This window comes from Apium graveolens, chromosome 3 (genome assembly GCF_009905375.1).
Source record: "Apium graveolens cultivar Ventura chromosome 3, ASM990537v1, whole genome shotgun sequence".
In the NCBI taxonomy this organism is placed as follows: domain Eukaryota; kingdom Viridiplantae; phylum Streptophyta; class Magnoliopsida; order Apiales; family Apiaceae; genus Apium; species Apium graveolens.
Window position 1 is genome coordinate 195,097,141 of NC_133649.1, and position 288,358 is coordinate 195,385,498.

Here is a 288,358-nt window from a genome sequence, read left to right on the forward strand (position 1 = left end):
ATCGAGATGTCTGGGTATTTATAGTAAAAGCAAATGACTTATCGAGAATTCAAAAATAGACGTTTGGGTTATACTTATCGAGAAGTTAATTTGAAAAGGAATTATATATCGAAAAGTCATTTTGAATTACTCTTTTAGGGAACTAAAAATTAACTTATCGAGATGTCAAATAAAGACCCAGTTTGTCCTGAAATGGACTGAAATTGATTCCAATTTTTTATTTGAATAAATTCAAAATAAAATCAGAATAATTTTGCCAAAAGCATTTGACTAAAATAATTTATGAAATTAAATTATTTCAGTTCTGAGTTATTTATAAGTCTAAAAAGATACTTGTAGAGAACTCTGTAAGTTTAAACTTATAGAGAACTCTATAATGACTTACCGATAAGTCATAATAATGCTTATCGAGAAGTCACTCAAGAAGTCAGTAAATGACTTATCGAGAATTCACTCGAGAAGTCTTAAAATGACTTGTCGATAAGTTAGTTAGACTTATCAAGAAATCAGTTCTCTATATACTTTTGATCACTTTAATTTTTCCTTGTGTTAATTTTACATATTAAAGATGTAAATTAACAACTGAGCAGTTTACTTAGAATTTGAAAAATTCCAAGCTGAAATGTTTTTGAAAAATAAATATGCAGAGATTTCTGAAATATTTATAATTCATATTTCAGTGAATTTCCAAATTAAATCAAATTAATTTTGATTTACTAGAAATTAATCTGCTGCAAAACATTAGCAGAGTTCTTTCCTTAGGATGAAGAATTAAGCATTCTAATTTCACCTACAAGTCTATTGAAAGTTGCTTCATCCAAAGGTTTAGTAAAAATATCAGCTAATTGTTTCTCTGTTGGAACAAAAATGAGCTCAATGGTACCATTTGAGGCATGTTCTCTAATAAAATGGTACCTTACATCAATATACTTTGTTCTAGAATGATTAACTGGATTAGCCACTATAGATATAGCACTAGTATTATCACACATAATTGGAATTTTGTGTAACACTAGACCATAGTCCATTAGCTGATTTCTAATCCAAAGCACTTGAGCACAACAACTTCCTGCAACTATGTATTCAGCCTCTGCTATAGAAGTTAATTCAGATTGTTGTTTCTTGCTATACCAACAAGTCTTTGTCCAAGAAACTGACAGCTTCCACTAGTGCTCTTTCTGTCAACCCTGCATCCAGCAAAATCTGCATCTGTGCAGCCAACAGCTTCAAAACCAGTTCCCTTAGGATACCACAATCCCAAGTTTGGAGTCCCTTTCAAGTATCTGAAAATCCTCTTTACAGCCATTGTTGAGTGGCATTTATGAGACTTTATAATGCTCTATTAAGCTTTGAATTGATGCATTTGTACTCAACTTGTTAAGTGTTTTAACGTGTTTTTTAGTATTTTTGCATTTCAGGTATTATCTAGGTAATCAGGTGAATTAGCATTGTTTTGGTGCTAATTTGGTGTCAAGGTGGTGTTGGAATAAAAGCTCGTGGAAAGTCGACTCAAAGCAGCAAAGAAAATCAGAAATCTGAAGTTTTTTCTAGAGGTACGGCGCGGCCGCGCTGGTCAAGCGCGCGGCCGCGCCAGGATGTCAGAAAGGTAGCGCGCCCGCGCTGTGATAGCGCGCGCCCGCGCCGGTGTGAATTTAAAGAATTCTGATTCTATTATAATTACCATTGGAGGACTTCTGGATTGCATGGGGCTACTATATATATTTAAATAAAGGATGTTTTCAAGAGAGAGACATACCAGAGCGCAAGGAGAGCCGTAAGAAGACCGTTTTAGCACGGATTCAACGAAGACGAATAAGATCTTGTTTTTACTTGTGAATCTTTCTTCTAAGTTGTAACTTGGATGCTAGTTTTCTTACTTGTGAACCTTACTTTTGTTTCGTACTTGGTTTTGTTATATAAGTATAAAGACTACGTTTAATATACGATGCTTTCATCGGAACCCACATTAATGATGAGTCCGACTATGGGCTAATCGTTATCGTGGGGTTCTAACGGATTTATTTATGGATTTCTTTAGTTAATTTGTTTCGATGACTTAGTGCGTGGTGATTGTATGATAACCTAGTATTGGTTATGCGTATTTGTCTTATGAGCGTCGCGAACTTATAAGATAGCATGTTAATCTTTAATGAAGCGACAGTAAATTTAAGGATTTAGAACTTGCCATGCTAGCATAGATTCGTGTATTTGTTATGCAACCATCTTAATTGCCCTATGTAATCAAGATAGATAACTTGTGCTTAAACCGTTATGTTGTCAAATTCTATAGACATTTAGGGTCTCAATTTAATTGGTGTCTATTAAGCTTCTATCTCTTTTGTGGATGTCTGGTAGTATGGTATTCGTACAACGAAAGTTGGCGTTTATCAGTTTCGTGTGGTCTAATTAGTGTCATCACCATTATATGTTAAGGTTAAGAACGAAAAGGCTATTAAATGAAGTATTTAATGAAGTTAGAATCCCTGGAGCCTATATATAGCAATAAAAAGACGTTTTTAACAACAAGGAGGCCTGAGAGAGCAATAATAAGACCTATAGTGCACGAGAAGGCTACGGAGAAGAAGACTTTTGTTTTCTTTGATTTAGGAGATACTTGGATGCTTGTTTTCAATTTGTCTTTGAAACCTAGTACTCTTATATTGTTTATTACCATGCTTTCATTGGAACCCATGGTGATGATGAGTTCGATTCTGAACTAATCGTTACCGTGGGGTTCTAGCGAATTTATTTATGGATTTCTTTAGTTAAATTGTTTCGATACCTTAGTGTGTGGTGATTATATGATAACCTAGTATTGGTTGTGCTAATTCGTCTTATATGTGTAGCTAACATATAAGATAGCGTGTTAATCTCTATTGAAGCGACAGTGAATATAGAGGTTTAGAACTTGCTATGCTAGCATAAGTTCATGTGTTATTGTTATGCATGATTCGTAGGTAATTTTAACCATCTTACTTGACCTATGTAATCACGATAGATAACTTGCGTATTAAACCGTTACGTTTTCAATTCTTATAGACATATAAGGACTAAGCATAATTGATGTCTATTCAACTTCTATCTCTTTTGTGGATGGTTGGTAGTAGGGTATTCGTACAACGAAACCACGTTGTTTAACCATCTTACTTACTTATGAACCTTACTCTTGTTTCCTACTTGGTTTTCTTATTTAAGTATAAAGACTATGTTTGTTATACCATGCTTTCATCAGAACCCACATTGATGATGAGTCCGATTATGGGCTAATCGTTATTGTGGGGTTCTAACGGATTTATTTATGGATTTATTTAGTTAATTTTTTTCGATGTCTTAGTGTGTGGTGATTGTATGATAACCTAGTGATGGTTGTGCGTATTCGTCTTATGAGTGTCGCAAACTTATAAGATAGCATGTTAATCTTTAATGAAGCGACAGTGAATTTTAGGATTTAGAACTTGCCATGCTAGCATAGGTTCATGTATATTTGTTATGCATGATGTGTAGGTAATTTTAAGCATCTTACTTGCCCTATGCAATCAAGATAGATAACTTGTGCTTAAACCGTTATGTTGTCAAATTCTATAGACATATAGAGTCTCAATATAATTGGTGTCTATTCAGCTTCTATCTCTTTTTGGATGTCTGGTAGTATGGTATTCGTACAACGAAAGTTGGCGTTTATCAGTTTCGTGTTATCTGATTAGTGTCATCACCATTACATGCTAAGGTTAAGAACGAAAAGGCTATTGCATGAACTATTTAATGAAGTTAGAATCCCATGTTTTTCATATATATTAATTCACTCATTCTTATTCTCTTAGTTATAATTATTAGTTTAATTCTTAGTTATAAACAACCTCAATTTGTTATCGTCTTAGCATTGAATAATAACCATACATTGTTGCTTAAGTTCATAAATTAATTAGTTAACCAAGCCAGTCTCTGTGGGAACGAATCTGATTTATATCTTATACTACTTGTGAACGCATATACTTGCGTGAATTATTAGCGTATGTTTAGCGACTAACAAGTTTTTGGCGCTGCTGCCGGGGACTGTAGTATTAATTTTTAGTTTATGTGTTTTCCATCAGTGGTCATTAAAGTTTATTCACTAGGACATTGTTACTTATTTGTTTCCTTGTCTTATTTCAGTTACTCTAGCGAGGGTGTATGCATACGCGTTCGCATACTCGTAAGAGAACACTGGATAAAGCTGAGAAAGAAGTTGTGGTGGTTCGAAAGGAAGTTTTTGAAGAAGAAAAGAAGGTAGAAGAAGAAAAAGAAGTCGAGGAACCAATTTTAGTAGTGATGGGAGATCAAGCAGAAAATCCTAAGGCTTTGATGGACTATTCTCAGCCTAAGATCAATGACATTGTGGCGCCCCAAAACCCGGGGTCAGGAGTCTTGGAAGCCACACCATCTAAACTCACACAACAATATATAAACACTCACGCTTCACGACCCCACACTTATCACACACACACTTACAGGTTATTGTCTTGGAAACGAACCATCATAACTAGAGTAATTATATTACAACCCAAATATCATTAGTCTTACCGGGGAGTGACCTTTAGGTAAGGTTAGTCCGCCGACCAAATATTCGTTTTTTGTTTCTTACCTTATATAAATTATACTTATAAATAAGTTGAACTATAAACAACTGAAAACTAATCCAGCTTATTCTGACTACCTGTGGTACAACACCAAATAATCTACGGAACAACAGGACATTTCCTACCCGTTTCTTGGCTGTGGTTCTCATGGCAGGCATCTTGATTCACTGTTGTGTTGTGTCAATTTAAGAAAACAAGTATGAGTTATAATTCTCAGCATAATAATGTACAGTATGAAAATGACTGTATGATAACATCATATATGATATTTATATTTTATTCGAAAATAGTTTTTCCTTGGTGATACACACCTTTTATGAAAAAAAATTCATTTAAGGGGGTTTTAATAACCTGCGAATACCTTAATAGTAATCCCAGCACCTAGGCTTGGGTTACGGTATTGCATCACAATTCCAATTGGAAGAGTTTGGACATTCACTGGAGCCACCGCATACGATGATCAGTCATACTGCGATAAAGTAACCTTTTCTACTAGTAGAAGGACGAAACTGTCATCCCTCGGGTATCACCCTTGCTGCATTTGGGCTACGTGTCCCATTTTTGGGTATACACATACTTCACAAGTTCCTGAGTACACTGAGTACCTTCGCCTGCGGTACCTTTGGTAGTCCATCTATCACACATAGTACCAGAGTCTACCCCTCCCTTATCCTTTAAAAGAATCCTATCAATCTCGAGAACTTGAACCACATCGAAGTTCCCAAGCATTTTGCTTGTTGATGGAAATAGCTTATCTCTCTAAGATATAAGTGTATATATATGTATATACGTACTTCCGAGAATTTTGGAGGAAGTACTAAGGATGTGAGTTGACCGTTGTCAACAGATAATTAATAAGGGGAAAAGTTTCTTCTCGAAACTATATTCAACATATTAAATATGTCGGGATAATATTCACCGACGATCTGAAATTATTCGAATGAAATTCTGAAATCAGAAAGTATATTTTAAATCAGTATCTATGATTTTTAAATCAATAATAAACCCTTTTAAGAATAATAATTAATTAAATAATAATTGATAGTAATCAAACCTCGAATGAGTTTACTCTCTAAAAGATTTATTCAAAATAATATTCCTCAACTAGTTTGTGTCTATGTAATTAATAATCTATAATGATTAATCGGGTTTGAAATAAATAAATGTTGGAGTATACTACTCCCATAATAAAGGAATAAGTATATAGTATTTGTTTCGTAAGTGGACGATGAGGTGCACTACAACGTTTATTTATTTCAAACCCGATTAATCAAAGTAAATAAAAGTTTTTTACCACATACTATTCGTTTATTAATCAAAGTAAATAAGTAAATAGTATTTGTTTTAATAAAAGTTTGAGGTGTTTTAATGTTTCGTAAGTGGACGATGAGTCCCTTTGAAATGTACTACTATGGACTTATAACCATCCTATAATATCTCCGGAATGATTCCCGGGTTTTATCTTAAATCCCGACCGATTCTCGGTCTTATATATACGTCACGCTTAAAGCGAAATAACATTTCACGATATATACTTATCGTAAAACATCGCTACATTATGCGAAAATTCAACAACTACGTGTCATGGCAAATATGGTATTTATGCGATGATAGTAAAACAATCCTTTCACAACACAACAGTAAAAAATGGAGTTGGGTTTGTAAACTTTCATGGGTATCTCAAGATGGAGGATGCTCTAGGTTCCGCTCGGAAATCTATAACCATAAACACATTTCATTTCGTTAGGTTCCGTTCTAAGTTACGGCAACTCGCACTCATGCGCTACTTATTATGCCCCCTCTCAACTCATACTACCATTAACATTCCTTTAATTCATATTCACATTGTGGTCACTTCATTTTCCTAAGTATCTTGGGTTCATTCTCATTATCGTCGTCGGCTCCGCTTATGGATTCTCTTGGTTTCTACTCGCGCGGTCACGGCTCCGACATTTTTATAAAATTGAGAAATCATTATTTTTACTTGACATTTATATGGAAGTTAGGAAACTCAATATCTTACTCTCTGTAAAAATTTCATGATTTATGAACTTATTTAAGTCTATGCTTTATATTTTCAAAGTTCATAATTCGTAGCAGTTTTTGTCACGTAAATCACTTTTACTAAAACGACCATAACTTTTGATCCGTAATTCGGACTCAAGCGATTCAAGCGCCTAAACGATCCTTATAACATTTTCTATCCTAAAAAAAGGTTATTTTTCAAGAATCTACAGTTTAAAACTTCGGTACTTTCTTCAGAAACTTAAAGTTACGATTTGTTGGTTTTAACGAAGTTACGTTTACGATCGGGATTTCGTTTACGCCCTAACTATCAACACAACCACCAATAATCATCATACCATCATCAACACTTAAACGCCTCTCAAGAACATCATGTTCTTGAGGCAATAAAAATCAACTTTAATCTACTTAACTTAACACCAAGATTTCATCAATACTACTTAGTAAGCTAGGTTTATTACCACATACTAAATGGATCTTAAAAATGAACCTTAAGTAAAGTTGGGACAAAGATTTTTACCTTTATTGAAATCTTGAGATGTGTTCTTGAGGATGGTGGAGGCTTGGAAGTGCTTGTTATGATTCTTAGAACCTAAAACCACCATTGAAATCAAGAAACCAAAGAGAGGTTACTATTCACACTATTCACTAGTGAGTTTCTTGAATTTATTCCACCCATCAAACCTTGATAAAAAGAGATGAAAGAATTTTATTTCCTTATTTTAGTTGCTAGGAGGCTTTAGAATTAATTGGGTAATTTTACAAGAGCTTGAACTTGGAGTTTGGAATTTGAATTCCACCCTTTTTGCATTAGGGCCGAATGGATGCTTGTGAGGGGGTATTTATACTACCTTGGTTGCTTCTCTTGGATGCTATGGATAGGTTGCTTCTTGGAAGGTGAGTTGATATCTTGCAACTTGATTTTATTCTTCCTAGTATATCATTCTAGGTTTATTCCTTGTTGCCAAATCCATGGACATATCTTTGTAGCTTGCTAGCTTACAAGCTAACTACAAGGTTAGCTTCCTTAACACACTATTTTACTAGCTAGCTTGGTCATCCTATGGTTAGCTCACTATTTGATGAAGTAACCATGGTTGCTTCCTTACCATGGTTTAGTTAATGCGTTACATTTATTTAATCGTTTACGCGTTCGCTCGGTTACTTAAACGTTCTCCGTAATACTTACTCGTAAATGGTTCGCGATGTAATTCCTTTCATATTTATTCCTTATATTTTTATTTATCCTACTTGAATATAAATCCGTAGGATTTTAATCTCGTAATTATATTGTGATTCTCGTAATCCTCGATAAGTCGTAAATACGGCCGTTTTTCAAAGTTCGTTTTCTTCGAAAACTAATAGCGTTTACATACACTCATTTGGTACATATAGTCGTAATATCAATTCCGAAACTCATTTTCTCATGCACTCCATAGTGTGGGGTCAAAAGTTTTTCCCGTCTGTCAGGGTTACTATTCATTAAATGTTTTACAAGGTCTCAAAAATTTGAGTTATTACAGTCTTCCCCTCTAACAAGGATTCCGTCCCGGAATCAATTAGAAAATAAGTGGGGATATATATACCTCATTGCATCTTCAAGTTCCCAAGTTGATTCCTCAACATTTTAATTTCTCCATAAGATCCTAACTAGCTTCACAGTTTTGTTCCTCAGCACTTGTTCTTTCTGGTCCATTATCCTTACTGGTTGCTCGATGTAGGTCAGGTCTAGTTATAAATCTACATGCTCGTACTCTATTACATGTTGTGCATCTGCATGGTACTTCCTTAACATGGATACGTGGAACACGTTGTGTACTTGTTGCAAATTAGGAGGCAAGGCGAGCTCGTAAGCTAGAGGTCCTACTCTCCTCAAAATTTCAAAGGGTCCTATGAATCTGGGACTCAGCTTCCCTTTCTTTCCAAATCTCATCACTCCTTTCCACAGAGATACCTTCAATAGCACAAAATCTCCTACTTCATATTCCCTATCTTGCCTGGTCTGGTCGGCGTACTTCTTTTGTCTGTCCTGGGCTGCTACCAGTCTTTTCCTGATGAGTCCTACCATTTCTCTGGTCTGCTGGACTAACTCTGGTCTTAATATCTTGTGTTCTCCGACTTCGTCCCAACACAGGGGAGAGCGATATCTTCTTCCGTAAAGAGCTTCATACGGGGGCATTCCTATGCTAGCGTGATAGCTATTGTTATAAGCAAATTCGATCAGGGGTAAGTGGTCATCCCAATTTCCTTTGAAATCAATGGCACACACTCGTAGCATATCTTCTAGGGTCTGAATAGTTCTTTCACTTTGTCCATCATTCTGGGGGTGTTAAGCGGTACTCATGTTTAGCCTGATGCCTACACATTCCTGGAAGCTTCTCCAAAATCGGGAATTAAACCTCGGGTCTCTATCTGACACTATGGCTACCGGAACGCTGTGTCTAACTACTATTTCCTTCAAGTAAATATCCACCAACTTGTCTACGGTGTATCTTTCGTTGATTGGTAGGAAGTGTGCGGACTTGGTCAGTCTATCAATGATAACCCATATGGCATCGTGATTGGTCTTTGTCCTTGGTAAGCCTGTCACAAAATCCATGGCTATGTGCTCCCATTTCCATTCCTGAATTTCTAGGGGTCGTAATAGTCCACTAGGTCGTTGATGTTCCGCCTTCACTCTCTGGCATGTCAAGCACTTGTTGACCCACTCTGCTACTTCTCTCTTCATGTTAGGCCACCAATAATATTCCTTAAGGTCACGGTACATTTTCGTACTTCCTGGGTCGATTGAATATCTAGAGTTGTGCCCTTCGTGCAGCAACTCATCCTTTAATTCTTGCACATTCGGAATCCAAATTTGGGACGCATACCTCATGATCCCTTTCTCATCCTTCTCGCATCTTACTTCTTCACCGGTCAATGTTCCTTTTTCCTCACTCATCTTCTTTTCCTGACATACTCATATCTTTTCAGTCAGTTCTGGTACTAGCTTAATCTCAAATAATCCTTCCGTTCCCTTACCGGTCATCCTCACGTCAATCTCCATCTTCTCAAATTCCTTAATCAACTCCTCCGATGTCATTATCATCTTGAGTCTTTCCTTCCTACTAAGGGCGTCAGCCACCACATTGGCTTTACCCGGGTGATACAAAATTTCACAGTCGTAGTCTTTTATCAACTCTAACCATCTCCTTTGTCTCATGTCAGTTCCTTCTGAGTAAAAATATATTTGAGGCTTTTATGGTCAGTGTAGATCTTGCATTTCTCACCGTATAGGTAGTGCCTCCAAATTTTCAGGGCAAACACTATGGCTGTTAATTCTAGATCATGAGTAGGGTATCTGCTTTCATATTCCTTCAATTGCCGAGAGGCATACACTATAACTTTGCCGTGCTGCATTAGTACACATCTTAATCCTTTAAGCGATGCGTCGATGTATATCACAAACTCTCCCTTTCCATCGGGAAGAGCGAGCACTGGTGCTGACACCAGCCTCCTTTTTAGTTCTTGAAAACTTTCCTCACATTTCTCTGTCCATACAAACTTTTCTTCCTTCCGGGTAAGTCTAGTCAGTGGACTGGCTATCTTAGCAAAGTCTTGCACGAATCTTCGGTAATATCATGCTAAACCCACAAAACTCCTAACCTCTGTTGGGGTAGTTGGTCTTTCCCAATTGGATACCGCCTCTATCTTGGCAGGGTCAACTAAAACTCCTTTGCTACTCACCACATGTCCTAAAAACTGAACTTCTCTCAACCAAAACTCGCACTTCGAGAACTTGGCATACAATTTCTCATTCCTCAAGATTTCCAAGACTATCCTCAAATGTTCTGCGTGTTCTTGCTCTGTCTTTGAGTAGATCAGAATATCATCGATAAAAACTATCACACATATATCCAGGTACTTTTTGAACACTCTGTTCATCAAATCCATAAAGGTCGCGGGTGCATTGGTTAACCCAAGCGACATAACTAAGAACTCATAGTGTCCATACCTAGTGCGAAAAGCAGTCTTCGGTATATCTTTCGGTTTGATTTTCAACTGTTGATATCCTGTTCTTAAATCTATTTTGGAAAAATGTACAGCTCCTTTGAGTTGATCGAACAGGTCATCAATTCTGGGGAGAGGGTACATATTCTTAATAGTCAGCTTATTCAGCTCTCGATAGTCTATACATAATCTCATACTGTCGTCCTTTTTCTTTACGAATAGTACTGGCGCTCCCCATGGCGACACACGGGGCCTTATCATTCCATTATCTAATAACTCTTGCAGTTGAGAAGTTAGTTCTTTCATCTTAACTAGGGCTAGCCTATATGGGGCCTTGGATACTGGCGCCGTTCCTGGTGCTAACTCTATAGCGAACTCTATTTCTCGGTCAGGTGGTAATCCTGGTAAGTTCTCTGGGAATACATCCTCGAATTCGTTTACTACAGGTATGTCCTGTATATTAGGGACTTCCTTCTTGGTATCTATCACATAAGCCAAATAGGCCTCGTTACCTTTCCTTAACAATCTTTTTTCCTGAAGCATGGTTAAAAATTTCTAGTTCTGTCATTGACCTTTAAACACTACTTCTTTTTCATTATGCACTCTTATCTTTACTTTCTTCCGTTCACAATCTATTTGCGCTCCGTTACTGGATAACCAATCCATTCCTAAGATTACATCAAATTCTCCTAACGCGAATGGGATTAGGTCGACCTCGAAGATCTTCCCTTCTAATTTCAACTTGCACTTAGGGTGTACTTGATTTACAAGAATTATTTCTCTGTTTGCTATTTCCACTCGTAATATCTCACGTAAGGGTATGACATTAAGTTTTAACTTTTTAGCAAACTCTTGTGATATAAAAGACTAGGTTGCTCCAGAATCAAATAGGACATTTGCATGATCGGAATTTAACAAAAGGGTACCTGCTATCACGTCAGTGTTTCGGACAGCATCCTGAACAGTCATGTTGAAGGTCCTAGCAGCTGGGGGTCGGTTGGATGCAGCTTTGCTCATCCCTGAGGCTGGGGGCTTCAACGTGGGGCAATCCTTCTTCATGTGTCCTACCTTTCCACATTGGAAACACGTTATATTGGGCCGGGTGCAGCTGTTGGCAAGGTGTCCAATTTGGTCACATCGGTAACATCTCAGAGGGGCTTTTGTCTGGGTACACACTCCAAGGTGTCTCTTCTTACATGTTTGACACTCTGGTATTGGGGCACGTGGTTGGCTATGAAATGTTGCCCTAGATTGTCCGCCGCCCTGGCCAACGCTCTCACTCGGGGCCTTTCTGAATCTGGGGCCTTGTGCAGGTTGGGACACCGCTCCCCTGACGAACCTGCTCGGAAGGCTTCTATTCCCATTTCCTATTTCTTGACTTCATATCTTCCTCTTCCTATTTTCCTTCTCTTTCACAATCTGCTTACTGCCAGCTTCAATAATCGAGGCTTTCTGTACTAAGGTGGCATAGTTTGTCAGCTCTAACACTGCTACTCGGTTCTGTATCCATTGTTTCAGACCAAGCTGAAACCTTCGTGCTTTCTTTTCTTCGGTATTCACAAACTCAGGCACAAATATTTACAACTCATTAAATTTGGCCTCATATTCTGCCACAGTCATCTTATCCTATTTCAACTCCAGAAACCAAATCTCCATCTGGATTTCCATAAACCTAGGGAAGTACTTGTCTAAGAACAGTCGGGTAAATCTATCACATGGAATCACATCATCAGTTTCTAGGTTTCGTTTGGACTCCCACCAGTAGTTAGCTTCTCCTTTAAGCATGTACGAAGCGAAAATGGTCTTATATCGTTCCTCAACACCTAGTATCTTGAAGGACTGTTCTATCTCTTTGAGCCAGGCCCGTGCTTCAACGGGGTCGGCAGATCATAGAAACTCTGGGGGTTTGAGAGATTTGAAGGCTCTAAAGGCAGTAGCTGCAGTCTGTTGGGCAGCATGGGGCTGTGGTGGAATAGGCTGTTGGTTCAGATTTGCTCTTAGCAGTTCCATAAATTCATTCATGGGGTTCCCCCCTGATGGGTATCCTCAGCCTCTTCTTCTACATATTCTTCCTCATCATATTCATTATAGTCTAGGTCTTCTTCACTTTCCTCATTTACTACTGGGTCACCTCGTTGTTGGTTAACAGATTCTGTGGGCTGTGCCCTGGTTCCTCTTCTACGGGGTGGCATTGTTCTGATAATGAAAAATGGTCAACATAATTATAATTATAACAGTTGGGTTATTTTATTCATATGTAAGCATGTCATTTATTACCTAGCAGGTTTTATAAAGTGCAATAATATAGACATCATTTCTTAATAACTGCTTAGATATATATTAATAAGATCTCCCATTTATATCTTGGGGATGAAACAACTAGCCGAGTTCATACATGCCTGATTACAATCTATCACTACTAGTTCTGAATACTGAAATGAAAATACATAAGCCGTGTATCCTGAAGGGCTAGGAACGCTATCTACTACTAGCTATCCTATCAAAATTGGTGACAAGTCACCCAGCCTTCTTCAAGGTTAGTCACTAGTCTCTCAGTCACTATCACTGCGAGTGAGGTCACACACCCTCCTCATCGCTCCTGCAATCATCATCTCTGCATCAACTACCGGGATGTATCCTCCCACTAATGTCATCCTCATCTGAACCCTGGTACGGAGCTCGATCCCATCGATATCTCTACGGGCTATGGTGGGGGAAGCGGTTCTGAAATCTCCTGGGTATCCTAGTCGGGTGGCTCTCTCAGCTGTCAGTGCCTGGCATAACTCCGCAATGCGAGCAGATGCCACAGTGATCTCAGCGTTAAGCTGACCCACTATCCATTCGTGTACGGCTATATGCATGGTTGCCGGTGGTGGTAGAGGTGAATCTAGGTCACTAGAGGATATGTTATGGACCTCGTGGAACTGTGCGCGTATCGCCTCCTCATCATCATCATTAGTATATGACATAGGGCTCTGGATCCCTGGGGGTGGTGTAGGAGAGCGAATATCCTGGTGAGGGTACATCTCTACAGCTCTCCATACTACGCCATTAGCTACGGGGACAGGAAGCTCAATCTCCTCCTCTAGGACATCATCAGTAGGGTCATCGTCTGAATCATCAATGGGTGGACTCTCTAGCTCGAGAATAGGGTCACGCTCAGGAATCATGACATCATCAACAGGATCAACCTCCCTCCTAGGCTCCACTGGTACCTGACACAATAGGCAAGGTGTTACTAACTTAGAGTTGGAATTCCTTTGAGGGTAAAACAGTCAAGACTACCCGTTTAGCCCGATGACGAACTCGACTTGAGCTCTAATTGATTATTTTATTATTCTTGTGTCTACGTATTTTATATCCTATCATTTCCAAGATTTAATAACCTAAGGCTCTGATACCATTTCTATGGCGCCCCAAAACCCGGGGTTAGGAGTCTCGGAAACCACGCCATCTAAACTCACACAACTCACACTACAATATATAAATACTCACAATTCACGACCCCACACTTATCACACACACTTACAGGTTATTGTCTTGGAAACGAACCATTATAACTAGAGTAATTTTATTACAACCCAAATATCATTAGTCTAACCGGGGAATGACCTTTAGGTAAGGTTAGTCCGCCGGCCAAATATTCATTTCTTGTTTCTTACCTTACATAATTATACTTATAAATAAGCTGAACTATAAACAACTGAAAACTAATCCAGCTTATTCTGACTACCTGTGGTACAACACCAAACAATCTACGGAACAGCTGGCCATTTCCTACCCGTTTCCTGGCTGTGGTTCTCATGGCAGGCATCTTGATTCACTGTTGTGTTGTGTCAATTTAAGAAAACAAGTGTGAGCTATAATGCTCAACATAATAATGTACAGTATGAAAATGACTGTATGATAACATCATATATGATATTTATGTATTATTCGAAAATAGTTTTTCCTTGGTGATACACATCTTTTTATGAAAACAATTCATTTAAGGGGGTTTTAATAACCTGCGAATACCTTAATAGTAATCCCAGCACCAAGGCTTGGGTTACGGTATTGCATCACAATTCCAATTGGAAGAGTTTGGACATTCACTGGAGCCACCGCATACGATGATCAGTCGTACTGCAATAAAGTAACATTTTCTACTAGTAGAAGGACGAAACCGTCATCCCTCGGGTATCACCCTTGCCGCATTCGGGCTACGTGTCCCATTTTCGGGTATACACATACTTCACAAGTTCCTGAGTACACTGAATACCTTCGCCTGCGGTACCTTTGGTAGTCCATCTAGCACACATAGTACCAGAGTCTACCCCTCCCTTGTCCTTTAAAAGAATCCTATCAATCTCGCGAATCGAACCACATCGAAGTTCCCCAAGCGTTTTGCTTGTTGATGGAAATAGTTTATCTCTCTAAGATATAAGTGTATATATATGTATATACGTACTTCCGAGAATTTTGGAGGAAGTACTAAGGATGTGAGTTGACCGTTGTCAACATATAATTAATAAGGGGAAAAAGTTTCTTCTCGAAACTATATTCAACATATTAAATATGTCGGGATAATATTCACCGATGATCTAAAATTATTCGAATGATATTCTGAAATTAGAAAGTATATTTTAAATCAGGATCTATGATTTTTAAATCAATAATAAACCCTTTTAAGAATAATATTTAATTAAATAATAATTAATAGTAATCAAACCTCGAATGAGTTTACTCTCTAAAAGATTTATTTAAAATAATATTCCTCAACTAGTTTGTGTCTATGTAATTAATAATCTATAATGATTAATCGGGTTTGAAATAAATAAACGTTGGAGTATACTACTCCCATAATAAAGAAATAAGTATATAGTATTTGTTATTCGAACAATAAAATATAGTTTAGGGAATATGATCATTGGGAAATCGTTTTAATTAAAGTTCGAGGTGTTTTAATGTTTTGTAAGTGGACGGTTATAAGTGGACTTATAACCATCCCATAATATCTCCGGAATGATTCCCGGGTTTTATCTTAAATCCCGACCGATTGTCGGTCTTATATAATACGTCACGCTTAAAGCGAAATAACATTTCACGATATATACTTATCGTACAACATCGCTACATTATGCGAAAATTCAACAACTACGTATCATGGCAAACATGGTATTTATGCGATGATTGTAAAAGAATCCTTTCACAACACAACACTAAAAAATGGAGTTGGGTTTTTAAACTTGCCTGGGTATTTCGAGGTGGAGGATGCTTTAGGTTCCGCTCGGAAATCTATAACCATAAACACATTTCATTTCGTTAGGTTCCGTTCTAAGTTACAGCAACTCGCACTCATGCGCTACTTATTATACACCCTCTCAACTCATACTACCCTTAACATTCCTTTAATTCATATTCACATTGTGGTCACTTCATTTTCCTAAGTATCTTGGGTTCATTCTCATTATCGTCGTCGGCTCTGCTTATGGATTCTCTTGGTTTCTACTCGCGTGGTCTCGGCTCCGACATTTTTATAAAATTGAGAACTCATTATTTTTACTTAAAATTTTTATGGAAGTTAGAAAACTCAATATCTTACTCTCTGTAAAAATTTCATGATTTATGAACACATTTAAGTCTATCCTTTATATTTTCAAAGTTCGTAATTCATAGCAGTTTTTGTCACGTAAATCACTTTTACTAAAACGACCATAACTTTTGATCCGTAATTCGGAATCAAGCGATTCAAGTGCCTAAACGATCCTTATTACATTTTATATCCTAAAAAAGGTTAGTTTTCAAGAATCTACAGTTTACAACTTCGGAACTTTCTGCAGAAACTTAAAGTTACGATTTGTTGGTTTTAACGAAGTTACGTTTACGATCGGGGTTTCGTTTACGCCCTAACTATCAACAAAACCACCAAAAATAATCATATCATCATCAACACACAAAATCCTCTTAATAACTTCATATTCTTGAGGCAACAACAACCAACTTTAATCTACTTAACTTAACACCAAGATTTCATCAATACTACTTAGTAAGCTAGGTTTATTACCACATACTAAATGGATCTTAAAAATGAACCTTAAATAAAGTTGGGCCAAAGATTTTTACCTTTCTTGAAAGCTTGAGATGTGTTCTTGAGGATGGTGGAGGCTTGGAAGTGCTTGGTATGATTTTTAGAACCTAAAACCACCATTGAAATCAACAAAACCAAAGAGAGGTTACTATTTACACTATTCACTAGTAGTTTCTTGAATTTATTCCACCCATCAAACCTTGATAAAAAGGGATGAAATAATTTTCTTACCTTATTTTAGTTTCTAGGAATTAATTGGGTGAATTTACAAGAGCTTGAACTTGGAGTTTGGAATTTGAATTCCACCCTTTTTGCATTAGGGCCGAATGGATGCTTGTGAGGGGGTATTTATACTACCTTGGTTGCTTCTCTTGGATGCTTTGGATAGGTTGCTTCTTGGAAGGTGAGTTGATATCTTGAAACTTGATTTTATTCTTCCTAGTATAGCATTCTATGTTTATTCCTTGTTACCAAATCCATGGACATATCTTTGTAGCTTGCTAGCTTACAAGCTAACTACAAGGTTAGCTTCCTTAGCACACTATTTTGCTAGCTAGCTTGGTCATCCTATGGTTAGCTCACTATTTGATGAATTAACCATGGTTGCTTCCTTACCATGGTTTAGTTAGTGTGTTACATTTATTTAATCGTTTACGCGTTCGCTCGGTTACTTAAACGTTCTCCGTAATACTTACTCGTAAATGGTTCGCGATGTAATTCCTTTCGTATTTATTCCTTATATTTTTATTTATCCTACTTGAATATAAATCCGTAGGATTTTAATCTCATAATTATATTATGATTCTCGTAATCCTCGATAAGTCATAAATACGGTCGTTTTTCAAAGTTCGTTTACTTCGAAAACTAATAGCGTTTACATACACTCATTTGGTACGTATAGTCGTAATATCAATTCCGAAACTCATTTTCTCATGCACTACATAGTGTGGGCTCAAAAGTTTTTCCCGTTTGTCAGGGTTACTATTTATTAAACGTTTTACAAGGTCTCAAAAATTCGAGTTATTACAGACATTCAGTCAAGCATCATCAGGCCAGCCATCAGGGCTAACACTTTTGAGATCAAGTCAAGCACGATTCAGATGATACAGAACTTAGTTCAGTTTGGGGGTTCTCCTACTGAAGACCCCAACATGCACATCAGGGATTTCATCGAGATCTGCGACACGTTCAAGTTCAATGATGTGATTGAAAATGCTATCAAGCTGCGACTCTTTCCGTTCTCTCTGAGGGATAAAGCTAAGTGCTGGTTACATTCTCTACCAGCAGGGTCTATCACCACTTGGGAAGATCGTGCTCAAAAGTTTCTCACTAAATTCTTCCCTATGGGGAAGACTGCTGCAATCAAGAATGCTCTTACTCAGTTTGCTCAGCAAACTGGAGAATCTCATGTATGAGGCTTGGGATCGATATAAGGAGATGCTAAGGAAGTGCCCACACCATGGCATGCCTGATTGGATGATTATTAATTATTTCCATAATGGATTGGGTGCTACTTCTAGACCCATGCTCGATGCAGCATCAGAAGGAGCCTTGTGGGCTATGAACTATGATGAAGCTTATGAATTGATTGAACTGATGGCTACTAATGAGTACCATAATCCTTCCCAGAGACTGACTCAGGGAAAAATAGCAGGAATTCTGGATTTGGATGCAGCAACTGCTATAGCTGCCTAACTTAAGGCTTTGACGATGAAGGTGGACACTTTGGCTAATCATGGGGTTAATCAAATTGCTAGTGTCTGTGAGCTTTGTGCTGGTGCCCATGAGACTGATCAGTGCACAATTTCAGCGTTCGCAACAACCTGTGCCAGCCACTTATCATCCCAACAACCGCAATCATCCTAATTTCAGTTGGAGCAACGCTCAGAATGCAGTTCAACAGCCTTATCAGCAGTATCCAGCTAAGCAGTACAACCCTCCTGGTTTTCAGCAACCGCAATATGCACGAAGACAGCAACTTCAGCTGTAACAAGCTAATGAAAAATCTGAATTAGAGGAGTTGAAGCTTATGGGAAAGAGTCAAGTTGTTTCTATCAAGACCTTGGAAAATCAAATTGGGGAAATTGCCAATGCCTTGTTAAATCGTCAGCCTGGTACACTACCTAGTGACACTAAAGTGCCAGGAAGGAAGGAAGCTAAGGAGCAGGTAAAGAAAATCACTTTGAGGTCAAGAAAGGTTGCAAATGCCGAACAAACTCAAGCGTTGACTGAAGAAGCTGGGGCTGAAAGAGAAGTAGAACAGCATGTGTTAGTTGCTAAACATGCGCTAATAATATACGCAAGTATACGAGTTCGCAAGTAGTATAGAAATATTTTCTAGTTCATTCCCACAGAGACTGGCTTGGTTAACTAATTAATTAATGCACTTAAGCAACAATGTATGGTTATTATTCAATGCTAAGATGATAACAAATTGAGGTTGTTTAAAACTAAGAATTAAATTGAAAATTATAACTATGAGAATAAAATTGACTGAATTAATAAATATGATAAACATGGGATTCTAACTTCATTAAATACTTTATTCAATAGCCTTATTGTTCTCAACCTTAGCATGCAATGGTGATGACACTAATCAGGTAACACAAAACTGATAAACGCCAACTTTCGTTGCATGAATACCATACTACTAGACATCCACAAAAGAGATAGAAGATGAATAGACACCAATTATATTGAGACCCTATATGTCTATAGAATTTGACAACATGACGGTTAAAGCACAAGTTATCTATCTTGATTACATAGGGCAAGTAAGATGGTTATAATTACCCACGAATCATGCATAACAAATACATGAACCTATGCTAGCATGACAAATTTTAAATCCTTAAATTTACTTTCACTTCATTAAGAATTAACACACTATCTTATAAGTTTGTGACGCTCATAAGAAGAATACGCACAACCAATACTAGGTTATCATACAATCACCACACACTAAAGCATCGAAACAAATTAACTAAAGAAATCCATAAATAAATCCATTACTCATCATCAACGTGGGTTCTGATAAAAGCATGGTATAATAAATGTAGTCTTGATAACGAATAAATTAAACCAAGTTCAAAACAAGATTAAGGTTCATAAATAAGAAAACTAGCATCCAAGTTACAACTTAGAACAAAGATTCACAAGTAAAAACAAGATCTTCTTCGTCTTCGTTGAATCATGCTAACACGGTCTTCTTATGGCTCTCCTTGATATGTCTCTAGCTTGATATCTTAATAAAAATGACCTAAAGTTGCTTATATAGCAGCCCTAATTAGCAGAGTAGTCTTCCAATTCGAATTAGAATAGAATCAAAATTCTGCACCCCGACCTGGCACGGCCACGGGCTTAATCAACGCGGGTGCGCTGCCTTTTTGAACTTCAGGCGCGGCCGCATGCTTGATCAGCGCGGGCGCGCTGGGCTTCTGCCAGAAATTAACTTCTTCATTTTTCTTGCATTTCTGAGCCGGTCTTCCACGAGCTTTTATTCCAACGCCACCTTGACACCAAATTAGCATCAAAATAATGCTAATCCACCTGATTACCGAGATAACGCATGAAATACAAAAAGACTAGAAAACACGTTAAAATACTTAACAACTTGAGTACAAACGCATCAGTTCAAAGCTTGACGGAGCGTAATAAAGTGTCATAAATGCCACTCAATATACCCCCAAACTTGAATCGATGCTTGTCCTCAAGCATAAACAGACTCAAAAAACAAGAAATAAAAATGCATGAATGCGATTAAATGAATGCAACGATCCCCATAGAATAACTAAACCAATCAACAAACAACACCTCATCAAATGCAGTTATTCGCATAAAGATCAATTAAAGCTCACAAATTAACCTATAACCCAAAGACGTGCATGTGTGCAATTGCTTACAGATATACTATCACAACTAGATCAACAATCATGACTCACTACATATCAAAACAATCGCAAGTTTATAAATAGAATAAAAGCTAGACTCAAAATAACTTATAACACTTCAATTCTTATATCGGGGTTTAACATGGATTCATGCTTTTATTCACAATAAAACAACACAAGTATGCTTATTTGGTCGTGCAATAAGTGAGGTCCACAAAAGACTTATAAAATAGTACCCACGTAGCGAGCGTTAGGTTAGTGGATCCCAGACTATAAAAGCCTTAGGTCACTAGGCACAAAGTCCCCAAAGAACTTAATAACTCGAGTACTAAAGAGCCCACTCGTGATCAATTATACATAATACTTATTTTTTTCTTCTCTTTTTCTTTCTTTTTTTTTCTTTCTTTTTTTTCAACAAATTTTTGAATGAGTGTGTTTCGCTCCATCTCATTAAACCCTAGACTACTCATATAAATATGAGACGGTTACTAGCCATTTGACACCTAGCCACACAACTAGCAATGAAATCCAATTTTCTCCAATTTTTAAATATCCATGTCTTTTATTATTAAGAGAATATCCTAAATTCTAAATATAAACAAGCGATTTAACCTCGACAAACAAACAAACCATGACCATGATCTAGCACTCTAGCAACCTATAAGACTTAGTGAAATACAAGTGTCTCTAGCATGCAAATTAATTCGACAAGACTCAACATCACTAAATACGACATCACTACACTAGCATCAATATCACAAGTCAATTAGAAAAATAATATAAGGGATCATGTTATAATGCAAATGCATGAAATTAAATGAACAAAATATCATAAAAACCACCAAAAATAAAAAAAACTAAATGGAAAAATATGAAAACTATATGAACTAAACTATCATGAATATGCAACTATATGTGACTCACACAAAAATATATTCCTTCAACTACTACCCCCAAAATTAAAATATTCACTGTCCTCAGTAAAGGTAATAGTAAGGAATTCAGGCATACCTACTGCGAATCAGAATCCTCACGCTCAACGGGTGGAGTGTCAGGTGTGTCCGGAGGCGGATACACGGAGTCCTCACCAAATACTGGCCACTGGATGTCAACACCGGTGGCTCTAAAAGCTATCATAAGTGCCTGGGTGAGATCATGTGCAAACCGACTATGGATATCGTGCATCGCATCCATCCTCCACGCTAGACCCCTATACTGCGTCGAACTCAAACCAGCTCCAACATCAGCTTCTGCTGCTTCCTGGTGCTGCTACTGCGATGAACCAGCCTCCTCTCCTTACTAAGCCCTCAAAGCTACCTTACTTGCTTGCTGCATTCCACCCGTATACATCTGATTTCAAGGCCTCCGACTTGGTAGATGGTCAAAAGATTAAGCAAGCCCCTTCAAATCAGGCTTACCTCCTCCCCACTCCTGCATACTCAACTGTGTAAAACTGTCGGTAGGAGCACTGGGAAGCTGAAGCTGCTTATGTGCAGGCCAATAAACACCAACTGCCATGCACAGCTTCGTCACAACAGACACATACGGAATAACACATGTAGTTCCTCCTCTCAAAAATCTCAAAATCCCCTGATATATATGTTGGGTTCCGAAGGCATAAAACGCAGTGGATAAACGTAAATAAAACAAAAATTTCGAAACCCAAAAACAGGATCCATGTATAATTATGGGCAGATTATGGAGATAACGAATCATACCTTTCAAGAGCTTAACTTTCACGAACTCAACGGAGATCCTAGCTATCACGCTTTGTGTCTACCTTTCGGAGAAACACCTCGATGGTATCCACACGAGCACCTTCAAGAACGTCTCACGAACTTGACTACGGAATGGATGTACTAGCCTCCTTCTTGACGATCTGAATTGCCTCTGTCTCTCTTTGCTGCTAGGGTTTTCTCAAAAACGTACAAGCCTCTTTAATCTATCATTATGTATTTATAATGGCTGATTAAAAAGGCCCATAACAGCAAAGCCCAACCCTAGTAGGTATTGGATTAAATAATAAAAACGAATTTGTATTATTTAATTAATAACTAAGTCATACTTAATTATTATGGGCAAAAACATTCCTTTTAATTTGAATTTATATTATCTCAATAAAGTCTTAATTATAATAAAATTCAAATAATCATCAACTAATTTAAATCCATAACTTAAATTAACTATTCCATTAAGTGCTCTATTTGTACGACCCTATAAGCTATTATTTAATTGGCAATAATTTTATTCTCTAATAAAATTATAAACAATGAGCGGTATCTAGTAATACATCATTGTTACCCAATTAAACAATAATTAAATCGTGATTAGATAAAACCTTTCATGATTAATGTTTTTCGTGTAATATAATCCCTTTAACCATACATATTATAGATTAAACTCGAGGCATGTATTTAGTCATCCTCTTCAACATTTAATCCGGGTTTACTTGATCCATGAGTAGATTATCAAGACAAATCATTATTTGAGCATGGCCATGCTTTTATAATCTCACTCAATCAAGAGGCCAATAATATATCTCCTAATTATAGGAGGGTTAAATCCTTTATCTATCATTCATATTTCTCATACGGCTCATGATATACCCGATGTCCACTTTTATCATCACCCGATCAAAAGTAACTTTTAATGTAGTCAAAGTATATTAATCCTCGTATAAAAATATAATGATTTCAAGTTAAAGGATCGTTACACCATTATCACTGTGAGTCTTTCTTATGACTTTATTAAACATGAAGAATCTCACTTTGGGTCTGTCCAGTACCATGTACTCTCACATGTACCTATGTATTGACTTTAGTATCCCCATACTTATAACCAATGAGATGTGGTTATCTTGTCAAACAACATACTAGTCTATCTATGTATTATTATTGTCCTATATAATAATACTCGACTAGGGACCTTTAAGAATATGATATATTATATAATCTCAAGTTCAAGTCATGTACTTAAACTATACAATTTGTATCATGATTCTAAGGACATTTATTATGCTAACAAAATATCACAGTAATTAAGGTCATACTAAATATATTTATTGAATGATCAACTGACATAAAAATTTAAAAGAATAATGTATTGCCTCTAGGGCACCTACACTAACAATATCACCATCCCCAAATCAATGTAATCACCATGAAGAATACCCCAAAGCAGACGAGCATGCTCCACAATATCTTATGCACATGCGAAGATGGCATGATGTTAGCACAAATAAACGAGTTCCAAGCTGTGCAAACCTGTTCATGCACGATACAGGGAACATGGAGTAATCAGTAATACCCCTCTTGAACTTCCAATGAGTTTCAGGCACACACAGAGTCGCAATTATCATATCCAAGTTGAAGTACTCTGGAGTCTTATCGTTTCAAGTGTCCTGACCCACCTTCCTCGCGGACTGCTCAATCACCGTCCTAATAGCCTCTGCAGTATACTCCACAATCCTTCTTCGAACCACCGTGAAGCCATTCTTCTCCACCTTAGCGTTAGCATAGAACTCCCGCATAACACTCATAGGCACAGCAGCGGAAGCCTCACAGAAAGAAACCCAGCCCATCTCAAGAATCATCACCAATAGCTTACCATCCTTCCCTGATGGCAGAAAACCTCGCTCCTTAGCAATAGGCTTCGAGAGAAGCCTCGTGTACTCCTCTTCAGCCTCAGGAGTAGAAAACCTTGGCCTCACACCACCCGCAGATGAAGAATTGATGGTGTTGCGGCTAATTTGCGTTCTTTACCTCTTAGATGCCATTGGGATTGAATGAGAGAGAATAAAAGTTAATTGTTTATGAAAGATTTGTGTTTGAGAATTTGTGATGTGGTGGAGAAGTTTGTATATAAGTGTTTGTATTTATAGGTGGAGAGGTGATAATTCAATAAGGAATAGAAGTGGGAATTGATTGTGGGAATCGTGGGAATAATGGGTTTGATTGGGAGAGGAAAATTTGGGATGTGGAAGAGTAAATTTCGGTTTGAAATTGATTTTATAACAAAAATCCCGAAATTCCCTTAAAAACTGTTGTTTTAATTTTTTTTCCCGAACAGGACCCAGCGCGGGCGCGCTCACTCTCTGGAAAACCGGAGCGGCCGCGCGCTAGATCAGCGCGGGCGCGCTTACCTTCTGGAAAAATGGCATGGGCGCGCGCTAGATCAGCGCGGGCGCGCTTGGTCACTGGAGTTAGCCCTAATTTTTTTTCTTTTTCTGATCTTTTTGTGTTTTATCCTTTCTTCTTGCTTCCTCTACCTACTAATGTACAAAAAACTTGGGTTTCCTCCCAAGAAGCGCTTCTTTTACGTCGCTAGCTCGACGTTGAACCTTGAGCTCAAATGGATAATAGAACGGCACTAACCACCTCGCGGTTTGCCGTGTCACCTTAGTAATGCTTCAACCTCTGACCATTTACCTTGAATTCTTGGCCCGGATCGTTCTCAAAAATTTCCACCGCTTCATGTGGAAACACAGTTTTGATTATGAAGGGCCCTGACAATCTTGACTTCAACTTCCCAGGAAAAAGACGGAGATGAGAGTTGAACAAAAGAACTTGTTGCCCCGGCATAAATGATTTGAGCACTAGACCCCGATCGTTCCACCTCTTGACTTTCTCTTTGTACATTTTGTTGTTCTCATAAGCTTGAAGTCGAAACTCGTCGAGTTCATTCAATTGAAGCATCCTCTTCTTTCCAGCCGCATCCAAGTCAAGATTCAATTTCTTTAAAGCCCAATATACCTTATGCTTGAGCTCCATAGGCAAATGACATCCATTACCATAGACCAACTGAAACGGCAATATTCCCAATGAAGTCTTATATGCAGTTCTATACGCCCAAACAGCTTCATCAAGCTTCAAAGACCAATCTTTCCTTGATGGACACACAACTTACTCTAAAATATGCTTGATCTCTCTGTTAGACACCTCAGCTTGACCATTTGTCTGAGGATGATAAGCAGTGGCAATGCAATGATTCATATTATACCTTTTCATCATAGCGGTGAACTTGCGATTGCAAAAATATGACCCTTCATCACTGATTATGAGTTCCAAACCTTGTGAATATCTACTTGTGAAGAAAATTAAGCACCACTTTCACATCGTTCATTGGAAACGCCTTAACTTCAACCCTTTTCGACACGTAATCAACCGCCAACAAGATATACTGATTGTTACAAGATGAGACAAATGGCCCCATGAAGTCAATTCCCCAAACATCGAAGACCTCAACCTCTAGAAGGATATTAAGAGGTATCTCATCCCTCTTAGACATATTACGCACGCGTTGACATCGATCACATTTCAAAATAAACTGGTGAGCATCTTTAAACAAGGTCGGCCAAAAGAAGCCTGCTTGAAGAATACGAGCTGCTGTCTTTTCTCCACAATAATGTCCTCCATAAGCCGTTGAGTGGCAATCTCACAAGATCCCCTCCGTTTCGCTGTAAGGAATATATCTCCTGATGATTTAGTCAGCTCCTTGTCAAAAAAGAAATGGCTCATCCAACATATACCACTTCACTTCATGTAGAAACTTCTTTATTTAAGCATAAGATAAGTTGGGAGGCATGATATTACTCACAAGGTAGTTCACAATGTCTACAAACCATGGATCTTCTTCTTGCACTCCAAACAGCTGCTCGTCGGGAAAAGAATCATTTATCAATGTCTTATCCAATGAAGTAGCATTAGGATTCTCTAAACGCGAGAGATGATCAGCGACTTGATTTTCAGTTCCCTTTCTGTCCTAGATCTCTAGTTCAAATTCTTGAAGCAAAAGAACCCATCTTATCAATCTAGGCTTCGAGTCCTTCTTTGAGATGAGATATCAAATTGCAGCGTGATCAGTGAAACCTGTCACCTTAGTCCCAAGTAGATAAGATCGAAATTTCCAAAAACCATAGACAATAGCCAAAAGTTCTTTCTATGTAGTAGTATAATTCAGTTGAGCACCATTTAGAGTCTTTCTAGCATAGTAGACCACATAAAATATGTTGTTCTTCCTCTGCCCAAGAATTGCTCCAACTGCATAGTCACTTGCATCGCACATCATCTCAAAAGGTTCATTCCAATCAGGTGCAGTTATGACCGGTGCCGTGATTAAACTCTTCTTCAAAGTCTCAAAAGCTACAAGGCACTCACCATCAAACTTGAAAGGGACATCTTTCTCTAGCAAACTGCACAATGGCTTTGAAATCTTTGAGAAGTCCTTGATGAAACACCTATAGAAACCTGCATGACCAAGAAAACTGCGAATTCCCTTAACAGAAATAGGTGGAGGAAGATTCTCAATGACCCCCACCTTGGCATTTTGCACCTCAAGACCCTTACTAGAAACCTTGTTCCCGAGAATAATGCCCTGTCGCACCATAAAGTGACATTTCTCCCAATTGAGAACCAGGTTGGTCTCAACACACCTCTTGAGAACGTGTCCAAGATTTTGCAAGCATTCATCAAAAGAATCGCCAAATACAGAGAAGTCGTCTATGAACACCTCCACATTCTGGCCAATCATATCAGAAAAGATGGTCATCATACATCTCTGAAATGTGGATGGCGTACCACACAGCCCAAAAGAAACTCGTCTGAAGGCGAAAGTACAAAATGGACAAGTGAAGGTAGTCTTTTCCTGATCTTTTGGAATGATACAAATCTGATTGTAACCCAAATAACCATCCAGAAGACAGTAGTACTCATGACCGGCCAATCTGTCAAGCATATGATCAATGAAGGGAAAAGGGAAGTGATCCTTCCTAGTGGCTTTGTTTGGCTTCCTGTAGTCCATACAAACTCTCCATCCTGTGACTATTCTTGTAGGAATAAGCTCATTCTTCTCATTTGCTACCACAGTAATTCCACCTTTCTTTGGCACACATTGAACCGGGCTTACCCATGAACTATCAGAAATAGGATAGATGATCCCTGCATCTAGCCACTTGAGAATTTCCTTCTTCACTACTTCCTTTGTGATTGTATTAAGTCATCTTTGCTGCTCGACCGTAGGCTTGCTACCGTCCTCTAGCAGAATTTTATGCATGCAGTAAGAAGGGCTGATTCCCTTGATATCTGCTATAGCCCAGCCAATTGCTGATTTGAACTCTCGTAGAATCCTCAGGAGCTTTTTCTCGTCACTACCTGAAAGGTTAGATGCAATAATAACAGGCAAAGTAGATGCATCACCTAAAAACGCATACCTCAAATGCTCGGGTAAAGGCTTAAGCTCAAGAGTGGGAGCTTCCTCAATAGATGGTTTGAGGCGTTTAGGAGCTTTGTTCAATTCCTCCATTCCAAGAGATTCAAAAGGCATATCAATCTTCCTCTTCCAGGGAGAAGCATTCAAATATTGCAATTATTCTTCACCTTCATCATTTTCACTATCAGAATTTCCTAATAAGGCTTTTTTAAGGCATCAGACCTTAGCAATTGATCAAGTTATGAAGTAACTAAAAAATTGACCAACTCCACCTTTTAAGCACTCCTCATTTTCCGTTGGAAATTTCATAGCATTGAACACATTAAAAGTTACATCCTGATCTAGTACACGCATTGTGAGCTCACCCTTCTGCACATCTATCAAGATTTGGAACTCCAAGAGTCATAATCAGGGATGAGGGGTCGCATTTCTGTAACCGCAAATTCACTACTATGATGCAAAGGTATAATGTGAATCATCGCATTGCTACGGCTTATCATCCTCAAACGAATGGTCAAACCGAGGTATGTAATAGGGAGATCAAGCGCATTTTAGAGAAAGTTGTGTGTCCATCGAGGAAGGATTGGTCTTTGAATCTTGATGAAGCTGTTTGGGCGTTTTGAACAGCATACAAGACTCCGATAGGGATGTCACCATATCAGTTGGTTTATGGTAAGGGGTGTCATTTACCGGTGGAGCTGGAGCATAAAGCGTATTGGGCTTTGAAGAAATTAAATCTGGATTTGGATGCAGCTGGAAAGAAGAGGATGCTTCAATTGAATGAGCTCGATGAATTTCGACTTCAAGCTTATGAGAATAACAAAATATATGAGGAGGAAGTCAAGAGGTGGCACGACCGGGGTTTAGTGCTCAAATCATTTGTGCCAGGGCAACAAGTTCTTTTATTCAACTCTCGTCTCCGTCTTCTTCCTGAAAAGTGGAAGTCAACATGGTCAGGGCCGTTTATTATCAAAACTGTGTTTCCACATGGAGCGGTGGAAATTTTTTAGAATGATCTGGGCCAAGAATTCAAGGTAAATGGTCAGAGGTTGAAGCATTATTATGGTGACACGGCAAACCGTGAGGTAGTTAGTGCCGTTTTATTGTCCGTTTGATCTCGAGTTCTTACGTCAAGCTAACGACGTAAAGCAAGCGCTTCTTGGGAGGCAACCCAAGTTTGTTGTACATTAGTAAGTAAAGGAAGCAAGAATAAAAGAGAAAATCACAAAAAAATGATAAAATTCAGGACTGGCTATAGAAGCCTGGCGCGCCCGCGCTGAAAACATAAAAACACAGCGCGCCCACGCTGTTCCAGCACGCGGTCATGCCGGTTTGGCAGAAGTAGCGCACACCCGCACTGTCCTAGCGCGCTGCCGCGCCGAGGTCCCGACTCAGAAAAACTAAAAGGCAGTTTTAAGGGGGGAAATCGGGATTTTTGCTACGAAATCAATTCCCAACCAAATTTTACTCCCCCACATCCCAAATTTCCCTCTCCAAATCAAACCCATTACTCCCATTATTCCCATAATCAAATCCCACTTCTATTCCATATATAATTCTCTTTTCACCACCTATATATACATATACCTCATACACAAACTTCTTCCCCACTTCATAAATTCTCAACACAAATTCTCTCTCAAATACAACTCTTATTCTCTCTACTCAATTCCAATGGCACCCAAGAGACAAAAAACGTAAGTAAGCAGCAGCAGCACCACCGATTCTTCATTTGTAGGTGGTGTGAGGCCAAGGTTTTTTACTTCCGAGGCTAAAGCGGAGTATACGAGGCTTCTCTCGAAGGCGATCATCAAGGAGCGAGGTTTTCTGCCATTTGGGAAGGATGGTAAGCTATTAGAGATGATTCTGGAGATGGGCTGGGTTTCTTTTTATGAGGAGCCCGTTGTTGTGCCCATGAGTGTTATTCGCGAGTTTTATGTGAAAGCGAAGGCTGAGAAGAATGGTTTCACAGTGGTTAGGGGATGAAGGTGGAGTATAGTGCAGGAGCGATAAGGAGGATAATTAATCAACCTGCGAAAAAGCCCGGTCAGGACATTTGGAATGATAAGGCTCTGGAGGGTTTTGACCTGGATAAGATTGTTGCTACTCTATGTGTACCTAAGACTCATTGGACATTCAAGAGGGGCACAACTGATTATGCCACATTCCCTATTTCTTGTATGAACAGATTTTGCCGTGCTTGGAATGCCTTTATTTGTGCTAATATCATGCCATCATCTCATATGGATGAGGTTACTATGGAGCAAACACGCTTATTTTGGGGTATTCTAAAGGGTGATTATGTGGAAATTAGTAGGATTATTCACCATGGAATTCTGAGATTTTTGAGAGGGAGCACTACGGGTTCTATACCCTATGTGTCCATAGTTACGAGGTTGTGTACGTTAGTTCATGTTCGTTGGGCCGCACATGAGCAGCTTCAGCTCCCTAGTTCTGCCATTGATAATTCAATTATATTGCACATAGTAGAGTGGTATGGTGGTAAGTCCGATCCTAAGGGGCTTGGTTATTCGTTTGATATGCTTCCGGGCAAGCATCCAGCTGATCAGTATAATGCTGGTGGTTCAAAGAAAGCCCGTGAATCGGGTTGGAGAGCTCAGTTGGGTGAGGAGATAGAGCCGTCTCAGTTATAGGAACAATCGAAGAAGGGTAATACGTAGTACATGCGTCTGGCTAGGACGATGGATGTGATGCATGACATCCACAACAGGTTTGCACGTTATCTCACTCAGGCATTGGGGATAGCTTTTCGAGCCACCAGTGTTGACATCCAGTGGCCAATTTTTGGTAAAGATTCCGTGTATCCACCTCCGGACACATCTGACACTCCACCCATTGAGGGTGGGGAGCCTGATTCTGATTAGGTATGCCTGAATTCCTTACTATTACCTTCACTGAGGACAGAGAATATTTTAAGTTTGGGGGTAGTAGTTGAAGGAATATGTTTTTTGTGAGTCGCATATAGTTTGCATATTTCTGTTAGTTTGTTTATATAGTTCATGCATTGGCATTATAACATGATCCCGTAGATGATTTTTTTCGATTAATTTGTGATATTGATGTTAGTGTAGTGATGTCGTATTTAGTGATGTTAAGTCTTATCGAATTGATTTGCATGCTAGAGATAACTGTATTTCACTAAGTCTTATTGGTTGCTAGAGTGCTAAATCATGGTCATGGTTTGTTTGTTTGTCGAGGTTTAATCGCTTATTTATATTTAAAATTTAGGATATTCTCTTAATAATAAAATAACATGGATTTTTAGAAATTGGAGAAAAATTGGATTTCATTGCTAGTTGTTATGGCTAGGTGTCAAATGGCTAGTAGCCAACTCATATTTATATGAGCAGTCTAGGGTTGAGCGAGATGGAGCGAATCGCACCCGTTCAGAAATTTGGAAAAAAAGAAAAAGAAAAAAATAGATAAGAAAAAAAAGAATAAGTGTTATGTATAATTGATCACGAGTGGGCTCTTTAGTACTTGAGTTATTAAGTTCTTAGGGGACTTTGTGCCTAGTGACCTAAGGCTTTTATAGTCTGGGATCCACTAACCTAACGCTCGCTACATGGGTACTATTGTATAAATCTTTTGTGGACCTCACTCATTGCACGATCAAATAAACATATGTGTGTTATTTTTTCTTTGAATAAAAGCATGAATCCATATAAAACTCTAATATAAGAATTGAAGTGTTATAAGTTATTTTGAGTCTAGCTTTTTATTTTATTTATAACCTTGCGATTGTTTTGGTAAGTAGTGAGTTATGATTATTGATCTAGTTGCGATAGTATATCTGTAAGCAGTTGCACACATGCACGTCTTTGGTTTGTAGATTGATTTGAGAGGTTATTGATCTGTGCGAGTAACTGCATTTGTTGAGATGTTGCTCGTTGATTGGTTTAGTTATTTTATGGGGATCGTTGCATTCATTTAGTTGCATTCATGCATTTTTGTTTCTTTTTTTTTGAGTCTGTTTATGCTTGAGGACAAGCATCGATTCAAGTTTGGGGGTATGTTGAGTGGCATTATGACACTTTATAATGCTCAATTAAGCTTTGAATTGATGTGTTTGTACTCAAGTTGTTAAGTGTTTTAACGTGTTTTCTAGTGTTTTTACATTTCAGGCATTATCTAGGTAATCAGGTGAATTAGCATTGTTTTGGTGCTAATTTGGTGTCAAGGTGGTGTTGGAATAAAAGCTTGTGGAAATTCAACTCGAAGCAATAAAGAAAATCAAAAATCTGAAGTTTTTTTCGAGGTACGTCTCGCCCGCGCTGGTCAAGCGCGCGACCGCGCCAGGATGTTAGAAAGGCAGTGCGCCCGCGCTATGATAGCGTGCCGCCGCACCGGTACGAATTCAAAGAATCTTGATTCTATTATAATTACAATTGGAGGACTTCTGGATTGCATGAGGCTACTATATATATTCAAATAAAGGACATTTTTAAGAGAGAGACGTACCAGAGCGCAAGGAGAGCCGTAAGAAGACCGTTTTAGCACGGATTCAACGAAGATGAAGAAGATCTTATTTTTACTTGTGAATCTTTGTTCTAAGTTGTAACTTGGATGCTAGTTTTCTTACTTGTGAACCTTACTCTTGTTTCGTACTTGGTTTTGTTATTTAAGTATAAAGACTACGTTTGTTATACCATGCTTTCATCAGAACCCACGTTGATGATGAGTTTGATTATGAGCTAATCGTTATCGTGGGGTTCTAACAGATTTATTTATGGATTTCTTTAGTTAATTTGTTTCGATGTCTTAGTGTGTGGTGATTATGATAACCCAGTATTGGTTGTGTGTAATAACCCCAAAAATTTGGACTTTTTCAAACCTTATGAATAGTGATTTTGCTGATTATGCTGAAGAAGAAAACTTTTCATGTCACACAATGTAGCAGTTCTTTTATTGATATTCTGAGGACTTATTAGTACTCTATATGGTATATAAGTGTATATAAAGATCGTCAGAATCCAAATCCGAACACTTTGATTTTTCCCGAAAATCCACTAGATACCGAAAGAATTGAGTATAAGGTAACATGATAAAAAGGATTTAAATTCAAGAATTTTTAGAGAGGATCATAAAAGGAATATAAAATATTGAGAAAGGTTTAGGGGAACCTAAGTAATAAGATCCCAGGTATGATCCCTCAAACGATAAACGAGAACGAAAGTTAAGCGAACCGTATAACAGATCAACGATCATTAGCCAAGTAATTAGGAGTTAATCAAAGAGGTTAATGATGATGATGTCATCACACCAACAAGAAGAAGACAAGTGTGGGAAGATGACATAAGTGGATGACATAAGCATGACAAAATTGGAAGGATTTGTTGGTTGATTATAAGCCACACAATTTTTACCATGGTAACAATTTAATTAACAAACCAAAAAGGAAGCAACCAAGCAAACACATTCATTTCCCCCCCCCATCTCCTTGCTCACGGTTTTTTTTGAAGAAAAACAAGAAGAAAATTTCCAAATCCAAGCTCCACTCAATCATACTTCAAGAGGTTCGTTTCCTTGGATTCTATATTTCATAACTAAGAAGAGCAAGTAGTTTGAGTGCTTGAATCCAAGGTTTGCTAGCTCAAATAAATCATTTTAGTTTAGGTTGAATAGTAACTTTCAAGAACAAATTTTTGATTCTTGATTTTATTTGTAAGGTCAAGGTAGCTTAAGCATAGATTAAGTCTTCCATGGGCATTCCAAGGATCTTTCATGGATTAAAAGCTTCAAGGAAGGTATAAAACTTCAAACCCTAGTTTTACTTTGAATATTTAGGAGTTGTTTTGATTAATATATTTTATGAGAAGCATGATGCTTGTGTGTTTAAAGTTTGGTTGGGTTTGTAGTGATTGGATTTTAATTGAGGTGTTGATGATTGTTAATGGAGGAGTAGTGGTTTAAATGTTTAAGCATGAATTGAACCTTGTTTAATTTAGTAGTTTGGTTGAATTTGAAGATATTATGATATTGGATTAAATTGAGATTCTTGGGCTTATTATGACTGAAATCAGTAGCATTGATGTGTATCTTGATTTGTTGTTGATTGGTAGTTGGATTGATATGATTTGGAATGGTAAAATTTGGGAAATCGCGTAAACATAGTCGTCGTAATGCCCAATTTACCTTAGACTGTTTTGTTCTTAACTTCAGGACCCGTGAACTCACTATTAGATTCTTACCATTGCCATGTTTAGATATTTCATGTTACGAGCTTCGTTTTGATATGTGGTTCGCTTGAATCCGATGTACGGTTTAGGAGAAACGACCGTTTTAAGTAACGGCGTTTCGCGAACGAACCATTACCCCTCGTCTTACTTTGAAACCTTGGTTAAGGCCCTTAAATGACTAATTGGAGTATGAAACAATTATGTAAAGTGGACTAGGCAGTTGGTAGGGTATTTGCGAAAGCGTCGCCTTAAAATTCGTAACGGTTAATTTATTAAAAATGGTGGAGCCGAGGGTACTCGAATGACTTATGTGATTTGTTAAGCGTAGAAATGACCATAAGCAAACGTTAGGGTTCAATTGGTTAAAGTCTAGTTTCTTAAGCGACCATGGTTTAATTCCGTCTTATGTTGTTGTTCATAGGTTACCGGACCCACTCTAAGCTTAAGTCTATCCCGGAGCACTCAGACAAGTTTTCTACCCGTTATACTGTTGTTGTGATGTATATATATGCATTATCTTGTGATAAATGCATGCTTGTTATTAGCAAATCTTGCGATATATTGGAGCATGCCGATATAGTATATATGCATGCCTGTTTCGTAATCTTGATATCTAATTGTTGATTCGAATGCTTATAAGTTGCATAATCCCTATGCTAGAGATAAGTAATAGTTGCGTATATCCTTAGTATAGGGGACTCAAAGGTGAACATTTTCTAAACCGGGAGTCGATGTTCCCGAGTATATTATATATATATATATATATATATATATATATAGATATAGTTTTCAAAACTATTAATCGAATAAGGTTTATTCGATAGCTTTATTTTAATTAATGAATTTTAGTTTGAATATTTATTCGAGGACTTATGACTCCGTTTATTTTATTTAATGAATATTATTTTGAATATTCATTCGAGGACTTATGACTCCGTTTATTTTATTTAATGACTATTATTTTGAATATTCATTCGAGGACTTACGACTCCGCTTATTTTGTTAAATTATATTCTTTATTTTATTAAAGAATAATGTTTCGATAATCAAACTTATTTTCGATTATTCAAATAAAGATCGTACTTTCGTATAAGTATATCTTTGGTTATTTATTATTCATTTCAAGTATGAGTTTTAAAATTTCTACTTTAAATTATTTTTATAAAGATTATCCTTATGGGAATATTATTTAAATAATAATATTCGGATATTTTCTAATATATCGGGACTAATTATTTCATTAAATCAGCATTACTCCAAACATTCTTAAAAATGTTTTCGAGTCTTCAAAATGATTTTTAAAAGTTAGAGCGGATCCCAAAACTCATTTTTATATTTAAGATCTTCCTTTTGAAGGGAATTTAAATACTCGCTCAAAACCTGAGGGATCTGGCTCTCTGGTGTATTTTATATTCGCAACGAGGTTGCTGTTTTGAGAAAACATTTTGATTACTTGCCCAACGTTCGGGAAGGAAGTCCATCTATTTGAGTCGGCATAAGCAACATGGGCTCAGTGGGTGTCCATAAAAGTATAAGTGGCTCAGTGGGAGTCCATCAATGCGTAAGTGGCTGAGTGGCAGTCCAGCATAGGTCCTAATGCGGCCAGGGTGATGACCAGTGGGGAATTCGTCCATCTACTAGTAGAAAAGGTTTCTTATTGGTATTTTTGCCTGATCAGCAAGATATCAGGTTTATGCCAAGATTTTCTCCTTTCCAAATCTATTGGATATTACAACTCAGTTTATAATTTTCATAACAGAGGTATTCAAGGAGTGTATGAAATGTATATATATAGGTGTATATATATATTGGGACTTAATGAAGTATCTCGTAACTTCATTATTTATAATGATATTTCAAGGATTGAATCTATTCAAATCTTATCTTGTAGTCTCATCTATGTGATGAACATTTGAAACGGATTATACCTTGAATGGTGGTAGTTCAAGTAGTATTCGGAAAAGATATAAGTATATTGGAGTATCTCGTAACTTCACCTTTTTAACTTATATCTGGTTAATGATTATCTTATGCATGACAAAGGTTTTCAGAAAAACGTTGAGACAAGGTTAGATATATGAGATCACCTTGCAATGATATTTTTATACAGTTATAAACTGGAACTTTGTGTATATTATACATGGCAGAGGATTTCAAAGATTTTGAAAAGTATATATACATATATACTAAATATTTTGTGACTTGGTCGCATTAAGAGGTCAAACTTGGTTCATTTCTTTTTGACCAAGACTTTCATGAGTTCTATGAGAATGCTCATATATTGTTAATCATTATACATATTATTTTGGTGGGCTTGTTGCTCACCCTTGCTTTATTCTTTCATCACACAACAACAGATAGACAAGATGAACATGACCAAGCTCCCAATTCGTGAGCGGATAGGAAATGTTCCGCAGTTTCCTGTAGGCGTTGATACCGCCGTTGCTGAGGTAGGAACTACCAATAGGCTAGGTGTTCAACTATTGATGTACCAGACTTATGTATATTATGAATTGTAATAATGGCAAAGAATATGTAAATTTATTCAGAAACCCTTTTGAGGTGTAATGACTTATAATTGTGGAATAAAATGACTTGTGTTATTTTTGGTATTCATCTCTGAGACTATAACTTGTGGTGTGTGTGTGTATATTGTGGGGTCACAGTACGCAGTAGTTGGTTGACTGTTAAGATTAAGTATTGATAAGGGAAATGGAACTCGTGACAACCCGAATCCCCGACCCCGAATTTGTGGGTGTTACAGAAATGGTATCAGAGCCAAGCGTTATAAATTTCAGAGATGATATGACGTTAAAATAATAAGTTCACTAAGATAATAAGAACTCTTGCCAAGTTCATAGTCGGAATAGCTAACGTAGTACTGACAGTTAAAGCCCATATGAGAACCCTTATAAATATCGTGATAGAAGCGTAGTTCGTTATCGTATATGGTAGCGGGACTCCGAACCCTGAGGTTGAGGAGCAACAACGCGATGATGTTTTATTACTTATTGGAGATCAGATTATGGATCTGATAGAGCTTCCTAACGTGGGACCGGATGATGTTCATATTGAGGATGTAGCGGTTGAGGATGTTGTCCTAGAAGGGATTGTTGCTGAGAAGAATCCCGAGGAGGATCCTAACAAGAATGAATAAAGGACCACTGAGGAACTGATGACTATGGTTAGGGCGACTACCAAAGGTAGGATTGGCCGGTTACTACCGGAGGTTCGTTCAAGTTCGTAAAGATAGTAGCCCCTTTAATGCACTTACTCGTAAGACTGAGAAGTTCGAATGGACAGAGAAATATGAGAACAACTTTCAAGAACTGAAGCAAAGATTGGTGACGGCCCCTATGATGGCGTTGCCGGATGGAAAAGGAGATTTTATGATGTGTAGTGACGCTTCACATAAGGAATTAGGGTGCTTCTTATACAGCACAACAAGGTAATCACGTACGCGTCAAGACAATTAAGGGAATATAAAATTCGATATCCCCACCCATGAGCTTGGGCTCGTGGCAATAGTTTTTCCCTAAAGATTGGAGGCACTACTTGTATGGAGAGAAGTGCAAGATTTACACAAACCATAGGTGCTCTAGTACATTTTTACGTAGAAAGAGCTAAACATACGCCAGAGGAGGCGGTTAGAGCTAATCAAGAATTATGATTGGGAGATTCTTTATCATTCGGGGAAAGCCAATGTGGTGGCTGATGCCCTTAGTAAAAAGGAGAGACTCAAGATGATAATGTCTTTGGGAGAGTTTATAAGAGATTTTGAGAAAATGGAAATAGAAGTGAAGATAATCGGAGCCGGTACCGAAAAGCTGTTTGAGATTGCAATACAACCCGAATTATTGGAAAAGAACATATTATGCCAGAAAAAGTGATGAATGAAGGCAGATAGCCAACAAATAGATAAGAGATTAATACCGAGAAAGATGATAAGGGAATAATGAGATATTCCTACAGAATTTGGGTTCCAAATGTTCAAGAGCTTAAAGATGAGATCTTAGATGAAAGCTAGTTTGAGGAATAAGATTTAGAGCAAACCCTGAACAAGATAGTCAGGGAGGTCGCCATCAAGATAGAAGGAACCCATAATATAATGAAGTGGAAAATGAGGATTTAAAATATGTAGGATGACCCCAATTATGGGGAGGAGGAGGGAACGTTCAGACTAAGGAAACAGAAGTCGAGTAAGGAAAGGAGACCCGAGACGGTACTCCTATATGACAATTTATGGACCTTTCTAGACAGAACTTAGACTATTATCCCCAACCACCACCCTGAGGAAACAGTGCAGTGAGAAATTCTTTTAGGACCTTTAAGTCGCTAAGCTCCCAGAGTTCCAAGGAACAAGCTGACCCAGTCGAGGCAAGAGCCTGGCTAAAGGAAGTATAGGAATCATTTGAGATTCTAAATGATTGACGAATCACAAAAGACTGTTTTTGTCACTTACCCTCCTAAGAGAGAGGCCACCCGCTGGTGAAAGGCCAAGGAAGGCACGGAGCAAGAGATTATAATAAACTGATTTAAGTTCAGTCAATTGTTTTCAGGAAAGTACTTCCCAAGGTTATGGAGATAGTGTAAAAGCTTTAGAGCCTGAACAAAGGCAGACGAGTATGATGAATTATGAATCTAAGTTATAAAAGTTGTCTAGATTCATTCTGAGGACACGAATCCAGAATGATGGGATGTTTGAAATCAATGCTTATGTTGTGTTGGTTCATGTAATGGTTGTAATGGAAACGAAAATAAAAGACTGAAAAGGGCGGGAGTATAAAGGGATATAAAGGAAATAGAGTTGAGAAGTGATAAGGGAGTTAGGTATGGGAAACCCTAAGAAACCCTTTCAATAAATATAGAGAAGTGTGTCATCATCAGCGCGATGGTGACTGATCATGAGATAAATTCAAGGTTTGAAGGCGTAAGCGATATGTATAGTTAATTCCCTTGAAGTTGACAGTATTCGATGAAAATTTGAGATAGATCGATTGATTAATAAGGAAAAATGGATGGACTGAAGAGACAAGAAAGTAAGAAATTAGGAAAATTGGATGAAGGAAGTGACCTTCAAGAATGTGAAGTGTAAGACCGGGGGCATGATACCCAGAAAGGGAGATGCCAGGTATGAAAGATATCCCAACATTGAGATGACTGTTGAGATAAATAAAAGAGGTAAATGAATAGTTAGAACTAAAAGGTTCACGTTGAACACGACCAATATCTTCTAGAACATCCCTGTTATCATTACTGAATCAGGCAAGAAAAGTAGATAACCGTTGTTATCTTTTGGAGGCCATATTGATTAACCTCATTTTGAATACAAATGTTATTGTGAAATTGGTATATACTATCAAGGTGGGAATGATTGAATAAGATAATCTATCAAGGATATATGACTTGATTTATCCATGAAAGAGTGTAAGTATCTTTTAAAGGTGGAATTAAGGATAAAACCCTGATAACTTGAAATGAATCCTAGGGGAATGCATAAAGGTTGGAATTTCACCCTTAATAGGGAAAGCATGAGTTTTGACAGTATGAATTGGAAATGATTAAGGTAACAACAACCTTTAAGGATCAGTGGAGAAATTTTTCAGAAGTATATAGACAATGATTCTGGTATTAGTAAATGGTATCTTGATATGCCATGTGCCTAGGGTGTACCTAATGAAGGATTTAAGGATAACCTTAGAGGTTTTATAAGGAGAAAGGTAATATTCAAAGTTCTCAAGAATAGAAATTTTGATGAAGGAAATATGACGTAATTATAATAATTCCAGGTGGGGCACGTGTTGAACCATAAGAAAGTATAGATCGATCCAATGAGGGTCGAGATTGGTGAAAACAAGAAGGACCCAAGATAAGAGACGTCCTAAGTATGATCGAGAGTTAGTCGTGGCAATGTTCACATCTAAAGACTAAGGCAATGACTTATGAAAAATGGTGATTTTTTTTCTCACCAGGACTTAAGAGAAGCATTTTCACATAAGCAGTGATTAAAATGAGGTAGAAAATTTAGTTGGAGGTGGTTAAAATGACATTGATTGTAAGGAAATTTTACTATCAGGAAAGGCCAAAGAGGTGGACAACACTTTAAGTGTAAGAGGACAATTATCGGTGCTCGTGCCAGAGGAATACAGTGATAATGGTTAATTCTGTGAAGGTTGTATTATGGTGTGAAGGATTGACATTCCTTCTGATGACTGTGCGGTACTCAACCGTAACAGTAGTTTGGTAAAGATTTAATTTATGTAATCGCCATGAGCGGTCTTTCTATCTTAGAAGGTCCTATCTTGAGATAAGCTAGGAGCATGTTATGAAAGGACTAAATGAACCTTTGAGCTTCATGTCTCCCAATAAAGAAATATGGTTAATAATGGTATTAGCCTGCTATCGTTGCTTTGATTGAAACTCTTCTGTAATTTTATCTGCTTCATGTCATGTATGTACGTCAGGATCAGGAATGTTCTTCACGAATCATGAATGGTGATTATGTTACCTCCTTAGAAGGATTCGATATGATATGAATGGACTCCGTATGGTTAGCTATTAAAACTTCATGGAAAATGAATGACTACAGTAGGTCAACGGTGGGCCATAGTAATGCAGGAATGATTTTGCGAGTAACGAGCCGATTACTTACAACCGTGAGAGTTGTATTGGAATGGATGTTGAGAGTGAGTACCACTAATCGGGCCATGGTGGTGTATAAGTTATCATTGATAGGCTAATTAAGTCGATTATCTACCTATTGAATACTTATTCCTTCTTATCAATAGAGAGTCGTATTACTATACGAGGAAGGTTGCGATGAAAGCATAGAATTCTAATAACGATGACGTCTAGAATGAAATCCCAGATTCGATTTTCGATGTCGAGGGAGTTTCAAAGGTGATTGTTTATAAGCTCGAGCAAGAGCATGGGTCCATAGAATGATGGACGGAATAGTAAATATTCAGACACGTGAAATACGATGCTATAATACTTGATGTTGATATATATACGTATATGTTTTGTTCTCCTATGACAAACCTCTATAGTTCAGAGGTAGATTCCAAGCCAGATATTTTGTGGCAGTATATTTTATATATATACAATTCTCTTCAATTCATTCTTCTCTCTCCTTTTCATTTTGTATAAGCTGAGAAGAACAACCCTTCCAGAAGGGGAGGTATTTCCGAATGACTATCTATTTGTGTGATAGAAGCCTAGTAGGATACCACATGTTATTTAATTGCTTGTCAAGTACTAAAGGCTGGCCACCTTCTGTACTAACTATGCGATATAACAAGTGTTCATGATCTTAGTGATCTCTCAATAAATTCTTTTACTTCTATATGAAGGACCAAGCTTTCGAAGATGGAGGCAGCTAGAGATGAAGTGGTACCAAGTATGGTGGTATTCTGATTCTAACGCGTTCGTGATACTAAGGTTGACACGATTATTAAAAGGTTATAGAACGCTAACGAGCAAAAGTGTAATCAGTATAAAATTTGGTACGGAAGATAGTAACAATTACGAACTGGAAAAGAGTGGGTATTGAGAAGCAAAAGATGTAGATCTAGATGAGATAATGAGAGTCTGTACAATAGACTTGAAAGAAATTTGGAATGATCACTTAACGCGGATTGAGTTTTCTTACGATAATCGATCGTATGTCAGTATCGAGGTATCGCCTTATGAGATCCTTGAGGGAAGACAATGTTGATCTCCCTTATGTTAGGATGAAGTTGTAGAGCGCAAGATGCTCGAACCCGCAATAGTCCAAAGGACCAAGGATATAATAGATCTAATCAGAGGATGGCTGTTAGTAGCCCAAGATGGACATAAGAAGTATGTTGATTTGACATGAAAGGACAAAGAATAGGAAGTAGGGGACCTAGTGCTGTTATAGGTATTCCCTTGGAAAGGATGGATAAGGTTCGGAAAGAAAGGAAAGCTAAGCCCACGAATTGTTGGACCATTGGATATATAAAGACGTATTGGGAAATTAGCATATGAGCTAGCCCTACCCCCGAACATGTAGCAAGTTCATAACGTGTTCCACATATCAATGTTAAGGAAGTGTAATTCGGATGCCAGACAAATAGGGGCATATGAGCGCATAGACATGCAACCAGACGTAACCTATATGGAGCAACCAGGAAGGGTTTTAGATTGAAAAGGAACAAGTGCTTAGGAGAAGGGTTATCAAACTAGTCAGAGTTTGATGGTAGAACCACAATGTAGGAAAATTTACTTGAGAGTTAGAAAGTGCAATGCTAAGAAAGTATCCATATTCATTTTTTATCTGATTCCGGGACGGAATCCTTTTAAGGAGGGGAGACTGTAATAACCCCAAAAATTTTGAACTTTTTGTAAACCTTATGAATAGTGATTTTGCTGATTATGCTGAATAAGAAAACTTTTCATGCCACCCAATGTAGCAGTTCTTTTATTGATATTCTGAGGACTTATTAGTACTCTATATGGTATATAAGTGTATGTAAAGATCGTCAGAATCCAAATCCGAACACTTTGATTTTTCCCGGAAATCCACCATATACCGAAAGAATTGAGTGTAAGGTAACATGATAAAAAGGATTTAAATTCAAGGATTTTTAGAGAGGATCATAAAAGGAATATAAAATATTGAGAAAGGTTTAGGGGAACCTAAGTAATAAGATCCCAGGTATAATCCCTCAAACGATAAACGAGAACGAAAGTTAAGCGAACCGTATAACAGATTAGCGATCATTAGCCAAGTAATTAGGAGTTAATCAAAGAGGTTAATGATGATGATGTCATCACACCAACAAGAAGAAGACAAGTGTGGGAAGATTACATAAGTGGATGACATAAGCATGACAAAATTGGAAGGATTTGTTGGTTGATTATAAGCCACACAATTTTTACCATGGTAACAATTTAATTAACAAACCAAAAAGGAAGCAACCAAGCAAACACATTCATTTCTCCCCCCCATCTCCTTGCTCACGGTTTTTTTGAAGAAAAACAAGAAGATAATTTCCAAACCCAAGCTCCACTCAATCATACTTCAAGAGGTTTGTTTCCTTGGATTCTATATTTCATAACTAAGAAGAGCAAGTAGTTTGAGTGCTTGAATCCAAGGTTTGCTAGCTCAAATAAATCATTTTAGTTTAGGTTGAATAGTAACTTTCAAGAACAAATTTTTGATTCTTGATTTTATTTGTAAGGTCAAGGTAGCTTAAGCATAGATTAAGTCTTCCATGGGCATTCCAAGGATCTTTCATGGATTAAAAGCTTCAAGGAAGGTATAAAACTTCAAACCCTAGTTTTACTTTGAATATTTAGGAGTGGTTTTGATTAATATAGTTCATGAGAAGCATGATGCTTGTGTGTTTAAAGTTTGGTTGGGTTTTTAGTGATTGGATTTTAATTGAGGTGTTGATGATTGTTAATGGAGGAGTAGTGGTTTAAATGTTTAAGCATGAATTGAACCTTTTTTGATTTAGTAGTTTGGTTGAATTTGAAGATAGTATGATATTGGATTAAATTGAGATTCTTGGGCTTATTATGACTGAAATCAGTAGCATTGATGTGTATCTTGATTTGTTGTTGATTGGTAGTTGGATTGATATGATTTGGAATGGTAAAATTTGGGAAATCGCGTAAACATAGCCGTTGTAATGCCCGATTTACCTTAGACTGTTTTGTTCTTAACTTCAGGACCCGTGAACTCACTGTTAGATTCTGACCATTGCCATGTTTAGATAGTTCATGTTATGAGCTTCGTTTTGATATGTGGTTCGCTTGAATCCGATGTACGGTTTAGGAGAAACGACCATTTTAAGTAACGGCATTTCGCGAACGAACCATTACCCCTCACCTTAGTTTGAAACCTTGGTTAAGGTCCTTATATGACTAATTGGAGTATGAAACAATTATTTAAAGTGGACTAGGCAGTTGGTAGGGTATTCGCGAAAGCATCGCCTTAAAATTCATAACGGTTAATTTATTAAAAATGGTGCAGCCGAGGGTACTCGAACGACTTATGTGATTTGTTAAGCGTAGAAATGACCATAAGCAAACGTTAGGGTTCAATTGGTTAAAGTCTAGTTTCTTAAGCGACCGTGATTTAATTCCGGCTTATGTTGTTCTTCATAGGTTACCAGACCCAATTTAAGCTTAAGTCTACCCCGGAGCACTCAGGCAAGTTTTCTACCCGTTATACTGTTGTTGTGAGGTATATATGTATATGCATTATCTTGTGATAAATGCATGCTTGTTATTAGCAAATCTTGCGATATATTGGAGCATGCCGATATAGTATATATACATGCCTGTTTCGTAATCTTGATATCTAATTGTTGATTCAAATGCTTATAAGTTGCATAATACCTATGCTAGAGATAAGCAGTAGTTGCGTATACCCTTAGTATAGGGGACCCAAAGGTGAACATTTTCTAAACCGGGAGTCGATGTTCCCGAGTATATTATATATATATATATAGATATAGTTTTCAAAACTATTAATCGAATAAGGTTTATTCGATAACTTTATTTTAATTAATGAATATTAGTTTGAATATTTATTCGAGGACTTATGACTCCGTTTATTTTATTTAATGAATATTATTTTGAATATTCATTCGAGGATTTATGACTCCGTTTATTTTATTTAATAACTATTATTTTGAATATTCATTCGAGGACTTACGACTCCGCTTATTTTATTAAATAATATTCTTTATTTTATTAAAGAATAATGTTTCGATAATCAAACTTATTTTCGATTATTCAAATAAAGATCGTACTTTCGTATAAGTATATCTTTGGTTATTTATTATTCATTTCAAGTATGAGTTTTAAAACTTCTACTTTAAATTATTTTTATAAAGATTATCCTTATGGGAATATTATTTAAATAATAATATTCGGATATTTTCTAATATATCGGGACTGATTTATTTCATTTAATCAACATTACTCCAAACATTCTTAAAAATGTTTTCGAGTCTTTAAAATGATTTTTAAAAGTTAGAGCGGATCCCAAAACTCATTTTTATATTTAAGATCTTCCTTTCGAAGGGGATTTAAATACTCGCTCAAAACCTGAGGGATCCGGCTCTGTGGTGTATTTTATATTCGCAATGAGGTTGCTGTTTTGAGAAAACATTTTGATTACTTGCCCAACGTTCGGGAAGTAAGTCCATCTATTTGAGTCGGCATAAGCAACATGGACTCAGTGGGCGTCCATAAAAGTATAAGTGGCTCAGTGGGAGTCCATCAATGCGTAAGTGGCTGAGTGGCAGTCCAGCATAGGTCCTAATACGGCCAGAGTGATGACTTGTGGGGAATTCGTCCATCTACTAGTAGAAAAGGTTACTTATTGGTATTTTTGCCTGATCAACAAGATATTAGGTTTATGCCAAGATTTTCTCCTTTCCAAATCCATTGGATATTACAACTCTGTTTATAATTTTCATAACAGAGGTATTCAAGGAGTGTATGAAATGTATATATATAGGTGTATATATATATATCGAGACTTAATGAAGTATGTCGTAATATCCAATAAGTATTCAAAGATTGAATCTATTCAAATCTTATCTTGTAGTTTCATCTATGTGATGAACTTTTGAAACGGATTATACCTTGAACGGTGGTAGTTCAAGTAGTATTCGGAAAATATATAAGTATATTGGAGTATCTCGTAACTTCACCTTTTCAACTTATATCTGGTTAATGATTATCTTATGCATGACAAAGGTTTTTAGAAAAACGTTGAGACAAGGTTAGATATATGAGATCACCTTACAACGATATTTTTATACAGTTATAAACTGGAACTCAGTGTATATTATACATGGAAGAGGATTTCAAAGATTTTGAAAAGTATATATACATATATACTAAATATTTTGCGACTTGGTCGCATTAAGAGGTCAAACTTGGTTCATTTCTTTTTGACCAAGACTTTCATGAGTGCTATGAGAATGCTCATATATTGTTAATCATTATACATATTATTTTGGTGGGCTTGTTGCTCACCCTTGCTTTCTTCTTTCATCACACAACAATAGATAGACAAGATGAACATGACCAAGCTCCCAATTCGTGAGCGGATAGGAAATGTTCCGCAGTTTCCTGTAGGCGTTGATGCCGCCGTTGCTGAGGTAGGAACTACCAATAGGCTAGGTTTTCAACTATTGATGTACTAGACTTATGTATATTATGAATTGTAATAATGGCAAAGAATATGTAAATTTATTCAGAAACCCTTTTGAGGTGTAATGACTTATAATTGTGGAATAAAATGACTTGTGTTATTTTTGGTATTCATCTCTGAGACTATAACTTGTCGTGTGTGTGTGTATTGTGGGGTCACAGTACGCATTAGTTGGTTGACTGTTAAGATTAAGTATTGATAAGGGAAATGGAACTCGTGACAACCCGAATCCTCGACCCCGGATTTGGGGGTGTTATATTGTGCGTATTCATCTCATGAGTGTCGCGAACTTATAAGATAGCGTGTTAATCTTTAATGAAGCGACAGTGAATTTTAGGATTTAGAACTTGCCATGCTAGTATAGGTTTATGTGTATTTGTTATGCATGATGCGTAGGTAATTTTAACCATCTTACTTTCCCTATGTAATTAAGATAGATAACTTGTGCTTAAACCGTTATGTTGTCAAATTCTATAAACATATAGGGTCTCAATATAATTGGTGTCTATTCAGCTTCTATCTCTTTTGTGGATGTCTAGTAGTATGGTATTCGTGCAATGAAAGTTGGCGTTTATCAGTTTCGTGTTATCTGATTAGTGTCATCACCATTACATGCTAAGGTTAAGAACAAAAAGGCTATTGAATGAAGTATTTAATGAAGTTAAAATCTCATATTTGTCTTATATATTAATTCACTCATTCTTATTCTCTTAGTTATAATTGTTAGTTTAATTCTTAGTTATAAACAACCTCAATTTGTTATCGTCTTAGCATTGAATAATAACCATACATTATTGCTTAAGTGCATAAATTAATTAGTTAACCAAGTCGGTCCTTGTGGGAACGAATCTGATTCATCCCTCTATATGCTTGAAATATCTACACTTTTGCCCTTTTTAGCTTCATCCAACTTTGTTGCTGTAGACATAGATGTAGATGCAGGTGAACAATCAATCATGCCAAACTTTTTCAATAGATCTTTGACATACTTAGTTTGGCTAATGAAGATTCCATCATTTCTTTGAATTACTTGAAGTCCAAGGAAATAACTTAATTCTCTCATCATACTCAATATTCACTCTGTATAAGCTTGGAAAATTTTGGCAAAGCTTTTCATTTGTAGAGCCAAAGATGATATCATCCACATAAATCTGAACTAGGATCATATCATTACCATGCTTTTTGTAGAAGAGAGTCTTGCCTATAGTACCTCTAGTAAAACCATGTTTAAGCAGGAATTCTGATAATGTATCATACCAAGCTCTAGGTTCCTGTTTTAGTCCATATAGAGCCTTGAGTAGCTTGTACAAAAAATCTGGAAATTCAGGATCTTCAAAGCCAGGTGGTTGTTGCACATAAACCTCTTGTTAGGAAATAAATTACATACAGGGGGGTGAATGTGTTTTAGTGTTTTTATGCTTTTCTTGAACTATTTTGGTTTTGAACAAAGAAAATCAAATCTTGTAGTAAGATGTCTTATAATAGAAATTTAAAATGTTGCTATGAATAACACAGATCTTTCAAAACTCACTTAATTTTATATTAAAATTAAGAAGGTTTTGCTACAAAATTTCTAGGCTCTTTGGTTTTAAAGAGCTTAGCTTCAATCTTGAGAGAATGCAAGAAATCCTGATCTAAATTGTTACCACCTAATAAAGGACCAGTGTTAACTTTATATTTTAGTTAACTGCTGGATTACACAGTGTACAATAAGAGATGCTAGTCACGTTAGTAAACTGTCACTAATCATTTCCATTTTATGAAAAGTATAGCTTCCATTTCTGGCTTATCATATCTTTGCATACTGTGTTAACTTTGATCTTCCTTTGTCAGTTAATCTTCACCATTGATCTTGCACACTCTTCAAACTGCTTTTAGTAGACTTATCAATCCAACTGGTTGGATTGTTTGTTGATTGTTAATCTTGGATATTGAACTGGTCTGCAATCTGTACTTTGAGATTTTACCTCGAGATCTCCAGTTAGGAATATAAAGATCTTGACATCTCGATAAGTATAATGACTTATCGAGATCTCTAATACTTCTTAGTTGATTTGACTTGTAGAGGTCTCTAAGTTCTCTATAAGAGAATTTGGCTTATCGAGATGTCTAATCTTCATATCTTCACTTTGACTTATCGATATCTCTGAGTTCTCTAGTGACTTATTGACTTGTCGATAACTTAGAGTTCTCTAGTCAAATTTGACTTATCGATAACTCAGTATTCTCTAGTGAATTTTGGCTTGTTGATATCTCTGAGTTCTCTAGTGAAATTTGACTTATTGATAACTCAGAGTTCTCTAATGAATGTTGACTTGTCGATAACTCTGAGTTCTCTAGTGAATAAATGACTTCTCGATATCTCCAATCTTCATGTCTTCAATTTGGCTTGTCGATATCTCTGAGTTCTCTAGTAGCTTTCCTGAGTTCTCTATAAGTCATTCTGGAGTTCTCGAATGACTTCTCTATAACACTAAATATGTGACTTGTAGAGATCTTGACTTAGAACATTTTTCCCAAAACAGATTTGTTCAACTCCAAGCTTCTTCATAATTCTTCCGAGGCATGATCTTCTTGATCTTCTTTCAGATAGAATTCTTAGGCTTGATACTGTTTAAAGAAAAAGACTCCAGTATGCTCTTTTGACATTTTTATAGACTTTAAACATTACAAGTACAAAATGCAAACTAAGATTACAATACAACTTACTTAGGGTTGTTAATTTGACTTAGTCTTGTTAAAGTACATGCATATCTTGCACCACACCTCTTCTTCTAGCTCACCATTTAGGAAGGCACTTTTGACATCCATTTGATACACTTTAAAATTTGATTGTGCAGCAAATGCTAGAAAAATCATAATCAATTTCTTATTTCTGTGAGTAGCCTTTAGCAACCAACTTTGCCTTATTTCTGGTAACTATACCATTTTCATCCATTTTGTTCCAGAACACCCATTTTGTTCCAATTATACTTCTGTTCTTTGGTGCATGAACTAACTCTCAAACTTTGCTCCTTTCAAACTGATTCAACTCTTCCTGCATGGCAGATATCCAATCAGGATCCATTAGAGCTTCTTCAGTTTTCTTAGGCTCTACTTGAGACAGAAAGCATGCATGTAGGCATTCATTAGCAGTTGCACTTCTAGTTCTCACACTAGTTCTCACACTAGCAGTAAGATCACCAATACTTGCTTCTCTAGTGTGACTTCTATCCCACTTCCTTGTGTGAGTTTGTTGACTTGTGCCTTCATCATTTTCTCCATCATTGGTATGACTTGTAGATCCTTCTTCTCTTTCTCCCCCTGAGTTTGTGCTATCAAATTTAGGTGTTTGAGATGAGCTTCCATTCCCATGATTTTCATGTTCTGTAGTCTCCTTATTCATCATCTGTTATGTAGTAACATCCTCTTCTTCATCAGAATCACTGTTAATGTTGAGGTTTTTAAATTCAAGGGCTTCAGCTTCATTTTCATCAAGGCATTCCAAGCCTGGACACTTGTCATCATCAAAAATCACATATGTGCTTTCCATAATCTTCTTTTGATCAATCACATAGACCTTGTAGGCAGTTCTCTCCAATGAATATCCCAGAAAAATTGCTTCATAAACCTTTGACTCAAATTTTCCCACATATTCAGAGTTGTCTTTTAATATATAACACTTGCTCCCAAACACATGAAGATGCTTTACAGTAGGCTTTCTCTTAGACATGATTGAGGAAGGTGATTTTCCATAGGTCTTGTTAATAAGATATCTGTTTTGAGTATATCATGCAGTGTTAACAACTTCCTCCCAGAAACTTGTGGGCAACTTGGTATCTTGCAGCATTGTTCTAGCAGCCTCTACCAATGTTATATTTTTTCTTTCAACTACCTCATTTTGTTGAGGTGTTCTAGCAGTAGAAATCTCTTAAAAAATGCCTTTGTTTTTGCAGAATTCACTTAATGTTGCATTTCTGAATTCTGTTCCATTATCACTTCTCAATCTCTTTACACAGTTTTGATCTTCAGCCTCTTTTTCTATCTTCTTTATGTGCTCCATTATGATGTGTGGAGTCTCATATTTAGAGTGCATGAACTCTACCCAAGTATATCTTGAGAAATCATTCACCATCACAAGTACATATTTGTTCCTTGAAATTGATAAGACATTTACCAGCCCAAACAAGTCCATGTGAATAAGTTGCAATGGTGCACTTATAGAATTCACAGTTTTGACTTATGACTTGATCTTTTCATTTTTCCTTTCTGACAAGCTTCATTAACTTCAACTTGAGCAAACTCCAGATTAGGCATGTCTCTTACTAACTCCTTTTTGACCAAGGTGTTAATTGCCTTGAAATTCAAGTGAGACAACTTTTTATGCCATAGCTTGCTTTGTTCTTCTGATGCCTTGGTGTAGAAGCAACAAATACCATCCTTATTTGTTGAGTCCAAGTCTGCAACAAACAAGCTTCCTTTTCTTGCACCTTTAAGAGCAACTTCACCAGTTTTCTTGCTGATAAAAGTGCATTCTTCTTTGTTGAATAAAACTTCAAAACCTTTGTCTGCAAATTGGATAACAGTAAGAAGATTCACTTCAAGACCAGCTACCAGTGCTACATCATCAATGATAATATTTCCAGAAACAATCTTGCCATATCCCATTGTGAATCATTTGTTGTTGTCTCCAAAGGTCACCAAAGGGCCAGCCTTCTTCTCAAACTATGATAGCAGGGCCTTATCACCTGTCATATATTTGGAACATCCACTGTCTATGATCCAAATGACCTTCTTCATTCTTCCCTGCACACAAGGGTTTTACGTGTATTTAGCAACCCAAGCAGTGTTTGGAACTTTCTTCTTGTTAACTGATTTAGCAGAAGTAGAATGGGTTGTTTCAGATAAAATAGAGTTCATTGACTGTTATACTTTTTCCCTATCTGCTGTAGACCCAATTTTTATTTCTTTAAGGTCTACTCTCATCTTGTAGCAACTTTTCATTACTTTCAAGTTGCAAGGGATGCAATCAAACTTGTCACAGAATGAGTAGGGATTTTTTTGCATCTATTTCATTATATTTGCAGGCTCCTTCAACTGGCTTGCTAAAAACTATTTTACAAAGGTGAGTTAGATGATTCACAGAGCCACATTTCTCACATTTCTTTCTTGGAGCATCTGCAACATAAACAAAATTTTTGCTTTTGGTTTTCCCAATTTTCCCATTTCTCTTTTTCTTCTTCTTTCTTGCATCTTCAGTTTTGGTTTCTTTGACAGGTGTCTTGGAGCCTTGGTTGTTCATGAGCTTCTCTTCATCTTTGGAAGATTGAGTTGCTTTTGCATTTTTCTTCTCATAATCTTTATCAGCAATTTATTGCTTGATAATCAACTCTTCTTCACTGAAGTTAACTTCACATGCCTTGAATATAGGTGAAATAACCTTTTTCAGCATTGCGGGAAGATTTTCATTTTCTGTTGCTTTTCCTTTGTCACCTATATCTTTCTTTTTGTTGTTCAAGGAATCATAATCAAGACCAATAGCAATATTTGCACATGGCTTATTTTTCTCATGGTATTGTCCAACCAACTTTGATGCATTCTTGAAGAAAATTCAACTTCACCTCATTCTTTTCCAGCTTCTCCCTTAGTACTGCTTCAATTTCACTTGCACACTTGAGCTTGTTCTTCAGATATGCATTTTCTTTTCTTACAGCTTCAAGCTCTACCAACAATAATTCAGCTTCTTGTTTCTCATTTTCAAGCTTCTCATTTATCTTTGTCAGTCTGCTAACTTCTTTATTAGCAGCAACCATACTTGTATGAATGTGAAACATTTCTGTGCTCATCTTTTCTATAGTTTCCTTATATTGACTAACATTTAAATCAATGGTAGTGAGAGTTGGTACTTGTGATTTTGATGAGGATGACTCTCCTTGCTCCAAGGCCATTAATGCATAATTTCCAACTTCCTCATCTTCATCATTATCAGAGTCATCCCAACTTTTTCCTTCTGCAATATAAGCTTTGCTTTGCTGTTTCTTCAGAATAGCTTCATACTTTGCCTCCAGTTCAAGATAAGCTTTATCTTTTTTTGCTTTCTTGGGTTTCCTGCATTCTGTAGCAAAATGGCCTAGTTCATCATAGTTGTAGCACCTTATCTTTGATCTGTCAACAGATCCATTTTTGTAACTATTTTTTCTATCAGATGTGTACTTCCCTTTTCCTTTCCAGTTGTTATCTTTGTTGAATGATTGTCCTTTACCCTTAAAGAATCTTGGCTTCTTTACTCTAATGTTCGAGAACTTTCTTTCCAGATAGGCCATTGACTGATCAAACTCATCAAGTTCATCTAGGGTGTAGAACTCATCTTCTTCCAATTCCAAAATGACTTATTCTAATGTTTTCATTGATTCTTTGCTCACTTGTTGAGGCAACTCAAGTCTGGGATCTTGACTCATCATTTGAGGTCTGGCTTTCATTGATAGTTAGAGCACTTGAACCATCTACAACATGCCTTTGACCAGCTCTCAATGATTTTCTTTGAATCATTTCTAATTTATATGTTTTTAAGATTCCATACAGAACTTCTAGAGTTATTCTGCTCAAGTCTCTCCCTTCTCTGATTGCTGAAATTAGGAAGTGTAAGAAAAATTTCATATTCACTTCTTCAGCTTTATAGTATTTGTCATGGAGTTGCAAGTCATTTATCAGCTTATTAAACCTTTCAAACACATCAATGATACTTTGTAACACCCCCAAATCTGGGGTCAAAAATCTGGGTCGTTACGCAATCCTTCAATCATGTGTAACCTGTATTAACTCAATAATCCAATAATTCCATATCACAGACCCCCAATCTCACACACTCACAAGTTATAGCTTAGAAACGACGTATAACAAGTATCATCTGTTATTAAAACTCAAATTTACTTTACAGGATCTCAAACAATTATTCATAACCTCTAAATGAAGTTCCAATAATTACGACTGATATCTTATACCTATCTGATACTCTGGCCCACCTGAGACAAAGCTGTCAGGGATTCTCTCCATGAATGCAAGAGACTAAGTCCCACACCGGCATACTGGTTATCTGTTATGTTGTGACATTTAAAAGAAAGCAAAAGTGAGCAATAATGCCCAACCATAATAATGTACAGTATGAAAAGACTATATGAGAAATTCAAGTATAATGCTATATACGATAAATGCGTTTTATTAAAAATATTTTTCCTTGGTGTTACACACCTTCTTTTGAAAACAATTATTTAGTGGATTTATTATCCTGCGAATACCTTAATGGTAAACCTATCACCTAAGCTTGGGTTACGGTATTGCATCAAAATTTCAACTGAAAGAATTTAGGACATTCACTAGAGCCCCCGAGATACAATGATCAGTCGTATAACGGTAACAGTAACCTTTTCTACATGTAGAGGGACGACTTCCTAACATCCTGGTTATCACCCAAGCCACATTCGGGCTTTATATGCTTCCCCATTCCATCAGGGTATATTTTGCATATTTCGTATGTCCTTCAGTACATATGGTACCTTCTCATATGGAAAATAAATATGGCAGTCTCCCCAGTCCACGAAGTACTAGATATCTACCCCTCCCTATCCTTTTAAGAATCCTATCATATACTTGGAATCATCGAACTATATCGAAGTTCCCCAAGCATGTTGCTTGTTGATAGACACAACTTTACCTCATATATATATATATATATATATATATATATATATATACTTCTGAAAGTTTTCGGAGGAAGTACTAAGGATGTGAGTTGACCGTTGTCAACAGATAGGTAAATAAAGGGGAGTTTCTTTTGAAACTATATTCAAAATATTTAAAATAAGTCGAGATAATATTCTCCGACGATCTGAAATTATTCGATTAATTTTCGAAAATCAGAAAGTATTTTAAATCAGGTTTTATGATTTTTAAATGATATTAAATCATTTAATAAATATTGAATAATTAAATAATAATTATTAAATAATTAAACCTCGAATAGTTCTTCTTTAAAAGAATACTTGAAATAATATTCCTCAACTAATTTAAGTTTAAGTAATTATATTAATCTTTAATATATATAAAATAATTGGTTTTAAAATAAAATAAACGTTGGAGAATACTTCTCCCTTTTTAAATGAATATCTGAAATAATATTCATTGTTCGGGTAATTAAATAGAGTTGATGGAATACGATCTTTAGAAATCATTTTTAAATAAAATTCGAGGTAGTTTAATATTTCGCAAGAGGACATCGAGTCCATTGAAATAAAATAAATACGGACTTTTGATCGTCCAAAACATCACCAGGATGATTCCCAAGTTTTTACTATAATATATATACCGACTGACTCTCGGTCTACAATATACATGTCACGCTACTTTTAGCGTTAACATTTCTCGAATATAACAACTCCAGAATACTTCCGGGTTTTTATAAACTTACACTGACCAATCCTTGGTCTAAATATATCGTTTCAAATCCGGTACTTTTATTATACCAAAATCATCATATCTTATGATTCAATATATAATAATTTATAAATCACCGTAAAATATTTATCATGCATATATCGCAGTGTTTAAAAGCAATCACAACACAACAGTTCTAAAAGGTAGGGTTTGACAACTTGCCTGGAGTCCAAAATACGTTTCCCGACTTCCTCTCGTTCCGGGTTTTCTAATCAACAAACATCATAATCTTAATCAGTATTCCTACTCTCATCACCAACTTATATTTCTAATAAGTTCAATACTTCATAATTTTCATTATTCGACCGACTCGAAATAAGTATCACTCCTTGGTCGAAACGGACGGTCAAAGTGGTCATCTAGATTTGACTTTACCGAATATAACTATTACGCGACTCACATCTATCATTTTTAATAAATCGTAAAATTAAGATTTTAATACGAAACCACCTCGAGGAGCTTCTTGAGTTCTTTTAATATTTACCCTAAAAGTTTCGTTTTGATAAAATGAATTTAATTAGGTGAAAAGCATTTCAGAAGTTCGGCCAACTACGGAGTTTTACTATTCAAACCGCTTTCACTAAAACATTGATATCTCTCTAACAGTTAACTCAATTCACGCACCGTTTTTGCGTGGGTGATCTAGAAAAAATTTAAAACAGATATTTTAAAAATGGTTTTCTGATAACAGGGGTGAAAATCCCAAAGTGGTAGTTTCCTAACAGGAGTTGTTTTTGACGTTCGTACTCCGCGCGACCTCGGCTCCGATATTTTTATAAAATTGAAAAATCAACATTTTTACTTGAAATTGTTATTTTAGTTAATAAACTCTATTTATTACTCTCTGTAAAATTTCATAATTTTTAAATATTTCTAAGTCGATCATTTATATTTACAAAGTTCGTAATTTGTAACAGTTTTATCGCGTAAATCCCTTTTACTAGAACGATCTTAACTTTTGATCCGTAAATCGGAATCAAGCGATTCAAGTGCCTAAACGATCCTTATAATATTATATATCATAATCAAGTGTTACTTTTTAAGAAACTATAGTTTATAAATTCGGGAACTTCTGCAGAAACTTAAGTTGTGATTTGTTTGTTTAACAAGGTTACGATTACGATCCGAGTTTCGTTTACACCTTAAATCATTATACCCCATCAACAATCATCAAATCATCATCTCAACAGTAACTAATCTCAAGAACATCATGTTCTTGAGGCAAAAATCATCAACCTTAAAACTAATTAACTAAATATCAAGATAATATCAAATCAATCATCAAAACCATACTTATATCCAAGATCCTTACTTTTCTTGAAACTTAAAACTTAAAAAAAGTTTGGATAAATATTTATACCTTTCTTAAAGATTTTTAATACTTAATAAAGTCCTAAGATCCTTGATGAAGCCTTGGTCTAGCTTTAGAAACCTTAAACTTTCATGAAAACTCAAGAAAACAAGTTAGTGATTTTCGGAGTTACTATTCACCCTCAACTTCAAATATTTTTATAAAACTGAAAACTTCATGGATGGGCATGAAATTTGGTGCGTGACTTATCCATGATATGAAAGAGGTTTGGTAAAAATTTGGTAATTTTTGAATGAGTAGATCATGAGATATAAATTTTTATTTTCATGGTGTTCTTGAAAATCAGCATTGAGTTTTTGGAGAGAGAGAGAGAGAGAAAAAGTTGATTGGTTTGGATTCCTTTGGAAGTATTAGATGATATTTATGATATGTATTGTGTATTTATAAGGTGTGTTCAACAAGATGCTTCTTATTCAAGCCTAGGTATTAGCTTACACACCACACTTGACTAGGCATGTTCATTATAAAACATGAATTCTTATTTTAAGAAATATTATCTTTTACTTAATTTTTAATTTAATTAGCTAGCTTGGATAATTTATTGCTAATTAATTTGGATGGAATTTTCATGGCCTTGGTTCATTTATTTATTCGCTTACATATTCGCTTGGTCGTTTATCCGTTTTCGTAATAAATCTTCGTAAGCGATTCTCGGGGTAAATCCTTTCTTATAAATCCTTTATGCTTTGAAACCTTGTACTTGGATTTTAATTCGTAAAATTCTAAATTCTTAATCGTAATGTGATTCTCGTATTCCTCGATAGTCCGTAAGATAAGGTCGTTTTACAAAGTTCATTTTCTCCTAAAACAAATGGCTTTTACATACACTCATTTGGTACGTATAGTCACAATATCAACTCAAAATCTTAAATTAGAAACTCATGTACGGTATGGTCGCAAAAGTTTTTATTAAACAGCAAGGTTACTATTCCTAAAGGTCTTTTACAGACGTCAAAAATTTGTGTTCTTACATACTTTCTTTTGGCTTGGCCATGAAACCCTCATACTGTGAAATCAGTATCCTTCTTTGGTTAGATCTAATTTCCTCAGTTCCTTCACAGAGTATTTCAATCTTTTCTCAGATCTGCTTAGCACTGTCACAGTTGACAATGTTGTTGTACATTACATGTCAAGTGACTCTATCAATATCAGCTGTAAGCCATTATCCATGGAAACTTTCTCTTTCTCAGGCTCAGTGTACTTAGAAGGGTCTTTAGGAGCATAATGAGCTGGAATGACCATATCACCATCTGTAGATTCCTCAACTCTAACCATAAGAGTGAAGGGCCCATTTTTGAGAATCTGAATGTAGAGTGGATTGGCCATCCTGATAAATAGCAACATTTTCTTCTTCCACAAGGTGTATTTATTTAATCAAAGGTAGGAATTTTGATGCTACTAATTTTCTGTGTATTTATTCTTCCAAGATCTTGAATATGTTTACTTTCATATTTTGCCACACAGAGGGGGTATGTGTTTTAGTGTTTTTATGCTTTTCTTGAAGTATTTATGACTGTGAACAAAGTAAATAAATCTTGCAGTGAAATTTGTTAATACTGAAATTAAACAAGCAATAACAGTGTACACAGATCTTTCAAAACTCACTTAATTTTATATAAAAAATTAAGAATATTTTGCTACAAAATTTCTAGGCTCTTTGTTGATAAAGTGCTTATCTTCTTCCTTGAGAGAATACAAGATTTTCTTATCTAAATTGTTACAACTAACAAAGGACCAGTGTTAACTTTATATCATAGTTAACTACTAGTTTACACAGTGTATAATAATAGATGCTATTCACTTTAGTAAACTGTCACTTATCATTTCTATTTTAGGAAAAGTATATTTTCCATTTCTGGTTTAGCATATCTTTGCATACTGTATTAACTTTGATCTTCCTTTGTCAGTTAATCTTCACCCTTGATCTTACAAACTTTTCAAGCTATTTTTTGTAGACTTGTTAATCCAACTGTGTGGATTATTTGTTGATTGTCAATCTTGGATATTGAACTGGTCTGCAATTTATACTTTGAGATTTTACCTCGAGATCTCCAGTTAGGCATATAGAGAACTTGAAATCTCGATAAGTATATTGGCTTATCGAGATCTCTAATCACTCTATTGTTGATTTGACTTATAGAGGTCTCTGAGTTCTCTATAAAAGAATTTAGTTTGTCGAGATCTCTTATCTTCATATCTTCACTTTGACTTATCGATATCTCTGAGTCTTCTAGTGACTTGTTGATTTGTCGATAACTCAGAGTTCTCTAGTGAATTTAGACTTGTCGATAACTCTAAGTTCTCTAGTGAATTTAGACTTGTCGATAACTCTGAGTTTTCTAGTGAAGAAATGACTTGTCAATATCTCCAATCTTCATGTCTTAAATTTGGCTTGTCGATATCTCCGAGTTCTCTGGTGGCTTTCCTGAATTCTCTATAAATCATTCTGGAGTTCTCGAATGACTTCTCTATAACACTAAATCTGTGACTTGTAGAGATCTTGACTTAGAACATTTTTCTCAAAACAGATTTATTCAACTCCAAATTTCTTCATAATTCTTCTGAGGCATGATCTTCTTGATCTTTTTTCAGATAGAATTCTTAGGCTTGATACTGTTTTCGTAAAAAGACTCCAGTCAGCTCTTGATCATTTTTACAGACTTTAAATGTTACAATACAAAATACAAATTAAGATTACAATACAACTTACTTAGGGTTGTCAATTTGACTTAGTCTTATTAAAGTGAAGGCATGTCTTGCGCAACAAGTAATTTTCAAAGAACGATTGCAAGACATTGGTCAAAATTTACGGATTTAATTTTGAGCATTTTTGAAAAATATCCACGGTCAAAAATATTTTTATAAGAATATTGTCATTTTAATTATTTTTAGCAAAAATACCTTTCCATTTGAAAAAAAATACTGTTTTTCTAATTTTTTTGTAGATATACTATTTTCTTCGACCCGATTCAACTATATGCATATTTCGACGAGTTTTTGTGACTCCATGGAATCTCGTATAATCTCAAATACAATAAAAAAAACTCGATTCAATTAGTTGTAACATGTCTCTTGATTTTAGTTGATTTCGTATTTTTATAAAAAAAATAATCATAAAAAAGTAACCTGACAATTATATTTAGAAAACTTAATAATTTTGGTAATTTCTCTTTAAATTTTTATTATTTCAATTTAAAACAACACCGACACAAAAACAAACTTGATATTTAAATGTCTTGACTTTAATTTTTAAAATATTTGCAATTACTTAATAAAATATTTAAATGTAAATTTTGGAGAGAATAATAAAAAAAATATGTATTCTCGAATTTACAGCTTTGGTTTTTTTTTTTCCATCATAAAAAAATATTCTCATTTCTTTTTATTTGTCTCAAGTTAACCCACTTGTTTTAATCTTTTTTGATAAAACTCTCAACCTTGAAAAACCAAACACTGAAGAGCACCCAAGTGAAATCAGGGATGTCTGCAATTTGTATATTATCGCCATTGATTAGAAGTACAAAACAGTGTTCATCTTCTTGTTGTATCTCTAGAGTTTCTAATCCCAGTTGTCCTTTAATATTAAGCCACACGTTATTATCTTCAAGAAGAAGAAGAAGAAGAACGACAAGAAGTCTGGTAGTGAGCAAGTGTTCAGACGGGGGTAAGGAGGCGCCGACAGATGAATGGATGACTTTGCTTCCGGAAAAGAACAAACCCATTTACGCTCATAGCTTACCTTGCCTTGAGGCATGGCTTCAAAGCTTGGGTTTTTATCAGAGCAAAGATGATAGAGCTGTTTGGTTTGTTGATAAATCTGATTGGCATGCTCATCTTTCCCTTGATGTCACTGACCTCCACATTAGGTCCCTTCCTTTTGCTTTATCCTTTACCTGCCCCTTATATATCACTTTTACCTACTTAAATTCTTATTACATCATGTTCAATTTTACTGCCTTTGTGGATGAAATGTATGGTATGGGTTTAGCAATGAAACCAAAATTTCTGAATCATATAATGGATATGAGAAATTAAGTGACTTCAATTTCTTTATTTTTTTTTACCAGAATTTGTCAAGTAAATTATTACAAGTAGGAATTAGGTATTAGGTATTCGTCACAAAATGTTGTGGGACTGGGCTAGCTGAAAAGTTTAGAAAGTTTTGATTTTTACCCACAAGGTAGTACAAATTTCATGTTCCCAGTCAACTGGAGCATTAGATAATAAGGGATGGTTCATGATTAGAGGAAGCAAAAACAAGTTTTTTAATACCATGTTCTACTTTTAGAAAGGAAATCAGGTCACTCAACCTCTTTTTCTTGCAGTTCGGTGACTCAATTCTTCGAAACCTTCCAACAGCGAGAGGATTTTATTTTGTTTGAAGTGGGGTAATCAATGAAAGAGACTGTATTTTACTTTGAGGGGTGGGGATTGTAGGCTGCTATATCCAATTCTTCCTATTCTTTGTAATTACCTCTGTAAAGAAGGATATCGGGTGCTCCTCTTGTTTACAGTAATTATGGCAAGTTCTATCAAGTTCTCTCCCCCCTTTCAAAACAAATCATTAGAATAATTGAGACAGTGATAGCCATTTTCCCAATGAAGGCACCAGGGAAAGATGCTTCATTATCATTTTGCCTAATTAGTTGCTAAAGAATGTTGTTATTGCCCTTGGCCAAAGGATGTTTAGAAAGTTGATGTTTTCTGTCTCCTTTAGCTGTTAGTAGAAGCTATGAAAAATAGAACTCGTGTAAGCTTCCTTTCGTGTAAAGGGTGCTTTTTCCTTTTATTCAAAATGTATCTGGTATATATTTCTCTCAATTAGAGTGTCTGTGTTTGTTTCCCCATGTTCATCAGGGTGATGTATCTAATATTTAGAAATGAAGATTATGCATTCGCTGACTAGATAAAAAAATTGGTGTAGCTCTTAATGCTGATGTTGGAACTTATCTGAACTCAGACCTAGCCAGCAGTCTTTTACTCCTAGCAAAATAAGAAAGAATGTGAAAAAACCTTAAACAGTTGTATGGTATTGCTGGTTTGGAACTTGTATGGTTTTTATGTTTTATGCTTTTTTAAAACTTGATTTGAAATGAAAATAAGACTTCTACATATTGATTATTGACAGGCTTCCTAACAATTTGAATGTAGGTACCTGAGGACTGGACCTGGAAATCTTGACAAGGATGTTGAAAGGCGATTTAGTTATGCACTAAGCAGAGAAGACATTGAAAATGCCATACTAGGGGGACCATGAAGATTTCTTCAGACATTCCTGGCCAAAGATTCTCTAGTGTTTATAGTGGCTTGTTTGTTATTTAGATATGTCATCAACTTTAATCTCCAATTGTAATGAATTTTACTCTTGTATGATGATAAGTAACAATATAATATAACTTTTATGTCAATATGTGTGCTGCTGGTGTTGATATTCTTGTTTAGACTGAAGTAATGGTGGAAACTTCGTTGCCAATCATTAAATGTGTTAGTAGTACTCGCTATTTTTAACCTAAATTTGCTAATTAATCTTGGCAATTTGATTCTGCATATTCTTATTTAGGGACTTAAAGGATGAACTGAGATACTCAAACAGGGTATGTTTAGCTAGGTGGCTTATTCAAACATGTTTGCTCATAGACGTGGCTTTGGCATAAACTTGGGAACTATGCTATAAGACTAGCATGAACTCAAATCAATTGCTGCTTATGAGAATCTTCAACTCTAAATCAGCTACACGGCTAGCTATATTTTATTTTTGGAGAACCATGCCACCTTATTGGAAATGCTCTTAACTTGACCGTAATCTTCTATATAAAAAAATAGTTCACCTGGTTCAGACTACAAATAAATTCATATTTCTACAAATTTCCAAGCCCCCATTCATTTAGTTGGAAGTGCAAGATGATTCCAGTTTCCTTTTATTTAGTTCTTGAGTAATATAGCACCTATGTTATCGGCCCTTCTTGGAAGGTATTCTGCTTCCCATTATTCTGACAATTAATACATCTTTCTTCTAATATACTGCAAATTTAACTCAAACATTTGTCGAATCTCATCTAAGCAACCTTGTTAAATGATGAGAACATGAGGTAGCCCTGCCTTGTAATAGCTCTGGGAATCGATACACTAGTCGTGCCAAGTAGAATCTACTACCATACTCTTTGCTTCTACAAGCTAATGTGATTCTGCAGAGTGATACTGAGACCAATACTCCTTGACAAGCCGCCCAAACAGTGAACCTTCTTTCTTCATCAAGTGCATGGGCTTATCAAACTCCACTAGTTTTCCTGAGATTTAATGCAGAAATACACTCCAATGAAATATAAGTTTTAATTGCAGAGCATACAATCTTCACGGAGAGTCTGCGAGGAAATGTAAGTTCTACAAAAAAAAAGGGTGGAAGCTTTTTTCACAGATGAATTCAAATTGCTTTATGGTTCCTTTTACTTTACGGATGCATTTTGTGACCTAGATGTGTTTGATGCTACATGCTGTCATTATAAATAAAATGAAGTCACGCATACAGTCAGCCATAAACAATGAACAGATTCTTACCGTCGTTTATAGCTAAAATCATCCTGCAATCCATCACTGTAGGTATTCTATGAGCCACCATAATTACGGTACAATTAATGAATTCAGTTCTGATAGTGTCTTGCAAAGTCAAGTCTGTAGCATTGTCAATTGACGCAGTTGCTTCATCAAGGACCAGTACCTTGCTCCTTCTCAAAAGGGCTCGGCCTAAGCAGAACAGTTGCCGGTGCCCCATGTTCCAGTTGAGCCCATCTTCCACCACTAAAACGACAGGTTGGTAGTTGTTAGGAAAGCCCTTACCATGATCTTATATTAATATTATGTCTAAGAACCAGTCACTCTAAAATCTCAAGGTGTTAGCGGAAGGCCCTGACCAGGATCTTATATTAAGTGGATCACGGATGGTTGGGTCGAACTTGAGTCCACCCGCCAACCTAAAACTTCAAGGTGTTAAAGGAAGACCATTACCAGGATCTCATTTTGATATTATAACAGTTACTACTAGTGACTACCATAAGAGCTCAAATATAAAGTACTTGGAAAATGCTAAGTACCTAAAGAATCAAGACCGGCTACTTTCTCCCGGACAGTCTCCATAAGCTGACACTTCCCAAGAACCTTGCGTGTGACACAAAGCAGATATTAGATAAAACTTCAAAGAAATCCCAAAAAGACATTAGCCAGAAAAGAGAACAAATTCAACGAGTCTTCACTGTGTTTATAAACACTTTGAACAGGTTCCTTTACAGGAGTGACCTGAATTTACCTCCCAAATTTCCTGATCTGTGTGCTGAGATAAGGGATCCAAATTGTATCTTACAGTTCCGTTGAAGAGAGTAGGATCTTGTGGTATAATTCCAAAACGTGACCTTAAATCCTGTAGTCCAATTGTGGAAATGTCAATACTGTCCACTACAATCTTCCCTCCCGAGGGCTCCACCAGACGGAATAAGGCACCTATGAGGGTAGTTTTGCCACTGCCTATCCGACGAACAATACCTATCTTGTCTCCTCCTTCAAATGTGCAACTGATCCCACTAAGCACAAGTGGTCCAGCTGGTCGATATTTTATCTGCTTCCAAACGATATGTCTAAATGCTTTCGAACAGTCTATATTTAAGTGAGAAGTAACTAATAAAATCTACCTGCAAATCTTGAATGTCGACTTTACCCACAGCTGGCCAACTATTAGGGGGGCGCATTTCTATATTAACTTCAGGACCTTCACTTGGTAAGTGCATGTATTACTAATTAAGCCTTTCTACTGAAATACTATGGTTTGCCAAAAGAAACAGATTACCGATCGAGCCAACCTGTGAGGACTTTAACGAAAGGCCGTAAGACAATGCCATTCCAATGAATCCTGCAAGGTCCAGAATACAGATAGAAGTGGTCAATGAAGATCTATACAGAAGAAACATCAAATAGTAACAATATTGTAAAAAAAATTAAACCAGTACTGACCAGGGCTAAAAGTTCCGGGAGGAAGCAAAACCATGCAAAGTGCTGAGGAAGAAAGAACAGTTGCACTGAATGTTTCCAGACGTTGGATCAACCACTCATTTGCTGCAAATTTGTGCAAGTACGGGCTGGCATTTATGTCAATTAGGTCAAGGGTCTTTGAAAAGAATCGATTGTCCTCTTTAAAAGCTATGATTGTCATAGCCCCAGCTAGCGATTCTGCAAGATGGTTCGCTACCAAAGACTTCGTTGTGCCATTAATTCGCATCAACTCCTTTGCAGAGGAAAAGTAGTATCTCTGTCGCAGTGATGGCCACAAAAAAGTACACAAAGGATGAGCAAGAGAATTTAAATACTAAATCCAAATTTAAGAACTAAAAATCTCGCCAAACTACACTGCAACTGCAGATTATACTATGTCATCTGGTTAGGTTATTTGCTAGTTTACTACTAGATGAGTGAATTTACTTAAGACAGTAGATTATGTACCGAACTTCATTGCATTAATAGCTTCCTTGTCTTTTTTTTTTTGCACTCAACATTGAATTATTTAGCTAAAGTAAGTTAAAGGATGAAACGGCTTTTTTATATATATCTTTGACAAAAATGCAATTTGTGTACATTGGTCAATCCATCGCTTAAATGATAATCTTCAAAAACTATCAGCTTACATTTAATTAAAATTTGTATATTCCCGTCAGGAACCAACTAATGGTGTGAAGGTAAAATGGTCCAATAATAGGTTTTGAAAATTAATTTGAATTTAAACAGATCAAAGAGTGGGTTTTGAAGAAGGTGACCCGAATGTTGCAGAATATTCTATCGGAATCTGGGCAACCCAGATTTCGGGGCAAAGTTCTGTTTGTGTAAAAATCAGTTCACAATAATCTGGCAAAGTTCGGTTTGTGTAAAAATTAGTCTATTTTTATGGTTTTTTAGCTCAAAAACTCTCAATATACTATATAGAGCATTCGATGTTATCATCAACAACAACAAACATCCAACGATTCGTCGTCTCTGGCGAAGAATCAAATAAAAATTCAAAAAAAAATTTGACAACATCAAAGTCGAACAATAAATGAACAAAACTCATCAATTATCATCTAATAACTATTAACGAAGCTAACAATGAAAGTAATACCGTCGATTTACGATGATTTCAGGCAAACTTTAGATGAACGCCGATAAAATAATACGAACCCGACGAGTAAAAACTAGCAATCAAACTTAAGAATTGATGATAAAAATGTATATTTGATGTTTCAAGTTTCAATTTGACTAGTCATACGTAAGATTTGAAGCTCAATATACAATAAAAGTGTTCTTGATCTTGAATAACACAAACCCTAATTAAATAATCATCCCCAACTTAATTTTTATTAATATAATATTTTTTTTATTAACGTCGTAAGATGGTCCTTAATGATATACACAAAATTTAATTAAATTTAAATTTTAGTATTGTAAGTGATAGTTTTCAAAAATTATTATTTAAGAGGTGGATTGACCAAACTTCATATACACAAAATGCATATTTGTCTATATCTAGTCATATTGCTAGATCTATAGAGGGAGTAAATGCCGTAGATTTCATGCACATTATTTTGCAGAAATCATACTTATCCATAAAACCGTTATCAATCTTGTACGATAAAGACATTATTATATATGTATATTGAATATAAAACTAATTCACAAGAATATTGCTAATTCTTAAATCACATAAGCATATAAGAATTAACAATTAAATTAAGAGAGGAGTTTGAGAAAATAAACAGAGATTGGATTTAATCTCGAGTCCAGAAAACTGTCTCCTTAAAGCAGTTTCGCCCCGCACCATCCGTGTTTAGCGACCTGCTTCCCAGGATAAAACGAGATACTAATATAATCGATAGATCGAATATACTCTCAGCGAACTTGAACTGAGCCCGAGAACTATCACTGGAATATTGGAAAAATTTAAGACTAAAGAGACCGAGAATGAAAGAGATGACTCTTATTTCTCGACTTAATAAAACTGGTGCCCTAAGACTCTATTTATAAAGAGAGGCTTGAAATGACTTGTTTTTCTTTTCGATGTGGTACATGGTATTTATAAGAAAAACTAAGGAATAGGTTTGTGCTACTCTCGATGTGGTACAAAACCACTTTTCATATTAAAAGGTAAAACTTTGGAACATCAGTTCTCATTCACCTTTTACTCATTTTGAGCGTGTAAATATGCGTTGGAATCCCCTCGAAGAGGAGAATACGTTCCAATAAATAGACACCACTAACACATAATGTGTCTCAAAATGATTCACAACTTAGTCTAAAATACTAAGTTTGTCCAACAATTCCCCATAAATGAGATTGATGGTCCGGTAACACGCACCACATAGACAGACAGACGCGGAGCTTGACTAGGTGATAGTTCCGGCGGTCAGATATAGAATACGATAGGTAGAGAATGCTCCTTGAACCTTCGCTCGAATAAGTATATCGACTTTACTGGTAGACAGTATGGCGCGATGTCCTTGAACTGTTCGACCGTTTGTGTAAATGATGACGTACTCATTACTATATGTTTTCTGACTCATTCAGTTCTCATGATTATGTCCATTTTGGCCCTGGAACATCGTCCAGGTTCTGCAAGAGTTTCTAAAGAATTGTGCCTCACAATTCTCCTTTGAAGCGACCATACTTCTCTTTTACATAAGTGATCTTTATCTTATAGAGTAACCCGCGTTTACTCAACCGAATATTATGTATTCAAACTTGAAATCCTTGTATTCGTCAAAGATCATTAAAAGCATAAAGCTTAACCTCGTACCTTACGGGTCTCACTGTTTCATCATCATAGAAATAGGACAGGGGTGACCCCCCACAGTGATTTGGTCATCATGATTTAGTTGTCCCATTGAATCAAGTTCTTGGGATCTCCAGTCAGCAAGGTTGGGTGTCCACCATGACGCTGTTAAGCAATAGGCAAAGATCATTCCTCTCGATGATTTGACAACTATCTCTCGGTCTAACTAGATTCCCTTGGCTTAAACAGATTCGCTTAGTTTAACCATCTGGTTAGTGGATCCAAATATTATCATTTGACTTTACATAGTCAATCATGATAATTCTCGTTGAGAATAGTTGTTTAATGGTATTATGTCCTCATCATAGATGTGAGACATACCATTTCATACACAATAATGTGATCTCCCAATTTGCATATTGATTACACGATATATGCATATTGAAGACATATTTTCCTTATCATTTAGGAATATCCTTACAAAGTGGCTACTCAGCCTTTTAACTGCATTTATTTTATGCACCAGACTCGTATTCCATCAAGAATCGAGCTAAGTTTAGGATTTCCATGACACGGCTGCTAAGTGTGAAATCTATTCTCGAATGACTTTTAAGTTCTTAAAGTCAAATATCTAATTTACATACTATATTCACATAGTACAATTAGATATATCTTTCGTATTGCAGTCTAAGCTCACGAGCACATATCATACACCTTAAATCTCATTGCAATCACTTCCAAGTGACCAATTTCCATTGTACTCGTGCATCTACCCAGTTTACCAACTGTGTAGCCTATGTACAACAGACTTGCAATCCTTCTTGAGAGATCCTTGTTCATCTACGCTTGGATAAATATAAATCCATTCTATCTATGACAACTTTAGCTTCGTTGATCTCTTCAAAATTTACATCACCAACATGTGACATGTATCATCTAAAACTTTTAAAGTCACGAAGATTGTAATCTTCAAATCAAAACTTTTCTATCTCATCAAGATTTTCAGAGATGATCCTCTTGTCATTACTTCTCGTAATGATCAGATCACTCACATGCAATCAATTATGACTTGCATATCATGTGTAAATAACACATGTACACTTATCAATTCTCTGATTTTGAATCAGTTTGACATCTCATATTGACATATTTCACATTTATGAAATAACTTTACTAGTTATTACTTAAGGCTTCACTTGTTATTGATATTACCAGCTTTTAGCGTCCCAAAAACCAGCAATTTCAGTTTGCATCATTACCGAGTTTAAGTGTCCTTAAACTGGCAATCCTTATTCACATAGCAACCAATTTTTGAGCGTCCTCAAAATGGCAACCATGTCATTTATTTGAAGCCATTGCTTATCATAACAATATCAAATTTAATATGCAATTATTTCGTGTCAATGTTGTTTCACTCAACATGATCACCGAAAATACAGATTTTCTACTCTTGCTTTATCTAGAACAACCCTCAGGTTCACATAAATAGATATTTCTCCAAATATCTATTTAAAAAGACCGTCTCAATGTTCATTGATGCACTTTTAAATTTCAAAATATGATAATTTTACTATCATCTTAATGAACCTTATTCTCAAAACTCGAGAATATTTCATAAATTATATAAGGTCATCACATTAGATTGTAATATTTTATTATCAGTCTGACCTTATACTTCCTTCAGACCCACATATATTTTCCCATTTTGAAAATTCATTTGGGTCCTAATGCTTCTATCTCATAAGAAGATGTATATATTTTTTAAACAAGATTATGTCAAACAAAACCACTCTCTCTATTTCTTAACATCCTTTCCCCCACAAAGGACATAGAGAACATGCACAATCCATTTTCTAGTACACATGCTTGAAAATATTGATTTATTGACTCTCAGTAATAGTCAAATTTTCTCTTGATATATTCACTTATCAAGGAATTATACGAGAAGCGCATTGCTTCTATTAAATTTACGAGTTCACCTTCAAGCAAATTATCAAGACATTTGGGACTAGCAATTATCCAAGTCTTTTGCTCTCTACAGGTTCATCCTCACATTCATCCAATAACTCGTAAGTTCATTTAGATGACTTTTAATTACAGATCTACTAGGATCTACTAGCTTATCGCATAAGCATTCCTAAACTCTGTAATAGTATTCTTACGAATCTCAAAAATTAGATTCATATATCGGATATTATTAGACTCAACCATTGTCTATGTATCCATCCAAAATATCTCAATTGATTTTGGATCTCATGCTACCAACATAGGTATTGGTATCAAGTTTCGAGATACCCCCACATTTCAATTATTTTCAAGAATGTTTCATTAGATTCCACTATTCATAGAAAATTCAATAATTTTCTATCCTAGATACCCCCACAATTTTAATATTTTACAGAATGTCAGAAAATATTCCAAAACTAATAGGAAATTTAATTATTTCCTTCTATGGTATCATGTTTAAGGAACGATTAGCCCTTCGTAACTAATATCCTCAAATTCAGTGATAGCCTGAACTGATCACAATCGTTTTGCATCTCTCTCAGAGCGCAACTCAAGCCTGCATCTACTCCATTTATTTAATACGAGTAAGGTGCAATGACCTCATGAATATTCGCGTTGCAAACAGAATTTGCCCGGTGATTATTTATCATCAAATTTATTCACTACCATATTAATTATCTGTATTAAGTTGGATTTACCCTTGAGTTTATAGAGCACACATCTCTCTATTGAGCTTCAATATTGACTCGACTGTGAGTACGAATGACAAATGTTTTACTATCAAACCAGACAGTAAACACGTATCGTGTCACTACCTCTCATCTGAGCAGGTTTTACGTCATTCATTAAAACCTATAAGATTTTTATATCATGTTTAAAGAACTTCCCATGGTTCTTATTATTAAAAATTCAATTACTGAATTTCTCTAAAATATTTACATGGTTCACACGAACCTACATTTCTGGCTCACCTATTGGTACAACCAGAAAAGGCCAAAGGAAGAACATAAATCTTCAATAAACCCACATTCAATGATCCTTGATCAACTGATGCGTTAGGGTTAACAACTTTTCGGATTATCTCTGAAGTTCATCTTAAATACTGATATCAATATTCGCCGTATTAAGTATCACATGGATCACTATAATAGTGTCGTGTGTCACTGTCGCAACAGACTAACACCAACACGTGAAATTACTATTTAACTGGAGGAAAAAACCCAACCAGAAAAATATAATTTATATGCCGACCCATAACCTGTACTCCAGGCCCATTAGGTTTTTAATGTGGAGAATCCTGAGCAATTGTAAATCTGGTTCATTTCAGCTGCACAACTCGTCACATTATTTAACAACAAACATATTACTGCATTATATCCAGTGCAACACAAGTGAAAATACTAGAACAAATTTTTTCAGTCAAACTAATGTTAACTAACGAGACACGTTACATAATAAAGCAACTTATGCCTCCTTTAATAACTTTCCAAAGCCTCCATATAGACTATTAGCATTTTGTTAACAAATAAATCTATTAAAATAAGATGTTTAGAACTACATAGTTTGCATCACGTTTATTGTCACCAAACTATGCTTGTAATCTATTTTCTCCAATTACATAGAGGCGCGGTAAGGCCTCTATTTATCCAGTATTACAAGTTTGTGATATAACTCCATTATTAAAGATTAAACAATAATAATTGATGCCTTATCATCACTCAACAATGATTAAAAATTAATCACCAAACAATCAAGTTCCATCATGAAGGGTCACATTTATGTAGCCATATCATTTAATTGCATAGCAATATCATGTTATGAACTTGCAAACACGCATGTAAACTATAGCATATACGATTCTTGTATCAGTATACTAATAATTCCGAAATCAATTCAGAATTAAGAAACTCTAACTCATATATATTATCAATCACCATGTTAATTAAACAAAATATAATAAGCTATCCATTAATAGCGAAAACATGGACAAATTATAAATTTGGGTTTAATCTACCAATTTATAATGATCAACTCGAGAGAGATGTCACCAAATATGTCCACTTGAATATAAGTTGATCATAAATTAATAACCATTAAAGCATCAATAACCTTATAAGAAACCAATTATCCAACAACTTTGTGCTTATTTTTGCCTCGTACCTATTATGCTTAAACAAAGCAACACTTAAAATCAAATTTATATTAATTTCAAGCACATGACAACAAGTGATCAAAGAAATTAACGCACTAAATTTAATTTAATTAATGAGGCAAATAATGGTCACTCCTATATCCATAAATAAATCCAATTTAAACAATCAAATTGACTTTTGCGTCTACTCACAAGAAAGTATGAAAATTGAAGAAAACTGTTTAAGATTGTTATCAATCTTGTACGATAAAGACATTATTATATATATATATATATTGAATATAAAACTAATTCACAAGAACATTGCTAATCATTAAATCACATAAGCATATAAGAATTAACAATTAAATTAAGAGAGGAGTTTGAGAAAACAAACATAGATTGGATTTAATCTCGAGTCCAGAAAACTGTTTCCTTAAAGCAGTTTCGCCCCGCACCATCCGTGTTTAGCGACCTGCTTCCCAGGATAAAAGGAGATACTAGTATAATCGATAGATCGAATATACTCTCAGCGAACTTTGAACTGAGCCCGAGAACTATCACCGGAATATTGGAAAAATTTAAGACTAAAGAGACCGAGAATGAAAGATATGACTCTTATTTCCTCGACTTAATAAAACTGGTGCCCTAAGACTCTATTTATAAAGAGAGGCTTGAAAGAACTTGGTTTTTTTTCGATGTGGTACATGGTATTTATAAGAAAAACTAAGGAATAGGTTTGAGCTACTCTCGATGTGGTTCAAAACCACTTTTCATATTAAAAGGTAAAACTTTGGAACATCAGTTCTCATTCACCTTTTACTCATTTTGAGCGTGTAAATATGCGTTGGAATCCCCTCGAAAAGGAGAATACATTCCAATAAATACACACCACTAACACATAATGTGTCTCACTCATATAGAGTCTCAAAATGATTCACAACTTAGTCTAAAATACTAAGTTTGTCCAACAATCCCCCACAAATGAGATTGATGGTCCGGTAGCACGCACCACATAGACAGACAGACGTGGAGCTTGACTTGGTGATAGTTTCGGCGGTCAGATATAGCATACGATAGGTAGAGAATGCTCCTTGAACCTTCGCTCGAATAAGTATATCGACTTTACTGGTAGACAATATAACGCGATTTTCTTGAACTATTCGACCGTTTATATAAATGATGACATACTCATCACTATATGTTTCCTGACTCATTCAGTTCTCATGATTATGTCCATTTTGGCCCTGGAACATCGTCCTGGTTCTGCAAGAGTTTCTAAAGAATTGTGCCTCACAATTCTCCTTTGAAGCGACCATACTTCTCTCTTACATAGGTGATCTTTATCTTATAGAGTAACCCGCGTTTACTCAACCGAATATTATGTATTCAAACTTGAAATCCTTGTATTCGTCAAAGATCATTAAAAGCATAAAGCTTAACCTCGTACCTTACGGGTCTCACTGTTTCATCATCATAGAAATAGGCCAGGGATGACCCCCATAGTGATTTGGTCGTCATGATTTAGTTGTCCCATTGAACCAAGTTCTTGGGATCTCCAGTCAGCAAGGTTGGGTGTCCACCATGACGCCGTTAAGCAATAGGCAAGGCTCATTCCTCTCGATGATTTGACAACTATCTCTCGGTCTAACTAGATTCCCTTGGTTTAAACAGATTCGATCAGTTTAACCATCTGGTTAGTGGATCCAAACATTATCATTTGACTTTACTAGTCAATCATGATAATTCTCGTTGAGAATAGTTGTTTAATGGTATTATGTCCTCATCATAGATGTGAGACATACCATTTCATACACAATAATGTGATCTCCCAATTTGCATATTGATTACACGATATATGCATATTGAAGACACATTTTCCTTGTCATTTAGGAATATCCTTACAAAGTGGCTACTCAGCCTTTTAACTGCATTTATTTTATGCACCAGACACGTATTCCATCATGAATCGAGCTAAGTTTAGGATTTCCATGACACGGCTGCTAAGTGTGAAATGTATTCTCGAATGACTTTTAAGTTCTTAAAGTCAAATATCTAATTTACCTACTATATTCACATAGTACAATTAGATATCTTTCGTATTGCAGTCCAAGCTCACGATCACATATTATACACCTTAAATCTCATTGCAATCACTTCCAAGTGACCAATTTCCATTGTACTCGTGCATCTACCCAGTTTACCAACTGTGTAGCCTATGTCTAATTTTGTACAATTTTAAAAAGTACAACAGACTTGCAATCCTTCTTGAGAGATCCTTGTTCATCTACGCTTGGATAAATATAAATCCATTCTAGCTATGACAACTTTAGCTTCGTTGATCTCTTCAAAATTCACATCACTAACATGTGACATGTATCATCTAAAACTTTTAAAGTCACGAAGATTGTAATCTTCAAATCAAAACTTTTCAATCTCATCAAGATTTTCAGAGATGATCCTCTTGTCATTACTTCTCGTAATGATCAGATCACTCACATGCAATCAATTATGACTTGCATATCATGTGTAAATAACACATGCACACTTGTCAATTCTCTGATTCTGAATCAGTTTGACATCTCATATTGACATATTTTACATATATGAAATAACTTTACTAGTTATTACTTAAGGCTTCATTTGTTATTGATATTACCAGCTTTTAGCGTCCCAAAAACCAGCAATTTCAGTTTGCATCATTACCGAGTTTAAGCGTCCTTAAACTGGCAATCCTTATTCACATAACAACCAATTTTTTAGCGTCCTCAAAATGGCAACCATGTCATTTTTTTGAAGCCATTGCTTATCATAACAATATCAAATTTAATATGCCATTATTTCGTGTCAATGTTGTTTCACTCAACATGATCACCGAAAATACAGATTTTCTACTCTTGCTTTATCTAGAACAACCCTCAGGTTCACATAAATAGATATTTCTCCAAATATCTATTTAAAAAGACCGTCTCAATGTTCATTGATGCACTTTTAAATTTCACAATACAATAATTTTACTATCATCTTAATGAACCTTATTCTCAAAACTCGAGAATATTTCATAAATTATATAAGGTCATCGCGTTTGATTGTAATATTTTATTATCAGTCTGACCTTATACTTCCTTCAGACCCACATATATTTTCCCATTTTGAAAATTCATTTGGGTCCTAATGCTTCTATCTCATAAGAAGATGTATATATTTTTTAAACAAGATTATGTCAAACAAAACCACTCTCTCTATTTCTTAACATCCTTTCCCCCACAAAGGACATAGAGAGAACATGCACAATCCATTTTCTAGTACACTTGCTTGAAAATCTTGATTTATTGACTCTCAGTAATAGTCAAATTTTCTCTTGATATATTCACTTATCAAGGAATTATACGAGAAGCGCATTGCTTCTATTAAATTTACGAGTTCACCTTCAAGCAAATTATCAAGACATTTGGGACTCGCAATTATCCAAATCTTTTGCTCTCTACAGGTTCATCCTCACATTCATCCAATAACTCGTAAGTTCATTTATATGACTTTTAATTACAGATCTACTAGGATCTACTAGCTTATCGCATAAGCATTCCTAAACTCTGTAATAGTATTCTTAGACTCAACCATTGTCTATGTATCCATCCAAAATATCTCAATTAATTTTGGATCTCATGCTACCAACATAGGTATGGGTATCAAGTTTCGAGATACCCCCACATTTCAATTATTTTCAAGAATGTTTCATTAGATTCCACTATTCATAGAAAATTCAATAATTTTCTATCCTAGATACCCCCATAATTTTAATATTTTACAGAATGTCAGAAAATATTCCAAAACTAATAGGAAATTTAATTATTTCCTTCTATGGTATCATGTTTAAGGAACGATTAGCCCTTCGTAACTAATATCCTCAAATTCAGTGATAGTCTGAACTGATCACAATCGTTTTGCATCTCTCTCAGAGCACAACTCAAGCCTGCATCTACTCCATTTATTTAATGCGAGTAAGGTGCAACGACCTCATGAATATTCACGTTACAAACAGAATTTGCCCGGTGATTATTCATCATCAAATTTATTCACTACCATCTTAATTATCTGTATTAAGTTGGATTTACCCTCAAGTTTATAGAGCACACATCTCTCTATTGAGCTTCAATATTGACTCGACTGCGAGTACGAATGACAAATGTTTTACTATCAAACTAGACAGTAAACACGTATCGTGTCACTACCTCTCATCTGAGCATGTTTTACGTCATTCATTAAAACCTATAAGATTTTAATATCATGTTTAAAGAACTTCCCATGGTTCTTATCATTAAAAATTCAATTACTGAATTTCTCTAAAATATTTACATGGTTCACACGAACCTACATTTCTGGCTCACCTATTGGTACAACCAGAAAAGGACAAAGGAAGAACATAAATCTTCAATAAACCCACATTCAGTGATCCTTGATCAACTGATGCGTCAGGGTTAACAACTTTTCGGATTATCTCTGAAGTTCAGCATAAATACTGATATCAATATTCGCCGTATTAAGTATCACATGGATCACTATAATAGGCTCGTGTGTCACTGCCGCAGCAGACCGACACCAACACGTGAAATTACTATTTAACTGGAGGAAAAAACCCAACCAGAAAAATATAATTTATGTGCCGACCCATAACCTGTACTCCAGGCCCATTAGGTTTTTAATGCGGAGAATCCTGAGCAATTGTAAATCTGTTTTATTTCAGCTGCACAACTCGTCACATTGTTTAACAACAAACATATTACTGCATTATATCCAGTGCAACACAAGTGAAAATACTAGAACAAATTTTTCCAGTCAAACTAATGTTAACTAACGAGACACGTTACATAATAAAGCAACTTATGCCTCCTTTAATAGCTTTCCAAAGCCTCCATATAGACTATTAGCATTTTGTTAACAAATAAATCTATTAAAATAAGATGTTTAGAGCTACATAGTTTGCATCACGTTTATTGTCACCAACCTATGCTTGTAATCTATTTTCTCCAATTAAATAGATGCGCGGTAAGGCCTCTATTTATCCAGTATTACAAGTTTGTGATATAACTCCATTATTAAAGATTAAACAATAATAATTGGTGCCTTATCATCACTCAACAATGATTAAAAATTAATCACCAAACAATCAAGTTCCATCATGAAGGGTCACATTTATATAGCCATATCATTTAATTGCATAGCAATATCATGTTATGAACTTGCAAACACGCTTGTAAACTATAGCATATACGATTCTTGTATTAGTATACTAATAATTCCGAAATCAATTCAGAATTAAGAAACTCTAACTCATATATATTATCAATCACCATGTTAATTAAACAAAACATAATAAGCTATCCATTAATAGCGAAAACATGGACAAATTATAAATTTGGGTTTAATCTACCAATTTATAATGATCAACTCGAGAGAGATGTCACCAAATATGTCCACTTGAATATAAGTTGATCATAAATTAATAACCATTAAAGCATCAATAGCCTTATAAGAAACCAATTATCCAACAATTTTGTGCTTATTTTTGCCTCGTACCTATTATGCTTAAACAAAGCACCACTTAAAATCAAATTTATATTAATTTCAAGCACATGCCAACAAGTGATCAAAGAAATTAATGCACTAAATTTAATTTAATTAATGAGGCAAATAATGGTCACTCCTATACCCATAAATAAATCCAATTTAAAAAATCAAATTGACTTTTGCGTCTACTCACAAGAAAGTATGAAAATTGAAGAAAACTGTTTAAGATTGTTATCAATCTTGTACGATAAAGACATTATTATATATGTATATATATATATTGAATATAAAACTAATTCACAAGAACATTGCTAATCCTTAAATCACATAAGCATATAAGAATTAACAATTAAATTAAGAGAGGATTTTGAGAAAAAAAACAGAGGTTGGATTTAATCTCGAGTCCAGAAAACGGTCTCCTTAAAGCAGTTTCGCCTCGCACCATCCGTGTTTAGCGACCTGCTTCCCAGGATAAAACGAGATACTAGTATAATTGATAGATCGAATATACTCTCAGCGAACTTGAACTGAGCCCGAGAACTATCACCGGAATATTGGAAAAATTTAAGACTAAAGAGATCGAGAATGAAAAAGATGACTCTTATTTCCTCGACTTAATATAACTGGTGCCCTAAGACTCTATTTATAAAGAGAGGCTTGAAAGGACCTGTTTTTCTTTTCGATGTGGTACATTGTATTTATAAGAAAAATTAAGGAATAGGTTTGTGCTACTCTCGATGTGGTACAAAACCACTTTTCATATTAAAAGGTATAATTTTGGAACATGAGTTCTCATTCACCTTTTACTCATTTTGAGCGTGTAAATATGCGTTGGAATCCCCTCGAAGAGGAGAATACGTTCCAATAAATACACACCACTAACACATAATGTGTCTCACTCATGTAGAGTCTCAAAATGATTCACAACTTAGTCTAAAATACTAAGTTTGTCCAACAATCCCCCACAAATGAGATTAATGGTCCGGTAGCACGCACCACATAGACAGACAGATGCGGAGCTTGACTTGGTGATAGTTCCGGTAGTCAGATATAGTATACGATAGGTAGAGAATGCTCCTTGAACCTTCGCTCGAATAAGTATATCGACTTTACTGGTAGACAGTATGACGCGATGTTCTTGAACTGTTCGACCGTTTGTGTAAATGATGACATACTCATCACTATATGTTTACTGACTCATTCAGTTCTCATGATTATGTCCATTTTGGCCCTGGAACATCGTCCTGGTTCTGCAAGAGTTTCTAAAGAATTGTGCCTCGCAATTCTCCTTTGAAGCGACCATACTTCTCTTTTACATAGGTGATCTTTATCTTATAGAGTAACCCACGTTTACTCAACCGAATATTATGTATTCAAACTTGAAATCCTTGTATTCGTCAAAGATCATTAAAAGCATAAAGCTTAACCTCATACCTTACGGGTCTCACTGTTTCATCATCATAGAAATAGGCCAGGGGTGACCCCTACAGTAATTTGGTCATCATGATTTAGTTGTCCCATTGAACCAAGTTCTTGGGATCTCCAGTCAGCAAGGTTGGGTGTCCACCTTGACGCCGTTAAGCAATAGGCAAGGCTCATTCCTCTCGATGATTTGACAACTATCTCTCGGTCTAACTAGATTTCCTTGGTTTAAACAGATTCGCTCAGTTTAACCATCTGGTTAGTGGATCCAAACATTATCATTTGACTTTACATAGTCAATCATGATAATTCTCGTTGAGAATAGTTGTTTAATGGTATTATGTCCTCATCATAGATGTGAGACATACCATTTCATACACAATAATGTGATCTCCCAATTTGCATATTGATTACACGATATATGCATATTGAAGACACATTTTCCTTGTCATTTAGGAATATCCTTACAAAGTGGCTACTCAGCCTTTTAACTGCATTTATTTTATGCACCAGACCCGTATTCCATCATGAATCGAGCTAAGTTTAGGATTTTCATGACACGGCTGCTAAGTGTGAAATGTATTCTCGAATGACTTTTAAGTTCTTAAAGTCAAATATCTAATTTACATACTATATTCACATAGTACAATTAGATATCTTTCGTATTGCAGTCCAAGCTCACGAGCACATATCATACACCTTAAATCTCATTGCAATCACTTCCAAGTGACCAATTTCCATTGTACTCGTGCATCTACCCAGTTTACCAACTGTGTAGCCTATGTCTAATTTTGTACAATTTTAAAAAGTACAACAGACTTGCAATCCTTCTTGAGAGATCCTTGTTCATCTACGTTTGGATAAAAATAAATACATTCTAACTATGACAACTTTAGCTTCGTTGATCTCTTCAAAATTCACATCACCAACATGTGACATGTATCATCTAAAACTTTTAAAGTCACGAAAATTGTAATCTTCAAATCAAAACTTTTCAATCTCATCAAAATTTTCAGAGATGATCCTCTTGTCATTACTTCTCGTAATAATCAGATCACTCACATGCAATCAATTATGACTTGCCTATCATGTATAAATAACACATGCACACTTGTCAATTCTCTGATTTTGAATCAGTTTGACATCTCATATTGACATATTTCACATTTATGAAATAACTTTACTAGTTACGAAATAAGAATTATTCTCTAAATACTCCAAGTTAGAACAATGATGCACTTTTTTGTTATCCATCCAACTAAAAGAAGAAATAACCGAGCACCAACATTACTAAACATTTCATGTCAAGATTCACATATGACAGACTAATTTGATGCTTAACATTTGTCTTCATGTGACTAAAGAAAACTATGATGCTATTCTATGTTAACAGTTTGCAGGTGTATTACCTGCAAGAGGATAACCACAAAAACCATTGGGATGGCAACAAATAGAACTTCCCATGTAACAACAGCTATAACCTCGATATTGGATAAAGCGTTAGTGGTAGCAGTAACAGTGAACATCAAGCTGAAAGGAAGGTCTATGTCAACAATACTTAAATCAGCTGAGACCTGTCAAATATTCGAAGGTTAATGATATTGAAATCAGATTAAAAGCTAAAAAATATCCTTCCTGGTAAAAAAACAAATCAAAGGTAAGGACTTACGCGGCTCAGTATCCTTCCCAAAGGTGTAGAGTCATAAAAAGACATTGGAGCACGAAAAAGAGATTCTAATAATTGTGAAAACATAGACTTCGAGGACTGCAGACCAGAAAACACTGAAGCCAAACATCTACCAAACAGAAACAATGTGGATGTTAATCCAATAACCAAATACACTAGAATTAATCTTAGAGTGCTGACATCAGGATTTTCAATATTTGCAGCCATCCAAAAATTCTGTAATATCTGACTGGTCGCAAAAGCAAAGTGCGCAATAATAGCCAACAAGAACAGAGGCAAGCCTTTGTTCTGATTTATATACTGTATATATGGTCTAAGACCTGCATCTCCAACTTCTCGCTCCTCTTGCTTAATTAATTGATCATCTCCGAAATTAGATTTCACCTCGGTGTGTGTCCTCCTAGCATCTCTATAAACATTTTCACTATCCTGGGAAGGTTTTATTTCCGCATGCCTTTCAGCACCAGCAACTTTTTTATGTGCATCAACCAAATCTTGGAAATCTCTGCTGGATGCCATCAGTAGATGGTAAGGACCAGCATGGCGAATTTCCCCTTGTGACATCAACTGTAAACAAATTAAACATATTCTGAAATATGAATACTGATCAATTAGAGCATGAACTTAATGTATTGCACCTCTCCAGAAAGAAAACTTTAACAAGGGAAAGCTAGGGCTTCACTTGGTATACTTGTAAAGAAACTGTACTCTTAAAAGTTTGCATCGACTTCATAGTCTAAGATAAAATCGAATAATAATGATTGTTTATATTAAATTTTATTTATAAAGAGCGGTGTATGAAATATTGAACTCACCAGAACAGAATCAAATGCAGGAAGGAAATCAACCTGGTGAGTCACGACCAAGACTGTTTTCCCAAATAGGGCGTACATTACATAATCCTGCAGAGCTTAAAATTTGACCTCAGAAAGGATACAAGATATATATAATTTACTGGTGTAGCAGTTAAGGTACGCACCTTGAATAAACTGGTGGCAGTATGTGCATCCACAGCACTAAATGGATCATCCAAGAGATATATGTCTGCATCCTGATAGAGCGCTCGAGCAAGTTGAATTCTCTGCTTCTGCCCACCACTCACATTCACTCCTCTTTCCCCAATTTCAGTGAGATCACCACGAGGTAGAAGCTCAAGGTCCTTTACCAAGGAACACTTTTCTAATGTTTCTTGGTATTTCTTGTAGTCCAGATCAGATCCGAAAAGGATATTTTCTCGTATACTTCCCGTCTGGATCCATGCCGACTGTGGAACATAGACAATATTCCCATATACTTGCATCTGTCATGGTGGAGCATACTAATTAGTAACTATTATAAAGATTGAAGCCAATTAGCTAAATAATATCCAGTTAAAAATTCATTTGGAAGATATTTTAGAACAACTAAAATCCAAAGACAACCAAGGAACAGTTCTCCTAAGAACTTATACATCTCTAAAGGAGAAGTGGAACAGGAAGTCAGAACTTACAGTTCCATCATTAATCTTTGGAACCTCCCCAAGAATTGCAGCAAGAAGGGTTGACTTGCTTGATCCAACTTCTCCACATATAGCGACCTTTTCACCCACTCTGACCTCTAAACTGATATTTCTAAGCGTTGGCTCCACTGTATTCTCCTCCCATGAGAGATCTGCTGACGTAATTACAATGTTGCAGTTTGCATTTTCTCTGTTCCAGTTGTGCTGGATTTTGGAAGTATCTAGTTCAGGTGCCTCTAAAGACTTTAAAATTCTCGTAAATGCAACTTTGGCCTGAATAACAACCCCAATCAGATCAGGAATACATCTCACAGGATCCTGGACGAGACGTAATGTTGCAACAAAAGTGAATACATTTCTTGCGTATAATGGAACTCCAAACAAATAGCAATCTCCAAAAGTAGCTGCAGAGACCAACACGGGGGACGACCAGAATAGAAAGCTATTATAGCCCTAAGCAACTGGACAATTGATAACCATTTATACTCCACTGTCCTCAATATTTTAATGGCTTTCTTGAAATGAGTCTCCCATGCATAGAGTTTCAGAACCTTCATATTCACAAGAGCCTCTGAACCAAACTTGAGCCTCTCATCTTGTGCTAACATAAGCTTAGACTGGCATTTGTTCTGTAACTTAGCAAGGGGGGCATTGGAAAGAACAGTAAGTACTATTGCAGCCAATGAGGCGACTGTAGCCAGACCGACTGCATGGTAAAGGATTACAAGAGCGAAACAAAGTTGAAGGCTGGTTGTCCACAACTGATGAAACCAGAAAGGGAACTCTCCAATCCTATAAGCATCAACAGTTACATAATTCATTATCTCACCAGCTGAGTGCATCGTTTTTGCAGCATTGGATAATCTTAGTTGCTTCTTGTAAATGACTGCTGTAAGCAAAGACCTAACTTTGACACCAATTAGTCTGCTTCTAAAGTACCATTGTCTCTGTGACAAGAATTCCAAATTCTTTGAAAAGAAAAGCAAGAAAGCTAATACATAGCCCTCGTGTTCAAAACTTCCTTTACCTTCAGAAACTTGAATGAAAGCGTTAAGAAGCATTGGTCCAGAAGATATAGTGATTATTTTCAGAAGTGCAAAGAATCCTGAAAAGAAAATGTCTCTCTGGTGGCATAATATAATTGTCCTTAAAATTGACGGCTGACTCCATGGATCCTTGGCTTTTTGTTTGTCAAGGTGTTCCATGAATAGCAAGTAGCATGTCTCTGCTTGGTCTTCCTCACGCAATTTAGGTATATCTTCATCCTGAAGAGTTTTATTCCGACCCCTTTTCATCAAGGGATTCAATCTTCATCCTGAATAGTTTTATTCCGACCCCTTTTCATCAAGGGATTCAACCACCAAAAAGACATCTTACTGAAAAATCCAGCTGTGGCGAGTGGAGTGACAAGGCCAGCAGAATCATTTTTCATGCCAGAAGCACTTAAGGGGGTATTAAGATCATTTTCATTGTCATCATTTTCTTCATGAATCAATCTCTTGTAAGTGCATATCTGATGACCTTAAATATGAGTATGTTTATATGAGAAACTATACTCTTTATTTATACTTACGAGAAACTATACTCTTTATTTATACTCTTTATTAATACTTATTTTTCCAACTTTTTACAAGTAACACAATTATTCTATATTTATAGGGAGCCTTTAATGGGTTTTTTCTTTTACAAATGTGCCTCTATTGGGCTTTATATCACAAACTCCTATGCTAAAGTCTCCTTTGAAGGCCCCCTCTTTCTCTTCTCCTTTGGGCCCAACATTTGTCCCGTGCGAACATTACTCTAATATCTTTAGATTTGCTATCTAGGTTCTTGATTAAAATCTGCATATACCAGTTAGAGTAAAGAAAAATGAATTAAAATATATGTATATGTATTTTGAACTTTGTTACCTTTTTGCTACCTTTTTATTACTCCATCAGTCACTTCCAATTGTTTACATTTCTGAGAAAGTGTCCGGCACGCATTTTAAGGTGCATAAAAAGTATAGTTATGTAACTTATTTTTACAATTTTCTTTTTCTGAATAAAAGTTGAATGTTTTAATTTTTATTCAGAAAAACAAAATTGTAAATTTTTTTTACAGAACTATACTTTATATGCACCTTAAAATACGTGTCGGACACTCTCTAAAAAATGTAAACAATTGAAAGGGACGGAGGGAGTATTATTTATTGTTTTGTTGTTGTCATTTTTTTACGCGGGTCGAATATAGATAAACAAAAGTGATTGTGCAACATATATTAATTTAAATATGAGGAGTCTCTTCATCTTGCTTCTCACTTAACCACAAGGCGCTACCACATTTTTAAGAAGATCTAACATCTCTCCGGGTTCTCCACTGCGACAGTAGGCTCTTTAACCTCTAAATATTTCTTCTTTAGTTTGATCTTGGGTCTTGTAAGGTTAAGTTCTTTAATTTTCGTCTCCATTCTTGAGTTTGGGTATTCACGTTCTTACTTAATTATCTACTTCTAGTGTGTTCCATCCATTTTTCATGGCCAATCTAGATTCCTCCTCTTCTAAAACAAACCCTTTTCGGAACCCTGAAAAACGTCCCCTAGAACAGGGTGATGAGGAATCCGACATTAACTTAGATAATTTGGAGATTCCTAATTTGAATTCTTGTAAATCTTTCGACTTTATGAATGAAGAGGATCTCTTTACTAGTGTCGAGATAGCGTCAAAGGTATCTCCGCCAATGAGCTCTCGAACGTTAGCGTATAGGGAGAGTGTTCTTCGTGAGAGTCAGGAATTGGATCGGGTCGAGTTTCCCCGTGGTAGTAGTCTGGATTACATAAGCCATTTCTCTAACCATCAATTAAATATGACAAAACTAGAGTCGTGGGTCGATTTAAAGGGTGGATACATGTTGCAAATTCCGGCCCCTGAAGATCGTATGTGGGTGATGCCGGAATTTGGTATGCACGGTGTGCCGTTAATCATGTTTCAGTACGGGCTCCGACTTCCAATGTATCCTTTCCACTTAGCGATGTACGAAGCTATAGGTTGTGGAATTGCACAGTTGTCGCCTAATTCAGTGGTCCAGATTAGCGGTTTCATAGCTTTGTGTAATGAGAGAGATAAAATCCCATCTGTAAAATTGTTTGTCTCCATATATTGCGTTCGTTATCACAGCGGACAGGTTTACTTCGATACCCAAAGTAAGCGTCCCAAAATTGTTAGTGTTAAATCCTCTAATTCGGGTTATCACCCAAAATGGGTTTACATTGGGGGACAAAATTTAGAGTTCGTTAGACCATGTTGTAAGGTGACGCAATCGACCCTCGAATAACTGAACAATCTTGATAAATACGATGCAGCCTATCTTGATAGGTTTCAGGGGTCGAGACCTATATATACACATAATGATTTGAAAGATTTTAAGTTTCTCGAGGAGCACCATCGTAAGATATTGTTACTTGTATCTTGTGGTGACTATATTATTCCTTGTTTCCTCTCTTTTGTCTTTGGTCTTATTAACATAACATTTTATTTGTCAAACTGTTTCTATTACAGTTGCTGGAAATACCTTGAAGAATTTATTGGAGAGTGGGGTGTTGGCGGCAATGGACAAAGCTATGATGTTGTTAGTTAAGAAGTCAAAGGTTGGAGCTGTCGAGCTGCCGAGGGTTGAGGAGAATCCCTCCTCATAGACGCTCTCAATTGAATTGTTAGACGACCCAGGGAACAAAGTCATGGGTAGTTCTGAGCGTTTCATCTGTGAAGGAGTGGGGAATCCTTCTCGGAAAAGATTCTGAAGTGTTGCTGTTGATGCACCAGAGGTTGCAGGTAAGAAAATTCTCAAGGATGTTGCGGGGAGTGGTGTAAATAAAACGTTAACTATAATTGGTAATCGAGGGATTATGCTTCCAACAGTTGACCCTGATGCCAGTTAGGAGGTTATTCGTGTGGAAATTCGGCCGTCTGAAAGGTGGACTGGGGGGTCGACCGTCCCCTTTCGAGCTTTTCGTGTGTTTAATCTTCCGCAAGATTCTAGTGCCTATGCGAAGAGATCGCGGGGCGAGCTTGTTGATCGCTGCTTGGGACGTGCCGGAAAGGTATTTAACCTCACCACTTTTTGTTTAAATTCTTGTGATCAAAAGAAATTTTTTACTTTTGCTTTATTTATTTTTGACATCATTGCCTCTTTTATTTTTTCATTTTTTATCTGTTGTCCTGCACATTCTTGAGGAATACAAAGTTGATGATGGTAGAAGTCCTGCCTCGGGGGTCGAGGAAGAGCGTGATCTGTTAAGGGATGAAAAGAAAATACTTTCCACTGATTTAGCTGAGGCTAAGGGTCGTGTTGTCGAGCTATCCAAAGAGAGCTCTAGCTATCGGACCAAGGCAAGTTTATTTTATAACTTTTCCTTTTATCATTCTGCATTTACATGTTTATATGTTTGGTTATCATGGTGGAGCTTTTGTTGTTTTTTTAGATAAGTGACCTTGAACTTGACAACGACCGTCTTAAGAAAGACTTGGAGGAAATTGGATCTTGAGTGAAGAATATAGAGATCTCACTGAGCAGTGAAACGAAGCATCGTGAAGCTTTGGATATCGAGGTATCCAACCTCCGCAGGAAGTACGAGGCCTTGGAGAAAGAAAATTCTGAACTAAAGTTAGAAGTAAAGAAAGGGGTAGAGGACATCGTCGGGGCCCTGGGAGACGGATATGGTCGATGTTATAAGAGATTTGAGTCCGCGGGTTTCGACGTATCAAGTCATTGTTTTGAAGACTATTTGCAAGATTATGCTGCAGAGCGTAAGAAAACTGAAGCCCCTGCTGATCCTGTCGACCCTTGATGGCGAGGGATGCCTCGTTTATGATGTAATCCTTGGATTGTTTATTTTACTTGAATATTTTTCAGACTATCTATTTTCTAAGATGATGGCTAAGTTATTGTTACTTTGATTATTCCTTGATACTTCCGGGAAAAAAGATTTATCTGTGTTTGAGGAGAGAATTTTCTTAATTTAAGTTACCAGATTTATTTTATATTTTTTCTTTGGGTTTTGTAGTTGGGATATTTTTCCCAATAAATTTTACATGATGCTTTCATATGTGTGTTTTTTTTTTATATTTTCCAAGTAATATGGGAATGCGATTATGTTAGAAATAATAACTTATGTTTGTTTTTTCGTTTATCACCCATCTAGTGACAAAGTGTAACCAAGGTTCCTAATCCATACTCGTTGCCTTAGGCGAAAGATTTAGGATTTTACTTCTTGCATGTTTTCCCTTTGTATTATTTAATGACAAGTTTTATCATTTTGTTAACCCCGAGTTTTAAAGAACCATTCGCATGTATATGGATAAGAGATACTTAGTAGACTGAAATGCCTTAATTTGAAGATTATCGCGACCCATGTGTTGCAAAGTACTTATGAGAAATAACTTTAATTAATAAATTAAGGAGGGTCTTAACGGGGATCTCATATCAACCCCTTTTCATTAAGATTAATTTTTATAGTCATAGTTCTGACACTTCTCACTCATACAATTCAAATAAATTGTTTACTGAAAATATTTCTTCAAGTGGACTGCATTCCAAGCATTTTTTATGGGAGTCCCGTCAAGCGTAGACAATCGGTAGGTCCCCAGTGCCACGAGCTCTGTTACTTGATACGGTCCTTCCCATGGGGCTTTGAACTTTCCTGTGATGGTAGGCTGCGAAGCTGCCAACTGCCGAAGGACCAGATCCCCAACTAAAAATTGCTTGACCTTGACCTTTTTGTTAAATAAGTTGCAGTACGAGCTTGCTGCTGGAGAACTCTCATTGATGCCTCATCCCTAATTTCTTCCATAAGAACATTGTGAAGTTGGATTCCCTCTCGCGAGGCTTCAACATCAAAGAACTTGACCCTTGGTGAGTTAAGATACACTTCAACGGGTGAAACAACTTCCAAACCAAAAGCCATTTTGAAAGGGGATGTACTTGTCGAGCTCCTGGGGGTCGTTCTATAGGACCAGAGAATATTGGGCAGCTCATCGACTGTGGCGCCCCAAAATCCGGGGTCAGGAATCTCGGAGGCCATGCCATCTAAACTACTACAACCACACAACTCACACTATAATATATAAATACTCACGCTTCACGACCCCACACTTATCACACACACACACTTACATGTTATTGTCTTGGAAACGAACCATTCTTAACTAGAATAATTCAACCATCAAGTGATAATTATTACAACCCAAAAGTGATTAAGTCTTACCGGGGAGTAACCTTTAAGTAAGGCTAGTCCGTCAAACAAATATACGTTTCTTGTTTATTACCTTACATAAGTCATACTTATAAATAAGCCGAACTGAAAATAACTGAAAACTAATCCAGCTTATTCGGACTACCTGTGGTACAGCACCAAATAATCTACGGAACAGCTGGCCATTTCCTACCTGTTTCCTGGCTGTGGTTCTCATGGTAGTCATCTTGATTCACTGTTGTGTTGTGTCAATTTAAGAAAACAAGTGTGAGCTATAACGCCCAGCACAATAATGTACAGTAGGCAAATTATTGTATGATAACTTACGTAAAACATCATATATGATAGTTATGTTTTATTCGAAATTAGTTTTCCTTGGTGATACACACCTTCTTATGAAAACAATTCTTTAATAGATTTTATTAACATGCGAATACCTTAAAAGTAAACCCAGCACCTAGGCTTGGGTTACGGTATTGCATCACAATTCCAATTAGAAGAATTAGGACATTCGTTGGAGCCACCCGCATACGATGATCAGTCGAACTGCGATAAAAGTAACCTTTTCTACTAGTAGAAGGACGACACCTTCATATCCCGGTTATCACCCTTGCTGCATACCGGCTATGTGTCCTCATTTCGGGTATACACACACTTCGCAGGTCCGTAGGTACATATTGTACTGTCTCCTAAGGTACCAGTAGTCTATCCAATACACGAAGTACTTGGATCCTACCCATCCCTTGTCCTTTAGGAGATCCTATCATACCTCGAGAACTCAGACCACATCGAAGTTCCCCCAAGCGTTTTGCTTGTTGATAGGCGTAGCTTTATGTTATATATATATATGTACTTTCGAAAGTTTTCGAAGGAAGTACTAAGGATGTGAGTTGACCGTTGTCAACAGATAATTAAATAAGGGGGAAAAGTTTCTCCTTGAAACTATATTCAAAATATTTAATAAGTCGGGATAATATTCTCCGACGATCTGAAATTATTCGAATGATTTTCGAAATCAGAAAGTAATTTAAATCCGGTTCTATGATTTTTAAATCATAACTAAACCCTTTAATAAATAATAATTAATTAAATGATAATCGATAAATAATTAAACCTCGAATGAGTTTACTCTTGCAAAAGAATATTTAAAATAATATTCCTCAACTAGTTTATGTCTATGAAATTAATAATCTTTAATGTTTAATCGGGTTTGAAATAAATAATCGTTGGAGTATACTCCTCCCATAATAAAGGAATAGGTATATAACATTTATTATTCGAATGATAAAATATAGTTGAGGGAATATGATCGTCAGGAAGTCGTTTTAATAAAAGTTCGAGGTATTTTAATGTTTCGTAAGTGGACGTTGAGTCCCTTTAAAACGTACTATTATGGACTTGTAATCGTCCTATAATATCACCGGAATGACTCCCGGGTTTTTATCTTGAAATCCCGACTGACTCTCGGTCTTATTATAATACGATATGCTTATAGCGGAATTAAACATTTCACAATATATACTTATCGTACAACATTACTATATCATGCATAATTCAATAATTACGTATCATGGAAAACATGGTACTTATGCAATAGAATTCATTTCAGTCATTCTTTCTCGAGGTGGAGGATGCTCTAGGTTTCGCTCGGAAATCTATTAATCATAAACACAATTCGTTAGGTCCCGTTCTAATTTACGGCGACTCGCATTCATGCGCTACTTATTATGCACCCTCTCAACTTGTACTACCCTTATTATTCCTTTAAGTCCTTATTCACATCATGGTCGCTTCATTTCTCTAAGTATCTTAGGTTCATTTTCATTATCGCCGTCGGCTTCGCTTATGGATTCTACGGTTTCTACTCGCGCGGTCTCGGCTCCGATATTTTTATAAAATTGACAAATCATTATTTTCACTTGAAATTTTAATGGAAGTTAGGAAACTCAATATGTTACTCTGTAAAAATTTCATGATTTATGAACACTTTTAAGTGGATCCTTAATATTTTCAAAATTCGTAATTCGTAGCAGTTTTTGTCGCGTAAATCACTTTTAGTAAAACGGCCATAACTTTTGATCCGTAAATCGGAATCAAGCGATTCAAGCGCCCAAACGATCCTTATAACATTGTCTATCATAATAAAGTGTTAGTTTTTAAGAAACTACAGTTATATATTCGGGACTTTCTGCAGAAACGTAAAGTTGCGATTTGTTTGTTTTAACGGAATTACGTTTACGATCGGGGTTTCATTTACGCCCTAACTCTTAACACAACCACCAACAATCATCATCTCATCATCAACACACAAACTCCTCTCAAGAAAATCATGTTCTTGAGGCAACAACAATCAACTTTACATCTACTTAACTAAACATCAAGATTTCAACAACACCACTTCTAAAACTAGGTTTACAACTACATACTAAATGGATCTTGAAAATGAATCTTAAATAAAGTTGGGCCAAAGATTTTTACCTTTCCTAAAAGCTTGAGATGTGTTCTTGAGGATGGTGGAGGCTTGGAAGTGCTTGGTATGATTTTTGGAACCTAAAACCACCATTGAAATCAAGAAACCAAAGAAGAGTTAATATTCATACTATTCACTAGTAACTTTCTTGATTTTATTTCACCCATCAAAACTTGATAAAAAGAGATGAAAGAATTTTATTACCTTAATTTCATTGTTAGGAAGCTTTAGAATTAATGGGATGATTTTACCATGGCTAGATTTTGAGATTTTGATTTTGAATTCCTCCCTTTGATGAAGAATGCCGAATGGAAGAATGAAGGGGGGGTTATGCTTGCTTCCTTTGGTTGCTTCTAGGAAATATGATGGGTGATATCTTTTTATTGATTGATATTCTTCCTAGTATAGAATCCTATGTTATTCCTTGTTGCAAATCTTGGGGACAAATCCAAGTAGCTTGCTAGTTTCCAAGCTAAACTACATGTGCTAGCTTCCTTAGCACACTATTTGGCTAGCTTGCTTGATCATCCTAAGTTTAGCTCACTATTTGATAAAGTAACCATGGTTATTTTTGTAACGTCCGGGAAATATCGTGTAATTATTTGATTATAATGTTAATATTATATGAATTTTGGTGAATTATCTGATGATTGATAATAATATTTGGATGTTTGTATATAATAAAATGTGAGTATATTAATTTTAATATGTCCAGAATAAAATATAGATAATTAAGATGTTTTTCTGGTAATTTTTGGAGTGTTATATGATTTTATAATGATTTATGAATTATTAATTATTTTCTGAGTAATTACAAAATTATTTTATAAAGCTGGGAATCGTCCGACTTCAACCGTTTTTACGTTTTTACAACCCGAAACTCTTCCGAAAAATCCTTCCTAACCTAATCTAGTATATCCGGACATTTTACATGTTTTGACTTTTTTGATCCGGATTACGGTTTAACCCGTGCGCGGCGCGGCGCAAGATTTTCGATACGATAATCATTTCGGTGAATCAACGAAACCCGTATTCTCGAAAGATGAGATATTATTACATTATTTTCGTATAGAGTGTTATATTATAAAAAGCCCGGTTGGGATAATTATCCAAAACTGATATCAAATCGGATCGTTATTGCAGTTACTTAGCGGCTAAGCAACTAATTTAACGACCCAAAATGATCCAGAACGAACCAATATTCCGTAAATATAAATAGCATATTTCTTATTTCATTTTATTCGTTTATTCATTTACAACCAGTAAAAATATAGTAATTACAGAGAAAAACCCTAAAAATGATACATTCTTGAGAATCAAACGCACGAACGAAGGCGTTACCGAACTCCGATTCAAGCGTGTAATATATCAAAATGAAGCTCTCAAAATATAGAATCATAATCAATCGTCAAATCAAACCCAGAAATCTCAGGTAATCCTCTGTCTATTTGTTTTAATTCGAATTTATTAAGATTTTAAATATGAAAATTTATTCTTGAAGTTGTTGATATGATTTGATGCTATAATCATGTAGAGAATAATTTTCTGATCATTTTGGTATATAATATGTCAGATTTTGAGGTTTGCATCATGTAGAAAAATGAATTTGATTTTGGGAAAAATAAAATTAGGGTTCTTGTTCAAGAACAGTTTTAATTGATTTTTGGGTATTTTTGATTCTTGGGTTATTCATTTGATCTGATTGTTTATATAGCTTCATATGATAAATTATAATCGATTTGCATAACTAATTGCATCGAACTGTAGCTAGGATGCATGATTCGATTTATAGGGTTCTAAGCAATTTTTGAAATAATCGTTTTTGATTTTTAATAATCTTAGATGTATATGAGTTTTGGGGTTAGATTACATGTGTTTTACGCTTTGTTTTGAGATAATAATCGTTGAAATTGGTTCCGTAAGCATCAAAATCGCATTTCGCCGGAGTATTCGCCGACGTTAGCCTGCAGGTTGTCGGAATCGACGAATTCCTAAGTGTTGGTTGTGATTGTTGTTTGAATTGTTGTCCTGGATTGATTCTAAGCAGGAGTCAGTTGCAATTCTGATCAAAATGCTGTGTTTTCGAGCCAAAGGGGCTCGTCGGAATGCTGTCGGAGTCCGACAAGAACCACCGGTTTCTGGGCAACCCGGCCGGAGTTCTTGAGGAACCGGTGGTATTCATACCCGACCCATTTTCCGAATTTACAGACCCGGTTTTGATCCGATTGTCTCAAATACATTTCTGAAAATGGTGTTTTTACACTTTGATCCCTAAAACTTCTGAAATCTTGCAAATAAAGGATACCTGTTTTAAAAATTTACAGAAAAAGTATTTTTGCTTTAGGAATAATTTAATTGTAATTTTAAAAACCAGAAAAATAGTTATTTAATTATTTTAAATCCAGAAAATTATTTTAATTATTTATTTATTCAAAAAAATGAATCAAAATTATTTTATTAATTAATTTTAATTAGTTTTTAATTATTTTAATTAAACGATTAATTTATAATTAATTGATTAATTAATTTAATTAATTTTAATTGATTTAATAATTAGATTTAATTATTTAAAATTGATTTAAAAATTCCGAAAAATAGTTTCGAGATTTAAAATATTATTCTGAATTATTTTTAAGGCTCGATAATTATTATAGAATTATTTTAAAATTAGATTAGGGTGTTCGAACCCTATTATTTTATTATAGAATGATTCGGAGGCCCTTTTTAATTCTGAAAAATGTTTAAAAATTCATAATAAATCAACCATTCGTCGGTTTATACGAAACGAACGCCTCTAGACTCGGAAAAATATTTTGCTTCTATTAAAAATATTTTCGAGACCTAAATTCCTTTGTATCTAAAGGACGTTTGTTTTATAGATCATTCCGAGTCAATAATTGATCGATAAAATATTCTTTTTGACCCGATTTCAATTCTAAAAGTATTACGACCTATCTTTTGTCGATTTAACTTATGTGTTGCATGAATTACGTGATTATGTGTTGTATGATAACATGCCCTATGTGTACGTGTTATGTGGATAATGAGTCAGCGTGTCTTTTAAACATTATCTGATTGTGATGTGATCTTTATATGTTATTATCGAGCGGGTAGATAATAAGAATAAACGTATAGACTAGACAATTATATATACTGTCAGTTCATTGAATAGTATTATTTATGATAGATGTACATAGTTCGAGGCATTCCAAGCCAGACAAAAATTGTAGAAGTAAAGCCTGATAACGTGTAATAATGAAACGAGTGGATTCATAATAAAGATAAACCTAACGGAGAAAATGATAAGAAAGGTCAAGTAGCCTATCAAGAGGAATACAGATGCAACAGGACTGAGTGATATGACAGCTAGTTAAAGATCAGTAGATTATCAATTGAGGCAAGTATTCCTAACCTTTCTCCTAAAATACTGTAAATTTTTATTCATTCATATTCTAAGTTCAGAATAGTTAAATGTTTTTATATTTCGCTGCAATTACTCTTATTTATGCAAGTGCCTTTTTGATCTTGTTCCTTGATTATCGATTGATCTCTTGAGCAAGTACCCATTCGTTCGGGTTATTTGTGAACCCTGATTCGAGGTGTTTTGAAAACAAAATGATTTGATATCAAAATACTCTACGGGCTGGACGGTTATTATGAGGACCAGTGATGAGCTGGATCCTATTGGCCGGGAATGGACCGGACCCTTAGGCCATAGTTGCTTGGGTACCCCATATGTTGGTTGGGTCTATGCAGTTGGGTATAGATCCGCACTATCTCCTGACTGATCAGCATGTTATAGTGCATATGTTGGTTTCTAGTATCCAGTCTAATTTATTGTTGATCGCCATTAACGGCATTCCTTCCCGAATAGTTCATAATTATAAATCAAACAAAGATTTGATTCAAAAGGATGAAATATTGAAAGGATCATTGTTCTTTTACAGAAAAATGTGATTTATGATTAAAGGCCAATGAGGGCCGATGTTTTGTTCGCTCAACTATTTAAATATGTAAAGACGTTTTTAAAATCATTCAATAATCATTTCCAGGAGTTTTCTGATATGATACCTGGAAAACATTTATGATACTTGCTGGGCATTTTTGGCTCACTCTTGCTTTGTGAACTCTTATTTCTTTCAGTATCAAATGAGGACAAAAGTGAATAGCGTATAATAGACAACAAAAGTGGTGAGATTCCAGCTGAAGAAATTTGGAGGTGTCAGAGTGATCAATATAAGGAAAGTAGTAATGAGGTAATGAAATTGTATTTAGACAATATAAATTTTAGAAGGTTAGATTCTTATTTTATACTATAACCTGTAAGCGATCCTGAATAATGAGGGGTTATCTGTATATTTATTTTAATATACAGGTTTTTAATATTTAAAGTTGTGTAGTTGCACCCAATCCTAACCCCGTATTTGGGGGTGTTACAGTTGGTATCAGAGCAACAGGTTATTGGTCACTGAAATAAGAATAAGTGAGGGTAAGATAGGAGTGATAGGCCATATGAGATAGGGAAGACCCTAGGCATACTCATTTTAAGTTCGAATTGAGTGCGAATGAGGATTAGCAGGTCCCATACGTAATTGGTAAGCCAGGATTATTGGGGAAAAGGTAAGGCGAATATCGCAACACTATAGGTATATTGAGTTCTCCGATCCTACAGTAATGAGGGATCGACAGATCAACGGAGACTGGGCATGTTACCCTACTTTTCATGCGGGTTTGAAGAAAATGCGATTGATTCTTGTGAGAACTTGTGAAAGAGAGGCTAGGTGAATTTGGTACGACTTAACTTAGAATTAGGTAGTAGGGCGAGCTCCACGCTGGAGGCAACAAGTTAATGGAAGCTGATGAAGAGCCAAAGTTACAAGCTGCAAAGGCACCACCATTGCGAGAAGATTCTTACCACATACCGGGCGCTGCGCGATGAATGATATCTACCTTACTGGGTATAGGTAAGACTAGCAAGAAGGTGCGACCTTATTTACAAGCATAACGTCGAATTACTTGTGTGGTTGTAAGTATAACATCCAGAACGATGACGAGAATATCAAAGACAGTACCAGACGTTAGCGTTGTGGTAGAATTGCGAATAAAATGATATACAACAGAAGAGGAAAATTTTGTCGGCTAATAAATGTGAAAGGAACCCAAGAAAAAAATAGAAGATGTACCAAAAGGGAGAGACCCTTATATAGGCATTCGTTTAATTAAATATCTCATTAGTAGATCAAGAAAATAGCTAGTAACTTATATAGTAATGATGACCGAATATTTGATTTTCAAAATTTTAAAATGAGATTTCGGAGAAGATTTTCTTAATCAACTTTCAGAAGATTTTTGCATGAAATGAGTTTTATAATTTGGTTGTCGAATTACTATTTAAGTTCTTGTTATTATAAACAGAAAATGACCTAAAAAGAAGAATGGATATAGACTCAGTATTAGTTCAAAGGACTAAGTAGACCCCCCCAGCAGGGAGAAAGTTTAAAGTTCTTGTGAAAGACGAAAGTAATCTTTGTTTAAATAATACCAACGATTGAATGAACATTTTAAAATATTATTTACCCAATTCATGAAATTATTAAAATTTAACAAGATTTGTAATTCGATTGGACAAAGAATGATTGAAGGAAATAGAAGACTCTTTTAGACAATTGGCAAGGGATAATATTCCTAATCGACAAAATTGAAGCGTTGCGGGATTGATTGTTATTCTACGTGGCATAGAAGAAGTCGGAAGTAATAATTATAAATTTTGTAGGGACGCGATTACGATCAAATCATTAAAGCATTTAAAGTGGAGGCATTTCCAGACGACATTTCGAAGTTATAATGTGACCTAAACTGTGAATCTCTCATTCGACTGGTTTCTAAAGGCATACGTAGGTAAAGCGTGGAAGGTGATCAACATCGACATTCTTTCTCTTAATACGATAGCATACATTTTCTTGATTCTTGAATACATATGAGTTTCTTTTATGGATAAATCATATGAGGCAAAGGCGAAAGAAAATTTATTGTATTCCTTCTGAATTGTTTCTCTTCGCAAATTCTTGATTCCTGATTGAGACAAACAGTGTTGTGGTATGACGTTTTGTCGAAATGATGAAGAGTCGGGTGGGACGCCACCTAATCATGTGTTGTATGCCATATAGTATGAAAGACTGGCCATCTTGAGTACGAATATGGTTGTCTCATTCACATCTAAATCTTCACTCATTCTTCTTCCTTCAATTTACTGAATTACAAATTCTCCCGATCGTTTGTGGAATTGTTAATCGTTATTCAGTTTTCAATCAAAGTCATATTCACAAACTCTCCTCTTACGTATAGTCTATTCTTTTACGGTTTCAAAAGAAATAAAATAGTGTGGCACGTGGAATCATACAACAAACATATATACGACTGCAAACTGATAAATTATGGACATCTGCGGGTAAGGAAGAAGGAATTTATCGATAACATGGACAGGGCGAAGACATCAAGTCAGACAGTTGTTCGTGTTACGAGGATCTCATCAGTACGATAGATTGTGTTAACATGATGCGCTTTAAATCAGAGGATTTTGACGTGGAATGAATGATTAGTGAACCGTAAGAAATAAATTAGTTATAAACTAAGGAAGTAAGGCTGTATGCAAAGCGAACGAGTGTCGGGACAAGAATCAGAGATCAAGGGAATTCTGAACACTAACTCAGACAGGCAATTAATACGTGAAGCATCCCTTCGTCGTGGAAAGATATTTGTCATGAAAATTCAAGATTAAAGAAATCTTAATTACAAACAAATTTTGAACGTGTTCTTCAAGAAATTGTGAAGTTCTCTACCTTGAGTAAATAAGTTATGATGAATTTAATACCTATAACCGGGTCGGTGATGAAAGCTCGATACGGGAACATAAGTGGAAGTAAAGTAATGGTGATTCGACTACGAGACCTTTTAAGAAATAACAAACTGATGATGGAATTTTCACACGATGGTGATGATAATAATTAAGACCCTGTGTGGTTATTAAAAGATCAACATACTCACTAATGAAATTGAGTGTGTATCGTCAACGAAGGAGGATTGGTGTAGTTCGTTGAAGGATGCGGCATAATTTTCAAAGGTAACTATACCCAATTAGTAATGGTAAGGGATAAGTTAAGATACTTGCGAAATAAAATTTTTAGAAACAACAAGATAAATTTTAAAGTTCACTAATAAAATTTTGTAATATTCTGAACAGAACTAAGAAAAGTATGGTTATATTAATCATTGTTGGTTTAATACCCAATTCCAATTAAAAGATATATGTTATATTAGTAGTACATCTGATGATCAGCGTGGTGTATTCTGATATGATAAATTGATAAATTTGGTTTATGGAAGTGGATGGATATGATGGTGGATGCTTTGATTGATTGATGGTGTCAGCTTGAGTCCGACTGGTAGTCAATGGTATAGGGGAAGTGCTGCCCAAATTTTTAGAAATTACCCTACATGTAAGGTTAAAGAAGTATATTCTCATTCCCAGTTGTACTCCACATGGTTGTGATTTCGGTTCTTGAGAAAGAATGTTATGATCAAACCGACTTTATGTAATTGGTCTTTGATTCCAGTTAGCTAGTCTTCACTGGGTTTAAGTGATTAGTTAAAAGAGTTAATTAATCAACTTTACCAACTAATGGTTAGTTAAATAGAGATCGATTCCAATTAGATTGAGTCAAGCTCTAACATGATTTTTAGATCCGAAATCAAAGCGGTTATCAAGTTGAAGGAAGTGATGGCATTAGCAGAAATTGGAAGTTTAGTAGAATAGGTATGATGTTACTATATACATGTGTGAGATTTTATCTAGATGAATGCGCCTTTTTGATAAATAAGAGGAATAGAAAGTAATTTGTACATGCTAATAAGAAGAATATTTTTCAAGAACTAAAGGTTCAAGATAAAGCAAAGAGATTCTATCATCTGTAATAGCGTTCCATGAAGGACTTGAAAGTATACCCATATCGAATGGCGATTGAATAAAAGTTTTAGAAAGCTCGCAAATCCAAGTATCCAATGTAAGACGAAGACTAACGAAGTCCGCATGTGAACTTAGGAAAAAGAAATGTTGATCATTTGGAAAAAGCCAAATATGCGACCAATGATGATTTAAGTAAAGCTAAGAAAATAACTATCGATGAATTTTGAAAATTCTGTCAGTAAGAACTTAAATATTATAAATAAAAGCCTTTTATTAACTTCAGAAATGGCTTAGCTAATAATGCATATATTAATTTCATCGAGAAAAAGACATTCCTTATGTTAAAAGAATTAATGAGAATGAAGAGCTAAATAAGAAAAGAAGTGGAATCAAAAGGATGATAAAGAAATTTTATAAAATAGTCCAGGATATAAGCAAGTAGTGAACGTCAGCTGTGTCAAAACTGATAGGGGAATAAAGTGAAACGCCGATAATGGAAGATAGAAATTTCATTCAAAGAATGCGTGTAAACAGGGGAGATTAAACCAAGGTATTAGTGGCGAACTGTTAAAGAAGAACGTTACAATGAATCTCATATCAGAATTTTTTTGAATTAAAGCAAAGCCCCGAAGGTTCTAACGAATAATTTACCAAGGTTACCTCGGGAAATGAGGTAAAAATTTTCATCAGTTACTGTACGAGTCGAGCTGGTGTCAAAAGCCCTGTATCATATAACCCAGTAGAAATGAGATATTGAGTGAAGGAAAACTTCAGAAATGTGGAATGAAAGAATAATGAAATAAAGGGTACTTCGCACTATACACAAAAGTGATCATGGAGAAAAAAGAAGGGAGGTATGAAGTCACGCATCAGTTATCAGAAATTGCAAGTCTGAAGATTAAATGAACATAGTGTATAAGGAGTAATTGGATAATGTGATTGTATTTATTAATAACATCCTCGCCCATTCAAGAACTAAGGAAGACCAAGTTGAACACCTGGAGATATGCATGTGAAGGGTAAAAGATTAGAAACTGCGTTCTAAGCTACAAAGGTATGAACTCTGGTTATAACTAATTATGAGCTACAGAAGTATGGTTAATTACCAACCAAGCAAGATCCACTCAGAGACAGATGTCTTGAGTAGAAAAAAAGAGTGAATATCACTAAGATTGCTGGGGAGTGGATAAAGGAATTGGAAAAGTTAGAAATTAAAAACAGGTTTTGAACCGATTTTTGGATTATATTGATACTTACTTTGTTGTTAGATATCAAAGGTGGTATTAATATAGATGATTGATGTTGACTTCAGTATGGAATGTTGTGAGCATCAAAGTTCATATTGATATCTAATTTGATATGACAACAAAATTGGTATTAGTACCAAGAGTTCGGTTTTGAATAAAGTTATGGTTCATTCTATTCCAAATTAATATTTCCTTTCAGATAGTAAAAGATTTCGCTCGATGAATATACTTGTTAGTGATTGAAAAGAAATTGAAAAATACTACAAAGTGGTGAATTAAATGCGATTGTCGAGATTTTTTTTTAGTTTTGAATAGATTTTGAACATTTCGAAGCATCAGACGCCATGAGTTCAATATATCGAGCGCACACGGATGGAAAGTACAAAAGACCTGCTAAAGGTTCTCGAATACAATTGAAAACGATCATAGGCCAGACTAACCAAACAGAAGGAGATGGAAGAAGTAAAGTCGAACAGTCAGGGAAAATGGAAGGTTTATAAACACAAATTATTAGAATTAGAAAGAGAAGCAGATTAGTATAAATTAAGTTAGCCTACTGAGACAATGAGATAGATAGAACGATTACGAATGAGTTGGCCTTGTTATTACAAGCATGACGAGTTCATAAGATGTTCAAATGTATATGACTAAGAGACCGTTACGTGAGTATAAAATGAAGGTTGATTCAGGTTACGTGAGTAACTGATAGATTTAATATCGGTAAGAGACCGTTGAGTTGTGATTAAAGTGATGAGACCTGAGAAATTGTAAGGAAGGTACTTGGAAAATATCACAGTTAACGTTAAAAATCAAATACGCCATGGTCTCATACATCATTTACAAATGAAGAAGAAGATTACAGGATCGATTAAAGAGCCTCGAATGCGATGGGAAGCGATTACAAATTAGGTTATTTGAATGAAGAAACATATGGGGACGAGGTTCAACACCGAGTAACATTTGGAAACGCTCATAAGCACGAGTTACTAGAATTAGAAAGAAAAAGAGAATTAAGATGTGTTATGCTGGTCCCTCCTAGATAGTAAAATAGACAGGATAAATAGAAGTGAGTTGGATTCACCGCTACCCGTATAGCGAATTCATAGGGCGTTTATATGTATATATCCAGAAAGAGTAAGTTAGCTCCATTATATATAGAAGATGGAGATTTGAATTGAGTTATACAAGCAACAAATAGAATATGATGTTAGCGAGAGGCTATTAAGGGAATGATTGATATTATACGTTAAAGTTATGAAAAATTATAAGGTTGAGAGATTCACCTGAGAAAATGAAATTGATATACTTGAAAAGTATCAGTACTATTCCTTAGTGTGATTCTGAGGACATAATTTTTTTAAGGGGGGAAGGATGTAACGTCCGGGAAATATCATGTAATTATTTGATTATTATGTGAATATTATATGAATTTTGGTGAATTATCTGATGATTGATAATAATATTTGGATGTTTGTATATAATAAAATGTGAGTATATTAATTTTAATATGTCCAGAATAAAATATAGATAATTAAGATATTTTTCTGGTAATTTTGGAGTGTTATATGATTTTATAATGATTTATGAATTATTAATTATTTTCTGAATAATTACAAAATTATATTATAAAGCCGGGAATTGTCCGACTTCAACTATTTTTACGTTTTTACAACACGAAACTCTTCCGAAAACTCCTTCTCACCTAATCTGGTAATTCCGGACATTTTCCGTGTTTCGACTTTTTCGATCCGGATTACGGTTTGACCCGTGTGCGGCCCGGCGCAAGATTTTCGATACGATAATCATTTCGGTGAATCAAAGAAACCCGTATCCTCGAAAGACGAGATATTATTACATTATTTTCGTATAGAGTGTTTTATAAAAAGTCCGGTTGGGATAATTATCCAAAACTGATATCAAATCAGATCGTTATTGCAGTTACTTAGCGGCTAAGCAACTAATTTAACGATCCAAAATGATCCAGAACGAACCAATATTCCATAAATATAAATAGCATATTTCTTATTTTATTTTATTCGTTTATTCATTTACAACCAGTAAAAATATAGTAATTACAGAGAAAAACCCTAAAAACGATACGTTCCTGAGAATCAAACGCACGAACGAAGGCGTTATCGAACTCCGATTCAAGCGTGTAATATATCAAAACGAAGCTCTCGAAATATAGAATCATAATCAATCATCAAATCAAACCCAGAAATCTCAAATAATCATTTGTCTATTTATTTTAATTCGAATTTATTAAGATTTTAAATATGAAAATTTGTTCTTGAAGTTGTTGATATGATTTGATGCTATAATCATGTAGAGAATAATTTTCTGATCATTTTGGTATATAATATGTCAGATTTTGAGGTTTGCATCATGTAGAAAAATGAATTTGATTTTGGGAAAAATAAAATTAGGGTTCTTGTTCAAGAACAGTTTTAATTGATTTTTGGGTATTTTTGATTCTCGGGTTATTCGTTTGATCTGATTGTTTATATAGCTTCATATGATAAATTATAATCGATTTGCATAACTAATTACATCGAACTGTAGCTAGGATGCATGATTCGATTTATAGGGTTCTAAGCAATTTTTGAAATAATCGTTTTTGATTTTTAATAATCTTAGATGTATATGAGTTTGGGGGTTAGATTACATGTGTTATACGCTTTGTTTTGAGATAATAATCGTTGAAATTGGTTCCGTAAGCATCAAAATCGCATTTCGCCGGAGTATTCGCCGGCGTTAGCCTGCAGATTGTCGGAATCGACGAATTCCTAAGTGTTGGTTGTGATTGTTGTTTGAATTGTTGTCCTGGATTGATTCTAAGCAGGTGTCAGTTGCAATTCTGATCAAAATGCTGTGTTTTCGAGCCAAAGGGTCTCGTCGGAATGCTACCGGAGTCCGACAAGAACCACCGCTTTCTGGGCAACCCGGCAGGAGTTCTTGAGGACCCGGTGGTATTCATACCTGACCCGTTTTCCGAATTTACAAACCCGGTTTTGATCCGATTGTCTCAAATACATTTCTGAAAATTGTGTTTTTACACTTTGACCCCTAAAACTTCTGAAATCTTGCAAATAAAGGATACCTGTTTTAAAAATTTACAGAAAATGGATTTTTGTTTTAGGAATAATTTAATTATTATTTTAAAAACCAGAAAAATAGTTATTTAATTATTTTAAATCCAGAAATTTTTTTAATTATTTATTTATTCAAAAAAATGAATCGAAATTATTTTATTAATTAATTTTAATTAATTTTAATTGATTAAATAATTAGATTTAATTATTTAAAATTGATTTAAAAATTCCGAAAAATAGTTTCAGGCTTTAAAATATTATTCTAAATTATTTTTAAGGCTCGATAATTATTATAGAATTATTTTAAAATTAGATTAGGGTGTTCGAACCCTATTATTTTATTATAAAATGATTCAGAGACCTTTTTTAATTCCGAAAAATGTTAAAAAATTCATAATAAATCAACCATTCGTCCGTTTAATACGAAACGAACGCCTCTAGACTCAGAAAAATATTTTGCTTCTATTAAAAATATTTTCGAGACCTAAATTCCTTTGTATCTAAAGGAAGTTTGGTTTATAGATCATTCTGAGTCAATAATTGATCAATAAAATATTCTTTTTGACCCGATTTCAATTCTAAACGTATTAAGACCTATCTTTTGTCGATTCAACTAATGTGCTACATGAATTACGTGATTGTGTTATATGATTACATGCCCTATGTGTACGTGTTATGTGGATAATGAGTCAGCGTGTCTTTTAAACATTATCTGATTGTGATATGATCTTTATCTGTTATTATCGGGCGGGTAGATAATAAGAATAAACGTATAGACTAGACAATTATATATGCTGTCAGTTCATTGAATAGTATTATTTATGATAGATGCACATAGTTCGAGGCATTCAAAGCCAGACAGAAATTGTAGAAATAAAGCCTGATAGCGTGTATTAATGAAACGAGTGGATTCATAATAAAGATAAACCTAAGGGTGTAAATGATAAGAAAGGTCAAGTAGCATGTCAAGAGGAATACAGATGCAACAGGACTGAGTGATATGGAAGCTTGTTAAAGATCAGTAGATTATCAATCGAGGCAAGTATTCATAACCTTTCTCCTAAAATACTGCAAATATTTATTCGTTCCTATTCTAAGTTCAGAATAGTTAAATGTTTTTATATTTCGCTGCAATTACTCTTATTTATGCAAGTGCCTTTTTGATCTTGTTCCTTGATTATCGATTGATCTCTTGAGCAAGTACCCATTCGTTCGGGTTATTTGCGAACCCTGATTTGGGGTGTTTTGAAATCAAAATGATTTGATATCAAAATACTCTACGGGTTGGACGGTTATTATGAGGACCAGTGATGAGCTGGATCCTATGGGTCGGGAATGGACTGGACCCTTAGGCCATAGTTGCCTGGGTACTCCATATGTTGGTTGGGTCTATGCAGTTGGGTATAGATCCGCGCTATCTCCTGATTGATCAGCAGGTTATAGTGCATATGTTGGTTTCTAGTGTCCAGTCTAATTTATTGTTGATCGCCATTAACGGCATTCCTTCCCGAATAGTTCATAATTACAAATCAAACAAAGATTTGATTCAAAAGGATGAAATATTAAAACGATCATTGTTCTTCTACAGAAAAATGTGATTTATGATTAAAGGCCAATGAGGGTCGATGTTTTGTTCCCTCAACTATTTAAATATGTAAAGACGTTTTTAAAATCATTCAACAATCATTTCCAGGAGTTTTCTGATATGATACCTGGAAAATATTTATGATACTTGCTGGGCATTTTGGCTCACTCTTGCTTTGTGAACTCTTATTTCTTTCAGTATCAAATGAGGAAAAAGTGAATAGCTTTTAATAGACAACAAAAGTGGTGAGATTCCAGCTGAAGAAATTTGGAGGTGTCAGAGTGATCAATACAAGAAAAGTAGTAATGAGGTAATGAAATTGTATTTAGACAATATAAATTTTAGAAGGTTAGATTCCTATTTCATATTATAACCTGTAATCGATCCTGAATAATGAGGGGTTATCTGTATATTTATTTTAATATACAGTTTTTATTATTTAAAGTTGTGTAGTGAGACCCAATCCAAACTCCGGATTTGGGGGTGTTATAACTTTCTTACCATGGTTAGTTAGTGCGTTACGTTTATTTAATCGTTTACGCGTTTGCTCGGTTGCTTAAGCATTTTCGTAATACTTACTCGTAAATGGTTCGCGGCGTAATTCCTTTTGTATTTATTCCTTATATTTTGAATTATCATACTTGAATATAAATCTGTAGGGTTTTAATCTTGTAATTATATTGTGATTCCCGTAATCCTCGATGAGTCGTAAATACAGTTATTTTTCAAAGTTCGTTTTCTTCGAAAACTAATAGCGTTTACATACACTCATTTGGTACGTATAATCATAATATCAACTCCGAAACTCATTTTCTCATACACTACATAGTGTGGGCTCAAAATTTTTTCCTGTCCGTCAGGGTTACTATTCATTAACGTTTACAAGGTCTCAAAATTCGAGTTATTACAGTCTTCCCCGCTAACAAGGATTCCGTCCCGGAATCATTTAGAAAATAAGTAGGGATATCTATTCCTCATTACGTCTTCAAGTTCCCAAGTTGATTCCTCAACATTTTGATTTCTCCATAAGATTCTAACCAGCTTCACAGTCTTGTTTCTCAGCACTTGTTCTTTTTGATCCATTATCCTTACTTGTTGCTCGATGTAGGTCAGGTCTGGTTGTAAATCTACCTGCTCGTATTCTATTACATGTCATGCATCTGCATGGTACTTCCTTAACATGGACACGTGGAACACGTTCTGCACTTGTTGCAGATTAGGAGGCAAGGCGAGCTCGTAAGCTAGAGGTCCTATTCTCCTCAAAATTTCAAAGGTTCCTATGAATCTGGGACTCAGCTTCCCTTTCTTCCCAACCCTCATCACTTCTTTCCACGGAGATACCTTCAATAGCACAGAATCTCCTCCTTCGTATTCCCTATCCTTCCTGGTCTGGTCGACGTACTTCTTTTGTCTGTCTTGAGCTGCTACCAGTCTTTTCCTGATGAGTCTCACCATTTCCCTGGTCTGTTGGACTAATTCTGGCCCTAATATCTTGTGTTCTCCAACTTCATCCCAACATAGGGGAGAGAGACATCTCCTTCCATAAAGAGCTTCATACGGAGGCATTCCTATGCTAGCATGATAGCTATTGTTGTAAGCAAATTCGATCAGGGGTAAGTGGTCATCCCAAATTCCTTTGAAATCAATGGCACACACTCATAGCATATCTTTTAGGGTCTGAATAGTCCTCTCGCTTTGTCCATCAGTCTGGGGGTGGTAGCCGGTACTCATGTTTAGTCTGGTGCCTACGTATTCCTGGAAGCTTCTCCAAAATCTAGAATTAAACCTTGGATCTCTATCTGACACTATGGCTACAGGAACGCCGTGTCTCACTACAATTTCCTTCAAGTAAATATCCACCAACTTGTCTACGGTGTACCTTTCGTTGATTGGTAGGAAGTGTGCAGACTTGGTCAATCTATCTATGATAACCCATATGGCATCGTGATTGGTCTTTGTCCTTGGTAGGCCTGTCACAAAATCCATGACTATATGCTCCCATTTCCATTCTGGAATTTCCAGGGGCCGTAATAGTCCACTAGGTCGCTGATGTTCAGCCTTCACTCTCTGGCATGTCAAGCACTTGCTGGCCCACTCTGCTACTTCTCTCTTCATATTAGGCCACCAATAATATTCCTTAATGTAACACCCCCAAATCCGGGGTCGGGGATCCGGGTTTCACAAGTTCCATTTCCCTTAATAACACTCAATCTTTATAAACAACCAACTACTGCGTACTGTGACCCCATAATATACACACACCACAAGTTATAGTCTCAGAGATGAATACCAAAAAAATATAACATAAGTCATTTTATTCCACAATTATAAGTCACTACACCTGAAAAGGGTTTGTGAATAAATTTACAGATTCTTTGCCATTATTACAATTCATAAATATACATAAGTATGGTTTATCAACAGTTTAAAGCCTAGCCTATTGGTAGTTCCTACCTCGGCTACAGCGGCATCAACGCCTAAAGGAAACTGCGGAACGTTTCCTATCCGCTCGCAAATTGGGAGCTTGGTCCTGTTCATCTTGTCTATCTATTTTTGTGTGATGAAAGAAGAAAGCAAGGTTGAGCAACAAGCCCACCGAAATAATATGTATAATAATTACCAATATATGAGCATCTTCATAGTACTCATGAAAGTCTTGGTCAAGCAGAAATGAACCAAGTTTGATATCTTAATACGACAAAGTCGTAAAATATTCAGTATATATATACATATATATTTCTCAAAATCTTTGAAATCCTCTAACATGTATATTATACACAGAGTTCCAATTTATAACTGTATAAAGATATCGTTGCAAGGTGATCTCATATATCTAACCTCGTCTCAACGTTTTTCTAAAAATTTTTGTCATGCATATGATAATCATTTACTAGATATAAGTTAAAAAGATGAAGTTACAAGATACTCCAATATACTTATATCTTTTTCGAATACTACTTGAACTACCACCGTTCAAGGTATAAATAGTTCATCCCATAGATGAAGTTATAAGACAAAACTTGTATAGAATCAATCTCTGAAATATCATCAAAATGAAATGAAGTTATGTGATACTTCATTTGATGAAAATATCATTTTAAAAATTCGACCCTGCCAACACTCAACAATCGCCCAACCGTAGCCTTTCTATCGAAGTGCTCTGGGTAGTGTTGCAGAAATATCCAACTGGATGATGAACTCATTACAGGAGTTTGCCGCGCCAGGAAGACCACTCACGATGATCAGTCGCAGTAGTGTAACCCCACCATTTTCTACATATAGAGGAGAACAGTCAGATTTACTTGTCAACCGAACACTGGACTCCTAAGGAATGGACCGTCTTAGCGGAACTTCCAGGCCATTTGGGCGAATATAATAAGGCTGGACCGGCGCCACTCGACCACTTATGCCACTCCTAGTTCAGATGAAATCCATGACTCTGAAATGTAAAGCTCGTCCCCCCTTTCCCCAAGTAGAAACTTATTGAGACGGCTCCGCCAAGAAGTCGTATCTAGTTGTAAAGGAAAACTCACCGATATTTCCCAGGCGATGCTTGTTAATGGATTAACTTATTTCAAGAATTTTACATCCCGAGTGTTGGGTAAGTAATCAAAAACTCTTTTATCAAAACAGCAACCTTGTTGCGAATATAAAAATACATCACGGAGCCGGATCCCTCAGATTTTTAAGCGAGTATTTAAATCCCCTTCGAAAGGATGATCTTAAATTTGAAAATGAGTTTTGGGATCCGCTCTAACTTTCCAAAAATAGTTTTGATAAAGTTTGAAAATAATCTCTGGAAATATTTAAAGTAAGAATGATTTGATCGTATCAATCGTTTTCCGAATACATGGCAAATATCAAAACATTATTCTTTAATAAAATAAAGAATATTATTTAATAAAATAAGCGGAGTCATAAGTCCTCGAATGAACATTCAAAATAATATTCATTAAATAAATAAGCGGAGTCATAAGTCCTCTAATGAATATTCCAAATAATATTCATTAAATAAAATAAGCGGAGTCATAAGTCCTCGAATGAATATTCAACATAATATTCATTTATAATATAAAACTATTGAATAAATATTATTCGTTTAATAGTTTTGAAAACTATATATATATAATATACTCGGCAACATCGCCTCCCGGTTTATGAAAATGTTCAACTCTGGGTCCCCTATACTAAGGGTATACGCAAGTACTGCTTATCTCTAGCATAGGTATTATGCAGTTTATAATCAATTGAATCAACAATGAGATATCAAGATTCCGAAACAGACATGTATATTTATATCATAACAACATGCTCCAATATATCGCAAGACTTGCTAATAACAACCATGCACTTATCACAAGATAATGCACAAACAGTTATATACATCACAACAACAGTATAACGGGTAGAAAACTTGTCTAAGTGTTCCGGGATAGACTTAAGCTTAAAGAGGGTCCGGTAATCTATGAACAACAACATAATCCGGAATTAGACCACGGTCTCTTAAGAAACTAGTCAAAACTCACTCATACCCTAACGGTCGCTTACGGTCGCTTGCACGCTTAACGATTTGCGTTAATCACTTGTGTACCCTCAGCTCCACCAATTTTAATAAATTAACCATTACGAATTTTAAGACGACTCTTTTGTGAATACTCTACCCACTGCCTAACCCACCTTACATAATTTTTTCATAATCCAATTAGTCTTTTAAGGGCCTTAAACAAGGTCTCAAAGTAAAGCGAGGGGTAAAGATTTATTCGTGAAACTCCGTTTCTTAAAAGGTCATTTCTCCTAAACCGTACATCGGAACCAAGCGAACCGCATATCAAAACGAAGCTTATGAAATTCTCTAGCTAAAAATGGCAATGTTAGAGATTGGTTGTTGAGTTTTCTGTCCTAAACACTAAGAAAAAGCAGTTGAATAAAAACGGACATTACGACGACTATGTTTACGCGATTACCAATGTTTAAACTACTTCAACTAACCACCAACCAACTAATAACCATCAATACAACAAAACTTCACCTAAAACATACCACATCAGTCCATATCTCCAAGTTTTTCAACTCAAACAACCACAATCAAGACCTATGAACTATAATCAAGCTTCAATTATCAAAACACTTCCAAATCAAATCAAACTACTAATAATCACAATCCATGCTTCTCATTTCACAAAACCAACCATTAAACTTACTAAAAAATAAAGTAAAGGCTAGGGTTTGAAGTTTATACTTTCCTTGGTAGGTGTTAAGTTGCTATGAAGCCTTAGGAATCCTTAATCTAACCTCCTACAAGCTTGATCTTTCCAAAGAAATCAAGAACACAAAGTTAGGTTTTGAAGTTTCTAAAAGTCCGATTGAAAGAACTGTAAAAGCGAGGGTCTTACCATGCTTATTTGGATGATACTTGTGAACAAGAGTTGTAGGCCATTTCAATACCTTTCCAACGAGCTATATAACACAACATTTGAGTGAGTATTGAAGGAGATATGGCAGTTTGAAGTTGCTAGTATTGTTTTGGCCGAGAGCTTTTGTTCTTGGAAGCAAAAGTCAACTTCTAATTTTTGTGTTTTATGATATTTGCTTGGTTGCTTCTCCTTTTTGTCTTGGAAAATGTTTTAGCTTTTTACCATGGTAAATTTTACATGGCCCAAAATCAACCAACAAAACAAAACCCTGCTTGTGTCATCTATTTGCCACATGTCTTTATCTTGTGGTTCGATGATGTCATAATACCTTGGATTCTTGTACAGGCTTATCTCTTGGTTGTGTATTTGTTTTACGGTTCGCTTAACTTTCGTTCTCGATATCCGTTTGAGGGATCATATCTGGGATCTCATTATTTGAGCTTCCCTAAATCTTTTCTAATATTTTATAATCCTTTAATGATCCTCTCTTATAATCCTTGATTAAAAATCCTTTTAATTATATTACCTTATACTCAATTCTTTCGGTATCTGGTGGATTTTTGGGAAAAACAAAGTGTTCGGATTCAAATTCTAACGACCTTTACATATACTCATTTACTTTATGGAATACTGATACGATCTTAGAATTTCTATAACAGTACTCCTATATAGCGTGGTCTGATAATTTTCCTTAATCAACATCATCAGCAAAAAGTTACTATTCATCAGTGTTTCAAAAATTCCAAAAATTGGGGTTATTACAGTCTCCCCTCCTTAAAAGGATTCCGTCCCGGAATCATATATAAAATGAATAAGGATACTCTCTTAGCATTGCACTTTCTAACTCTCAAGTAAATTTTCCCACATTGTGGTTCTACCACCAAACTCTGACTAGTTTGATAACCCTTCTCCTAAGCACTTGTTCCTTTTCGATCTATAACCCTTCCTGGTTGCTCCATATAGGTTACGTCTGGTTGCATGTCTATGCGCTTATATGCCCCTATTTGTCTGGCATCCGGAATACACTTCCTTAACATTGATACGTGGAACACGTTATGAACTTGCTACAGGTTCGGGGTAGGGCTAGCTCATATGCTAACTTCCCAATACATCTTAATATCTCCAAGGGTCCAATAAATCGTGGACTTAGCTTTCCATTCTTTTCGAACCTCATCAATCCTTTCCAAGGCTTTCCAAGGGGATACCTTTCATAACATTAGGTCCCCTACTTCATACTCCTTGTCCTTTCGTTGTCAAATCAGCATACTTCTTATGTCCATCTTGGGCTACTACCAGCCGTCCTCTGATTAGATCTATTATATCCTTGGTCCTTTGGACTACTGCTGGTCCGAGCAACTTGCTCTCTACAACTTCATCCTAACATAAGGGAGAACGACATTGTCTTCCCTCAAGGATCTTATAAGGCGACATCTTGATAATGACATATGATTTATTGTCGTAAGAAAACTCAATCCGCGATAAATGATCATTCCAAATTCTTTCAAGTCTATTGCACAGACTCTCATAATAACTTCTAGCACTATAGCTTTTGCTTCTCAATACTCATTTTTTCTTGTTCGTAAGCGTTACTATCTTTCGTTCATAATACCATTCTGGATATACTGTTACTCTCTAGCGTTCTATATCCTTCTATTTATTTCGTCGACCTTATTACCAGGAACACATTTCGATTTCGAAGACAACGCACTTACAATACTCCTTTTCTAGATGCTTCTATCTTTGGAAGCTTGATCAATCATATAGAAGTAAAGGAATTTATTGAGAGATCACTATGATCATGAACACTTGTGTTGTCGCATAGTTAGTACAGAAGGTGGCCAACCTTCAGTACTTGACAAGCAATTAAACAACATGTGGTATCATACTAGGCTTCTATCACACAGATAGATAGTCATTCGGCAATACCCCCTTCTGAAAGGGTTGCAGTTCGGTGACTCAATTCTTCGAAACCTTCCAACAGCGAGAGGATTTATTTTGTTTGAAGTGGGGTAATCAATGAAAGAGACTGTATTTTACTTTGAGGGGTGGGGATTGTAGGCTGCTATATCCAATTCTTCCTATTCTTTGTAATTACCTCTGTAAAGAAGGATATCGGGTGCTCCTCTTGTTTACAGTAATTATGGCAAGTTCTATCAAGTTCTCTCCCCCCTTTCAAAACAAATCATTAGAATAATTGAGACAGTGATAGCCATTTTCCCAATGAAGGCACCAGGGAAAGATACTTCATTATCATTTTGCCTAATTAGTTGCTAAAGAATGTTCTAACGACCTTTACATATACTCATTTACTTTATGGAATACTGATACGATCTTAGAATTTCTATAACAGTACTCCTATATAGCGTGGTCTGATAATTTTCCTTAATCAACATCATCAGCAAAAGTTACTATTCATCAGTGTTTCAAAAATTCCAAAAATTGGGGTTATTACAGTCTCCCCTCCTTAAAAGGATTCCGTCCCGGAATCATATATAAAATGAATAGGGATACTCTCTTAGCATTGCACTTTCTAACTCTCAAGTAAATTTTCCCACATTGTGGTTCTACCACCAAACTCTGACTAGTTTGATAACCCTTCTCCTAAGCACTTGTTCCTTTTCGATCTATAACCCTTCCTGGTTGCTCCATATAGGTTACGTCTGGTTGCATGTCTATGCGCTTATATGCCCCTATTTGTCTGGCATCCGAAATACACTTCCTTAACATTGATACGTGGAACACGTTATGAACTTGCTACAGGTTCGGGGTAGGGCTAGCTCATATGCTAACTTCCCAATACATCTTAATATCTCCAAGGGTCCAATAAATCGTGGACTTAGCTTTCCATTCTTTTCGAACCTCATCAATCCTTTCCAATGCTTTCCAAGGGGATACCTTTCATAACACTAGGTCCCCTACTTCATACTCCTTGTCCTTTCGTTGTCAAATCAGCATACTTCTTATGTCCATCTTGGGCTACTACCAACCGTCCTCTGATTAGATCTATTATATCCTTGGTCCTTTGGACTACTGCTGGTCCGAGCAACTTGCTCTCTACAACTTCATCCTAACATAAGGGAGAACGACATTGTCTTCCCTCAAGGATCTTATAAGGCGACATCTTGATAATGACATATGATTTATTGTCGTAAGAAAACTCAATCCGCGATAAATGATCATTCCAAATTCTTTCAAGTCTATTGCACAGACTCTCATAATAACTTCTAGCACTATAGCTTTTGCTTCTCAATACTCATTTTTTCTTGTTCGTAAGCGTTACTATCTTTCGTTCATAATACCATTCTGGATATACTGTTACTCTCTAGCGTTCTATATCCTTCTATTTATTTCATCGACCTTATTACCAGGAACACATTTCGATTTCGAAGACAACGCACTTACAATACTCCTTTTCTAGATGCTTCTATCTTTGGAAGCTTGATCAATCATATAGAAGTAAAGGAATTTATTGAGAGATCACTATGATCATGAACACTTGTGTTGTCGCATAGTTAGTACAGAAGGTGGCCAACCTTCAGTACTTGACAAGCAATTAAACAACATGTGGTATCATACTAGGCTTCTATCACACAGATAGATAGTCATTCGGCAATACCCCCTTCTGAAAGGGTTGTTCTTCTCTATTTACACGAAAATGATACCTGGAAAACATTTATGATACTTGCTGGGCATTTTTGGCTCACTCTTGCTTTGTGAACTCTTATTTCTTTCAGTATCAAATGAGGACAAAAGTGAATAGCGTATAATAGACAACAAAAGTGGTGAGATTCCAGCTGAAGAAATTTGGAGGTGTCAGAGTGATCAATATAAGGAAAGTAGTAATGAGGTAATGAAATTGTATTTAGACAATATAAATTTTAGAAGGTTAGATTCTTATTTTATACTATAACCTGTAAGCGATCCTGAATAATGAGGGGTTATCTGTATATTTATTTTAATATACAGGTTTTTAATATTTAAAGTTGTGTAGTTGCACCCAATCCTAACCCCGTATTTGGGGGTGTTACAGTTGGTATCAGAGCAACAAGTTATTGGTCACTGAAATAAGAATAAGTGAGGGTAAGATAGGAGTGATAGGCCATATGAGATAGGGAAGACCCTAGGCATACTCATTTTAAGTTCGAATTGAGTGCGAATGAGGATTAGCAGGTCCCATACGTAATTGGTAAGCCAGGATTATTGGGGAAAAGGTAAGGCGAATATCGCAACACTATAGGTATATTGAGTTCTCCGATCCTACAGTAATGAGGGATTGACAGATCAACGGAGACTGGGCATGTTACCCTACTTTTCATGCGGGTTTGAAGAAAATGCGATTGATTCTTGTGAGAACTTGTGAAAGAGAGGCTAGGTGAATTTGGTACGACTTAACTTAGAATTAGGTAGTAGGGCGAGCTCCACACTGGAGGCAACAAGTTAATGGAAGCTGATGAAGAGCCAAAGTTGCAAGCTGCAAAGGCACCACCATTGTGAGAAGATTCTTACCACATACCGGGCGCTGCGCGATGAATGATATCTACCTTACTGGGTATAGGTAAGACTAGCAAGAAGGTACGACCTTATTTACAAGCATAACGTCGAATTACTTGTGTGGTTGTAAGTATAACATCCAGAACGATGACGAGAATATCAAAGACAGTACCAGACGTTAGCGTTGTGGTAGAATTGCGAATAAAATGATATACAACAGAAGAGGAAAATTTTGTCGGCTAATAAATGTGAAAGGAACCCAAGAAAAAAATAGAAGATGTACCAAAAGGGAGAGACCCTTATATAGGCATTCGTTAATTAAATATCTCATTAGTAGATCAAGAAAATAGCTAGTAACTTATATAGTAATGATGACCGAATATTTGATTTTCAAAATTTTAAAATGAGATTTCGGAGAAGATTTTCTTAATCAACTTTCAGAAGATTTTTGCATGAAATGAGTTTTATAATTTGGTTGTCGAATTACTATTTAAGTTCTTGTTATTATAAACAGAAAATGACCTAAAAGAAGAATGGATATAGACTCAGTATTAGTTCAAAGGACTAAGTAGACCCCCCCAGCAGGGAGAAAGTTTAAAGTTCTTGTCAAAGACGAAAGTAATCTTTGTTTAAATAATACCAACGATTGAATGAACATTTTAAAATATTATTTACCCAATTCATGAAATTATTAAAATTTAACAAGATTTGTAATTTGATTGGACAAAGAATGATTGAAGGAAATAGAAGACTCTTTTAGACAATTGGCAAGGGATAATATTCCTAATCGACAAAATTGAAGCGTTGCGGGATTGATTGTTATTCTACGTGGCATAGAAGAAGTCGGAAGTAATAATTATAAATTTCGTAGGGACGCGATTACGATCAAATCATTAAAGCATTTAAAGTGGAGGCATTTCCAGACGACATTTCGAAGTTATAATGTGACCTAAACTGTGAATCTCTCATTCGACTGGTTTCTAAAGGCATACGTAGGTAAAGCGTGGAAGGTGATCAACATCGACATTCTTTCTCTTAATACGATAGCATACATTTTCTTGATTCTTGAATACATATGAGTTTCTTCTATGGATAAATCATATGAGGCAAAGGCGAAAGAAAATTTATTGTATTCCTTCTGAATTGTTTCTCTTCGCAAATTCTTGATTCCTGATTGAGACAAACAGTGTTGTGGTATGACGTTTTTGTCGAAATGATGAAGAGTCGGGTGGGACGCCACCTAATCATGTGTTGTATGCCATATAGTATGAAAGACTGGCCATCTTGAGTACGAATATGGTTGTCTCATTCACATCTAAATCTTCACTCATTCTTCTTCCTTCAATTTACTGAATTACAAATTCTCCCGATCGTTTGTGGAATTGTTAATCGTTATTCAGTTTTCAATCAAAGTCATATTCACAAACTCTCCTCTTGCGTATAGTCTATTCTTTTACGGTTTCAAAAGAAATAAAATAGTGTGGCACGTGGAATCATACAACAAACATATATACGACTGCAAACTGATAAATTGTGGACATCTGCGGGTAAGGAAGAAGGAATTTATCGATAACATGGACAGGGCGAAGACATCAAGTCAGATAGTTGTTCATGTTACGAGGATCTCATCAGTACGATAGATTGTGTTAACATGATGCGCTTTAAATCAGAGGATTTTGACGTGGAATGAATGATTAGTGAACCGTAAGAAATAAATTAGTTATAAACTAAGGAAGTAAGGCTGTATGCAAAGCAAACGAGTGTCGGGACAACAATCAGAGATCAAGGGAATTCTGAACACTAACTCAGACAGGCAATTAATACGTGAAGCATCCCTTCGTCGTGGAAAGATATTTGTCATGAAAATTCAAGATCAAAGAAATCTTAATTACAAACAAATTTTGAACGTGTTCTTCAAGAAATTGTGAAGTTCTCTACCTTGAGTAAATAAGTTATGATGAATTAATACCTATAACCGGGTCGGTGATGAAAGCTCGATACGGGAACATAAGTGGAAGTAAAGTAATGGTGATTCGACTACGAGACCTTTTAAGAAATAACAAACTGATGATGGAATTTTCACACGATGGTGATGATAATAATTAAGACCCTGTGTGGTTATTAAAAGATCAACATACTCACTAATGAAATTGAGTGTGTATCGTCAACGAAGGAGGATTGGTGTAGTTCGTTGAAGGATGTGGCATAATTTTCAAAGGTAACTATACCCAATTAGTAATGGTAAGGGATAAGTTAAGATACTTACGAAATAAAATTTTTAGAAACAACAAGATAAATTTTAAAGTTCACTAATAAAATTTTGTAATATTCTGAACAGAACTAAGAAAAGTATGGTTATATTAATCATTGTTGGTTTAATACCCAATTCCAATTAAAAGATATATGTTATATTAGTAGTACATCTGATGATCAGCGTGGTGTATTCTGATATGATAAATTGATAAATTTGGTTTATGGAAGTGGATGGATATGATGGTGGATGCTTTGATTGATTGATGGTGTCAGCTTGAGTCCGACTGGTAGTCAATGGTATAGGGGAAGTGCTGCCCAAATTTTTAGAAATTACCCTACATGTAAGGTTAAAGAAGTATATTCTCATTCCCAGTTGTACTCCACATGGTTGTGATTTCGGTTCTTGAGAAAGAATGTTATGATCAAACCGACTTTATGTAATTGGTCTTTGATTCCAGTTAGCTAGTCTTCACTGGGTTTAAGTGATTAGTTAAAAGAGTTAATTAATCAACTTTACCAACTAATGGTTAGTTAAATAGAGATCGATTCCAATTAGATTGAGTCAAGCTCTAACATGATTTTTAGATCCGAAATCAAAGCGGTTATCAAGTTGAAGGAAGTGATGGCATTAGCAGAAATTGGAAGTTTAGTAGAATAGGTATGATGTTACTATATACATGTGTGAGATTTTATCTAGATGAATGCGCCTTTTTGATAAATAAGAGGAATAGAAAGTAATTTGTACATGCTAATAAGAAGAATATTTTTCAAGAACTAAAGGTTCAAGATAAAGCAAAGAGATTCTATCATCTGTAATAGCGTTCCATGAAGGACTTGAAAGTATACCCATATCGAATGGCGATTGAATAAAAGTTTTAGAAAGCTCGCAAATCCAAGTATCCAATGTAAGACGAAGACTAACGAAGTCCGCATGTGAACTTAGGAAAAAGAAATGTTGATCATTTGGAAAAAGCCAAATATGCGACCAATGATGATTTAAGTAAAGCTAAGAAAATAACTATCGATGAATTTTGAAAATTCTGTCAGTAAGAACTTAAATATTATAAATAAAAGCCTTTTATTAACTTCAGAAATGGCTTAGCTAATAATGCATATATTAATTTCATCGAGAAAAAGACATTCCTTATGTTAAAAGAATTAATGAGAATGAAGAGCTAAATAAGAAAAGAAGTGGAATCAAAAGGATGATAAAGAAATTTTATAAAATAGTCCAGGATATAAGCAAGTAGTGAACGTCAGCTGTGTCAAAACTGATAGGGGAATAAAGTGAAACGCCGATAATGGAAGATAGAAATTTCATTCAAAGAATGCGTGTAAACAGGGGAGATTAAACCAAGGTATTAGTGGCGAACTGTTAAAGAAGAACGTTACAATGAATCTCATATCAGAATTTTTTTGAATTAAAGCAAAGCCCCGAAGGTTCTAACGAATAATTTACCAAGGTTACCTCGGGAAATGAGGTAAAAATTTCATCAGTTACTGTACGAGTCGAGCTGGTGTCAAAAGCCCTGTATCATATAACCCAGTAGAAATGAGATATTGAGTGAAGGAAAACTTCAGAAATGTGGAATGAAAGAATAATGAAATAAAGGGTACTTCGCACTATACACAAAAGTGATCATGGAGAAAAAAGAAGGGAGGTATGAAGTCACGCATCAGTTATCAGAAATTGCAAGTCTGAAGATTAAATGAACATAGTGTATAAGGAGTAATTGGATAATGTGATTGTATTTATTAATAACATCCTCGCCCATTCAAGAACTAAGGAAGACCAAGTTGAACACCTGGAGATATGCATGTGAAGGGTAAAAGATTAGAAACTGCGTTCTAAGCTACAAAGGTATGAACTCTGGTTATAACTAATTATGAGCTACAGAAGTATGGTTAATTACCAACCAAGCAAGATCCACTCAGAGACAGATGTCTTGAGTAGAAAAAAAAGAGTGAATATCACTAAGATTGCTGGGGAGTGGATAAAGGAATTGGAAAAGTTAGAAATTAAAAACAGGTTTTGAACCGATTTTTGGATTATATTGATACTTACTTTGTTGTTAGATATCAAAGGTGGTATTAATATAGATGATTGATGTTGACTTCAGTATGGAATGTTGTGAGCATCAAAGTTCATATTGATATCTAATTTGATATGACAACAAAATTGGTATTAGTACCAAGAGTTCGGTTTTGAATAAAGTTATGGTTCATTCTATTCCAAATTAATATTTCCTTTCAGATAGTAAAAGATTTCGCTCGATGAATATACTTGTTAGTGATTGAAAAGAAATTGAAAAATACTACAAAGTGGTGAATTAAATGCGATTGTCGAGATTTTTTTTTAGTTTTGAATAGATTTTGAACATTTCGAAGCATCAGACGCCATGAGTTCAATATATCGAGCGCACACGGATGGAAAGTACAAAAGACCTGCTAAAGGTTCTCGAATACAATTGAAAACGATCATAGGCCAGACTAACCAAACAGAAGGAGATGGAAGAAGTAAAGTCGAACAGTCAGGGAAAATGGAAGGTTTATAAACACAAATTATTAGAATTAGAAAGAGAAGCAGATTAGTATAAATTAAGTTAGCCTACTGAGACAATGAGATAGATAGAACGATTACGAATGAGTTGGCCTTGTTATTACAAGCATGACGAGTTCATAAGATGTTCAAATGTATATGACTAAGAGACCGTTACGTGAGTATAAAATGAAGGTTGATTCAGGTTACGTGAGTAACTGATAGATTTAATATCGGTAAGAGACCGTTGAGTTGTGATTAAAGTGATGAGACCTGAGAAATTATAAGGAAGGTACTTGGAAAATATCACAGTTAACGTTAAAAATCAAATACGCCATGGTCTCAGTACATCATTTATAAATGAAGAAGAAGATTACAGGATCGATTAAAGAGCCTCGAATGCGATGGGAAGCGATTACAAATTAGGTTATTTGAACGAAGAAACATATGGGGACGAGGTTCAACACCGAGTAACATTTGGAAACGCTCATAAGCACGAGTTACTAGAATTAGAAAGAAAAAGAGAATTAAGATGTGTTATGCTGGTCCCTCCTAGATAGTAAAATAGACAGGATAAATAGAAGTGAGTTGGATTCACCGCTACCCGTATAGCGAATTCATAGGGCGTTTATATGTATATATCCAGAAAGAGTAAGTTAGCTCCATTATATATAGAAGATGGAGATTTGAATTGAGTTATACAAGCAACAAATAGAATATGATGTTAGCGAGAGGCTATTAAGGGAATGATTGATATTATACGTTAAAGTTATGAAAAATTATAAGGTTGAGAGATTCACCTGAGAAAATGAAATTGATATACTTGAAAAGTATCAGTACTATTCCTTAGTGTGATTCTGAGGACATAATTTTTTTAAGGGGGGAAGGATGTAACGTCCGGGAAATATCATGTAATTATTTGATTATTATGTGAATATTATATGAATTTTGGTGAATTATCTGATGATTGATAATAATATTTGGATGTTTGTATATAATAAAATGTGAGTATATTAATTTTAATATGTCCAGAATAAAATATAGATAATTAAGATATTTTTCTGGTAATTTTGGAGTGTTATATGATTTTATAATGATTTATGAATTATTAATTATTTTCTGAATAATTACAAAATTATTTTATAAAGCCGGGAATTGTCCGACTTCAACTATTTTTCCGTTTTTACAACACGAAACTCTTCTGAAAACTCCTTCCTCACCTAATCTGGTAATTCCGGACATTTTCCGTGTTTCGACTTTTTCGATCCGGATTACGGTTTGACCCGTGTGGGGCCCGGCGCAAGATTTTCGATACGATAATCATTTCGGTGAATCAAAGAAACCCGTATCCTCGAAAGACGAGATATTATTACATTATTTTCGTATAGAGTGTTTTATAAAAAGTCCGGTTGGGATAATTATTCAAAACTAATATCAAATCAGATCGTTATTGCAGTTACTTAGCGGCTAAGCAACTAATTTAACGATCCAAAATGATCCAGAACGAACCAATATTCCATAAATATAAATAGCATATTTCTTATTTTATTTTATTCGTTTATTCATTTACAACCAGTAAAAATATAGTAATTACAGAGAAAAACCCTAAAAACGATACGTTCCTGAGAATCAAACGCACGAACGAAGGCGTTATCGAACTCCGATTCAAGCGTGTAATATATCAAAACGAAGCTCTCGAAATATAGAATCATAATCAATCATCAAATCAAACCCAGAAATCTCAAATAATCATTTGTCTATTTATTTTAATTCGAATTTATTAAGATTTTAAATATGAAAATTTGTTCTTGAAGTTGTTGATATGATTTGATGCTATAATCATGTAGAGAATAATTTTCTGATCATTTTGGTATATAATATGTCAGATTTTGAGGTTTGCATCATGTAGAAAAATGAATTTGATTTTGGGAAAAATAAAATTAGGGTTCTTGTTCAAGAACAGTTTTAATTGATTTTTGGGTATTTTTGATTCTCGGGTTATTCGTTTGATCTAATTGTTTATATAGCTTCATATGATAAATTATAATCGATTTGCATAACTAATTGCATCGAACTGTAGCTAGGATGCATGATTCGATTTATAGGGTTCTAAGCAATTTTTGAAATAATCGTTTTTGATTTTTAATAATCTTAGATGTATATGAGTTTGGGGGTTAGATTACATGTGTTATACGCTTTATTTTGAGATAATAATCGTTGAAATTGGTTCCGTAAGCATCATAATCGCATTTCACCGGAGTATTCACCGGCGTTAGCCTGCATGTTGTCGGAATCGACGAATTCCTAAGTGTTGGTTGTGATTGTTGTTTGAATTGTTGTCCTGGATTGATTCTAAGCAGGTGTCAGTTGCAATTCTGATCAAAATGCTGTGTTTTCGAGCCAAAGGGTCTCGTCGGAATGCTACCGGAGTCCGACAAGAACCACCGCTTTCTGGGCAACCCGGCAGGAGTTCTTGAGGACCCGGTGGTATTCATACCCGACCCGTTTTCCCGAATTTACAAACCCGGTTTTGATCCGATTGTCTCAAATACATTTCTGAAAATTGTGTTTTTACACTTTGACCCCTAAAACTTCTGAAATCTTGCAAATAAAGGATACCTGTTTTAAAAATTTACAGAAAATGGATTTTTGTTTTAGGAATAATTTAATTATTATTTTAAAAACCAGAAAAATAGTTATTTAATTATTTTAAATCCAGAAATTTTTTTTAATTATTTATTTATTCAAAAAAATGAATCGAAATTATTTTATTAATTAATTTTAATTAATTTTAATTGATTAAATAATTAGATTTAATTATTTAAAATTGATTTAAAAATTCCGAAAAATAGTTTCAGGCTTTAAAATATTATTCTAAATTATTTTTAAGGCTCGATAATTATTATAGAATTATTTTAAAATTAGATTAGGGTGTTCGAACCCTATTATTTTATTATAAAATGATTCAGAGACCTTTTTTAATTCCGAAAAATGTTAAAAAATTCATAATAAATCAACCATTCGTCCGTTTAATACGAAACGAACGCCTCTAGACTCAGAAAAATATTTTGCTTCTATTAAAAATATTTTCGAGACCTAAATTCCTTTGTATCTAAAGGAAGTTTGGTTTATAGATCATTCTGAGTCAATAATTGATCAATAAAATATTCTTTTTGACCCGATTTCAATTCTAAACGTATTAAGACCTATCTTTTGTCGATTCAACTAATGTGCTACATGAATTACGTGATTGTGTTATATGATTACATGCCCTATGTGTACGTGTTATGTGGATAATGAGTCAGCGTGTCTTTTAAACATTATCTGATTGTGATATGATCTTTATCTGTTATTATCGGGCGGGTAGATAATAAGAATAAACGTATAGACTAGACAATTATATATGCTGTCAGTTCATTGAATAGTATTATTTATGATAGATGCACATAGTTCGAGGCATTCAAAGCCAGACAGAAATTGTAGAAATAAAGCCTGATAGCGTGTATTAATGAAACGAGTGGATTCATAATAAAGATAAACCTAAGGGTGTAAATGATAAGAAAGGTCAAGTAGCATGTCAAGAGGAATACAGATGCAACAGGACTGAGTGATATGGAAGCTTGTTAAAGATCAGTAGATTATCAATCGAGGCAAGTATTCATAACCTTTCTCCTAAAATACTGCAAATATTTATTCGTTCCTATTCTAAGTTCAGAATAGTTAAATGTTTTTATATTTCGCTGCAATTACTCTTATTTATGCAAGTGCCTTTTTGATCTTGTTCCTTGATTATCGATTGATCTCTTGAGCAAGTACCCATTCGTTCGGGTTATTTGCGAACCCTGATTTGGGGTGTTTTGAAATCAAAATGATTTGATATCAAAATACTCTACGGGTTGGACGGTTATTATGAGGACCAGTGATGAGCTGGATCCTATGGGTCGGGAATGGACTGGACCCTTAGGCCATAGTTGCCTGGGTACTCCATATGTTGGTTGGGTCTATGCAGTTGGGTATAGATCCGCGCTATCTCCTGATTGATCAGCAGGTTATAGTGCATATGTTGGTTTCTAGTGTCCAGTCTAATTTATTGTTGATCGCCATTAACGGCATTCCTTCCCGAATAGTTCATAATTACAAATCAAACAAAGATTTGATTCAAAAGGATGAAATATTAAAACGATCATTGTTCTTCTACAGAAAAATGTGATTTATGATTAAAGGCCAATGAGGGTCGATGTTTTGTTCCCTCAACTATTTAAATATGTAAAGACGTTTTTAAAATCATTCAACAATCATTTCCAGGAGTTTTCTGATATGATACCTGGAAAATATTTATGATACTTGCTGGGCATTTTGGCTCACTCTTGCTTTGTGAACTCTTATTTCTTTCAGTATCAAATGAGGAAAAAGTGAATAGCTTTTAATAGACAACAAAAGTGGTGAGATTCCAGCTGAAGAAATTTGGAGGTGTCAGAGTGATCAATACAAGAAAAGTAGTAATGAGGTAATGAAATTGTATTTAGACAATATAAATTTTAGAAGGTTAGATTCCTATTTCATATTATAACCTGTAATCGATCCTGAATAATGAGGGGTTATCTGTATATTTATTTTAATATACAGTTTTTATTATTTAAAGTTGTGTAGTGAGACCCAATCCAAACTCCGGATTTGGGGGTGTTATAACTTTCTTACCATGGTTAGTTAGTGCGTTACGTTTATTTAATCGTTTACCGCGTTTGCTCGGTTGCTTAAGCATTTTCGTAATACTTACTCGTAAATGGTTCGCGGCGTAATTCCTTTTGTATTTATTCCTTATATTTTGAATTATCATACTTGAATATAAATCTGTAGGGTTTTAATCTTGTAATTATATTGTGATTCCCGTAATCCTCGATGAGTCGTAAATACAGTTATTTTTCAAAGTTCGTTTTCTTCGAAAACTAATAGCGTTTACATACACTCATTTGGTACGTATAATCATAATATCAACTCCGAAACTCATTTTCTCATACACTACATAGTGTGGGCTCAAAATTTTTTCCTGTCCGTCAGGGTTACTATTCATTAACGTTTTACAAGGTCTCAAAAATTCGAGTTATTACAGTCTTCCCCGCTAACAAGGATTCCGTCCCGGAATCATTTAGAAAATAAGTAGGGATATCTATTCCTCATTACGTCTTCAAGTTCCCAAGTTGATTCCTCAACATTTTGATTTCTCCATAAGATTCTAACCAGCTTCACAGTCTTGTTTCTCAGCACTTGTTCTTTTTGATCCATTATCCTTACTTGTTGCTCGATGTAGGTCAGGTCTGGTTGTAAATCTACCTGCTCGTATTCTATTACATGTCATGCATCTGCATGGTACTTCCTTAACATGGACACGTGGAACACGTTCTGCACTTGTTGCAGATTAGGAGGCAAGGCGAGCTCGTAAGCTAGAGGTCCTATTCTCCTCAAAATTTCAAGGTTCCTATGAATCTGGGACTCAGCTTCCCTTTCTTCCCAACCTCATCACTTCTTTCCACGGAGATACCTTCAATAGCACAGAATCTCCTCCTTCGTATTCCCTATCCTTCCTGGTCTGGTCGACGTACTTCTTTTGTCTGTCTTGAGCTGCTACCAGTCTTTTCCTGATGAGTCTCACCATTTCCCTGGTCTGTTGGACTAATTCTGGCCCTAATATCTTGTGTTCTCCAACTTCATCCCAACATAGGGGAGAGAGACATCTCCTTCCATAAAGAGCTTCATACGGAGGCATTCCTATGCTAGCATGATAGCTATTGTTGTAAGCAAATTCGATCAGGGGTAAGTGGTCATCCCAAATTCCTTTGAAATCAATGGCACACACTCATAGCATATCTTTTAGGGTCTGAATAGTCCTCTCGCTTTGTCCATCAGTCTGGGGGTGGTAGCCGGTACTCATGTTTAGTCTGGTGCCTACGTATTCCTGGAAGCTTCTCCAAAATCTAGAATTAAACCTTGGATCTCTATCTGACACTATGGCTACAGGAACGCCGTGTCTCACTACAATTTCCTTCAAGTAAATATCCACCAACTTGTCTACGGTGTACCTTTCGTTGATTGGTAGGAAGTGTGCAGACTTGGTCAATCTATCTATGATAACCCATATGGCATCGTGATTGGTCTTTGTCCTTGGTAGGCCTGTCACAAAATCCATGACTATATGCTCCCATTTCCATTCTGGAATTTCCAGGGGCCGTAATAGTCCACTAGGTCGCTGATGTTCAGCCTTCACTCTCTGGCATGTCAAGCACTTGCTGGCCCACTCTGCTACTTCTCTCTTCATATTAGGCCACCAATAATATTCCTTAATGTAACACCCCCAAATCCGGGGTCGGGGATCCGGGTTTCACAAGTTCCATTTCCCTTAATAACACTCAATCTTTATAAACAACCAACTACTGCGTACTGTGACCCCATAATATACACACACCACAAGTTATAGTCTCAGAGATGAATACCAAAAAAATATAACATAAGTCATTTTATTCCACAATTATAAGTCACTACACCTGAAAAGGGTTTGTGAATAAATTTACAGATTCTTTGCCATTATTACAATTCATAAATATACATAAGTATGGTTTATCAACAGTTTAAAGCCTAGCCTATTGGTAGTTCCTACCTCGGCTACAGCGGCATCAACGCCTAAAGGAAACTGCGGAACGTTTCCTATCCGCTCGCAAATTGGGAGCTTGGTCCTGTTCATCTTGTCTATCTATTTTGTGTGATGAAAGAAGAAAGCAAGGTTGAGCAACAAGCCCACCGAAATAATATGTATAATAATTACCAATATATGAGCATCTTCATAGTACTCATGAAAGTCTTGGTCAAGCAGAAATGAACCAAGTTTGATATCTTAATACGACAAAGTCGTAAAATATTCAGTATATATATACATATATATTTCTCAAAATCTTTGAAATCCTCTAACATGTATATTATACACAGAGTTCCAATTATAACTGTATAAAGATATCGTTGCAAGGTGATCTCATATATCTAACCTCGTCTCAACGTTTTTCTAAAAATTTTTGTCATGCATATGATAATCATTTACTAGATATAAGTTAAAAAGATGAAGTTACAAGATACTCCAATATACTTATATCTTTTCGAATACTACTTGAACTACCACCGTTCAAGGTATAAATAGTTCATCCCATAGATGAAGTTATAAGACAAAACTTGTATAGAATCAATCTCTGAAATATCATCAAAATGAAATGAAGTTATGTGATACTTCATTTGATGAAAATATCATTTTAAAAATTCGACCCTGCCAACACTCAACAATCGCCCAACCGTAGCCTTTCTATCGAAGTGCTCTGGGTAGTGTTGCAGAAATATCCAACTGGATGATGAACTCATTACAGGAGTTTGCCGCGCCAGGAAGACCACTCACGATGATCAGTCGCAGTAGTGTAACCCCACCATTTTCTACATATAGAGGAGAACAGTCAGATTTACTTGTCAACCGAACACTGGACTCCTAAGGAATGGACCGTCTTAGCGGAACTTCCAGGCCATTTGGGCGAATATAATAAGGCTGGACCGGCGCCACTCGACCACTTATGCCACTCCTAGTTCAGATGAAATCCATGACTCTGAAATGTAAAGCTCGTCCCCCCTTTCCCCAAGTAGAAACTTATTGAGACGGCTCCGCCAAGAAGTCGTATCTAGTTGTAAAGGAAAACTCACCGATATTTCCCAGGCGATGCTTGTTAATGGATTAACTTATTTCAAGAATTTTACATCCCGAGTGTTGGGTAAGTAATCAAAAACTCTTTTATCAAAACAGCAACCTTGTTGCGAATATAAAAATACATCACGGAGCCGGATCCCTCAGATTTTTAAGCGAGTATTTAAATCCCCTTCGAAAGGATGATCTTAAATTTGAAAATGAGTTTTGGGATCCGCTCTAACTTTCCAAAAATAGTTTTGATAAAGTTTGAAAATAATCTCTGGAAATATTTAAAGTAAGAATGATTTGATCGTATCAATCGTTTTCCGAATACATGGCAAATATCAAAACATTATTCTTTAATAAAATAAAGAATATTATTTAATAAAATAAGCGGAGTCATAAGTCCTCGAATGAACATTCAAAATAATATTCATTAAATAAATAAGCGGAGTCATAAGTCCTCTAATGAATATTCCAAATAATATTCATTAAATAAAATAAGCGGAGTCATAAGTCCTCGAATGAATATTCAACATAATATTCATTTATAATATAAAACTATTGAATAAATATTATTCGTTTAATAGTTTTGAAAACTATATATATATATATACTCGGCAACATCGCCTCCCGGTTTATGAAATGTTCAACTCTGGGTCCCCTATACTAAGGGTATACGCAAGTACTGCTTATCTCTAGCATAGGTATTATGCAGTTTATAATCAATTGAATCAACAATGAGATATCAAGATTCCGAAACAGACATGTATATTTATATCATAACAACATGCTCCAATATATCGCAAGACTTGCTAATAACAACCATGCACTTATCACAAGATAATGCACAAACAGTTATATACATCACAACAACAGTATAACGGGTAGAAAACTTGTCTAAGTGTTCCGGGATAGACTTAAGCTTAAGAGGGTCCGGTAATCTATGAACAACAACATAATCCGGAATTAGACCACGGTCTCTTAAGAAACTAGTCAAAACTCACTCATACCCTAACGGTCGCTTACGGTCGCTTGCACGCTTAACGATTTGCGTTAATCACTTGTGTACCCTCAGCTCCACCAATTTTAATAAATTAACCATTACGAATTTTAAGACGACTCTTTTGTGAATACTCTACCCACTGCCTAACCCACCTTACATAATTTTTTCATAATCCAATTAGTCTTTTAAGGGCCTTAAACAAGGTCTCAAAGTAAAGCGAGGGGTAAAGATTTATTCGTGAAACTCCGTTTCTTAAAAGGTCATTTCTCCTAAACCGTACATCGGAACCAAGCGAACCGCATATCAAAACGAAGCTTATGAAATTCTCTAGCTAAAAATGGCAATGTTAGAGATTGGTTGTTGAGTTTTCTGTCCTAAACACTAAGAAAAAGCAGTTGAATAAAAACGGACATTACGACGACTATGTTTACGCGATTACCAATGTTTAAACTACTTCAACTAACCACCAACCAACTAATAACCATCAATACAACAAAACTTCACCTAAAACATACCACATCAGTCCATATCTCCAAGTTTTTCAACTCAAACAACCACAATCAAGACCTATGAACTATAATCAAGCTTCAATTATCAAAACACTTCCAATCAAATCAAACTACTAATAATCACAATCCATGCTTCTCATTTCACAAAACCAACCATTAAACTTACTAAAAAATAAAGTAAAGGCTAGGGTTTGAAGTTTATACTTTCCTTGGTAGGTGTTAAGTTGCTATGAAGCCTTAGGAATCCTTAATCTAACCTCCTACAAGCTTGATCTTTCCAAAGAATCAAGAACACAAAGTTAGGTTTTGAAGTTTCTAAAAGTCCGATTGAAAGAACTGTAAAAGCGAGGGTCTTACCATGCTTATTTGGATGATACTTGTGAACAAGAGTTGTAGGCCATTTCAATACCTTTCCAACGAGCTATATAACACAACATTTGAGTGAGTATTGAAGGAGATATGGCAGTTTGAAGTTGCTAGTATTGTTTTGGCCGAGAGCTTTTGTTCTTGGAAGCAAAAGTCAACTTCTAATTTTTGTGGTTTATGATATTGCTTGGTTGCTTCTCCTTTTTGTCTTGGAAAATGTTTTAGCTTTTTACCATGGTAAATTTTACATGGCCCAAAATCAACCAACAAAACAAAACCCTGCTTGTGTCATCTATTTGCCACATGTCTTTATCTTGTGGTTCGATGATGTCATAATACCTTGGATTCTTGTACAGGCTTATCTCTTGGTTGTGTATTTGTTTTACGGTTCGCTTAACTTTCGTTCTCGATATCCGTTTGAGGGATCATATCTGGGATCTCATTATTTGAGCTTCCCTAAATCTTTTCTAATATTTTATAATCCTTTAATGATCCTCTCTTATAATCCTGATTAAAAATCCTTTTAATTATATTACCTTATACTCAATTCTTTCGGTATCTGGTGGATTTTTGGGAAAAACAAAGTGTTCGGATTCAAATTCTAACGACCTTTACATATACTCATTTACTTTATGGAATACTGATACGATCTTAGAATTCTATAACAGTACTCCTATATAGCGTGGTCTGATAATTTTCCTTAATCAACATCATCAGCAAAAGTTACTATTCATCAGTGTTTCAAAAATTCCAAAAATTGGGGTTATTACAGGTCTCCCCTCCTTAAAAGGATTCCGTCCCGGAATCATATATAAAATGAATAAGGATACTCTCTTAGCATTGCACTTTCTAACTCTCAAGTAAATTTTCCCACATTGTGGTTCTACCACCAAACTCTGACTAGTTTGATAACCCTTCTCCTAAGCACTTGTTCCTTTTCGATCTATAACCCTTCCTGGTTGCTCCATATAGGTTACGTCTGGTTGCATGTCTATGCGCTTATATGCCCCTATTTGTCTGGCATCCGGAATACACTTCCTTAACATTGATACGTGGAACACGTTATGAACTTGCTACAGGTTCGGGGTAGGGCTAGCTCATATGCTAACTTCCCAATACATCTTAATATCTCCAAGGGTCCAATAAATCGTGGACTTAGCTTTCCATTCTTTTCGAACCTCATCAATCCTTTCCAATGCTTTCCAAGGGGATACCTTTCATAACACTAGGTCCCCTACTTCATACTCCTTGTCCTTTCGTTGTCAAATCAGCATACTTCTTATGTCCATCTTGGGCTACTACCAACCGTCCTCTGATTAGATCTATTATATCCTTGGTCCTTTGGACTACTGCTGGTCCGAGCAACTTGCTCTCTAAACTTCATCCTAACATAAGGGAGAACGACATTGTCTTCCCTCAAGGATCTTATAAGGCGACATCTTGATAATGACATATGATTTATTGTCGTAAGAAAACTCAATCCGCGATAAATGATCATTCCAAATTCTTTCAAGTCTATTGCACAGACTCTCATAATAACTTCTAGCACTATAGCTTTTGCTTCTCAATACTCATTTTTTCTTGTTCGTAAGCGTTACTATCTTTCGTTCATAATACCATTCTGGATATACTGTTACTCTCTAGCGTTCTATATCCTTCTATTTATTTCATCGACCTTATTACCAGGAACACATTTCGATTTCGAAGACAACGCACTTACAATACTCCTTTTCTAGATGCTTCTATCTTTGGAAGCTTGATCAATCATATAGAAGTAAAGGAATTTATTGAGAGATCACTATGATCATGAACACTTGTGTTGTCGCATAGTTAGTACAGAAGGTGGCCAACCTTCAGTACTTGACAAGCAATTAAACAACATGTGGTATCATACTAGGCTTCTATCACACAGATAGATAGTCATTCGGCAATACCCCCTTCTGAAAGGGTTGTTCTTCTCTATTTACACGAAAATGATACCTGGAAAACATTTATGATACTTGCTGGGCATTTTTGGCTCACTCTTGCTTTGTGAACTCTTATTTCTTTCAGTATCAAATGAGGACAAAAGTGAATAGCGTATAATAGACAACAAAAGTGGTGAGATTCCAGCTGAAGAAATTTGGAGGTGTCAGAGTGATCAATATAAGGAAAGTAGTAATGAGGTAATGAAATTGTATTTAGACAATATAAATTTTAGAAGGTTAGATTCTTATTTTATACTATAACCTGTAAGCGATCCTGAATAATGAGGGGTTATCTGTATATTTATTTTAATATACAGGTTTTTAATATTTAAAGTTGTGTAGTTGCACCCAATCCTAACCCCGTATTTGGGGGTGTTACAGTTGGTATCAGAGCAACAGTTATTGGTCACTGAAATAAGAATAAGTGAGGGTAAGATAGGAGTGATAGGCCATATGAGATAGGGAAGACCCTAGGCATACTCATTTTAAGTTCGAATTGAGTGCGAATGAGGATTAGCAGGTCCCATACGTAATTGGTAAGCCAGGATTATTGGGGAAAAGGTAAGGCGAATATCGCAACACTATAGGTATATTGAGTTCTCCGATCCTACAGTAATGAGGGATCGACAGATCAACGGAGACTGGGCATGTTACCCTACTTTTCATGCGGGTTTGAAGAAAATGCGATTGATTCTTGTGAGAACTTGTGAAAGAGAGGCTAGGTGAATTTGGTACGACTTAACTTAGAATTAGGTAGTAGGGCGAGCTCCACTGGAGGCAACAAGTTAATGGAAGCTGATGAAGAGCCAAAGTTGCAAGCTGCAAAGGCACCACCATTGCGAGAAGATTCTTACCACATACCGGGCGCTGCGCGATGAATGATATCTACCTTACTGGGTATAGGTAAGACTAGCAAGAAGGTGCGACCTTATTTACAAGCATAACGTCGAATTACTTGTGTGGTTGTAAGTATAACATCCAGAACGATGACGAGAATATCAAAGACAGTACCAGACGTTAGCGTTGTGGTAGAATTGCGAATAAAATGATATACAACAGAAGAGGAAAATTTTGTCGGCTAATAAATGTGAAAGGAACCCAGAAAAAAATAGAAGATGTACCAAAAGGGAGAGACCCTTATATAGGCATTCGTTTAATTAAATATCTCATTAGTAGATCAAGAAAATAGCTAGTAACTTATATAGTAATGATGACCGAATATTTGATTTTCAAAATTTTAAAATGAGATTTCGGAGAAGATTTTCTTAATCAACTTTCAGAAGATTTTTGCATGAAATGAGTTTTATAATTTGGTTGTCGAATTACTATTTAAGTTCTTGTTATTATAAACAGAAAATGACCTAAAAAGAAGAATGGATATAGACTCAGTATTAGTTCAAAGGACTAAGTAGACCCCCCCAGCAGGGAGAAAGTTTAAAGTTCTTGTGAAAGACGAAAGTAATCTTTGTTTAAATAATACCAACGATTGAATGAACATTTTAAAATATTATTTACCCAATTCATGAAATTATTAAAATTTAACAAGATTTGTAATTCGATTGGACAAAGAATGATTGAAGGAAATAGAAGACTCTTTTAGACAATTGGCAAGGGATAATATTCCTAATCGACAAAATTGAAGCGTTGCGGGATTGATTGTTATTCTACGTGGCATAGAAGAAGTCGGAAGTAATAATTATAAATTTGTAGGGACGCGATTACGATCAAATCATTAAAGCATTTAAAGTGGAGGCATTTCCAGACGACATTTCGAAGTTATAATGTGACCTAAACTGTGAATCTCTCATTCGACTGGTTTCTAAAGGCATACGTAGGTAAAGCGTGGAAGGTGATCAACATCGACATTCTTTCTCTTAATACGATAGCATACATTTTCTTGATTCTTGAATACATATGAGTTTCTTTATGGATAAATCATATGAGGCAAAGGCGAAAGAAAATTTATTGTATTCCTTCTGAATTGTTTCTCTTCGCAAATTCTTGATTCCTGATTGAGACAAACAGTGTTGTGGTATGACGTTTTGTCGAAATGATGAAGAGTCGGGTGGGACGCCACCTAATCATGTGTTGTATGCCATATAGTATGAAAGACTGGCCATCTTGAGTACGAATATGGTTGTCTCATTCACATCTAAATCTTCACTCATTCTTCTTCCTTCAATTTACTGAATTACAAATTCTCCCGATCGTTTGTGGAATTGTTAATCGTTATTCAGTTTTCAATCAAAGTCATATTCACAAACTCTCCTCTTGCGTATAGTCTATTCTTTTACGGTTTCAAAAGAAATAAAATAGTGTGGCACGTGGAATCATACAACAAACATATATACGACTGCAAACTGATAAATTGTGGACATCTGCGGGTAAGGAAGAAGGAATTTATCGATAACATGGACAGGGCGAAGACATCAAGTCAGATAGTTGTGTTACGAGGATCTCATCAGTACGATAGATTGTGTTAACATGATGCGCTTTAAATCAGAGGATTTTGACGTGGAATGAATGATTAGTGAACCGTAAGAAATAAATTAGTTATAAACTAAGGAAGTAAGGCTGTATGCAAAGCGAACGAGTGTCGGGACAACAATCAGAGATCAAGGGAATTCTGAACACTAACTCAGACAGGCAATTAATACGTGAAGCATCCCTTCGTCGTGGAAAGATATTTGTCATGAAAATTCAAGATAAAGAAATCTTAATTACAAACAAATTTTGAACGTGTTCTTCAAGAAATTGTGAAGTTCTCTACCTTGAGTAAATAAGTTATGATGAATTTAATACCTATAACCGGGTCGGTGATGAAAGCTCGATACGGGAACATAAGTGGAAGTAAAGTAATGGTGATTCGACTACGAGACCTTTTAAGAAATAACAAACTGATGATGGAATTTTCACACGATGGTGATGATAATAATTAAGACCCTGTGTGGTTATTAAAAGATCAACATACTCACTAATGAAATTGAGTGTGTATCGTCAACGAAGGAGGATTGGTGTAGTTCGTTGAAGGATGTGGCATAATTTTCAAAGGTAACTATACCCAATTAGTAATGGTAAGGGATAAGTTAAGATACTTGCGAAATAAAATTTTTAGAAACAACAAGATAAATTTTAAAGTTCACTAATAAAATTTTGTAATATTCTGAACAGAACTAAGAAAAGTATGGTTATATTAATCATTGTTGGTTTAATACCCAATTCCAATTAAAAGATATATGTTATATTAGTAGTACATCTGATGATCAGCGTGGTGTATTTGATATGATAAATTGATAAATTTGGTTTATGGAAGTGGATGGATATGATGGTGGATGCTTTGATTGATTGATGGTGTCAGCTTGAGTCCGACTGGTAGTCAATGGTATAGGGGAAGTGCTGCCCAAATTTTTAGAAATTACCTACATGTAAGGTTAAAGAAGTATATTCTCATTCCCAGTTGTACTCCACATGGTTGTGATTTCGGTTCTTGAGAAAGAATGTTATGATCAAACCGACTTTATGTAATTGGTCTTTGATTCCAGTTAGCTAGTCTTCACTGGGTTTAAGTGATTAGTTAAAAGAGTTAATTAATCAACTTTACCAACTAATGGTTAGTTAAATAGAGATCGATTCCAATTAGATTGAGTCAAGCTCTAACATGATTTTTAGATCCGAAATCAAAGCGGTTATCAAGTTGAAGGAAGTGATGGCATTAGCAGAAATTGGAAGTTTAGTAGAATAGGTATGATGTTACTACATACATGTGTGAGATTTTATCTAGATGAATGCGCCTTTTTGATAAACAAGAGGAATAGAAAGTAATTTGTACATGCTAATAAGAAGAATATTTTTCAAGAACTAAAGGTTCAAGATAAAGCAAAGAGATTCTATCATCTGTAATAGCGTTCCATGAAGGACTTGAAAGTATACCCATATCGAATGGCGATTGAATAAAAGTTTTAGAAAGCTCGCAAATCCAAGTATCCGATGTAAGACGAAGACTAACGAAGTCCGCATGTGAACTTAGGAAAAAGAAATGTTGATCATTTGGAAAAAGCCAAATATGCGACCAATGATGATTTAAGTAAAGCTAAGAAAATAACTATCGATGAATTTTGAAAATTCTGTCAGTAAGAACTTAAATATTATAAATAAAAGCCTTTTATTAACTTCAGAAATGGCTTAGCTAATAATGCATATATTAATTTCATCGAGAAAAAGACATTCCTTATGTTAAAAGAATTAATGAGAATGAAGAGCTAAATAAGAAAAGAAGTGGAATCAAAGGATGATAAAGAAATTTTATAAAATAGTCCAGGATATAAGCAAGTAGTGAACGTCAGCTGTGTCAGAACTGATAGGGGAATAAAGTGAAACGCCGATAATGGAAGATAGAAATTTCATTCAAAGAATGCGTGTAAACAGGGGAGATTAAACCAAGGTATTAGTGGCGAACTGTTAAAGAAGAACGTTACAATGAATCTCATATCAGAATTTTTTGAATTAAAGCAAAGCCCCGAAGGTTCTAACGAATAATTTACCAAGGTTACCTCGGGAAATGAGGTAAAAATTTTCATCAGTTACTGTACGAGTCGAGCTGGTGTCAAAAGCCCTGTATCGTATAACCCAGTAGAAATGAGATATTGAGTGAAGGAAAACTTCAGAAATGTGGAATGAAAGAATAATGAAATAAAGGGTACTTCGCACTATACACAAAAGTGATCATGGAGAAAAAGAAGGGAGGTATGAAGTCACGCATCAGTTATCAGAAATTGCAAGTCTGAAGATTAAATGAACATAGTGTATAAGGAGTAATTGGATAATGTGATTGTATTATTAATAACATCCTCGCCCATTCAAGAACTAAGGAAGACCAAGTTGAACACCTGGAGATATGCATGTGAAGGGTAAAAGATTAGAAACTGCGTTCTAAGCTACAAAGGTATGAACTCTGGTTATAACTAATTATGAGCTACAGAAGTATGGTTAATTACCAACCAAGCAAGATCCACTCAGAGACAGATGTCTTGAGTAGAAAAAAAGAGTGAATATCACTAAGATTGCTGGGGAGTGGATAAAGGAATTGGAAAAGTTAGAAATTAAAAACAGGTTTTGAACCGATTTTGGATTATATTGATACTTACTTTGTTGTTAGATATCAAAGGTGGTATTAATATAGATGATTGATGTTGACTTCAGTATGGAATGTTGTGAGCATCAAAGTTCATATTGATATCTAATTTGATATGACAACAAAATTGGTATTAGTACCAAGAGTTCGGTTTTGAATAAAGTTATGGTTCATTCTATTCCAAATTAATATTTCCTTTCAGATAGTAAAAGATTTCGCTCGATGAATATACTTGTTAGTGATTGAAAAAAATTGAAAAAAATACTACAAAGTGGTGAATTAAATGCGATTGTCGAGATTTTTTTTAGTTTTGAATAGATTTTGAACATTTCGACGCATCAGACGCCATGATTCAAATATATCGAGCGCAACACGGATGGAAAGTACAAAAGACCTGCTAAAGGTCTCGAATACAATTGAAAACGATCATAGGCCAGACTAACCAAACAGAAGGAGATGGAAGAAGTAAAGTCGAACAGTCAGGGAAATGGAAGGTTTATAAACACAAATTATTAGAATTAGAAAGAAGCAGATTAGTATAATTAAGTTAGCCTACTGAGACAATGAGATAGATAGAACGATTACGAATGAGTTGGCCTTGTTATTACAAGCATGACGAGTTCATAAGATGTTCAAATGTATATGACTAAGAGACCGTTACGTGAGTATAAATGAAGGTTGATTCAGGTTACGTGAGTAACTGATAGATTTAATCGGTAAGACCGTTGAGTTGTGATTAAAGTGATGAGACCTGAGAAATTGTAAGGAAGGTACTTGGAAAATATCACAGTTAACGTTAAAAATCAAATACGCCATGGTCTCATACATCATTTACAAATGAAGAAGAGATTACAGGATCGATTAAAGAGCCTCGAATGCGATGGGAAGCGATTACAAATTAGGTTATTGAATGAAGAAACATATGGGGACGAGGTTCAACACCAGTAACATTTGGAAACGCTCATAAGCACGAGTTACTAGAATTAGAAAGAAAAAGAATTAAGATGTGTTATGCTGGTCCCTCCTAGATAGTAAAATAGACAGGATAAATAGAAGTGAGTTGGATTCACCGCTACCCGTATAGCGAATTCATAGGCGTTTATATGTTATATCCAGAAAGAGTAAGTTAGCTCCATTATATATAGAAGATGGAGATTTGAATTGAGTTAACAAGCAACAAAGAATATGATGTTAGCGAGAGGCTATTAAGGGAATTTGATATTATACGTTAAAGTTATGAAAAATTATAAGGTTGAGAGATTCACCTGAAAAATGAAATTGATATACTTGAAAAGTATCATACTATTCCTTAGTGTGATCTGAGGACATAATTTTTTTAAGGGGGGAAGGATGTAACGTCCGGGAAATATCATGTATTATTTGATTATTATGTGAATATTATATGAATTTGGTGAATTATCTGATGATTGATAATATTTGGATGTTTGTATATATAAAATGTGAGTATATTAATTTTAATATGTCCAGAATAAAATATAGATAATTAAGATATTTTTCTGGTAATTTTGGAGTGTTATATATTTATAATGATTTATGAATTATTAATTATTTTCTGAATAATTACAAATTATATTATAAAGCCGAATTGTCCGACTTCAACTATTTTTTACGTTTTTACAACACGAAACTCTTCCGAAAACTCCTTCTCACCTAATCTGGTAATTCCGGACATTTTCCGTGTTTCGACTTTTTCGATCCGGATTACGGTTTGACCCGTGTGCGCCGGCGGCGCAAGATTTTCGATACGATAATCATTTCGGTGAATCAAAGAAACCCGTATCCTCGAAAGACGAGATATATTACATTATTTTCGTATAGAGTGTTTTATAAAAAGTCCGGTTGGGATAATTATCCAAAACTGATATCAAATCAGATCGTATTGCAGTTACTTAGCGGCTAAGCAACTAATTTAACGATCCAAAATGATCCAGAACGAACCAATATTCCATAAATATAAATAGCATATTTCTTATTTTATTTTTTCGTTTATTCATTTACAACCAGTAAAATATAGTAATTACAGAGAAAAACCCTAAAAACGATACGTTCCTGAGAATCAAAACGCAACGAAGGCGTTATCGAACTCCGATTCAAGCGTGTAATATATCAAAACGAAGCTCTCGAAATATAGAATCATAATCAATCATCAAATCAAACCCAGAAATCTCAAATAATCATTTGTCTATTTATTTTAATTCGAATTTATTAAGATTTTAATATGAAAATTTGTTCTTGAAGTTGTTGATATGATTTGATGCTATAATCATGTAGAGAATAATTTTCTGATCATTTTGGTATATAATATGTCAGATTTTGAGGTTTGCATCATGTAGAAAAATGAATTTGATTTTGGGAAAAATAAAATTAGGGTTCTTGTTCAAGAACAGTTTTAATTGATTTTTGGGTATTTTTGATTCTCGGGTTATCGTTTGATCTGATTGTTTATATAGCTTCATATGATAAATTATAATCGATTTGCATAACTAATTACATCGAACTGTAGCTAGGATGCATGATTCGATTTATAGGGTTCTAAGCATTTTGAAATAATCGTTTTTGATTTTTAATAATCTTAGATGTATATGAGTTTGGGGGTTAGATTACATGTGTTATACGCTTTGTTTGAGATAATAATCGTTGAAATTGGTTCCGTAAGCATCAAAATCATTTCGCCGGAGTATTCGCCGGCGTTAGCCTGCAGATTGTCGGAATCGACGAATTCCTAAGTGTTGGTTGTGATTGTTGTTTGAATTGTTGTCCTGGATTGATTCTAAGCAGGTGTCAGTTGCAATTCTGATCAAAATGCTGTGTTTTCGAGCCAAAGGGTCTCGTCGGAATGCTACCGGAGTCCGACAAGAACCACCGCTTTCTGGGCAACCCGGCAGGAGTTCTTGAGGACCCGGTGGTATTCATACCTGACCCGTTTTCCGAATTTACAAACCCGGTTTTGATCCGATTGTCTCAAATACATTTCTGAAAATTGTGTTTTACACTTTGACCCCTAAAACTTCTGAAATCTTGCAAATAAAGGATACCTGTTTTAAAAATTTACAGAAAATGGATTTTTGTTTTAGGAATAATTTAATTATTATTTTAAAAACCAGAAAAATAGTTATTTAATTATTTTAAATCCAAAATTTTTTAATTATTTATTTATTCAAAAAAATGAATCGAAATTATTTTATTAATTAATTTTAATTAATTTTAATTGATTAAATAATTAGATTTAATTATTTAAAATTGATTTAAAAATTCCGAAAAATAGTTTCAGGCTTTAAAATATTATTCTAAATTATTTTTAAGGCTCGATAATTATTATAGAAATTTTAAAATTAGATTAGGGTGTTCGAACCCTATTATTTTATTATAAAATGATTCAGAGACCTTTTAATTCCGAAAAATGTTTAAAAATTCATAATAAATCAACCATTCGTCCGTTTAATACGAAACGAACGCCTCTAGACTCAGAAAAATATTTTGCTTCTATTAAAAATATTTTCGAGACCTAAATTCCTTTGTATCTAAAGGAAGTTTGGTTTATAGATCATTCTGAGTCAATAATTGATCAATAAAATATTCTTTTTGACCCGATTTCAATTCTAAACGTATTAAGACCTATCTTTTGTCGATTCAACTAATGTGCTACATGAATTACGTGATTGTGTTATATGATTACATGCCCTAGTGTACGTGTTATGTGGATAATGAGTCAGCGTGTCTTTTAAACATTATCTGATTGTGATATGATCTTTATCTGTTATTGGGCGGGTAGATAATAAGAATAAACGTATAGACTAGACAATATATGCTGTCAGTTCATTGAATAGTATTATTTATGATAGATGCACATAGTTCGAGGCATTCAAAGCCAGACAGAAATTGTAGAAATAAAGCCTGATAGCGTGTATTAATGAAACGAGTGGATTCATAATAAAGATAAACCTAAGGGTGTAAATGATAGAGGTCAAGTAGCATGTCAAGAGGAATACAGATGCAACAGGACTGAGTGATATGGAAGCTTGTTAAAGATCAGTAGATTATCAATCGAGGCAAGTATTCATAACCTTTCTCCTAAAATACTGCAATATTTATTCGTTCCTATTCTAAGTTCAGAATAGTTAAATGTTTTTATTTCGCTGCAATTACTCTTATTTATGCAAGTGCCTTTTTGATCTTGTTCCTTGATTACGATTGATCTCTTGAGCAAAGTACCCCATTCGTTTCGGGTTATTTGCGAACCCTGATTTGGGGTGTTTTGAAATCAAAATGATTTGATATCAAATACTCTACGGGTTGGACGGTTATTATGAGGACCAGTGATGAGCTGGATCCTATGGGTCGGGAATGGGACTGGACCCTTAGGCCATAGTTGCCTGGGTACTCCATATGTTGGTTGGGTCTATGCAGTTGGGTATAGATCCGCGCTATCTCCTGATTGATCAGCAGGTTATAGTGCATATGTTGGTTTCTAGTGTCCAGTCTAATTTATTGTTGATCGCCATTAACGGCATTCCTTCCCGAATAGTTCATAATTACAAATCAACAAAGATTTGATTCAAAAGGATGAAATATTAAACGATCATTGTTCTTCTACAGAAAATGTGATTTATGATTAAAGGCCAATGAGGGTCGATGTTTTGTTCCCTCAACTATTTAAATATGTAAAGACGTTTTTAAAATCATTCAACAATCATTTCCAGGAGTTTTCTGATATGATACCTGGAAAATATTTATGATACTTGCTGGGCATTTTGGCTCACTCTTGCTTTGTGAACTCTTATTTCTTTCAGTATCAAATGAGGAAAAAGTGAATAGCTTTTAATAGACAACAAAAGTGGTGAGATTCCAGCTGAAGAAATTTGGAGGTGTCAGAGTGATCAATACAAGAAAAGTAGTAATGAGGTAATGAAATTGTATTTAGACAATATAAATTTTAGAAGGTTAGATTCCTATTTCATATTATAACCTGTAATCGATCCTGAATAATGAGGGGTTATCTGTATATTTATTTAATATACAGTTTTTATTATTTAAAGTTGTGTAGTGAGACCCAATCCAAACTCCGGATTTGGGGGTGTTATAACTTTCTTACCATGGTTAGTTAGTGCGTTACGTTTATTTAATCGTTTACCGCGTTTGCTCGGTTGCTTAAGCATTTTCGTAATACTTACTCGTAAATGGTTCGCGGCGTAATTCCTTTTGTATTTATTCCTTATATTTTGAATTATCATACTTGAATATAAATCTGTAGGGTTTTAATCTTGTAATTATATTGTGATTCCCGTAATCCTCGATGAGTCGTAAATACAGTTATTTTTCAAAGTTCGTTTTCTTCGAAAACTAATAGCGTTTACATACACTCATTTGGTACGTATAATCATAATATCAACTCCGAAACTCATTTTCTCATACACTACATAGTGTGGGCTCAAAATTTTTTCCTGTCCGTCAGGGTTACTATTCATTAACGTTTTACAAGGTCTCAAAAATTCGAGTTATTACAGTCTTCCCCGCTAACAAGGATTCCGTCCCGGAATCATTTAGAAAATAAGTAGGGATATCTATTCCTCATTACGTCTTCAAGTTCCCAAGTTGATTCCTCAACATTTGATTTCTCCATAAGATTCTAACCAGCTTCACAGTCTTGTTTCTCAGCACTTGTTCTTTTTGATCCATTATCCTTACTTGTTGCTCGATGTAGGTCAGGTCTGGTTGTAAATCTACCTGCTCGTATTCTATTACATGTCATGCATCTGCATGGTACTTCCTTAACATGGACACGTGGAACACGTTCTGCACTTGTTGCAGATTAGGAGGCAAGGCGAGCTCGTAAGCTAGAGGTCCTATTCTCCTCAAAATTTCAAAGGTTCCTATGAATCTGGGACTCAGCTTCCCTTTCTTCCCAACCCTCATCACTTCTTTCCACGGAGATACCTTCAATAGCACAGAATCTCCTCCTTCGTATTCCCTATCCTTCCTGGTCTGGTCGACGTACTTCTTTTGTCTGTCTTGAGCTGCTACCAGTCTTTTCCTGATGAGTCTCACCATTTCCCTGGTCTGTTGGACTAATTCTGGCCCTAATATCTTGTGTTCTCCAACTTCATCCCAACATAGGGGAGAGAGACATCTCCTTCCATAAAGAGCTTCATACGGAGGCATTCCTATGCTAGCATGATAGCTATTGTTGTAAGCAAATTCGATCAGGGGTAAGTGGTCATCCCAAATTCCTTTGAAATCAATGGCACACACTCATAGCATATCTTTTAGGGTCTGAATAGTCCTCTCGCTTTGTCCATCAGTCTGGGGGTGGTAGCCGGTACTCATGTTTAGTCTGGTGCCTACGTATTCCTGGAAGCTTCTCCAAAATCTAGAATTAAACCTTGGATCTCTATCTGACACTATGGCTACAGGAACGCCGTGTCTCACTACAATTTCCTTCAAGTAAATATCCACCAACTTGTCTACGGTGTACCTTTCGTTGATTGGTAGGAAGTGTGCAGACTTGGTCAATCTATCTATGATAACCCATATGGCATCGTGATTGGTCTTTGTCCTTGGTAGGCCTGTCACAAAATCCATGACTATATGCTCCCATTTCCATTCTGGAATTTCCAGGGGCCGTAATAGTCCACTAGGTCGCTGATGTTCAGCCTTCACTCTCTGGCATGTCAAGCACTTGCTGGCCCACTCTGCTACTTCTCTCTTCATATTAGGCCACCAATAATATTCCTTAATGTAACACCCCCAAATCCGGGGTCGGGGATCCGGGTTTCACAAGTTCCATTTCCCTTAATAACACTCAATCTTTATAAACAACCAACTACTGCGTACTGTGACCCCATAATATACACACACCACAAGTTATAGTCTCAGAGATGAATACCAAAAAAATATAACATAAGTCATTTTATTCCACAATTATAAGTCACTACACCTGAAAAGGGTTTGTGAATAAATTTACAGATTCTTTGCCATTATTACAATTCATAAATATACATAAGTATGGTTTATCAACAGTTTAAAGCCTAGCCTATTGGTAGTTCCTACCTCGGCTACAGCGGCATCAACGCCTAAAGGAAACTGCGGAACGTTTCCTATCCGCTCGCAAATTGGGAGCTTGGTCCTGTTCATCTTGTCTATCTATTTTTGTGTGATGAAAGAAGAAAGCAAGGTTGAGCAACAAGCCCACCGAAATAATATGTATAATAATTACCAATATATGAGCATCTTCATAGTACTCATGAAAGTCTTGGTCAAGCAGAAATGAACCAAGTTTGATATCTTAATACGACAAAGTCGTAAAATATTCAGTATATATATACATATATATTTCTCAAAATCTTTGAAATCCTCTAACATGTATATTATACACAGAGTTCCAATTTATAACTGTATAAAGATATCGTTGCAAGGTGATCTCATATATCTAACCTCGTCTCAACGTTTTTCTAAAAATTTTTGTCATGCATATGATAATCATTTACTAGATATAAGTTAAAAAGATGAAGTTACAAGATACTCCAATATACTTATATCTTTTTCGAATACTACTTGAACTACCACCGTTCAAGGTATAAATAGTTCATCCCATAGATGAAGTTATAAGACAAAACTTGTATAGAATCAATCTCTGAAATATCATCAAAATGAAATGAAGTTATGTGATACTTCATTTGATGAAAATATCATTTTAAAAATTCGACCCTGCCAACACTCAACAATCGCCCAACCGTAGCCTTTCTATCGAAGTGCTCTGGGTAGTGTTGCAGAAATATCCAACTGGATGATGAACTCATTACAGGAGTTTGCCGCGCCAGGAAGACCACTCACGATGATCAGTCGCAGTAGTGTAACCCCACCATTTTCTACATATAGAGGAGAACAGTCAGATTTACTTGTCAACCGAACACTGGACTCCTAAGGAATGGACCGTCTTAGCGGAACTTCCAGGCCATTTGGGCGAATATAATAAGGCTGGACCGGCGCCACTCGACCACTTATGCCACTCCTAGTTCAGATGAAATCCATGACTCTGAAATGTAAAGCTCGTCCCCCCTTTCCCCAAGTAGAAACTTATTGAGACGGCTCCGCCAAGAAGTCGTATCTAGTTGTAAAGGAAAACTCACCGATATTTCCCAGGCGATGCTTGTTAATGGATTAACTTATTTCAAGAATTTTACATCCCGAGTGTTGGGTAAGTAATCAAAAACTCTTTTATCAAAACAGCAACCTTGTTGCGAATATAAAAATACATCACGGAGCCGGATCCCTCAGATTTTTAAGCGAGTATTTAAATCCCCTTCGAAAGGATGATCTTAAATTTGAAAATGAGTTTTGGGATCCGCTCTAACTTTCCAAAATAGTTTTGATAAAGTTTGAAAATAATCTCTGGAAATATTTAAAGTAAGAATGATTTGATCGTATCAATCGTTTTCCGAATACATGGCAAATATCAAAACATTATTCTTTAATAAAATAAAGAATATTATTTAATAAAATAAGCGGAGTCATAAGTCCTCGAATGAACATTCAAAATAATATTCATTAAATAAATAAGCGGAGTCATAAGTCCTCTAATGAATATTCCAAATAATATTCATTAAATAAAATAAGCGGAGTCATAAGTCCTCGAATGAATATTCAACATAATATTCATTTATAATATAAAACTATTGAATAAATATTATTCGTTTAATAGTTTTGAAAACTATATATATATAATATACTCGGCAACATCGCCTCCCGGTTTATGAAAATGTTCAACTCTGGGTCCCCTATACTAAGGGTATACGCAAGTACTGCTTATCTCTAGCATAGGTATTATGCAGTTTATAATCAATTGAATCAACAATGAGATATCAAGATTCCGAAACAGACATGTATATTTATATCATAACAACATGCTCCAATATATCGCAAGACTTGCTAATAACAACCATGCACTTATCACAAGATAATGCACAAACAGTTATATACATCACAACAACAGTATAACGGGTAGAAAACTTGTCTAAGTGTTCCGGGATAGACTTAAGCTTAAAGAGGGTCCGGTAATCTATGAACAACAACATAATCCGGAATTAGACCACGGTCTCTTAAGAAACTAGTCAAAACTCACTCATACCCTAACGGTCGCTTACGGTCGCTTGCACGCTTAACGATTTGCGTTAATCACTTGTGTACCCTCAGCTCCACCAATTTTAATAAATTAACCATTACGAATTTTAAGACGACTCTTTTGTGAATACTCTACCCACTGCCTAACCCACCTTACATAATTTTTTCATAATCCAATTAGTCTTTTAAGGGCCTTAAACAAGGTCTCAAAGTAAAGCGAGGGGTAAAGATTTATTCGTGAAACTCCGTTTCTTAAAAGGTCATTTCTCCTAAACCGTACATCGGAACCAAGCGAACCGCATATCAAAACGAAGCTTATGAAATTCTCTAGCTAAAAATGGCAATGTTAGAGATTGGTTGTTGAGTTTTCTGTCCTAAACACTAAGAAAAAGCAGTTGAATAAAAACGGACATTACGACGACTATGTTTACGCGATTACCAATGTTTAAACTACTTCAACTAACCACCAACCAACTAATAACCATCAATACAACAAAACTTCACCTAAAACATACCACATCAGTCCATATCTCCAAGTTTTTCAACTCAAACAACCACAATCAAGACCTATGAACTATAATCAAGCTTCAATTATCAAAACACTTCCAAATCAAATCAAACTACTAATAATCACAATCCATGCTTCTCATTTCACAAAACCAACCATTAAACTTACTAAAAAATAAAGTAAAGGCTAGGGTTTGAAGTTTATACTTTCCTTGGTAGGTGTTAAGTTGCTATGAAGCCTTAGGAATCCTTAATCTAACCTCCTACAAGCTTGATCTTTCCAAAGAAATCAAGAACACAAAGTTAGGTTTTGAAGTTTCTAAAAGTCCGATTGAAAGAACTGTAAAAGCGAGGGTCTTACCATGCTTATTTGGATGATACTTGTGAACAAGAGTTGTAGGCCATTTCAATACCTTTCCAACGAGCTATATAACACAACATTTGAGTGAGTATTGAAGGAGATATGGCAGTTTGAAGTTGCTAGTATTGTTTTGGCCGAGAGCTTTTGTTCTTGGAAGCAAAAGTCAACTTCTAATTTTTGTGTTTTATGATATTTGCTTGGTTGCTTCTCCTTTTTGTCTTGGAAAATGTTTTAGCTTTTTACCATGGTAAATTTTACATGGCCCAAAATCAACCAACAAAACAAAACCCTGCTTGTGTCATCTATTTGCCACATGTCTTTATCTTGTGGTTCGATGATGTCATAATACCTTGGATTCTTGTACAGGCTTATCTCTTGGTTGTGTATTTGTTTTACGGTTCGCTTAACTTTCGTTCTCGATATCCGTTTGAGGGATCATATCTGGGATCTCATTATTTGAGCTTCCCTAAATCTTTTCTAATATTTTATAATCCTTTAATGATCCTCTCTTATAATCCTTGATTAAAAATCCTTTTAATTATATTACCTTATACTCAATTCTTTCGGTATCTGGTGGATTTTTGGGAAAAACAAAGTGTTCGGATTCAAATTCTAACGACCTTTACATATACTCATTTACTTTATGGAATACTGATACGATCTTAGAATTTCTATAACAGTACTCCTATATAGCGTGGTCTGATAATTTTCCTTAATCAACATCATCAGCAAAAAGTTACTATTCATCAGTGTTTCAAAAATTCCAAAAATTGGGGTTATTACAGTCTCCCCTCCTTAAAAGGATTCCGTCCCGGAATCATATATAAAATGAATAAGGATACTCTCTTAGCATTGCACTTTCTAACTCTCAAGTAAATTTTCCCACATTGTGGTTCTACCACCAAACTCTGACTAGTTTGATAACCCTTCTCCTAAGCACTTGTTCCTTTTCGATCTATAACCCTTCCTGGTTGCTCCATATAGGTTACGTCTGGTTGCATGTCTATGCGCTTATATGCCCCTATTTGTCTGGCATCCGGAATACACTTCCTTAACATTGATACGTGGAACACGTTATGAACTTGCTACAGGTTCGGGGTAGGGCTAGCTCATATGCTAACTTCCCAATACATCTTAATATCTCCAAGGGTCCAATAAATCGTGGACTTAGCTTTCCATTCTTTTCGAACCTCATCAATCCTTTCCAAGGCTTTCCAAGGGGATACCTTTCATAACATTAGGTCCCCTACTTCATACTCCTTGTCCTTTCGTTGTCAAATCAGCATACTTCTTATGTCCATCTTGGGCTACTACCAGCCGTCCTCTGATTAGATCTATTATATCCTTGGTCCTTTGGACTACTGCTGGTCCGAGCAACTTGCTCTCTACAACTTCATCCTAACATAAGGGAGAACGACATTGTCTTCCCTCAAGGATCTTATAAGGCGACATCTTGATAATGACATATGATTTATTGTCGTAAGAAAACTCAATCCGCGATAAATGATCATTCCAAATTCTTTCAAGTCTATTGCACAGACTCTCATAATAACTTCTAGCACTATAGCTTTTGCTTCTCAATACTCATTTTTTCTTGTTCGTAAGCGTTACTATCTTTCGTTCATAATACCATTCTGGATATACTGTTACTCTCTAGCGTTCTATATCCTTCTATTTATTTCGTCGACCTTATTACCAGGAACACATTTCGATTTCGAAGACAACGCACTTACAATACTCCTTTTCTAGATGCTTCTATCTTTGGAAGCTTGATCAATCATATAGAAGTAAAGGAATTTATTGAGAGATCACTATGATCATGAACACTTGTGTTGTCGCATAGTTAGTACAGAAGGTGGCCAACCTTCAGTACTTGACAAGCAATTAAACAACATGTGGTATCATACTAGGCTTCTATCACACAGATAGATAGTCATTCGGCAATACCCCCTTCTGAAAGGGTTGCAGTTCGGTGACTCAATTCTTCGAAACCTTCCAACAGCGAGAGGATTTTATTTTGTTTGAAGTGGGGTAATCAATGAAAGAGACTGTATTTTACTTTGAGGGGTGGGGATTGTAGGCTGCTATATCCAATTCTTCCTATTCTTTGTAATTACCTCTGTAAAGAAGGATATCGGGTGCTCCTCTTGTTTACAGTAATTATGGCAAGTTCTATCAAGTTCTCTCCCCCCTTTCAAAACAAATCATTAGAATAATTGAGACAGTGATAGCCATTTTCCCAATGAAGGCACCAGGGAAAGATACTTCATTATCATTTTGCCTAATTAGTTGCTAAAGAATGTTCTAACGACCTTTACATATACTCATTTACTTTATGGAATACTGATACGATCTTAGAATTTCTATAACAGTACTCCTATATAGCGTGGTCTGATAATTTTCCTTAATCAACATCATCAGCAAAAAGTTACTATTCATCAGTGTTTCAAAAATTCCAAAAATTGGGGTTATTACAGTCTCCCCTCCTTAAAAGGATTCCGTCCCGGAATCATATATAAAATGAATAGGGATACTCTCTTAGCATTGCACTTTCTAACTCTCAAGTAAATTTTCCCACATTGTGGTTCTACCACCAAACTCTGACTAGTTTGATAACCCTTCTCCTAAGCACTTGTTCCTTTTCGATCTATAACCCTTCCTGGTTGCTCCATATAGGTTACGTCTGGTTGCATGTCTATGCGCTTATATGCCCCTATTTGTCTGGCATCCGAAATACACTTCCTTAACATTGATACGTGGAACACGTTATGAACTTGCTACAGGTTCGGGGTAGGGCTAGCTCATATGCTAACTTCCCAATACATCTTAATATCTCCAAGGGTCCAATAAATCGTGGACTTAGCTTTCCATTCTTTTCGAACCTCATCAATCCTTTCCAATGCTTTCCAAGGGGATACCTTTCATAACACTAGGTCCCCTACTTCATACTCCTTGTCCTTTCGTTGTCAAATCAGCATACTTCTTATGTCCATCTTGGGCTACTACCAACCGTCCTCTGATTAGATCTATTATATCCTTGGTCCTTTGGACTACTGCTGGTCCGAGCAACTTGCTCTCTACAACTTCATCCTAACATAAGGGAGAACGACATTGTCTTCCCTCAAGGATCTTATAAGGCGACATCTTGATAATGACATATGATTTATTGTCGTAAGAAAACTCAATCCGCGATAAATGATCATTCCAAATTCTTTCAAGTCTATTGCACAGACTCTCATAATAACTTCTAGCACTATAGCTTTTGCTTCTCAATACTCATTTTTTCTTGTTCGTAAGCGTTACTATCTTTCGTTCATAATACCATTCTGGATATACTGTTACTCTCTAGCGTTCTATATCCTTCTATTTATTTCATCGACCTTATTACCAGGAACACATTTCGATTTCGAAGACAACGCACTTACAATACTCCTTTTCTAGATGCTTCTATCTTTGGAAGCTTGATCAATCATATAGAAGTAAAGGAATTTATTGAGAGATCACTATGATCATGAACACTTGTGTTGTCGCATAGTTAGTACAGAAGGTGGCCAACCTTCAGTACTTGACAAGCAATTAAACAACATGTGGTATCATACTAGGCTTCTATCACACAGATAGATAGTCATTCGGCAATACCCCCTTCTGAAAGGGTTGTTCTTCTCTATTTACACGAAAATGATACCTGGAAAACATTTATGATACTTGCTGGGCATTTTTGGCTCACTCTTGCTTTGTGAACTCTTATTTCTTTCAGTATCAAATGAGGACAAAAGTGAATAGCGTATAATAGACAACAAAAGTGGTGAGATTCCAGCTGAAGAAATTTGGAGGTGTCAGAGTGATCAATATAAGGAAAGTAGTAATGAGGTAATGAAATTGTATTTAGACAATATAAATTTTAGAAGGTTAGATTCTTATTTTATACTATAACCTGTAAGCGATCCTGAATAATGAGGGGTTATCTGTATATTTATTTTAATATACAGGTTTTTAATATTTAAAGTTGTGTAGTTGCACCCAATCCTAACCCCGTATTTGGGGGTGTTACAGTTGGTATCAGAGCAACAAGTTATTGGTCACTGAAATAAGAATAAGTGAGGGTAAGATAGGAGTGATAGGCCATATGAGATAGGGAAGACCCTAGGCATACTCATTTTAAGTTCGAATTGAGTGCGAATGAGGATTAGCAGGTCCCATACGTAATTGGTAAGCCAGGATTATTGGGGAAAAGGTAAGGCGAATATCGCAACACTATAGGTATATTGAGTTCTCCGATCCTACAGTAATGAGGGATTGACAGATCAACGGAGACTGGGCATGTTACCCTACTTTTCATGCGGGTTTGAAGAAAATGCGATTGATTCTTGTGAGAACTTGTGAAAGAGAGGCTAGGTGAATTTGGTACGACTTAACTTAGAATTAGGTAGTAGGGCGAGCTCCACACTGGAGGCAACAAGTTAATGGAAGCTGATGAAGAGCCAAAGTTGCAAGCTGCAAAGGCACCACCATTGTGAGAAGATTCTTACCACATACCGGGCGCTGCGCGATGAATGATATCTACCTTACTGGGTATAGGTAAGACTAGCAAGAAGGTACGACCTTATTTACAAGCATAACGTCGAATTACTTGTGTGGTTGTAAGTATAACATCCAGAACGATGACGAGAATATCAAAGACAGTACCAGACGTTAGCGTTGTGGTAGAATTGCGAATAAAATGATATACAACAGAAGAGGAAAATTTTGTCGGCTAATAAATGTGAAAGGAACCCAAGAAAAAAATAGAAGATGTACCAAAAGGGAGAGACCCTTATATAGGCATTCGTTTAATTAAATATCTCATTAGTAGATCAAGAAAATAGCTAGTAACTTATATAGTAATGATGACCGAATATTTGATTTTCAAAATTTTAAAATGAGATTTCGGAGAAGATTTTCTTAATCAACTTTCAGAAGATTTTTGCATGAAATGAGTTTTATAATTTGGTTGTCGAATTACTATTTAAGTTCTTGTTATTATAAACAGAAAATGACCTAAAAAGAAGAATGGATATAGACTCAGTATTAGTTCAAAGGACTAAGTAGACCCCCCCAGCAGGGAGAAAGTTTAAAGTTCTTGTCAAAGACGAAAGTAATCTTTGTTTAAATAATACCAACGATTGAATGAACATTTTAAAATATTATTTACCCAATTCATGAAATTATTAAAATTTAACAAGATTTGTAATTTGATTGGACAAAGAATGATTGAAGGAAATAGAAGACTCTTTTAGACAATTGGCAAGGGATAATATTCCTAATCGACAAAATTGAAGCGTTGCGGGATTGATTGTTATTCTACGTGGCATAGAAGAAGTCGGAAGTAATAATTATAAATTTCGTAGGGACGCGATTACGATCAAATCATTAAAGCATTTAAAGTGGAGGCATTTCCAGACGACATTTCGAAGTTATAATGTGACCTAAACTGTGAATCTCTCATTCGACTGGTTTCTAAAGGCATACGTAGGTAAAGCGTGGAAGGTGATCAACATCGACATTCTTTCTCTTAATACGATAGCATACATTTTCTTGATTCTTGAATACATATGAGTTTCTTCTATGGATAAATCATATGAGGCAAAGGCGAAAGAAAATTTATTGTATTCCTTCTGAATTGTTTCTCTTCGCAAATTCTTGATTCCTGATTGAGACAAACAGTGTTGTGGTATGACGTTTTGTCGAAATGATGAAGAGTCGGGTGGGACGCCACCTAATCATGTGTTGTATGCCATATAGTATGAAAGACTGGCCATCTTGAGTACGAATATGGTTGTCTCATTCACATCTAAATCTTCACTCATTCTTCTTCCTTCAATTTACTGAATTACAAATTCTCCCGATCGTTTGTGGAATTGTTAATCGTTATTCAGTTTTCAATCAAAGTCATATTCACAAACTCTCCTCTTGCGTATAGTCTATTCTTTTACGGTTTCAAAAGAAATAAAATAGTGTGGCACGTGGAATCATACAACAAACATATATACGACTGCAAACTGATAAATTGTGGACATCTGCGGGTAAGGAAGAAGGAATTTATCGATAACATGGACAGGGCGAAGACATCAAGTCAGATAGTTGTTCATGTTACGAGGATCTCATCAGTACGATAGATTGTGTTAACATGATGCGCTTTAAATCAGAGGATTTTGACGTGGAATGAATGATTAGTGAACCGTAAGAAATAAATTAGTTATAAACTAAGGAAGTAAGGCTGTATGCAAAGCAAACGAGTGTCGGGACAACAATCAGAGATCAAGGGAATTCTGAACACTAACTCAGACAGGCAATTAATACGTGAAGCATCCCTTCGTCGTGGAAAGATATTTGTCATGAAAATTCAAGATCAAAGAAATCTTAATTACAAACAAATTTTGAACGTGTTCTTCAAGAAATTGTGAAGTTCTCTACCTTGAGTAAATAAGTTATGATGAATTTAATACCTATAACCGGGTCGGTGATGAAAGCTCGATACGGGAACATAAGTGGAAGTAAAGTAATGGTGATTCGACTACGAGACCTTTTAAGAAATAACAAACTGATGATGGAATTTTCACACGATGGTGATGATAATAATTAAGACCCTGTGTGGTTATTAAAAGATCAACATACTCACTAATGAAATTGAGTGTGTATCGTCAACGAAGGAGGATTGGTGTAGTTCGTTGAAGGATGTGGCATAATTTTCAAAGGTAACTATACCCAATTAGTAATGGTAAGGGATAAGTTAAGATACTTACGAAATAAAATTTTTAGAAACAACAAGATAAATTTTAAAGTTCACTAATAAAATTTTGTAATATTCTGAACAGAACTAAGAAAAGTATGGTTATATTAATCATTGTTGGTTTAATACCCAATTCCAATTAAAAGATATATGTTATATTAGTAGTACATCTGATGATCAGCGTGGTGTATTTTGATATGATAAATTGATAAATTTGGTTTATGGAAGTGGATGGATATGATGGTGGATGCTTTGATTGATTGATGGTGTCAGCTTGAGTCCGACTGGTAGTCAATGGTATAGGGGAAGTGCTGCCCAAATTTTTAGAAATTACCTTACATGTAAGGTTAAAGAAGTATATTCTCATTCCCAGTTGTACTCCACATGGTTGTGATTTCGGTTCTTGAGAAAGAATGTTATGATCAAACCGACTTTATGTAATTGGTCTTTGATTCCAGTTAGCTAGTCTTCACTGGGTTTAAGTGATTAGTTAAAAGAGTTAATTAATCAACTTTACCAACTAATGGTTAGTTAAATAGAGATCGATTCCAATTAGATTGAGTCAAGCTCTAACATGATTTTTAGATCCGATATCAAAGCGGTTATCAAGTTGAAGGAAGTGATGGCATTAGCAGAAATTGGAAGTTTAGTAGAATAGGTATGATGTTACTACATACATGTGTGAGATTTTATCTAGATGAATGCGCCTTTTTGATAAACAAGAGGAATAGAAAGTAATTTGTACATGCTAATAAGAAGAATATTTTTCAAGAACTAAAGGTTCAAGATAAAGCAAAGAGATTCTATCATCTGTAATAGCGTTCCATGAAGGACTTGAAAGTATACCCATATCGAATGGCGATTGAATAAAAGTTTTAGAAAGCTCGCAAATCCAAGTATCCGATGTAAGACGAAGACTAACGAAGTCCGCATGTGAACTTAGGAAAAAGAAATGTTGATCATTTGGAAAAAGCCAAATATGCGACCAATGATGATTTAAGTAAAGCTAAGAAAATAACTATCGATGAATTTTGAAAATTCTGTCAGTAAGAACTTAAATATTATAAATAAAAGCCTTTTATTAACTTCAGAAATGGCTTAGCTAATAATGCATATATTAATTTCATCGAGAAAAAGACATTCCTTATGTTAAAAGAATTAATGAGAATGAAGAGCTAAATAAGAAAAGAAGTGGAATCAAAGGGATGATAAAGAAATTTTATAAAATAGTCCAGGATATAAGCAAGTAGTGAACGTCAGCTGTGTCAGAACTGATAGGGGAATAAAGTGAAACGCCGATAATGGAAGATAGAAATTTCATTCAAAGAATGCGTGTAAACAGGGGAGATTAAACCAAGGTATTAGTGGCGAACTGTTAAAGAAGAACGTTACAATGAATCTCATATCAGAATTTTTTTGAATTAAAGCAAAGCCCCGAAGGTTCTAACGAATAATTTACCAAGGTTACCTCGGGAAATGAGGTAAAAATTTTCATCAGTTACTGTACGAGTCGAGCTGGTGTCAAAAGCCCTGTATCGTATAACCCAGTAGAAATGAGATATTGAGTGAAGGAAAACTTCAGAAATGTGGAATGAAAGAATAATGAAATAAAGGGTACTTCGCACTATACACAAAAGTGATCATGGAGAAAAAAGAAGGGAGGTATGAAGTCACGCATCAGTTATCAGAAATTGCAAGTCTGAAGATTAAATGAACATAGTGTATAAGGAGTAATTGGATAATGTGATTGTATTTATTAATAACATCCTCGCCCATTCAAGAACTAAGGAAGACCAAGTTGAACACCTGGAGATATGCATGTGAAGGGTAAAAGATTAGAAACTGCGTTCTAAGCTACAAAGGTATGAACTCTGGTTATAACTAATTATGAGCTACAGAAGTATGGTTAATTACCAACCAAGCAAGATCCACTCAGAGACAGATGTCTTGAGTAGAAAAAAAAGAGTGAATATCACTAAGATTGCTGGGGAGTGGATAAAGGAATTGGAAAAGTTAGAAATTAAAAACAGGTTTTGAACCGATTTTTGGATTATATTGATACTTACTTTGTTGTTAGATATCAAAGGTGGTATTAATATAGATGATTGATGTTGACTTCAGTATGGAATGTTGTGAGCATCAAAGTTCATATTGATATCTAATTTGATATGACAACAAAATTGGTATTAGTACCAAGAGTTCGGTTTTGAATAAAGTTATGGTTCATTCTATTCCAAATTAATATTTCCTTTCAGATAGTAAAAGATTTCGCTCGATGAATATACTTATTAGTGATTGAAAAGAAATTGAAAAATACTACAAAGTGGTGAATTAAATGCGATTGTCGAGATTTTTTTTTAGTTTTGAATAGATTTTGAACATTTCGAAGCATCAGACGCCATGAGCTCAATATATCGAGCGCACACGGATGGAAAGTACAAAAGACCTGCTAAAGGTTCTCGAATACAATTGAAAACGATCATAGGCCAGACTAACCAAACAGAAGGAGATGGAAGAAGTAAAGTCGAACAGTCAGGGAAAATGGAAGGTTTATAAACACAAATTATTAGAATTAGAAAGAGAAGCAGATTAGTATAAATTAAGTTAGCCTACTGAGACAATGAGATAGATAGAACGATTACGAATGAGTTGGCCTTGTTATTACAAGCATGACGAGTTCATAAGATGTTCAAATGTATATGACTAAGAGACCGTTACGTGAGTATAAAATGAAGGTTGATTCAGGTTACGTGAGTAACTGATAGATTTAATATCGGTAAGAGACCGTTGAGTTGTGATTAAAGTGATGAGACCTGAGAAATTATAAGGAAGGTACTTGGAAAATATCACAGTTAACGTTAAAAATCAAATACGCCATGGTCTCAGTACATCATTTATAAATGAAGAAGAAGATTACAGGATCGATTAAAGAGCCTCGAATGCGATGGGAAGCGATTACAAATTAGGTTATTTGAACGAAGAAACATATGGGGACGAGGTTCAACACCGAGTAACATTTGGAAACGCTCATAAGCACGAGTTACTAGAATTAGAAAGAAAAAGAGAATTAAGATGTGTTATGCTGGTCCCTCCTAGATAGTAAAATAGACAGGATAAATAGAAGTGAGTTGGATTCACCGCTACCCGTATAGCGAATTCATAGGGCGTTTATATGTATATATCCAGAAAGAGTAAGTTAGCTCCATTATATATAGAAGATGGAGATTTGAATTGAGTTATACAAGCAACAAATAGAATATGATGTTAGCGAGAGGCTATTAAGGGAATGATTGATATTATACGTTAAAGTTATGAAAAATTATAAGGTTGAGAGATTCACCTGAGAAAATGAAATTGATATACTTGAAAAGTATCAGTACTATTCCTTAGTGTGATTCTGAGGACATAATTTTTTTAAGGGGGGAAGGATGTAACGTCCGGGAAATATCATGTAATTATTTGATTATTATGTGAATATTATATGAATTTTGGTGAATTATCTGATGATTGATAATAATATTTGGATGTTTGTATATAATAAAATGTGAGTATATTAATTTTAATATGTCCAGAATAAAATATAGATAATTAAGATATTTTTCTGGTAATTTTGGAGTGTTATATGATTTTATAATGATTTATGAATTATTAATTATTTTCTGAATAATTACAAAATTATTTTATAAAGCCGGGAATTGTCCGACTTCAACTATTTTTCCGTTTTTACAACACGAAACTCTTCTGAAAACTCCTTCCTCACCTAATCTGGTAATTCCGGACATTTTCCGTGTTTCGACTTTTTCGATCCGGATTACGGTTTGACCCGTGTGGGGCCCGGCGCAAGATTTTCGATACGATAATCATTTCGGTGAATCAAAGAAACCCGTATCCTCGAAAGACGAGATATTATTACATTATTTTCGTATAGAGTGTTTTATAAAAAGTCCGGTTGGGATAATTATTCAAAACTAATATCAAATCAGATCGTTATTGCAGTTACTTAGCGGCTAAGCAACTAATTTAACGATCCAAAATGATCCAGAACGAACCAATATTCCATAAATATAAATAGCATATTTCTTATTTTATTTTATTCGTTTATTCATTTACAACCAGTAAAAATATAGTAATTACAGAGAAAAACCCTAAAAACGATACGTTCCTGAGAATCAAACGCACGAACGAAGGCGTTATCGAACTCCGATTCAAGCGTGTAATATATCAAAACGAAGCTCTCGAAATATAGAATCATAATCAATCATCAAATCAAACCCAGAAATCTCAAATAATCATTTGTCTATTTATTTTAATTCGAATTTATTAAGATTTTAAATATGAAAATTTGTTCTTGAAGTTGTTGATATGATTTGATGCTATAATCATGTAGAGAATAATTTTCTGATCATTTTGGTATATAATATGTCAGATTTTGAGGTTTGCATCATGTAGAAAAATGAATTTGATTTTGGGAAAAATAAAATTAGGGTTCTTGTTCAAGAACAGTTTTAATTGATTTTTGGGTATTTTTGATTCTCGGGTTATTCGTTTGATCTAATTGTTTATATAGCTTCATATGATAAATTATAATCGATTTGCATAACTAATTGCATCGAACTGTAGCTAGGATGCATGATTCGATTTATAGGGTTCTAAGCAATTTTTGAAATAATCGTTTTTGATTTTTAATAATCTTAGATGTATATGAGTTTGGGGGTTAGATTACATGTGTTATACGCTTTATTTTGAGATAATAATCGTTGAAATTGGTTCCGTAAGCATCATAATCGCATTTCACCGGAGTATTCACCGGCGTTAGCCTGCATGTTGTCGGAATCGACGAATTCCTAAGTGTTGGTTGTGATTGTTGTTTGAATTGTTGTCCTGGATTGATTCTAAGCAGGTGTCAGTTGCAATTCTGATCAAAATGCTGTGTTTTCGAGCCAAAGGGTCTCGTCGGAATGCTACCGGAGTCCGACAAGAACCACCGCTTTCTGGGCAACCCGGCAGGAGTTCTTGAGGACCCGGTGGTATTCATACCCGACCCGTTTTCCGAATTTACAAACCCGGTTTTGATCCGATTGTCTCAAATACATTTCTGAAAATTGTGTTTTTACACTTTGACCCCTAAAACTTCTGAAATCTTGCAAATAAAGGATACCTGTTTTAAAAATTTACAGAAAATGGATTTTTGTTTTAGGAATAATTTAATTATTATTTTAAAAACCAGAAAAATAGTTATTTAATTATTTTAAATCCAGAAATTTTTTTTAATTATTTATTTATTCAAAAAAATGAATCGAAATTATTTTATTAATTAATTTTAATTAATTTTAATTGATTTAATAATTAGATTTAATTATTTAAAATTGATTTAAAAATTCCGAAAAATAGTTTCAGGCTTTAAAATATTATTCTAAATTATTTTTAAGGCTCGATAATTATTATAGAATTATTTTAAAATTAGATTAGGGTGTTCGAACCCTATTATTTTATTATAAAATGATTCAGAGACCTTTTTTAATTCCGAAAAATGTTAAAAAATTCATAATAAATCAACCATTCGTCCGTTTAATACGAAACGAACGCCTCTAGACTCAGAAAAATATTTTGCTTCTATTAAAAATATTTTCGAGACCTAAATTCCTTTGTATCTAAAGGACGTTTGGTTTATAGATCATTCTGAGTCAATAATTGATCAATAAAATATTCTTTTTGACCCGATTTCAATTCTAAACGTATTAAGACCTATCTTTTGTCGATTCAACTAATGTGCTACATGAATTACGTGATTGTGTTATATGATTACATGCCCTATGTGTACGTGTTATGTGGATAATGAGTCAGCGTGTCTTTTAAACATTATCTGATTGTGATGTGATCTTTATCTGTTATTATCGGGCGGGTAGATAATAAGAATAAACGTATAGACTAGACAATTATATATGCTGTCAGTTCATTGAATAGTATTATTTATGATAGATGCACATAGTTCGAGGCATTCAAAGCCAGACAGAAATTGTAGAAATAAAGCCTGATAGCGTGTATTAATGAAACGAGTGGATTCATAATAAAGATAAACCTAAGGGTGTAAATGATAAGAAAGGTCAAGTAGCATGTCAAGAGGAATACAGATGCAACAGGACTGAGTGATATGGAAGCTTGTTAAAGATCAGTAGATTATCAATCGAGGCAAGTATTCCTAACCTTTCTCCTAAAATACTGCAAATATTTATTCGTTCCTATTCTTAGTTCAGAATAGTTAAATGTTTTTATATTTCGCTGCAATTACTCTTATTTATGCAAGTGCCTTTTTGATCTTGTTCCTTGATTATCGATTGATCTCTTGAGCAAGTACCCATTCGTTCGGGTTATTTGCGAACCCTGCTTTGGGGTGTTTTGAAATCAAAATGATTTGATATCAAAATACTCTACGGGTTGGACGGTTATTATGAGGACCAGTGATGAGCTGGATCCTATGGGTCGGGAATGGATTGGACCCTTAGGCCATAGTTGCCTGGGTACTCCATATGTTGGTTGGGTCTATGCAGTTGGGTATAGATCCGCGCTATCTCCTGACTGATCAGCAGGTTATAGTGCATATGTTGGTTTCTAGTGTCCAGTCTAATTTATTGTTGATCGCCATTAACGGCATTCCTTCCCGAATAGTTCATAATTACAAATCAAACAAAGATTTGATTCAAAAGGATGAAATATTGAAACGATCACTGTTCTTCTACAGAAAAATGTGATTTATGATTAAAGGCCAATGAGGGTCGATGTTTTGTTCCCTCAACTATTTAAATATGTAAAGACGTTTTTAAAATCATTCAACAATCATTTCCAGGAGTTTTCTGATATGATACCTGGAAAATATTTATGATACTTGCTGGGCATTTTTGGCTCACTCTTGCTTTGTGAACTCTTATTTCTTTCAGTATCAAATGAGGAAAAAGTGAATAGCTTTTAATAGACAACAAAAGTGGTGAGATTCCAGCTGAAGAAATTTGGAGGTGTCAGAGTGATCAATACAAGAAAAGTAGTAATGAGGTAATGAAATTGTATTTAGACAATATAAATTTTAGAAGGTTAGATTCCTATTTCATATTATAACCTGTAATCGATCCTGAATAATGAGGGGTTATCTGTATATTTATTTTAATATACAGTTTTTATTATTTAAAGTTGTGTAGTGAGACCCAATCCAAACTCCGGATTTGGGGGTGTTACAACTTTCTTACCATGGTTAGTTAGTGCGTTACGTTTATTTAATCGTTTACGCGTTTGCTCGGTTGCTTAAGCGTTTTCGTAATACTTACTCGTAAATGGTTCGCGGCGTAATTCCTTTTGTATTTATTCCTTATATTTTGAATTATCATACTTGAATATAAATCTGTAGGGTTTTAATCTTGTAATTATATTGTGATTCCCGTAATCCTCGATGAGTCGTAAATACAGTTATTTTTCAAAGTTCGTTTTCTTCGAAAACTAATAGCGTTTACATACACTCATTTGGTACGTATAATCATAATATCAACTCTGAAACTCATTTTCTCATACACTACATAGTGTGGGCTCAAAAGTTTTTCCTGTCCGTCAGGGTTACTATTCATTAACGTTTTACAAGGTCTCAAAAATTCGAGTTATTACAGTCTTCCCCGCTAACAAGGATTCCGTCCCGGAATCATTTAGAAAATAAGTAGGGATATCTATTCCTCATTACGTCTTCAAGTTCCCAAGTTGATTCCTCAACATTTTGATTTCTCCATAAGATTCTAACCAGCTTCATAGTCTTGTTTCTCAGCACTTGTTCTTTTTGATCCATTATCCTTACTTGTTGCTCGATGTAGGTCAGGTCTGGTTGTAAATCTACCTGCTCGTATTCTATTACATGTCGTGCATCTGCATGGTACTTCCTTAACATGGACACGTGGAACACGTTCTGCACTTGTTGCAGATTAGGAGGCAAGGTGAGCTCGTAAGCTAGAGGTCCTATTCTCCTCAAAATTTCAAAGGATCCTATGAATCTGGGACTCAGCTTCCCTTTCTTCCCAAACCTCATCACTCCTTTCCACGGAGATACCTTCAATAGCACAGAATCTCCTACTTCGTATTCCCTATCCTTCCTGGTCTGGTCGACGTACTTCTTTTGTCTGTCTTGAGCTGCTACCAGTCTTTTCCTGATGAGTCTCACCATTTCCCTGGTCTGTTGGACTAATTCTGGCCCTAATATCTTGTGTTCTCCAACTTCATCCCAACATAGGGGAGAGAGACATCTCCTTCCGTAAAGAGCTTCATACGGAGGCATTCCTATGCTAGCATGATAGCTATTGTTGTAAGCAAATTCGATCAGGGGTAAGTGGTCATCCCAAATTCCTTTGAAATCAATGGCACACACTCATAGCATATCTTTTAGGGTCTGAATAGTCCTCTCGCTTTGTCCATCAGTCTGGAGGTGGTAGCCGGTACTCATGTTTAGTCTGGTGCCTACGCATTCCTGGAAGCTTCTCCAAAATCTAGAATTAAACCTTGGATCTCTATCTGACACTATGGCTACAGGAACGCCGTGTCTCACTACAATTTCCTTCAAGTAAATATCCACCAACTTGTCTACGGTGTACCTTTCGTTGATTGGTAGGAAGTGTGCAGACTTGGTCAATCTATCTATGATAACCCATATGGCATCGTGATTGGTCTTTGTCCTTGGTAGGCCTGTCACAAAATCCATGACTATATGCTCCCATTTCCATTCTGGAATTTCCAGGGGCCGTAATAGTCCACTAGGTCGCTGATGTTCATCCTTCACTCTCTGGCATGTCAAGCACTTGCTGGCCCACTCTGCTACTTCTCTCTTCATATTAGGCCACCAATAATATTCCTTAATGTAACACCCACAAATCCGGGGTCGGGGATCCGGGTTTCACAAGTTCCATTTCCCTTAATAACACTCAATCTTTATAAACAACCAACTACTGCGTACTGTGACCCCATAATATACACACACCACAAGTTATATTCTCAGAGATGAATACCAAAAAAATATAACATAAGTCATTTTATTCCACAATTATAAGTCACTACACCTGAAAAGGGTTTGTGAATAAATTTACAGATTCTTTGCCATTATTACAATTCATAAATATACATAAGTATGGTATATCAACAGTTTAAAGCCTAGCCTATTGGTAGTTCCTACCTCGGCTACAGCGGCATCAACGCCTAAAGGAAACTGCGGAACGTTTCCTATCCGCTCGCAAATTGGGAGCTTGGTCCTGTTCATCTTGTCTATCTGTTTTTGTGTGAGGAAAGAAGAAAGCAAGGTTGAGCAACAAGCCCACCGAAATAATATGTATAATAATTACCAATATATGAGCATCTTCATAGTACTCATGAAAGTCTTGGTCAAGCAGAAATGAACCAAGTTTGATATCTTAATACGACGAAGTCGTAAAATATTCAGTATATATATACATATATATTTCTCAAAATCTTTGAAATCCTCTAACATGTATATTATACACAGAGTTCCAATTTATAACTGTATAAAGATATCGTTGCAAGGTGATCTCATATATCTAACCTTGTCTCAACGTTTTTCTAAAAATCTTTGTCATGCATAAGATAATCATTTACTAGATATAAGTTAAAAAGATGAAGTTACAAGATACTCCAATATACTTATATCTTTTTCGAATACTACTTGAACTACCACCGTTCAAGGTATAAATAGTTCATCCCATAGATGAAGTTACAAGACAAAACTTGTATAGAATCAATCTCTGAAATATCATCAAAATGAAATGAAGTTATGTGATACTTCATTTGATGAAAATATCATTTTAAAAATTCGACCCTGCCAACACTCAACAATCGCCCAACCGTAGCCTTTCTATCGAAGTGCTCTGGGTAGTGTTGCAGAAATATCCAACTGGATGATGAACTCATTACAGGAGTTTTCCGCGCCAGGAAGACCACTCACGATGATCAGTCGCAGTAGTGTAACCCCACCATTTTCTACATATAGAGGAGAACAGTCAGATTTACTTGTCAACCGAACACTGGACTCCTAAGGAATGGACCGTCTTAGCGGAACTTCCAGGCCATTTGGCGAATATAATAAGGCTGGACCGGCGCCACTCGACCACTTATGCCACTCCTAGTTCAGATGAAATCCATGACTCTGAAATGTAAAGCTCGTCCCCCCTTTCCCCAAGTAGAAACTTATTGAGACGGCTCCGCCAAGAAGTCGTATCTAGTTGTAAAGGAAAACTCACCGATATTTCCCAGGCGATGCTTGTTAATGGATTAACTTATTTCAAGAATTTTACATCCCGAGTGTTGGGTAAGTAATCAAAAACTCTTTTATCAAAACAGCAACCTTGTTGCGAATATAAAAATACATCACGGAGCCGGATCCCTCAGATTTTTAAGCGAGTATTTAAATCCCCTTCGAAAGGATGATCTTAAATTTGAAAATGAGTTTTGGGATCCGCTCTAACTTTCCAAAAATAGTTTTGATAAAGTTTGAAAATAATCTCTGGAAATATTTAAAGTAAGAATGATTTGATCGTATCAATCGTTTTCCGAATGCATGGCAAATATCAAAACATTATTCTTTAATAAAATAAAGAATATTATTTAATAAAATAAGCGGAGTCATAAGTCCTCGAATGAACATTCAAAATAATATTCATTAAATAAATAAGCGGAGTCATAAGTCCTCTAATGAATATTCCAAATAATATTCATTAAATAAAATAAGCGGAGTCATAAGTCCTCGAATGAATATTCAACATAATATTCATTTATAATATAAAACTACTGAATAAATATTATTCGTTTAATAGTTTTGAAAACTATATATATATAATATACTCGGCAACATCGCCTCCCGGTTTATGAAAATGTTCAACTCTGGGTCCCCTATACTAAGGGTATACGCAAGTACTGCTTATCTCTAGCATAGGTATTATGCAGTTTATAATCAATTGAATCAACAATGAGATATCAAGATTCCGAAACAGACATGTATATTTATATCATAACAACATGCTCCAATATATCGTAAGACTTGCTAATAACAACCATGCACTTATCACAAGATAATGCACAAACAATTATATACATCACGACAACAGTATAACGGGTAGAAAACTTGTCTAAGTGTTCCGGGATAGACTTAAGCTTAAAGAGGGTCCAGTAATCTATGAACAAAAACATAATCCGGAATTAGACCACGGTCTCTTAAGAAACTAGTCAAAACTCACTCATACCCTAACGGTCGCTTACGGTCGCTTACACGCTTAACGATTTGCGTTAATCACTTGTGTACCCTCAGCTCCACCAATTTTAATAAATTAACCATTACGAATTTTAAGACGACTCTTTTGTGAATACTCTACCCACTGCCTAACCCACCTTACATAATTTTTTCATAATCCAATTAGTCTTTTAAGGGCCTTAAACAAGGTCTCAAAGTAAAGCGAGGGGTAAAGATTTATTCGTGAAACACCGTTTCTTAAAACGGTCATTTCTCCTAAACCGTACATCGGAACCAAGCGAACCGCATATCAAAACGAAGCTTATGAAATGCTCTAGCTAAAAATGGCAATGTTAGAGATTGGTTGTTGAGTTTTCTGTCCTAAACACTAAGAAAAAGCAGTTGAATAAAAACGGACATTACGACGGCTATGTTTACGCGATTACCAATATTTAAACTACTTCAACTAACCACCAACCAACTAATAACCATCAATACAACAAAACTTCACCTAAAACATACCACATCAGTCCATATCTCCAAGTTTTTCAACTCAAACAACCACAATCAAGACCTATGAACTATAATCAAGCTTCAATTATCAAAACACTTCCAAATCAAATCAAACTACTAATAATCACAATCCATGCTTCTCATTTCACAAAACCAACCATTAAACTTACTAAAAAATAAAGTAAAGGCTAGGGTTTGAAGTTTATACTTTCCTTGGTAGGTGTTAAGTTGCTATGAAGCCTTAGGAATCCTTAATCTAACCTCCTACAAGCTTGATCTTTCCAAAGAAATCAAGAACACAAAGTTAGGTTTTGAAGTTTCTAAAAGTCCGATTGAAAGAACTGTAAAAGTGAGGGTCTTACCATGCTTATTTGGATGATACTTGTGAACAAGAGTTGTAGGCCATTTCAATACCTTTCCAACGAGCTATATAACACAACATTTGAGTGAGTATTGAAGGAGATATGGCAGTTTGAAGTTGCTAGTATTGTTTTGGCCGAGAGCTTTTGTTCTTGGAAGCAAAAGTCAACTTCTAATTTTTGTGTTTTATGATATTTGCTTGGTTGCTTCTCCTTTTTGTCTTGGAAAATGTTTTAGCTTTTTACCATGGTAAATTTTACATGGCCCAAAATCAACCAACAAAACAAAACCCTGCTTGTGTCATCTATTTGCCACATGTCTTTATCTTGTGGTTCGATGATGTCATAATACCTTGGATTCTTGTACAGGCTTATCTCTTGGTTGTGTATTTGTTTTACGGTTCGCTTAACTTTCGTTCTCGATATCCGTTTGAGGGATCATATCTGGGATCTCATTATTTGAGCTTCCCTAAATCTTTCCTAATATTTTATAATCCTTTAATGATCCTCTCTTATAATCCTTGATTAAAAATCCTTTTAATTATATTACCTTATACTCAATTCTTTCGGTATCTGGTGGATTTTTGGGAAAAACAAAGTGTTCGGATTCAAATTCTAACGACCTTTACATATACTCATTTACTTTATGGAATACTGATACGATCTTAGAATTTCTATAACAGTACTCCTATATAGCGTGGTCTGATAATTTTCCTTAATCAACATCATCAGCAAAAAGTTACTATTCATCAGTGTTTCAAAAATTCCAAAAATTGGGGTTATTACAGTCTCCCCTCCTTAAAAGGATTCCGTCCCGGAATCATATATAAAATGAATAGGGATACTCTCTTAGCATTGCACTTTCTAACTCTCAAGTAAATTTTCCCACATTGTGGTTCCACCACCAAACCCTGACTAGTTTGATAACCCTTCTCCTAAGCACTTGTTCCTTTTCGATCTATAACCCTTCCTGGTTGCTCCATATAGGTTACGTCTGGTTGCATGTCTATGCGCTTATATGCCCCTATTTGTCTGGCATCCGGAATACACTTCCTTAACATTGATACGTGGAACACGTTATGAACTTGCTACAGGTTCGGGGTAGGGCTAGCTCATATGCTAACTTCCCAATACATCTTAATATCTCCAAGGGTCCAATAAATCGTGGACTTAGCTTTCCATTCTTTTCGAACCTCATCAATCCTTTCCAAGGCTTTCCAAGGGGATACCTTTCATAACACTAGGTCCCCTACTTCATACTCCTTGTCCTTTCGTTGTCAAATCAGCATACTTCTTATGTCCATCTTGGGCTACTACCAGCCGTCCTCTGATTAGATCTATTATATCCTTGGTCCTTTGGACTACTGCTGGTCCGAGCAACTTGCTCTCTACAACTTCATCCTAACATAAGGGAGAACGACATTGTCTTCCCTCAAGGATCTTATAAGGAGACATCTTGATAATGACATATGATTTATTGTCGTAAGAAAACTCAATCCGCGATAAATGATCATTCCAAATTCTTTCAAGTCTATTGCACAGACTCTCATAATAACTTCTAGCACTATAGCTTTTGCTTCTCAATACTCATTTTTTCTTGTTCGTAAGCGTTACTATCTTTCGTTCATAATACCATTCTGGATATACTGTTACTCTCTAGCGTTCTATATCCTTCTATTTATTTCGTCGACCTTATTACCAGGAACACATTTCGATTTCGAAGACAACGCACTTACAATACTCCTTTTCTAGATGCTTCTATCTTTGGAAGCTTGATCAATCATATAGAAGTAAAGGAATTTATTGAGAGATCACTATGATCATGAACACTTGTGTTGTCGCATAGTTAGTACAGAAGGTGGCCAAACTTCAGTACTTGACAAGCAATTAAACAACATGTGGTATCATACTAGGCTTCTATCACACAGATATATAGTCATTCGGCAATACCCCCTTCTGAAAGGGTTGTTCTTCTCTATTTACACGAAAATGAAAAGAAGAGAGAAGAAAGAATTTAAGAGAATTATACAAAAATATTGCCACAAAACATCTGGCTTGAAGTCTACCTCTGAATTATAGAGGTTTATCATAGGAGAATAAACCTATATATATATATCTCAACATCAAGTATTATCGCATCACAATTCACGTGCTTGAATATTTACTATTCCGTCCATCATTCGATGAACCCATGCTCTTGCTCGAGCTTATACACAATCACCTTTGAAACCCCCTCGATATCGAAAATCGAATATGGGATTTCATTCTAGACATCATCGTTACTAGAATTCTATGCTTGCACCTCAACCTTCTTCGTTTAGTAATACTACTATTTATCGATAAGAAGGAATAAATATATCATAGGTAAATGTTCGGCTTAGTTGGTCTATCATTAATAATTTATACATCACCACGACCCGATTAGTTGTACTCAATCTCAACATCCATTCCAATACAACTCTCACGGTTGTAATCGGCTCATTACTCGCGAAATCATTGCTGCATTACTATGGTGCACCGCTGACCTACTGTAGTCATTCATTTTCCTTGGAATCTTAATAGCTAATCATACGGAGTACATACCTTCCGTATCAAAATCTTCTAGAGAGGCAACATAATCACCATTCATGATTCATGAAGAACACTCCTGAACTTGACATATATATGACATGAAGCAAATAAAATTGCAGAAGAGTTTCAATAAAGCAACGATAGCAGGTTAATACCATTATTAACCATATGTCTTTATTAGGAGAAATGAAGCTCAAAGGTTCATTAGTCCTTTCGTAACATGGACCCGGCTTATCTCAAGATAGGACCTTCTAAGATAGGTAGCCCGCTCACGGCGATAACATGAATTAAATCTTTACTAAACTACTATTATGGTTGAGTAACGCACAATCATCAAAAGGAATGTCAATCTTTCACACCATAATACAACCTTCACGGATGTAACCATCATCACTGTATTCCTCTGGCATGAGCGCCTATAATTGTCCTCTTATACTAAAAGTGTCGGCCACCTCTTTGGCCTTTCCTGATAGTAATATTTCCTTAAAATCAATGTCATTTTAACCACCTTCAACTAAATTTTCTACCTCATTTCAAATCACTGCTTATGTGAGAATGCTTTTCTTAAGTCCTGGTGAGGAAAAAAATATCACCATTTTTCCATAAGTCATTGCTGTAGTCTTTAGATGTGAACATTGTCACAATTGACTCTCGATCATACTTAGGACGTCTCTTATCTTGGGTCCTTCTTGTTTTTACCAATCTTGACCTTCATTGGTTCAATCTATACTTTCTCATGGTTTAACATGTGCCCCACTTGGAATTATTATTATTACGTCATATTTCCTTCTTCAAAATTTATATTCTTGAGAACTTTGAATATTACCTTTCTCCTTGTGAAACCTCTAAGGTTATCCTTAAATCCTTCATCCTGTACTCCTGGGTACATGGCATATCCAGATACCATTTACTAATACTAGAACGATTGTCTATATAGTTCTGAAAACTTTCTCCACTGATCTTTAAAGGTTGTTGTTGCCTTAGTCCTTCATTTCGTACCACCCAAACTCATAATGTCCCTATTAAGGTTGAAATGCCAACCTTTATGCATTCCCCCCATGGTTCATCTCAATTTATCGAGTATCTATTCTTAATTCCACCTTTAAAAAGGTACTTACATCCTTCCATGGATAAATCAAGTCATATATCCCTGATAAGGGTATCTTATTCAATGATTCCCACCTCGATAGTCTACCTAATTTCACAATAGCATCATTATTCAAACTGTGGTCAATCCATATGGCCTCCAAAAGATAACAACGGTTATCCACACTTTTTTTTGCCTGATTTGGTAATGATGACATGGAAGTTCTGGAAGATATTGGTCGTGTTCAACGTGAACTTCTTTTTATTAAATCCTCATTTACTTTTGTTGTTGATCTCAACAATCATCTCAATGTTGAGATATCTTCTATACTTGGTGTCTCCCTTTTGGGCATCAAGTCACAGGTCTTACATATACTTCATATTCTTGAAGGTCACTTCCTTCATCCCATTTTCTTAATTTCTTGTTATCATGTCTCCTCAGTCCATCCGTGTTTCCTTATTAATCCATCGGTCTATCTCAAAGTTTCATCGAATACTTTCAACTTAAGGAGATTAATTATACGTATCGCTTACGCCTTCAAACCTTGACTTTATCTCATGATCAGTCACCATCACGTTGATGATGACACACTTCTCTATATATTTATTGCTAGGGTTTCTTAGGGTTTCACATACCTAACTCCTTTATCGCTTCTCAACTCTATTTCCTTTATATCCCTTTATACTCCTTCCCCTTTCAGTCTTTTATTTTTGTTTCTGTTACAACCATTTCATGAACCAACACAACATAAGCATTGGTTTCAAACATCCCGTCATTCTGGATTCGTGTCCTTCAGATGAACCTTAATGACTTTCACAACCTAGATTCATGATTCATCATACTTGTCCGCCTCTGGCCTGGTTTTAAAACTTCTACACTATCTCTCTATCTTCCTTAGCCTTCCACCAGCTGGTGGCCTCTCTCTTAAGAAGGTAAGTGGCAAAAATAGTCTTTTGCACTTCGTCAATCATTTAGAATCTCAAATGACTCCTCTATTTCCTTTAGCCAGGACCTTGCCTCGACTGGGTCAATTTGTTCCTTGGAACTCTAAGAGCTTAGCGACTTAAAGGTCCTGAAAGAATTTCCCACCGCATTGTTTCCTCAAGGTGGTGGTTGGGGATAAAAGTATAAGTTTTGTTTAGGCAGGTCCATGGATTTCCCAATAGGAGTACCATCCTGGTTCTTCCTATCTTGCTCGACTTCTGTTTTCACATTATGAAATGTTTCATCCTTCTCCCATAATCGGGGTTATTTTATACGTTAAAATTCTTGATTTCCACTTTATTATGTTATGGGTTCCTTCTTTCTTGATGGCGATCTCCCTTACTATCACATTCAGGGTTTGCCCTAAATCTTATTCCTCAAACTATGGCTTTCATCTAAGGTCTCATCCTTAAGCTCTTGAACATTGAAACCCAATTTTTGTAGGAATACCTCATTATTTCCTTATCATCTTTCTCGGTATTGATCTCTTCTCCAGTCATTGGCTCTCTGCCTTCATTCATCACTTTTTCTTGGCACCATACGATATTTTCTAGTAATTTGGGCTGCATTGCAATATCAACAACTTTTCAGTACCAGCTCCGGTTACCTTTACTTCTATTTCCATTTTCTTAAAATCTCTTATCAACTCTCTTGAAGACATTATCATCTTGAGTCTCTCCTTTCTACTAAGGGCGTCAGCCACCATATTGGCTTTCCCTGGATAATAAAGAATCTACAATCATAATCCTTGATTAGCTCTAACCACCTCCTCTGGCGCATGTTGAGCTCTTTCTGCGTGAAAATGTATTATAGCTCTTATGGTTTGTATAAATCTCGCACTTTTCTCCATACAAGTAGTGCCTCCAATCTTTAGGGCAAAACTATTACCACGAGCCCAAGCTCATGGGTGGGGATATCGAATTTTATATTCCCTTAATAGTCTTGACGCGTACGCGATTACCATACCATGCTGTATAAAAATGCATCCTAATTCCTTGTGCGCAGCGTCACTATAAATCACAAAATCTCTTTTTCCATCCGACAATGCCAACATAGGGGTTGTCACCAATCTTTGCTTCAATTCTTGAAAGCCGTTCTCACACTTCTCTGTCCATTCGAACTTCTCAATCTTACGAGTAAGCCGCATTAAAGGGGCTACTATCTTTGCAAACTTGAACGAACCTACGGTAATAACCGGCCAATCCTACCTCTGGTAGTCGCCCTAACCACGGTCATCAATTCCTTAGCGGTCCTTTCTTCATTCTTGTCAGGATCCTCCACAGGATCCTTTCTCAGCAACAATCCCTTTTGGGAAAACATCCTTCATTTCTACATCCTTAATATGAACATCATCTGGTCCCTCGTTAGGGTGCTCCATTGGATCCACAATCTGATCCCCAATATATAGTAAAATCATCGTATTATTGCTCTTGAACTTCAGGGTTCGCAGTCCCACTACCATATACGATAATGAACTACGCTTCTATCATGATATTTATAAGTGTTCCCGTAAGGGTTTTAATTATCAGTACTATGTTAGGTAGTCCGACTATGAACTTGGAAAGAGTTCTTATTATCTTAGTAAACTTATCATTTTAACGACGCATCATCTCTGAGGTTTATAACTCTTAGCTCTGATACCATTTCCGTAACACCCCCAACTCCGGGGTCGGGGATCCGGGTTTCACAAGTTCCATTTCCCTTAATAACACTCAATCTTTATAAACAACCAACTACTGCGTACTGTGACCCCACACTATACACACACCACAAGTTATAGTCTCAAAGATGAATACCAAAAAAATATAACGTAAGTCATTTTATTCCACAATTATAAGTCATTACACCTGAAAAGGATTTCTGAATAAATTTACAGATTCTATGCCATTATTACAATTCATAAATATACATAAGTCTAGTATATCAACAGTTGAAAGCCTAGCCTATTGGTAGTTCCTACCTCGGCTACAACGACATCAACGCCTACAGGAAACTGCGGAACGTTTCCTATCCGCTCGCGAATTGGGAGCTTGGTCCTGTTCATCTTGTCTATCTGTTGTTGTGTGATGAAAGAAGAAAGCAAGGGTGAGCAACAAGCCCACCGAAATAATATGTATAATAATTAACAATATATGAGCATCTTCATAGTACTCATGAAAGTCTTGGTCAAGCAGAAATGAACCAAGTTTGATATCTTAATGCGACGAAGTCGCAAAATATTCAGTATATATATACATATATATTTGTCAAAATCTTTGAAATCCTCTAACATGTATAATATACACAAAGTTCCAATTTATAACTGTATGAAGATATCGTTTCAAGGTGATCTCATATATCTAACCTTGTCTCAACGTTTTTCTAAAAATCTTTGTCATGCATAAGATAATCATTTACTAGATATAAGTTAAAAAGATGAAGTTACAAGATACTCCAATATACTTATATCTTTTTCGAATACTACTTGAACTACCACCGTTCAAGGTATATATAGTTCATCCCATAGATGAAGTTACAAGACAAAACTTGTATAGAATCAATCTCTGAAATATCATCAAAATGAAATGAAGTTATGTGATACTTCATTTGATGAAAATATCATTTTGAAAATTCGACCCTGCCAACACTCAACAATCGCCCAACCGTAGCCTTTCTATCGAAGTGCTCTGGGTAGTGTTGCAGAAATATCCAACTGGATGATGAACTCATTACGGGAGTTTTCCGCGCTAGGAAGACCACTCACGATGATCAGTCGCAGTAGTGCAACCCCACCATTTTCTACATGTAGAGGAGAATAGTCGGATTTATTTGTCAACCGAACACTGGATTCCTAAGGAATGGACCGTCTTAGCGGAACTTCCAGGCCATTTGGGCGAATATAATAAGGCTGGACCGGTGACACTCGACCACTTACTGCCACTCCTAGTTCAGATGAAATCCATGACTCTGAAACGTAAAGCTCGTCCCCCTTTTCCCAAGTAGAAACTTGTTGAGACGGCTCCACCAAGAAGTCATATCTAGTTGGAAAGGAAAACTCACCGATATTTCCCAGGCAATGCCTATTAATGGATTAACTTATTTCAAGAATTTTACTTCCCGATTGTTGGGTAAGTAATCAAAAACTCTTTTATCAAAACAGCAACCTTGTTGCGAATATAAAAATACATCACGGAGCCGGATCCCTCAGATTTTTAAGCGAGTATTTAAATCTCCTTCGAAAGGATGATCTTAAATTTGAAAATGAGTTTTGGGATCCGCTCTAACTTTCCAAAAATAGTTTTGATAAAGTTTGAAAATAATCTCTGGAAATATTTAAAGTAAGAATGATTTGATCATATCAATCATTTTCCGAATACATGGCAAATATCAAAACATTATTTTTTAATAAAATAAGAATATTATTTAATAAAATAAGCGGAGTCATAAGTTCTCGAATGAATATTCAAAATAATATTCATTAAATAAATAAGCGGAGTCATAAGGAAAATGTTCAACTCTGGGTCCCCTATACTAAGGGTATACGCAAGTATAACTTATCTCTAGCATAGGTATTATGCAGTTTATAATCAATTGAATCAACAATGAGATATCAAGATTCCGAAACAGGCATGCATATTTATATCATAACAACATGCTCCAATATATCGCAAGACTTGCTAATAACAACCATGCACTTGTCACAAGATAATGCACAAACAATTATATACATCACAACAACAGTATAACGGGTAGAAAACTTGTCTGACTGTTCCGGGATAGACTTAAGCTTAAAGAGGGTCCGGTAATCTATGAACAACAATATAATCCAGAATTAGGCCACGGTCTCTTAAGAAACTAGTCAAAACTCACTCATACCCTAACGGTTGCTTACGGTCGCTTACACGCTTAATGATTTGCGTTAATCGCTTGCATACCCTCGGCTCCACCAATTTTAATAAATTAACCGTAACGAATTTTAAGACGACTCTTTCGTGAATACTCTACCAACTGCCTTAACCACCTTATATAATTTTTTCATAATCCAATTAGTCTTTTAAGGGCCTTAAACAAGGTCTCAAAGTAAAGCTAGGGGTAAAGATTCATTTGCGAAACACCGTTACTTAAAACGGTCGTTTCTCCTAAACTGTACATCGGAACCAAGCGAACCACATATCAAAACGAATCTTACGAAACCCTCTAGCTAAAAATGGCAATGTTATAGATTGGTTGTTGAGTTTTCTGTTCTGAACACAAAGAACAAACAGTTGAATAAAAACGGGTATTACGACAACTATGTTTACGCGATTACCAATGTTTAAACTACTCCAATTAACCACCAACCAACTCATAACCATCAATACAACAAAACTTCACCTAAACCATACCCCATCAGTCCATAACCTCCAAGTTTTTTAACTCAAACAACTACAATCAAGACCTATGAACTATAATCAAGCTTTAATTATCAAAACACTTCCAAATCAAATCAAACTACTAATAATTACAATCCATGCTTCTCATTTCACAAAACCAATTATTAAACTTACTAAAAAATAAAGTAAAGACTAGGGTTTGAAGTTTATACCTTCCTTGGTAGTTGTTAAGTTGCTAGGAAGCCTTAGGGATCCTTAATCTAACCTCCTACAAGTTTGATCTTTCCAAAGAAATCAAGAACACATAGTTAGGTTTTGAAGTTTCTAAAAGTCCGATTGAAAGAACTGTAAAAGTGAGGGTCTTACCATGCTTATTTGGATGAGACTTGTGAACAAGAGTTGTAGGCCATCTCAGTACCTTTCCAACGAGCTATAGAAGACGACATTTGAGTGAGTATTGAAGGAGAATTGGCAGTTTGAAGTTGCTGGTATTGTTTTGGCCGAGAGCTTTTGTTCTTGGAAGCAAAAGTCAACTTCTATTTTTTGTGTTTTATGATATTTGCTTGGTTTCTTCTCCTTTTTGTCTTGGAAAATGTTTTAGCTTTTTACCATGGTAAATTTTACATGGCCCAAAATCAGCCAACAAAACAAAACCCCTTGTCATGCTTATGTTATCCTGCTTGTGTCATCTATTTGTCACATGTCTTTGTCTTATGGTTTGATGGTGTCATAATACCTTGGATTCTTGTACAGACTTATCTCTTGGTTGTGTATTTGTTTTATGGTTCGCTTAACTTTCATTCTCGATATCCATTTGAGGGATCATATCCGGGATCTCATTATTTGAGCTTCCCTAAATCTTTCCTAATATTTTATAATCCTTTAATGATCCTCTCATATAATACTTAATTAAAAATCCTTTTAATTATATTACCTTATACTCAATTCTTTCGGTATCTGGTGGATTTTCGGGAAAAATCAAAGTGTCCGGATTCGAATTCTAACGACCTTTAAATACACTCATCTACTTTATGGAATACTAATACGATCTTAGAATTACCATAATAGTACTCCTATATAGCGTGGTCTGATAATTTTCCTTAATCAGCATCATCAGCAAAAAGTTACTATTCATCAGTGTTTCAAAAATTCCAAAAATTGGGGTTATTACAGTTAAGGTCACGGTACATCTTCGTACTTCCTGGGTGGATTGAATATCTGGAGCTGTGCCCTTCGTGCATCGGCTCATCCTTTAACTCTTGCATATTTGGAATCCAAATTCGGGACGCATACCTCATGATCCCTTTCTCGTCCTTCTCGCATCTCACTTCTTCACCGGTCAATGTTCCTCTTTCTTCACTCATCTTCTTTTCCTGGCATACTCGTATCTTTTGAGTCAGCTCCGGTACTAGCTTAATCTCAAATAATCCTTCCGTTCCCTTATCGATCATTTTCACGTCACTATCCATCTTCTCGAATTCTTTAACTAGCTCCTCCGATGTCATTATCATCTTGAGTCTTTCCTTCCTACTAAGGGCGTCAGCCACCACATTGGCTTTACCCGGGTGATACAAAATTTCACAGTCGTAGTCCTTAATCAACTCTAACCATGTTCAGTTCCTTCTGAGTGAAAATATATTTGAGGCTTTTATGGTCAGTGTAGATCTCGCATTTCTCACCGTATAAGTAGTGTCTCCAAATTTTCAGGGCAAACACTATGGCTGCTAGTTCTAGATCATGCGTCGGGTATCTGCTCTCATACTCCTTCAATTGTCGAGAGGCATATGCTATAACTTTTCCGTGCTGCATCAATACACATCTTAATCCTTTAAGCGATGTGTCGCTGTATATCACAAACTTTCCATTTCTATCGGGAAGAGCGAGCACTGGTGCTGACACCAGCCTCCTTTTCAGCTCTTGAAAACTCTCCTCACATTTCTCTGTCCATACAAACTTTTCTGTCTTCCGGGTAAGTCTAGTTAGGGGACCAGCTATCTTAGCAAAGTCTTGCACGAATCTTCGGTAATATCCTGCTAAACCCACAAAACTCCTAACCTCTGTTGGGGTAGTTGGTATTTCCCAATTGGATACCGCCTCTATTTTGGCAGGTTCAACTAAAATTCCCTTGCTACTCACCACATATCCTAAAAACTGAACTTCTCTCAACCAAAACTCGTACTTCGAGAACTTGGCATATAATTTCTCATTCCTCAAGATTTCTAAGACTATCCTCAAATGTTCTGCATGTTCTTGCTCTGTCCTTGAGTAGATCAGAATATCATCTATAAAAACTATCACACATATATCCAGGTACTTTTTGAACACTCTGTTCATCAAATCCATAAAGGCTGCGGGTGCATTGGTTAACCCAAATGACATGACTAAGAACTCATAGTGCCCATACCTAGTGCGAAAAGCAGTCTTCGGTATATCTTCCGGTTTGATTTTCAACTGGTGATATCCTGTTCTCAATTCTATTTTGGAAAAATGTACAGCTCCCTTGAGTTGGTCGAATAGGTAATCAATCCTGGGGAGAGGGTACCTATTCTTAATAGTCAGCTTGTTCAGCTTTCGATAGTCTATGCATAATCTCATACTATCGTCCTTTTTCTTTAAGAACAGTACTGGTGCTCCCCATGGTGACACACTGGGTCTTACATTCCATTATCTAATAACTCTTGTAGTTGAGAAGCTAGTTCCTTCATCTCAACTAGGGCTAGCCTATATGGGGCCTTGGATACTGGTGCCGTTCTTGGTGCTAATTCTATAACGAATTCTATTTCCCTGTCAGGTGGCAACCCTTGTAAGTTCTCTGGGAATACATCCTCGAATTCGTTTACTACGGGTATGTCCTGTATATTAGGGACCTTCTTCTTGGTATCTATCACATAAGCCAAATAGGCCTCATTTCCCTTTCTTAACAATCTTTTTGCTTGTAGCATGGTCAGAAATTTCTGTTTCTGTTGTTGACCTTTAACCACTACTTCTTTTTCATTCTGCACTCTTATCTTTACTCTCTTCCGTTCACAATCTATTTGCGCTCCGTTACTGGATAACCAATCCATTCTTAAGATTACATCAAATTCTCCTAACGCAAATGGGATTAGGTCAAGCTCGAAGACCTTCCCTTCTAATTTCAACTTGCACTTAGGGTGTACTTGATTTACAGGAATTATTTCTTTGTTTGCTATTTCCACTTGTAATATCTCATGTAAGGGTATGGTGTTAAGTTTTAACTTTTTAGCAAAATCTTGAGATATAAATGACTTGGTTTCTCCAGAATCAAATAGGACATTTGCATGCTCGGAATTTAACAAAAGGGCACCTGCTATCATGTCAGTGTTTCGAACAGCATCCTGAACAGTCATGTTGAAGGTCCTAGCAGCTGGGGGTCGGTTGGATGCAGCTCTGCTCATACCTGAGACTGGGGGCTTTATTATCGGGCAATCCTTCCTCATATGTCCTACTTTCCCATATTGGAATTATGTCTTGCTATATTGGGGACAGTTGTTGGTAAGGTGTCCGGGTTGGTCGCACCTGTAACATTTCAGAGGGGCTCTTTCCTGGGTGCACATCCCAAGTTGTCTTTTTCCGCATGTCTGACATTCTGGTATTGGGGCACGTGGTTGGCTATGAAATGTTTCTTTAGATTGTCTGCCGCCCTGGCCGACACTCTCGCTTGGGGCCTTTCTAAATCCGGTGCCTCGCGCAGGTTGGGACACCATTCCCCTGACGAACCTGCTTGGAAGGCTCCTGTTCCCGGTTCCTATTCCTTGGCTTCCTATCTTCCTCTTCCTATTTTCCTTTTCCTTCACACTCTGCTCACTGCCAGCTTTAACAATCAAGGCTTTCTGCACTAAGGTGGCATAGTCTGTCAGCTCTAGCACTGCCACTCAGTTTTGGATCCATTGTTTCAGACCAAGCTGAAACCTTCGCGCTTTCTTTTTTTCGGTATTCACGAACTCAGGCACAAATCTCGACAACTCAGTAAACTTGGCCTCATATTCTGCCACAGACATCCTATCCTGTTTCAACTCCAGAAACTTAATCTCCATCTGGATCTCCATAAACCTAGGGAAATACTTGTCTAAGAACAGTCGGGTAAATCTATCCCATGGGATCACAGCATCAGTCTTTAGGTTTCGTTTGGACTCCCACCAGTAGTTAGCTTCTCCTTTCAGCATGTAAGAAGCGAAAATGGTCTTGTGTCATTCCTCAACACCTAGTATCTCGAATGACTTTTCTATCTCTTTGAGCCAGGCCCGTGCTTCAACGGGGTCGGCAGATCCTAGAAACTCTGGGGGTTTGAGAGATTTGAAGGCCCTAAAGGTAGTGGTTGCAGTCTGTTGGGCATCATGTGGCTGTGGTGGAATAGGCTGTTGGTTCAGATTTGCTCTTAGTAGCTCCATCAATTTATTCATGGGGTTCCCTCCCTGATGGGTATCCTCAGCCTCTTCTTCTATATATTCTTCCTCATCATATTCATTATAGTCTAGGTCCTCTTCACTTTCTTCATTTACTACAGGGTCAGGTTCATTCCGTTGTTGGTTAACTGATTCTGCGGGCTGTGCCCTGGGTCATCTTCTACGGGGTGGCATTGTTCTGATAATGAAGATTTGTCAACATAGTTGTAATTATAACAATTGGATTAATTTATTCATGTGTAAGCATGTCATTTATTATCTAGCATGTTTTTATAAAGTGCAGTAATATGGACATCAATTTCTTGATAACTGCTTAGATATATATTTCATAAGGTCACCCACTTATATCTTGGGGAACAAAATAACTAGCTGAGTGCATACATGCCTGATTATAATACATCACTACTTGTCCTGAATATTGAAATGCAAATACATAAGCCGTGTACCCTGAAGGGCTAGGAACGCTATCTACTACTAGCTATCCTATCAAAATTGGTGACAAGTCACCCAACCTTCTTCAAGGTCCATATCTAGTTACTAGTCCCTCAGTCACTGGCACTGCGCGTGAGGTCACGCTCCCTCCTCATCGCTCCTGCCAACATCAGCTCTGCATCAACTATCGGGATGTATCCTCCAATCGCTGTCTCCCTCATCTGAACCCGGGTACAGAGCTCGATCCCATCAATCTCTCTGCGGGCTATGGCTGGAGAAGCAGCTCTGAAATCCCCTGGGTATCCTAGTCTGATGGCTCTCTCAGCTGTCAATGCCTGGCGTAACTCCGCAATGCGAGCAGATGCTGTAGTAATCTCAGCGTTAAGCTGAGCCACCATTCAGTCCTGTACATCAACATGTATGGTCACCGGGGGTGGTAGAGGTTAGTCTAGGTCGCTAGAGGATATGTCATAAGTCTCGTAGACCTGTGCATATATCCCATCCTCGTCATCATCATCAGTATAGGACATAGGGCTCTAAATCCCTGGGGGTGGGGTAGGAGAGAGAATAGTCGGGTGAGGGTACATCTCTACATCGCTCCAGCCTACGCCATCTCCCTGGGTCATCTCAACGTCATTAGCTATGGGGACAGGAAGGTCAGTCTCCTCCTCTAGAACATCCTCAGTAGGGTCATCATCTGAATCATCAATAGGTGGGTTCTCTGGCTCGGGAGTAGGGTCATGCTCAGGAACCATAACATCCTTAACAGGATCAACCTCCCTCATAGGCTCCACTGGTACCTGACACAATAGGCAAGGTGTTACTAACTTAGAGTCAAAATTCCCTTAATGGTAAAACTGTCAAGACTACCCGTGTAGCCCAACGACGAACTCGACTTGAGCTCTAATTGATTATTTTATTTTCTTATGTCTACGTATTTTATATCCTATCGTTTCCAAGATTTGATAACCTAAGGCTCTGATACCATTTCTGTGGCGCTCCAAAATCCGGGGTCAGGAATCTTGGAGGCCACGCCATTGAAACTACTACAACCACACAACTCACACTACAATATGTAAATACTCATGCTTCACGACCCCACACTTATCACACAGACACACACTTACATGTTATTGTCTTGGAAATGAACCATTCATAACTAGAGTAATTCAACCATCAAGTGATAATTATTACAACCCAAAAGTGATTAAGTCTTATCGGGGAGTAACCTTTAAGTAAGGCTAGTCCGTCGGACAAATATACGTTTCTTGTTTAGTACCTTACATCAGTCATAGTTATAAATAAGCCGAACTAAAAACAACTGAAAACTAATCCAGCTTATTCGGACTACCTGTGGTACAACACAAAACAATCTACGGAACAACTGGCCATTTCCTACCCGTTTCCTGGCTGGGGTTCTCATGGCAGGCATCTTGATTCACTGTTGTGTTGTGTTAATCTAAGAAAACAAGTGTGAGCGATAATGCCCATCATAATAATGTACAGTATACAAATGACTGTATGATAACTTACGTAAAACATCATATATGATAGTTATGTTTTATTCGAAATTAGTTTTCCTTGGTGATACATACCATCTTATGAAAACAATTCTTTAATGGATTTTATTAACCTGCGAATACCTTGAAAGTAAACCCAGCACCTAGGCTTGGGTTACGGTATTGCATCACAATTCTAATTGGAAGAATTAGGACATTCATTGGAGCCACTGCATATGATGATCAGACGTACTGCGATAAAAGTAACCTTTTCTACTAGTAGAAGGACTACACCTTCGTATCCCGGTTATCACCCTTGCCGCATACGGGCTATGTGTCCTCATTTTGGGTATACACACACTTCGTAGGTCCGTAGGTACATATTGTACCGTCTCCTACGGTACCAGTAGTCTATCTAATACACGAAGTACTAGGATCCTACCCCTCCCTTGTCCTTTAGGAGATCCTATCATACCTCGAGAACTCGAACCACATCGAAGTTCCCCCAAGCGTTTTGCTTGTTGATAGGAGTAACTTTACTTTATTTATATATATATATGTACTTTGAAAAGTTTTCGGAGGAAGTACTAAGGATGTGAGTTGACCGTTGTCAACAGATAATTAAATAAGGGGGAAAAGTTTCTCCTTGAAACTATATTAAAAATATTAAATAAGTCGGGATAATATTCTCCGACAATCTGAAATTATTCAAATGATTTTCAAAATCAGAAAGTAATTTAAATCCGGTTCTATGATTTTTAAATCATAACTAAACCCTTTAATAAATAATAATTAATTAAATAATAATCGATAAATAATTAAACCTCGAATGAGTTTACTCTTGCAAAAGAATATTTAAAATAATATTCCTCAACTAGTTTATGTCTATAAAATTAATAATCTTTAATGTTTAATCAGGTTTGAAATAAATAATCGTTGAAGTATACTCCTCCCATATTAAAGGAATAGGTATATAACATTTATTATTCGAACGATAAAATATAGTTGAGGGAATATGATCGTCGGGAAGTCGTTTTAATAAAAGTTCGAGGTATTTTAATATTTCGTAAGTGGACGTTGAGTCCCTTTAATACGTACTATTATGGACTTGTAATCGTCCTATAATATCACCGGAATGACTCTCGGGTTTTTATCTTAAAATCCCTACCGACTCTTGGTCTTATTATAATACGATATGCTTATAGCGGAATTAAACATTTCATGATATATACTTATCGTACAACATTGATATATCATGCAAAATTCAATAATTACGTATCATGGCAAACATGGTACTTATGCAATGATAATAAACAATCCTTTCACAACACAACAGTAAGTGGAGTTGGGTTCATAAATTTGCCTGGGTATCTCGAGATGGAGGATGCTCTAGGTTCCGCTCGGAAATCTATTAATCATAAACACAATTCGTTAGGTCCCGTTCTAATTTACGGCGACTCGCATTCATGCGCTACTTATTATGCACCATCTCAACTTGTACTACCCTTATTATTCCTTTAAGTCCTTATTCACATTATGGTCGCTTCATTTCTCTAAGTATCTTAGGTTCATTTTCATTATCGCCGTCGGTTCCGCTTATGGATTCTACGGTTTCTACTCGCGCAGTCTCGGCTCCGATATTTTTATAAAATTGAAAAATAATTATTTTCACTTGAAATTTTTATGGCAGTTAGGAAACTCAATATTTTACTCTCTGTAAAAATTTTATGATTTATGAACACTTTTAAGTCTATCCTTTATATTTTCAAAATTCGTAATTCGTAGCAGTTTTTGTCGCGTAAATCACTTTTAGTAAAACGGCCATAACTTTTGATCAGTAAATCGGAATCAAGCGATTCAAGCCCCCAAACGATCCTTATAACATTTTCTATCATAATCAAGGGTTATTTTTGAAGAAACTATCTTCGGGACTTTCTGCAGAAACTTAAAGTTACGATTTGTCTGTTTTAACGGAATTACGTTTACGATCGGGGTTTCGTTTACGCCCTAACTCTTAACACAACCACCAACAATAATCATCTCATCATCAACACATAAAATCCTCTCAAGAACATCATGTTATTGAGGAAACAACAATCAACTTTACATCTACTTAACTAAACATCAAGATTTCAACAACACCACTTCTAAAACTAGGTTTACAAGTACATACTAAATGGATCTTGAAAATGAATCTTAATTAAAGTTGGGCCAAAGATTTTTACCTTTCTTAAAAGCTTGAGATGTGTTCTTGAGGATGGTGGAGTCTTGGAAGTGCTTGGTATGATTTTTGGAACCTAATACCACCATTGAAATCAAGAAACCAAAGAAGAGTTACTATTCATACTATTCACTAGTAACTTTCTTGATTTTATTTCACCAATCAAACCTTGATAAAAAGAGATGAAAGAATTTTCTTACCTTATTTTGGTTGTTAGAAAGCTTGATAATTAATGGGATGATTTTACCATGGCTAGATTTTGAGATTTTGATTTTGAATTCCTCCCTTTGATGAAGAAGGCAGAATGGAAGAATGAAGGGGGGGGGGTTTATGCTTGCTTCCTTTGGTTGCTTCTAGGAAATGGGATGGGTGATATATTTTTATTGATTGATATTCTTCCTAGTATAGAATCCTAGGTTTATTCCTTGTTGCAAATCTTGGGGACAAATCCAAGTAGCTTGCTAGTTATCAAGCAAAACTACATGTGCTAGCTTCCTTAGCAAACTATTTGGCTAGCTTGCTTGATCATCCTAAGTTTAGCTTACTATTTGATAAAGTAACCATGGTTACTTTCTTACCATGGTTAGTTAGTGCGTTATATTTATTTAATCGTTTACGTTTTTGCTCGGTCGCTTAAGCGTTTTCATAATACTTACTCGTAAATGGTTCGCGACGTAATTCCTTTCGTATTTATTCCTTATATTTTGAATTATCATACTTGAATATAAATCCATAGGTTTTTAATCTTGTAATTATATTGTGATTCCCGTAATCCTCGATGAGTCGGAAATACGGTCGTTTTTTAAAGTTCGTTTTCTTCGAAAACTAATAGCGTTTACATACACACATTTGGTACGTATAATCATAATATCAACTCCGAATCTCATTTTCTCATGCACTACATAGTGTGGGCTCAAAAGTTTTTCCCATCCGTCAGGGTTACTATTCATTAACATTTTACAAGGTCTCAAAAATTCGAGTTATTACATCGACCCATGGTCTTGGCAGTTCATCGACCCTTTTCTTAAGACCTTGTAAGATTATGCGGTTAGAGAATTCAACTTGCCCATTAGCCTGAGGGTAGGCCACAGAGGATTTGATGTGTTTAATCTTGAGTTGTGAAAGTGTTTCTACGAACTTTTCTCCTACAAATTGGGTTCCATTGTCAGTTACCACGATTCTTGGTACCCCAAACCTGAATACAATATACTCCATCAAAAACTCGATCATCTCCTTCTCACGGATCTTGGCCAGGGGTCGGGCCTCGATCCACTTTGTTGTGTAGTCAACAACCACGACAATGTACTGAGCTTGGTTTTTGGACTTCGGTAAATGACCCACGATGTCTATGCCCCATTGATAAAACAGACATGGGTTGACAACAAGAGTCATTTCTATCGAGGGCTGATGAGACACTGATCCATATAAGTGACATGACTTGCACTTTCACACGAAATTTTCACAGTCACTTCGCATTGTAGGCCAAAAAAACCCTGCCTCATTATATTAAGAACTAAGTTCTTTCCACTCAAATGATCCCCGCAAATTCCTGTATGGACTTCGACTATCGAGGTGTGAGACTCTTCTGGTCCCAAGCATCGGGGTAGTGGCTCCACAAGCCCTGGTCGATAATTTGCCTTCTAGCACACAATAGTTCTTTTCCTTGTATGATATGGCTCTGGATTCACCCTTATCTTGGGGAAACTTGTTCTGCAAGATGTACTCCAAAATAGGTTGACGCCAATCTGCAGCAGAGGAGATTTCATTGACATTCAGCATGTCGAAGGGTGGAGTATCCATATCAATAGAGGGCACACTTCTTTCCTCGACATAAATTGCCTCTAATGTTGCGACGACAGATGATGCTAATTTGGACAAGGCATCAGCCCACTGATTGTCTTCCCTGTAAATGTTTTTGATTGTCCATGACGAAACTTTCTCCAGCAAGGACATAGCCAAATTCAAATATGTCGACATTCGAATATCATGTGCCTTAAACTCACCTTGCAGTTGTTTGGTGACAAGCTAGGAATCGCCAAATATTTCTAAAACTTTTACTTCCAGCTCAATCTCTAAGCGTAGTCCTACTAACAAAGCTTCGTATTTGGCTATATTATTTGTTACTAGGAATGAAAATTTCAAAGCTTGTTGTATTTTGAAGCCCTCTAGACTGATTAAGATCACACCTGCGCCCCCTGATGATGTTGTTGAGGATCCATCGACGTAAATAGTCCAAGCCTTATGTGGGAATAATGTTTCCTCAGTTGTAGGTGTGTCAAAATTGCATTCTACAACAATGTCTGATAGAATTTGGGATTTCATTGCACTCCAGGGTAGGTATTCGATGTGAAATTGGCTAAGTTCGACCGTCCAAGCGGTGAGACGCCCTGTCATATCCGATCTGTGCAAGATGCGCTTCAAGGGCTGATTGGTCATGATTTTTATAAGGCGGCCTTGAAAGTAATGACAGAGCTTCCTGCTTGTTATAACGAGAGCATAAACTAGTTTCTCCACATACGGATAACGAGTTTCTGTATTTTTTAGAGTATGGCTGACATAGTAAACTGGGGCTTCACGTCCCTCGACATCCTTGACCAAAACGGAGGCTACCGACCCATCAGAGGCTGAGATGTACACTTTTAAAGCTTCACGAGGCAATGCTCTTGCTAAAACTGGTGGGCTTGTTAGGAAAGTTTTCAATGCGTCAAAGCTTTCTTTACATTGATCATCCCATATCCACTTCTTGTTGTTTGAAGCCTCTTTGATAACCTTGAAAAAGGGACTGCATTTTTTAGAGGTTTGTGGTATGAAACGACGAAGGGCCGCTATACATTTAGTGAGACGTTGAACCTCTTTAATAGTCGATGGGTCTTTCATTTCAGATATGGCTTTTATCTGTGAGGGGTCAACCTCGATTCCTCATTGAGAGACGAGAAATCCCAAAAAATTTCCAGACGTTAGACCAAAAGAACATATTAAAGGATTTAGTCGCATGTTATTACAATGAACGTTCTCAAAGGTTTCTCGAAGGTCGAGGGAATGACCGCTTGAAAATTTTGACATTGTTATCATATTGTCAACATACACCTCGAGGTTTTGACCCAACTGATTTTTAAATATTACATCCATTATACCATTATACGCTGAAATGTCGCATCGGCGTTGATTAACCCAAAAGGCATGTTTTGGTATGCGAAGACACCTCGATGTGTGATAAAAGCCGTTTATTCCCAATCTTGATCATCCGTCCTGATTTGATTATAGCCTGAGAACGCGTCCATGAAAGATAGGAGTTCATGACCAGTCGTTGCATTGATAAGTTGATCTATATTCGGCAAAGGATAATAATCCTTAGGGCATGCTCTGTTAAGGTCAGAGTAATCAACACACATTCTCTATTTTCCATTACTTTTCTTAACCAGGACAACAATAGCAATCCATGTAGGAAATTTCTCCGGCTCGATAAAAGGAGCCACTAAAAGTCGATCAAGCTCTTCGTCGATAGCTCGACGCTTTTCTTCTGAGAAAGTGCGCCTCTTTTGTCTAACAGGATTCTTTTGACGGTCGATATGCAGGGAGTGTCTTGCAAAGTCGGTTGGAATTCCAGGCATGTCAGACGGTGACCATGCAAATATGTCCGAGAACTCCCGAAGCAACCTCGTTAATTCATCTTTTATATGAGGATTTAAATCTTTTCCAATTTTAACCGTTTTACCGGGGGAGTTTTCATCAATCGCAACTTCGACTGTTTCACCGACAGGTGAGAATGAGGAATCCCAGGGAATGTCGATGATGTTACTAGGATCTATCTGAACGACTTCGTTGACAGATTGAGCATCAGTATCTTGCTTCTTATGCATGACAGTAGTAAAGTAGCATTGTCTTGACACCGCTTGGTCGCCACACATCTCTCCCACTCCAAACTCAGTCGGGAATTTCATCTTTAGATGGGGGATTGACGTAATGGCTTCTAATTCCGAGATTGTCTTTTGACCTAGTATGGGATTATGAATTGAGTTTGCACTTATTACGTGGAACTTAACTATCTTCCATACTTGGCAAGGCATTGTGCCAAAAAGCACGGGCAGGTCAATTGTCCCGACCACTTTCACCTCATTACCTGTGAAGCCATAAAGAGGTGAATGGGTATTTTCTAGCTTTTTATCACCTGTATCCATTCGCGCTAAAGCGTGATGATAGAGGATGTCGATAGAACTACCGTTATCGACAAGGATCTTTTTTACTATGTTAGTGCCAATTTTGGCAGTGATAACCAGCGTATCTTGATGGTCTCCTATGATGTTTGGGGCATAGTCCCTTCCGAGAAAGATATGACGAGAGATGGAGAAGGCTTGTACCTTTTGGGACATTGAGGATTAACATTACACACTTCTCGAGCGTAGGACTTGCGATAGTTGTTTGACATGCCTCCGACGGCATAACCCCCGAAGATTATGTCGACTATTTTATCGTCTTGTCTCTGATGAGTCTGGACTTGCCCTTCAACATAATGGAAGAAATGGCCTTTCCTGATTTTGGATTCAATGAGATTGCTTAATTGATAGCATTATTTTGTAGTGTGTCCAATATCTTCATGATAGTCACAATACCGAGAGCTCGGAGGACGACCCGGCTTCATCAGCCTTGGGGGTCGAAAGTCTGGTTCTGTTTTTAAAAATGCCAAAATTGTTGCTTTATCAACTGTGAGCTTAGTAAACTCTTTATCTTTTCTGTCCCGGAGCTGCCATTTTGATCTGATATCAACCGTCGTTGATATTCATGGCTCCTCGGGGTTCGATGTTCTTCCCTTCCATTATCTCTACTTGCTGGTGTACGTCGAGGGGATTTGGAATTATATCCTCGCGATCTCGGAGTTCGGGGACTATGAGCTCTTGACCTGTCATATTTGTTGTAACAACCGAGAAATTATGCTTGTATTATATCATAATAAAGATAAATTATGTGTATTATTATGTGATTAAATGTGTTGAGTCATTAAACCCTAACTGTTATGTGTTACGTGTTGTCTGTTTTGACCCAACCGTGTTTCGGATATTTATTGAGTGTTTTATCGTAAGTTATATATTTTATATCAAAACCCGTACAGCTCAAAACCATGTTTTAAAAGCTCGTATTTCAAACAAAATCATTGGCCCTATTTTGTCAAAAATGCCCTATATCATATCGCTATTCTGAACCCCTAGACGTTTTACAAATTTACCTTTTTCGCGAAAAATGACTTTTCGCGACCCCTTCGGGTACCAAAAACCCCACAAAAATCACATTTTTATTTTTATATGATCATGAAATTATCATACATCATTTTGCTTTGCATTTTTGTAATATTCACAATTTTTGGGAATTTTTAGCATTAATTTTGTATTTATTGGATATTTAAAAATTCATTATTAATACCCAAAAATTATAAAAATTGGGGCCAAATATTTTTATTAAGAGTGTAATTAGCCCCTTAATTTTATTTAGGGTTATTATTTTCATAAATATAAATACCATATTTATAATTAATTATTCAGTTAATTACTATTAAAAATCAGAAAAAAATAAAAAGAAAAGGGATTAGGGTTTGAGTGAAGAACAGGGCAGGGGAATCAAAGTCGATTTTGATCGTGATTCTGGCATCCAAATCGAACGTGTGAGTACTCGTTTTGAAGCTTATGATCTGTAGTTTCTGTTCATGCAATTATTTTCGTTGATTATTGAATTGATTTTTGATTGGTATTTTCGGGTTTTAATTTTGAATTCGGGTTTGAATTTCTAGTTGTTGTTTGATGTTATTGTTGTTGGAGATGAGTAGATCATCGAGTTTCCTATCGATTCGTACCGGTTTCGTAGATTTTGGTTGTGGTTCGCGTACTCGTCGGAGAACCGCCGCCATGGCGGTGTTCTTCGTTTTCTGGTGATGCTGCCGACGAACGAAGAAGGAGAAGGACAAGGGAAGGTGCTGGGCTTGATTGTTGAAAGAAAACGGAGCAGAACAAGCTTGGAATTGTGTTGGTGGTTCGCCGTTCGAATCGCCGGAAAATCCCCGCCGACGTCGGATTCTGGGTTGCTGGGGTGTGTTCTTCGCGACCCGGGTTCGACCCGGTTTGCAACCCGGTTTCGACCCGGGTTTGATCCTAAAAACCCTAATCTGAAACCCTGAAATATGTTTCTGATATATTATTTATTTATTATATTTTCTAACATGAGAAAATCAGTTTTAATAATTCTAATAATTAATTAGAAATTAGTTTTTAAATTCTGAAAAATAGTATTTTTTTAATTTCTAAATTATTTTATTAAATTATAAATTCGAATTTAATTATGTAATTAATTATTTAATTATTTATCTAATTATTTATTAGTTATCTAATTAATTAATAATTAGGTAATTAATTAATAATTAGGTAATTAATTAATTAATAAGGATTAAATAATAAGATTAATAATCCGATAATTAGTTAATATTATGAGTAACTCGTATTCATACGAGTAGTGATTCGATAATTAGAATTATTATTCGAGCGATAGTTATTCGAAGAATGTCGTAATAATTATTTGTATCGTATAATTAAATATCGATAATTAATTAACGAATCGTATAAGTTACAATAATAATAATGTAATGGTTCGATAATTATGTGAGAATTGCCAGTAGCTCGTATTTATACGAGTAGTTAATCGTTGAGTAGATTATAATTCGAGTAATTAGTAGTTATTCGATAAATAGCGTATCAGTTAATTGAATCTATTGACTATTTGTAAATAATTGATCTGATCGAATAAGTATTATTAATTTATAAATAATTGTAATAAATCCTAATAATTAGGGATTAATTATTTTAAAATACAATAATTATTAGATAATTATTTAGAAATGTAATTAAGGATTATTTAATTATAATTATTTAATTATAATTAATTATTAATTAATTAAATCTTGTTTAATTCATAATAATTAAACCGTTAGTCCGATTTGAGCGAAACGAAGACCCATAGACTCAGAAAAATGAAACGAATCCAATAAAAATAGTTGTAAGTTATAATTTATTCCGAAAGAGAGTGGTTTTGTGATAATTAATTATTCATAGGCCCTATTAAGGGTAGAATCGAGTCGAGTAAATCCCGAAAATTTTTAATAAAATCAGATAGGGTTAGTTATTATAAATATGAGTCTAGAATCGATTCTAAAAATAATTATAAGTCTAAAAATTAATTATGTGCTTTACATGGCTATGTGAACCTTACGTGCTATATAATTATATGTGTATATATGCAAGTCAGATAGAAACGCATGGGTAGACTCATAAGGTTACGTGGTATCAATTTGAGATACACGTATATAGTAAGTTATCTGAACGACTATCTTTCTATGATTGGTTCAGTGTTAGCAAGGCAGAGCAAGCTAGGGACAGAAGGCGGTGAGTTGAACCGGGTTAAGTACGCGCAAGGCAAGTTTTTCCCCTATTCTAAATTCAGAATAGTGAATTATAATTCTTTTTCTCATATCAGTTACCTTTGATAATTATTGTTCAAATACACTGTTACCCAATTATTAATGCTTGTTTCTATTTCATTTCGAATCTTGATTTCTCCCAATTTATTGAATCCTCTATTCATATTCCAATACTTTTACCCTTGTTACATATACTCTGTTATATCCTGGTGTTGGGATATATCAAAAGCATTCCGATTGTTCCGGATGCTATACCTTGGACTGGATGGTTACTATACGGGCTGGGTTTTACCCAAACCATTATTTAATAGGCCATAGTTGCCTGAGTACTATTTATGTTGGTTGGGTCTATGCAGTTGGGTATAGATCTGTACTGTATCCTGACTGATCAGCGGGTTATAGTGCATATGTTGGTTCTTGTTTCCAGTCTTGTTCATTTGGCACTCGCCAGTGTTGGCAAATTATTATCCTATACAGATTCAAATGGTTGTTCAAACCAGCAGCTTATTGGTTCACTTATTTCTCTCTCTTTATACTATATATATTGTTGTAGGCTTGTTGAGCAATTTTGGCTCATCTCTTTTTATTGTTATTCCTATTGTTTTACAGTTAAGGTAGAGAATGAAACCCATCAGGACCCGCATAGTCAAGAAGCGAGTCAAGCAGCGGGACCCTCTTATACCAAGAGTGTTCCTTCCTATTCCCGAAGAGAGCTTTAAATTACGAGATCAGGTGTAGCAGGATAAGTAGTAATGTTGAGTTGAATAAAAGTTTTATGTAGTTTGAATAAAAGTTGTGTGGTGAGAATGTAGATAGAATAAAGTTTTGTAACAAAGAGAGTTCTTAAGACAAATTATTTTATTTGGGTTTGTAATAAAGTGTAGTATGTGGTTCTTGTTTTCAACTCAACCCTTAAAAGATCCTGAGTAGTAATAGTTCGGGGTAATTATTATATTTATATTCCGCTTGTGCAGGTTTAGTTTGTAGTTGTTATTAATAATGCCCCAAATTTATACCCCGGATTTGGAGGGTGTTATAGTTGGCATCAGAGCTTAGGTTTGACCCTTGAAAACAAGAACGTTAGGATTAAGATAAGATATGAAAATTAGATAGGATAGAAGTAAGAGTGTTACGATTATCTGTTTATGTGATTAGAGGTTATGATTTTAGGAATGTGGTTTGATTTGTTTTTGTGTTATTATTGTTATTGGTATTAGATGGCTTCTTCGTCAGAGCGGACTGAGTCAGACCCAGTAGCAACACCAGTACTAGCCCCAGCATCAGTGCAGATATTTCCTCCATTGCCACCACCTCCACCATTGCCACCTGGACCAGCACCAGAGATACCACCTCCACCAGAGGTACCAGACTTTGTTGATTATTTTCCTTATTTTGAGCCGGAGATGCCTGACTTTCCACCTTTGGAGTTACCGATGTTTGATGTTCCTGATATGATTGATCTTTCACAGTGGGATGACCTAGAGCCACAGATTCCAGTACCGCAGCCTGAGATTCCAGATATTCCACAGATGGAGCCAGAGGTAGAGCCACCAGTGTATGCAACTATGGAGCAGCCTGTCTTATTCCCTGCCCCATTAGCTATTTATGCCCCTGTTCCCGGAGTATATCAGTTTCCACAGCCAGAGTTCATGGATGAGATAGTAGTAGATGGGTCGTTACCTTCTCGAGGTTCTAGCACAGATCTTCGTGAGCATCATACAGTTACTTATCAGAATTTTCAGGCGGAGAGAGAGGAGAGGATTCAATGGCATAACCAGTGCAGAGAGATCCTTGGATTATTTGAGACGCAGGCGGATGGTCCCGTCCGAGCATTACGATCAGATTACATATTGAGGGAGAGGTTACATCAGATTCACCGAGTTAGTTCTCAGCAGCTTACGGATCTGAGACAGCAGGATATTAGTGCAGAGACAACATATCGTAGAGCGTTGGGACTTACCGAGGCAGTGCTAGAGGCATTGCAGGAGGAGTTGAGTCACGTGCCACCAGGATTTTGAGACTAGCAGATAGAGGAGTGTTATATCATGTACATTTTTATGGATAGAGGCAGCATAGTATTGTATGACTAGTTTGTATGAGTGTAGCTACTAACTTTGACTGATAGTAGTAGCAGTACGACTGATATATCATAGGCTTTTGTATCAAGCACTGACACCTGCAGCTGGTGTTCTACCCATATATATATATGAGATGGTCTTTTGCACATTTTCTTTATTTTATTTCCAGTCATTTAAGCATTTACATTTATTTTCATTATTTTACCATTGCATATTTACAAATGTTGTTTTATTTACGCTCATGTTGTACCCTTTATGTTTTCAAAAAGATTTTAAAGTATTTAAAAAAGGGATTTATTTACACATCATACTGTTTTATTTATTTAAATATTTACTAAATTGTTTTATTTTCCCATATCAATTGTTTTAACACTATTTTAATATTATAAAGACTATTTCCATTCCATAACACCTGTTTAATATACTGTTATTAAGAGAACCCATTGTTTCATTACCAGAAAGATGATACCTAAAAGAAAAGCACGACCTGACTCATCAAATGGAAATACCGAGGGCAAAAATAATAATAACCAGATGGATCAGATGTTTAATCTCATGCAATAGCAGATGTAGATGATACAACAACAAATGCAGCGGCAACAGCAGCAGTTCCAACAACAGATGTTACAGCAAGCCGCTCATCCAGGATATCAAGTACCACCAGCAGCACCTACGGTTACTTTCAAGCAATTTCAGTCGGTAAAGCCTCCGGAATTTACGGGTTCCACAGATCCTACAAAGGTGAGAGCTTGGCTGAAAGAGATAGAAAAGGCTTTTTCGTTGGTAAAAGTTGAGGAAGAACAGAAGACGGATTTTGTAAGCTACTTTCTAAAAGGCGAAGCTAACTACTGGTGGGAATCGAAGAAAGCTTTGGAAGAAGAAGGTGTGGTATCCTCGGATAGATTCACTGATCTTTTCTTGGAGAAATATTTTCCTCACTTTATGAAGAACCAGATGGAGATCAAGTTCCTAGAGCTGAAGCAAGATAACTTATCGGTCGCGGATTATGAGACCAAGTTCACTGAATTGGCCAGATTTGTTCCTGAGCAAGTGGATACTGATGAGAAGCGGGCCAAGAGATTCCAGCAGGGACTGAAACCATGGATTCGTAGCAGAGTAGCTATGTTTGAACTGACGACTTATACGACTGTTATTCAGAAGGCCATGATTATTGAAGGTGAAAGTGAAGCAGCTCAGAAAGAGAAAGGACCAGGAAATTCTCAGAACCGTTTCAACAAAAGGCCGGGATTTCAAGCCCGGGGAAAAGCAAACTTCAGGAGACCAGAACAAAACAACCAGAGGATGGGTAATCGACTTCCTGCCCCAACTCAGCAAAGACTTATTCGACCGCCTATACCTGATTGCAGAACGTGTGGTAAAAATCATACGAGAATTTGCAACAAGCCAAATGTCACGTGTTTTAAGTGCAAGAAAAGGGGACTACTCTGGAGAATGTCCGATGGGAATAGCAGAAGTCACTTGTTTCTAATGTGGAAGAAAAGGACATATTGCCAAAGACTGCAGAAGAGTTGCAATGGCCGCTAGTATTCCAAGAGTTTTAGCATTACCTCCACCTCCACTACCACTACAAAATCAGCCCAGGGCAAGGAATTTCAACATGTCAATAAAGGAAGCAGTACAAAATCCGAATGTGGTTGCAGGTACACTCCCTGTGAATTCTGTAAATGCTCTAGTATTGATTGATTCAGGGGCTACTAGATCTTTTATTTCTGAAGATTTTATCTCTAAGATAGATTGTGAGACTCAGTGGTTAGATGAAGTGTTAGTCATAAAATTAGCAAATAATGATCAGGTTACGGTAGATCGAGTATGCCCAAGTTGTGATATTGAGATAGGGAGATGTCATTTTTCAGTTGATTTGATACCTTTCAGGTTAAGAGAGTTTGATGTTATTTTAGGAATGGATTGGCTAGCTAGTAATAATGCTCAGATCAATTGCGCAAATAAGAAAGTGAAATTGCAACCGGTAGGAAATAAAATGGTAACATTTAAAGGTGAGAAGCAAAAGCAGAAATTCCTAACCATGATGCAGATGAGAAGATTGTTACGCCAAGGATGTCAAGCTTACTTAGCCTATGTATTGGATACCGACAAGGATAATCCGAAGATTGAAGATATTCCTGTAGTTTGTGAGTTTCTTGATGTTTTTCCAGATGAACTTCCAGGACTTCCACCAGATTGAGAAATCGAGTTCACTATTGATTTGACGCCAGGGATTGAACCAATTTTAAAAGCTCCATATCGAATGGCACCTGTTGAAATGAAGGAATTAGCAAAGCAGTTACAAGAACTTCTCGACAAATGAATCATAAGGCCAAGTGTATCCCCATGGGGCGCACCAGTATTGTTCGTGAAAAAGAAGGACGGTAGTATGCGACTGTGTATTGATTATCATGAGCTGAACAAGTTAACTATCAAGAATAAATATCCTTTACCTCGCATCGATGACTTATTTGATCAACTAAAAGGAGCAGCATGGTTTTCGAAAATCGATTTACGATCAGGCTATCATCAGTTAAAGATCAAGGCAGAAGTTATTCCAAAGACGGCGTTCAGAACAAGATACGGACACTATGAATTTCTTGTGATGGCTTTTGGATTGACGAATGCACCTGCAGCATTTATGGACTTGATGAATCGAGTATTCAAGAAGTATCTGGATAAGTTTATCATTGTATTTATTGATGACATCTTGATTTATTCAAAGATGGAAGAAGAACATGCAGCGCACTTAAGAACGACACTGGAGATATTACGAAAGGAGCAGCTTTATGCGAAATTTTCAAAATGTGAATTTTGGTTGCAGGAAGTGGAGTTTCTAGGACACATCATCAGTATTGAAGGAATTCAAGTGGACCCAGCGAAGATTGAAGCTATTCTAAATTGGGAAAGACCAAAGACGCCAACTGAAGTCAGAAGTTTCTTGGAATTAGCCGGTTATTACAGAAGATTCGTTAAAGATTTCGCAAAGATAGCCACACGATTGACGAAGTTGACGTGAAAGAATGAAAAGTTCGAATGGAATGAGAAATGTGAAGCAAGTTTCCAAGAATTAAAGAATCGACTCGTAACTGCACTTGTGCTTATGTTACCTGATGATCAAGGAGACTTTGTCATATACAGCGATGCTTCGTATCGAGGACTTGGATGCGTTTTGATGCAACATGGAAATGTGATCGCATATGCTTCCAGACAGCTAAAGCCGCATGAACAAAAATATCCGACGCACGATCTTGAACTAGCAGCAATTGTGTTCGCACTGAAGCTTTGGAGACATTATCTGTACGGTGAAAGATATGAGATTTACACGGACCACAAAAGCTTGAAGTATATTTTTACCCAGAAGGAACTTAACATGCGACAGCGACGTTGGCTAGAGTTAATTAAGGATTACGACGTTTCAATCAATTATCATCCAGGCAAGGCCAATGTAGTAGCAGATGCGTTAAGTCGAAAGGAACGATTGAACCTGTTAACTTCTTCAGAGGACTTAATCAAGGAATTCGATAAATTGGAGATTGAAGTTCGTGCACCAGAAAATTCTACCGAAATGATTTACGCTATGACTTTTCAGCCAGAATTATTGGAGAAAATAAGAAGGTGTTAGGAAGAAGTAATGGACCAGGATATCGACAATTTGACAGGAGAAGAGATTACCAGTCAAAAGGATGTTAAGGGAATTTTTCGTGTTGCTTCAAGGATTTGGATACCTAATGTACCGGAACTGAAAGCGGAAATTTTGCAAGATGCTCATAATTCAAGATATTCAATTCATCCCGGAAGCACAAAGATGTACAGAGACCTGAAGGAAAATTTTTGGTGGCCGAATATGAAGAAAGAAATAGCAGAATGGGTCAGCAAGTGTTATACGTGTCAAAGAGTGAAAACTGAACATCAACGCCCGAGTGGACTACTACAGCCACTAGACATTCCCAAATGGAAATGGGAGCACTTAGCTATGGATTTCGTAGTAGGACTTCCACGGACGAAAGCAAATCATGATGCAATTTGGGTTATCATTGATCGATTGACCAAATCAGCACATTTTCTTCCGATTAACGAAAGATTTTCACTGGACAAGTTAGTGCACTTATATCTCAAGGAAATTGTGATGCGTCATGGAGTACCAGTATCGATTGTATCGGATCGAGATCCTCGTTTCAATTCGAGATTTTGGAGACAATTCCAAGAATGTTTAGGAACGAAGTTGAACATGAGTACAACCTATCATCCACAAATGGACGGGCAAAGCGAAAGGACAATTCAAACAATTTAAGATATGCTACGTGTATGCGCAATAGATTTTGAAGGCAATTGGGACGAGCACTTACCGCTAGTGGAATTTTCTTACAATAACAGTTATCAAGCAAGTATTGGGATGCCACCTTATGAAGCTCTATATGGAAGAAAATGCAGATCACCTACCTGTTGGGATGAAGTGGGAGAATGTAAAATTCTAGGCCCAGAACTGATTCAGCAGACCAAGGAAAATGTAGAACTGATTCACAAGCGACTTGAAGCGGCGCAGAATCGACAACGGAAATATGCAGATTATCTAGAAAGGATATGGACTACTAGGAAGGAGAGCATGTATTGCTAAAGGTATCATCATGGAAGGGATTAACTAGGTTTGGAAATAAAGGCAAATTGAAACCTCTCTACGTCGGACCATTTGAAATTTTGAAGAAAATTGGGAAGGTTGCGTACGAGTCAGCTTTACCACCCCATATGCAGCATATTCACAACGTATTTCATGTATCTATGCTTAAGAAGTACAACCCTGATACAAGAAAAGTAATAGAGTATGAACCAGTAGAACTTCAGGCAGATTTGTCGTATGCAGAACAGCCAGTAAGAATTCTAGATCGGCAAGAGAGGGTATTAAGAAATAAGTCTGTGTCACTAGTGAGAGTTTTGTGGAGAAACCCAGTGGTTGAAGAATCAACTTGGGAGCTCGAGGGTGAAATGTTAGAAAATTATCCTCAGTTGTTTGCATAGTATGATTCTGAGGACAGAATCCTGTTAAGGGGGGGAGAATGTAACGACCGAGAAATTATGCTTGTATTATATCATAATAAAGATAAATTATGTGTATTATTATGTGATTAAATGTGTTGAGTCATTAAACCCTAACTGCTATGTGTTACGTGTTGTCTGTTTTGACCCAAACGTGTTTTGGATATTTATTGAGTGTTTTATCGTAAGTTATATATTTTATATCAAAACCCGTACAACTCAAAATCATATTTTAAAAGCTCGTATTTCAAACAAAATCATTGGCCCTATTTTGTCAAAAATGCCCTATATCATATCGCTATTCTGAACCCCTAGACGTTTTACAAATTTACCTTTTTCGCGAAAAATGACTTTTCCGGACCCCTTCGGGTACCAAAAACCCCACAAAAATCACATTTTTATTTTTATATGATCATGAAATTATCATACATCATTTTTCTTTGCATTTTTGTAATATTCACAATTTTTGGAAATTTTTAGCATTAATTTTATATTTATTGGATATTTAAAAATTCATTATTAATACACAAAAATTATAAAAATTGGGGCCAAATATTTTTATTAGGAGTGTAATTAGCCCCTTAATTTTATTTAGGGGTATTATTTTCATAAATATAAATACCAGATTTATAATTAATTATTCAGTCAATTACTATTAAATATCAGAAAAAAATTAAAAGAAAAGGGATTAGGGTTTGAGTGAAGAACATGGCAGGGGAATCAAAGTCGATTTTGATTGTGATTCCGGCATCCAAATGAAACGTGTGAGTACTCGTTTTGAAGCTTATGATCTATAGTTTCTGTTCATGTAATTATTTTCGTTGATTATTAATTTGATTTTTGATTGGTATTTTCGGGTTTTAATTTTGAATTCGGGTTTGAATTTCTAGTTGTTGTTTGATGTTATTGTTGTTGGAGATGAGTAGATCATCAAGTTTCCTATCGATTCGTACCGGTTTCGTAGATTTTGGTTGTGGTTCGCGTACTCGTCGGAGAACCGCCGCCATGGCGGTGTTCTTCATTTTCTGGTGATGTTGCTGACGAACGAAGAAGGAGAAGGACAATGGAAGGTGTCGGGCTTGATTGTTGAACGAAAACGGAGCAGAACGAGCTTGGAATTGTGTCGGTGGTTCGCTGTTCGAATCGCCGGAAAATCCCCGTCGATGTTGGATTCTGGGTTGCTGGGGTGTGTTCTTCGCGACCCGGGTTCGACCCGGTTTGCAACCCGGTTTCGACCCGGGTTTGATCCTAAAAACCCTAATCTGAAACCCTGAAATATGTTTCTGATATATTATTTATTTATTATATTTTCTAAAATCAGAAAATCAGTTTTAATAATTCTAATAATTAATTAAAAATTAGTTTTAAATTCTGAAAAATAGTATTTTTTTAATTTCTAAATTATTTTATTAAATTATAAATTCGAATTTAATTATGTAATTAATTATTTAATTATTTATCTAATTATTTATTAGTTATCTAATTTATTAATGATTAGGTAATTAATTAATAATTAGGTAATTAATTAATAAATAAGGATTAAATAATACGATTAATAATCTGATAATTAGTTAATATTATGAGTAACTCGTATTCATACGAGTAGTGATTCGATAATTAGAATTATTATTCGAGCGATAGTTATTCGAAGAATGTCGTAATAATTATTTGTATTGTATAATTAAATATCGATAATTAATTAACGAATCGTATAAGTTACAATAATAATAATGTAATGGTTCGATAATTATGTGAGGATTGCGAGTAGCTCGTATTTATACGAGTAGTTAATCGTTGAGTAGATTATAATTCGAGTAATTAGTAGTTATTCGATAAATAGCGTATTAGTTAATTGAATCGATTGATTACTTGTAAATAATCGATCTGATCGAGTAAGTATTTTTAATTTATAAATAATTGTAATAAATCCTAATAATTAGGGATTAATTATTTTAAAATAAAATAATTAATTAATTATAATTAATTAATTATAATTAATTATTAATTAATTAAATCTTGTTTAATTCATAATAATTAAATCGTTAGTCCGATTTGAGCGAAACGGAGACCCCTAGACTCAGAAAAATGAAACGAATCTAATAAAAATAGTTGTAAGTTATAATTTATTCAGGAAGAGAGTGGTTTTGTGATAATTAATTATTCATAGGCCCTCTTAAGGGTAGAATCGAGTCGAGTAAATCCCGAAAAATTGTAATAAAATCAGATAGGGTTAGTTATTATAAATATGAGTCTAGAATCGATTCTAAAAATAATTATAAGTCTAAAAATTAATTATGTGGTTTATGTGCTATGTGTTTTACATGGCTATGTGAACCTTACGTGGTATATAATTATATGTGTATATATGCGAGTCAGATAGAAACGCGTGGGTAGACTGATAAGGTTATGTGGTATCAATTCGAGATACACGTATATAGTAAGTTATCTAAACGACTATCTTTCTATGATTGGTTCAGTGTTAGCAAGGCAGAGCAAGCTAGGGACAGAAGGCGGTGAGTTGAACCAGGTTAAGTACGCGCAAGGCAAGTTTTTCCCCTATTCTAAATTCAGAATAGTGAATTATAATTCCTTTTCTCATATCATTTACCTTTGATAATTATTGTTCATATACACTGTTACCCAATTATTAATGCTTGTTTCTATTTCATTTCGATTCTTGATTTCTCCCAATTTATTGAATCCTCTATTCATATTCCAATACTTTTACCCTTGTTACATATACTCTGGTATATCCTGGTGTTGGGATATATCAAAAGCATTCTGATTGTTCCGGATGCTATACCTTGGACTGGATGGTTACTATACGGGCTGGGTTTTACCCAAACCATTATTTAATAGGCCATAGTTGTCTGAGTACTCTTTATGTTGGTTGGGTCTATGCAGTTGGGTATAGATCCGCACTGTATTCTGACTGATCAGCGGGTTATAGTGCATATGTTGGTTCTTGTTTCCAGTCTTGTTCATTTGGCACTCGCCAGTGTTGGCAAATTATTATCCTATACAGATTCAGATGGTTGTTCAAACCAGCAGCTTATTGGTTCACTTATTTCTCTCTCTTTATACTATATATTGTTGCAGGCTTGTTGAGCAATTTTGGCTCATCCCTTTTTATTGTTATTCCTATTGTTTTACAGTTAAGGTAAAGAATGAAACCCATCAGGACCCGCGTAGTCAAGAAGCGAGTCAAGCAGCGGGACCCTCTTATACCAAGAGTGTTCCTTCCTATTCCCGAAGAGAGCTTTGAATTACAAGATCAGGTGTAGCAGGATAAGTAGTAATGTTGGGTTGAATAAAAGTTTTATGTAGTTTGAATAGAAGTTGTGTGGTGAGAATGTAGATAGAATAAAGTTTTGTAACAAAATGAGTTCTTAAGACAGATTATTTTATTTGGGTTTGTAATAAAGTGTAGTATGTGGTTCTTATTTTCAACTCAACCCTTAAAAGATCCTAAGTAGTAATAGTTCGGGGTAATTATTATATTTATATTCCGCTTGTGCAGGTTTAGTTTGTAGTTGTTGTTAATAATGCCCCAAATCTATACCCCGGATTTGGAGGGTGTTATATTTGTAACTAGAGTGTTATGGAGATCTTATACTATCTATAACGCCCTCCAAACCAGGGTCAGAAGTTTGGGGCTCAAAACACACACATATACAATATATAAACCTGTATATAAAACATTATATGCATTGACCCTTCTCTACATAACCATGGATCACAACAGGTTAAAGTATGAAAATAAGCCATAACCTTAACTTTTATTACATCGTACCAAATCCCAACTAGTTCACCTTACAACTGATAATGATGTCGTTCTTATAATCTTGCATAACTCATCTACAATATAAAGCTATTGCTAGCTCGATCCAACTTAACCTGGAATCCTAGCTCGCACACTTGACAGGGAGTCCTCGTTACCAATAACTTCCTTTTTAACTGTTAAAAACTTAAAAAGGTTTGCAAGAGTGAGCTAACTAGCTCAGCAAGTCATAATATCAATAACTGATATTAAATAATGACCAATTAAAATGATTCAGAAGAATCAATTTTCTGGATAAGCGATGATTAGAATTGGATATTCACTTTCATTTTTAAAAACCAAGGTTAGGCTGCTGATCAGTCACGCACTAACCCCGAGCAAGGCACACAACTCTACTCTCTATACTGGATCCAAGACACGCATTGACCTATTATGACCACGAATCTGGTCCATATTTGAAAAAAATCCAATTCTTGAATAACAATATGATAAGAAATGTAAATCAATAAGCTGAATCATAAACAACATTTATCTCGAAGCGTAGGGAGATTCATAATTCCAAGAAGGTATTACAATGGAATCAAAAAGGTTGGCTTTCAATCAAAGAAAGAATCAGAAAGTATAAAACCAAGGGTTACAAGGATTGGCCTTTTGTTATACTAAGTACCAAGGTTTGTATGTTGAACGATTCGATATCAAGAAACAGTATGTGGTATATATGTATTTGTGGAGTAGTATCGTATAGGTGTGGTTCGTATCTGAAAATTCAACAATCAATGATTTACGAAGAATAAGGCTTATGGCTCAAGATCAATGAGAATCAGGGTTTAGGGTTAAGTACTTCAAAGTACTTGCAATATAAAATAAGAACTATTTGGAATAGTTGAAACATAATGAAGAGAATTTAAAAGTACTTGTAATATAAAATATAATTTATTTTGAATACTAGCAAATGTTATGGAAAAGTTCAAAAATATTTGCAATATATCTTGAAGAAGGTTTAGAAATACCTGCATTATTATAGATGATTCCCAACTTTACTTATACTCGTCTAACAGTTCTATTCAACAACCACTTTCCTTCTTTTTATATGCCTCGTTTCTACTCACTAATCATTTGCTCTCTTTTTCTACATCTCGGTTCTATTTCTTGATCACTTGCTTTCCTTTTCTACACCTCACCTCCTCTTCTAGGCATCACAATATCTATCAATACTCAATTTCATATTATTCTAATCCTCACATAGACGTCATAAGCTTTTATCTACCCTTCATTTTACCCAAATTCGATTTTCGGATTGAAAGTTACAGCAAAAATCGTCAAATAATAACCACATGGGCATATAACACATCAATCAGATAGCACGTAGCACATAGCAAGGAAGATATTTGATCAAAATAATTTTTCTGAGAAGATTCGGGGTTAAAATGATTTTCCAGGTATTTAATACGAATTTTGGAACATTTTTCGGAATTAAAACGGGCATTCGAATCATTTTATAATTAAATAATAGGGTTCGAATACCTGAATCTGACTTTAAAATAATTTTATAATAATTCTTGAGCCTTGAAAATAATTTAAAATAATATTTTAAAGCACAAAACTATTTTTCGGAATTTTTAAATCCAAATAAATAATTAAATCTAATTAAATAATCAATTAAAATTAATTAATAACCAATTAAATTAATTAACCAATTAATATTTAAATTGATTGACTAATTAATAATTAATTATCAACTAAAATTAATTAATTAATTAATTAAGATTTGTTTTTGAATTAGAAATAATTTTAAGAAATTAAATAATGAATTTTTGAAATTTTAAAAATAATAAAATCAATTTCTAAAATAAATAATAGAATTTCCATTTACTTTTAAAATTAAAAAATGCAGAAACATTTTCTTAGAATCAGATTTGGGGAAAATAGGATTAAACTTGGGTTTAATCCGGGTCGACAACAAGGTCGACGACTCGCCGGATTTATCTGCCTAGAATCCGATAAACTGCCATTTCCAGAGGTTCAATCAGTGCCCAATCCGCAGGATTATGGTCCCATCTCCCCCCCTCCCAAGACAGTTGTACTTCGAATCACGTATTCAATCCAGTAGCCAGTACCTACAGACGAGTTAAAACTCGTTGATTCCGGCCGAAAGGCCATTTTTACCGGCGAAAGCTCAAGAATTCTGGCGAGACCAAATCGACTACCAACAACTGATTTTTTTACATGGTTCGATAGCAAATGAAATGATGTACATGATGGTACTTTCAATTTCAACCCAGATTTAATGGTTTAAAAATACCCAAAATCGATTAAGAACATTCAAGCATATAAACCCTAATTTCAATTTTCCAGAATCAAATATCAATTTCTATATGTTATTGAACTCCAAATCATTCATATAATATACCAAAATGACCAGAAAAAATTATCTACACAATGGAATCTTCAAATCATATCAACAACATCAAGAACAAATTTTCATAATTTAATCTTTAAATAATTCGAAATAAAAAAATTAAATAAGAAAATTACCTTGATTTCTGCACCAAAATAGTTGATTGATTCAGAAAGAGTTTTTTGAAAGCTTCGATTTGATATATAACACACTTGAATCGTAATTCGATAACGCCTTCGTTTGTGCGTTTGATTTCCAAGAACGTAACGTTTAATTAGGGTTTTCTCTGTATTTCACTAAATTTTACTGATTGATTATGATTATACGAATAAAATGAAATAATAAAAGGGATATATATATTTATGGAATATTGGATCATGTTGGATCGATTAATTAGTTACTTAACCGCTAAGTAACTACAAAAACGATCCGTTTTGATACCGTATTGGATAATTATCCAAACCGGGATTTTTATAAAACACTTCTTACGAAAATAATGTAATAATATCCCTTCTCTCGAGAATGCGGGTTTTGTTGATTCACCGAAATGATTATCGTATCGAAAATTGTATGCCGGGACGCGTACGGGTCAAACTGTAATCCGGATTGAAAAAGTTAAAACACGAAAAATGTCTGGAATTATCAGATTAGGTTAGGAAGGAGTTTTTAGAAGAGTTTCGGGTTATAAAAACGTAAAAACGGTTGAAGTTGGACGATTCCCAGCTTTATAAAATAATTTTGTAATTATTCTATAAATAATTATTAAATTTGTAAATCAGTATAAAATCATATAACGATCCAAAAATTACCAGAAAAATATCACAATCATCTATATTTTATTCTAGACATATTAAAATTAACATACTCATATCTTATCACATATAAACATGTAAATATAAATATCACGCATCCGATATGCACCAAAATTCACATAATAATCATATAATAATCATTTATTGATAAAAATAATTACACGCGATATCCCGGATATTACACTACCCACTACCTCTTGGAGTGCATACGGTGTTCAACAATTTGGAACTCCGCATGAAGGTGTTGAGGGTGTTTTTCTATGAGTTCTTCTAGTAAAATGCCATGCCGGCTTCCATCAATGCCTGCTGCTAAATAATTCACCGCCAAAGGCTCCTCTAGGTCTGTTATCTCAGATATAGCTTGACGAAAGTGACCTAAATAGCTTCTCAGGGATTCGCTAGGACGTTGTCGCATCGTAATCAAGGATGCTGTAATTTTTCCCCTTGTAGTTGCTTGAAAAATCTTGTCTGAAATTTAATCTTCAACGTAGTCCAATAGTCGATTGACCTAGATGGGAGATTGTTGTACCAACGTAGGGCTGTGCCTTGTAAGCATGTAGAGAAGAATTGGAAACGGGCGACTTCTGAGTGTCCGTAAAATGCCATTCGACCGTCAAAGGTGTTAAGGAAGCCCGATGGGTCAGAGGATCCATTGAATTGATCAAGTGTTGGAGTTTTTAAAGTCCTGTCTATTTTTGCTTTCTCGATGCTTCGAGAGAGAGGGCTTTCCATCGGAGCTTCGAACCTTGATTGAGTGCGGACTAGATCCCACAACTGAGCCATATCTTCCTGCATTTTTAGGAACTCCTCCTGTGATATCGAGTTTGTTGACATCGACCCTTGCGGAGTGCCCCTGAGGACACTATCTTGGGGCATCGGGGCCTTGAATATAAAGACTCGGTAGAAACTTCTTCTTCATCATAATAGTAATCATCACCGTCCTCTGAAAGCTCTACATAATCAAGTTCCGCATCACCACCTTCCTGAATCGATGCTTGTTTTAACTCTTGTTGCAAATGTTGAATCTCTCTTATTTTTTCCAATTTCGCCTCTAGTCTTTGAGTTTCAGCCTCTAACATCTTGAGCTTTTCGTCCGAGCCTTCTACACCATCTATCTCTTGTTCTCGTAAAAGTTTCTTCTGCTTCAACTTCTGTAAGTACAACCTAGCATCACTGGAGAGCACCTGCTTCCCTTTTTCTGTTAGAACACACGAGCGAGTATCCTTAATAATTCTCCTCTTGCGTTTGACTGGTTGCCTCTGTGCCTGAGATCCCTCAGGTGGGGAGTTTTCCTCCATCGGAAACAACCGTCTTGGTTTGAGGGTCGATGGTATTTTATCAATTTCTGCAGGAGCAACATGTTCTGATTTTTGAACAGTTTGGATCTCAGTTGTGTTCCCACATTTCTCTGGATCTGTTTCTTCAATGATCATGTTGGAGTATCAAATTTAAGAGCTCCTTCTAGCGCCAAATGATGACCATAAATATGAGCCATGTTTATATGAAGAACTATACTCTTTATTGATACTTATTTTTCCAACCCTTTACAAGTAAGACAATTATTCTATATTTATAGGGAGCCCTTAGTGGGCTTTTCCCTTTACAACTGGGCCTCTATTGGGCTTTATATCACAAACTCCTATGCTAAAGTCTCCTTTGAAGGCCCCCCTCCTTTTCTTCTCCTTTGGGCCCAACAATATCAATAATAAACTTGCTCCAAGAAATGATAATGCGTCTGTGGTTATAAGTATTTCCAACTCTTTGTGAGAAATGGAAGCAAAAGAAGACAGGATAAAAGAAACTCCAACATATATGCAGGCAAAAACTTATAGAATTCCCAATGTGGCTCTTGAGAAATGTTTTCCGCAAAGACTCACAGCTAAACTCACTAATAACCAAGTCAGTCCATGAAACAAAACTAGCAACAACCATCACAAATCTATTGTTTGTTTTCTCCTCCACTTCTCTTCTAATGTGAAAACACGCAAACACAAGTAACCCAATCCCAGGACGCCATCATGGATGGCAGAAATCAGTTGCAAACGTGAAACTTGCCAAGACCTGTCTGTGGATATATTTGGCCTCTTAAAAAATATATTGATTATGAGCATGGTTAAAAGCAATATGTCATAAACAAAGATTAACACATGATTGGTGCATGAGGACCGAGTTGCAAGTACTAATTCAGAACCACAAGGCCTGTGTTTGACATCTGAACAATCAGAGTTCTCACTAAACAAGGTCCATAACTCATCCATTTCTTCTTTACATCCATTTTATTCTTACATGCAAACTCTACAAGGCAGACCAATAATAGAAAAGTAACAGAAGTTTGGGAACAGGAACGCTTCAACAGATTAATATGATATGATGAAAAAACAAAGTAGAGGACCAACATGCTCCTATACGATGAAATGATCTAATACATGCAATACAATCCATTAGGCCTTGCTATAAATGATTTTTAGATGTGTAGTAACTAATTTTTCAGTGACACAAAATCGCAGGGTTTTTTACCACACATACTGATAGCAAGACATAAACCGATTTAACATGAATATTACAATACTTATATAGGAAATTATTAACACACACTACAATTAAATGTGTTACTCCAAATATAGTACCGCTGATGATTACTTTTAACAAGCAAATTCACTCTTGGTTTCTAATCTGCGGTATTATATATATTTATATCGTGTATGATTTTCATCATTCTCTCTTTTGGACCACTCTTCTTCAGAAAGAAGTAATTAGCCTCCACTTGATTCAGTCTTACATTTCACCCTTTCTTCATAAGCCTTCAAAGATCCTGCTGCTTCCTCCACTGTCATGTTTTCAAGATCTCCAAATTGCTCCAAAGTGGATGTGATTTGAAGGAAGTTTGCTGGCACAGCTCGAAGCAATTTTTACCACATAAGCCTCAATCACCTCCTCTCCTAGAGCTCATATATTTGGTATTAGCCCGTTGAGTTTCATGCAAAAATCATCAATCTGCTCACTTTCCTTCATAGTGAGTGACTCAAACTCAGATTGCAAGGACTGTACTCGTGCAGTCTTAACACGTTTGGCTCCCTGGCACAAGGTTTTGATTGCAACCTATGCCTCTTTAGCACTCTCCTTCGAAGCAAGCGAAAGCAGCCACTCTTCTGGTATGCCTTGGTATATCATGGCCAAGGCTACCTTGTCTGTTCTCACATCAATTTCTCCCTTGGGATCGCTTGACTCTACATCTTCCCACACCCCATGCGCTTGTATGATTACTTTCATTTTCATTGCCTACACTGTGTAATTCTCCTTGGTCAACATGGGGTAATTCAAACCAAACGAACCTGTCTTCATTTTACTCGTCTCCAGCGTCGTCATCTTAGATATGTAATTTGTCATCCACCTACGTACCAGGCTCTAATACCAGTTTTTGGTTTCTAATCTGCAATATTATATATATTTATATCGTGTATGATTATGAACTAAGAACTGTAACACAACACAACTATAGATGCTTGTCAAAAGACCTTCATTTTCATTAAGATGCTGTAAACATAAATAACTACTACAGAATGAAACAATGCTAGAAAGTAGGAACATAAAGAAACACTCCTAGAGCAGTACTACCACTACACCCGATCCTAAAAGATAGCAACTGCTAGTATGACTCAGTCACACACGACTAAATCAACTTCCCATGCTTCAGAAAAAATAAACACCTAACTTTATTGTAAAACAAATTTAGATTAAATACTAACATTCTCCCCCTTAATCTGAAATTTGTTTTTCTAAGTTCTTGACTCCCAACAAGCCACGCATCCTCTCGAACTTTACTGTTACCAGAGCTTTAGTCAAAATGTCTGCTTTTTGTAACTCACTGTTAATGTGCTTAATTATGATCTCCCCCTTCTCCAGACACTGCCTGATGAAATGATATCAAATATCTATGTGCTTGTTGCGCCCGTGAAAGAACGGATTCTTAGCTAGATCTATTGCTGACTTGTTGTCAATGTAGATTATTACAGGACCAATTTTCTCACCCGTTATCTGACCCAAAACATTACGAAGCCATATACCTTGACATGCTATTGCTGTGGCCGCCATAAATTCAGCTTCACATGAGGAGAGTGTTACGCACCTTTGTTTCTGAGATACCCAGGTGATCATGCTTTCATTGAGATAAAAAAGCATTCCCCCGGTGCTCTTCCTGTCATCCACTTGTCCCGCCAGATCACTATCAGAAAACCCTGATACCAAATGATTACCATTGCCTTTTGAGTACACTAAACCGAAGTGAATTATGCCCTTAATGTACCTCAGTATGCGCTTGACAGCTTCCAAATGTAACACGGTAGGGTGTTCCATGTACCTGCTCACAATTCCAACGACATAAGAGATGTCTGGTCTCGTATGCACTAGAAACCTCAAGTAGCCAACGGGACTCTTATAATCTATAGCATTAACCAATTCTCCTACCCCATCTTTGTTGATCTGTAAGCTTGGATCCATCGAATATTTAGATGCATTACAATTTGCCATCCCAGCCTTTTCAAGTACTTTTTTCGCGTAACCAGCTTGCTTTAGCTCAATGAAATCATCACCCTGATGCACTTCGATACCCAGATAGTAGCTTAATTCTCCCAAGTTTTTCATTTCAAAGATTTCACTCATCTGTTTTTTGAAGGTTTCAATGACTGTTGCACTTGAACCAGTAATCAAGAGATCATCTACATACACACCAACTATCACGCTATCTTCACTCGTTCTTTTTGTATAAATGACATGTTCATACGGACATTTAATAAAACCGAAGCCCTCCCGGAACTTATTCAATTTTGCATACAAGCACGTGGTTCTTGTCTTAGACCATACAATGCTTTAGCCAATTTGTACACAAGGTGTTCTTTACCTTTTCTTTCAAAACCTTCTGGCTGGTTTACATAAACTTCTTCAAGAATTTCACCGTTTAAAAATGATGTCTTCACATCTAAGTGGTGTACCTTCCAACCGTTTTTAGCAGCTAATGCCAGTAAGAGTCGAGCCGTTTCAATGCGAGTTACCGGAGCAAAAATCTTGTCAAATTCGATACCTTGCTCTTGAACGTACCCCTTAGCGACAAGCCTTGCTTTGTGTTTGACTATCTTCCCACCAGCGTCCCTTTTTATCTTGTAAATCCATTTCAATCCGATAGCCTTGTGCCCTTTGGGAAGGTCAGTTAGATGTCATGTGTTGTTTTTCTCTATCGACTCCATTTTTTTGACATCGCTTGTCTCCACTCGCTTGATTTTGTGGCATGCTTGTAATATGTAGGCTCATCAACCCCCATTTGAAGCAATTCCTCATCCAACTCAATGGGCTCTGTGTTGTTATAAATGTCAGCCAATGCTCGAAATCTTCTAGGTGGCTGACTATCATCATAACTGTAACTGTCTACCTGTGCAGCAGACGAGGTGTACGTCTGGGTGGGACTCTGATCATACTCGGTATGCTCCTCACCCTCTGAATAATTTACATCATCTTCTCTTTCGTTGTTTGCTCCCTGTGAGTTGGTATCATCCTCTCCAGTAATTTTAGGAACTATGACCCACGCATTACGATCAGTGACATTTCCTTGATCATTCTACACCCACAGCTTATCTTCTTCGAACACCACATCACGGCTCACACAAATTCTTTTCTTTTATGGGTCATAAAAGCGATATGCCTTGGTCCCTGGTTCTTTTCCCAAGTTTATTACTTTCACACTTCTATCATCGAGTTTTCTTGTTTGACAGTTTGGCACTTTCATGTGTGCAATACAACCAAATACACGCACATGTCCCACATTTGGCTTTCTTTCAAACCACACCTCGTAGGGAGTCTCACCTGACAGTGCCCTTGTAGGTAGTTTGTTCAGAATATATACAGTATGCCTAATGGCCTCACCCCATATCATCGGTGGCAGTTTCATTTCCTTCAAATAACTTCGCGCCATCTCCACCACCGTTCGGTTTTGCCTTTTAACAATTCCGTTCTGTTGCGGTGTGTACGGGGCAGTATAATGTCTTTCAATTCCCTTTTTCTCACAGTAAGATTTAAATTCCCTCGAGTAGAACTCGCCTCACCGATCCGTTCTGAAAACCTTCACCTTTTTCCCTGGCTTATTTTCGACTAGAGAACAAAATGATTTAAAAGCACTCAAAGCCTCATCTTTGCTCTTCAATAAGTATGCCCACTATACCTACTATAATCATCGACAAACAAAAAGAAGTACTTGTTCCTTGATGCTGTATCAGGCAATACAGGGCCACACAAGTCACCATGGACCAAGTCAAGTACCTGAGTTGCACTATAATTGCTCTGAGACGGGAAGCGTTTCCTTGTCTGCTTTGCTAGCAAGCACCCATCACAAATACCAACCACCTAGGTAATCCTTGGCAGACCCTTCACCATGTGTCCCTTATACATTAAGTACATTGCTTTGTAATTAACATGTTCAAGGCGTATATGCCAAAGACGTGTTATTTCATTTGATTTTGACATAAGGCAACTTGGTTTTGTAGTCTCATTCAGGAGCTCGTACAATCTATTTTGTGACCTCTTTACTTTCATGAGCAATTTCTTCTTTTTGTCAAAAACCCACAGATACTCTCCTTTCATAGTTACTTCATTACTACTTTCAGACATTTGCCCCAGGCTAATTATCTTCCTACACAAATTAGGAATATAGTATACCTCAGTTAAGACATGTTCCTCCCCATTCTTGCACTTGAAGGTGATCGAACCTTTTCCTTCAATTTTTACAGTTGACCCATCTCCAAAACGAACCAAGCCAGATATTCCTTCATTATTTTGAAAATTTGGACTTGCAACCTGTCTTATGGTTGCTCGCCCCATTATCAAGATACCACATATTTGATTCTACTTGTCCTTTTGTATCATCTATTTTTAGCGTCGGTATCACTTTTTTCTCGTTCAACAATGTCATAATTTCTTCTTCTTTATCACATTTTGCCAACAACAGAGCGGGCTCTTCGTCCTTCACCAGAGCCATGTTGACCTCCTGCCTCCGTTCTTCGTTCTTCTTTGGTTTTCGGCACTCAGCTGTATAGTGTCCAAAGATACCACAGTGGTAACATTGAAACTTGCTCTTGTCTCGACCTCCTCTTCTTCTTTGGCTACCACTTGTGTCAAGATCGGACTTATTTGTACGTCTCTGCCATTCCTCCCTGGTGAGTAACAACTTATTTTCATCATTCTCTCTTTTGGACCACTCTTCCTCATAAAGAAGTAATTGGCCTCCACTTGATTCAGTCTTACATTTCACCCTTTCTTCATGAGCCTTCAAAGATCCTGCTGCTTCCTCCACTGTCATGTTTTCAAGATCTCCAAATTGCTCCAAAGTGGATGTGATTTGAAGGAACTTTGCTGGCACAGCTCGAAGCAATTTTTTTACCACATAATCCTCATGTTGGAAAATATGGGTATAAGTCCCATATTGGTAAGTCATATTTTTGAGCATTATGACTAAAAGATGTGTGAGATATGATGATATTCTCTTAATAATGGAAATTATTATTTTCCATTAGAATTTGGCTCAAATATTATGGCATAAATTAATTTGATTTTGTTTCAGATTAATTGATATGGTGTATGTCTTGATATATTTAATCTGATTCTGTTTCAGATTATTTATGGAATAGAGTAGCTTGCAAGTATTACACCGATTCCATAATTAATGATATTTAATTATGGAAAAGAGTAGCGCACAAGTCTATCTACACCTATATAAACACCTCTAAGGCGTTAGGGTTAGACACACCAAAAACATATTCGCCTCTAAACACAAATCTCTCTCTCTCGGTGATAGTTTCGTGCCCGTTCAAGCTCGCTGAAGGTGCTCGTTATCCGTAACGCCGCCGCTACCTCGTTTTATCCTGGGAGGCTATCGACTCGCACATACGGTGAGAGGCGAAATAGCTTTAAGGAGACAGTTTCAACTGGACTCGAGGATCTCTCTTCTGTTTATATCTTTTCTTCCTCCGTTTGATTTCGTTTCCTCACACACACACTTGTTTGATTATTTGTATTAATCGCAGATTATTTTCACAATCTTAAAGCTATTTATTTTATATACATCTGTGACTGATACATCTGTATCTGCTTGTTTTGTTGAGTAACAGATCGATGGAGAACCAAACTGTGAACGATTCGATGAACATGACGGCTGATCCCAACGCACAGATCACTGGATCTGATGGGGTTCACCAGCAGCCGATTAACCCTAACGCACGGATCGTACGATCTGATGGGGGTCAAACGCCTGTTGGACATGTGCCTTCGGGACATGTGCCTTCGGGACATGTGCCTGTGGGACACACTGTCATTGGACAGTTTAGTGTTCCTCTTGGACAGATATCGGCAGGATTCACTCCTCCGATCATACCTGCGGTGCCTACTGGTGTGCATACACCTGTAGTACAGACGCACGTACCATCTGTTCCACCCGTGGTGCCTGCTGCACCTGTTATGCCAACTGTGCCTGCTGCACATGCTGAAAAACCTGAGAAGTTCAACGGAACGAACTTCAAACGTTGGCAACAAAAGATGCACTTTTATCTGACCACGTTGCATATGGATCGCTTCCTTAAGGAAGAACCACCGTTGCTCACTGCTGAGAGTAACATGCAGACTGTGTATGCTGCTGATGCTTGGAAGCACTCCGACTACATCTGTCGGAACTATGTGTTAAATTGTTTGTCTGACTCGTTGTATAACGTATACAGCGCAAAGCCAACAGCTAAGGTCTTATGGGAGTCACTTGACCATAAGTATAAAACCGAGGACGCTGGGGCAAAGAAGTGGATTGTTGGCCGCTTTCTTGATTATAAGATGGCAGACTCTAAGACTGTGGTCAGTCAGGTGCAGGAACTGCAGGTGATCATTCATGACATTCATGCTGAGGGAATGGTCATAAGTGAGTCTTTCCAAGTTGCTGCTGTTATTGAAAAGCTTCCACCTGGATGGAAAGATTTCAAGAACTACCTTAAGCACAAGCGAAAGGAGATGTCTATGGAGGATCTTATTGTTAGACTTCGTATTGAAGAAGACAACAGAGGGTCCGAGAAGAAAGTTAACATTGCCACTGAGAAGGCAAACATGGTGGAGCATGCTCAAAGCTCCAAGCCCAAGAAGGCTAATTCTGGTAAAGGGGCAAAGCTGGCACCCAAGGGAGGGATTTCGAAGTCGAAATTTCAAGGGAAGTGCTACAACTGTGATAAAGTTGGTCATAGGTCTTCTGACTGCAAGAAGCCCAAGAAGCCCAACAAGAAGAAAGAAGCAAACATGGTAGAGAATATCTCCAAGGAGATGGGTGACATAGACCTCTGTGCTACGGTCTCTGAAGTGAACCTGGTCGGTTCTAATCCACGTGAATGGTGGATTGATACTGGTGCTACTAGGCATGTTTGCTCAGACAAGGCGGTTTTCTCTAGCCTCAAAGCTTCCGATGCTGGTGAGAAACTCTACATGGGGAATTCAGCAACTTCTACCATTGAGGGTGAAGGCATGGTGATCCTGAAGATGACCTCTGGGAAGAATCTGACTTTGAAGAATGTACTTTATGTGCCTGATATTCGCAAGAACCTTGTGTCTGGTTCTCTGTTGAATAAGCATGGCTTTCGCATTGTAATAGAGTCAGATAAAGTTATTTTGTCTAAGAGTGGTATGTTTGTAGGCAAGGGTTATTTAACTGATGGGCTTTTTAAGCTCAATGTAATGTCCGTTAAGGACGATAATGAAATGAAGAATTCTTCTGCTTACTTGCTTGAGTCTCCTAATTTATGGCATGCTAGATTAGGACATGTAAATTATGACACTTTACGACGTTTAAGTGCAAAAGAATACATACCTAAACTTACTATCGATCCAAAACATAAGTGTGAGACTTGTGTTGAGGCAAAATTAACGAGATCATCATTTAAACGTGTGGAAAGGAACACCAAAGTGCTAGACCTAATACATAGCGACATATGTGATTTAAAATTCGCTCCAACAAGAGGAGGAAACAAGTATTTTATTACATTCATTGATGATTGTACAAAATACTGCTATGTATATTTGTTGAAAAGCAAAGACGAAGCTATAGATAAATTTAAAATCTATAAGGAAGAAGTTGAGACACAACAAACTGAGAAAATCAAAACGATACGAAGTGATCGTGGAGGTGAATATGTTGAACCGTTTGGGGAATTCTGTTCACAACATGGTATAATCCATGAGGTCACTGCACCATACTCCCCTCAGTCAAATGGTGTGGCTGAAAGGAAGAATCGCACTCTGAAAGAGATGATGAATGCGATGTTGTTAAGCTCTGGGCTCCCACAATCGATGTGGGGAGAAGCCATCTTAAGCGCAAATAATATTTTAAATATTACGATGCGCAAGAATAAGGATTTAAGTCCTTATGAAATGTGGAAGAAAAAGAAACCAAGTTACCAACACCTGAAAGTGTGGGGGTGCCTTGCAAAGGTACTGATCCCTACACCGAAGAAGGTGAAGATAGGTCCTAAGACTGTGGATTGTGTCTTCATCGGATATCCTCCACACAGCACTGCATATCGGTTTCTTGTTCATGAATCCAAGATTCCTGATATTCAAAAGAATACCATTATGGAATCAAGAAATGCCTCATTTTTTGAGACGATGTTTCCCTGTAATCCAGGAAACCAACAACCTACGACGTCTAAACGATCTCATGAGTCTGTAGATGACGATAATGAGAGTGACGAAAGTGAAGACGAAAATGTGGGGGTAGTGAGAAGGAGCAAAAGACAACGAACGGAGAAATCCTATGGGTCTGATTTTATGACCTATTTGCTCGAAGAAGGTGACCCAAAAACTTATAAGGAGGCGGTTACCTCACCTGATGGACCTATGTGGAAAGAGGCCATCAAGAATGAAGTTGATTCAATTATGCAAAATCATACTTGGGAATTAGTGGACTTGCCAACTGGTTGCAAACCATTAGGTAGCAAGTGGGTTTTCAAGAAGAAGTTGAAAACTGATGGCACTATTGATAAGTATAAGGCCAGACTTGTAATTAAAGGATACAAGCAACAAAAAGGCCTTGATTACTTTGATACATATTCTCCTGTAACGAGAATAACGTCCATAAGGATGATGTTTGCTATTGCTGCAATGCGTAATGTAACTGTACATCAAATGGATGTGAAAACAGCTTTCCTAAATGGAGACATAGATGAAGAAATCTATATGGAACAACCTGAAGGGTTTGTTGTCCCAGGACAAGAAAGGAAAGTGTGTAGATTGGTGAAATCATTGTATGGTTTGAAACAAGCGCCTATGAAATGGCATGAAAAATTTGATGAGGTCGTGCTGGCCAATGGTTTCAAAATCAATGAATGTGATAGCTGTGCCTATTACAAGGATAACGAGAACAGCTATGTCAAGGAGAATGACAATGGCTATGTCATGATGACACTATATGTAGATGATCTACTTATTGTTGGAAGCAATGATAAAGTTATCAAATCTACAAAGGACATGTTGAAATCAAGGTTCGACATGAAAGATATGGGACTAGCAAATGTAATTCTGGGAATTCAAATTTCTAGAACATCAGAGGGTCTCGCATTAAGTCAACCACATTATGTTGACAAGATCCTTGAGAAGTTTCTTAAGGATGACTTTGAGAAAGTTAGGACACCTGTGGATATGACTTTGCACCTATCCAAGAACAAAGGTGTAGCTGTTTCCCAATTGGAATACTCGAGGATAATTGGTAGTCTGATGTACCTCATGAGTTGTACAAGACCAGACATTGCATACTCAATTAGCAAGTTGAGTAGGTTTACGAGTAATCCGGGAGCTGATCACTGGAAAACGATTATAAGGGTACTAAGGTACTTGAGGGGAACTCGAGACTATGGACTGCACTATGGCAGATACCCAGCAGTATTAGAAGGATATACTGACGCAAATTGGATATCTAGCAAGAAAGCACTTAAGTCTACGAGTGGCTATGTGTTTACATTAGCCGGAGCGGCAATATCATGGAAATCCTCAAAACAAACGGTGATAACTCATTCCACGATGGAAGCTGAGTTTGTGGCACTAGATAAATGCGCCGAAGAGGCTGAATATCTACGTCAGTTTCTGGAGGATATTCCAAGATGGCCAAAGCCTGTAACTGCAATAGGGATTCACTGTGATAGTCAATCCGCTATTGGCAGAGCACAGAGCACGATGTATAATGGAAAGTCTCGTCATATACGACGACGACACAGTTCCATTAGACAATTGATCTCAACCGGAATTATCACTATTGACTATATACCGTCAAAGGATAATATCGCGGATCCACTAACCAAAGGGTTATCAAGAGAAGTGGTTGAGAAATCATCGAGAGGGATGGGCCTTAAGCCTATTGCTTAACGGCATCATGGTGGACACCCAACCATTGCTGACTGGAGATCCCAAGAACTTGGTTCAATGGGACAACTAAATCATGATGACCAAATCACTGTGGGGGTAACCCCTGGCCTGTTCCTATGATGAGGAAACAGTGAGACCCGTAAGGTACGAGGTTAAGCTTTGAGCCTTTAATGATCTTTGATGAATACATGGAGCTCAGGAGTGAACGCATGAAATTCAGTTGAGTAAACGCGGGTTACTCTATAAGATAAAGATCACCTATGTGGGAGAGAAGTGGGGCCGCTTCAAAGGAGAATTGCGAGGCACAATTCTTTAGAAACTTCTGCAGAACCAGGACGATGTTCCATGGCCAAAATGGACATACTCATGAGAGCTGAACGAGTCAGAAATGATATAGTGATAAGTATATCATCGTTTACATAAACGGTCGAACAGTTCAAGGACAAGCACGTCTACTGTCTACCAGTAAAGTCGGTATGCTTACTCGAGCGAAGGTTCAAGGAGCATTCTCTACCTATCGTATGCTATATCTGATCGAAGAAACTATCACCAAGTCAAACTCCGTGTCTGTCTGTCTGTCTGGGGTGTGCTACTAAGATCACCAATCTCACCCATGTGGGGGATTGTTGGAAAATATGGGTATAAGTCCCATATTGGTAAGTCATATTTTTGAGCATTATGACTAAAAGATGTGTGAGATATGATGATATTCTCTTAATAATGGAAATTATTATTTTTCATTAGAATTTGGCTCAAATATTATGGCATAAATTAATTTGATTTTGTTTCAGATTAATTGATATGGTGTATGTCTTGATATATTTAATCTGATTCTGTTTCAGATTATTTATGGAATAGAGTAGCTTGCAAGTATTACACCGATTCCATAATTAATGATATTTAATTATGGAAAAGAGTAGCGCACAAGTCTATCTACACCTATATAAACACCTGTAAGGCGTTAGGGTTAGACACACCAAAAACATATTCGCCTCTAAACACAAATCTCTCTCTCTCGGTGATAGTTTCGTGCCCGTTCAAGCTCGCTGAAGGTGCTCGTTATCCGTAACGCCGCCGCTACCTCGTTTTATCCTGGGAGGCTATCGACTCGCACATACGGTGAGAGGCGAAATAGCTTTAAGGAGACAGTTTCAACTGGACTCGAGGATCTCTCTTCTGTTTATATCTTTTCTTCCTCCGTTTGATTTCGTTTACTCACACACACACTTGTTTGATTATTTGTATTAATCGCAGATTATTTTCACACCTCACTCACCTCCTCTCCTAGAGCTCATATATTTCTTACCAGCCCGTTGAGTTTCATGCAAAAATCATCAATTTGCTCACTTTCCTTCATAGTGAGTGACTCAAACTCAGATTTCAAGGACTGTACTCGTGCAGTCTTAACACGTTCGGCTCCCTGGCACAAGGTTTTGATTGCAACCCATGCCTCTTTAGCACTCTCCTTCGAAGCAAGCGAAAACAGCCACTCTTCTGGTATGCCTTAGTATATCATGGCCAAGGCTACCTTGTCTGTTCTTACATCAATTTCTCCCTTGCGATTGCTTGACTCTACAGCTTCCCACACCCCATGCACTTGCATGATTACTTCCATTTTCATTGCCCACACTGTGTAATTCTCCTTGGTCAGCGTTGGGTAATTCAAACCAAACGAACCTGTCTTCGTTTTACTCATCTCCGACGTCGTCATCTTAGATATGTACTTTGTCATCAACCTGCGTACCAGGCTCTGATACTAGTTTTTGTTTTCTAATCTGCAATATTATATATATTTATATCGTGTATGATTTTGAACTAAGAACTGTAACACAACACAGCTATAGATGCTCGTCAAAAGACCTGCATTTTCATTAAGATGCTGCAAACATAAATAACTACTACAGAATGAAACAATGCTAGAAAGTAGGAACATAAAGAAACACTCCTAGTGCACTACTACCACTACACTCGATCCTAAAAAATAGCAACTGCTAGTATGACTCAGTCACACACGACACCTAACTTTATTGTAAAACAAATTCAGATTAAATACTAACATTCACCTCAATCAATTCCGGCACTAAAATTCAAAACATTTTTCACTATTCATGAACTCGAAAATGAATAAAAATTTTACCAACGCGCCAAACTACCTGTATAGAAATTTTTATACTGATAAGCATGTATGTTGAACCATCAGCCTCTTCTTATCTAGAGAAGAATGGTGATGAGGGCACAATGCGGGGAAAAGCATTATTATTATTATTATTATTATTATTATTATTGAGAGATGAGATGAGCGTGCTGAATCCTGAGACAGATAAACAGTAGCAAGCATTAACAAAAAAGAACTGTATTCAGTGAACCAGACATTTAAGCATGCAAGTAATATTTAAAAAATGCTACAAAATAAATGCTTTTAGCTAAAGAGTGATACTTCGCCCACTCAAATACTTATTGAAAAGTAACGAACAATTAACAACAGACGAAGCATAAGGCAGTCGTATTAATATATTACTCCCTCCATTCCACTGAGATGTTTACATTACTATTTGATACGTATTTCGAGACTTTTATAAAGTATAGCTTCATAATATTTTTTCAAATTTCTTTTGATTAAAAGTTTAAACACAAAACTTTTATTCAAAAAAAATTAAAAAAAAATATTATGAAACTATACTTTAAACGAGCATTAAAAAACGTACCGAAAAATAATGTAAACAATCCAGTGGGACGGGGTGTAGTAAATAACGAAAGTTAAAATAATTAATACGTACATATATGTGGTTATACATGTACAGGCAATGTCAACATTCCATTTGAAAGCCCTTGAATGCATTCCATATTAATGTTGGCCAATAAGTTGATGATACGTGCCTTGAATTTGTTGAGAATTTGAAAGCCCTTGAATGTACGTTGCTTCATTTTTTCGTAATGCAGACATTTCAATGTTTCATACCCATATGTACATTTCAAGTAAGAGTATGACTGTACATTTCAAACTGTGGTTTTATGACTCGACATTAACCAATATATGTAAATTTCAGTTGATTTTTTCATATTAGACAGTTGTAGTAATAGATTAAATCTGTTGGATATATTTACTAACGGTACACGCAACAATGAAGGAAAATATTAAAATATAATCAATAACTGAATTGATAAAGAGAGAATAGAACACTTAGCTCTAACAGAAGATTTAACAAATCTGAAAGAACCAATAATAGCTGAGTCGCCTAACTTTGGAGAAGTCTAAACTGTTCCTGAAGAGATAATTGCGTCACTTACGCTGTTTTTGGTTGCAACAATATCACTTTCAGGATAAAATAACACAGAACAATGCGTCCACAGTTACGTAATGCTCAACAGCGACCCATACCTCAGTTCACCCAAAAAACCTATGCTGTAATCTGTATGTATGTGGAGAGAATAGAGAGAGAAGTAGCAGCTAGGGTTTCACAAATATATGTGTTCAGTATATCCCCTTATAAACATTTTAGTTCTATATATAATACAAAACATAACGTAACTGAAGATATTACATTAATTAAAAAACGTAACAATCAGTATCAGTGTTCGTTAAATCCTGATACTGAAAGCCCATCAATATTTACCTACAGCAAATCCTGATCCAAGCGTCAGAATTTATCCAGCCTCAGCAAATCCTGATCGCGTCAGGATTTATGCCTCAGCAAATCCAGGTTTATTAAGCAAATCCTGATCAGTATTTATTTCAGCAAATCAGAGTTTGTAAATTCTGATCAGTAAATACTGATATTTCCATGTTACACAGAGTCAATGTGTGACGCCCTCAATCTCGGGGATAGGAAATGAGGACTCACACACCTCTAATCTAACAATTAAATACGCATAAACCCCGATTTACTACTAACAGGATCAACAGGATAAAGTATGAGACAAGATTACAACTATCAATCACAAAATATAACTTACAAACCCAAAATACTATTAAATAAATAATATCGATTCCGGCTGGGAACCGACAGATAACCCATTGTATCTTTAAACACCTCTTTCTAGGCGCGAGCTCACTCATTAACACCACTACCTGATCTGGCAACCGGAAGCCCTCAACACGGTAGGGACCACCAGGTACGCTCTTACGAGCAGTGCGCCTAAGCCTGACCATCTTCTTGCTTAACTCCCATGGTTAGATTAAGACAAAACAAATGAGTATAAAACTCAGCAAGTAACTATATAGCAGTTCTATAATATCAAAATCACAATATGCTTGAACAAACTAGGGCATTCTACTTTAATTAATCTAGGTGGCAGATTTCTATCTTTTTTGGATAAGGAAAGGTATTTGAAGAATAGCATGAGTTTTCAAGGAACAAGGCTCAAAATAGGACGAAAGCCGACATTCATCACAAATCATTATAGGATCCAAAATAGATCTTACGATAGAGGAAAGTAACAGTATTTCAAGATATATAATCAATCATATGATCAACAATTTCAAGAATCAGGGTTCTCGAGTTTTAAGCTCCACAATGACATATCAACTCTTTTCAAAGCAATATAAACCATTTTCAATTTCAAAAATCAATTTACTGAACAAAAGTTTCAATTCCCTTTTTTAAATAATCACTTAGAACCCTTGATTGGATCACTTTATCTTTCCATTTCATTATATACGGGTGATCAGCCCGTATCGATCTCCATTCCGGTCTTTAAGGTACCAATCAGCATAATTTCAGCCTTAAGTTGGACTAGTCCCACTAGCCTCTTACCAAGACTGGACTAGTCCCACTAGCCTCTTACGTCCCAATCCAATCCATCAGGAATTCATTTGGAAAACTTTGAGTTGGAAAAATAAATAGGTTTTCTAAAAATCCATTTTATCATTACCAAGCATTTGAAATCATTCGGACTCTTTCAAGTCAAAACTCATTCTTAAATCAGATTTTAAGGAAACAAAGTTCAGGGAGTGATTCAAAAGTACGCAAGGAATATTTCACAAGAATACTGTATCAAGGATAACAAGGCACTAAATTAGAAGGATCAACATTGGTTTAGGGATCAATAAGGTGATCAGGAGAAACAGGGTATCATTAAACAGGGTTAACAAGGATAATCAAAAGGCTCAATATAATCCATGGCTTAATAGGTACTTGAACAGAAAGACAGATTATCAAAGGGTGAAATCAATAGGATTATCAATAGCAGGTTATCAAGAACAAGGGTACTTCAAATCAATATCAGGGTTTCATAAAGCAAGGGTTTCATATTTTAACAGTTCCATACTCTACATGGTATGAACAACATTCTCTTTGTAACCGTTTACACAAGTAATCAAGAGTTACTTGCCTGGATTTGCTTTCCTGAAAGTTGAACTACTGCCACCTAGTAAATCTTTTCCTTTTCTAGCCTGAATGCTCTCACGCTCCGAATCTACAATAAAACCAAAAATCTTAATTAGATTCCCAACTCTCGTTGCCGAAACGATCACTTTATACGATAACTCAATTATATCTTTGACTCGAGCATACGAATATAGCTTATACATATAAGCACATAGCACAAAGCACATAGCATATCCCTTTCTCGTAGTTTTTATATCCTTATATACTTAACCATCAAAGCGCACTCGCTTTACCTTAGCTATTTCTCAAATCACACTAACACGACTCTAGTACGAGTACAAGACCTATTCACAACCAAACAATTACGTTCACAACTATCACTTATATTCTTTAAAACCAATCAACTTAGTTCCCTTTTCTTTTGTTCCTTAATTCGAACCACATATTATAATCAAGCAAACAAATTCATAGATATTCACTTATACATCTTTAATCATCCTTTCGATCATAAAAACCAAGTTTTCGACTTTTTATTCCCTATGGCCTATTCGGCCTTATCACACAAAATCAACCAAATACTCACTTTAATTCACATACGCACACAACTCATTCAAAACTTATTAAAGAATCATCCTCCTTTCCTTTAATCATAAAAATTCGAACCAAATTATACATACATGCTCGCATGCAATTCAATTTCAACTTATCATTATATCAAACACTTCATTTTCATCAAGTAAGCCAACTAAGTTTCTTAACACAATCCTAAATCACAACATGCATCCATTTATTCATCAAATTAGTCCCTTTTAACTCAATTCCCATTCGGCAAAACTCAAATTTGCACCTCAAAGACAAATCAATGACATGCACATCTTGATCCTCTTTAAAACTAGCATGCAATCACTTTTAGGCCATACAAACTTAGTGTTTACCAAGATTATCTCACAAAAATCAATTTCCTTTCTTATTAACACAAAATTCGAACCTAAACTTAGCATGCAACAACAATTTCATTCCTTTTTAATCTAAAAAGAATCCATCATCATTTTAAACAAGTTAACTCAAACCCACAACTTTTAAAGATTAACACCATTCGGGTTTTTCAAAAATAAAACAAAACAAGCAACTTGATATCCTTAATCTTTAAATCACAAATCAACCTATATTTCAACATCAAATCAATAACTCATGCATTTCAATACAATCAACTTGATTTCCTTAAAATAGTAAGGGCCATTCGGCCTTTTAATCAAAACACCACATGCAAACACAAATACTTGATTTTAAGGTTCTAGAGCTCAGTTTTTTAACATCATAGCTCACCACCGGTTCACCGGTGGCGGTGGCATCTCGGTGGTGCCCTCATTCGAGGGTGTCCAACCACGAAGCCCCCGATTTCGACAATTACGCAAGATAAACTAACATGCACATCTTTTCTATCAATGGTTTGCAAAGAATCAAACTTAACAAGATGACATCAATCAACAACAAGAAGGACCATGTGGTTCTCGGGTGAACACACACATCGAGCACACACAACACACACACATCGACATGCAAGCTTAATCACACACATGCACACAAATTAAAGCTCTTGTATGGAATAAGGATGAAGATTCATGGAGTGTTTCAAGGAATTAGAGAGGGAGAGGCAATATACCGAGAGAAATCAAAGAGAGAGAGAGTTGCCGAGAGAGAGAGAGAGTGAGAGTGAGAGAGAGCTCGGGAGAGAAAGAGAGAAAAGAGAGAAGAGAAAGTGAGTGCACAAAAGAAAGAAAAGAAAAGAAAGTGGGTTATATATACCACTTAGAAACAAGGGCAATATGGTAATTTACTAACTCTCTTTTAACTCACTCATTCCTTTTCTTTTTACTCAAATGCAACAAAATTCAAATATAAAATATATCTCTCTTGGAATGTCGAGAATTATTGAAAATGACAATTTTAACACATAGGTCTCGAAATTAGCTTTTTATCCATTACTGATAATGAATTTTTGAGCGAACGGTTGATTTTATATGAATTTCGTAAACTTGCTTTAATAAATATATTTTTCTCATAAAATCAATTTAAAAATGCAAAGATCAACAATTAAATTCACTCATCATTTTTAAAAAGTCTCTAGGACCTTTACGAAGATAACAGAAAAAATCCCATGTTTTTATCTTACTCGAATGATTTTATAAAAATGCACGAAGGTTAATTAAACCTTTACTTAAATCACGTAATTCCTTTAAAATTCACAAAATTGACACAGAACACGCAGTCATGCATACAGTCAAGCAATCACACATATACAGTCACATAACGACTCAGGTCTGATCATAAAATTCATCCTTCCTTATTCTTTATCCTCTTTTACGCGTACCAGGTCACGTTCAGCCTGACGGCCCGATGCTCAGCGTTGTGATTACGCTTCTCAATATCTTTACCAATCAACACGTCACTTAGGACGAAATACTTTATTTACTCATTCATTCATTCAATCACATAATTCATATTTTATATTCTTTAACTCCATATTAGGACGGGTTCCGTTCTACCTGACGGCCCGACACCACAGCTTATCTTTTAAGCTGACTCTTTAAATTGGAACGTTTTTATCCACGCTCCTAAACTTTAGTATACAGATAAGACAAATAATCATCACTTAATCACATAACTATAATCACATCATATAACACACTCTTTATTTACTTAATTACGACGCAAAATTCCTCAGTCGTCACAATCTACCCTCCTTAAAAGGATTTTGTCCTCCGAATCTAATCTAAGCAAATAGATGGGGATACTTTTCTTTCATTTCGCTTTCTAATTCCCAAGTCGATTCCTCGACTAGTGGATTTCTCCACAACACTCTGACTAGAGGTACGACTTTATTTCTAAGCGTCCTTTCTTTTCGATCCAAAATTCGCACTGGTTGTTCCACATAGGACAAATCTGGTTGGATTTCCACTGGTTCCAACTCGATAACATGGCTCGCCTCAGCATTATATTTCTTCAGAAGAGATACATGAAACACATTGTGTAGATGTTGCATTTGCGGCGGCAACGCCAATTCATATGCCACTTTCCCGACTTGTCGCAATACTTCAAATGGTCCAATGTACCTTGGACTCAGCTTTCCTTTCTTTCCAAATCGAGTTAAGCCTTTCCAAGGAGATATCTTCAACAAGACTTTGTCTCCAGTTTCGAATTGCACATCTTTTCGTTCTTGATTCGCATACTTTGCCTGTCGGTCTTGAGCTGCAATTAATCTCTTTCGTATCATTTCAACCTTTTCCTTCGTTTGCTGAACTAGCTCTGGGCCAATTAACTCACGCTCACCAACTTCGTCCCAATAAGTAGGGGATCTACACTTTCTTCCGTACAACGCTTCATAAGGCGGCATGCCAATACTCGCGTGATAACTATTGTTGTAGGAAAACTCAATTAAGGGCAAATGATCGTCCCAATTTCCTTTGAAATCTATTGCGCAGGTTCGCAACATGTTTTCAATCTTCTGGATTATCCTTTCACTTTGTCCGTCTGTCTGTGGATGATATGCCGTACTCATTTTCAATTTCGTTCCCAAATGATCATGGAATTGTCGCCAAAATCTCGAATTAAACCTTGGATCTCTATCAGACACGATAGATACAGGAACTCCATGACGCATCACGATCTCATCCAGATACAATTTGACCAACTTCTCTAATGAAAACCTTTCATTTATCGGCAAGAAATGTGCTGACTTTGTCAACCGATCGATTAGCACCCAAATCGCATCGTGATTTGACTTGGTTTTAGGTAATCCTACCACGAAATCCATCGCGATATATTCCCATTTCCATTCAGGTATGTCCAGTGGCTGAAGCAATCCGATTGGCCTTTGATGTTCCGCTTTAACTCTTTGGCACGTGTAACATTTACTTATCCATTCCGCAATTTCCTTTTTCATGTTTGGCCACCAATAATTTCCTTTTAAATCCTGGTACATCTTCGTGCTTCTAGGGTGAATTGAAAATCTCGAGTTATGCGCTTCTTGCAAAATCTCGTGATTTAGTTCTACGACATTAGGTATCCAAATACGTGAGTTAACACGGTATATCCCTTTTCCATCCTTTTGAGCTTTAATTTCTTCTCCCGTCAACTTATCCTTTTCGCGACTCATCATTTGCTCTTGACAGCATCGAATCTTTTCCAAAATTTCAGGTTGAAACAACATTGCATAAATAGCTTCACCTCCACATTCTGGAGTCTGCACCTCTATTTCCATCTTGTCAAAGTCCTTGATTAATTCTTCCGATGACGTTAACAGATTCAATCTTTCCTTTCAACTCAAGGCATCAGCTACCACATTGGCCTTTCCAGGATGATAGTTTATCGCACAATCATAATCTTTGATCAATTCCAACCACCTTCTTTGTCGCATATTCAATTCTTTCTGAGTAAAGATATACTTTAAGCTCTTATGGTCTGTATAAATCTCGCACTTTTCCCCGTACAAATAATGCCTCCAAATCTTAAGGGCAAACACAATTGCTGCCAATTCCAAATCGTGCGTTGGATACTTCTGCTCATGCGGCTTAATTTGCCTTGACGCATATGCTATTACTTTCCCGTGTTGCATTAACACGCATCCAAGTCCTTTATATGAAGCATCACTGAATATCACAAATTCCCCTTTATCATCTGGTAATACCAACACTGGGGCGTTACCAATCTCTTCTTTAACTCCTGAAAACTTTCCTCACACTTTTCTGTCCAAACAAACCTCTCGTTCTTCTTCGTCAACTTTGTCAATGGAACATCAATCTTTTAGAAATCTTGCACAAATATTGCACAAATCTTCTATAGTATCCGGCTAATCCCAGAAAACTTATAACTTCCGTCGGAGTCTTGGGTCTTTACCAATTCATTACAGCTTCTATCTTGGGTGGGTCCACTTTAATTCCTTCTTTATTAACTACATGACCAAGAAATTGCACTTTCTTTAGCCAAAATTCATACTTTGAAAACTTCACATACAACTTCTCTTTTCGCAGAATTTCCAAGGAAACTCTCAAATGCTCCTTATGATCTTCTTCCGTCTTGGAGTAAATCAGTATATCGTCGATAAACACAATAACGAACTTATCCAAATACTGCTTGAACACTCTGTTCATAAGATCTATAAATGCAGCTGGCGCATTCGTTAAGCCAAACGCCATTACCAAAAACTCATAATGTCCGTATCTCGTTCGAAACGCTGTCTTGGGTATATCTTCCGCTTTAATCTTTAACTGATGATACCTAGATCTTAAATCAAACTTTGAGAAACACAAAGCTCCTTTCAATTGGTCAAACAAGTCATCGATCCGCGGTAGATGATACTTATTCTTGATTATCAACTTATTCAGCTCACGGTAATCGATGCACAATCGCATACTTCCATCCTTTTTCTTTACAAACAACACCGGTGCGCCCCACGGGGATACACTCGGTCGGATTACTCCTTGGTCCAACAACTCTTGCAACTGAGCTGCCAATTCCTTCATTTCGACCGGCGCCATGCGATAGGGAGCTTTCGACACTGGTTCCGTACCAGGAGCCAAGTCAATCGTAAACTCGATCTCTCTATCTGGAGGTTGTCCAGGCAATTCATCAGGAAACACATCCAGAAAATCTCTTACTACCGGAATATCATCGATCTTTACAGATTCTTTCTCCACGTCCACGACATGAGCCAAATAAACTTCGCATCCTTGACGTATTAATCTTCTTGCCTCAATAGCCGTTCGAAATTTCTTCTCTTGCCTCTTTCCTTTAAACATCACTTCCTCACCATCCTTGGTTCTTAACTTCACTTTCTTACTTTTACATTCTATTTGTGCCTCATGGTTTGACAACCAATCCATTCCTAGTATAACCTCAAATTCTCCTAACTTAAAAGGAATTAAGTCAGCAAAAAAGTGTCAACCTTCTATAGACACATCACAATCGGGACAAATCTTATTAACAACAACTTTCTCTTAATTTGCTACCTCTATAATCAAATTAGGCTCTAGAGGGTACGTAACACAATTTAACTTATCAAGAATACTTTCAGAGATAAAAGATCTAGTTGCTCCAAAATCCATCAAAACTTTTACTTTTACTGAGTTTATAACAAGCATACCTGCTACCATGTCCACCTCTTGCACCGCATCTTTCATTGTCATGTTACAGGTTCTAGCTCTGGGTTGAGCTGATGGTGCTGGGAGAGACGGCGGTCCAGCAATTCTGAGAACATTAGCCTTCTGCACAGGCTCCTTGCAATTTCTGGCCATATGGCCCACTTTGCCACACTTGAAACAAGCCAAATCAGGCTTCCTTATTCCATTTGAACATTCTGAAGAATAATTCCCCTTCTGGTTGCACTTGAAACATGTCATGTCCAGCTTATTACACCTCCCCGGGTGTCTCTTTCCACAGTTCCTGCATTCTTGCATCTGGGGCCTGCTATCCTTTCCCGGTTGTCCAGCTTTCTGAAGACGGTTCTTTTGAGCTCCATTCCCGGGTCTAAACTTCTGGAACTTTTGGTTCTGACCTCCACCATTCTTCCCAAACTTCCCTCTGAACTTTGAGCTTCCTTGCTCTTGCTCAGAGCTTTCAAACTTCCTCTTTCTTCCTTCATTTTCTCTTCGAGCAGCTTCCCGCTCACCTTCCACTATCATTGCTTTCTGAACCAAGGCATCATAGTTCTTAATCTCCAACATTGCTATCTGACTCCTAATCCACGGCTTGAGTCCCTGCTGGAACCTCTTAGCCTTCTTCACTTCAGTATTCACGTACTCAGGTACGAACCTTGCCAATTCTGAAAACTTCACCTCATATTCTGCTATCGACATTTCCTCCTGTCTAAGATCCAGAAATTTCATCTCCAACTGATCTTGCATGTAACTTGGCAAATACTTTTCCAGAAACATCTCAGTGAACTTCTCCCAAGATAAGTCTTTTCCTTCCAACAATGCCTTAGAAGACTCCCACCAGAAACTTGCTTCATCTTTCAGATAATAACTCGCGTACTGAGCTTTCTTATCATCCTTAACTTTGACTAATTCAAAAGCTTTTTCCATCTCTCTCAACCACGACTGCGCTTTAATTGGGTCTGGCAAACCTAAGAACTCTGGGGGATGAACATATTGAAAGTGCTTGAAATTTCCAACTTTTGGGGCCACAGGTTGTTGTAAAAGCTGAGCAAGTCTGCTCATCATGGTGGTTTCTGGGTTTATTTCTGGGTCTTGGGTGGGAATTTCTTCTTCTTGGTGATCTGGTGAGTTGGCCATTTCTTACAAACCTGATTGAGCAATTATTTAGCAATACGATAGCATGGCATGTATATATTTAACAACAGTTTCTATGAAATCTCTTTTGTGGGTTTTAAGTTTTACCCAATTTGCACATGCAATCCTATTACTACATAATTCTCATATCAGTGTTATTTTATCATGGCTTGTAATAGGATTTTATGATCTTTAAACATGGTTATACGAAAACATGGTTGTATTAAAACATGGCATTGAGAACAGTTTATAAGATAATCAAGGTGCACAATGGAATTATTTAAACAAAGGTTACATAGAGAATATTTTGGATATTAGGTTCTGAAACAAGGTACAATAAATAGCAGGGTTAAACAGAGGAAAAACTGGAAAATATCCCCCTATCTACCCCTAACTTCCAACTACTACTACTACTATACTGGTCTGAAATACAACAAGATAAATGAAAAAGGGATCCCGGCATCTGACTAAGTATCCCAAAGCCTACGGGCGCTGAAAACAATAATCTACGAGCTCAACCAACAGTCCCGTCTAATCATCTAGAATCTCTCTCAACACAACCAACATCCAGCGAATGATCTTATGTAGCCTCCGGGCCTCAGCATCAGCATCACTAGTGGATGGTCCCTCATCCAATCTCCTCCTGGCAACCTGCTCCACCATCTTCACCCGAACTCGCCACTCATCATCCATAACAGAAGCACTCTGCCTAGATTCTCTGGCTAGTCTATCCACCAGAGCTCCCAACTCAGGAATGCGGGAGTACACAAAGTCTCGATCCTGGGCTAACTTCCCACCAACACTGACAGGAACAGTCTTAGGCATCTCCGACTCTGGCTCAGGGGCAGGGGTCTCTGAATCAGGCCTCAAGGGTGAAATCTGCATGGGGATCTCACTACTCTCAGAAGGGTCCTCCTCTGGGTCTGAACTAACATACACAGGCTCCTCTGGAGAGGGTGGAATAGGGTCCACAGGGGTACCAGTCAAACTAATCTCTGAGTCTGAGTCACTACCACTACTAGGATCCTGAAAGAAAACACAAAACAGCAACCAAGAAACAATGTTAGGATTAAATAAAGCTTCCAGCTAACTCACACCCTAACTCTAGTTTCTGCTTTACCAATCAACACTTTCCTTAGACTATACCTAATAGTCTAACTCAACTCTATATGAGTTGAACTCTCTCGCGATATAGATATATTCCCAAAATACCCCTTTTTTTAAAACCTAACTTGTCTCAGGGACTAGATCCTGTAGCTCTGATACCAACTTGTGACGCCCTCAATCTCGGGGTTAGGAAATGAGGACTCACACACCTCTAATCTAATAATCAAATATGCATAAACCCCGATTTACTACTAACAGGATCAACAGGATAAAGTATGAGACAAGATTACAACTACCAATCACAAAATATAACTTACAAACCCAAAATACTATTAAATAAACAATATCGATTCCGGCTGGGAACCGACAGATAACCCATTGTATCTTTAAACTCCTCTTTATAGGCGCGAGCTCACTCATTAACACCACTACCTGCTCTGGCAACCGGAAGCCCTCAACACGGTAGGGACCACCAGGTACGCTCTTACGAGCAGTGCACCTAAGCCTGGCCATCTTCTTGCTTAACTGCCATGGTTAGATTAAGACAAAACAAATGAGTATAAAACTCAACAAGTAACTATATAGTAGTTCTATAATATCAAAATCACAATATGCTTGAACAAACTAGGGCATTCTACTTTAATTAATCTAGGTGGCAGATTTCTATCTTTTTGGGATAAGGAAAGGTATCTGAAGAATAGTATGAGTTTTCAAGGAACAAGGCTCGAAACAGGACGAAAGACGACATTCATAACAAATCATTGTAGGATCCAAAATAGATCTTTCGATAGAGGAAAGTAACAGTATTTCAAGATATAGAATCAATCATATGATCAACAATTTCAAGAATCAGGGTTCTCGAGCTTTAAGCTCCACAATGACATATCAACTCTTTTCAAAGCAATATAAACCATTTTCAATTTCAAAAATCAATTTACTGAACAAAAGTTTCAGTTCCCTTTTTTAAATAATCACTTAGAACCCTTGATTGGATCAATTTATCTTTCCATTTCATTATATACGGGTGATCAGCCCGTATCGACCTCCATTCTGGTCTTTAAGGTACCAATCGGCATAATTTCAGCCTTAAGTTGGACTAGTCCCACTAGCCTCTTACCATGACTGGACTAGTCCCACTAGCCTCTTACGTCCCAATCCAATCCATCAGGAATTCATTTGGAAAACCTTGAGTTGGAAAAACAAATAGGTTTTCTAAAAATCCATTTTATCATTACCAAGCATTTGAAATCATTCGGACTCTTTCAAGTCGAAACTCATTCTTAAATCAGATTTTAAGGAAAAAAAGTTCAGGGAGTGATTCAAAAGTACGCAAGGAATATTTCACAAGAATACTGTATCAAGGATAACAAGGCACTAAATTAGAAGGATCAACATTGGTTTAGGGATCAATAGGGTGATCAAGAGAAATAGGGTATCATTAAACAGGGTTAACAAGGATAATCAAAAGGCTCAATATAATCCATGGCTTAATAGGTACTTGAACTGAAAGACAGATTATCAAAGGGTGAAATCAATAGGATTATCAATAACAGGTTATCAAGAACAAGGGTACTTCAAATTAATATCAAGGTTTTATAAAGCAAAGGTTTCATATTTTAACAGTTCAATACTCTACATGGTATGAACAACATTCTCTTTATAACCGTTTACACAAGTAATCAAGAGTTACTTGCCTGGATTTGCTTTCCTGAAAGTTGAACTACTGCCACCTAGTAAATCCTTTCCTTTCCTAGCCTGAATGCCCTCACGCTCCGAATCTACAATAAAACCAAAAATATTAATTAGACTCCCAACTCTTGTTCCCGAGACGATCACTCTATACAATAACTCGATTATATCTTTGACTCGAGCATATGAATATAGCTTATACATATAAGCACATATCACAAAGCAACATGAGCTCTGTTAGAGGTTGATGTCTTGATGACTTGTTCAGGATTTGCAGATTCTTTTGTAGCTTGCTGTTATGAAATATCTTCACTCTAAACAACTTGAGCTATATTAGAGGTTGTCTTAGATTCTGCTGTCATCTTTCTTCTTTTCAGAGTTTCAACAGTTTCATCTTCAACAGCTGTATCATCATAGACTTGAACCAACTTGCACACAGGATCCATCAGAATTTGAGGAATCTTCATTTCCTGTTTCTTGACTATCTCCCCAACTTTTCCTTTTCCCTTGTCTTTGGGATCAATAATAGTTTGAGATCTAGTACTTGATCTTGGAATCTCTGTGGCAGATCTTTCTTTTATCACAATACCTTTCTCCTTAGGTCTGGGAGGCTTCTTTGCATTAGAAGCTTTAGACTTAGGATTTGTCTTCTCAGCTACAAATCTAGCTTCTTCCTCCTTTAGAATCTCTAAATCCATTCCAAGATTGTGCTTGAGAAACAAACTTTTAGCAATTTCTTCATCAAGAGTCTGAATCTTGGGATCCTTATAGTAGACAGTAGTATCCCTTCCCTTAAGCTTCAGAGTTTGTAAAAACTTCTGAGAGTCTTGACTTCCAGACTAAATCAGAACGTCAGAATTTATCATCAGAATTTGATTATCAGAACTTGCTATCAGAGTTTGAGCATTCACAACTTCAGAACTTGAATTCTTCTGTGTAGAAGATTTGCTAGAATCAAAAATTAGTTTCTGTGAAGAAACTTTGCTGCTTTGCTTGCCTTGACCTTTGCCCTTGCTAGGGTTTTCCTGTTTATCTTCAGAATCATCCTTTTTCTTCAATGTCTTGCTAATTGAGCATTTGGACTCTACCTTCTCCCCCTTTTTGGCATCATCTGACAGGAGTAGAGAAAGAAGGAGTTCCACAGAAAATTAGATTTCATTGAGCTGTGTTTGTTGAGAGACTTGATTCTGCAAGACCTCATCCAGTTGAGCCTGCTGCTTGGTTTGAACTTGCTCAATAGATTCCACTTTTTCATGAATTGGGCTGATAAACCTATTCTTGTCTAGCTTGAGCATCAGGTCCAGCTTATCAACATTTTCCTGAAGTTTATCAACCTTTTCATGAGTCTTGGAGTGTAGACCTTGAAGATTTTTAGTACTGAGAGCAATGACTTTAAGTTGTTGCTTGAAATCAGAACTTGTCAGCAACTCATCAGCTTTTGAAATATGTTCTGACAGAACATGTGAGCTAGGAATGAAGTCAGGTTCATTACACTTCTTTGTCCATTCAACTCCTCTAAAATTTTCCTCCCATGGAAAATGAGCATCTTCTTCAACAAACTTAAGCAGTGCCTCCTTCCCAAGAATTGGAGCATTAACTGGAGCACTTGTTGGAGCACTGTCTCAAGAACTTGAAGAAATCTCATCATCTTCTAATAACACCAGAGTGTGTGTAACTGAAAGAGATTCTGGAACAACTTCATCTGTTTCAGGTTCCAAATCTAAAATTGGAGTATTAGGAATTTCAACATTTAATGGAGAAACAAGTGGAGTTGACACTTGTGCTGGTGGTGCTTCCAGAAACAAGACAGTTGGAATATTTAGCCAGTGAATATCAATTTCAGGACTTAATCCTGAATCTTGAACTGTAGCAGTTTCTTTGTGTTAGATATATTTGAGATGTCATGTCTAATATGATTCATGTTTAGTTTTCAGATCTTAAAAAACAGGACATATCAAGACTTACTGAAATCAGGACTTACTGGAAGTCGAAACTTAATATCAGAACTTTAGGTCATATCAGAACTTAAGTGCGGGAAGACTTTCATATAAGGAAGGAAGCTGATTTACAGTAGAAGATCAAGACTAAATAAAAGAATATATGCATGGAAAGAGTTAGAAGACTGGAAGACTTGTAGAAGATATCTGATTGATATATTTTAGGAGACAGAATTATATTTCATATCAATTAGAAGTTATCTTGTAACTATGTACTATATAAACACAGACTTAGGGTTTACACTATATGTGTTATCATTATCGAGAAGATTATACATTGTAACCTAGCAGCTCTTAGTGATATTTGTTCATCACTGAGAGAGAACAACAGTTCTTATTGTAACAGAGTTTATTCAATATACTTGATCTTTGTTATATATTTGTGTTAAATCGATTTGATTGTATAAACACTGTATTCAACCCCCTTCTACAGTATTGTGTGACCTGACAATTGGTATCAGAGCTTATCTGTTAACACACATACAATAAACATCCAAACAATCATGTCTGAAGAAGCACAAACTCCAACCAAGCCCACCAAAACTGAAAAAACTCAAGACTCAAACCCACAGTCGATATGAGACTATTAGGGTTCCCATACTGAGACCTTCTGAGTATTCCATATGGAAAGTGAAGATGTCTATGTTTCTGGAAGCTACAGATCCAGAATACCTTGACAGAATTAATGAAGGACCACATAAGCCTACCAAGCTCTCTGTTGTAGTTGCTGATAAACCAGCAAAGACCATACCAAAGGAGAAAGGTGAGTACACAACTGAAGACATCTCATCTATTGCCAAGGATGTAAGGATAAGGCATTTGCTGCATAGTGCCATTGATAATGTCATGTCAAACAGGGTAATTAATTACAAAACTGTAAAGGAGATATGGGATGCTTTGGAGACAAGATGCCAGGGAACTGATGCAATCAAGAAGAACATGAGGACTATACTCACTCAAGAGTATGAGCACTTTGACTCAAAAGCTGATGAGTCTTTAACTGACTTATATGAAAGGTTTGTCAAACTCTTGAATGATCTGTCACTGGTGGACAAGGAATATGATCTTGAAGATTCAAATCTAAAATTCCTTTTAGCTCTTCCTGGAAATTGGGATTTGAAGTCTACGACCATAAGAGACAACTATGACCTTACTGAAACTTCTCTTGATGAAATTTATGGTATGCTCAAGACTTATGAACTTGAGATGGATCAAAGGAGCAAGAGGCATGGAAGAAAGTCAAGGACAATTGCTCTTAAGGCTGAGGAGGAATCTCCTAAAATGGCTGCCTCAAAAAGGGGCAAAGGAAAAGCTCTCATCATAAAGTCTGATTCAGAGTCATCATATTCTGATGATGATGATTCAGAAACTGAAAGTTTACCTGAAATAGATGCTGATGAAGAGATGATGAAATTGTGTGCCCTTATGATAAAGGGTATCACAAAGATAGCCTATAGGAAATTCAGAAGAGGCAAGAAGTTTTCCAGGAAAAGTGGAAGTTCTGATAAGAAAGGTTTCAGAAAGTCTGAAGGCAAGGGAGGAAAGTCTGACAGAGGAGACAACTCAAATGTCAAATGCTACAATTATGGTGAAAGAGGCCATATATCTCCTGACTGCAAGAAAGGAAAAAGTGACAAAGGCAAGACACTTATCACAAAGAAGAAAAGCTGGACATACACTTCAGATTCTGAACATGAGGTGAACTATGCCTGATGGCAAATGCTGATAGCAGTCCTGAAACTGCTGAATTGAAGGCACCTCAAACAACTTATGCCTTTCATACTGATGATATTACTGAGTTGAGATTATATCTTAAAACCATGTTTATTAGTTATAGAGATCAGACTTTAACATGTGAAAGATTAACATCTGAAAGTCTTGTTTATAAAAAGAGAAATAATTATTTAGAAAATGAGTTAGTTTTTCTTCATCAAACTAAGAAAGAAAAAGATGATGCTTTATATGTTAGAGATGAAGTGTTAAAATTGAATGAATCTCTAAAAGCTGACTTAGAAAAGGAAAGAGAGATTATCAGAACTTAGACTAACTCTGGCAGAACAACTCAGAATTTATTAAGTAGTGGAAACTGGAAAGAGGGCTTAGGTTATGAAGATGATAAAAGTGAAAAAAGAGCTGAACAAATTGAGCCAATTGTTGTTAAACAGACTGTTAAGCCAAAGGTGAATCCTATTAAGTTTGTAGCAAAAACTGTAAAGTCTGATTCTGAAAAGATGAAAGAGTCTGTGACAGAAGTCAAAGATAAGTCAACTTCTAACAAATTAAAACAGGATAAACCAGCTGAAGTCAACATAGGCTTAATGGCAAAGAAGCAGCTTAAGCATAAGCTGAAAGAGATTAGGAATGTCAACAAGGTAAAGGAAGCTAGGAAAAATAGGAATGGAAAGGAAGGTGTGAATAAAAGCAATAACTATATGCCTGTTCCTAATGCTCCTAGAAAGAAATGTTATAACTGTAGAAACTCTTTACCTCCTAGGTTTAAGCCATAAAATCCTTATTTTCATTGTGGTAGTTTATGGCATTTCATTTATACTTGTAAGGAATATCATAGTCTGTACTATGATTATTATCAAATAAAACCTTCTTTGAAGAAAGTTACTTTAATTTTTTCTAGTGTAAAGTCTGATGCAAAGTCTGATATAAGTTCTGATAAACTGCATGTTAGCATAAACACTGAAATTAAATCCGTTGCAAATGCTAACAAACTTATAAAGGCCAAAGGATCCAAGCAAGTCTGGGTCCTTAAAACTAATCATTAGTGGTCTTTGTGATTGCAGGGCAACAGGAAAAATATCCTAATGCTGGACAGTGGATATTCAGGTCATATGACTGGAAATAAAGCCCTGCTGTGGCGCCCTCCAAAACCCGGGTCAGAAGTTTGGGGTCCACAATATATACACAATATATAAACCTGTATATGAAATATTATTTGTAATGACCCTGCTTTACATAACCACGGATCGCAACAGGTTAAAGTATGAAAACAAGCCACAACCTTAACTTTTATTACAACGTACCAAATCCCAACTAATTTAACTTACAACTGATAATAAAATTATTCTTACCATCTTACTATCTCACTACCATAGTAAGCTCCTTCTAGCTCGATCCAACTCAATCTGAAGTCCTAGCTCGTACATTGATCTGGGAAACCTCGTTGTTAACTGTATCCTTCTTAACTGTAGATACATAAAAAGATTTGCAAGAGTGAGCTAACTAGCTCAGCAAGTCAAAATAACAATAACTGAGGTTAATCAGTGATCAAACGAGATGATTCAGAGGAATTAAGTTTCGTGTTAAATGATCATTATAATTGGATATTCATTTTAAATTTTTAAAACCAAGGTTAGGCTACTGATCAGTCACGCACTAACCCCGAGCAAGGCACACAGCTCTGTTCTATGAACTGGATCCAAGGAACACATTGGCCTAATTCGACCATGAATCTGGTCTGACCACGAATCTGGTCCACATAAAGAAAACTATCCAATTCTAAAGCAGTTCAATATGATAAACAATATAATTCAATGAAATAGGATCATAATCAACAACAATAAAACATTTGTATAAGAGCATGGTGAAAATTCATGGGTACCACGAGGGTATGTCAAAGTATATAAAAGAAATGGCCTCCAGCCTGTAGGAGAATCGGGTATTAGATGAACAATGATTTTACAAGGTTTTAGTTCTTTGATATCACAAGGTATGGTTGAGTATAAAAGTTTATGTATGTTCAAATAATTCTGTTCCAGTGTTTGGTATATGATGGATATATATTTGTGGAGTAGTATCGTATTTGTGTGGTTTAGTATCTGGTAAATCAACAAGAAATGGTTCTCAAAGAATAAGGCTTATGGCTCAAAGATCAAATGATGTGGCTCAGGTTCAAGGCTGAAGGATCCAAAATACTTAACAATATGTCACGAGAGAATTTAGAAACATTTGCATTATATCTCGAAAAAGGTTAAGAAGTACTTTCCTTATCACAATCGATTCCAACTTCACTCGTACTTGTCTACTGACTTTATTCAACAACCACTCGTCTACTTTTCTATGCCTTGCTTCTATTCACTGATTACCTGCTGTATTTTCTACGCATCGATTTCATTTTCTGATCACCTGCTTCCCTTTTCTATGCCTTGTCTACTCTGCTAGGCATTATAAGTATCTATCAATATTCATCTCATATTATTCTAATCATCACATGAACGTCATAAGGTTTCATCTACCCTTCGTTTCACCCAAATCCGATTTACGGATTAAAAGTTATGCTAAAACAAGTAAACACTGATCACATAGACCGACAGTCAAACAAATAAGTCACATATAGCACAGAGCACGTCAAACAATCAATGAAATTTCATTTATAAGGAAGTCTCGGACCATAAACATTCTTTCGGGTATTTAATATGATTTTAAAAATATTTTTCGGAGTCAAAACAATTCGTTGGATCAATTTTAAAATAATAAACAGGGTTCGGTTGGCCAAATCTGGCTTCAAAATAATTTTATAATAATTATTGAGCCTTGAAAATAATTTAAAATAATATTTTAAAGCTCGAAACCATTTTTCAGAATTTTTAAATCATTTTTAAATAATTAAATCTTATTAAATAATTAATTAAATCAATTAATAATTAATTAAATCAATTAATCAATTAATTTTCAAATTAATTATCCAATTAATCAATTAATTATGAATAAAAATTAATTAACTAATTAATTCAGATTTATTTTTAAATTAAAAATAATTTTTAGAATTAAAATAATAATTTTTGGAATTTTCAGTAATTAAAAATAAATTTTTATAATTAAAATAAATAGAAAATATGATTTTTAAATAATTTATAAACCAGAATCCTATTTTTGCAAAGTCTGGAAAGTTCAGGGACCGAACTGTTTCTCTTTCAAAACCACAGGTACTAAACTGCAATTTTTCAGGGGTTTGCCAGAAAATGTCCTGTCTCGCCGGAGAAGACGATTCCGACATCCTTACCCCTCCATCACCTCCAGATCACAACTATGGCTCACCAGGAACACAACCCAACAATCAATTCATCCTAACAATCCCTGAGTTGGCCGGAAATTGGCCGAGAAGTTCGCCGGTTTCCGATGAACTCGAAGAAACTTCAAATGACAACTCCCTTCGAACCAGGGATCGTCTGTTAACATACTATACACCAATCGATTGCAAATTTTAAGGGGAACAAAACCCACCCATCTAGAACATCTGTTAATCCCTAAATAAGAAACCCCCAAATTCAATCAAGAACATTCATACGGGTTATAAACCCTAATTTCAAAATTCGAAAAATCAAACGCAATTTTGAACATGTTATTGAACTCCAAATCACTCATATGACATATCAAAATCATCAGGAAGAAAAGTTCTACAACATACAAGCATCAAATCATTCAAACAATCATCCAGACAAAAATTCAAATTTTAAATCAAAATAATCCGAAATTAATAAAAATTATAGAAAAATACCCTTTGATTCTGCAGTTGCAAGGCTTATTATTTCTGATAGAACACCTCAAGACCTTCGTTTTGAGTACTCGAGCTTTCCAATGGAATCCGGTAACGTCTTGAAATTACAGTTTGATTCTCAGAAGTTTATATGAATATAAGTATTTTCTCTGTAAAATTATATAATTTACTGGCTGCAAATGATTTTCAGTACGAAATAAAATACGGTAAAGGCTATTTATAATTACGGGAAATTAGTACCCCAATGGATCATCCCGGATATAAAATAGTACATTTATTTATAAAAACGGATCCAAACGGTACCGGTTTTCGGGATAATTATCCAAATCTGTACAATTTGTACTGCGGTCTTGGTCTCAGCGCCTGGTTACACGTATTAAGAGATGATAATTATAATAGTTTAATAAAAAAGATCCTGTTTATCAAAAATACGAGTTTTACTGATTTACCGAAATGAATATTGTATCAAAAATATTGCGCCGGGACCCGCACAGGACAAACCGTACGCCGGATCGAAAAAGTTGAAACATGGAAAATGCTCGGAATAATACAATTAGGTTAGAAAGGAGTTGTCAGAAGAGTTTCAGGTTATAAAAACGTAAAAACGGTTGAGTTCGGCTGGTTCCCGATTATATAAAATAGTTTGTAATTACTCGGAAAAAGAGATTATATTATCCATAAATGTCCAATAAAATCATAAATCATCATAAAAATTAATAGGAAGATATGACAATTATCTATATTTTATTTTGGATATATAAAAATTAAAATACTAAAATTATATCATATTTACATATCCAAACACAGATACCACTTCACAGATAATTACCAAAATTCATATATTAATCACATAATATTTATTATTAACAAAAATAATTACACGTCATATCCCGGATATTACACCAACTATCAGACTTTATGGAGAAAGCTGGCCCAGGAGTTTCTTATGGAGATGGGAACATGGGAAAAACACTGGGATATGGCAATATCACACTTGGGAATGTCATCATTGAAACAGTAGCTCTTGTCTCAGAACTTACACACAATCTGCTAAGTGTGAGTCAAATCTGTGATAGAGGTTATCATGTGGATTTCCTTGAAGAACACTGTGAAGTTGTAAGCAATTCTATAGGCAAAGTGGTTCGGAAAGGTTATAGACATGGTAACATATATGAACCCAGACTTTCAACAAATTCTGATGCTTCTGCAATCTGTCTGTTAAGTAGAGCATCAATTGAAGAAAGTTGGAATTGGCACAAGAGACTCTCTCATTTAAATTTTAACAACATAAATGAGCTAGTAAAGAAAGATCTTGTGAGAGGACTGCCAAAATCAGTATTTGCTCCTGATGGACTTTGTGATTCATGTCAAAAGGCAAAATAAAGAAAATTTTCATTCAAGAGCAAAACCGAATCCTCAATTCTTGAGCCTTATCACCTACTGCATGTTGATATATTTGGTCCAGTCAATGTCATGTCTATTGCAAAGAAGAAATATGCTATGGTTATAGTGGATGAGTTCACAAGGTACACTTGGGTGTATTTCTTGCACAAGAAGAATGAAACTGTATCTACTATAACTGATCATGTCAGACAGCTGGATAAGTTGGTTAAAGTTTCTGTTAAAATTATAAGAAGTGATAATGGCACTGAGTTCAAGAATTCAATCATGGAAGAGTTCTGCAAAGAGCATGGAATCAAACAGAAATTTTCTGCACCTGGAACTCGACAGCAAAATGGAGTTGTAGAAAGAAAGAACAGGACTCTCATTGAAGCTGCACGAACTATCCTTGATGAAGCAAAGCTACCAACCTACTTTTGGGCTGAAGCTGTGCAGACTGCTTGTTTTACACAAAATGCTACACTCATAAATAAGCATGGAAAAACACCATATGAGATGGTGAAGAAAAAGAAGCCAAATCTGAAATACTTTCATGTATTTGGTTGTAAGTGTTTTGTTCTTAAGGCTCATCCTGAACAGCTGTCGAAATTTGATCTAAAAGCTGATGAAGGAATTTTTGTTGGATATCCACTTTCCACAAAAACCTTAAGAGTCTACAATTTAGGAACAAGGGTTGTCATGGAATCTATCAATGTATCTTTTGATGATAAGAAGATTACTGGACTTGAAAATTTCAATGATCATGATCAACTGAGACTCAAGACTCTCAAGAAGCATCAGAACCTGTCACTGGCTCTTCAAGTTCTGATTCATCAAACTCTGATGAGCCAAGTTCTGATAATTTTGGAAACTCTGATTCTTCAAATCCTGAAGGAACCAACTCAAATTCTGAAGTTTCAGAGAGCATAACTACAAGGGGAGCATCATAAAATGCTGATGGAGATAGCATGGATCATGGGGAGGATCCAGTTCTAGAAATCAACTTCCATCTGCAAGGAAGTGGACCAAATCACATACACCTGACTTAATAATTGGAGATCCTGAAGCAGGTGTCAGAACTAGAACTGCAATATCAAATAAATGTCTCTATCATTATTTTCTATCTCAGACTGAACCAAAGAAAGTGGAAGAAGCTCTTCAAGATGCTGATTGGGTGTAAGCAATGTAGGAAGAGTTAAATGAATTTGAAAGAAATAAAGTTTGGACCCTAGTGCCAAGACCGAAAAACAGATCAGTTGTTGGCACATAGTGGGTGTTCAAAAACAAAACTGATAGTGATAGCATAATTACAAGGAACAAAGCAAGGCTGGTTCCTAAAGGCTACTCTCAATATGAGGGTATTGATTATGATGAAACATTTGCACCAGTTGCTAGATTGGAAGCCATAAGAATCTTTTTGGATTATGCTGCTCGCAAAAAGTTTAAAGTCTTTCAAATGGATGTGAAAAGTGCTTTTCTCAATGGAGAATTGGAAGAAGAGGTATATGTTGAACAACCTCCAAGCTTTGTAGATTCAAAATTTCCAAATCATGTCTGCAGGCTTGATAAAGCACTTTGTGGCCTTAAGCAAGCTCCTAGAGCATGGTATGAGACTTTAGCTCAATTCCTTCTGGAAAGTGGATTTCACAGAGATACAATTGATAAAACTGTGTTCTATCTCAACCATGGAAAGGACTTACTTTTGGTATAGATATATGTTGATGATATCATATTTGGTTCCACAAATGCCAAGCTCTGTGAAAGATTTGCAAAGCTAATGCAGTTAAGATATCAAATGAGTATGATGGGAGAACTTAGCTATTTTCTGGGACTTCAAGTCAAGCAAAATGAAGAAGGTACTTTTATCAATCAATCCAAGTACACCAGAAATTTACTGAAGAAATTTGGAATGCAAGACTGTTCAACTGCATCCACTCACATGGCTACTGCAACCAAGTTAGATAAAGATACCGGTTCATCAGTAGATATTACTAACTACAGAGGTATGATTGGCTCATTACTCTATTTAACTGCTAGTAGACCTGATATCATGTATGCTACCTGTCTTTGTGCAAGATTTCTGGCTGATCTAAGAGAACCTCATTTAATAGCTGTGAAAAGAATTTTCAAGTACCTCAAGGGTACAGATGATCTAGGATTGTGGTATCCTAGAGAATCAGAATTTAAGCTAATAGGTTACTCAGATGAAGATTCTGCAGGATGCAAAATAGAGAGGAAAAGCACAAGTGGAAGTTGCCAATTTCTTGGAGGCAGATTAGTTTCTTGGTTTAACAAGAAACATAAATCAATTTCCACATCAACTACAGAAGCAAAATATATTGTTGCAGGAAGCTGTTGTGCACAGATTCTTTGGATGAAAAATCAGTTACTGGATTATGGGTTAGAATTTTCTAAAATACCGATTTACTGTGATAATCAAAGTGCTATTGCTATGACAGGTAATCCAGTTCAATATTCAATGACAAAGCACATCAATATTAGGTACCATTTCATAAAGGAACATGTGATGGAAGGTACAGTGGAATTGCATTTTGTTCCAACAGATCAACAACTAGCAGATATCTTCACAAAACCACTATGTGAAGCTACTTTTACAAGACTGGTAAATGAACTTGGAATGGTTTCAGGTTCTGTCTCTAAATCTGCTTAGTTTTTATTCTCATGCATCAGACTTTATGATCAGTATTTACATATTATCTTATCTTCATGTAATCTGTGCTTAAACTGTTAATATATTAAATACAGATTGTAATCTGATGTGGATCTATATACTCTGATAGTGATTTGAATGTTCTGTGACTATTCAATCCAATGCGGATCACTGTGCTAGATACTGACCTAGTAGTCTTTAACATACTAGAAATCCCATGTTTGAATTAGTTGTTTATGTGAAATTCATGAACACAAGCAAATTCTGATTTTGGGCTTAGTCAAATTTACTTTGTGTATCTTATTACTAAGTCACAAACTAGATTCTTGCTTCTTATCTGTCAAATTCTGATGTCGGTAAATCTTAAGGATGAACTAAATGCTGATAAGCCTCACTTATCTGAAGAAAAGAAAAGAAAAGAAAATAAAGTCAGGTACTCTTTTGAGATCTAGAGTAAATATGTGGAAGGGAAGACCCAAGTGCATTGCTGGTATTAAGTAATATGCATTAGAAAAGCAAATAAATTTTTCTTGGTGACTTTTCACATTCTCTGATTACTGGAGAAATACTCTGATAATAGCATAAATTCTGATAAGCAGTTGTGACTCACTTACACTGAGAAGCCACTGTAAAAAGAAATTTCAAAAGATGCATAAAATGAGCACAAACAGTTGAGGTGGACTCATGCACAAATTTATCCTATAGTAGACTTCATTATTAATGACAGATTTTAAGCACTTTTCTTAGTTATGCCTTATTTCTAAGATGTACTGAAGTATATCAGACTTTAATCTTTATCTGATATTTTGCTAATGCACACACTCTCACTCTATATGAATGATAAAAATTACTGTGGTGATCAAGTTGTTTCAAATAAATAGTTAAGTGTCATATGCATAAATTTTGAGGACAAGTTCTGATGGAAGTACTGATGATTAAACTCTGAAGAAACAAGTCAGTATTTGTATGAAAAATCACGGAAACAGCCATTCACGTTTTGAGTACAGTAGCCATGTTCTGATGACTATTAAAATCTGATAATAGTCAAGTTCTGATATTAAATCCTGATGAACACTCTGATGCTTACGTGGCATTATTCTTTACTTGATTTATTTGTGGTAAATACTGTAACGGTCATATTTAATCAGAATATAATTAGGTGAGATAAAAACAGTCATAATCATATGGGTTAGTAGTAAACGTGTTTGTCTTGAAAAACTGCATGTGCACGTTAATTATTGCTTATTTCTCGTGCCCACTAACTCTGCTTTAACTATTTACTGGCTGACAGGTGTACAAGTGTTTGTTTTACTTCTAAAAAGGACTGTTGAGTGGAGAGAGTATATATATGGGAGTTAAAAGATTTTCTAATATTTTACCTACTTTTCTATTCTTAATCTCTCTTATTTTCTCTCTCTCTAATATTCTCTGAAGCTTTTTCATATAGGACTTTTCTCAAACACCTTGTGCACGATATATTTTCTCACTTATTTCTTACAAAAATGGCACCAAAAGACATAGTTTTCAGTGGAGCTAAGTTTGTCCCCAACAATTACTTGGCTATTCTTAGCAAGAGTGAAGCCCCATCAGATCTTCACTTCATTCAGGATTTCCTTGCTAACTCTGAGATTGGGTATGCTTTGACCCAACCAGAAGCCATATCTGGAACTCAAGTGCTGGAGTTTTGGAGAAGTGGCATGTATGATGATGGTGGTGCCAATGGGTCCCCAAGTATTGTCTTTACTACAGGGGAGGATGCTCATGTGGTGACTTTGGCCATAGTTAGACAAGCACTTCATCTGCCAGAAAACTGCACATATTCAACAGTTGAAGAGCTAGTTCTTCAATAGCTAATGGCCAATCTGGGCTATGAAAAGACATTGGCAAAGCTGGGTCAATTGAAGAGACCTCACATAAGGAGGGAATGGAGTTTCTTCTTTGACTGCATCACAAAGGCCTTTGCCAACAAATGTTCGAATTTTGATACAATCCCAATTCTCAGTCAACAAATAGGGTATGCTCTCATTAATCAAACTCGTTTTGATTATGCAAGTGCTATTTTAGGATTTATTGGGGATAGGATCACAGAGGATAGAAATACTGTTTACTTTGCTAGATTATGTCAGCTTATTTATAGTTTTTGTTGTTCTGATGCACCCCAATTAGCAAGTAAGTTAATTGAACCTTTTAAACTTGCTAAGAGAGCATTTACTGACTTATTATCTACTGATAATAAGAAAACTGTTTTGAGACCCCTCCAAATTCCTACATCTGTCAAACAGTTTTTGGTAAACACTACACAAACACCTCAAACTTCTCAATCTCAACCAACTCAACCCACCATCAGGACATATTTCAAACCAACACAATCATCTCAACCTCAACCATCAGCACATACCATCAGACCTTCATCTTCCAGGCTAAAAAGGGCTCAATCTATTTCTAAATCTCCATTAAAGAAAAGAAGGATGTTTCTAAGGGATGAGTCTGATGATGAGGAGGAAGCACAGGTTCATGCATCAGAACCTGTGACAGTTGAAGCTGAAACTGTGGATTCTCAGAAAGCAACTGCAACTGAAGGTTCTGATACCTTAAAGAGAAAGAGAACTGTAAACTCTGATAATAAAGCAACTCCTTCATTGGCAAGGAGATTGAAGAAAATGAGGGATAAGAGGCATTTGGCTAAGCCTCCATAAGAAGATACTGAAGAAGCTGAGGAAGGGGATCAGGAATCTCTGATCTCATCAGAATCTGTTGTAATTGAAGCTCTGCCATCCCCTACTCAAGCTCAAGATATAGTGGTTACACCTCCAGTCTCTCCCCTTCATGAAGATATTACAGTTGAAGATTCAGGCTTAAGTCCTGAAATTGGCATCAACAGGCTGCACACTCCTACTATTCTGTATTTGGAAGCTCCAACAGCAGCTCAGACATCTCCAACTCATTCTCCAATTTTAAATGATGATGCTGAGATACCATCTACTCCAACAACACCTGTTCTAGAGATAAATTCTGATGCTCAGAATTTAGATGAGATTGTTCCAGAATCTCCAGTTGCTTCACACACTCTAGTACTGTCAGAAGATAATGAGTCTTTCTCAAGTTCAGAAGACAGTATTTCTGTTGATACTCCTGCTCCCATTCTAGGAAAGGAGGCACTAATTGAGAAGTTTATTGAGCAAGCTGCTCCTAGTCCTTGGGAAGATACTCACAGAGGTGTGGAGTGGACCAAGAAGTGGAATGCCACTGATTTCATTCCAAGCTCCAAAGTACTGACATACCATATTGGTAAAGTTGATGAGTTGCTCATTAATACTGATTTCAAGACACAACTCAAAGTCACAGCTCTGTCTACCAAAAATCTTCAAGGTCTACAATTTAAAACTCAAGCAAAGGTCGATAAACTACAAGAATCATCTAATAAGCTAGATATGCAGATCAAGCTTGACAAGACAAGGATTATCAGACCTACACTTGAGAGAGTAGAAGCAATTGAGAAAGCTCAAGAGAAGCAACATGTCCAAATCTCTGAGGTCCTGGCTAATCAAGCTTCTCAACAGGCTCAATTGGATGAAATTCAATCTTCAGTTAAACTTTTTCTCTCACTCCTACTATCAGATGATGCCAAAAAGGGGGAGACGATAGTTAAGTCCAAATGCTCTAATGATCAAATACTGAAGAAGAAAGATGATGAAGCTGATGACCAGGGAAACCCTAGCAAGGGTAGAGGTCAAGTTCAAAGTAAAGAGCAGAGCAGCAAGGTTTCTTCAAGGAAACTAATTACTGATGCAAGAAAATCTTCTATTCAAAAGAAGACAAGTTCTAAAGCTGCTCAAACTCAAAATCTGATAGAAGTACTGAAACTCAAAATCTGATGAGCAAAGTCTGATGAAAAAGTTTGATGTTCTGATACAAGGTGGAAGTCAAGAGTCTCAAAAGTTCATGCAAACTTTGAAGCTAAAGGGAAAGCAGACAACAGTCTACTACAAAGATCCCAAGATTCAGACACTTGATGAGGAAATTGCTAGAAGATTATTTTTGAAGCATAATCCAGGAATGGATTTAGAAAATCTCAAGGAGGAAGAAGCTAGATTTAAAGCTGAAAAGAAAAATCTAAAGCCAAAAGTTTCTATTGCAAAGAAACCTCCAATGCCTAAGGAACAAGGCATTGTGATCAAGGAGAAGTCAATTTCTGAGGCATCTAAAGCCAAAACAAGATTACAATCTGAGATTGATCCCAAAGACAAAGGGAAAGGAAAAGTTGATGAACCAACCAAGCCACTGGAGATGAAAATTCCTCAAATTTTGATAAAACCAGTGTGCAAAATGGTTCAAGTTACTGATGATAATCTTGCTGAAGATAAAGATGTTCAAACTATGAAAAGAAAGAAGATTTCTGAAGAATCAAAGACAACCTCTGACAAGGCCAAAGTTGTTCAGAGTGAAGAACTTCAAGCTATAACAGAAACAGCAAGCTCTGATAAAGTTAAGACATCAACCTCTGACAGTGCTCAAGTTGATTTGGACAAGCTGAAAGTAGCTGACAAAAAGAAACTCCTATGGAAAATGTCAAACCATCAGATCCAAAGAAAAGCCAATTGTTATCTAATTTCATGACTGTTGGATTGAAAGCCAGAGAAGCAAGAGATAGAGCTGGACTAGGTTCTGATGAAGCTAAGATTAAAACAGGAGTTGAAGTGCTGACTAGAGATCCATTTCTTTTAACTGATCAACCTCTTGAAGATGTTACACAGAAACACCTTGATAAGGTTATCTCTGTTCAAGTGGTACTGGATGCTCATGATAAGCACAATGTCAAGGAAAATCTGATTCTATTTCTTGAAGATAGAAGAACATATCAGATGTCAGAATCAGATGTGCTAAATAAATCACTGAAAGAACTTCAATTCTTTCATCATCTTTTAGAGGTAAAGTCTGATATTACCAGGAGATGGTCAAATTTCATATTGAAGACCATCAGATATAAAGCAAGAATTTCTGGTTCAAGAATTATAGAATTCATTCCTAATATTGTTGAAGATGATGGAAGTGAGATTCCAATGAAGAAGAATTCCGCTAAGCTTGAAATGATTCTGAAAGGGAAATGGCTATGCTACAATGAAGATTCTTCTCATCCTAGGGTAATAAGACTGAATGATGGTTTAGAAAGAAACCATATCTCTACTTTAAGGACTGTAATCTATCAGATTGGAAGTCAAAATGAAGAGATGAAGCAAGTCAAGACTACAATGTCTTAATTCCTGAGAATTAAAGAAGGAAAGCTGATATCTAGCTTTGTCAAGAATCATTATGGATTCAGATTGACTCAGTGAGATTGGTAAAAGCTACAAGGACTATAAGTTATAGTTAGTTATCTAATTAAACTCTTATTTGCATTTGTACTTAAATGTTTTTGACATCATCAAATCTATTAACTTTATATTTTGCATAATTTACAAGTTGGGGGAGATTGTTAGATATATTTGAGATGTCATGTCTAATATGATTCATGTTTAGTTTTTAGATCTTAACAAACATGACATATAAGCACTTACTGAAATCAGGACTTACTGGAAGTCATAACTTAATATCAGAACTTAAGGTCATATCAGAACTTAAGTGCAGGAAGACTTTCATGTAAGAAAGGAAGTTGATTTATAATAGAAGATCGAGACTAAATAAAAGAAGATATGCATGGAAAGAGTTAGAAGACTGGAAGACTTGTAAAAGATATTTGATTGATATATTTTAGGAGACAGAATTGTATTCCATATCAATTAGAAGTTATCTTGTAACTGTGTACTATATAAACACAGACTTAGGGTTTACACTATATGTGTTATCATTATCGAGAAGATTATACATTGTAATCTAGCAGCTCTTAGTGATATTTGTTCATCACTGAGAGAGAACAACAGTTCTTATTGTAACAGAGTTTATTCAACATACTTGATCTTTGTTACATACTTGTGTTAAATCGATTTGATTGCATTAATACTGTATTCAACCCCCTTTTACAGTGTTGTGTGACCTAACACTTTGAGTGGAGAGATAGGAGGTGTGATCACTGTGTCTTGAATAGTGTCTTCAGGTTGAGGTGGAGCTGGAAAAGCTTCAATGACTGTAGGTTCTGATGAGATCAGAAATTCCTGATCCCCTTCCTTAGCTTCTTCAGCATCCTCATATTGAGCTTGTGTAATTTTCACACCTGCTCTCTTTTTTGATCTGGAATTTGGTTGTGAAGGAGTTGCTTGAGCAGCATCAGAACTTGAAAGTCTTTTTCTTTTCAAAATCCCAGAACCCTCGACTTCATTCTGTTTCTGAGGAGTTACCTCTTCAGCTTCTACCTCCTTCTGAAAAATTACCTTTTCAGCTTCTCTTGTCATAAGTTCTAATGCAGGAACTTGGACTTGATCATCCTCGTCAGATTCATCCCTCAGAATAATCCTTCTTCTCCTTGGTGGAGATTTAGGCACATATATAGTCCTTTTAGGCCTAGAGGATTTGTCAGATTTTACAACTGGCAATTTTTGAGAAGTACCAGAGGTTTTGAATTTGAGAGGTGAGGTTCTGATAGTAGGTGCTGATGGTTGTGGTTGAGAGGATTGAGTTGGTTGAATATTGGTAGGTTATGTAGGTGGAGGTTGTGCCAGTGCTACATCAAGATATATGGTACTGTATGTGTGAGGATCAGAATTTACTAAGAACAGTTTTACAGATTGAGGAATTTGGAGGGGTCTTAGTACATTCTTCTTATTATCAGCAGATAATAAGTCTGTGAAAGCCCTTTTGTGAAGTTTAAAGGGTTCAATTGTCTCACTAAAGTTTTGAGGTGCATCAGAACAATAGAAATTATATATAAGTTGACAGAATCTAGTAAAATATACTGTGTTACTATCTTCTTTCATCCTATCACCTATAAAACCCAAAATAGCAGTAACATAATCAAAATGAGTTTGATTAAGAAGGGCATACCCAATTTGCTGACTCATTATTGGAATAGCATCAAAGTTGGAGCATTTGTTGGCAAAGGCCTTGGTAATACAGTCAAAAAAGAAGCTCTATTACCTCCTGATGTAGGGCCTTTTCAGTTGTCCTAGCTTGGACAAAGATTTTTCATACCCAAGATTTGCCATCATATTTTGAAGAGCTGACTCCCCAACTTGTGAACAGAATGTACAGTTTTCTGGTAGATGCAATACTTGTCGAACAGTGGACAAGGTTACCAAGTGCTCATCTTCTCCTGTTGTAAAAATGATCCTTGGGGACCATTTTCACCACCATCATCACAAACTCCATACCTCCAAAACTCCAGAATTTGCTTTCCTGAGAGAATCTGTGGTTGGGTCAGAGCATACCCAATTTCACTTCGAGATAGAAAGTCTTGAATGAAGTGAAGTTCTGAAGGAGCCTCGTCCTTGTTGAGAATAGCCATGTAGTTGTTGGGGACAAACTTGGCTTCATCATAAATTAGATCCTTAGGTGCCATTTCTGTGAAAAATTAAGTGAAAAGTTGTGTGTTTGCAAGGTGTTTGATAAAATGCCTGTGAAAAAGTCTGCCAGAAAATAGTGAGAAAAAGAGAGAGAGAGAGAGAGTAAAAGAAATAAGAGATAAGATAGGAGAGAAGTGAAAAGATTTGATAATCTTTTATCTCTAATATTTATACTCTTTCCACTCAACGGCTCTTTTTGGAAGTAAAACCAACATTTTACACCTGGTAGTATGTAAACAGTCAAAACATTATTAGTGGGCACGGTAAATGTGCAGTAATTATTGCTCATATGCGGTTACCAAAACAAACACGCAACCCATTAACCAAATGATTATCATTGTTTTTATCTTCACTTAATTACTTTCCTGTGAAATATAACCGTTATATTAAATACTAAAAATAAGTCAAGTAATTAAAATGTGACACGTGAGCATCAGAATTTGCATCAGAACTTGACTCTTCTCAGAATTTAATGGTCATTAGAACATGGCTTCTGTACTCAAAAAGTGAATGACTATATCTGTGATTCTTCACACAAATACTGACTGGTATCTTCAGAGTTTAATCATCAAAACATAATCAGAACTTGTCCTCAGAATTTATTCAAATAATACTTAACTGTTTATCAGAAACAACTTAATCACCACAGTAATTTTCATCATTCATATGGAGTGATAGTGTGTGTATGTGCAAATGATCAGATAAGGATTAAAGTCTGATAAACTTCAGTATATCTTAGAAATAAGGCATAACTAAGAAAAATGCTTAAAATCTGTCTTGAATTGTGAAGTCTACTGTAGAATAAAGTTATGAAAGAATCCACCTCAACTGTTTGTGCTTATTTTATGCATCTTTTGAAATTCTTTAGACAGTGGCTTCTCAGTGTAAATGAGTTACAACTGCCATCAGAATTTATGTTGTTATCAGAATATTTCTCCAGTAATCAGAGAATATGAAAAGTCACCAAGAAAAATCAATTTGCTTTTCTAATGCATATAACTTAATACCAGTAATGCACTTGGATCTTCCCTCTCACATATTTACTCTAGATCTCAAAGGAGTATCTGATTTCAGTTTTTCTTTTCTTTTATTTTCTTCAGATAAGTGAGGCTTATCAAGCATGTAGTTCATCCTTAAGATTTACTGACATCAGAATTTGATAGATAAGAAGCAATAATTTAGTTTGTGGCTTAGTAATAAGATACACAAAGTAAATTTGACTAAGATCAAAATCTGAATTTGCTTATGGTATTGATTTCCACATAAACAACTAATTCAAACATGGGATACATAGTTTGTTAAAGACTACTAAGTCAACATCTAACAAGATAATCCTCATTGGATTGAATAGTCACAGAATATTCAAAACACTTTCAGAGTTTATAGAATCACATCAGATAACAAGCAGTGTTTAGTATGTAACAATTTAAGCATATATTACATTGAGATAAGAAAATCTGTAAACACTGATCATAAAGTCTGATGTATGAGAATAAAAACTAAACAAATTCTGAGAAAGAACCTGAAACCATTCCAAGTTCATTTACCATTCTTGTAAAAGTAGCTTCACATAGTGATTTTTTTGAAGATATCTGCTAGTTGTTGATCTGTTGAAACAAAATGCAATTCCACTGTACCTTCCATCACATATTCCCTTATGAAATGGTACCTAATGCTGATGTGCTTTGTCATTGAGTGTTGAACTGGATTTCCTGTCATAGCAATAGCACTTTGATTATCACAGTAAATAGGTATTTCAGAAAATTCTAACCCATAGTCCAGTAGCTGATTTTTCATCCAAAGAATCTGTGCACAACAGCTTCCTGCACTAATATATTCTGCTTCTGTAGTTGATGTGGAAATTGATTTCTGTTTCTTGCTAAACCAAGAAACCAATCTGCCTCCAAGAAATTGGCAGCTTCCACTAGTGCTTTTCCTGTCTATTTTGCATCCTGCAAAATCTTCATCTGAGTAACCTATTAGCTTAAAATCTGATTCCCTAGGATACCACAATGCTAGATCAGCTGTACCCTTGAGGTACTTGAAAATTCTTTTCACAGCTATTATATGAGGTTCTCTTGGATCAGCCTGAAATCTTGCACAATGACAGGTAGTATACATGATATCAGGTCTACTTGCAGTTAAATAGAGTAAAGAGCCAATCATACCTCTGTACTTAGTAATATCTACTGATGCTGCAGTATCTTTATCTAACTTGGTGGCAGTGGCCATGGAAGTTGATGCAGTAGAACTGTCTTACATTCCAAACTTCTTGAGTAAATTTTTGGTGTACTTGGATTGATTTATGAAAGTACCTTCTTCAGTTTGCTTGACTTGAAGTCCAGAAAATAGCTAAGTTCTCCCATAATACTCATTTGATATCTTGACTGCGTTAATTTGGAAAATCTTTCACAAAGTTTTGTATTTTTAGAGCCAAAGATGATATTATCAACATATATCTGTACCAAAAGTAAGTCATTTCCATGGTTGAGGTAGAATAAAGTCTTGTCAATTGTGCCTCTGTGAATCCACTTTCCATAAGGAATTGAGTCAGAGTCTCATACCATGCTCTAGGAGCTTTTTTAAGGCCATAAAGTGCTTTTTCAAGCCTGTAGACATGATTTGGAAATTTTGGATCTACAAAGCCTGGAGGTTGTTCAATATATACCTCTTCCTCTAATTCTCCATTAAGAAAAACACTTTTTACATCCATTTGAAAGACTTTGAACTTCTTGTGAGTAAGATAAGCCAAAAAGATTCTTATGGCTTCTAATCTAGCAACTGGAGCAAATGTTTTATCATAGTCAATACCCTCTTGTTGAGAGTAACCTTTAGCAACCAGCCTTGCTTTGTTTCTTGCAATTATGCCATCACTGTCAGTTTTATTTTTGTACACCCATTTTATACCAACAATGGATCTGTCCTTTGGTCTTGGCACTAGGGTCCATACTTTATTTCTTTCAAATTCATTTAACTCTTCCTGCATTGCTTGCACCCAATCATCATCTTGAAGAGCTTCTTCACTTTCTTTGGTTCAGTTGGAGATAAAAAGGAATGATGGAGACATTCATTTGTTGTTGCTATTCTAGTTCTGACGCCTGCTTCAGGATCTCCAATTATTAAGTCAGGTGTGTGTGATTTAGTCCACTTCCTTGCAGATGGAAGTTGATCTCTAAAACTGGATCCTCCCCCATGATCCATGCTGTCTCCATCAACATTTTCTGATGCCCCCCTGAAGTTATGCTTTCTGAGATTCCAGAATTTGAGTTGGATCATTCAGGAATTGAAGAATTAGAGTTTCCAGAATTGTCAGAATTTGGCTCATCAGAACTTGATGAATCAGAACTTGAAGAGCCAGTGACTGGTTTTGATGCTTCTTGAGAGTCTAGAGATGTGGTATGATCATCCGCTTGCTCCCCCTGAATAGGTGCATTTTCCTTTGGAGCAATTATCACAGTTTCAATGACATCAGAATTTAACCCGTCAGAACTTACAAGATCATGATTTAGGTCATCAGAATTTATAGGTCAAAATTTACATTTTCATTTTCAAATCTCAGCTGATCATGATCATTGAAATCTTCAAGTTCAGTAATCTTTTTATCATCAAAAGATACATTGATAGATTCCATGACAACCCTTGTTCTTAAATTGTAGACTCTAAAGGCTTTTGTGGAAAGTGGATATCCAACAAAAATTCCTTCATCAGCTTTTAGATCAAATTTTGACAGCTGTTCAGGATGAGTCTTAAGAACAAAACACTTGCATCCAAATACATGAAAGTATTTCAGATTTGGCTTCTTTTTCTTCACCATCTCATATGGTGTTTTTCCATGCTTGTTTATGAGTGTAGCATTCTGTGTAAAACAAGCAGTCTGCACAGCTTCAGCCCAAAAATAGCTTGGTAGCTTTGTTTCATCAAGCATAGTTCGTGTAGCTTCAATAAGAGTCCTGTTCTTTCTTTCTACAACTCCATTCTGCTGTCAAGTTCAAGGTGCAGAAAATTCCTGCTTTATTCCTTGCTCTTTGCAAAACTCTTCCATGATTGAATTCTTGAACTCAGTGCCATTATCACTTCTTATTATTTTAACAGAATCTTTGACTAACTTATCCAGCTGTCTGACATGATCAATTAGAGTAGATGCAGTTTCATTCTTCTTGTGCAAGAAATACACCCAAGTATATCTTGTGAACTCATCCACTATAACCATAGCATATTTCTTCTTTGCAATAGACATGACATTGACTGGACCAAATAGATCAACATGCAGTAAGTGATAAGGCTCAAGAATTGGGGATTCAGTTTTGCTTTTGAATGAAGATTTTCTTTGTTTTGTCTTTTGACATGAGTCATAAAGACCATCAGGAGCAAATATTGATTTTGGCAGTCCTCTCACAAGATCTTTCTTTACTAGCTCATTTATGTTGTTGAAATTTAAATGAGAGAGTCTCTTGTGCCAATTCTAGCTTTCTTCAATTGATGCTCTACTTAACAGACAGATTGCTGAACCATCAGAATTTATTGAAAGTCTGGATTCATATATGTTCCCATATCTGTAAACTTTCAGAACCACTTTGCATGTAGAATTACTTACAACTTCACGGTGTTCTTCAAAGAAATCCACATGATAACCTCTGTCACATATTTGACTCACACTTAGCAGATTGTGTTTAAGTCCGGAGACAAGAGCTACTGATTCAATTATGACATTCCCAAGATTGATATTGTCATATCCTAGAGTCTTTCCCATGTTGCCATCTCCATAAGAAACTCCTGGGCCATCTTTCTCCACAAAGTCTGATAACAGGGCTTTATTTCCAGTCATATGTCCTGAACATCCACTGTCCAGAACCAGGATGTTTTTCCTGTTGCCCTGCAATCACAAAGACCACTATTGGTTAGTTTTAAGGACCCAGACTTCCTTGGATCTTTTGGCCTTTTTAAGTTTGTTAGCATTTGCAGCGGATTTAGTTTCAGAGTTTATGCTAACATGCTTTTTATCAGACTTTATATCAGACTTTGCATCAGAATTTACACTAGAAGGAATCACACTACCTTTCTTCAAAGAAGGTTTTATTTGATAATAATCATAGTACAAACTATGATATTCCTTACAAGTATAAATAAAATGCTATAAACTACCACCATGAAAACAAGGATTTTGTGGTTTAAACCTAACAGATTTACTTTTAACTCCTGATCTAGGAGGTAAAGAGTTTATATCTTTATTTTTCTGTAAAAAGAAGCAAGATGGTTAGAGTTTCCACAATTATAGCATTTCTTTCTATGAGCATTAGGAACATGCATATAATTATTGCTTTTATTCGCACCTTCCTTTCCATTCCTATTTTTCCTTGATTCCTTTACCTTGTTCACTTTTCTAATCTCTTTCAGCTTATACTTAAGCTGTTTCTTTGTCATTAAGCCAACATTTACCACAGTTGGTTTATCCTATTTTAATTTGTCAGAAGTTGACTTTTCTTTGACTTCTGTTTTGGAGTCTTTCATCTTTTCAGATTTTGACTTGTCATAATTTGACACAGACTTGACAGGATTAATTTTAGGATTTTCATCTTTCTTAATAAAGTTTGGTTTAGATGACACAGTTTCCTTTTCTTCTTTATCATCTATGTAACCTAGTCCTTCTTTCCAATTTCCATTTTCTAAGATTTTCAGAGTTGTTCTTCCAGAGTTAGTCCAAGTTTTGATTATCTTCTTTTCCTTTTCTAGTTCAGAATTGAGAGATTTATTCAGTTTTAGCAGTTCATCTTTAACATACAAAGCCTCATCTCTTTCTTTCTAGGTTTGATGAAATATAACTAACTCTTTTTCTAAGTAGTCATTTCTGTTTCTAAGAGCAAGACTTTCAGATTTTAATCTTTCATTTTCTAAAGTCTAATCTCTAAAACTAATGAACGTGGTTTTAAGATATAATCTTAGCTCAGAAATATCATCAGTATGAAAAGCAAGAGTTGAATGAGGTACCTTCAATTCAACGGTTCCAGAACTGCTATCAGTAATTGCCATCAAAGCATAGTTCACCTTTTCTTCAGAATCTGAAGTGTCTGCCCAGTTTTTCTTCTTTGTGATAAGTTACTGGCCTTTATCACCTTTTCCTTTCTTGCAGTCAGGAGAGATGTGGCCTCTTTCACCATAATTGTAGCATTTGACATTTAAGTTGTCTCCTCTGTCAGACTTTCCTCCTTTTCCTTCAGTCTTTCTGAACCCTTTCTTTTCAGAACTTCCACCTTTCCCGAAAAACTTCTTACCCTTTCTGAATTTCTTGTAGGCTCTCTTTGTGATACCCTTCACCATAAGAGCACACAGTTGCATCATCTCTGCATCAACATCCACTTTAGATAAATTTTTAGATTCTGAATCATCATCATCAGAATATTATGACTCTGAATCATACTATATGATGAAAGCCTTTCCTTTGCCCCTCTTTGAGACAACCACTTTAGGAGCTCCTCCTCAGCTTTAAGTGCAACTGTCTTTGACTTTCTTCCATGCCTTTTGCTCCTTTGATCCATCTCAAGTTCATTAGTCTTGAGCATACCATAAATTTCATCAAGAGTAGTTTCAGCAAGGTCATAGTTGTCTCTTATGGTAGTAGACTTCAAATCCCAATTTTCAGGAAGAGCTAAAAGGAATTTTAGATTTGAATCTTCAAGATCATATTCCTTGTCCACCAGTGACAGATCATTCAAGAGTTTGGCAAACCTGTCATATAAATCAGTTAATGATTCATCAGCTTTTGAGTCAAAGTGCTCATACTCTTGTGTGAGTATAGTCTTCCTGTTCTTTTTTATGGATTTAGTTCCCTGGCATCTTGTCTCCAAAGCATCCCATATTTCCTTTGTAGTCTTGCATCCAATTACCCTGTTTGACATGACATTGTCAATTGCACTATGAAGTAAATGCATTACCCTTGCATCCTTGGCAATAGATGAGATGTCTTCAGTTGTGTAATCACCTTTCTCCTTTGGTATGGTCTTTACTGGTTGATCAGCAACTGCACTAGAAAGCCATGTAGGCTTATATGCTCCATCATTAACTCTATCAAGGTATTTTGGATCTGCGGCTTCCAGAAACATAGCCATCTTTACCTTCCATATAGGATACTCAGATGCTCTTAGTATGGGATCCCTAATACTTTCATATCGACTGTGGGTTTGATTGTTTTGAGTATCTTGAGTTTTGGTGGGCTTAGGTGGAGTTTGTGTCTCGTCAGACATGATTATAAACTGGATCTCACTGTTTGTATATCAATAGAGAAGTTCTGATACCACTTGTTAGGTCATACAACAGTATAGAAAGGGGTTGAATATAGTGTTTATACAATCAAATCAATTTAGAACACAAGTATGTAACAGTAATCAAGTTTATTCAATATAATAAGCTCTGTTACAAAGTAGTTAAACTACTCTCTCAGTGATGAACAATATCACTAAGAGCTGCTAGGGTTACAATGAATAATCTTTCTCGTGAATGATAACACTTATAGTGTAAACCCTATAACGACTCGTGTATTTTTGAATTATTTAAAAATGTGGTTATGGAAATTACTAAATAAATAAAATATGTGTACTAGTTTTGATCGCTATCTGTTGTTTGATTATTATCTAGGTGTGATTTATGGTGTACCGGGTTGTCCGTGGGATTAATTATGGAGTTGTATTGATTTATTTCTAATTTCAAAAGTGGATTTAGTGTAAATTTAATTGCATAAATATTTGGAATGTCTCTAAAATTGTTTTTATGGTTTTATAATTACATTAATTATTTTTAGGGTTTTATAAAACTGAGAAATCAATATTTTATTAATTATTTATCTTTAAACGATTTTCTGATTATATTTAATTATAAAATCTGTATTTAATTCCAGAATTCTTCAAAAATTATGAAACTCATATTTATTTAAGTTTGAAATATTTCGAGAATTTTAAAATTATCTTAGAAATTTTCGGGATTAATTTCACCGACGTGTCGATTCGTTTAATTGCTAAAAACGGGTATAAACTGCCTTTCAGAAATTATTTTAAAATTACGAAATTTATGTTTTTGTAAACTTCGGGATATTTGTAATATTTTAAGACTATTTTCGTGATTTTCTAAATTTGTTTTAAGTACAGCTTGGTTCGTTAATTGTGAAATGCGGATACGAGTTGCATTTCAAAAATGTTTTAAAAATTATGAAAATTTTATTTTATTAGTTTGGGGATTTTTTTTCTTAGCTTATTTTGGTTTTATATCAATCAATAATTATTCGTAACGTGATACGTTAAAATATTAAAATGTCCGAAATCGTGCTTGCAATTCAGAGAAAGAGACACGTGTCCAATTAATAGGACACGCGGCTTTGTAATCGGCAAAGGCAGAAGAGTATTGTTCTGTTTTATTAACAAAACATGAATTTCTTTACTTTTTCTACCCTTTTCTCCATTAAAGGGCAGATACATACATATATGTATAACCTCCTTCTTCCTGTACCTTTTCGATTCTCCTCTCGGTGATTAATCGCCGGCTATTGTTTCTTTTTCTGATGCTACGCCGTCGTCCCTGGTTATTCCGGTGACTGGTCATCCTTTTCTTCCTTCCCCTGTGCGTGTTCATTCGCGGGTGTGTGTTACATGTATATATACGTTGTATATACTGTGTGTGGCCTGTGTTTAATTCGTTGGTGTGTGAGGATTGTGTTCTGTGTTTGTGTTTTCCGGCTGGTTGCCGGCTATTGCTGTGGTTCCGGTTACTGGGTGTGTTGTGCGTGCGTTTGCACGCGCCTGTGTGGAAATTATTTAATTATATAATTTGTTTGGTTTTCTGCAGAAATTATTGATGGGTTTCGTGAAATTATATAATTATTCGATGCAAAATTATTGGATAATCGGTGGAATCGGCCTGGACACCTGAATTATTCGGGCACCGACTGATTCTGCCGCCGTCAGCGATGAACATCGGTGAGTTGACGGTGGACGGTGATGAATTTATTCTGAGTCCTAATTTTTATAAAATAAATAAATGTAAAATGTGAATAATAATTAATAATAGTATTGAATTGGTGACTGGGAAATTAGGGATGTTGGTTATTGTGATTATGGATGGTTGTGATGAATTGACGTCGATGATGGGTCGACGGGTATTCCGATAAACAAAGGGAACGCTGTCCGATTTCCGGGAAATTGAACTCCGTAAATACGGAAACGTATCCGACGATTATCGGGATGTCAAATGGTTATATAGATATATATCTGTTATCTATATGGAACTTGATTGCACGATGTGATGAAATGATTTGCTAAAATCCATAACCCTGATTTTGTGAAATTACAAGTATACGTATTTTCGGAAAGCGAACACCAGACCGATTTCTCGAGAATGTGAACCCTGACTGTTGGGTGTGTTGTTATATTATAATAATCCATATAATTATGAGACGGGTTTGAATACCGTTGAGTAAAAATTAGTATTGAGGATATGTCAAGCATACCTAGACGTCTAACGTAGGGTATTTCGACCCTATAGGTTATAGTCGGGAACACTAAAAGTGGATGATGGACTAAAGATAACCTAGCAATCAGTCGACGATCCCAGTAGAGTTTCAATAGAAAGACCTGAGTGTCGAAGTCGAATCCAATGAGATCTAGTGGTTGGACGTTAGAGCCTGAGCAGCAGAGTCGGCTCAGAGTTGATCAGTAATAGTTGTAAAGCCTTGTAAGGCAAGTACTTCTGAACTTTTCTTCAAGATATATTGTAAATATATTTTTGAACTGTTTCATAACATGTCGCTACTATTCAAAATAACCCAAGTTTTATATAACAAGTGCTATAAACAATTTACCCTTGAACCCTGATCTTTCTTGATCTTGAGCCATAAGCCTTATTATTTGTAAAACCATCTTTTGTTGATCCTCAAACACCAAACCATACAAATATAATACTACTCTTCAAAGGTATAACTACCAAACACCAAACACTGAAAGAAAATGATTTGAAAACACAGAAACTTTTATACTCCAATCATTCTTTATAACATCAAGAACCATATCCTGAAAAATCATTACTGGTCTAATACCTGACCCTTGTACAAACTGAAAACTGTTTCATATACATACCTTGATATACCCTTGAGATATCCATGAGTTTCCTTATGTTTTTATTCAAGTGTTTAACCATCATTGATTATGATCTTGTTTTATCGAATTATATTGTTTATCATATTGAATTGCTTTAGGATTGAATAGTTTTTATATATGTGGACCAGATTCGTGGTCAGACCATACCAATGGTCAAGCTAGGCCAATGTGTGCCTTGGATCCAGTAATTAGAGCAGTGCTGTGTGCTTGCTCGGGTTAGTGCTTGACTGATCAGCAACCTAACCTTGGTTTTTAAAACTTAAAATGAATATCCAATTCTAATGAATAGTTAAAAAGAAACTTGATTCCTTTGAATCATCTCATTTGATCATGGTTTAACCTCAGTTATCGTTATCATGACTTGCTGAGCTAGATAGCTCACCCTTGCGATTCTTTTATATATTTTACAGTTGAAAAGAATATGGATGATAGTGAAGTTCCTCAGTCCAAAGTGCGGGCTAAGGTTCCAGTCGAGTTGGATCGAGCTAGCAAAAGTTTCATGCAGTAAAGAGATAGTCAAATTGTAAGAGTGATTTCATTTTCAATTATAAGTTAAATTAGTTGGGATTTGGTACGATGTAATAATTAAGGTTGTGGCTTGATTTCATACTTTTACCTGTTGCGATCCGTGGTTTTGTGAAGCAGGGTCATTATAAATAATATTTCTTATACAGGTTGATATATTGTGTTTGTGTTGTGGACCCCAAACTTCTGACCCAGGTTTGGAGGGCGCCACAGGTTGGTATCAGAGCTACATGTTATAAGTCACTGAAACAAGCCTAGATTATCGGGATTGGGTAGAGGGTTAGGATTAAGAATAGGAAACAGAAAGATAAGACGTCGTGAGGACGAGTGCGACTATATAGTAGGTCTCCGGCACGGTTCGTGTTTCGATTCAGGATTCTTATCTTGCGACGTGATTTCTAGACAACGGCAATGGCGGATCTTGATTTTCCGGTATCAATTGATCATTTGGAGCTTTCCATTTGAGGATCGTCATCTTCTTTCAGATTGGATTTGTACCTTGTTCCTCCACCAGTATTAATGGTACTACATTCTGTTATAACGGTTGCACTTCTTCAAGCTATTCTACGCTAATTTTCCGCCTCTTGATGCGAGATTACCTATTCAAGAACTTCCATCTGTTCATTCTTGTCTTACTGGACATTCGGCTGTGAGCATATCTCTTCAGTTTACCCTATATCATGTTCTATACCCCCAGTTTAAAATTTGTCCTATGAAGCGATTGTATCTACGAGGAGGGATTCGAGAGTTATAGTACCTGGTGAGCGCTTGAGATATAAATAAAGGTGAGAAGAAGTTTAGAAGAAAAAAAAAGATTTAAGTGTTTCAGAGGATAGCTGTTATCGGGTTAAAAGAAGTCATTAGTGACTGAGCCACCCGTGAATAATAATGGGATGAACTAGATGAATTTTGAATGAATAAGAGAGAAAAGTATAAACCTGGAATTTTTGTGAAATTAAATGATGGTGTTATGATAAATGCGATATGTAAAGTAGGGATGTGATGTGATATGGGTAAACTTTGTTCTATGAAATAGACTTATGGACTATTGGATAGTCTGTTCCATTTAGCTACTGTAACGATAATGTCGGGAGTATCACCAGTATGGGAGCTTTGATGTGAAACTATGAATAAGATAATGTGCGACAATAATTGAAGTTTCATCGATTAAGGAAGGTAAGTGGACACGATTAAGGAGAAAAGGTAGATTGAAGTGAATGGACCTTTATATGATCGTTCCATGAGTTTGGTACCTTGTTATAGGTCGGAAGGATAACAACTCATATAGTAGAGACAACTAGGTTTATGATTTTCCAAACTTTTTAAAACAAGTTTTCGAAAAAAAGATTTTTCTTTACAAATTTCTAGAAGCTTTTTTGAATAAAATGATTGTTAAACATTGGTTGTCGAGTTACTACTTGAGTTCTTGTTTGTTAGAAAGCCTGGATTACCTGGAAAGATGCTGTTTCAGACCTAGTATTGCTAATTCCAAGAACGAAATAACCTGCGATTATAAAGAAGTTGATTATTCCTAACAGTAAGGTGCAAGTATTGTTTGATAAAATTTACAGCATAATCAGCGTACGGAGTAACTATACATTCAATTACTAGGACTATCAGATTTCGAAGAATTCATTGATTCAACAGAAGCCGGAGCGTGATCGAAAAGATTAAAAAGATTTCCAAACCTCTCTAAAAGAAGAATATTGTTAACAAAAGGGTCGTTATATCGTATGGTTCGTGGTTATTCTAAATTAAAAGAGGAAGCCCGAAGTTATCAGATAAGAGCGCCATTATGATCGAATTGTTAAAGTATTATATGTGTAGGTGCGACGTTACAGACGCGAGACTTGACAAGTAAGAATCTACCATAATGCTTAGTTACGAAGACATTTTAGCATACTTCTAAAGTGGTTATATGATATAATTGGGAAATGATCGAGCAAGCTCGAAAGATGAATACAAGTGAAATGGGGATGGTGACCAATGGTATCGTTTTTGTCTTCAACATTACAGCGTATATTCCTTTTTAATTCCTAAAAATGTATGAACTTCTTTTCTTAATTATTTATGATGATATCAAAAAGAAAGATATTCCATTCCTTTCAAATTTATTGGCTTCCCTCAAATTTTGCTTTCTGATTGGGACAAACAGTGTTATGGTAAGACACTTTGTCAGAATGACGAAGAGTCGGGTGGGACGCCACCTAATCATGTGCTGTATGCCATATGGTATGAAAGACTGGCCATCTTAAGTACCAATGTGGTTGTCTCATTCATATTCAAATCCTTGTTTCTTTTTTTCTTATCAACTTTCAATTTTGTTGAATTATGAATCCTTCTAGTTGCTTCGTTGTATTGTCGTTCTTTGCAAGAGGTTTTCAAGCAGAAATCAACGTATCATGAATTAAGCGGACGAAATTCCATCTACATTTTATGCATGGGAAGGAAATAAGGGCACCTGGCGAGAATTACAAATTACTAGTCCCAGTGAAGAATCCACTAAGAATCAAGGGAATCTACTCCAATAAGGAATATGTTTTCGAGAATGAGAATACGTGATTTGCCGATGAAATATGTTGTACGGAATACGGACGTGATGATATGGATATTCAAGGTGAATACCTTATGTGTTAAAGTATTAAAAGATGTGAGAGAAACTTAATTGTTTATCTCTCAAGGTTTTGTAGATGAGATGAATTACCCTGTTGAATTGATAAGATTGTGATTAAACGACTAGCAAGTCAAGAACGTGTAGTTGTTAAAGTAAGTAAGTACCAATGGTGAAATTGAAATTCCTGGCAATAAGTTGTGAAGAATTAATATCCTGGGAGGTAAGAGGATTTGATATTATTCTAAGGAATGGATTTACTACTAAAGCGTGATGTCCAGACAGACCGTCGTAATGAAAAGATAATTCTGAGGATGCCAAATGAGAAGGTGAGGAGGTTCAGAAGATAAAAGAAGGTAACGAATTTGCTAATGATAATTACGGTGATCAAGATATGAGCATTATGGTGAATGTGGAATACATGAAAGTCGGAAGCAAACAAAGTATGAAGATTTTTATAGTAATTAAGGAATTTCAAGATATGTTTTTGGATGAGTTATCAACATTTCCTTCGGATATAGAAATTGAGTTCGTGACTGATTTAGCACCTGAAATGAAGCCAGTGTCCAAGGCTTCACACAGAATGGCGCTAGTTAATGTGAAGGAGTTAGCAAAGTAAATGCAAGAAATGCTAGAAGGAGAAGCGATTAGACCTAGTGTACCCCATGAGGTGCACCGGTACTAACTGTGAATAAGAAAATGGAAGTATGAGATTATGCGTCGACTAGCAAGAGCTCAACAAGTTTACTATCAAGAGCAAGTATCTGTTACCTTGACCCAATGATTTGTTTGATCAAACGAAGGAAGTAAAGTAGTTTTATAAGACTGATTTAAGACTTGATATTTCACAAATTGAAGATTAAACCTATGGATGTATCAAGGATAATTTTCATAACTAAGTACTGTTCTCATATTGTCATCTATATTAACCAATATACCAGTAATATTTGAACTAGATGGACAACACCGTTAAGGAATATCCGAGTAAGCTATAGTTGTGATACTTAAAGTCAACGGAGGACCATGCGAAGCATTTAATGATAACTGGGAAGTTGGAGAAGAAAGAAGTTGTATGAAATATAGTTCTTAGCATAAATAGTCAATGTAGAAAAGATCAAAAGAGATTCAACAGAAGTTAAAGTTACTATGAATGAAAAGAGACCAGAAACACTCACAAAAGTAAAAAGTTTATATGAAGTAAAGAAGGGTAAAGAAAGTTTTACAGGGTTAAGTGAAAGAATGGTTACAACACCTGTTTTATCATTAAAAAAAAGTATCAAGGAGGTTTGGTAGTGTATATTAATGCTTCTCATTAGGAACTAGGATGTGTGTTGATGCAGCACAATAGAGTTATTGTATATGCATCCAGACAATCGAAACCTTGTGAGCAGAAGTATCCTACCCATAATTTGGGATTAACAGTAATAATATTCATTTTGAAGGATTTGGGAAACATGATATGTATGGAGAAAGGTGTAAGATCTATACGGGCCATAAGAGGTTGAAGTATGTGTTCACGAGGAAAAGCAAAGATAGAGGAAAGTAATAACGGACATAGAAACTATACCAGAGGAATTAACTATAGAATTCTGAAAGTTGGAATTGAAAGCTAAAATTCATAATCCAAAAGGAAGAAGATGGATAGTGTAACCTTTCAATTGAAGTTGTGAAGGGAAAAATAAGATGTCAAAAGAGAATAATGGATTACAATGTTAGTAGTTAGAAAACGAAAATTTATACGCCCAGGAGAACGATCACGATATCTCCAGATTTTCTTCCAGCACTTGGATGCTACAAGTAGAAGAATTAAGGAATGAGATCCCACAGGGAATTCACAATATTAAGTATTTAAGTTATTGAAGAGATGTCAAGATATATGGAAGTTTAAAGAAAAATAGTGATAACCAAGTATAAAAAGGAAATTTCAAGATAGATCAGGAGGTGTTGGACATGTCAAAGAGTTAAAAACGAAATATTGGAACGCCTAGTGGATAAAGCAGATCCAGGAAGTGACTTTACAAGAGGCGAATTATAAAGTGGGAGTTTAACAAAACAACGAATAAGAATAAGTGACCCCTATAAAGAATTAATTTCCTACGAGACCTAATTCAATCAATCTATTATATCTCGAGGAATAACTTAAGATCCAACCTAAGAAAATTTCAGAGATTACGATTAAGGTGAGTTAAGAGCATTGCGAGCTCGGGTGATATTATGTGAAATGACGAGTGCATCGGGTGATTATAAGGAATTAAGGAATGTGGTGTATAAGGAGTGCTTGGATAAGCAAACTGTATTTATTGATAACATCCTCGGCTACTCAAAGAATAAGAAAGTCTGTGTGGAATGCCCAAGAATTTCTCTCCAAGGATCAGAAGGAAAGTAACTATGCCTTGAGTCTTCAAGAATGAAATTTTGACTAGGGTTAACAAGAGATTCTGAATTAATCCATTAACAACTACCTAAGTAAAACTGTATGGTAATAGATGCATTATGCCGACAGGGAAGATTGGATGTAATTAAGACCACCGAGGAGCTAATAGACGAATTGGAAAGAGTGGAATTTGGAGTTTAAATACTTAAAGGTGATAATACGTGAATATATGAGACTACTTTTCAGCCTTAATTGATGAAAAAGAATAAGAGATGCTTAAACGTTTAGAAACCAAGTTAAAAAAAAGCACCGTCTAACATCCTTATATGGAGAGTCAAAGTATGGAAATGATTTAGGAAATGTAAGGTATGTGGAGAGGTGAAGTTTTAAGGAAAGACTGGAATGATCATTTATCAAAAATGTCAGTTTTGGAATGCCCCTGTATCAAGCTTCATGTGAACGCAAGTGTAGGTTCCCATTTCTATTAGAATAAAGTGGGAGAAAGAAATTTGTTAAACCCTAAGTTATTAAATCCTAAGTTAAATCGGCACGCCAAGAGCGTAGTGCTATTGGTTAAAATAGCTCGGAGTAGACAAAGAAAGAAGGCGAGATTGTATCGAGAGAGAAAAGGAGTATAGAAATAGGACCAGTAGTGTTAGCACAAGTTTCTTCTTGAAAGAGACTGGATAAGTTTGAGTAAAAAGGGACAGGTTAAGTCCTAAAATTAGTAAACCATTCGAAGTGTTGATAAATATAAATAAAGATGCCCATGAGTTGATGTGACTGTCACAACAGTGTGTACATATAGTGTGTTCTGCATGTCAATGTTAAAGCGATAAGTGTCTGATTCGAACCAAGTGATTGATCAGGAGCCAATGGGCTCTGGTCCAAGTCTGTAAAGCATATAGTAATCGATCCAAATTTTTGATCGTTGAAGGCAAATCCTTGGAAATGAGGATATATCTATAATAAGTACGTTTGAAATCCTCGAGTAGAAGAGTCTACCTGGAAACTAAAGTCAGATATGCTTGACAAATATCCTCACTTATTTAGTTAAACCAGATTCTGAGGACAGAATCTTTTTAAGGGGGGAAGGATATAATGACTCGTGTATTTTTGAATTATTTAAAAATGTGGTTATGGAAATTACTAAATAAATAAAATAGGTGTACTGGTTTTGATCGCTATCTGTTGTTTGATTATTATCTAGGTGTGATTTATGGTGTACCGGGTTGTCCGCGGGATTAATTATGGAGTTGTATTGATTTATTTCTAATTTCAAAAGTGGATTTAGTGTAAATTTATTTGCATAAATATTTGGAATGTCTCTAAAATTGTTTTTATGGTTTTATAATTACATTAATTATTTTTAGGGTTTTATAAAACTGAGAAATCAATATTTTATTAATTATTTATCTTTAAACGATTTTCTGATTATATTTAATTATAAAATCTGTATTTAATTCCAGAATTCTTTGAAAATTATGAAACTCATATTTATTTAAGTTTGAAATATTTCGAGAATTTTAAAATTATCTTGGAAATTTTCGGGATTAATTTCACCGACGTGTCGATTCGTTTAATTGCTAAAAACGGGTATAAACTGCTTTTCAGAAATTATTTTAAAATTACGAAATTTATGTTTTTGTAAACTTCGGGATATTTGTAATATTTTAAGACTATTTTCGTGATTTTCTGAATTTGTTTTAAGTACAGCTTGGTTCGTTAATTGTGAAATGCGGATACGAGTTGCATTTCAAAAATGATTTAAAAATTATGAAAATTGTATTTTATTAGTTTGGGGTTTTTTTTTCTTAGCTTATTTTGGTTTTATATCAATCAATAATTATTCGTAACGTGATACGTTAAAATATTAAAATGTTTGGAATCGTGCTTGCAATTCAAAGAAAGAGACACGTGTCCAATTAATAGGACACGCGGCTTTGTATTCGGCAAAGGTAGAAGAGTATTGTTCTGTTTTTTTAACAAAACATGAATTTCTTTACTTTTTCTACCCTTTTCTCCATTAAAGGGCAGATACATACATATATGTATAACCTCCTTCTTCCTGTACCTTTTCGATTCTCCTCTCGGTGATTAATCGCCGGCTATTGTTTCTTTTTCTGATGCTACGCCGCCGTCCCTGGTTATTCCGGCGACTGGTCGTCCTTTTCTTCCTTCCCCTGTGTGTGTTCATTCGCGGGTGTGTGTTACATGTATATATACGTTGTATATACTGTGTGTGGCCTGTGTTTAATTTGTTGGTGTGTGAGGATTGTGTTCTGTGTTTGTGTTTTCCGGCTGGTTGCCGGCTATTGCTGTGGTTCCGGTTACTGGGTGTGTTGTGCGTTCGTTTGCACGCGCCTGTGTGGAAATTATTTAATTATATAATTTGTTTGGTTTTCTGCAGAAATTATTGATGGGTTTCGTGAAATTAAATAATTATTCGATGCAAAATTATTGGATAATCGGTGGAATCGGCCTGGACACCTGAATTATTCGGGCACCGACTGATTCTGCCGCCGTCAGCGATGAACATCGGCGAGTTGACGGTGGACGGTGATGAATTTATTCTGAGTCCTAATTTTTATAAAATAAATAAATGTAAAATGTGAATAATAATTAATAATAGTATTGAATTGGTGACTGGGAAATTAGGGATGTTGGTTATTGTGATTATGGATGGTTGTGATGAATTGACGTCGATGATGGGTCGACGGGTAGTCCGATAAACAAAGGGAACGCTGTCCGATTTCCGGGAAATTGAACTCCGTAAATACGAAAACGTATCCGACGATTATCGGGATGTCAAATGGTTATATAGATATATATTTGTGATCTATATGGAACTTGATTGCATGATGTGATGAAATGATTTGCTAAAATCCATAACCCTGATTTTGTGAAATTACAAGTATACGTATTTTCGAAAAGCGAACACCAGACCGATTTCTCGAGAATGTGAACCCTGACTGTTGGGTGTGTTGTTATATTATAATAATCCATATAATTACGAGTCGGGTTTGAATACCGTTGAGTAAAAATTAGTATTGAGGATATGTCAAGCATACCTAGACGTCTAACGTAGGGTATTTCGACCCTATAGGTTATAGTCGGGAACACTAAAAGTGGATGATGGACTAAAGATAACCTAGCAATCAGTCGACGATCCCAGTAGAGTTTCAACAGAAAGACCTGAGTGTCGAAGTCGAATCCAATGAGATCTAGTGGTTGGACGTTAGAGCCTGAGCAGCAGAGTCGGCTCAGAGTTGATTAGTAATAGTTGTAAAGCCTTGTAAGGCAAGTACTTCTGAACTTTTCTTCAAGATATATTGCAAATATATTTTTGAACTGTTTCATAACATGTCGCTACTATTCAAAATAACCCAAGTTTTATATAACAAGTGCTATAAACAATTTACCCTTGAACCCTGATCTTTCTTGATCTTGAGCCATAAGCCTTATTCTTTGTAAAACCATCTTTTGTTGATCCTCAGACACCAAACCATACAAATATAATACTACTCTTCAAAGGTATAACTACCAAACACCAAACACTGAAAGAAAATGATTTGAAAACACAGAAACTTTTATACTCCAATCATTCTTTATAACATCAAGAACCATATCCTGAAAAATCATTACTGGTCTAATACCTGACCCTTGTACAAACTGAAAACCGTTTCATATACATACCTTGATATACCCTTGAGATATCCATGAGTTTCCTTATGTTTTTATTCAAGTGTTTAACCATCATTAATTATGATCTTGTTTTATCGAATTATATTGTTTATCATATTGAATTGCTTTAGGATTGGATAGTTTTTATATATGTGGACCAGATTCATGGTCAGACCTTACCAATGGTCAAGCTAGGCCAATGTGTGCCTTGGATCCAGTAATTAGAGCAGTGCTGTGTGCTTGCTCGGGTTAGTGCGTGACTGATCAGCAGCCTAACCTTGGTTTTTAAAACTTAAAATGAATATCCAATTCTAATGAATAGTTAAAAAGAAACTTGATTCCTTTGAATCATCTCATTTGATCATGGTTTTACCTCAGTTATCGTTATCATGACTTGCTGAGCTAGATAGCTCACCCTTGTGATTCTTTTATATATTTTACAGTTGAAAAGAATATGGATGATAGTAAAGTTCCTCAGTCCAAAGTGCGGGCTAAGGTTCTAGTCGAGTTGGATCGAGCTAGCAGAAGTTTCATGCAGTAAAGAGATAGTCAGATTGTAAGAATGATTTTATTTTCAATTATAAGTTAAATTAGTTGGGATTTGGTACGATGTAATAATTAAGGTTTTGGCTTGATTTCATACTTTAACCTGTTGCGATCCGTGGTTTTGTGAAGCAGGGTCATTATAAATAATATTTCTTATACAGGTTGATATATTGTGTTTGTGTTGTGGACCCCAAACTTCTGACCCGGGTTGGAGGGCGCCACAAACCCTAAGCTGTGTTTATATAGTACACAGTTACAAGATATCTTCTAATTGATATGAAATATATCTCTTCCTAAAATATATCAATCAGATATTATCTTCTACAAGTCTTCTAGTCGTCCAACTCCTAAAGCATATCTTCCTTTATTTTAGTCCAGATCCTCTCCTAGAAATCAGCCGCACTTTACTTCTGAAGCATATCCTTCCTTAAGTTCTGATATCACAAGTTCTGATAACTTAAGTTCTGATATCTTCCTGTCTTTCGTAAATCCTGATTTCCAGTAAGTCCTGATAAGTCCTGATATTAAGTTCTGAAACTAAACTAATCATATTAGACATGACATCACAAATATATCTAATAAATTCTCTACTCGTTTTCATATAATATTCACATGCTTATCGCTTCACGTCTCGGAAGCGAATACTATATCCATATCAATATAATCTTTGCCATCAGATATAACATCTCTTTGTATCAATTTTAAATATTTACCAAGACAAAAATTTTGATCTTTATACCCGTTTCACTTTATTCACACTATAATATTCTTAATCATTCTTTTCTCGTAATACACTTATAGATCAAGATATATCTAAGTTCATTCGCGGATTATATTGTTTTTCTATCATGTAGAGCCCCATTAAAGTGACATACTCATGTCTACTTATTAACGTCAATCTTCTACTAACGAGGAATGTTCGTTCCCGATTGTCTTCAAACCGAAGCGCCAATTTTCCTCATGTCTTTCACTAACTAAATCTTTCTTCTTCTTGCGAATGGTAACGATAATTCGTATGCATCTTGTTGCCTGAGCACTCCTAAGACTTACTTCAAGCTCTTGAGTTAAATCTGGGACCTTGATTAGATACAACCAATGTTGAAATCTCGTGATGCGATTCCATCTTGTTCAGCTACAAATGAACCAATTGGTCAGTTAAGAACCCTTCATTAGTCGAAAGAAAATTACCAACGGGGTTAATCTATCTCTTGTTACTCAACTACATACCGATTAGCTCTTGTTCTTGGAAAATATACCATGTAATCCATTATGAATTGTTCCCATTTTCATTACAAAAATGTTTTCAAGAAAATCATTGACCAAAGACAGTAAAGGAGTTCTAGTTTTTGAAATTTCTAAAAAAAGGTAACTTGAATCGATTAAAACTAATTTATATTTAATTAACTATCAATCAATAAAATTAATCAATTAATTTAACTTAATTGATCAATTCCATCAATTAAATAATTAACTAAATTAAATCTGAGTTAATCAAACTAAGTTGGGGTTTTTAGGAAAACTATTTCTAAAAATGTGATATCAAGAAATATCCTTTTTGAACTGGGAACAGTATATTACATAATACTAGGAAGGCATGATTCTTTATTTTAGAAAACCTGGTATTTAAAAAAAATAGGGCATCCCCTCCATCGTATTATCTCTTACCAATCGGCGTAAAACCGACGCAACTAATCCAATTTAATCAGAGCATGTATCACATATAGGTTCGAAACCATACACGCTAACACATCAAATCTTAACACTCAATTATTAGTTCATCAAGATGTTTGGTCTTAGTTCAACTCAAAAGTTGTGTACATTACACCTCATTTTTCGATACATCAATCTTAGAATTCCAAATACGAGAAGATAAATCTTAGCGAAACTTTATCATCTTTTTGAATTATTATCTCATCTCTTTAACTTTCCCTTTCACGTACCGTTTCTTGTTCTGGACATCTTTCAATATACTTTAACAATTTTGGATAAAATATCTTATCGATCATGACTTTGTCAACCTGGCACACGTATCTCTATCTCCACTTTTCACATTCCTTTTTTTTTCCGATGGTGTAGTCATAGTACTCAATCTGTTTTATTCCTCGATATCTTGTACTATGCTCTTTCTAGGAGGATCTATATTTCAATTTTCATGATACGTTCACATTTTCATACTTTAAATGCGAATACCGATGTCGTTCATTCTAAATCATAAGTTAGGTACGCTTGCTCGTGAAGTTTCAACTATCTGGAATTATATACGATGATTTTGTCGTGTTGTATCAATGTACCTTTTAAGTCTTTGTGATAGACTCATTGGAATTTACAATATTACCTTTTTCATCTGGCAAGATTGAATACGAGTTTAACTTATTAACATTTCTTTCAACTCTCCATATTTTCCTTGTGCTTATCATTCTACTCAGACTTCCTCATCCTTTCATGTTAGCTTCGTCAGCGGTGTATACATCTTTAAAACATCTTGAACGAATCCTCTATAATAATCAGTTGATCCCATAAGGCTTTGACTTCCATTGATGTCTTTGTTTTTTTACAGTTCATTACCGCTTCAATATTTGTATAATCTACCTTGATTCCTTCACCACCGACCACGTGCTCGAGAAATCGTATTCTTTGAATTGAAATTCAGACTTTGAGAAATTTGCATATTACTTCTCCTTTGTCAGGATATCAAAATTTATCCTTTAGCACTCTTCCTCTTTGGCATGGAGTTAGTAAGATATCATTGATGAAGGCAGTTGGGAATTACCCGGGTATTTCTTGATAACCCTATTCATAAGACTCACGAAATCTGCAGGCTTACTCATCATTCCAATAGACATAACCAAAAGTTATAGTGTCTACACGTTTACAAACACCATTTTCAAATATCTTTTATCTTGATCTTTAGGTTATGGTAGGTTAAGTTTGGAGAAATGTGGTACCTTTATTAAATGATAAAACAGGTCATTAATCCTTGGTGATAGATAATTTTTATTTATCATTAACTTATAGGGGTCTCTAAGATCAATGTAAACTCTCGTACTTCCATCCTTTTTCTTCACAACAACACTGTGGTCCCCTAAGAAAACGCTCGGCTTTGTTGCTTCCTCGTCCAGTAGTCCTTGCAACTAAATTGCTAACACTTTTATTTCCATGGGTGCCATTTGGTACGATGCCCTTGAAATTGGATCCATTTAAGGTGTCAAGTAATAGCAAACTCAACTTCTTTATTTGGAGGTAGTCCAGGTATTTAGCAGGGAAAACACCTGAAAACTCGTTAATTACTAGGATCTCTTTAGTATACTATGATCATGACTATCCATTTAGAGGTTAATAAGAAAACACTTGATTTGTATTATGAATTTTTTTTATAAGAATGGTCAAAGATTTCCTATATAATATTGACCCAAGATATTAATAAGCATTCGGAGAAAATCCTAACATTTTCGTTCAAAAACACTTCAAAAAGGTAGGTATAATGGTTATAAGGGTACTTATAACATTTATAGAACAGTTTGACGATGAATCAGGGTTTTAGGCTATTATGGAAATCAAAATGCAGATTTAAAAAAAAACAAGGTTTGAAACAATAATTAGGGTTCACTAATAGCAAAGAAGGATAGTCATGATAGTCGTTTTCCTTGGAAACACTTTCCAACTCTTCACGCTTTGCTCACTTTTTCTTTTCCCTTCTTTAATAAGATCTCTTATTCTCCATTGTTTTATCATTGCTTATTAAACTTTTGACTACAAGATATCTGCGGCATAAGAAGCCAACTTGGTCTCTCGTTACTTCTTCTAGCTAGTATCATTCTTCTCAGAACGACTATTACTGACTCGATAGAATTTGACCCTTAGTTTTCACGCTTATATTCCTTGTTTTCGATTTAAAAGATTAAATTTTCTCTGTTATGTGTGTATCGTGGAAGGCACTTTTCCCAAGAACAATCTTGTGAACTTCCCTTAAGCAACTGTCGTCTCTATATTCGATAATGGTTAGTTTCCCTTCAACAACTTTTATTCCTTGACATTCTTCTTGATTATCCAACATATTAGCTTAAAACTTCATCTTGAATGGTTATTCGTTATTACTGCTTTAGTTGCTGCTACGGTGCTGGGTTAGCGGTTTACTGTTGAAGGAGGGCTAAAAATTATATGATAACTGGGTATATGGGTCAGTGTTTCTTTTAGGAGGCATGGTTCTTATGGTATGTAAGCAATTTATGTAGTAATCAACTAAACTTGGTTGGGAATCAATTTATACGCACTGATGTGTGTTAGGTCCCAAATTATCATAGAAGGGGGGGGGGGTTGAATACGATAATCACTAAATTAAAAATTCTTTCGAATCTTTAGCGGAAATAAGATTTAGTGCTCGGTTAGTGGTTTCGTGTTCTTGAGGTGAATAGTGTTTGGAAGAATAAAATGAGGAACACAAGATATTCGAGGAAGTATATATTCATATATAAATCTGCGAGGGGTGTTGCTACACTCTGGTAAATAAATTAACCGGCTACAATATAAGAACAACAAATTTCCTAGCTTCCATAAAGATTTACAAATCAAATCCTATACAATGATCTATCTTTTGTTTGTCTAAGGATTTAATTACCGGGTAACAATTTTAATGCCCCTATGAATATACAAGAATTAAATCGGGCATTATAACGTTACTCCGGTGAGAAGATAAACGGATATAGAACAAGCTTGAACTTCTCTAAAAATCTTTGCTTCTAATTTTATCTCCTCTTGTCGGAGAAGAAGATAAAACTCAGAACAATACAACTGATTTCTTCTACTTCAGATGTGTAGACTTATATATCAATTAAATTGTGTGGCTGAAATTGAACCACACAAATAATTGACTGCACAATAAATTATGGCTGAGGATTGAGGAGTGCTCTGAGGCAACCAGCTTTAGCTTCTCTATGGCGACCAAGGTAATTCATTTGCCTTAGTTTATTTAATCATCAATCCTATGGCGACCACTGCTCACAATTCATTCTCTGTGGCGACCAGGATGTGCTATAGGCTCTGTGGCGACTACTGTTATCACTGGTACAAGTACTAGAATTGTACTTGAACAAAACAAAACAAAAACATCATGTGGCGACCGGGGGGACTAGCACTACTAGTACAACTTTGAACTAACTAACCAAAACAAAACAAAATTGCTTGTACATGTTTTTGTTATTATTTGTTTAGTTCTTTTTTTCTTTTTCTTTCTTTTATTTTTCCTTTTCTCTTTTTTTGTTTTTATTTTCTTTTCTTTTCGTTTTCTCTTTTTTTGTTTTTGTTTTTGTTTTTTATTCTTTTTTTTCTTTTTAAGTTCAAATTGTAACTAAATTAATTTATAAAATAAACTTAAATATAACTTATATAAATAAACTAATTTAGATTTATAAAATAAACTTATTTAAAGTTTATAGAATAAATTATTTTAAGTTTATTAAATAAATTATATTAAAGTCCATTAAATAAATTTATTTAATTTAACAATTAAACTTTGAGCTTCGCCAATCCCTCGAGCCACTTAGCTGTATTTCCTGCACACCTCTTCTCGTACTTTAATAGATAAACGTTCAATCCAAGTATGTTCCTCAACTTAACGATTCTTCTATAAATAATATCCAGATTCCTTTCACGAGCTGTTGACGCCTAGTGCAATTGGTCTGGTTCACAGACGGCTAACTCCGATTCAGGTCTTCGTATTATGGCCTTGATAAAATTATTAAGCTTACAACAACTTTATCGCTTCAGACACTGACTATCAATAAACAACTGTACTTTCACTAGAATCCTTTATGGTACTTTAGACAACGTCTTCATTAACCTCTGTCTATACCATGTCTTCAATTCTTCAGATTCCTATGTTTCGAACACTGTCTATCTTCAATCAATGCCAAAACATTGAAATCTTCCAGTAGCACTTGTATACTAAATCTTCAATATTTCTGAAACCCTGAAAGTGTTTAACCTTTGTTCTTTACTGAGGCATGATCATATTAATAAACTTCTTTCAGTGACCTGTAGATAGACTTCAAGCCTTCTTATAATCTTCTAATTCTTTGGATTTGCCTTATCTTCATTCTTCCTGATTTCTTGTGTAGACGTAGTATTATTAACCTGTCATATTCTAGTTTTGTTATCGTGTTGACTTATCACGTAACTATTCATACAGCTACGCAGTCTCGTCAAAAATGTGTTAAAAGAAAACTTTTTAATCAAATAAAATACTTACTAAACATTTTCTTGCGATATCACATGTTTTAAACAAGGCAATTGGATAAACAGATACCTCTAGGTAAAAATAGTAACTAGGTATATATCAGTTTTAATCAGGTCGAGATTTAATTTTTGGAAAAGAACGGTATCCGTGTTGTCTAATACAAACATATAATCACTTTTAATGTGAGAACAGGGGGTGTATTTGAAAAAAAAATCCCTTCAACAGTAGCAGTTCCACATGAACCCGTACTTGATGATTGTCCATACCATCTTTGACTGCGACTCACCTTCGTAAATAGACGTTAAAATTTGAAGAAAAGTGGATGCTACTCTTGTGGTACATCTGACCTTTTTGTTCATAGTACACCGGGCCAAATTGGATAATCTTGTTATTTACCTATGCATCAAAGCTTAATTCAACTCTACTAAGAGGAAAAACTACGCGGCGAAAATCAATGTCTCGATCAATCAGTGGCACAACCTCCATCATCTCTTCAGTAGCGAATTCCTTTACCGCATGGATCCTCCTTCGTATTTAGATCCAAATTAGTCGCCCTAGTTACTGGTCCTATGATCGTTATGTCAATTAACTTTATCAGCTTCAGAATCCTCTTATATGGAATTATACGAAAATCCATTTGTTTCTCTCTTGCCAAAGTCTGCGGAAGGCTCATCTTAAAACAATTCCAGGTATCAAAATATTTGGGGTGGTACGGTTAATCTTTGGCGGCTATCGACTCATCCATCCAAGTGTCTGAAAAGTAATGATACCATTGTATGCATTAAGCGCGATGTGATAAGGTTACCTTAAGTCTAACGCCATCCTAACTTAGAAATCAAGACTATATCCGATAATCTCATCTCAAACTCTATGTGAGTTTTAGCAATACTTAGCAGGTTAATGTAGGTTGGTTTGATAATACCAAACTGTTGAAGCCGTCTCATATAGTCGCTCCCTCAACCGATCGTATTTGCCTTGAAGCCTATCAAACTTGAGCCTCAAATCAGCATACACGGAGAAAGCAATGGTATCAGATGGTGTGGTAGTCGAGAACGAATGCTCTCATTGCTGCCAATATATATATATATATATATGTAAGAGAATATATTCTTTTATTCAAAAGTATAAATACCTGAGGGTTTGCTTACAACTCCAAATACAAAGATTCGAAGCTACAAATATAAAAAGAACCAAAGAAATAAACTATAAATCTAGGGTTCTTCTTATCACTCTAAAAATCTAAGGCTCTTATCAAATGAGATTAAATACAATCAGAGGAGTTTTAAATAATGAGTGTTACAAGTATGTAAAGATTTAAATGGTGTGAATCAAATTGGACATGATCTCTCCTTGTCAAATCAAGCTTTTAAGAAATGCTGAAACTATTTTGCAAGAGCTTCGCACTATTAGAAAAAATGGAGAGATATATTTACAATCTGCATCTATTATTTATATAGAATTGATAGGTTGGAGAGAGAAGAAGGCTACGTGGAATAACCACGACCAATCATTTTAATTGACAGCTTGCATTTTTATGTAACTTGCATCCCTTGTACTTCTCAAAACATTTACTAGCGACCAAAAACATCACAGGGAGTTGCCTTGGTCAATTCAACCTAACTTTCGACCTTGGTTCCATCTTGGATGCCCTTACATGTGCCTAGGACAAGTCCTAAAGCTTCTTACTTGCCACTAGACACTACTAGAATTTTGTCAATAGACATCGGTCCTTAGACATTGGTTGCTCAGACAACCGATGTCAAAGGTATTACAACCGATGTCAAAGGTATTTTAGACATCGGTTATTTCTAAAGAGATGTTACCGTGTTTATTTGATATCGGTCAATAAAATAACCGATTTTTATGGTTATTTTTAAAAAATAAGAAACATGAATTAGACATCGGTTTTTAACATAACTGATATCGAGTTTTCTCAGACATCGGTTTAAAATTACAACCGTTGTTGATGATTAATTTCAAAAAATTTAAAAAATATGCGGATAAATTCCCCCTATGTTTCCCAAATGTTCCCCTTAACAAAAACAAAAACCCCTAAATTTCCCCCCTTGAGGACTAAATTCTAATATTGAATCCCCTTTCACACTCCTCTCTCTCTCATACTCCCGTCTCTCTCTCCCTATCATTCTCTTCTTTCTCTTCCATCTCTCTCATCTCTCTCTCCATATCCCTAATTAAACCATAATTATCTCATATTGTAACTAAATTAGAGAAGTGTGCTCTCTGGCCTCCCTTTTCTCTCTCTGGCAATTTTTCGGTCGAACCTCAAGAAATAAGGGGCGCTCAAGTCTATGGGTATGGAAGTAAAAAATGGGGATGGATTAAACCAGATTGAGGGTCTCGATGGTCCTAATCGAAGTGGAAAGGATGGGTTTATTCCTGTTAAGAAGGATGAGAAAGTCAATTCTCAGTTTGTGGGTAAAAATGGGAAGATGTTGAAGGTTTAAATCAGAAAATTGATCTTGAATTTTCAATTCTTGATGGGCTGATTGTTAACGATTGCTCTGATAAAGGTGGGTTTAAAGAGTTCGCAGTTTTAAATCCGCTGTATCAGAGTGAAGGTGATAGCTCAAACAAAAATGGTGAGGAGGTAGGTGGTTTAGGTAGTGATGCTGAAGGAGGCATTTGTATGTATATCTAGGAGGGATGTGTTTCTGGATTGACTGGGATTCTGAAGGAAGTGGCTGGGAAAGTGCAGAACATGGATGTTAATGGTGCACCTGTAGTGTTTGAGGAAATGCGTGATCCAGAAAAGGTGGATAATTCGAATGTGTGTTTGGATGGTGATAGTCTGGGAGTTAAGAAATATTCCAGGTCTGGTGTGGGTAGTGATCTTAAGCAAAAATGGAACATTTCTCTGGAGATAAGGGGTCAAGATGTCGACACGGAGATGGGATGTGTTTCTAATAATTCAGTTGATGGTTTTGTACTTGTATTGACACGTAGGTTTTAAGATGGTTGTATTTGTATTTATATTAACTAGTTGAGCATGTAGGTTTTTATATCCGGAGCTACAAGCCCCGGGGGGTAATAAATCATGGAAGAACCTGATTTACCATGTGCCTATGACGAATCAGATTAATGGAGTTCCCAAGAGATAGGGTTCTGAGCTTGAGGTTAAGAGTGATAAAAAGCCTTCTTCTATTACGCAAAGTGGTCAGACAAGTGAAATGAAAGTTGTGATGAAGAGACATAATAAGGAGCCGAAGAAGCAGCTGTGCGAGTACTGGGTCACGGGGAACTGCGTCTATGGTGATTGATGCAAGAACTTGCATTCATGGTACTATGGCGATGGGTTTACGATGTTGGCTAAGTTAGAAGGGCATACTAAGGTATAAACTGAATTATTATTCTTTTTTGTTGTTATCTTGTATCAGGTTGATTTGCTTATTTATTTCTGGTATTTTGATAGGCTGTTACAGGGCTTGCTCTTCCTTCTGGTTCTGACATGTTATATTTGATCAACAAGGACAAATCTATGCGGGTTTGGAATTGCCATACTGGTCAGGTTTGTGTTGTTTTAATGTAAATTTGAAAAAACATGTAAGATTGGTATATTTAATGGTGTAGATGCACGATTTTATAAACAAGTATTTATCTGTATGGGAATGCAGTGTGGTGAAGTTGTCATCTTTGGTGATGAATGTGGATGTTCTTACGGACTTCATTAGTTGCAGGTTAATTTTTTTCTCACATGATTAACTAAGCTTGTCTTTCCTATTTATTGTGAAAGATGTAAATCAGTATAGCGTGTTTTACTGAAACATTTAATAATATTGTTCACTCCCTGTGTTATGGTTTGATTCATTTCAGTAGTGATTAGTGCTCTTGAGAAGGAAGATAATGATGAGACTTACAAACAAGAGTTGACGAAAGTTTAAAAAAGTCTTGGAAAAGTTTGAGGAGAGACAAATATTTGTTTATTTTGTTGATCGGAAGCATGGTAGAGAAAATTGGAGCTGACATGACATGAACACTAACCCGCATGAAAGGGGCTGACTTGAGTACTAGGAATATGGTTGATTTTAAACATTAGTTGTACATATCACCGAAATAGTTTATTTAGAATGATAGACTTATTTGAGATAAGTTATACACATTGAGAATTTGTTGATCTTGAATTCAATTAGGTAATAATATATATGTATTGGTTGAGTTTAGATAATCAAGTTTTTTCAGTATTGTGGTTAATGCATTGTGTAATATTCGATGTTAATATAGGGATATCAACACCTGTAAAAAGGGCAATAACATCAATTCTATAATATACAAAAGATGTCTATTTTTGGAATTAACATTGGTTATATTAAAGAAAATGATGTTAAAATAGGTTTTTAACAACGGTTACATATATAGAACTGATGTCTAATCTGACATTTGACATCAGAAGTTTTACAGAACCGTTGTGAAAGTCTGTCTTAGACATCGGGTAAAAATTGATGTCTATGAAAAAATACATTTAACATCAGTCGCGAGATATCAGTCATTTATTACATAGACATCAGTTTTTAACCGATGTCTAAGGTGTTTTTTCTAGTAGTGAGATCACACCTAGGGATTTTTGTACTTAGTTTTTGGTTTATTCAAGCTAACTAGAGACCAATCCTTCCTAGTAGAGCTTATCTGCGATCTTATTCCCTTGTATAAGCTTTACTTGCGACTTGTTAAGCTAGGAGAATGGTTACTTGTGACCTAATCTCTTCTTGGAAGCTTTGGAGAGATTCTGTGAGACCCTACAGCACAAGTAAGCATTTTCTCACTCCTCCTACTTCTTACTTGCGACAAGAACCTAGTAGTATGGCCAGCATGTGATTTTTTCCTTAGAAATTATTCCATACAAGATAAGTGGCGACTAGGAGGTGCATGCATGCACTTGTAAATTTGTTTTAGCTCCTGTTTATTTCCTGAGGCTTGTACCAAGTCAAGACCAGTTCCTATACTGAAGTATCAAACTAGATTTCCAGGATATTGCTTTTCACATCCAATATACTGATCAGGGTGACTCTTACTTCAAAATAGTGATCACTTTGACCTAGTTTCTGTAGAGCACTGCAATCCTAAAGCTATCATGTCTTCAAGTCTTCTCTCTTGAGTCTTCATATAAATCATTAAACCTGTATATCTGGATACGAATCCTCACTTGATAATCTTCCTTATGATAATATTCGGTTTCCTTTCACGAATCACTGACACCCAGTGCAATGGTCTAGTTCACATATGACCAGTTTCGCTCCCAGGCCTTCGTACTATATCTTCTCAAATCATTGTCAAGTCTTCTACCAGATATAACCAACTTCACAAAAAATCCTTGAGGTCTTCACACTGATCCTGATAACTGCTTCGAATGACTCGAACCTTATTCCTCCGATGCCTGAACATATTAATGAACTTCATACGGATCACTGTTGACTTCTTCTTCATTGTAACTACCAAAACCATAGTGTATATGCCCAACAAATAATCTAGACTAATTCTAGTGGAATATAGATTATTTCAAAGTCGTTGTTCTATGTTGAGTTATCCAAACCACTATTGTTTAGTTATACATACAACTTCAATCTTGCTAAACAATCTCCCCCTATTTGACTGTTACACTCGACAGTCAAGTAATAATGGAGAAATAAAAGTATGAAGAATAACTCAACTAACCATAACCAAAAATCTTCAATCAGCTTTCAACTTTCAACTCTGGACTTATAAATAATGCTATCTTATATCTACCGCATCTTCTATACACATTCAGCTTCAGTAGAGAACAGATTCTTCTCTCTCTTATGTAAAGTTGCAGATAGACACGTCTTCCAAATACTATCTTCAATAATCTTCAGATCTTCCCATTAAACACATAAAAAACATTTTGGAACTCAGAAAATCAAAGCCCAATAATCCCCCCCTAGATGAAGAATCCCCTCCTTTGTATGATAAAGTTGGAAATTCACCTTCTTAGTTTCAGAAAAACTATTGAATCTTGAAAATCTCTATAATCTTTTATATAATCTCTATCCTTTAGTTGAGTAATCCTTCAAAATGTATCAGAGTGGAATTTAGGATCAAACAACCAAGTGAAGAGATTATATATTGGAACCATTTCCGCATAGTGCAAGTGTGTGATTTTTGTTTAGTGATCTCACATTGTGTTTCACTCCACTATACACTCAAGTGTTTGTCACTCAGTCTCATAGTGTGTCACTCACTCAAAACTCCAAACATCCAAGTGTACCTGCAAGAAAATCCTTTTCATAGAAAAGTTGTCTTCCACCTTCAAGGATGGAAACTCTCAGTCAAGAGTTTCAGAAATGTTCCTTCTGAGAGGGGAAATTAAGATTCTTTTAAGTGGAAGAATTCCTGATATCCCTCAACTTCCATGAAGAAGTATACCTCATAAACTCGTCGGATTATATCTCAGTCCTCAGTTACAAGCTGCAATTTTGACCAAGTCAAAATCATTACCAGATTTGAATTCTGGGAAGATAGCTAATGATCAATGATATGCCATTAGGGATCAAAGATTTCTTTTAAAGTCTGTGAGGACTTATTAGAGTAACCAATCTAAGATCATAAACCAATATTCAATAATAGAGCATGGATAAATGTACCCCAGATCTTAGGATCTCAACCCAAATTCAAAATCAGAGATAATGAGCCTAGGTTTGGTCCAGTATCATAACCCAATCCATAGATCAGAGTTATCCCGATTCGGTTATTTTCTAAGAATGTTGGGCCAAGGCTAACTACTTGTTGGCTGGGAGCTATATGAGTGGTCCAAGATCATAGGTTCTCATTCAATATCAGAGATAATAAGCGGAACCATAATCCAGGATTTTAAACATTTCCATTGACCTTGATATGGTTTAACAATGATCGATGCATTAATACGTTCCATGTATATATGAATCTCACATGTGTATTGAAAATATTTTAACCAAAGGGTAGTGACTTTCATACAGATGCCCTGGCTGATAGGGGAATTTTCAATAGATAACATTCTTTTAGGAGAATGCACCCAATATCTGTTTATATGCCTTCTTCAGCTCCATATCCTTTTGCGAGAATACAGATGGGCTTACAGATGACTCAGGTTATAGATACTCCACTTCTTTGTGAGAGATAGAGCTGTAGATTTGACCTTTCCTTCCTTATGTGGTGCTTCTTGGCACTATCTCCCTCATTCTCAACACAACTCTAATACCAAATGGTAATTTTTTCTAATCACTAAGTTGATATCTCAAGAAAATTAAGTGCATCAGAGCAAAATATGGGGGATATATCAGAGTAAGGTAATGGAATACTCTTTGAGAAGTGTTTGGTTCTAATGACTTGGGTTAGAATCTATGAGGTTTGATAGGCTCATAGCCAGTTCCTAAAACCACTTAGGGTGCTGAAGATCACAAACATCTAAAGTACAATATCAGATAATTTAATGATCAATAACAAAGTGATTTCAAGTCCAGAGATCTTTTACCTTTACTTGCCACAATATGGATTCATGAAGGATGTCTCAGATGATCATGCTTTTTAATTCTTTTGATAATGCTACTCAATCAAATTTCATTAGCTCAAAACAGTTCAAGTTAGTCCAATATAGATAAATACTATAAAGTAAAGAGAGTAAACATTGTTTTAAGCTTATAAGACTTGCATAAGGTAATCAGATTATAAGAAATATATCAGAATCTAATATCCAGAACAGAGTATAAGCATAGAAAGATCATCAGATTTACACATATGATCAACATATAAGTAATAAAATTTAATCATTTATGCCAAGTGTACATACAACAAGTCTGTACAAATAGATTAGTCAATCACAAGACTAAACCAATTAAAACTACTTCTGACATAAATATATCACAACTATCATTAGTCATGTTGCATATTTATTCTAGCACAAGACAGACAGAGTTATTTTAGCATAAACATTTGAATCAGAGTGACCAAGGAATCTGTTGTCAGAATTACCTAGGGTCTGAAGCTCCAAAATCATTCAGAATTACTTAAAAACATGATATACTCACACAGAATCTAATCAGAGTACTCAAGATAGTTGCACAGGATCTAAACTTATAAATCAGAGTTATGACAGGATAACAAATTAGATTACAAGATCTTAGATCAGAGTGTAAATAAGATTGATATGTGTGTGTGTGCTAAAATAAATATCAATATCATGAGTATTTATATCAGAGTAAACATATAGCATGTAAACATTCAAACGACTCATATATTGCATCAAAAAATCTAACTTACTTACCACTAGCATATAGCATGTAAAGCATGGTAATCAGTTAGCTTAAAAAAAGTTCACAAATATGGATATATATAATGAAATAGATATGTAAACTTACTTTCCCATCATAGCATCATCATAGGGGTTGTAATGTTTACCTGAACTAAATTGTATTTGTTAATTTCCAATTAATTGGACAAATTCAACATGCCAAGTTCACTAACCAACTTATTGAAGGTAACTTCATCAAGTGGTTCTGTGAAAATGTCTGCAATTTGATCTGTTGTGGGAACATAATGAAGTTACAAAATACCATTCATTATATGCTCTCGAATGAAATGATACCTTATATCAATGTATTTGGTCCTTGAATTCTGAAATATGATTGTTTGAGATTGCTATAGCACTTGTGTTGTCACTGTAGATAGGAATATTCTTCAAATCAAGTCCATAGTCTCGGAGTTGGTTTCTCATCCAAAGAATTTGAGAACAGCAGCTTCCAGAAGCAATGTATTCAGCTTCAGCGGTAGAAGTAGAAACTGAATGATACTTCTTACTAAACCAAGAAACCAATACTAACAACTTCCTGAAGTACTCTTCCAATCAATCTTACAACCAGCGTAATCAGAATCTGTATAGCCGATGAGATCAAAGCCCTTATCTTTAGGATACCGGATACCTATATCAGGTGTACCCTTCAGATATCTATTTTTTTTACAACTATCAGATGAGATTCCTTCGGATCAGCCTGGAACCGTGCACATAAGCATGTTGCAAACGTAATATCTAGATGACTTGCAGTCAGATAGAGTAATGATCCAATCATACCTCGATAATTAGTGATGTCCACCTTCTTACCAGACTTTTCTGGATCAAGTTTTGTTGCAGTTGCCATCGGAGTCTTTGTCGGTGTTGAATCTTCCAAGTTATATTTCTTCAGAAGATCTCTAATGTACTTTGTTTGACAAATGAAGATACCATCTGATTTCTGACTCACTTGAAGTCCAATAAAGAAGTTTAACTCACCCATCATACGCATCCCGTACCTACTCTGCATAAGCTTAGCAAACCTTGCACAAAGTGCATCATTCGCAGACCCAAATATAATGTCATCAACATAGACTAGCACAAGTATGATATCAATTTTATGACTCTTCTGAAACAGAGTCTTATCTATGACACCTCTAGTAAAACCATTTTCAAGAAGAAATTATGAGAGAGTGTTATACCATGTTCTAGGCGCTTGCTTTAGACCATAAAGAGCCTTGAAGAGAAAATTGACAAAATCTTCAAACTAAGGATCTATGAAGCCAGGGGTTGCTCCACATAGACCTCTTCTTCAAGCTCACCATTCAGGAAAGTACTTTTCACATTCATCTGATATACCTTGAAATTTAAATATGCTGCAAATGCTAAAAATAACCTGACGGCTCAAGTCTAGCAACTGGTGCAAAGGTTTTATCGTAGTCAATCCCTTCTTCTTGAGAATATCCCTTAGAAACCACTATAATAACTCGAATTTTTGAGACTTTGTAAAATGATTAATGAATAGTAACCCTGACAATCGGGGAAAACTTTTTAGCCCACACTATGTTATGCATGGGAAATTTAGTTTTCGAATCGACAATGTGACGTACCAAATAACTGTATATAAACGCTATTAGTTTTTGAAGAAAACGAACTTTAAAAACGACCGTATCTACGAACCGTCAAGGAATACGAGAATCACAATATAACTACAAACCTAAAATCCTACAAATTCAAATCCAAGTATGAGGCTTCAAAGCATAAATGACGTATAAGAAAAGATTTACCCCGCGAACCGCTTACGAAGATTTATTACGAAAATGAATAAGCAACCGAGTGAATGCGTAAGCAATAAATAAAATGTATCAAGCCATGCTAACCATGCAAGCTAACTAAGGTAAGAAATTAACCATGGTTAACCATCAAATAGTAGCCTACCTAGAGAGCATGATGACCTAGCTAGAAAATAGTAACCATGTAAGTGAATGAAGTACTTATCTAGTAACTAGCTTTGAATATTAGCTAAACTAGCAAGATTGTAAGAGATTTTCTTGTACTAGGAGATATATACACAAAGATTACATATCATTATACAAGAAGCATCCAAGAAAACCATAATAACTCTCTCTTCTCTCTCATCAAAGAGCCATTCGGCTATTTCAAGAAGAAGAAGAAATCAAAACTCAAAACTCCACTTCAAGTTATGGAAAAATTATCCAATTAATTCCTAATCTTCCTACATACCAAACTAAGGTAAGAAATGTTTTTGAGAGCATTTCATTAAGGTTTGAATGGTGAAATAATTCCATGAAAGTGATGATGAATAGTGTAAAATAGTAACTTTTCTTGGTTTCTTGATTTTCATGGATTGATTTAGGATTCTTAAGCTTATCCAAGCATCCCCAAGGTTTAAGCATCAATAAGAACATAGTACAAGCTTTCAAGAAAGGTATAAATCCTTGACCAAACTTTATTTAAGGTATAGGTTTCAAGAAGATTAAAGATCTTAGTTGTAAACCTAGTTTTTGTGGTTGATTTGTTATTTTCTTGATGATTAGCTAGCTAGTTATTAAGGTTGATGTTGTGGTCTTAAGAACATTATGTTCTTGAGAGGAGTAAGTGTTAAAATGATGATATGGTAATTTTTTATGGTTGATTAATGATTTCGAGCGAAAACGAAACCCGAGTCACGAGCGTAACATCGTTAAAATGAGAGAATCGTAACCATACATTTTATGCAGAAATACAGAATGTATAAACTGTGATTTATTGAAAAGTAAGACAAAAAATGATAGATCTTGTTGTAAGGATCATTTAGGCGCTTGAATCTCTTGATTTCGATTTACGGTTCAAAAGTTACGTCCATTTTAGTAAAAATGATTCACGGGATAAAACTCGCTACAAATTTTTGAACTTTGGAAATAGAAATGATCGACTTCAAATATTCAAAATCATGAAATTTTTATAGAGAGTAAGAAATAGAGTTCATTAACTTCCACAAAAATTTCAAGTGAAAATATAATATCCCATTATTTCAGATATTATTATTATTATTTGAAGTTGTTTATGTGCTTTTTTTTGTGAATTTTAGTGAAGTATCTGGTAATTGGAGATGATGTTTTGGAGGTTTATATGTGATATTCTTTGAATATTATAATTTTTATATGTCCAGATTAAAATATAGATAATTATGATATTTTTCTGGTAATTTTTGGATGGTTATATGATTTTATAATGATTTATGGATTTATTAATTATTTTCTCAGTAATTATAAAACTATTTTATAAAGCTGTGAATCGTCCAACTTCAACTGTTTTTGCATTTTTACAATCCGAAACTCTTCGAAAAACTCTTTTCTAACCTAATCTAGATATTCTGAACATTTTTCGTGCTTTAACTTTTTCGATCCGGATTACGGTTTGACCCGTATGCGTCCCGGTGTACAATTTTTCATACGATAAATATTTTAATAGATCTGTAAAACCCGTATTCTCGAGAGACGGGATATGTTTATATTATTTTCTCATAAGGGTTCTATAAGAAGCCCGGTTTTGATGATTATCCAAAATTGATACCAAATTGAATCATTTTATTAGTTACTTAGCGGCTAAGTAACCTATTTTCGGATCCAATATCATCCAACGGGTATCAATATTCCATAAATATAAATAGTCGTTTCTTATTTTATTTTTATACAGATATTTATAAGCAAACTGTGGCGCCCTCCAAACCCGGGTCAGAAGTTTGGGGTCCACATACACACACCTTATTAATAACCTGCTTATAACAATGATAAAGATAATAATAATATGCAGTGACCCTACTTACCAACTACCACGGACCGCAACAGGTTAAAGTATGCACACAAGCCAAACACACCTACTTATATTACAAACGTTTAAATCCCAACTATTCCAAACTCAGAACTGAGTATTAAACATTATTAC

At 35.8% G+C, this 288,358-nt stretch overlaps 2 protein-coding genes, 1 non-coding gene and 1 pseudogene across 3 annotated transcripts; 1 reads left to right on the top strand and 3 right to left on the bottom strand.

Moving 5' to 3' along the window:
* Positions 1–18,059: 18,059 nt before the first annotated feature.
* On the bottom strand, positions 18,060–18,167 carry LOC141715274 (small nucleolar RNA R71). Its single transcript, XR_012572041.1, has one exon. It is a non-coding gene; the product is annotated as a small nucleolar RNA R71 (small nucleolar RNA).
* A 41,280-nt stretch (positions 18,168–59,447) lies between these two features.
* LOC141713016 (uncharacterized) lies at positions 59,448–61,448 on the top strand. Its single transcript, XM_074516202.1, has 2 exons — positions 59,448–59,906; positions 61,192–61,448. Exons 1-2 carry the CDS (start codon positions 59,521–59,523, stop codon positions 61,295–61,297), a joined length of 492 nt encoding a protein of 163 aa, XP_074372303.1. The 5' UTR covers positions 59,448–59,520; the 3' UTR covers positions 61,298–61,448.
* Positions 61,449–61,823: 375 nt separating this feature from the next.
* LOC141710949 (ABC transporter C family member 10-like) lies at positions 61,824–205,403 on the bottom strand (annotated as a pseudogene).
* Positions 205,404–209,331: 3,928 nt separating this feature from the next.
* LOC141714763 (uncharacterized) lies at positions 209,332–210,487 on the bottom strand. The gene is made up of 3 exons (XM_074518262.1): positions 210,021–210,487; positions 209,556–209,821; positions 209,332–209,504 (listed from the first exon to the last, which is right to left on the bottom strand). The coding sequence occupies exons 1-3, from the start codon at positions 210,485–210,487 to the stop codon at positions 209,332–209,334; spliced, it is 906 nt and encodes a 301-aa protein (XP_074374363.1).
* Positions 210,488–288,358: the final 77,871 nt, after the last annotated feature.

Bases quoted from the DNA above. Each gene is read 5' to 3' on its own strand.
- LOC141713016 (XM_074516202.1), top strand. From the start codon at position 59,521: ATGTCTGCAATTTGTATATTATCGCCATTGATTAGAAGTACAAAACAG. The intron at 59,907-61,191 runs GTCCCTTCCTTT...ATTTGAATGTAG, and splicing joins GTCACTGACCTCCACATTAG to GTACCTGAGGACTGGACCTG.
- LOC141714763 (XM_074518262.1), bottom strand. From the start codon at position 210,487: ATGACAGTGGAGGAAGCAGCAGGATCTTTGAAGGCTCATGAAGAAAGG. The intron at 209,822-210,020 runs GTATCTTGATAA...TAATTTGTGTAG, and splicing joins CAAGTAGAATCAAATATGTG to GAAGATAATTAGCCTGGGGC. The intron at 209,505-209,555 runs GTCTGCCAAGGA...GGTGCTTGCTAG, and splicing joins TAAGGGACACATGGTGAAGG to CAAAGCAGACAAGGAAACGC.